This window comes from Nyctibius grandis, chromosome Z (genome assembly GCF_013368605.1).
Source record: "Nyctibius grandis isolate bNycGra1 chromosome Z, bNycGra1.pri, whole genome shotgun sequence".
NCBI lineage: Eukaryota > Metazoa > Chordata > Aves > Nyctibiiformes > Nyctibiidae > Nyctibius > Nyctibius grandis.
In genome coordinates, this window is record NC_090695.1 from 21,971,137 (window position 1) to 22,190,875 (window position 219,739).

The window sequence follows — 219,739 nt, forward strand, 5'->3', positions numbered from 1 at the left end:
TCTTTGGTTGTAATCCTTGCCCACTTGGATGTGGTCTCCTGAACTGCACATTCACATATTCTTTCTCATAAACAAATGCCCTTCTGCTATGGCATCAAACAAGGGCACATCTGGAACCCATTTTAACTTTCAGCTTTGCAAATGATAGTTGCTATTACACAGCAGGCTTATCTTTTGCACTGGAATTTCTTAGTTTTGGAGAATCAAAAGTAACACGTAAACCAGACCTAGATGCCCACAAAGTTTCTTCTTCTTTGTGGCTGGTGTTGTAAATAAAAGTAAGCTGGAGTCAAAGTGTAAGTTCTAAGCAACCTGTACTGTAGTAGTGAAGGAGCTGGCAATACGGTCTTCACCACTGTTGGATTGTGCCTCCTCCATGATATTGAAATATGTTCCCTTTCAGTGGAAATCTCAGCTTCACTTGTACAATGTTAAGATGGCTATAAACCTGCAACACAGATTTAATTTTGTTTCATAGCACACTTGTATTTCATGCACCACTGCAATAACTGTTGAACCTCTTAAAAATAAGTCTCTCGTGGTTGTTCTATTGAGTATAGCTTTACATATGGCTCACAGCAATGTTCAGAAAATAAGGATTACTCCAAAGGGAATTAGGTGGAATGAAGGAAAAATACATTTTTTAAAATTTTCTGCTCCTTAAATAACATTTCCAAGCTCATTTTATAATTTAAATTGTGGTGCTGTGTCATGAGATAAAATAGTTAACATTTTTAAGCTATGACTTAACAGTTTTTGATTCTTCTTTACTTCCATAGTAGACCAAGTCATAACAGCTACATTTGAAAAAGTTTTAAATACAAATGGATTCAGTGTCATTGCTAAGTCCATAATAAAAATTATTTTAATGGTTCAAGGAGGTAAACAGACTATTGGATTTAGTCAAAAGAACACAAATGTTCCACAGTAAGCTATTCTATATGTGTTGTGTGGATCTTTCCAATTTGGCATGCCCTCCTTATACTGTGTCCAGCACTTTGGATTAATAAATCCCACTTCACAGAAGTTAAAATAATATTGAAATCCTGTCAGCTGGGGCTGACCAGTGGTTATGTTTTCCACAGGGTAATGCATTTGCAAGGACATAAATCTCATTCCGCTGTGTGGCTCTCTTCGATGGACACTCTTCTGCAATGATAGTAACAAGGCACATTCTTGTGCTTTCTGTGGGTCAGTGTCCTTGGCAGGTCTTGCAGCACATCTGTCTGAAGTATGCTCGACTGCAGAACTTGAACTTCAGCACCAGTGGGCAATAAGCTACTTTGTTCACATCTTTGCACTCTAATAATTAAGAGCATTAAAGAGAAAAAAATCAGAAATAAAAATTAAAGTATAAAGAAAATCTGACATTTAACATGCTGCTTCTGTATCCATCCACCTTGTCCTCTTTGTAACTACTATTTCTAGTCTAGCCTAGTGCATACAATATATTTTTAAAAGTCAGAAAAATGTTTGCAGGGCTTCTCTCCCAGACATTTAGAAGTGTGCCCACTTTGTCTTGGAAGAATTATCATTTATTGGGATAAATGATCACTTTAGACAGCTAGGAAATGTGAGTCATTTTTGTTACAATACTTTTATAGCTTCTTTCTCAGGAGTTATTTTATCCATCCACGAGAGGTTATCCAAAAATCTAACACAATTCGCTCTATTTGGTACCATGCCTCTGCATTTGTAACAATCCTTGAAATAGAATGTGCATTGCAGCTAACAGGGATGAAGAAAATGATGCGTGCTATGAATAAAGGCACCAATGCTGTGAGTTCAGCGACTGGACCGAATGGTGGACTATACTTTAGGCTTAGCTACACACATCCACAATTTCTTTTATGCAGGAGGAAAAGTAATTTTTATGCCTGTAATAGATATGTAAGAGCTTTTTTTCATACTTGGGTTTTCCCCTCTCAGCAGCCCTTGTCATACTGGCAAGTAACTCTCCCAGGAAGGGAGAAAAAGAGCTCAACTACGCAGAGGAAGGATTCCTTCTTTTCCATCCCACACAGGTCATATCCTAAGTGACTTGTGGGGGTACATTACAGGACCACTGCTGGAATATGCTGTGGTTCTCCTCTGGCTCAGTTTCCTTTCTGTAGAAAGAAGGTGGGAATAGGGAATGGTCCATGCCCAGTTCTTATTCTGATATAGCTGGAGATACAGCTATATCTGAGAGCTCAGGGGTACACTCAGGTTCTACAGCTCAGATGTTGCTGTTGTAGACTTCCTTTGCACTGGAGTGAATATTGTGATAGATGCCTGACAGGGCATTTTTAGTTAAAAGCATTTGCACAGTTCCTTCCAGACTGATATTAAAACAGGACTTGGGCAAGGAGCTTTGCTTCACCTGTAGGAAGGATGTAAGAGATGTCTACGCAGAATAAGTAAACCCCACAAGACGGAGAAAAAGTAAACACTGCAAGTTTGAATTACAAAAATTAAGTGATGGGAAGAATGAAATTAGATTAATTTCGCAGAAAATTTTTTGTCTCAAATGAATGCTCTAAGTTTTTACTCTTTTAAGGTTGCATTTGATGCTGGCTGCCCCCTACAATCTTTCTCAAATTACAACAGCTATAAAGAAAATGTGAATAAAAAGGAGATGAACTAGCAGTACTTTGACCATTATCGTATTTTGTATTGATTAGGTATCTAGAAGTGAAGACTGGAGGCCAGGATGCTGTTGCTCCAAGGCCTGACAGAACAACAGACCTTGACTCTAAGACATCTGTAAGCCAAATATGAAAGAGACAACAGACATACCAAACAGGTAAGAAAAGAAAAAAGTAATAGCAAAACAAACACAAGCAGCATGTACAATCATTCAGCTACTCCTATTTGTCTTCCTTCTACAGACAATCTCATAGTACATTATTTTTGCTCTGGAACAGGCAGTTATGGTCAGTGCGTTCATGTTGCAAGCATACTGTAGTAGCAAGTTAAATGCAGATGAGAATTTCTAGTATGTGAACCTAGGAAAGCATTAGTGAGGCGGAATTTCAGGGTCTGTACTGAATGGTATTTCTGATAACGGCAATATGCATGCTTTTAGCTAGATAAGTAGAGGTCATGAAATGATTTAAACTTTCATTTCATTAACGCAGATATAGTGCTTTCATTGTCATTTTTTTACTCCACCTATTCAATGTTTTATGTACTACTTTTCTAATTTCTTAATTCTCAATTTGGAAACAGAGTTGGATGCCAGAAGAAAAGACATTGGGGGCAGCTGGTGAAACAGCCATATTTCTCTATCAGAAACTGCACATAGTCACTGTGTTTCACTGAGTTTCAGAACGTCTTCACAAGAGGTAAAATATCTTCCAGAAATATTTCAGGTCCTTGTGTTTGTGAAGACTGGGAATATAATAGAGACAGATGGTGAATTATAAATGAAGTGAGGAATAAAAAGGTTCACTTGATCTTGATGAGGCGTAAAAAGTTCACTCAATCCCAAAAATAACCCTCATACACACTGTATTTAGTTAAATACAGGTAAAGCCACTAACTGCATTTTTGCTAAAAGTAGGATTTGAAATTATCCTATTTCATGTTTCTTTAAGTTATTCTTCCTCTTGACTAAAACTGAACCCTGTTCAGTCAATGCCATTTGGACAGCAGGGAGACAATATTCTGGAAGTTGCCCACAACTTCTGTTTTAAAAATCAGTTTTGACATAGATACGGTGGCTGATGTAAGTAGCCTATTCTTCATAGGACTGTGGTTGAATGGAAGAGGTTTAGCAGAGCCCTTTTTGTCCCTAGTAACTACTGTTAATAAGTTTCAGTAAGCTACATGTATTAAACTCTCCTTTCCTGAACTTTGTGGCTAGATCAGACAATATTACGATATTAATATCACATTACAGTAATAAGATCACAGAATGTCACTGTTCCCTCAGCTACAGAGACTGCAAAGACATATCACACAAAATACAACAAAAACTGAAATGACATAAAAATAGATAAAATAGTTTTCAGGTAGTTTCAGATGGCTTTTAGCAGTCTAGATTCAGCAGACATATATATACTTAAGAGAATAAGATAATTCTGAATACATTTCAAATCGTGTGGTACATGCTGCCTGTAGTTCACTTCCAGCCACAAATGCAATGTTACCCTCATCAGTGGCAGCCTGTCAAAACCCCATCTACAATATTCTAAATCACCAATGAAGAGTTTAAAGAAAACAAAGAGCTAAAGCAGATGTAAAATGTGACAAGATATATCGTAACTTTCTTTTACTATTTCTATATCCCCAAAATTTTTACTCTTATTTTATATAAACAACTGGTACTTTCCCCAAGAAAGTGCTTCCAAACTTTACCAACATGATCATTATATTGCACAGTGGCTCAAGCTTCCTCAAAAACATGTATGTTCTTATCTTGGGTTAACAAAATTAAATTGTCCAGAAATTGTTGAATGTGTTCCATGGGCTGTGAGCACTGGAGTTTGGCAACTGAAGGGAATCAGGAGGTTTGCTGGGGTTTGAAATAGGAAGAGAATCCCCTCAGCTAGTCTGACCCTGCTGCAAACCAGCAACATGTTGCTGAAGTTGCTTTTGCCCCACCGCAGGGCCCAAAGCACGAGGCAGTGCTACTAGGTGGCATGTGGACAAAGCCTCCGCATGCAAGCAGATATGCTTTGCTACATACATGCACTCCCCAAGGAGCAGAACCTTCCCTCTGAGAGACCTGATTCCTTCCCTGAAACCCAAATACTGATACACAGTTTACATTCCACTGCACCTGGAGAGAGACAGAAGTGAGCATACAGGCACAGTATGCTCCTCTCACAAATACATTCACAAAGAAACACCAGAACTCAAATATTTCTTTCTCAGAAAGTATTATCTTTCCCAAATAGTTGTGCTCTTTAGGATTAGTTAGTTCTTGAAATCTTGCAAGTGTTCCATCATCTCCAGCATGCTGAAAAAGATACGCCTCTCTGTTTAAAGGCTAACACTTTACTAACACAAGAGATCTCAGCTCCTCTTGTGCCTAAGAGGATTTTTTTAAGGCAGAAAATGTGCAATACACGCACATTATTCTCCAAGTCCTCCGTTTGCGCTTCTTACATTCAGTATTTAATAGCAGCTCTGAAATGTGTATAAATTAGAATATATATTTAAGAAATACTTGCAAAAGTATTGAAAAAATACCTTGAGGACAAATTTTTTGTCTAATTTTGGGATAGGGCACTCGTAGTATTTCATGGATTGCAACAAGGTTCTTCTGAAAGGATGTAGGTATTTTAAATTGTTAAATGGACTTTCAGATTACATTCACTTTTGAGCCATTTGAGTCACTTAATCACTTACAAATAATCACTGGTTTCCAGTAAATACCTTCAATTTGGGACATAAGCAAAAATGGGATGCGAAGTGGCAACATGTTGGGAACCATATCTATTGGAAGAGATTGTGCTATATCTTTTTCCCCTCAATTCTTCCGAACAGCGCTAATGAGGCTACATGGCTGTCAGTAAGGAGCTGGCTCACGCCTGGCCCACTCAGAGTGCAGGCCAAAGAGCTGAAGTCCATCTGGACTACTATGTAAGTGATTTTCAACATTTTCTATTTGTGGATCCCCAGAATTTTCCAGTGAAGGTGTAGGTCCCTGAAAAACACTATTACCAACAGGCATACTTTTCATAGTTACCCTGCACAGTTCCACAGTAAAGAAGTCCACGACTACCCATTGTACATAGATCACACACAGAAAACCCCTGATTGTATTAATCTATGGGAGACTAGCATATTTTCCTGATAATATTGAAGAATTACTAACGTAATGACTATAAAAACCAACATGACCTTGTCATCTTGAAGTTAAGAGGAAACTGGGACTAAATCATGTCCACCTGTACGTAATTACCTTCCTTACTTTGGAAAAAGTCAACATTTGTGTTTGGAAATAAAGTATCGTTTAGCTTTTGAGCTTTAAAGGGCAGAAAGCTTCCTAGATTGATAATCATCATGTAAAGATTACTTGAGAGCACTAAACATAAAAATGGGAATTAAAATAACCAAGAAAAACTCTATTATGAAGACGTTTTTCAAATGACAACATGGGATGATAAGCCTCTACTTAAAATTAAAACTTCCAAGCAGTAAATTACGGTGCTCATACACTGAATCATCTGGGAAGATATTCTGGGAAGATGGGAAGAATTTACTATGCTCCCATTTTACATATTTCTGGGAAGATTTTACCATGCTCTTATTTCATCACAGACATCTCCATTTGACAGACTTTTATGACAACTTTGAATCTATGGCGTGAACCTGAATGGATACAGTAGGTATTGAATGAATACCAAATCAGGGTAGATGGTAGCATAAATCTGCCTTGTTTTAAATTTAAACTCAGAGTATTTGTTACAGATAAACAGGATATTAAACTTCAATGTAGTTGGAGAACCTGCGTTAAAGATACTCCATTATACACTGCACAGAGATTATTTATGTTAAAAGGAGTAGTGTTAATGACACTGCGGTACTCAAAATTTAGGGAATATAAAAATTTAGGGAATACCTGTTTTAAAAGAACTATTATTGATGTGCAATCTTTCCTGATTTTTGGACATGTATGTTTTGGTAATTTTTTATTCCTTTTCCCCTTCCACACAAAATGAAATGTACTCATCTGGTGTGCAACTATTCTAAATTTTTACAATCAATTAGGAAACTTTTTTTTTTTACTGCCTAGCACTCCAATTCTACTTTGAAGACAGCATTTCATAATAGGTTGTCTTGGACAATTTAGGAGTTCGGATCTGGAGCCTTTCATAAACATTAATAAGCTTATTTTGACATTATTATCTAATATATCCTCTAGTAAAAATATGTTATTATGAAGCTAGTTAATATCTGATTAAATTAGACTGTATCATGAAAAAAACACAGTAATTATTTCAAACAGGCATTATAAATCCAAGAAATTAAAAGTTAATTAGAAGAAACTGACAAGTAAGTCAAAGTGTAAGAACAGACTTGTAGCACTGTGTAGCATTAAATCTGTGGTCCTAGTCTTTCAATGAACATGTAATTATCTATTTTTGCCACTACATTGTTATGCTAACCACTGCTGGAGCAGGTAGAAGGTCAGCGGATGAGAAGTATATCATGCTCCCCCTGCTATTATGGACATTTCCATAGAACCAATAAAGAAGCTGGAAAATTAATGACAGAAAACAATAGTATTTTTTCCATGACTTAGGCTATATGTTTTTAAGGGTGTTTTTTTAAACAAAGAACCTGTATTTAGGTTTTTATTGACTCCACTTTTGAACTACAATGACTAATTGGAAAGTAATCGTAAAATATTCATTCACAGTCTGAGAAATGATGTCATGTAGAATTTTACTAATAAATTAATGCAGTAATACTGACCACATCACTTCACTCTTTCCAGAATAAATTATATTAAGATGGCAAACTTACCTTCTGTGTTGGAAATGGGAGTACTGTCACATTTACTTTCACACTGCTGCATTGATGAAGGTCTAAGTGTTTCTGGACACTCGCTGGATGCTTGTCCAGTGTATGAAAGGCACTGTACCGTTCTCATCTGTTGTCCAAGACCACACTGTGCAGAACACTAAAATAAGAAAGATAAAAAAGTAAAAAAACAAGATAACAGGAAAGCAATCAGGAGCAGCACACATGAACAAATTTTAAAGATGACAGGCATCTGAAGAGATTTAGTTACTACAGAAAATAATTTTCGTAAAATACTTCAGAGTTGTTCTTTTTTGACAATATGTGAGCTCTTGTCTTTCAAAGAAAATAAAACACGATGCAGTGCTGGCTCCCCGAACAGTTTAGATTTGAGATATAAGAGTATGATTTACACTACTTCATATATCATGTCTGAGTTTAAATGCCTGTTTTCAAGAGAGATATAATTACTTCAGAATAAAGAAGAAAAACCAGGGAGAACAATAGCGGCGGCAGCAGCGACAGCAGCAACAGCGACTTGAGGTTAGTGCGGGGGCGAGGGCGACATCGGGCTTAACCGGGCGGTTTTCGTACTCTGGGCCCCCCCGAGCCCCACCCCCGAGCATCAGCCCTGAGCTGCTTCCCCTACTTCCCCCCCCACCCCAGACCCTGATGTTCCCGGTAAAGAATCAGGAGAGGAGGGGGCGTAGCCGGAGGCACCGCGGGCGATTTAAACGCACCACCCCCTGTTGATTGGGTGATAAAGAGCCTCCTGGAGGGTAGGGACTAGTCCCTGGCCAGAGGGGAGAGGGGGAGTCAGCTATGACTGGGTGTGTCCCAGGGCAGGGGAGGCCACAGCTGTTTGCAGCTCATTGGGGGAAGGCGCTGACTCCCTCCCAGTGCACAAGGCGAGGAAGGTGCCAAGGAGCTGTGAACCAGGGGTGTCACCAACAGGTATTTCCCAGCTCAGTGAAAGAACAATGGTATCTACCCGGCGGAAGAAGACCAAAATGGATGTGGGAACCCAGACAGAGCTCCCACGGAAGGATGCAATGGTGCAGGTCGCAGGCTGCAGGGAATGCTACAGCGTCTCTGTGGTGACAGGGGGCTGTGTGCGCTGTGAGCAAGTAGATGATCTGCTCAGCCGAGCAGCACAGCTGCAAAGCCAGGTTGAAAGGCTTCAAGCCGAAGTAGAAAGGCTTAGGAGCATTTGGGAGGCTGAAATGGAGATAGACTGGTGGAGCCAGGCTCTGCCTTCCCTGCAACAAAAATGGGAGCACCTGCCGGAGAGCTCCCAGGATCGAGGGACCCCTGTACACTGCCCCTCTCAGGTGGAAAACATAACCTAGAGGAGAACAATAACCTAGAGGAGAGGAGTGAGTGGAGGCAAGTCTATGGCCATGGCAAAAGGCGAGTGCCCTCCTTGCCTACCTTGCCTCCACAGGTGCCTCTGAGCAATAGATATGAAGCCCTAGTGGAATACAGCCGGTCCAATGGGGATGTGGTGGAGAGGCAACCTATATCAGAGGTCCCACCACAGTCAGAAAAACCTGACAGGCGTATAGCTACCTCCTCCACAAGGAAGAAGAGAAGAGTTTTAGTGGTCGGAGACTCCTTCCTAAAGGGATCTGAGGGCCCAATATGCAGAGCTGACCCCCATCACAGGGAGGTCTGCAGACTGCCTGGAGCCCGAATCAGGGATATCATCAGGCAACTCCCCAACCTGGTGAAGGCCACAGACTACTACCCCCTGCTGATCTTCCAGACAGGTGGGGAAGAAGCTGCATCCCGTAGTCTGAGGGGGATGAAGAAAGACTACAAGGCCCTAGGACGGTTGGTGAAAGAGTCTGGGGCACAAGTTGTTTTCTCCTCCCTCCTTCCATTTTCAGGTGATGACGTGGGATGGAATAGTAGGATTCTCTCTATTAATGCCTGGCTACGAGACTGGTGCTACAGGCAGGGCTTTGGGTTCTTTGATAATGGCTGGTTTTATAAGACAACAGGTGTGACGGTAATACATGGGAAAGGTTTATGTCGTAGGGGCGAAAGGGTTCTGGGACAGGAATTAGCAGGGCTCATTCAGAGAGCTTTAAAGTAGATTCGAAGGGGGATGGGGTAGTAGCTGGGCTTGCACCACTGGGGCAGCGCTCTAGTGTTGAGGCAGACCAGGAGGCCTCCCATCCCCCTGGGGTGAAATCGGTGTGCCCAGCTCGCTCCCTGAAATGCCTGTACACCAATGCACGCAGCATGGGGAATAAGCAGGAGGAGTTAGAAATCCGTGTTCGGTCGGGGGGCTATGATTTAGTGGCAATTACAGAGACTTGGTGGGACGCCTCGCATGACTGGAATGTGGTCATGGATGGCTATGTCTTGTTCAGAAAAGACAGGCCACTAAGGAGAGGTGGTGGAGTTGCTCTTTATGTGAGTGAGTAGCTAGAATGTATTGAGTTCTGTCCAGGGGCGGATCAGGAGCAAGTTGAGAGTTTGTGGGTGCGAATTAAGGGGCAGGCTGGCAGGGGTGATACTGTTGTGGGTGTCTATTACAGGCCACGGATCAGGATGAGGAGGGTGATGAGGCCTTCTACAGGCAGCTGGGAGCAGTCTCGCAATTACAGGGCCTGGTTGTTGTGGGGGATTTCAACTACCCTGATATTTGCTGGGAGGCCTACTCAGCCAGCCATCCTCAGTCCAGGAGGTTCCTCCAGTGCATTGATGATAACTTTCTGATGCAAATGGTGGAGGAGCCAACTAGGAGAGGAGCGCTGCTGGATCTTATCCTCACTAACAAGGAGGGTCTGGTTGAAGAGGTGAAGGTTGAGAGCAGCCTTGGTTGTAGTGACCATGAGATGGTAGAGTTCAGGATCTCATGTGGCAGGAACAGAATAGCTACTAGAATCACAACCCTGGACTTCAGGAGGGCCAACTTTGGCCTTTTCAAGCAATTGCTAGGGGAAATCCCATGGGACAGGGTACTAGAAGGTAAGGGGGCCCAAGATAGTTGGTTAGCATTCAAGGACTGCTTCTTCCGAGCTCAAGATCAGAGCAACCCAACAGGTAGGAAGTCAAGGAAGGGTACCAGGAGACCTGCATGGTTAAACAGGGAGCTGCTGGGCAAACTCAAGTGGAAGAAGAAGGTATACAGATCATGGAAGGAGGGGCTGGCCACTTGGGAGGAATATAAGTCTGTTGTCAGAGGATGTAGGGAGGCAACTAGGAAAGCTAAGGCCTCCTTGGAATTAAACCTTGCAAGAGAGGTCAAGGACAACAGAAAGGGCTTCTTCAAATACATTGCAGGTAAAACCAACACTAGAGGCAATGTAGGCCCACTGATGAATGAGGTGGGGGACATTGCAGGTAAAACCAACACTAGAGGCAATGTAGGCCCACTGATGAATGAGGTGGGGGACATTGCAGGTAAAACCAACACTAGAGGCAATGTAGGCCCACTGATGAATGAGGTGGGGGTCCTGGAGACAGAGGATAAAAAGAAGGCGGAGTTTCTGAATGCCTTCTTTGCCTCTGTCTATACTGTTGGAGGCTGTCCTGAGGAGCCCCGGACGCCTGAGGCCTCAGAAGAAGTCAGGATAGAGGAGGAATCTGTCTTGGTAGATGAGGGCTGGGTCAGGGACCAATTAAGCAATCTGGACGTCCATAAATCCATGGGCCCTGATGGCATGCACCCGCGGGTACTGAGGGAGCTGGCGGAAGTCATTGCTAGGCCACTCTCCATCATCTTTGCTAAGTCGTGGGCATCGGGAGAGGTGCCTGAGGACTGGAGGAAAGCGAATGTCACTCTAGTCTTCAAAAAGGGCAAGAAGGAGGACCCGGGGAACTATAGACCAGTCAGCCTCACCTCCATCCCCGGAAAGGTGATGGAACAACTTGTCCTTGGTGCTGTCTCTAGACACATCAAGGATAGGGGGATCATTAGGGGCACTCAGCATGGCTTCACCAACGGGAAAGTCATGCTTAACCAACTTGATAGCCTTTTACGAGGACGTTACCCGGTGGATAGATGATGGTAAAGCTGTGGATGTGGTCTATCTCAATTTCAGTAAGGCGTTTGACACGGTCTCCCACAGCATCCTCGCAGCTAAACTGAAGAAGTGTGGTCTGGATGATCGGGTAGTGAGGTGGATTGTGAACTGGCTGAAGGAAAGAAGCCAGAGAGTGGTGGTCAATGGGACAGAGTCCAGTTGGAGGTCTGTGTCTAGCGGAGTCCCTCAAGGGTCATTACTGGGACCAGTACTATTCAATATATTCATTAATGACTTGGATGAGGGAATAGAGTGCACTGTCAGCAAGTTCGCTGATGTCACAAAACTGGGAGGAGTGGCTGACACAACGGAAGGCTGCGCAGCCATTCAGAGAGACCTGGACAGGCTGGAGAGTTGGGCGGGGAGTAATTTAATGAAATATAATAAGGGCAAGTGTAGAGTCCTGCATCTGGGCAAGAACAACCCCATGTACCAGTACAAGTTGGGGACAGACCTGCTGGAGACCAGCGTAGGGGAAAGGGACCTGGGGGTCCTAGTGGGCAGCAGGATGACCATGAGCCATCAGTGTGCCCTTGTGGCCAAGAAGGCCAATGGCATCCTGGGGTGGATTAGAAGGGGTGTGGTTAGCAGGTCGAGAGAGGTTCTCCTCTCCCTCTACTCTGCCCTGGTGAGGCCGCATCTGGAATATTGTGTCCAGTTCTGGGCCCCTCAGTTCAAGAAGGACAGGGAACTGCTAGAGAGAGTCCAGCGCAGAGCCACGAAGATGATTAAGGGGGTGGAACATCTCCCTTATGAGGAGAGGCTGAGGGAGCTGGGTCTCTTTAGCTTAGAGAAGAGGAGACTGAGGGGTGACCTCATTAATGTTTATAAATATGTAAAGGGCAAGTGTCATGAGGATGGAGCCAGGCTCTTCTCAGTGACATCCCTAGACAGGACAAGGGGCAACGGGTGCAAGCTGGAACACAGGAGGTTCCACATAAATATGAGGAAAAATTCTTTACAGTGAGGGTAACTGAACACTGGAACAGGCTGCCCAGAGAGGTTGTGGAGTCTCCTTCTCGGGAGACATTCAAAACCCGCATGGACGCGTTCCTGTGTGATATGGTCTAGGCAATCCTGCTCCGGCAGGGGGATTGGACTAGATGATCTTTCGAGGTCCCTTCCAATCCCTAACATTCTGTGATTCTGTGATTCTGTAATAATTCAAATCTGCTAGTGGACTTTTTTTAAGAAAAAAGAAAACTGACTTTCAAACAAAAATACTTTGCTGTTTCAAAACATTTTTTAAATTTCTATAACTAAAAAGTGGTTTTAGTATAAAAACAATTTAAGATAAACGTGCATCTGAGCAACCACCATAAAAGAAAAGCCAGTTAGACTGTAATACCGCAAATGATTGTCCCCTGGTTAGTTAAGCTAAAGTGTTTTATTTTCATTAATGGCATATTACTCAGCAAACTTAGAAACTGAAACATTCATTCATTATTTTAAAAACAGGCTATTTATCATAATTGAGAAGCAAAACATAAGGAAAGAAGGAAACTCAGTATAACATATTTAGAAATACATAATGGCAGCACTATTCAGCCTGTCTTGTAACAATTTAGCTCCTTGTCTGGTAATTCAGCATATTTTATGTAAAATTATACATATATCAAAGTTTTTTTGGCTGTTCTCTCTCTTTCTCTCTTACTAAAATAGGAACTGGCTTTGTATTTCCATCACATTTCTCAAGGAAGTTAAAAGTGTTTTAAAAATACTAAACTGCAACATTGCTGTATCACAACATCCCCTTCCAAAAAGACTCTAATAAGGACTATTCAATTTTTAAAAAAATGCATACAGAAACTCATCCAGTAGAAAGAAGACTGCTGTCAGCAAATCCTTTATAGTTCAGTGGATAACTATCATTCAGAATCACATTTCAATCTGAGATAAACAGGGGAGAAGCTTTTGCTTCAGTCACATGAACCATCTCTTACCCATTTCCAGCAACATCTTATCCTTAGAAGGTGCTAATGTATAGGAGCCTAACAGCAATAAACACTTGTATGAACTACCTTACCTGTCCCCAGTCTCCAGTAACCCAGCGAGGAGGAGGACATCGGCCTAAACTACAGCGGATGCGGACTGGTGGCTTGCTTTCCTCTTGGCACTGCGCAACTGGAAAAGTTTTTAAAAGATCACTGCTTTTGCACAGCACAATTCGGTGTTTGAATCCTGGGCCACACTTTGGTGTGCACTGAAAAAATATTGATATAAATAAATAATGAACATCTCAGTAAAAGTCAATAAAGTGTCAGAAATGTTATTATGGAAAACAGGAGAATATATTTATGGTCTTGTAACTAAACTACAATCACAATTTTCCCAAGATGATAATGATAATTTAAAAACATTTAGAAACACAAACATGCTGACTGACGATTGCTTTATTATGTTCAAGTTTTTATAAGTTTTAATTGATTGAAGTAGATTTCCTTTGCTATTTATATTTAGGTTATGGTGTTACTATTTACACTTACATATAAAAGCCTCTAGGTTAGATTTAAGAAAAGCACTTTGCTGCAAAGTAGAAAGTTTAGTGTGCATTTCAGAAATTACAAGTAGAACTCTCGTTCTTAAGATGACCTTAGTACAGTCTTTCTCCACCTCACTTACAGACTACTGAGCTATAGTGAACACGTTTTTCCTCAATAAACATATAGGAAGACAAATGCTTTACTGAATCCCACAGAAACCAGACTATTCAGATAGAAATACTGTACCCTCTCCTACAAGGCATGCTTTTCTCCCCTTTCCTATTTAAATTTTAAATCTGTTTTCATAGAGTTCTTGTTTTTCTTCCTATGACCACTCCTCTGCTCATTCTAACAGCCAGCAGATAATAAAACACTAATGTGAAAAGAAGCAGGTCTGATGACCTCTGCTTTTCCTCCTCTTTCTTCATATTGGTTCCTGTACTCTTCTTCCTTTCTGCTACTGACTATTAACTGTCATTTACATTAGCACAACAGCAGACTGGGAAGAGACAAGTGCTAACATGTGTTAAAACTCAAGACCTTCCCCAAATCACATCGCATAACTTTAACATCTGACCAGAAGATTCTGCAAGCACAGTTTTAGAATTCCCTTTTGGCATGTTAACCTTTATCCCATAAGCTTATCTGCAGTATTTGGACCAGAATCAGTTTATAATAGCATAAACCTTACATATAGATTATGCTTAAACTTGTCAAGAGTGGAACTGCCTTTCATATGAAAGAAGCTATAGAGACAAAACATTATGTAGGAAGTAATACTATATGGAACTGAAGCAATATTCCACAGGTCACACACCAAAGGCCTTCCACACATCCACCACAGGTCAGTATATAACTGAGGAAAAAAGAAAAACCCCTAAGACTAATTTTCAAAAAGAATTACTTGAGTGATCCAAACTTCACTGTTGTCTGCCTAATCCTGAAGCATCTCTGTCTAACTGAAAGAAATTTTAAAACCGTTCCACAGTACTATGTAAGGTATCGATATTCCCTATACATATGTAAAAGTCTATATATATACACCTCAAAACAAGATCTTTAAGAAAATCTCTCAGTGGGAGCCACCTAAACTAGTCAATACAGAACGGACAGGTTTATCCTACATCTTACCTCTGCTTAGATTTAGGATGTTAAACCGGGTTGTGAAGAGATGGGTCCTCCATTTGGAGTTTATAATCCAGAACAGTAAAATGGGTATATAATCCTTTTCCTTAAAATTTAATCTTTCCTATCCTATTCTGTCCCTTCCTATCAAGGTACTGCCTCCTTATCTACAGTAGTTCAGTGTTCAGAATTCGGATACAGAATAGCCAGGTTCGATCATTCTCATACTGAAGGGGCTTTAACCCCAAATCTTGTGTACCCTAAGTAACTGCCTCCTAGAAAACTAGGGGAAGGAGGGAAGTAAGAGAAGAAAGATCTCTGTCTCTCCAGATGAACTGCAAAAAGAATATTAATGTTAAATAGAGACCAAAAAGGAATGACAATGAATACGTGAGATCTTCAGCATCATGATCATTGCACTTTGGAGAGAGTCTGAAGAGGGCAACGAAGCTGGTGAAGGGTTTAGAGCGCAAGTCTCATGAGGAGCGGCTGAGGGAACTGGGGTTGTTTAGCCTGAAGACAAGGAGGCTCAGGGGAGACCTTATCACTCTCTACAACTACCCGAAAGGAGGTTGTAGCGAGGCAGGTGTTGGTCTCTTCTCCCAGGTAACAAGAGATAGGATGAGAGGAAATGGCCTCAAGTTGTGCCAGGGGTGGTTTAGAATGGATATTGGGAAAAATTTCTTCACTGAAAGGGTTATCAAGTATTGGAACAGGCTGCCCAGGGAAGTGATTGAGTCACCATCCCTGGAGGTATTTAAAAGACATGTAGATGTGGTGCTTAGGGACATGGTTTAGTTGTGGACTTTGCAGTGCTAGGTTAATGGTTGGACTTGATGATCTTAAAGGTGCTTTCCAACCAAAATGGTTCTATGATTCTACGATCGTAACTCCTCAGTTCTGGTCCAAATTCCATGGAATGTTGTGTGCATTTTCTCCCACAAATACTTCATGTAAAGTGTATGACTTTTAAGTAGGAGCTAGAAGCAAGTGTCCCTTCCTAGCTGAGTGCTTAAAAATCCCTTGCACTCAATCTGTTCTTCTCAGTGACTAAGCATTCTGTCAAAAACAAACAGAAAACAGACAAGGTTGAAAGGACCTTGTCAAAAATGTCACAACCCAATGTGCCTATGCTATTGCATAATCTCTAGAATAATAAGAGTAATAAGTAAGAGTCTGAGGATCAAAATTTGAGTTTAGGTGCATCCATTTTCTAGTCCTGCTTGAAGATACGTTCTTTTACCTACCTCTAAGCTGCCATCTGAGAAAAATCTCCTTTCAGCTACTGGTACCAGAAGAAAACAATGTCCCTTAAAAAAAACACTTTTTTAGAGTCATAGTCAAAATTCCAGTAAATAAGATGGACTACACCCTGTACCCAGAAATGAAAGTGAAGTAAGGAAATAAGTTGCCTACAAAAATACTGAATCACCAAAAATAAAAAGCGTCAGTAAAATTTAACAAAAAATGTATGTCTCCAAAGCAAATGCAAGACAAAATACCCAGACAAACAAAAACAGGGAAAACTGTCTTGCATTACTAAATGCTTCTAGAATTCTTGACTCACTCAGTGGAGGTCATGACTAACAGTAATACGAATGAAAAGTAAATGGGCTTGTCTAATAAGGCTATTCTCAATAAATTCTTAGATTATTTTTTTGATGGTTCATTTTATTACCTGCAAAAATATAAAAGAAGTAATTTGCAGTGGGCAGAATAATTCAGTCAAAGCTCAACTATTGCAAAGCATAAAAAATTTTACGGTAAAACTAACGTTACCAGAGAATGACTACATTCCGCTGGGCAAGACACTGTTAGCTTTAATTATTATTTGATAAAAGCACTTCTACATTCTCCTAAGGACTTTATTTAACCTCTATGTTTACAAAATATTTTTCTTTCTCTGAACAAAAAGATACAGAACTTGTTAATTATCATTGAAGACTAAAAAAAGTCTAACTACATTACACTCAACAAGGGCATTAGCATATAAAGAGTTCTGTAATTGTTTAATTTGTATCACTTATTGCTCGTTTTGAGTATGAAAACAAAACTGTAGAACTTGCATTCCAGAGAAAAGTAGCAAGGTTTGCCATTAGTTTGAATGGAAGTAGTGTTCAACTCTTTACTTTTTGAGCTCACTCTTGTTTTCATTTTCATGCTTCTGTCAAAATATCATATAAATACATCTATATACATGCTTATATGTATATTACTATAGGAATTTTTTTAATACATAATATTTCTGGGAACCCTAAACAGAAAAACAAAGTCATTTTTCTCATTATATTAAAATGGTATCATCAGTCAAGACCATTTGCCAAGCTACACCAGGAAAATTCATACCGGAACGCAGCTGGCACTTTCTCACAATCCTGATTAAATACCATCACAACCGGAAGTTTAGCAGAGACTGAATCTTTAGATTAGAATGATTTTGTTCAAAACTATAATATGGTCCTGCTGTATAGAAGGCTGGATACGAAGGCCTTAAGAAGTTGTTCAAGCTCCTTATGAGGTTGGCAATGTTGATAGCTCCAAGGATGATGTATTAGTGAGCAATGTCTCAAGGAGGTAGCTAAAGGGCAGCAGTATATAGACAACATATATCTATGGCTCTGTAACTTGTCATATGGATACTATTATTTGTTAGTACAGAGATGATACCTAGATATTCCAATCAGAAATAAAGTACTGTGATAATGGATGCAAAGAGCTTATAAACTATCATCAATGCCACAGACGTGGTATGATAGTCTTCAACTGAACAACCCCTCCCACTCATCCATTCTTTGCTTCTTACTCTTTTCCCTTCTGCTCTAAGTCAGATTCATTTTCAAAGGGCTGGAATACACTGTACTGTTTCAGGCAGGGACCGGGACTATTCAATATCTTTTCTGCCTTGATTTTGGTGCCCTACTTCTTGTGTGAAATGCTGGCTAACAGTGGGGTAAAAAAATATTATTCTGCATGTAGAACACCACACACTTTAAGACTCATTGTACCATTTCTAGGTTTCTTGAGGTCCTGATCTACACTGAGAAAAGCTGCTGAAAGAAACCAGTTTTCTACAGGTTTCACGATATAAAGCTGAGAATTTTTTGTAGAACCGATTCCAAAAAATATCCGTTATCTGAAACTGAATAAAACTACAGACACTTGAGGTATAGTCTGGGAATGACTTATCTGTTTTATGATCATGGCTTAGTAACAAAACCTGGTACAAATAACAGGAGATTTAAAATATAAGCAAAAGCATCTGTCCAATAAATTAATGAAAACAAAAAATTTCAGAAGTTCAAATTATATTTTAGAGGATTTTTCTTTGATATAAAAGCTCACTAAAATGGCATTTCTTTCATAATTCCTTACAGAACAAAATCAATTGAACAGTACAGCAAATTGACACATATTTCTTTTGTTAAAAGAAAAATAATGTGCATAAAAATAATTTTTAAATTGTCTACAGAAGTAGTTTCTTCTGTACCTAAGAAGAACAGATAGACATTATACAAGTGTGAAATTTAGGCAGCAAGGAGATGAACAACAACAGCTTCCATGGCAGCTCACAGCACTGTAATTTAACACATAGATATTACTACTTTTAAATACTACCATAATGCTTATACTATTATTAACTAATAGCGGATGAAGTCTCCATCCCTGGAGATATTAAAAAGCTGTCTAGACATGGTCCTGGGTAACAGGTTCTAGGTTGCCCTGCTTGAGCAGAGCGGGGTTGGACAAGATGGCCTCCAGAGGCCCCTTCCAGCCTCAACTATTCTGTGATTTAGCAAGCTATATTACCTGTATTAACAAATTATGTTAACAACTGTTCTGTACCACTTCTATGGGTGCTCACAGTGAGGCTAATAGGCTTCCTTCTTTATGCTTTGGATTTCCAGAGACTATAACAACTTTTGGAGCTAAAAGTATCTGTGCATAGAGAGATCTGTGCAACTACAGGCACATCAGCCTTCTTTATAGCACCCAGTGATTTATCATTTACTTTGAATGAAACCCTGTTTAAAGGCAAGCAAGTAGACAGAAAATGGGATACAATGAATCATGAGCATATCATTGGTAATCATTCCAGTTTATTCTAATAGTCTCCTTTCACTTTTTTAGACAAAGCAAGTGCAACAGTTCTAACCTACCTGGGCTTCAGAAAAGTATTTGAAAGGGGGATGACAACTGGGTAAAGTTTAGGATTTGTGAGGTGCTACCTGCAAAGATCTTCTAGGATCAGTCATAAGACTGATTCACATTTCTTTCCAGTCTACTTAATGATGTTCAAACAAAAGTAGTTTCAGTTGTTCAGTGTTTCTGAAATAACTGAAACTACCAGATAGCACAAGTAACTAACTGACCTTGATGCTACAGAGGTATGCTCTACAGAAAGAACTGGGCAACCATGAAGACATTAAGAACTGAAATGAAGTGAATTTTGGCAGTATGACATGCAAGAGCATGCATTTCCAAAAAAAAAAAAACCAAAAAAAAACCCCACCAAACAAAAACCCAAGAAATGAAAAAAGGAGGATAAAGAGCTGGATATATTAAGAGAGTGTAAGATGACTTTACATAATCAATATGTGACATCTGCAGAACAGAAGCAGCTTATCTAGGGCATACTGATAAACAAGCGCAACCTCCTCTGGGATAATATATACATTTAACTCTACTCATCCATTTCCAAAAAGACGACTTCAAACTGAAACATGAAAGCAGAATGTGATCAAGATTAATTCATTTCTGACAAATAACAGCTGCAAAGGAAGAAGCGCTGTTTCAGATAACAAAAGCAAATAGGCATAAACTGGCATGGAACTAGAACATTAGAATGCTTCTTGCAATTCAAAGATTGAAGTTCAGGAATAGTTTTCAAAGAAGCAGTGGGACAAACCCCCAAATTAACTAATTTTAAAACATAGTTTAATCAATTTATGAAAGCAATTATATGATGCAGCTGCTTTGACAGCAAGGACACAGACCTAGAAACTCAGGAAATCCTAACTTTTAAGTACTCCAAAGGGTACTTTGAGATAAAAAGTGGGGTGAGATAGGAGTCCAGGATATCAAGGATCTGCAAAAGGATACAGACATTTTTGCACTCTGATTTGCATGTGATGCAGTCCCATTCAAATATATCTGCCTTTCCTTTCAGATGCCCTGGTTCATATTTTTCAATTTTAACACTTGAATCAGTATAAGCTATAGGATAAGCTTGGCTTGTATTCTAACAGATATCACTGTACTTAATGACATATTTTAATAAAGAGAATACCAACTTTCAGGTCTGCCTCTTGAGGCATGTTGCTAGGAAAGGTTATGCTTTACATCAGCATGGTTATTTCAGGAAAAAAAAAAAAGCAGTTTATTCTGGTTTCTGATCTTGTAAACCCATCGTCTCTACTGTCCAGCTATTTGCCTGTTCAAAAACCAATGGAAATTCCTTTTTTCTTTAAGACATATTTATCTCATACCAAATCGCTATTCTAGGGTTTTTTTTGTTTCATCAGGTTTTTTCACTACTTTACTATTCTATTTTGTATTTTACTATTTTTCTACTATGATTAATAAAAATAGGTCATAATTGTTCGACAAAAAAACAGAACTGACAACATAGAAGGAAAGAAGAAAGAAAAAACTGCTTCAATACTAAATGTATGGGGTTTTGAATTTCTTATTAATCCTTTACTTAGCAAGCAGCAATAGAAAACGTACTAATATTCAGTGGTTAGAGCTCTTGCCTCCACTATTACCAGTGAGCTAACACAGCAAAATTTCCTTACTTCTGACCAGTCCAAAGTGACCCACTGTGGGGGACAGGACTGATTGTTACAGGGCTCTTTTTCAGTAGGTCGGTGCGTGAAACAGTTGGTATTGTCCAGTGTCTCCTCCTCAGAAGGTCCAGTCTTTCTGATACAGAGAACTGTTCGTGAACGCATTCCTCCATCACAGGTCTTACTGCATTCTGACCAATCTCCTATAAACCATCTGGATAGAAAAAGTTAGGAGACTCAGTTAATGCATTTCAGAAACAGAGTAGATAATTGCACAAACGCAGAATCCAAATAGTTTAAATTACTAAACCTAAATCATTGTTAACAATACACTTATTCACAGCGAAATAAAGTAGCAACTTATGGGTCTTTTTACTGAACATTTTAATTTATGCCTCACTGCAATCATATCTTCCAATAATACTACTACTTCCTATTTTTCTAGCGCAGCAGTTTCCAGCCTAGGCTATAGTCATTAGATAGGAGTGTTGAGCCTGACAAAACTGCAGCTATTTAAGTAGATTTGTACTGGACTTGCCTGAAAGTATTGCTCTGAAAGTAGTTTGCAACTGGAAATGTTTGGGAACCACTGCTGTAGGTTACAGAACAAGTTAAAAGCCAAGGCGGTTGCCTCTCTAGTATCATTACAATAAAATAATTTTATCTCAAAATTGGGCTTTCTTAGAGATAATTCTCATCTGATTATGAAACATTTCTAAACTTTTTCATAAAAGGCTATACTGAAATGCAAAATATTCTTATTTATTAGAGTAAGTAAAGCAAACACTAGTGAAACATGAATTTATCACATAAAAAAATTACCTCAACAAATATTTAAAAAATTTAAAGCACTGCATGATAACCGCTAGAGGAAATTTCTGAGTGTTCGCATGTACACAGTAAGAGTCAGGAGTTGTACAGTGTATTTAGATTACTTTGTGTTGCCACAGAGATTAAAGCAGCTGTTAATCTGGCTATAATGTTATTTATTTTTTTTTCTACTCATGGTAGATGGTTAATGCAGCTCAATTCACTGGAAATACCTCTTCGCATTGTCGAGCACATTTGGTCTTCAATATTTCATATGTTGATTAGATACACTTGCCTGAATCATCCTTGCAAAGGATGAAGGTGAAGTCTAGTATGCTGTCACATGTTGCCAACATGCCAAAAATGCCAGGCATGTCAGTCACTGTGGATGTTCCTGGAGGTATGCTTGGAGCTGCCTCATAAGTTTTGTCATTTTCTGAAGCCTCTGTCAAAAAAATGTGCTGCTATCCTGTCTTGTGTTACAGTCTGTGCAATATATTCTACTATAAACTTAGATCAATGCAGCAATGCAAACAAATATGCTATATTCTGTCATTAATTTCCTAACAGAAGAGAATTAATTTGTGATTCTTCACTACCAAACTTATGCTTTTACCACAGCAGGGAGAATTAGCAGCTCTTCAGAGATTTGGAGAGGCTAAAGTGTTAATTTTTAGTTGGTACTATGATTTGCTCAAGTGCATTCTCCGGTACCTTTTATGTTTATACTGTATGACAAGACAGCACTATTCCTAATTCATATGACTATGGAAGTTACCTGTATCATTTCTTGAAATGTGGAACTTCAAATTGTGAGTAAACATAGTCTTTGCTGCTGCTTAGTGACATCCCAGTATAATGTAACTGGCATTCATTAGGAAGAGTAACATTGTCTTAACTTTTGGTATACACCACAGGGAAAGCAGAATTGTGTTAATTAAAAAAGGAAGTATTTGGCCACTCTATGTAAAGAGTAAGTCTTACTGGGTGATAAATCTTCCAGCCAACAGGGTCAAACTTATTCGGGTAACTATCTGTTATTTGAACAGTCTTCTTCTAAACTATTTACAGGATGAGGAATCAAGAATCCTTCCTTAGGAGTTTGGCACTTTGTATTCACCCTATGGGGAACATCAGAACAGATGCAGATGTGGGCTGACCTGCTCTGACATATCCAAGCAGATGCTGATTAATACACACCATCCACTTTCTGAATCTTGATGACTTGAGTTTCACCATGTTCATAAATGTCCCTGCTGTACTGGATGGAGAATCCAGAAGTGTCCTGCTTTGTGCATTGAGGTTTTTTTCTTGTTTTCATTTGTTAAATAATGTCAGTGCAAAAAATAAAAATTAACTAGTTTAACACTACTTTTTAAAGTGCTAATTTTTTAATAGTTAACTACACAAAGGAAGAGATAGGGGTGTGTTTGGTAAAAAGGAACTGACCAAACCATGACCACTTCCCAAGTTCTGCTCTTGATACATGGTGTTAGATTTTAGTGCACTTATAGCCATGCTAAACAGTGTTATCCAAACAAAATCCAAGTGCATATCCTTGCAAGGTAAACATATATTTACATATAGACTGTGGAGACAATGATTTAGACCTACTTTAGACCTGTTTGTAAGACAGCACATTCACATTCAAACACACTCAAGGTGAGAGCAGTGTAATGGCTTCACTTCTGTTTATGTGAAATGAGTATGGTACATGACACGGGGGGAGTAAGTGTAGAAGACATTGCTCTGCCATCCTGCACACCAGGGAAGCAGCTGATCTAGGAAGAAAACTGGCTTCACGAAGACCTGTTGGGATTTTAATGCATTATAGTCTTGTCTCATTCCTCCCAGTGTCCTTCATGCTACAATTTTACAGTTTTTAAGAGACATTAAAGAGAAACCACAGTATTTCTTTAATGTGAAGGATCTACATTTGATCAGCATTCATGATTTTCATGCCCAATTAGAATATAGCTACTGATTATCACCATACTTAAACTAACCAGAGCTTGTGAATCAATAAACTATTGTATGTCTTCCATCTTTTCCACAAGTTTTGTTTGTCTCAAAACATAAGAAGGAGCTGTTGTGTATATGCTGAAATTATGTTCTAGTGCAAAGTATCACAACTGTTTCTAAACAGCTTCTGTAATAAGATTAAGCTATGCTATAGGTCCTTGCCAAATTTCATTTTTGAGCAAACGAGCTGCTGTGGTTTTAATTATCTTTTCAATATATAGCACACAGCTATCTTTAAAAATAAAACTAAAGAGGCGTAACCAAGTAGGCACCTAATCCTAAAGGCACACAGCTTTACTGGACAACATTGAGTATCCTGGAGAGAAAGTTGTTTGACAAAACTATTATCAGTAAATGGTTTGATTTACTAAGCAGTTTCTATGTTTGCCATTTCTCATGTGAACACTTCAACCCAAAATTTAATATAATATACTGAAAAATATGGCAAACATTTAGTATGTAATATAAGTATCTATGGCAAAGTTAGTCTCACCTCAAGATTCTTTTGTCATTGTGCCTTCAGAATGGCCCCAGTTCTACTCTGAGCACTACTCACCACAACTGACACTTACACCCTAAGAAACTGCTTTGCTAGTATCTTTTTACTTACAATGTCTGAGCTGCTTTTTGAAGTTTAAACCACCGTTCCTCAGTCAAATCAGGTCTCCTCAAGGTCAAAGTATGTATTTTCCACAACCGATTTTAGAGGAACAAGAAACCATAGCCAAAAACAAAAACCAAATATCCTGTCTGATGAGACAGGACCCTAATACTAGATTAGAGTTTTACACACATTTGGTCAATAGCCTTTATTATAGATTACAAAGACTTTTCTATCTATTCAAAACACATGTCCATTTTAGTGATTAATGACTTACTCAGGTGGGCAAGGCTCAATGTTGCAGGCTCTTTGGTTTTCTGGAGGCTTACTGTCAGGGTCACAGTGATTGTTTTGTACAATGGAGTTGTCATCCAGCCTTTTACACACCACCTCTTGTTTCTGAACACCTTGGGATGAAATGAAACACCATTAATTAATCATTCTTGCTCTTCTACTTGTTGAGTAAAGGTGTATTTCACCTATTGATTATTAATCCTACCATCCTACTTTAATTGGCTGAATGCTCCTGGGGTGTGAATACCAATCGACTGAATGCCCCCTGACCACAATAAATCTTTCATTTTCCTTCAATTTTAGGCCAACCCACTGAGAGAGGATTTAAAATTGCTGTTGTTTTCTAAAACAAAGGGAATATATTTATAGATCTAGTAACAGATTGTTTTTATTTGTACATTGCAGAAAAGCCATTTTCTGTCTACCCTCCTCTCCTAGTAAAAGACACTTAAATTTCCAAAGAAAACATCACCAAATAGAATGTGGTCACACTTCAATGCACAATTATTGTTTATGTGGTCTGGTTTAAAATAAACCAGCCATACTTGGAAACAGTATTGCATTTTTATATATGTCATCCTATAAACATTTTCTTCATTAAAAAAACAGAAGTATTATTCATTCTGAAAGATGCAGTTTGTCTCTGTAAATGCTCATTTTGTCTGGCACTCCCAGCTCCTCTTTCACTGTTAACCATCAACAGGGGTTTAGAACTGATTATTATTCCCAAAACTTAATGACATATCACTGCCAAGGCAACATTATCAGGTAGCGTATTAAGCAGATTTTCTGATTTTTTAAAAAACAGGTTCTAAAGAAAGGCATTAAAGAACCACTGATATGACAACAGTGCGGCTCAGAGTATTGCTGTAAACAGTAGTACACATGGTCGACTCCTCTTTTTAGAACAAGATGTATGGTGTTTGCTAGCACTAAAATACTGAATCTGCAATTCATATGCAGTTCTTATTGAAGCTGAATAGTCATAATACTGAAATAATACGATTATTTGTATGATAAAAGTTGAAAAAAGCCCTGAATATGTCTTAAAAACAGAAGCAGTTATTTAACTTTTTCCAAAATGTGAAATGCATACAATTAAATATGCATTAAAGCATCCTGGCTTCAAATATCTGCCAACTTTACATTACAGCCCTCTCTTCATTTTAAGACGAGCTTTTTATAGGAGGTAGATGTGCAGTAATAAAATTAATTCTTTAAAAATGTTTTTCAGACACTAAACATCCCACTGAAAACATGGGATTTCTTTCATCAAATATATGTAGTCTTTTTGCTCATTTTAAAGAAGCTAAACAACTTACCTTGCAATTGCTTCATTTGTTATTCATTATGGAAAAGAATCAAATCTCCTACTTTGGTGCCTAAAATGTGACCTATACAAAATTCAGGTTACTTCCAACAGTGAGTCAATCCTGGCCTTGAGATGCCTGAAGTTTGGCCCACAAAGCATCCTGCTTGGCTATGAACAGAAGTCTCCCAATCTACACACAGAGGCATGTGGAATGTCTTCATGATGTTATGTGAGAAGGACATGGGGAAAATGGTAACCTCCTTTTTCATGAGTCTTGAGGATGGCATGCACTCCCCTAGGAGGCTGCAGATGCAGGAATAGGAATGATACCTTCTCACCCTGAGGGGATTACTAATTCCCATGAGCACACTGTAACTTCTGTGACTTACTGGTTAATTTAGCTAAGGTGGCAAGACTGTGGTTGCTAGTCTGTAGATTATTTCTAGTTTTTATTCAATTACAGTTTGATGTAAAATGACTAAACCATCTTGAGAGCAAGGATGAAAATCCATACCTGCCTGTGCTAGATGAATGTCTTATTTTCTGGTTACAGCTTAAACACCTTTCTTTTCTTCCTGCCATGGGCCCCATGAATCTTGCATACCCGGCTGCACTGTGGCCCTGAATGCTTATTAAAAAGATCTTCCCTTTCCCTACCCTCTCAGACTCCTCAAATTTCTATGGCACATAGTTACAAGTACTCTTCTGGAGATGTACTCCCAGCTGAAATCTCTTCACTCTGCAACAGGGAATTGCTGTTCAATATGTAACTTTCATGGTATCCTGCAAAATAAGGGTATTATCCCTCACGTAAAAATAGAGCCTTGTTAATTCAAATACTCTCAGGAAAACTCAGCAGTCTGGATCCTAAGTACATGAAAATGTTCCATGTGTCCTCAACTCCAATGTTCATTTTCCTGACAAGCAGGAGAGGAGTAAGATTCATCACTCAACATACTGTTTCTTATAGGATGCTTGTTTAGCAGGTGAGAACTTTGTATCAACCCTCAAAATCACCTGCCTCTTCACCTTAAAATCATTAACCATGTTGAGACCAAAGATACCTAGTGCTGGAGTCTTCACTCCACTGCAGCACCTAAATTCAGAGTCCGGAGCTTTGCTGCTGCGATATCTCCTTTTTGATTACGGCTACACATAACCTTCACAAAGTAGGCACTTTAAATCAGGTTGTAAATCATTTCACTCACATGATATTTCAGGTTATCCATAAACATCACAATCATTTTAAAGTAAGTTTTATTCATGAAAAAGATACTGATTATTATGAGACATACGTCTTACAGGTGAGCCAGGTAAACCAATCACCTTCTTCCATTTGCTCTTCTTTCTACGCATATCTAGATGCCACATTAGACAACAGTATGCACCGCTAAACAGCACAGAAGGCTGTCAGACTGTTTTCCAAGTGCATCCTACGTAGACAAATCTACATGAACAAGCTAGAAAGAAAACACTATTTCTGAACAGTATTCAGCCTCCATTTTTTCACTAATTTTCAATTGATGTGCTTTACTTATTGGAAAAAGATAATTTTGCTAGATAGTTAGGTCCAGGTGGAATTGACAAACAACTCAAATAATTAGCTTGGGGGACCCTCAAGGGCCTGAAGTACATGTCTTCACAGCTGTTGGTTGACTGTGTTAACATACAGATACTCTCTTTCAGATATTCATCCACTAGGTATCAAAAATTTTAGAGCTTCACATAAAGATGTTCCATTTATAGCATCCTCAGCACCTAATATTTCAATTACATGAAATGATATAAAGCTGAAATTCAGTGAGATCTTGCATTATAAGGGCAATTAAGTAACCTTAGAACACAGGAACTTGGAACATACAACTAGAAGCAACACCCTTCTATTGCTGGGAACCACTCTATGTAACCCTCTTCATAAACTGATCAAGCTCCACTTTAAGCCCAGGTACATTTTTCTTCTCTGAACTTCACACCTGTGACCACTATAAGCATTCCAATTTCCATTCTAGATGCATTTATTGTCAATTTAATTTTTAAAATTCAAAACAGTCTTTCAGTTTAAGTAACTTTATTGTGTTAACCAAGTCACCTCTTGCAGTCTCTGTGTTGTTAGACACACCATTCCTTTGGTCAACCTCATGACACTTCTGTGCATCTGCTCACACCTGAGTTTATTACAGCCACAACACAAACTCTAGCCAGTACACCAGAGGGATTTTACTACTGCCTTATCCGGTGTCATTAATACTTTTAAATAAATACATCCTAAAATCAAATCTGCCTTTATCATGACAACATATCCGAGTCTTCCCCATATGTCTCCTAGCGATGCACTGTCAGCAAATTTCATCAGCGCTTTCTAGTTTTTATGCTGCCATCAGAACAAGAAAAACTGAAGTCTCATGAGTGATGTGGAAGGTCTTTAAGAAGCCAACTAAGCTTTTTGACCCAGTAATTTACATTTTAAGCATGCCTCTTGTCTACTAATCTTTTCTAATTCTTTTTACGTGTAGGTGACAACAAAAGCCTTAAGCCTTACATCAATTAATTTACTACATTTCCTTGGTCTAGAAAATAAGTTACATATTAAAACATATCTGGCTAGAGCTATCATGCTACACTTTGCCCCATTTATCACTTATTTCTAGATCCTTATACTTTTCTTCAAAATTTCAAACCAATTAGTAGTTCAATGTTGTATATTTTTTGATATATATATACATACACACACACACAGAGTGAGAGATTATTTTCTCCAGTTCTCTACTCCTTTAGTACTATTTTAGTAGAGAAAAGACATATCAATTGTAGCATGAAAGAGAGAGAAAAATGTTTACCAGATTAGGCTCGCCTTTATCATATCTTCCTGTGGTTCTTGACAAATAAGTGGAAGATCTAAATATTTGAGAAGCTGTGACAAGATGATTCACTTTAAATTCTGTAATCTATGCAAACACTGCCAACAGACGAGAATAATTAAAATCAGATCTGACAACCTGAGTAGGAGTATCTCTTCTGCAATTTCCTACTCAAATTTCACCATGACAAGAAACAGTATTTAAAAGGTCTAGCCAAACAGCAATGCTAGTAAGATGGCGCAGCTAGTTGGCATAGAATTTATTTTCATCTCTGACTCATGAAAAATTATTTATCCTTCCTATCACAAGCTACCTTGATTCTCTTGGTGGCTGATAAAATAGGCTGATTGTTGCCTTCATAATGCTACTTCCATCAAATATAATTGCTTAAAAATAATAATTTATACACACTTTAGAATTAAGCATTTTAATGATGCATACCATTCTTGCAAATATATTTATGGGATAGCATAGATACTAATGTTATGTTTTCATTGAATTTCTTACTGGCATCAGACCCATTTCCTTCTAGGCTTTGGCTAAAAATTGGCAGCCTCAGTAAATTCATTTCTGAGGAGCTGTGTAATAAGAAAGTATTCTGAAGTACTATGAACACAAAGTACCATTGTGCTCAGTTTTCAAAAAAATTTGAGTCAGACGTGTTATTTATTGAACGTTGGTCAGGTAGCATATCACTCATAAGACAGTATTCACCATTATTCACTCACACAATGAAGAATCTTTAATCCATGCCAGGAGATATATTAAACCAGTTTTAAAATGTTCTGCAGCATCTTACTACACAGTATGAAAACTTTACATCATTGCTCTCTAATTACAGTGTTATTTAAAATAAAATCTCAGAAACAAAATTCAGATTCTAACTTCAAGACAAGAAAAAGAAAAGGAAAAAGCTAGAAGTCCAGTTTTTACCCAGACAAGAGCTACAACTTGGTTAGGCCCTGTGGGCCTTGAAAAAATCTTTTTAAATTATCAACTCTTCCCTGAGTATATGGTCTCTCTTAAAATAATCTAAAAAGCACAGCTAAAGAAGTTCATTTAAACTCTTGAGGGAATAATTACAAGCAGTTAGACAGAAACATTTGGGTTTCAATCTACAGATTTATAGTTTATAATAAAAGACATAAAATGTCCTCATGACTGGTCAATGCAGTTCTAATAGAAAACAAAACTCCAGTGGTTTAGTGACCATAATCTCCAGACAACTGAGATGTTTTGCAGATTTTAATTCACAAATAGTCTGCATTACTTTCAGCAGCCAAATTTTAAATTACATGGAGCACATTTTGTTCTTAAATTAAAATTGCAGGCATGTAAATGTTACATCTATTTTTAAAAGCAATCCCAAAAATCGTGGTTTGTGATTGCAACAGTTAATTATAAAGATGCCAGTACCAATATATAGTGAATCCTGCATCACTAAAACTAGTGCATGCTGGTTAACCCAGACATACTTTCTGAGCTCACTCATCAGATCACAAGATGTTCATCACAGAGCCAAACTTACATTTTCCTTGGTGAGGACAACTATGTTTTATTTGTCTAAAGACAGTTTCATAATTCATCTGAGGGCGTGAAAGAAAAACATAGTAGGCACCACTCTACAAAAGTGATGAGCAGCACAGAAAATTGGACAGCAATCAATTTACTTATAATAGTATACTGACTGACTATTTCATAAAAAAACCCATGAATATCTAAGACATTTAATTCATTTGGAGATGAACTCTAATAGAATGAATGAAATCAAAACCAATGCTTAGGATATCTGGTAAATTCCAGATAATAAATGCTGTCATTTGTTGCCATTTCGTGCTAGAATTTACTAAGCATGGAAGAAACTAAAAAAAGGGGGTAGGCACTTATTGGAGTTTGTTTTTAAATGAACAAAAGTAAAAACATACAGAAAGGTTTTTTCCTTTGCTGGATTTTTTTAAACAATACCATCAGCAGTTCTCTTCCTTATTAAGAATACTTATGGATCTGGACAAAGTCATACACTTGCCCTTGGAAAGCTACAAGATAACATACAAGGAAAGACAGGTGTGAGAGTAAATAAACCACAATTCTGTGATCTGTAAGTGGTATGTATCACCCTTTCCTATTTTAGCACTTTCTTCTTCTCTTTCTAGTCCTCATTTTACTGGTTTATTTCCTATTTCCACGTATTCTAGTTTTCCCTTTCTCAGACTTTCTCATTAAAGAATAAAGTAATCAGGTCCTTAAAGAAAATCTTCTATTGTTGTCATCATTTTTTTCTGAATTCCAGCAAACTGTTCATCCATTCATCCCTTCTGAATTCCTTGTGTTCTCTCCTCTCCCACTCTTTCTCTGCATAGATAAATTTGCACTGTACATTCTGGTATTCTCGGGTATTGCTTTACTGTAGTCTTGTCCAAATCTGCCACCAGCTATAAAGACCTGTATGAGATAGTAACAAACTTCCCTTCTGAAAACTCTTGACTCAGGTAGGTACTTATCAATGAACTTTCAGGAAAAAAAGGGAATTAATATGGAGAATACATGTAGCTCAGTTCTACATAATGTTCCCAGAGAGGAAGAACTAGCTCAGATACTATAATTCTGTATTTTAAAGAAAAGTTTTTCAAAATAGAAAATACTGGTTCTAGTGTACAAAAAGAAAAGCTGCAATTCTGGATTTCCAAGCATAAGAACAAATACTAAGAGATATTAAAAATTAATGAAATTATATTCTCATCCTACATATGAGTACGTGAACCCAGGAAAACAGAAGTGTTGTCTGTCACCAGGCAAGCCTTTTTAACTACCTGGTAAATCTGAAGAATCTATTTTTAGAAAAACTTAAGAAAATACCAAAATAAACCTCAGACTTCAGAGCCTTGATTTCTCCTTGGTTCACTGTACAAAATATGATGCTCACTAGCAGAGAAACTATGGAATATTTTGTTCTTTTCTCCTTTAACATGAATTACACTACTAAATACAGAGTTTGCAATCTCTCATGAAAGAAAGACTAACTTTCTTCTGCTTTTTAGAGGCAATCTAAACATGTAACTGTTTGTTCCACAAACTTCAATTTATCTCCCAGACCACTCTGTGAAGAATACCGGGGGAGAAGAGGTATAATGTCTGCCATGTAAAGAGTCCATTGATTTCAGGTGCCTGGCTGAGTTTTCAGAATACTTTGCTTTAATCACACTTCATGCAACGATGAAATTCATTGCATGTTTCAGAGGTCAGACATTCCAGAGAGGTATCCATGTAATGATGAACTGATAATTAGCAAATAAGACTGTAATGTATTCCTTGAGTTGCTCAGTATCACATGAGACCACCACAAGAGAGACAGGAATGGAATCCAGAGCTCTGGCATGACACTGAACTGTCGTTAAGCAGTAAACCCTCCTCCTCCTTCCTACCATTCCATTTACTGTGCTCTTCCTATTCTGCAAAACTGAGACAGGCTCTAGAACAGAGGTCCTGTTTGAAAAGTTAACTCGCTTTTACTGTTCAGATGTGACTCATCAGCACAGCAGAGATGAACATAATATATAAGTCCAGTGGAAAAGACAGCACGTTACCATCTAATTAAACACTGTAGATTGCTCCTAGGTTGCTCCTTGGCTCCTGGTTGCTCTATTTATCCTTCTCCAAGACAAGGCCTACAAGCAGCCCTAGGAACAGCTGAATGCAGTGGATTCCTCTCAAAATACTATGAAGAAGGGACTGCACAAAGATTGGACATTTATGCTATATACAATACTCCAAAACTATTTAAACTTTGCACTGCCAAAAGGCTGCTCTAGCCTTTGTGCTCTACTTCATGACATTCAACACATGTCCTCAAGTTCACAATACAGAAACATCACTTTGGTGGGCTGTAATGCAGTTCTCACCTTTTATTTTTTTGATTCTTTGAATTAAAAAAACATATATCAAGTAATAACTACATTTTAAGAGTCACAGACTTGGTCAAATGGTATGTAATGCAGATACAGTCCATTTGATTTAGAGAGAACTAGACTTAAGTAGTGTGGAGTGACATGAGCTAGGCTGTGACATTCTCTGACAGCCTCAGAGAATGGTCCCTGTTTCACAGTACAGCCACAACTACAGAAAACAATTTAAGACTTCATAGTCTTAAATTAGTCATCCTTAATTCTGTCATTTCCTGGCTTCTAGATACTTGCAAATTTGATCTTCTTTTAAGACAGCTTTTTAAGTGTTACATACACCTAGACAAAAAGACATAACATTAAAATACAGACATGTTCAGAGATGGACAGAAGTTAAATGTATTGATTAGAATTTGGACTCTTCGATGGGTTAAAAACTGTCTGGATGGCCAAGCCCAGAGAGTGGTGGTGAATGGGGCAAAGTCCAGCTGGTGGCCGGTCACTAGCGGTGTTCCCCAGGGCTCAGTTCTGGGGCCGGTGCTGTTCAATATCTTTATAGATGATCTAGACGTAGGGATTGAGTGCACCCTCAGTAAATTTGCAGATGACACCAAGCTGGGTGGCAGTGTCGATCTGCTGGAGGGTAGGAAGGCCCTACAGAGGGATCTGGACAGGTTAGATAGATGGGCCGAGACCAACGGCATGAGGTTCAAGAAGAACAAGTGCCGGGTCTTACACTTTGGCCACAACAACCCCATGCAGCGCTACAGGCTCGGGGAAGAGTGCTTAGAAAGCGGCCCGATGGAAAGAGACCTGGGGGTGCTGATCGACAGCCGGCTAAACATGAGCCAGCAGTGTGCCCAGGTGGCCAAGAAGGCCAATGGCATCCTGGCCTCTATTAGGAATAGTGTAGCCAGCCGGTCTAGGGAAGTGATCGTCCCTCTGTACTCGGCACTGGTGAGGCCGCGCCTTGAGTACTGTGTCCATTTCTGGGCCCTGCACTTCAAGAAAGATGTTGAGGTGTTGGAGCGAGTCCAGAGGAGGGCGACCAAGCTGGTGAAGGGTCTGGAGGGTCTGACCTACGAGAAACGGCTGAGGGAGCTGGGGTTGTTTAGCCTGGAGAAGAGGAGGCTCAGAGGTGACCTTATTGCAGTCTACAACTACCTGAAGGGAGGTTGTAGTGAAGTGGGAGTTGGCCTCTTCTCCCAGGCAACTAGCGATAGGACAAGAGGACACAGCCTCAAGCTTCGCCAGGGGAGGTTCAGGTTGGACATAAGGAAGAATTTCTTTTCAGAAAGGGTTATTAGACATTGGAATGGGCTGCCCAGGGAGGTGGTGGAGTCACCATCTCTGGATGTGTTTAAGAAAAGACTGGACATGGCACTTAGTGCCATGGTCTAGCTGACAGGGTGGTGTCAGGGCAACGGTTGGACTCGGTGATCCCTGAGGTCTCTTCCAACCTGGTTGATTCTGTGATTCTGTTGATTCTGTGAATTTAGATTTGCCTACAGCTTTAATATAAAGCCTATGCTTTGATATAAAAGTATATCTGGCTCTACATCATCTAGAGCTTTCCTGCATCAAGATGGAATATCAAATGATCAAACCTTGATCAGTCCATGCACTACAGGTGAGCTACACCAATTACAATAAGAGGAGGAAAATGTTAATGCCTTTAAGTTCACAGTCTGTCTCAAAGTCACTATAATTTTTTAATCTCATAAATAAAAAGTAATTTCCATACTAATATTCCTCACATATGCTTATTGCCCTTTTTTCTTTTTTTTTACTTTTTTACTTATTAAACAATTCTTTAACTGTTTAATACTTTGTTATCCTTTGATGTAGAGCAAAATGTCTCTTCTAATGACAGAGTTCAAGTAAATACAACTTCAACAACAGACTTCATAATGAATCCTATAGAAATAAACAAAGCCACGCAGTGGTTTCATTTCTAAGTTTTCTCAACATTTCATATTTATATTAGCCAAATCTTCCACTTTTCTCTACAACCTTTGTCTCCCTTTTCTTTTTCCCTGACTCAGGTCCTTTTTAGAACTGTGTCTTCTTTTGGCATACAGTGAAAAGTGTTTCATAAACTGGGGGGAAGAGCAGATACTCATATGGAGAAAGCAGATACAGTTTTTAACATGAATTACAGCTACAATGAAATATTTATTCCCTGAGCACACAGCTCACTGAAAGTAAGTGTCCATAGTATATCCTCACACTAAGCTGAAAGAAAGGAGAGAAAAGTGCCTGGTTTAGCCACCATAAGCTACTGAAGAAAATCCTCCCTCCCCTCCCCCAAAAAGTTTCAAATTAATAAATGTATGCAGTTTTCAGGAATTCACAAATCTTCCCTTAAAAGTTAATTAATTAAGTCAAAATGTTTTAATCTAGACAAGTGCCTACTCCTTCAGAGCCATTTATTTTTTCCATTGTACAGTGTCGAATCTGTGAAATGACAATGACCTGCATGACAGAAGATCCATGGCTAAAGTCTTGTCTCTACCTAAATCAATGGGAGTTTTCCCATGACTTCAAAAAGATCATTAACTCATTGTCACCATAAAAATAGGATTTGGCAGTACTTGTAAGGTTGTGGTACTTGGAACTGTCTTTTGCTATGAGCTAGACACTTCCCTCTTTATACTGCTTCTTTAAAATGTTCCTTTTCCTACCAGACTCACCTCCAACAAATGAACAATAAAAATATTGGAGAAAGTTGGCACCTTCCTCTATTTTGTTTCAAGACTTTCTCTATTTAGCAGCACAGAAGAGAATTTGTGCTGTCATTTGTGTATTACATATGGTTAAGCAAACAGCTGTACTTGAATAGCAAACAACTAGCAACAGCCACAGCAGGCTCCAGCAGAAAGATGAGTCAAGATGGTTCTAAACATGAATACCTCCAGTAGCGAGAAAAAAAAGAGAAGGACCAATATTTGGTCCAAACGTTCTTTAAAAAAATATAGTGTCCTCCTCTTGCTATGGGCAGTGCACAGTGCAGTAGAAAACTGCAATTCTGAGGTGGATTTAAAGTGCTCTTCCATATCTTCTGAAACTGAGGTATGTTGGGGAGATGATGCATTCAGTCTCCAGAGAGAAGAAAGATACTGTTCACACAGCACTTCTACTCACCAGTCCTTGCAGCAGCAATGGTGTTGGCTTTGAAGGAAGCCAACTGTCCTGCTCTCCCAGTCAGAGGTAAAGAATTGCACTGGTGGCCACTAGAGGGAGGATTAGGAATATAGTAAATTGTGGGCAAAGGCACCCATGATGAATCACATGGGACAACCTACAAATCCCCCACTGCTGCCTAAGGGCAACAATTCTCAGATACTGCTATGGGCTGGGGAGTATAATCCAGTTGTTATCATCTGCTACAGAGGAGCTGCCAGTATGCATCCTGAACTTTGGTGGCTGGAGAATAGGAGGGCTGACTAGGATCATGTGAAGCATACCTACAAACACATGAAGACACATCCCTTTATTTACAGTTGCCTTATTTGCCTTCTGGTTTTTAATCTCCTTACTTTAAACTTCTGATGTCCTTTATCAAGAAAGCTCCTGTGAAAAGCAAACATACCAGCTTCAAAAGAATCTCAGAAGAAGCATCAGCAGAGACACACTGTGCCAAGATACACTGTATTTAACAAAAACATCTGAACATAATAAATGTACTTGAAAACAACAAAATCCATTGTGATAAAATAAATGTTCTTTCACTGAATTAAGGTTTGAGGCATGTCTGAAAGAAATGTTTTCAATTAGTTACCTAGATAATTATGTAGTAAAGTGTATCTTTCAACTCAATTTACCCTGTAGCTTGACTGCCTGGTGTCTTACCTCCAGCACAAGTGGCAGAACATTCTGACCAAGGCAGATGATTCCATGCAAAGCCAACTTCATTGTCTCCACTGCCAGTACGAGAGATGGGAACACTGAATTTATACCTTATACCCAAATTTTGTTCCTGTAGCAGAATCTGTAGTTGAAAACAACTGGTTATACCATTAAAACAGGCAAGTAGAGGGCAACTACAATGACATTTAATCTAGGTATGTGTTATGTCCTGTGGAAGGGAAAACAGTAATAAAGGAAGCCATAGTAGTTCTTTAAGGTATTCCCAAAATAATAACTTTTAAAACATATAAAAAAGAAAAGTTTTATTGTCTATGGTGAGCTTTGTCTTTTTTTCCCCCTTAACACAACTTTGTAACTTCTGTCAGTTCTTTATTCTTGACATAATTGTTCTAAAAACCCCGTTTTCACAAAATTAATGTCTTAATGGAAATTAACTCAATAGCTGAATAATTATGTGAGGTCAAAGTTGGTTAAGGACATTACTGTGCAAACATGCAGCAGTCCTCACTGAAATCTTGTGAGGAGCTACTCACATAGCAGTTATGAACCTAGCTCTGCCGTTCTTTGCACCTCTAGTGACTGTAATAATAGTAATAATAGTAACAGCAACAGACTGTTGCTGAGGTCATTGTTTTCCCCTAATGCAATAACCAAAAGCATTAGCTTGGTGGAATCACACCTGTGATTCCTTTAAAGGAATATCAAAACTCTCGCTGCAGCCATATCACTGCAGGTGATACAGATGGAAGTGCCACAATCACGAGTTTTTGTCTTTCCTCACAGTTGAACTGCACTTCCACATACAACCTGTCCAACACTAGCCTTTGACTCTCTCTCAGACTTTTTCTTTCTGTTGCTAATAATATGTATCATGTTAGATGCAGCTATCTGACACACCTTAGAGCTACTTCTCATCCCCTTCTACCTTCTTTGATATTTTGCAGAGGCATATCTGCCCATCTCCATTGGATAACAGAGCAGAGAACTTTCAGTAAGAAAGTCAGTGGCACCGACTGAATGAGAAAAGGCACTATAATCATTGTGTAACTCATTCTATATGGACTTGTTCTCACCAACAAGGAGGGGCTGGTGGGGAATGTGAAGCTCAGCGGCAGCCGTGGCTGCAGTGACCACGAAATGGTGGAGTTCAAGATCCATAGGGCAGCGAGGCGGGTGCACAGCAAGCTCACTACCCTTGACTTCAGGAGAGCAGACTTGGACCTCTTCAGGGACCTGCTTGGGAGAGTACCATGGGATAAATCCCTGGAGGGAAGAGGGGCCCAAGAAAGCTGGTTAATATTCAAGGACCACCTACTCCAGGCTCAGCAGTGATGCATCCCAACAGAAAGGAAGTCATGCAAAAATGCCAGGAGGCTGCATGGAAGAACAAGCAGCTCCTGGACAAAACCAGGCAGAAAAAGGAAGCCTACAGAGGGTGGAAGCAAGGGCAGGTAGCATGGGAGGAATACAGAGAAATTGTCCAAGCAGCCAGGGATCAGGTTAGGAAAGCTAAAGCCCTGATAGAATAAAATCTGGCCAGGGACATCAAGAGCAACAAGAAAAGCTTCTATAGGTATGCTGGCAAGAAAAGGAAGACTAGGGAAAATGTAGGCCCTCTCCAGAAGGGAACAGGAGACCTGGTTACCCAGGATATGGAGAAGGCTGAGGTACTCAATGACTTTTTTGCCTCAGACTTCACCAGTAAGTGCTCAAGCCACGCCACCCAAGTCACAGAAGGCAAAGGCAAGGACTGGGACAATGAAGAACTGCCCATTGTAGAAGATCAGGTTCAAGACCATCTAAGGAACCTGAAGGTGCACAAGTCCATGAGACCTGATGAGGTACATCCATGGGTCCTGAGGGAATTGGTGGATGAAGTTGCTACACCACTATCCATCATTTTTGAGAAGTCGTGGCAGTCTGGTGAAGTTCCCACTGACTGGAAAAGGGGAAACATAACCCTCATTTTCAAGAAGGGAAAAAAGGAAGACCCAGGGAACTACAGGCCAGTCAGCCTCACCTCATTGCCTGGCAAGATCATGGAGTAGATCCTCCTGGAAACTATGCTAAGGCACATGGAAAATGAGAGAAGACTGGTGACAGCCAACATGGCTTCACTAAGGGCAAAGTGTGCCTGACAAATTTGGTGGCCTTCTGTGATGGGGTTACAGCGTTGGTGGATAAGGGAAGAGCAAGTGATGTCTACCTGGACTTTTGCAAAGCATTTGACACTGTCCCACATGACATCCTTGTCTCTAAATTGGAGACACATGGACTTGATGGATGGACCACTCAGTGGATAAGGAATTGGCTGGATGGTCACACTCAAATAGTTGTGGTCAGTGGCTCGATGTCTAAGTGGACACCAGTGACAAGTGGCGTTCCTCGGGGGTCGGTATTGGGACTGGTCCTGTTTAACATCTTTGTCGGTGACATGGACAGTGGGATTGAGTGCGCCCTCAGCAGGTTTGCTGATGACACCAAGCTCTGTGGTGAGGTCGACACGCTGGAGGGAAGGGATGCCATCCAGAGGGACCTTGACAGGCTTGAGAGCCGGGCCCGTGCAAACCACATGAAGTTCAACAGGCCAAGTGCAAGGTCCTGCATGGGGGTCAGGGCAAACCCAAGCACAAATATAGGCTTGACAGAGAATGGATTGAGAGCAGCCCTGAGGAGAAGGACTTGGGTGTGATGGTTGACGAGAAGCTCAACATGAGCCAGCAATGTGCGCTTGCAGCCCAGAAAGTCAACTGTATCCTGGGCTGCATTAGAAGAAGCATGACCAGCAGGTCAAGGGAGGTGATTTCTCCCCCTCTACTCTGCTCTCATGAGACCCCACCTGAAGTACTGCGTCCAGCTCTGGGGCCCCCAACATAAGAAGGACATGGACATGTTGGGGCGAGTCCAGAAGAGGGACACAAAGATGATCAGAGGGCTGGAGCACCTCTCCTATGAAGACAGGCTGAGAGAGTTGGGCATGTTCAGCCTGGAGAAGAGAAGGCTCCGGGAAGACCTTATAGCATCCTTCCAGTACCTGAAGGAGGCACATAAGAAAGCTGGAGAGGGACTTTTTACAAGGACATGTAGTGATAGGATGAGGGGGAACAGTTTTAAACTGAAAGTGGGTAGATTTAGATGAGATACGAGGAAGAAATTCTTTACTGTGAGGGTGGTGAGATACTGGAACAGGTTGCCTAGAGAACTTGTGGATGCACTCTCCCTGTCAGTGTTCAAGGCCAGGTTGGATGGGGCCTTGAGTAACCTGGTCTAGCAGAAAGATGTCCCCGCCCACGGCAATGGGGTTGGAACTAGATGATCTTTAAGATTCCTTCCAACCCAAAACATTCTATGATTCTATGACTCTAGCTTATCCATACCTGCAACAGAAAAAACAGGATTTGGATGTTTGTAAACGCTGCCTAAAACGTGAATATCCAGGCAATAATAATTCTATACACAAAAATCTCCCGTCTGGCTCAAGCAATCCTTGCACTGCAAATGTGGCAGCTGACAATATACTGGGCAAGTATTGCCTTGTCCTTATACTCCTCTGAACCACAGTAGCGCAACAGTAGGCTCACTATTGCCTGCTGTCAGAGACAGGGCATCAGGATCCTGGTCACATCTTCTGTTGCATTCTCATATTTTGTACAATCTGTTCAGAGCAATGTACCTCACAGCAACATACATTAACACAGGTCAAATCATGATACTCTTGCTGTGGTAAGAATACACTTCACACTCAGGCCAGGCTTAAAACCACATTTAACAGAGATGGGGCATTTTCTGTGAGTTTTTCTGGGGCTATTCTGACTTTATCCCTGTTTCATCATGACGTTTGCCAGTCGGTTTTGAAAGGTAAGAAAGCTGTGTTAAGACACAAATGCAAAGTCCCAGCTCAGCAAGCTGTATACTTCTTGAAAACACAACCTATTTTGATTTCATTCATGGCCTTGTGTTTTCTCAGAACACAAATACATATTTCAAATTCAGATATACATTATTTATAACTTTACCATGACTATGAGATTTTCTGAAGTAGGGCCTAGTGCTTCCAAAGACTCTGGTTCATCTGTTGGTCTCTTGTAATGGAAAGCTGTTCCAGCAACATCAAACTTTCTTGGCCAGTCAATAGTCCAGGCACCATTAATATAGTAGTCATCCTCTTCAGTTTTTAAAGCTTAAAAAAAAATACAAGCCACCTAAAAATTGGAAGCAGCATTTATAATGGAGAAGCCGCTGTAAATTAATCTACTAATTTGTTAGAAGTATGTGAGCTTCAGCTCAATATCACTATTTTTTCAAGCAATATAAAGCCTCTTTAGCCCTGGTCAAAATATCCCTCATGCAGCTTGACAATACTGTCTCTGCAATAATCTTGAATGTGCAGGTATACTCTGCAGATTTCAACATGCAGATGCTATATGGAACAAAACAGAAAGCCTCATGCAATTTGCAATACATCTTCAACTTTAAAACCGAGCCCATGTGCAATGTATGCTGTTCTACATAAGGTATATGCAAGTCTCAAATGTATACTCAATTATGAATCTAATCTTTACATTAAGAAGTTGGGGCATGGGATAGGTATCTCAGATAATGTGCAAGGAAAAAAGAGAAGGAACATTGAGACTGAGGTATGGTGCCTATCAGCTCTTGTTTTGTTGCCTTTGTCCACTGTTTTTTTTTCCTTCTTAAAGCATAAATCCAAGATATTTCTACTGCAAACCTAAATACTAGCTACTTAATCTGATAAGATATTTTATTATTCTTAATTTATATCCTTAAACCATAAAAGTACTGTAGATAAAACATAAATTTCTTAGCTAACCAACCAATTAGGCTGGACAAGCACATATTATTCAGGTATTTATATTTGATATTTTATCAATAATATTAGATTAAGTTTCTAAATATGAAACTGACTTTGTATCTTAAGGTGAATGTTCTGTTAATTAGATATTGACTTCTTGACTTAAGGTGAAGATTACCAAGTTATTCAGCATTCCTATTTATTTTAAATAAAACATGTTCTTAAAGGCAAAATAATGGTTGGAAATACATGATCAAACGGGCATGTCATTTTTTGTTGAGACAGATAACTGACTTTACTAGATAGGGAACAAACTCACATCACAATCATAAGGAGTAAGACAACTTACAATCAAATTTTATTCTCGACTACATCTGTGTGGACAGATGGTTTACCTTAAACAGTTAGGGAAAATGTCTCAATGATGCTCAAATTTTCTAAAACGGATCAGAGAGCATTCATATGAGCAGGAGATAGTTGGAGAGGCAGTAATGTTATGTTGGTGACAGCCATATACAGCAGGGATTAGTAACTATTTCCATCAGCACCGTAAGGTCTGAAAAGGAATGTCTTTCCATACCATAAATCTTATTCCATTGACTTCCCTGATTTACTTCTGAAACACTCATGTGCTTCGAGTGAAGAAACTAGCTCTGACATTCACTCATCCAGAATTCTCAAAGTAGTTCAGATTCCTTATTGCGTATATAGGTTTTGTAGTACAAGAAGGAGATGGTAAAAAAATTGAGTATAGGAGAACAAGATGAATTGCAAGCAGTACTGTACTGAAAAGAAAGGAACAGTACTTCACTATTCATCTGTTTTATGCAGGTACATGAAATAACTGTGTTACAGCTGAACATCAGTATTTTGTTTTATCAGTGGCCCTATTACCACATAGCCAAAATTTCTATCCATTCTGCTTTTACAAAATCTAGCATAATTAAAAGACAATCGCAGGGTCTCTCAAAGCTACTGAGACATATTAAGGTCTCTCTTACTGTTCCACTCAATCCCAGACATTTTCTTGTCTGTATGCCTAGTATCTACTAAGATCAAATAATGAAGTGAATTCTTTATTTATATTACTTGAGACATATGAACAACAACAAATGAGAAATATAAATGAGCACAAGAGAACAAACGTTCTTATACATGTTCACATAATTAATAATTCTGAAATTATATGCTATCAATTGTATGTATGTTATATACACTTAAACTAATGTATATTCAGAAGCAAAGCAGTTCATCTTTTACCTGTCTGACTGCCAAAGAAAAATGCATTTGTATTCTGTAAATAGATCTACCTAATGTCAGTTGTTATGCATAGGTGAAGGCCACAAAATTGTGAATAGCATTCCAATAATATAATTACAAGACAATGATGATGCAGTGGCATAATGCTATTAGCATATAAGACAGAGGGAACAAATTAATGTCCTAATTAAATAATTTATGAGAACTTGAGAATGCAGGAAGCCCACAGAAAATTAGCACACAACACCCTGTTGCGTAAGTGGAATACAAGGGAAGATGTCACCCTGGATCAAGGCATTTAAGGAAAGAGAACAGCATTACTGGACGCACGTTTTTTTCAGCAGCTCTGAAAACAGGCAATTTTGTTGTTGCTGGATTATTTGTTGGACAGATGAGTTTAAAATACTCATTTATTTATGCAGCTGCAGAAATGTGCTTTTGCTGTCACAACACTAGGAGCCATATTGGTGCAGAAATGATCAGCCAGAGACAGAGGAAGGGAAGACAGGTGCTGACTGAGCTAATCGAGTCACCAAATGTGTAACTCCAGCCTAAGGCTGAGTCCATGGCTTGCAAAAGAACTGGATCTTAGTTTAAGGAACCATGGGATGTTGCAAGTTAGTTTGAAATCCTGCTAATTGAAATTAACAAAGAAACTTTGAAGCCAGTGTGAAAGCTACAGAGGAAGAGGGGTTTATTTTTTCCTTTTTTGTATGCTTCCAAATGGAGAAATTGATTTCTTAGACTGTGGTCACACATTTGCCAGCAGTGCAAATTAAACAAAATATAGCAATATGTGTAAATGGCTATTTTCAGCTGAATCAGTTCTCTAATCTGGTTCATGGCGTGGCCACACAAACAGCTGTTCTGGAACAGCAGAGGGAACTCCACAAAGACAGGGAAGGAGCTGTGAAGTTGACACTGCCACTAAAGAAACACCCATAAAACAATACCCTTGAGGTATGTATTTTAACATAATAAACTCATTCTTAACAAACATTGTGCTTGTATAGTTCTTTTAAGGAAGCAGACAAATTAGAAGCCTTCCTTTCCCCAGAAATTTGTGATCCTAAGTGATCTGGTTCACACTCACAGAACAAAACATCCCATCACAAAATGAAATGGCCCCTGTGACTTAGTAAGATTATCTTTCATTAGGATATAACGGCACCTTTGAAAGTCAGAAACACAACAATCTAGTGAAGGAGAGGAATACCCTATTTGTGTAGTCAGGGCTTCTGTGGCATGAAGCAAGGTAGTGAGGAGAGAACCTGAAACTCAGGAAACCCCTTGAAATTGTGACAACCACATTAAAAAAGTGTTTATGTACCACTTTACGTTTTTAGATCTGTGGCCAGATTAAATACCAATGAAGTTATCTGTATTTTTCATTTAAGCCAAAAAATTTACATTTTTCATTCATTTTCTACAGATGGTGCCAATCTAAACTCTTTTCCAGATCACTTTCCTCTGCTTATAGAACAGAGGAATAACAAACTTAATTGTAGTAGCTAAGAGTTATCTTCTTCATTCTGGTTCTCAGCTGCCCATGGAATAGTGCTTAGCAGAAAATGACCACGATATGATGCATTGTATGCCTCTCTCCAGCCCCCTCCGTTTGAAATGTCAGCATAGGATATATGTGCAACCTTATTCGCAGTATATTTTGACATGGAGGAGTGGCCACGGGGAGTGTGATGCTGAAAGAATAATAAGTACTCTACTGCTGGAGTAGCGGTGTTATCACTCCAGCAGAATGGAAGGAGACTGATTATCTGCTGAATTACAGAAGGATGTGGCAGGCAGAAAGAAAAGTAGGCATCCAACAGTAAAAGGTACCATTATTATCAATATAATCAATTTAGGAATTAACATACCTAGGAGGATAATTGCCCTTCTAACTCACACTTACAGGCATCATAATCCTTTCCAACATATCAGTGTTATATATATCAACATGGAGTACAGACTGGCAAAAGTAGTCTCATCAGCTGCTGTTCAGCCTAAACAGGTAATAGCTTTTGGTTGTGCTAATCTGTTAGTTTGCTGTACAACCACTCAGCTCTCTAATCTATTTTCGACTAAGAAATGGGTATTCTTGCACTACTGTGAACTGACTGCTATGCAAATCAGAGTACAGAGACTTCCAGAAATGCATGTTGTCTTGAGTTCGACAAAGTCAGATTTGTACATATCAGTATTAAAAAAAAAAAAGAAAGTAAATTTAACACAGTCTTTAAAGAAAGGAATAATAATTTGGGAATTTGAATTTAATTCTGTGCTTTACAGCAGGCTTCCTGAATGTTCTCAATTAAGCACCTAGTTTTTCTGCACCTCATTTTCCTTATCTATAAAACCGGGATGGCATCTAATCGCTACAACGCAGCAATAGAAAAACGCTGTGGAATTAATACATTAAATTGCCTTAAGGTAAGGAGACAGTATTGTTAGCATTTAAGTAACTATGGCTGTTGATGAACAATCATTCCAAGAATAAAATCATGTTTTAAATCAGTATAATCCCCCAAGATCAGAGGCTTCCCAGATGGAAAACACTACCTCACAGTGGGATGGTAGATCATTTGGGTGCTCCTCATCCACTTCAGCTCAAGTCTGACACGAGAACTATAGAGAAGTTGACCTGATTTTGCACTGAGTGGATAAGTATTTCATCAGCTCCTTTCAAGAGAATACATCCTAACCAACTGCTGCAACTGCCTGATCACAACCTAGTATTAACAGCTAACAATTCCCTCTGCTGCTTCTACTACGTATATGGTTTGGCCAAACTAGAAAATGTACCTTCAAATCACAACATAGACTCTGACTTAATCACAGTCTGATATTTAAGCTATGCTCTTACCAATGTAGTTCTTTGACATTGCCACTTCTCTTATTTCAATGTGCACAGAACCTCGTGGAATTTGAATCACTTCCATATAGCCTATAAGACAAAGGTAAATTTTATTTGTTGATGTTTACATTAATCAGTATTAGTCATGAAACTAACCATTAATAAATTACTTACTACTAAAAATTAGTAAGAGATATGGGATTCAAATGTACTTGAATATTTTCTTCCACGTGATATAAAGAGTTTAAATTTTATACAAAAATATGAAAGTGATAGCAAGAACTTACCATGTAGCCAGGAATTACTTTTTTAAAGTGCTAATAAAGTATTTTCAATAGTGTATCACAAGTAATTAACATGTAAAAATACCTTAGGATCATAGTATAATTCACATTGGAGCAGACCTCACACAGTCATTTAGTCTGCTTGCTGCTACAAGCATGGTCAGCTAGGAAATCGGATCAAGTTACTCAGTGCTTTATCCTGCCGAGTCTTGAAAAACTCCAAAGACGGAAACTGTACAACCTTTCTGGGCAACCTGATCCACTGCTGGACTATCCTCCTGGGGAAGAAGTTCTTCCTTCCATTAGGTCAGCACCTGTCTTGTTTCAATTTATAGCCATTCTCCCTTCTCCCACCATGTACTCACACTTTGAAAAGCCTGGCTCTGTCTCCTCCACATCCTCCTCATAGGTACTGGAAAGCTGATACTAGGTCCCCACAAACCTGCTCTTCTCGAGGTTAAATAAGCCCAGTTATCTCAGTTCTCCTCACAGAGGGGCAAGTGCTTCAGACCCTAGTCTTAGTGGTCTCTCACTGAACTGAACTCACTCCAGTGCATAAATCTTTTTCCTGTATTCGGGAGCCCAAAACTGGTAACACTAGGATTGCAACACTAATATAGTCTTTTTTGACCTAAGCTTTAAAATAACTGCCCATATACATTTCCTGAATTCTTAATACGATAAACTTAAGCGGTATTTCTGGATTCTTTCTATTCTAAAATTTCATGTATGACTAAATACATGCGTGTCCAAAGAAGGGCAACAAAGCTGGTGAAGGGTCTAGAGTACAAGTCGTATGAGGAGCAGCTGAGGGAACTGGGATTGTTCAGTCTGGAGAAAAGGAGGCTGAGCGGAGACCTTACCACTCTCTACAACTACTTGAAAGGAAGCTGTAGCCAGGTGGGGGTCAGTCTCTTCTCCCAAGTAACGAGCGATGGGATGAGAGGAAACAGCCTCAAGGTGTGCCAGGGGTGGTTTAGAATGGATATTGGGAAAAATTTCTTCACTGAACGGGTTATCAAGCATTGGAACAGGCTGCTCAGGGATGTGGTGGAGTCACCATTCCTGGACGTATTTAAAAGACGTGTAGATGTGGCGCTTAGGGACATGGTTTAGTGGTGGACTTGGCAATGCTAGGTTAATGGTTGGGGCTTGATGATCTTAAAGGTCTTTTCCAACCTAAATGATTCTATGATTCTATGAAAGATCATATTCTACCATACACATTAAAATCATACATATTACTCTTACTATATCACTATAACTAAATAATAATTTAAAAGCCCCCACCCACCTCTTTTTAAGTGCATTAGGGACCATGAGAACCAAGTATTCAGTAATGAAACATATTGTTGTATTTGACATAAATCCAAACTTATACAGGAGAAGGGAACAATGGGGCAAAAGGAGTCAAAGTGAATGACCAGCAGCAATGCCATGTTGGAAATCAATGCAGCACTGTTATCTGCTAAAGAGTCATCTAAATGCATTGTGCAATAGAATGGACATATACATGCATACCTCCTCTGGGCAATGAATCATTAAATAAACCTTCAATGGCTTCACATGTACTCCCATCTCCTCCACAAACACGGCATCTATCTTCCTTAGCATCAGATCCCAAAATATTATCACAACCTACATGCTAAGAACAGATAAAAGCAAATATTTTAACAGGATGATGGTCTTGCACCATTATCTTCATAGTTTTTTTGAAGTGTTTATCTCAAGTTTGAGATACTCAGCTCTTCTTTTCATCTACTCTGGTTTTGATAGTTGTTACCATAAGTGGGTTTCCACTTACCAGAGAAAGAAAATAAAAAAGGAGAACAATCCACATTTTGGTTTGCTACCAGATCTTGACTAATAAGTACTTTGTATTTCTACTGTGCCTTTCAGGGAGGGATCTCCCAGCATTTTACAAACAATGTCATTATTACAGTTATCAATAAATTATTAGTGATGTTTTTATTTAATATTACAACAGCTGTGTTCCATCTATATTGCTTTGTTAAGGTAAACATTTGCTGTGTGTTTCTTAAATATTTATGCAGCATAAATAGCATTATTGTTCCCAAAGGCATTTACAGCTTCATAGACCTTACTTCCGCATCCTCCAGGCAAAACTTGCAATTATTTTCATAAGTTTGAATATAAAGTGTAAATGACTTCAATGTAAGAATGAACGCAGAATGAAACTATATTGAAAGGCTGAATTACATGCTGTATTAGATAAGATTCAAAAGCCTTTGGAAAAAAGAGGTATCTATAACTGATCATAAAAAGTACATTACATTTCTGATTAACTACTTGAGAAATCTACGTACAGTGAACAATAATTAAGTCTCTATAACTTATTGATTCAATCCTATGGATCCTTAAAAAAAAAAGAGAGAAAGAACAAGCAGGATGTAAACAGAATGAACATTGCAGCTTGCCAATTTTTTCCAGGAGTTACACAAAAAAGGAGGCAGCTACATAACTTTGTTTACTGTCTAGCAATGTTATCTACCGTCTTGTAAACAGGCCATACATAGGTCATAAGAGAAGTTAAAACACCTTAAATTATTGACAAAATAGTATTATTCTAACCATTTACATTTCGATTTCTGATTCACCAAGAAGACAGAGGCCCAACTTTATTACATAGCTCATCCTCAACTTGAGATTTAGTATGATTATTAGTTTTAAAAGACTTCTCAAAACTACTAAAATCTTCTTATGTACAAAATACACCAGAATTCCACAGGATATTTCTTGTGCTTTTTTCTTTGTTGGTTTACTAATACATGGCAAATGCTTTTGATCTCATCATGTTATTTGATAAACATACATCTTCAGCCCTCAAATTAGCAAAGAACTTAAGCATCAGGTTAAGCTTTAGTTATGTCAGTGGTTTCAGTGAAATCAAATAATTTTTCGAGTCACCAGCACTGTTCAGATGTCTATACTTAAGTACATAATTAAATGCTTTGCTAAACTGAAGAAGCAGTGGGATGTATATAACCAAAAATATGGCACAGACCTCCAATTCTATTCAAATTCATGTAATGCAGTTCTATAGGAATCTTACAAGATAATCAGATTTTTAGTAAATGGCAAATACTTGCATCATTACGCACTTTATCCTAGAACTACAGAGCAATAGTGACAACTTTCTGTTTCAAATAAATTAACAGCGGAATTGTTTGCAATGGGACAAACTAGTTAGAGAGAAACAGATTAATATGTTCACATTTACGGTTTTTCAGCCAGAGTGTTCTAATTGGAATGATGGAACAGGCTTTGGAACAGTGCAAGGAATCTGTTCATCTCCTGTTGCCCTTTACACCGATTCGTCAACAGAAACCACAAAACAAACAAAAAAAGACAAAATGAAGGATTCTATGAATGTCTGTGAGAAGCTACTGAAATTAAAAAGATTTCTCTAATTTACTGAATACCTTTTTTATCTTTTTGTCTCAATCTTACTCTTTCATTAACGACTTGTCAACACTTCCGTTTCATATAAGTAATAAACAAGTACTGTAATTAAATGTAGGAGAAAGCAGACACAACAAAGTAATCCATAAGTACTTTATAAAACATTTGTAACCTTGCATTCTCCATTGATACAGATATCCAGTGAATCAGCATTGCACTGAGTCCCATCTATTACTGCAGGAGCACGTTCAGTGTAAAAATTATAACCTTCAGCCAAGCAGTTTAATGCACATGGTTTAACCCCACCTGGACAACAAAAATGAATGAAAAAAAAAACCAACAGGAATCTTGAAAAGTTAACAATTAGTTAAAAATATATATGCATAAGCAGATCTGAAATTCATAATCTTATCTCATACCTGACAGATAATGTATACAACTTTATTTAACTTCCCTTTATTGATTTCTCTACTTGGCTCTTCTTTCTTGCAAAAAAGATTATTTCGCATAGTAAGATATGGCAAGGTTGGCTGGTTCCATAACGATTCCATTATGTTAATACAACCCTAATGATTATTGAACAATTTAAAACAAAGGATACCACTTCACCATATGACAAACAAGAATAACAAAATAATGTAGTACTAGAAGTATATCAGGGTAAATTTCAAAACCAAGATCAGACTATTTCAGTTAGGAATTTAGTCCTATTGAATTACACTACAGCTCAGACAAAATGAACACAATAACCCTTTTTAGGCTTTTAATCTAAAAAACTAAGAGTAAAACCATTCAAGTCAATAAAATACAAAAACACAAGGGGGAACATGGACTTACTCAGAGTTTAGAACAGGAAAAAACAAAACAATAAAAGGGCAACCTACAAACTTTGAACAATGACAGAAGCATAACTAAACTTGATCAAACTATCTGAAAAAGCAAAAGAAATCACATCCCTCTTCCTGCTGCAAAATACCCTTTTATTGCACAGTGCAATTATTTATAATTCATAGAATCACAGAATGGTATGGGTTGGAAGGGACCTTAAAGATCTTCTACTTCCAACCCCTTTGCCATGGGCAGGGACACCTTCCACTAGACCAGGTTGCTCAAAGCCCCATCCAGCCTGGCCTTGAACACTGACAGGGAGGGGGCATCCACAGCTTCTCTGGGCAATATGTTCCAGTGTCTCACCACCCTCACAGTAAAGACTTTCTTCCTAATATCTCATCTAAATCTACCCTCTTCCAGTATAAAACTGTTACCCCTCGTCCTATCCCTACATGTCCTTGTAAAAAGTCCCTCTCCAGCTTTCTTGCAGGCCTGCTTCAGGTACTGGAAGGCTGCTATTGAAGTACTCTTTAGGGACTCTTACAAATGCCTTTACTTCTTTCTCCTTTTCCTGATATTCTGAACTTAAGGAAAACTTACAGCAAGATTTTTTTATACTGAACTCATCACTGTAGCATGAAAGGCACTTACAGATCACCTATGGAATCTCTAATTCTATTGCAACTGTAGGTGGAGAAGGGCTTCATATTTTTAAAGCGGAGTCCCGACAACAATGCTCACTCCCCTTCAAAGTAAAATAAAACTCTACCAGAATACAGATGGCTCTTCTGCAACATTTTCAGCAATTGACAAAAGTACAAGCTTAGCAAACTTAGGTCATTATATTTTAATCAAAACATTCTATTTACAAACATTACTCTCTATATAGCCTTTATATAATTTGAAGACTTCACTTATGATAACATTTTTGCAAAGCTAACCATTACCTCCAGTGTAGGGTTTCCAGTTATAATACTTTCCCCGGAAAGGCATATTGTCAAAATCCGCACATTGCTTTTCTCGAAAATCACGGGCCCCTGAGGGACATGGCTAAAATAGCAAAGACAAAAAAAGCTTAATTTCATCCAAATATCAACATAAAAGGAAATGCTTATATGGTTATATTACAAACATAATCATGCCAGAGACTAGGAGGTGGTTCCCTGCTTTATCTTGTGGCTTTGATTCTGAAACTAGCTTTATTGCTTTACAGTTGAAGTGCCTATTTCGCAGTCTTGGGCTGGCATGAAGTAACTGAAGTAATTTAAACAAAGTGTTACATAACAGTTTCCATAAAACTGGACAATCAGAATCACGTCAAACTACGCTTCATCATCAACCCATCAGCTACCTCCTTATAAACACAATTAAAAAGAGCTGAAAAAATTGAAACAAAATTATTTTGGTAAGAGCTGTAGGGTCAGTTATACTGTACTAAGCAGCCATACTGAGATATGTTATTAAGACATCAAAAAAAAAATTAAAACATTTTCTAGAGATGTATCACCTCTGCTTACTTGTAGCCTTGACAAAAGCACGGTGTTAAGTCTGAGAATGAGAGCAGATAACATGTTTGGCTATGATTTTTACCAGTCTCCAAGTGTGACAAAACTGCTTTCATTTAAATTTTCACTACTTTGCATTACCAATTACAAAACTGTAAAATATGTTTTTTACTTGGAATAAGGGTAGATCTAAGTGAAATTCATCTCAGAAAGTATTATAGGAGAAACAGAATTCTTTGCTATTTCTCACATTTTTCATCAGCAGGTTCAAAATAATAATGACAACTAATCTTGAATATACCCAGAATTTAGACAGCACATTAAACATTGTTATCAAAGTTTAAGTACTTGCGGAAATCGCAAACTTCATCAGACAAAGTATTTGAAATACAGATTAAAATCATTTTTCGACTGAAAGAGAAAAGAATTTGTTTGACAGAAATCAGAGGCTTTAATAGATATTACTATTTTATGAGCAACAGAATAGTCCACTTTACAGCAGTTTTACTTGTCTTCTTGTGTATCTAAGCCAGTTAGCACTGTTCAGGAATCTGAAATGCATTCAAGTGAAAGAGTCTCTACAAACATGGACGATAAAAATTTACTGCACAATGCAAATATTAACGTAACAATTATGATTCTCAGTATACAATAATCAAGCTCTTGTAACAGCCAGCCCATCGCAATATGAATGAGAAACTAGAAAATTTTTCTCCAGTTCTGAACCTGTTGCGATATATATTAGAATAGTGGACATTAGACAGTATTTAAATTTTAACTTTTCTCTATAACCAACTCTATTATCTCCTTCTAATTAAAAATACATTTTTTAATATAATATTTTTACTGGTAAAAAGAAGTAGTGTAACTACTTTAATTCAATAATCCTTCAGATGACAAAAGTGAGAACAAGAAATAACTCTGTAAATAAAATAGTAAGAATTTTTTTAAGTTTTTTTAATAGTAACACATATTAGATTTGCCTCTTTGCATCATATTCTCCAAGCAGTAGAGGGCTCAGTATTGACACACCTCAAAGCCTGAGTCTGAATCTCTCTGATACTGGTCACTATACCCTATTCTTCAGTCCTGTCTACTTAGGTACTAATTTACATGGCTGGTATTTTAACCGCACCAAGTTCCCCTTATAAGTTAATTAAATCACCCCCTCTAATGAAATCCTTTTCCTAAATAGCTATACTAGGACAAAACAAAAAACAATAAAATATGAAGATTAGTAAAGAAGGATCAAGACTTGCATATTTACACTCTTAAAAAAAATTCTCGCCATCTTTTGAGATATAGTCTTCTCTTGTTTGATTGTGATCTTGGATGTATTTTGAGGCAACAATATCACTTCATAAACAATCTGGATAATGGGGAAGAGTATATCCTCAACAAGTTTGCTGATTACACAAAACAGGGAGGAGTGGTTGTGTCCTGGTTTGGCCCAAACCAGGCCAATTAGTCTTAAAGAAACCAAGGTCACTGCTAAATTCCTCACTGCTTACGAGTGAAGAGCCGAAGGGGGGTTGCACCTGCAGGAAGGAGCAGACAGGGCAGGTGACCCAAGATTGACCAACGAGGTATTCCATCCCATACACGTCATTCTCACTTTCCTATTTATCACTAACCCACTGCCTCCTGGAGGTGGGGCCCAGGAGGGACGGGCTCTCCTGTCTCCCACTGATTGGTACCAGCTTTGCCAATTCTCCAGTTAAAAGCCTGCAGGTGTGATGGCAGGGGGAGCTACTGCATTTTCCCCTCTGCCTGTGCTGGAGGAGCAACTCTGCCTGAGGAGGATTTCCAAGCTCTTGATCTTGGTTTTGTATATATTTGTATATATTTGATTATTTCTATTATTCTTATTATACTCTTTTTCATTATTATAGTTTATTAAAACTGTTTTAACTTTCCAACCCATAAGTCTCTCTCCCTTTTCCCTTTCCCTTAGGGTGGGGGGGGAGAGGGTTCCTTTTTATGAATGTTTACATGCAGTTTAGCAGTGGGCGCTGGTTGAAATGTATTGTTTTGGTATGGGGTTTGATACTGATTTATGCTGTGATAAACTGGGCAGTTACTATTCCGATCTCTTATCTCTATGACACAATGATGGGCAGCTTTAATCGCGAATCAGTAGCAGCAACTTCATCTGCACGCTCCAGGTGTCCTTTAGCTGATTCTGTTAATGATTACACTTCCAGTTTTACTTTGGGAAATAATAGCACCTTCTCCTTTTCTGCCAAGCTGATTCCACTAGATTTTGCGAAATTAGGATGGTGCTGTCTAGGTGGCATGTTTTTATTTTCGGTTGTCCTGAATGTGTTTCTGATGTGGGATAAGATTAAATATCGGTGCAGGGACAGTTGTAGGTGTTATGCAGCCACCTCAGATCCTACAGTGTGTGCTGCTGCTACAGCCACTCAATCCACTGAAACCTTGGCAGCCTGCACCACAGCTGCTACACCCCCTAAGATGGCCACTGCAGCTACTCAGACTCTAACGAGTCTCAGCACTCCCATGACAGCCACTGCAGCTACTCAGACCCCAGCATCTATCGAATCTGTACCAATTGCTCCTGTAACCAGGAAGAAATACCAAAAGAAATCAGCTAGTAAAGTGAAGGATGATGACTCAGAGCCTTCTAAGGCAGAGCCATCATATGACCCAGGTGAGGGCCCTTCTCAGGCAGAGTTAGGGCCTGACACAGATGGGGGTTTCCTCGATCGTCCTTTTAAAGCAGACCCATCACAGAAGAAAGGTCCTTCTAAAGCAGAACTATCACAAGAGGAGGACTCAGACGTAGAGATAACCTACCACTCCTTATCCCTGAAGGACCTGAGAAATACAAGGAAAGACTTCAGCCGTTATGATGGTGAACCTATTATTACCTGGTTGCTCCGATGCTGGGATAATGGGGCAGATAGCATGCAATTAGATGGCAGAGAAGCCAGACAGTTGGGATCCCTGTCCAGAGATGGTGGTATTGATAAGGCGCTCGCAAGAAAGTCAAACACTATCAGTCTCTGGAGGCGACTCTTGTCAGCTGTAAAGAGCAGGTATCCCTATAAAGATGATGTTATGAGCCACCTAAGCAAATGGACCACTATAGAAAAAGGTATTAACTACCTTAGAGAACTAGCTGTGCAAGAGATCATTTATAGACACCCACGGGACATTGTAGATCCTGATGAAGCGGAATGCAACCGATCCATGTTCCGGAAGGTTGTGAAGAACGCTCCACCGACATATACCCATATATTGTCAATATTAGTCTGGGGAGAAGATGATATGGCACGTTCTACTGTGGGTAAAATGGCTAACTGTATGCGACAGTATGAAGATAGTATTTCTTCCCCACTGCAGACCCGCATCTCGGCTGTGGAAAAACTGACTAAGGAGAACAAGGACTCATTTAAACAACTGTCAGACAAACTGTCCAGGATCGAGAATAAACTTGACTCTCTACCTACACAGGCGCGCGTTGCAGCTGTTAGGAGAAAACGCTCTCCTACAGGACCAGTTCAAAGGAAACAGAACACATCACGAGGTATCCTGTGGTTTGCCCTGCGTGGTTATGGGGAGGACATGAGCAGATGGCATGGACAACCTACCAGTACCCTACAGGCATGAGTACGTGAGTTGCAAGCTAAAAGAAATACCAGAGAGAATTTTTCTAGGAGGATGGCTGCTCCAGTTACCAGTGAGCAGGACCCCAGTCAGGGTAGATGGGCCTCAAATCCCTTTTTCCCAAGTGTGAATAGGAGAAATGAAGGTCCAGTCCCTGTGAGCAGCACGAATCCATTTCTTAATTAGAGGGGCCCTGCCTCCAGCCAGGTGGAGGAGAGGGATAACCGAGTTTATTGGACTGTGTGGATTTGATGGCCTGGCACATCAAAACCACAAAGGTATCGAGCCTTGGTAGACACTGGTGCACAGTGCACCCTAATGCCATCGGATCATAAAGGGGCAGAACCTATCAGTATTTTGGGAGTAACGGGGATCTCAAGTGTTATCTGTATTGGAGGCCGAAGTGAGCCTAACTAAAAATGAATGGAAAAAGCAGCCCATTGTGACTGGCCCAGATGCTCCGTGCATCCTTGGCATAGACTACCTCAAGAGAGGGTATTTTAAGGACCCAAAAGGGTATAGATGGGCCTTTGGTATAGCAGCTGTAGAGACTGAGGACATTAAACAGCTGTTTACCTTGCCTGGCCTCTCAGAGGATCCTTCTGTTGTGGGGTTGCTGAAGGCTGAAGAACAACAGGTGCCAATTGCTACTACCACGGTGCACCGACGACAATATCGCACCAATCGAGACTCCCTGATCCCCATTCATAAACTGATTAGACAATTAGAAAATCAAGGAGTGATTGGCAAGACTCACTCACCCTTTAATAGTCCTATATGGCCAGTGCGAAAGTCTGATGGAGAATGGAGATTAACTGTGGACTATCGTGGCCTAAATGAAGTTACGCCACCGCTGAGTGCTGCTGTGCCAGACATGCTAGAACTTCAATATGAACTGGAGTCAAAGGCAGCCAAGTGGTACGCCACCATAGACATTGCTAATGCATTTTTCTCTATTCCTTTGGCATCAAAGTGCAGGCCACAGTTTGCTTTTACCTGGAGAGGTATCCAGTATACCTGGAATCGACTGCCCCAGGGGTGGAAACACAGTCCTACTATTTGCCATGGACTGATCCAGACTGCACTAGAAAAGGGTGGAGCTCCAGAACATTTGCAATACATTGATGACATCATTGTGCGGGGTGATACAGCAGCAGAAGTTTTTGACAAAGGGGAGAAAATAATCCAAATTCTTCTGAAAGCTGGTTTTGCCATAAAAAGAGGCAAGGTCAAGGGACCTGCCCGGGAGATTCAGTTTTTAGGGATTAAATGGCAAGATGGGCGTTGCCAGATCCCGATAGAGGTGATCAACAAAATAACAGCTATGTCCGCACCAACTAACTAAAAGGAAACACAAGCCTTCTTAGGCGTTGTGGGTTTCTGGAGAATGCATATTCCAGATTACAGCCAGATTGTACACCCTCTTTATCAAGTGACCAGAAAGAAGAATGATTTTCAGTGGGGCCCTGAACAACGACAGCCTTTTGAACAGATTAAACAAGAGATTGTGCATGCAGTAGCCCTTGGACCAGTCTGCACGGGACAAGATGTTAAAAATGTGCTCTACACCTCAGCCGGGGACAATGGTCCTACCTGGAGCCTCTGGCAGAAAGTACCAGGGGAGACTCGAGGTCGACCCCTAGGATTTTGGAGTTGAGGATACAAGGGTTCCGAGGCCAATTACACCCCAGCTGAAAAAGAGATACTGGCAGCATATGAAGGAGTTAGAGCTGCTTCAGAGGTAATTGGTACTGAAGCACAACTTCTCCTGGCACCTCGATTACCAGTACTAGGCTGGATGTTCAAGGGTAAGGTTCCCACTACTCATCATGCAACTGATGCGACGTGGAGTAAATGGATTGCATTAATTACACAGAGGGCTCGAATAGGAAACCCTAATCGCCCAGGAATCTTAGAAGTGATCATGGACTGGCCAGAAGGCAAAGACTTCGGAATGCCACCAGAGAAGGAGGTGACACGTGCTGAAGAAGCCCCACCATATAATGAACTACCAGAGGATGAGAAGCAGTATGCCCTGTTCACCGATGGATCCTGCCGTCTTGTAGGAAAGCATCGGAAGTGGAAAGCTGCTGTATGGAGTCCCATACGACGAGTCACAGAAGCCACAGAAGGACAAGGTGAATCAAGTCAATTCGCAGAGGTAAAAGCCATCCAGATGGCTTTAAACATTGCTGAACGAGAAAAGTGGCCAAGACACTATTTCTACACTGACTCGTGGATGGTAGCAAATGCCTTGTGGGGGTGGTTAAAGCAGTGGAAGCGAAGCAACTGGCAGCGCAAAGGTAAACCTATTTGGGCTGCTGAACTGTGGCAAGATATTGCTGCTCGGCTAGAGAAACTAGTCGTGAAGGTACGTCACGTAGATGGTCACGTACCTAAAAGTCGGGCAACTGAGGAACATCAAAACAACCAACAAGCGGATCAAGCTGCTAAAGTGTTCCAAATAGATTTGGACTGGGAACACAAAGGTGAACTATTTTTAGCTCGGTGGGCTCATGACACTTCAGGTCATCAAGGGAGAGATGCAACATATAGATGGGCTCGTGACCGAGGGGTGGACTTAACCATGGACTCTATTGCACAGGTTATCCATGATTGTGAAACATGCGCCGCAATTAAGCAAGCCAAACGGTTAAAACCTTGGTGGTATGGGGGGCGGTGGTTGAAATGTAAATATGGGGAGGCCTGGCAAATTGACTATAGCACACTCCCTCAAACCCGCCAGGGTAAACGCTATGTGCTTACCATGGTGGAGGCGACCACCGGATGGTTGGAAACATACCCTGTGCCCCATGCCACTGCCCGGAACACTATCCTGGGCCTTGAAAAGCGAATCTTGTGGCGACACGGCACGCCAGAGAGTATTGAGTCGGACAATGGGACTCATTTCAAAAACAGTCTCATAGACAACTGGGCCAAAGAGCATAGCATCGAATGGGTATATCACATCCCCTATCATGCACCAGCCTCTGGGAAAACTGAATGGTATAATGGGCTGTTAAAAACTACCCTGAAAGCAATGGGGGGTGGAACCTTTAAAAACTGGGATAAGCATCTGGCACAAGCTACCTGGTTAGTTAACACCAGGGGATCTATCAATCGAGCTGGCCCTGCTCTATCTCCTTCTACTGTATGTAGAAGGTCTGACTAAGTCCCGGTGGTGCATGAAAGGAATCTATTGGGAAAAACTGTCTGGATTCTTCCTGTAACGGGCAAAGGTAAACCCATTCATGGGATTGCTTTTGCTCAGGGACCTGGATGTACTTGGTGGGTGATGTTGCAAGATGGCGAAGTCTGATGTGTCCCTGAAGGTGATCTGATTCTGGGTGAGACTACTTAATTCTGAACTGTATGTTGTTGCTGCATAAGTGTCTTTCAGGTTAAGACAGTGGTGATGAGACCGGAGCTAGCTTCATCAAGTGGCATCCAATAACCTCCTCGAGTCTGACATCTTTAACCTGCAACCCGTGGGCACGAACCATGACAAAAGAGAGACTGCTAGCCAGAGAGACTGCTGAGAGACTGCTAGCCAGATGGAAACCCACAATCCTGAACTAAATGAACTTGATGAACTTTTTGCATAAAGATGAATCATAAACTAGTGATATGTGTATATATATTTGAAAATGAAAAGGTAGTGGTGATCTGAGTATGATGTGAATGGTATGGAATAAGGGGTGGAATGTCCTGGTTTGGCCCAAACCAGGCCAATTAGTCTTAAAGAAACCAAGGTCACTGCTAAATTCCTCACTGCTTACGAGTGAAGAGCCGAAGGGGGGTTGCACCTGCAGGAAGGAGCAGACAGGGCAGGTGACCCAAGATTGACCAATGAGGTATTCCATCCCATACAGGTCATTCTCACTTTCCTATTTATCACTAACCTACTGCCTCCTGGAGGTGGGGCCCAGGAGGGACGGGCCCTCCTGTCTCCCACTGATTGGTACCAGCTTTGCCAATTCTCCAGTTAAAAGCCTGCAGGTGTGATGGCAGGGGGAGCTACTGCATTTTCCCCTCTGCCTGTGCTGGGGGAGCAACTCTGCCTGAGGAGGATTTCCAAGCTCTTGATCTTGGTTTTGTATATATTTGTATATATTTGATTATTTCTATTATTCTTATTATACTTTTTTTCATTATTATAGTTTATTAAAACTGTTTTAACTTTCCAACCAGTAAGTCTCTCTCCCTTTTCCTTTTCCCTTAGGGTGGGGGGGGAGAGGGTTAACAGAGAGCGTCTGCCACCAGGTTAATAGCTGGCCCAGCTTTAAACTGTGACAGGTTGATACACCGGACAGCTCTGCTGCTGTCCAGACGGACCTTGACAGGCCGAGAGGAACATCATGAAGTTCAACAAGGAGAAGTGCAAAGTCCTGCACTTGGGGAGGAACAACCCCACACCCCAATACATGCTGGGGGCCAACCAGCTGGAAAGGAGCTTTGCAGAAAACAGCCCTGGCGGACCAGGTAGACACCAAGTTGAATATCAGCCAGCAATGTGCTCTTGTGGCAAAGGCGGCTAATGGTATCCCAGGCTGCAATAGGAGTGTCAACAGCAAGTCCAGGGAGGTGATCCTTCCCCTCTACTTAGCACTGGTGAGGTCACACCTACAGTACTGTGCTCAGTTCTGGGCTCCTCAGTACAAGAGAGACATAGCCATACTGGAAAGAGTCCAACAAAGGGCCATGATAGGCCTGGAGCATCGTCTCTCTTATGAGGAAAGGCTGAGAGACCTGGGGCTGTTCAGCCTGGAGAAGAAAAGGCTCAGGAGAGCATCTCATCAATATGTATAAGTATTGGAAGGGAGGGTGTAAAGAGGATGGAGCTAGGCTTTTTCCAGTCATGCCCAGTGATGGGACTGGAGGCAACGGGCACAAACAAAAACACAGGTTCCTCCTGAACATCACGAAACATTTTCTTACTGTGAAGGTGACCATGCACTTGTATAGGTTGCCCAAGGAGCTGATCACTCTTTGTATCCTCTTTTCTTCTTGAACACAGCTCTGGCAGCCTGAAGGAAAACCAGCTACACAAAATTATGCATAGCTTGCAGTCTCACTGCTGACAAGAACAGCAGACAAGGCTGGGAATACCTGGAAGCAGCTAAAGGAACTGTGGGAGCAAAGCCCCCCACACAGTGTTCCTGCTTTCTTGATATTTTATCTGGGTTTGGTAGTCCTGCATTTTAAATCCTGGCTTCCTATACTGCAAGTACTGTTAAATTAATTTCACAAACTAATATACCAATGACACCAAAGCTTTTACATAACCCGGTGTCTTCAGCTCTAAAAATGCAAATTCATCATTCCATACGCAGATGTGATGACCTTTGCAATAAAATAAGTTTCCATTTTAGTGGCTAAGTCCTCTCAGGGAATACTGAGAAGTGCTAGCCCTTATCTTGGGATCTTGCTCTTTATGCAAATCATTAGTTTGATTCCAGATTGCAGGTGGATTCAGTAACGTTTTCAGGCAGTCCTTCTGAAGACTGAGTTACCAAATGATAGCCTGAAACCTGCAACATTCTGTAATCTGAAGCATAAAATGCAACTTGTAAATTTGTTGTTGTGGCGGCATAATTTTCCTATCGTTTTTAGTATCTCACCAATATGTCAGAAGAAGTAAAACTAAAGGCTATGACCTCAAGAAATGCATTCAAAATTATGCTTGACAAACCTGATAGCGTTCTACGACAGAGTAACCTGCTCAGTTGATGTGGGGCGAGTGGTGGACATTGTCTACCTGGATTTCTCCAAGGCTTTCGATATGGTTCCCACAGCCTCCTCCTAGAGAAACTGATGTGTTATGGTCTAGACAAGTGGTCTGTGCGGTGGGTGGGGAACTGGCTGACAGGTCACACCCAGAGGGTGGTGGTAAACAGCTCCTTTTCAAACTGGCAACCTGTCACAAGCGGGGTCCCCCAGGGATCGATATTGGGCCCAACACTGTTTAATACCTTCATAAGTGATCTGGATGATGGGATCAAGTGTACCCTGACAAAGTTTGCTGATGATACCAAACTGAGAGGGGAAGTGGACACTTTGGAAGTGAGAGACACCCTGCAGGAAGACCTGGATAGGCTGGAAGAGTGCGCTAAGAACCTTATGAAGTTCAACAAGGACAAGTGTAAGGTCTTGCACCTGGGAAAACATAATCCATGAGTGCAGCACAGGCTGGGATCTACCCGGCTGGGGAGCACCTCTGTGTAAAGAGACCTGGGGGTCCTGGTGGAACACAAACTCAGTATGAGTGAACAGCGTGCTGCTGCAACAAAGAAAGCCAAGGAAGGATCTTGGGTTGCATCAATGAGGGTATTACCAGCAGAGATAAAGAAGTCATTATCCCACTCTACTCAAACCTTGTCAGGCTGCAACCTGGAATACTGTGTTCAGTTCTGGTCCCTGCTATACAAAAAAGATGTGTATAGGCTGGAAGGGGTCCAGAGAAGGGCTGCAAAGATGATCAGATGACTGGGAAACCTGCCATATGAGGAAAGGCTGAGAGAACTGGGTTTGCTCAGCCTTGAGAAAAGAAAGCTTAAGGAAGACCTCATCACCATGTTCCAATACTTAAAGGGTGGCTACAAAGAAGATGGAGACTCCCTTTTTACAAGGAGTCACGTGGAAAAGATGAGAGGTAACGGGTACAAGTTGCTCCTGGGGAGATTGAGATTGGATACAAGAGGGAAAGTTTTCACAAAGAGAACAGAATCACAGAATCAACCTGAACCTCCCCTGGCGAAGCTTGAGGCTGTGTCCTCTTGTCCTATCGCTAGTTGCCTGGGAGAAGAGGCCAACTCCCACTTCACTACAACCTCCCTTCAGGTAGTTGTAGACTGCAATAAGGTCACCTCTGAGCCTCCTCTTCTCCAGGCTAAGAACAATCAGCCGTTGCAATAATCTCCCCAGGGAAATGATGGATTCCCCAACATTGGACACTTTTAAGATTCGCCTGGACAGCATGGTAGGCCATCTTGTCCACACCGTGCTTTTGCCGAGAAAGGTTGGACCAGATGATCCCTGAGGTCCCTTCCAACCCGGTATTCTATGATTCTATGAAAATCATAGGCCTAGAAATGCAAAAATGTTACTGAAAGGTAAGATACAATATGCATTTACAAAATGTCCACTCTTTGGCACTGTCTCTTTGTGTATGTACTCTTTTCCCAAAGTAAATGTGCAATAACTGCTTCTCTTTATTGGGTAAGATACTTCACTTTTTTCATGCAGTTACAGTACATGGATAACTCTTGTCAAGCAACAGGCTACTTGTGTTTCCAAATGCTCTTTTGGGAGGCTGCAAATCATGAGGCAGGAATCTAACAAATGTATAAGAACTTAAAATCAAGTCTGAAGAAGATCCTGAGATGAAGATGATATAATTAAAATGTTGAGTTTAAAAAAGCATTGACTTTAATAAGAACATAAAAAAATTTAAGACTGAAGCAAAAATAAATCATCTACAGAGTATTCATAAATCACTGAATCAACACTGACACGACGCCAAACATCTTATCTCACAGAAATCTGTTTCTCTTCAAGTTTAAAATCAGGCAGACTTCAGTAATTGAAATCATTGTGTTTCCTGTTAACAAAGGGCTATACTACACCTCACAGAAGATGAGAAACACAGCCAGAAAGAAGGGTGACAGCTGAAACTCAGGTACTGTTTTCAACACATAGCTCCTCGCATGAATGCATTCCAGAAAAAACAGGCTTGAAAATACTAAAGTTATGAAAGCGACCAGCAAGATCTGTGAATGTATGCATAATGGAAGGAACCAACAAAACCCATTTGCCCGCATTCTATTAAAAGACGGAAGAACAAGAATCTTTTAAAGGTATGTATACACACATACTTTCACACCATTCACAGAACTTGTAAGCAAAACATGTTTCTTACTGCACATAAAAAAATAGGAGGCTTTTAGAGTTTTAGATGTATATCAAATGAAGCTTCATATACTATACATATTTTAAATCAGACAATGAGTTACTTTAACTGAGTAATGATGTGCCTTGAAATTCTATTAGTATTTTGGGGTTTTTTTTTAAATCAAAAATACTTTGGTTGGAAAAATACATATATTTTTGTTAGAGAAAGTGTGGTTGGTGGTAGAAAACAAGTTTCTGATGAGTGTGTTCTTTCTACCACCCTTTTGTTTCCAGAACTTATTAGCTAGTATTCTTTTCTGCTGATCTCAGTGTTTTCATTAGCAGATGCCTTTTGAATTAAGAAGTCATATATGGCTTTGGAAGTGTTTGATGAGAAATAAGCCTAGTAGGAGTCTGTGTGCTGTTTCCAAAGAACTAAAATGGTCAAAAGAAAGGGCAACAGAACTAACTCATCTCTGAAAGAAAAATGAAGTCAAAATGAGGTTTTTTTGGTTTATGACTAGTAGGAGCTTTAGGGAATGCTATGTTGAAAATTACAGATGGGCAATGAATGTTGACACTGCAAAACAAACCAGCAGAAATTATGTAAAAACAATACATTTTTCATAAAAACTATGACAGATTTGCATGCTCTTAATGCTTACATTAATCAAACATATCATTCTATTAAAAATGTCAAGCACTAAGGACTATCATAAATCTTGAAACAAAATCTACTAGTCTCAGCAATCCTTAGTTATGTAAAACTAAATATTACTATAAAAGAAATAGACTACATCAAAACCATTAAGGCAGTGAATTTAAACTTCTGTAAGTACCAACATGTTTATGCACTGGAAAGCCATGCCCGAAAAACATGCTAAAAAATGATTCACAGTCAAACTGTAAGAATGGCATTTCCAAATTGCCTGGCCCAAGTCTGCAATTGTTCAAGATATGTTTTTAAGACTTAGACAATGAAATGCAAAGTTTCCTTTCCAATATCTTGTTTAAATTATTGATTGAAATCTGAGTATAGGTAGGGAACAAACATTTTGTAATAGAGGACTATAATTTTAAAAATTTTCATAAATTGGAGCAGTGGTTTGAAATAAACCAATGGCTGCAAATTACTACACTTGAGTACGAAAAATAACTGTGCAAGGACAAGCTGAGGAACTACTTCCTAAACAGCAGCTCTTAAGTAAGGGATTTGGGCATTATAGATCAACACAGACTAAATAAATATTGTCACTCATGTAAGAAAAATGAACACAATACTGAAATGAATAAATGGAATCCCATCACTAAGATGACAGACTAAGTTTGAAGTTATCTCTGACAGGCCTCAACTAGAACCCTGTTAAGAGGTTTGGGTACCACATTTCAAGAAGATGTGTGCTACTGGGATCCCAAAGGCTATTAACACAGAGATTGTCTAGTGTAAAGGAGACTAAGAACAGACATAATAGCAATCTGCAAACACAGGAAAGGCTCCCATTGAGGGACTATTCCAGCCGTCTTCTTACTGGGGAAAAAGTAAGGAAGGGTCTTGAAGGATGGGGAAAATATACACTATATGTTATGAAAACTGTCCTCACTCCAAGGATGTTGAAGAATCCTAATGATATCTCCCAGACTGGAAGTATTTCAGCACAGGTCAGCTGCCTAACCATCAGTTAAGAATGGTTTAATGACAGTTGATTTTGCCTTTGAGCCAGGGAATAACTTGAATGGCCTCCTCAGATACCTTATATATGTTCCTTCTGTAACTCTATAAGCTTCCTCTCAGTAATAAACAAATAAAGAGAGAATAAGGGAAGCAAAACCAACTAAGAATAAAACTGCATGAAGAGTGTCTGACAATAAGAAATAACATATGATAAGAAAAAAACAAATCCTAGCAACATTTCAATGGTATCACTAGATAGCCATGGTATGATTGCTAATAATAAAAAAGCATTAAAAAATTGTTGTATATTTGTGATGGAGCAGGATTACATATTATGTAAATTGCAGACAAATATTTTAAATAAGAATGCCTGGACAATTACCACACAAGAGTCCTTACAGAGTCAAAGGAGGAGGGCTCCAGTGTGCCAATGTGAATTTTTTAACAAATCTTAGACTGTGTGTATGAACTGAAACTGTGCTAATGTAAAAAGGTCATTATTTGAAAAGGACAGTTTGCCTGATATCAATCACAAATAAACAGAAAAATTGGCAGAGATTTAACTGATACAGGTTTAAAAGAAAGATAAATAATACAAATCAGTATTTTGTATAAGAATAGGTTTTATCAACTAAAACTTTTTACAATTCCTGGTTAAATTAACAGGATAATGGAATATGCTTAGATTTTGGTACGGCACTTAACCTAGTAGTACACAGCATGCTGACTGAAAAAGAACAGAAACAAACCTGTACTAGTTCAGTAAAGCATACATTAAATTTACTAAATATTGACTGACAGATTTCAACAGACATTTCAATAAGTATCATCACTTAGTTGGTGAATTTGTAGGTGAATTTCTTATCAACTGTAAGAATAAGAAACACATTCAGTGTTACTCAACATTTTTATTTGTGAATTGGAACTACGAAAAAATTTCTTGCTTATGAAGTCTTCCAGTTACAAAAAGACTACCTGAGTAAAAACAAAGAGGAAGGTAAATTAATTACAGCAGGCCATCTGATAAGCTGGATTCATTCAAACGACAATGGCACAAAGACAGCCAAGTGCAGAAAAAAATAAAATGGTCAAAGTTTCAGAACGGTGCACTGTAATTTGGAAGGTGGTATGACTGAAAAAGTTTTACAGCTCCTAGTGGACAAGCAGCTCAGCTTCAGTTTCTCTTAGAACACTGTGGCCAAAAGGCCTAACGCACTCCTTGGCTGCGTGAATAAAGCAGCTGTGATTAGCAGTAGGGAAGTAATTTTTAATTTGTAAATTTGTAATACTGCCTACTAATGAGAATAACCTCCACAGAGATGTTTGCAGAACTAATACTTATGATAATTAGTAACAATCATAAAATCAAGTTTTTTGCAAGGAATCAACATATTAGCTACTGTATTTTTTTCTGAAATATATCAAAAGATAAACAGGTGAAACAACACCTTTAGGTACAGACTCTCCCACTGTTATGAACTTTCTTGATTTAAGAAGAAAATTAAGATGAATTTGAAGCTAAAATAATATGAAAGTCTTTATTTTTGTAGTGCTACTGACTTGGAAACTTACTGGTGAAATTCTTTATTGATGTGTACTTTCTTCTGGTTCAATTTTTAACTTACTTGAATTTGTAATTTAGGTTCATAATTTCATTTTATACATTTATACTCTGCCCCATCCCCTCGGTGGTAGTTCATTATTTGATGGGCTCAGCTCTAAAATAAAACTGCATGATCATTCTGGTAATACAGAACGAGTGGATTCCTGATGTCAAAACAGTAAGTTTAAAACACACAAAAAGAAATACATTTTCACAGAATGTATAAGAGGATTGTGTAACACATTAGCACTGGAAGTTATAAAAGTAGAAAAACGGTAAGAGGATTCATGGAGGATACTTCCATTTGTGGCAGTTAATGTGGTACAGATACGATGTGGAGCTCAAGACATCTTTAGACACCCAGCTCCTGGAAACTTATATGGTGTATCCATGGAAAAGTCATGCCTTGGCTCCCAAAAGTTTATAATTGTTCCCTAAACACCTGTTATTGGCCACTGCTGGGAGACAAGACACTGAGCAAGACAGATCTTTGCTCTGAGGTGCTCTGATGTGGAATGATCCTTGATCGCCTTTAACATGGATGCTCAAGTTGAACTCACTCCAGGCCTTAATGTGAAGGCACCAGCTGGGCATCACATTGAGACAGGGATCCTAACATTCGGAGGACAATGTAGGGTGTTTGCAATATAGAAGTGCCCTACAGGACTGTTTGCCAATAAAATTGCAGAATTCACAGCTTTTCTGAACTGGCAAAAAAGGCATCTGTTGCTGCAAAAATGTAAAACAGACAAGTTGATTATATTTTTACAGTGGAACAAAATTTACTTACATCAGTATTACAGGAGCGATATCGCTTTCTTTCTCCAAGACAATATTTGCCTCCACCTGAAGGCCTGGAAAAACATGTTTTATGTGTTAGTATATGTATTAGTACAAACACAAGTTCATGAGATACACTAATGCATCATTAGTATAAATACAAGTTCAAGAGATACATAAATAAAAATAAAAGTATATAGAAGTTTTAAGGTGAGATTTTAAAATATTTTATTTAATAATAATTGTAGCATTGACTTGGAGCAGACAGAAAACAATACTGCGTACTTGAAAATTGTCACTCATATAGTATTCATGTAGTCTGTATAGATCCCAAGCAATACAGTTTAATTGTACTTTGAACATACTAAAAAGGCTTTGGTTTTGATTATTTGCTTGCTTTGTAAAACTAGAATGAGAAATGCGTAAACAACCTATGTGATACTTTTTTTTTTTTCCTTCTCATATTACACTTGAAAATATAACAAAATGAACAAACACTGCCTGCTAAATACTGGAGCCAGCAAAAACTGCATTTTCTAGTTCAAGAATCCAACTCTGATTTGAATTAAGCAGTACTAAATCCGAGGAAACTCCAGAGTAAGCAGGTTTCTATTAGTGTGAATAAGACATTGGCTCTTAAATTCCCAAACTGTTCAAGAACCTTATCTATCTTCCACAGAAGTCAACTAATGAATTAACATTGACTTAAATGGAAGATTAATCAGACATCAACTCTTTGGCTCATAACTTGAAAGTAGAAAGGAAAAACACTTGGTGTTTGTTTTACAATGAAGAAATAAAAGAATTTACAATTAACTAAAAAGAAAATCAATACTATTTTTCACATTAGAGATACTTAACCAGGCAACACTATCCTTGAACCAAAACAAGTTTTTTTCCTAATGCAGACATACCTCTTCCCCAAAATGCATTTCCTTGCTGTATTGTTAAACATTTAACATTCAGTTACCTTTCAACATACCACACATATATGTGGTGACAGAAGTAGTTAAAAATCTTAGGAAGTAACTCATGCTCCAAACAAACATTTCACTAGCATTTTTACATACTGCTGTAAAAAAAAAAATTAATTTTATTTATTATTCTCTCAGTAACATAGTCTGACTTGTTATCAATGTATATGGATAATTTTTGCTTTTGAAACCATTCAGTAAGCAGTGCTATTTGCCAGATTTGACAGTTATTGCTACTGATAGGAGGTGAACAGACCACCTTAAGCAGCAGTAATGTGACATTATGCTGTCTGTCTTGCAGAGTGCAGTGGAAAGCTGATGTACAGCTTGGCTTGCAAAACATGGGTACAAGCAAAAAAGCACCTAAGTGTACAGAGATGAGAAGATAAGAAAGGAGTGACAAAAGCCACAGAAAGGATTTTCATGAAAGAAGCACAAAAGCTTAACGTTTTCAAGAAAATATGGTCTTAAAAATTAATAATGGTGATGGAAATAGTGATTATGGGACATGACAAGAACGAAGTATGGAGTAATATAACTATTCTTCTGCAAAGACCTATAGCTGTGATTAGGTAACCAGAACAGGGCAAGCAGCAACACAAAAAAACAGTGATTCATTCAGCAAAGAATGGCAATGGAAATAAGTAAGCATTCCTCATCTGAGAAGCAGTTGTGACAGAGAGGAGCACTCACCTGACAGAACTTCTCTAGATCAGTGCTCAAGACATTGGAAAGCAGAGAGACAACAGGACCAGTAAAGATACACACAACAGATCAAGCTGTAGTGAAGAAGCTGGCCCCTCTTGAGAGAGAGCAGATGGACCAATAGGGAGTAGTGGCAAGCACAGAAGTTGCTGAATTGTTTTAAGAGTTAGTGGGAAGTCACAACTAAGTGTTGGACATGACAGCATATAAATGTATTGTATGCAACATAATATTACTAACTATGGTTTATATGTAATCAGTTGTATGCAAAAGCTTGGAAATACTGTGCTTTTTTCTTAACAAGTAACTGGCAATAGTTAATTTATATCCTAGACAAGCGTAAGAGGTAATACGTCTTAAGAAAGAAATCTATGGCGTAATTTAAATATATTTTGCATGAACAGCAAGTTGCAGAAAGAAAATCATTCAGGTTACTGCTAAATATAAATCCAGCTATCTTTACAGTACCTAAGGTACATTAAAAATGTTACAAGTATGTCTAGTGAACTTCTCCTGTTCAAGTGTTTCTGTCTGCTATTTTGAAGACAAATGTTGGCAAACTAGCAAAGCATTTTTACAGATAACATGTGAAACCACAGTTTTGAATAATTTCCAAACGTGTCTTTTTGTTGGCTCCAGCTTACTTTAGCTACTTACGCTGGACTGTCACAGTGTCTTATAGATGAGGAGACTCCTCCCCCGCAGGTCCTGCTGCACTCTCCCCATATTGACCATGGACCCCAATCCCCATCTACACTCTGAGGCCAAGTGCCAAAAGGTACGCACTCTCCCTGATAACACCACTGAAAGATTTCACAAAAAAAAACCAAAATTAGCTTCCAGGCTGACAGAGTTATCAGGACAGAAAAATATAAGGGTCAGGCAATGACCAATTATAGGCATTAGCATTCTCTGTATAGATATCAAAACTAATATTTTACTTTTTCTAGCCATGTTTAGACATTGGTGAGGGTGTGTGTGATTTGTTAATTGTCTTCACTAAGTCCTGAATTATAGGTCCCTAACACCCACCAGAAGTTAAAGCAAGCTTAAAATAAAGATTTTCTTTTTTCTTCATACGTCCTCCTTAATGTTTCACATTAAAGGAACTGCAAGTTGCTTACATTCTTTTAAACACTAAGATTCATTTCTAAGATTAGTTTAGTAAAACACCCTCCACCTAGGATTCATGTAGGGGCTATTACGCAGAATGAAAAATTCCCCTGATAGTCTTTTTAAGAAAGTATTCCCTTACATTTTAAAAAAAGAAAACCTGGATGAGGTTACAATGGAAGAAGAATTTGTTGCAGTACTTCATTTATACTAACCCTACAGACATAATAAAAGTAGTGCCAAAGCATTAGACATGGTACAGAAAATCATCGTATAATAGCGACTTGGCCACTTGTTCACGGACAGAAGGAACACGAGTACTTCACCCATGCAAACACTTAAACTTTGCAACTTTGTTACTAACATGGACATACAAAATGACAGACAACTCACACAAATGGCTAATTGTTAAAATAAGTTTATCATTTCCTTAGTCAGAAACCTTTTTTAAACAATTCAAAAATAATCCTAGAGCTCATAGTTTGATCCACATTCTGGTGTCTTCTGCATCACTGAGAATCTGCAGCAGCTTGGTTAAATAACCCTTTCCCACCGCTACAGGCTTCGGTGACAGAGCACAGACTCAGGTCTACTGTGACCTGAATCTGCACATTTCACTTCTAAAAGGTGGGCACTGGCTGTTCAACTCCCTTGAATTCCCATAACAGACACAGTATTGACCCTTTCCAAAAAGAAACCCAGACGTCTGTCTCCAAAATCAGCCACATGAATTGTACAAAAAGCACTGAGACATGCACAGAAAACATGGACAGATAGACATACCCCTGTCCACCCATAAGCATTACTGGAAGACTCAGCGTTGACTTTATACTAACAGGTATGGCAAAGTCAAGTTTTCTCTTCTCCTGAGTCCTAAGGCTCACCTAAAGCCTCAGTCCCAGCAATGTGGGACGTATGTAAATACAGCCACTCACAATGACCTGAATTACTCTAGATTTTTCTGAAACCAACTGAGAAGAGAATTTAACCTTCAGTCATTACTCAAAAAAAAATTAATAGGAGTATGATATGAACAAGGATTGTACAGAGTGTTAGTTAAAGAAAATAAACAAACCCCCTTATTTTTTCATTAGAAATTTCATTTTGAATAAAAGGTAGTTCTAGACTGTCAAACGTGTCAGAGTCTAAGTGTGTAGCTCTCAATAATGTACATTAAAATGATATATTAATATTAAAATGTGTAGCTTATCAGCAAATGCACCTAGCTACAACAGTTTTGCATACAAACACATGCTACCATTTAATATAATATTCCCTTATTATATTATTTCCTTGTTATTTCCACATTAATAAGTGAAACCTGTAGCATTATTTTTCTAGCCACATTCATTCTTGTTTCTTCTCTCAAAACATTTGTATCCTCCATGACCTCTTTTTTCTCTGTATGTGCTGTACCTGTTTTAAAACTCAGCTGTTATAATCCAGCACATTTCTGTTTATAAGCCTCATCTTCTATCAGTTAGAGAAACAAAAACCAAGCATTAACATGCCTACAGGAAAGATAAAGCAGACTATTTTAAATCTCAAGTTCAAATTGCATTGCCTTTTCTACCAGGTCTGGCTGGGACAGAGTTTTCCTCAGAGAAGCCTGTATGGTGCTGCGTTTTAGGTTTATGACCAGTGTGGATAACGCACCAATGTTTTAAGTGTTGCTGAACAATGCCTGCACACCATCAAGGCTTTCTCGGTTTCTCAGCCTACCACCCAAGTGAATACGCTGGGGGCGAGCAAGAGGTTGCGAAGGAACACAGCCAACCCAAACTCACTAAAGGGGTATCCCATACCCAATAACATCATACTCAGCAGTAAAATTGGGGGTGGGGGTGTTTCCAAAGTAGCCACTGCTCAGAGACGGGCTGGGCAACAGTCTGCTGGTGGGAGGTAATGAGTAACTGCCTTTGATCTCGTGTTCACTTTTGCTTTTGACTGGGTGGTGGCCCAGCTGCTGGGTGCGGTTAACCCACCACACCCTTCTTCAGAAAAAAAAAAAAAAAACTAAGACAGAAGGTTTCATGGAGTTGTACTGAGGAAAGGAGGATTTATCCTTCCAGGAGTTCTAAATTTACAAATCGGAGGTTTATGCCAATAAGCAGGCATCCATCAGAGGAACATACCCTTCTTATGGACCTTCTCTTAAATGCAGATTATCATTGACTGTCTGCATAACACATAACACAGTACATACAGTGAACTCACATTTTTAGATAGTGTAGGTATATCCATATGGCACAGTGTTTTGCAATATCTCTAATGGTACAATTATCGCAGAGAATGAAGTATTTATGTGAATTGCACATGAGGAATTAAAATCTTCCAGTTTTCTTCTCATTATAGTGATAAACTAAGTGATAATGGTTTTATTAACTAAAGACAATAATCTCCTTGTAGCACTCTATTAAAGATGCCACACAACTACATGAACATTTATATAACGCTAAAGTCAAAATCTAAAAATTAAAATGCTTCTAAGAGTAAAACTGTATGCTAATAATTTAATTAAAAATACATCCTATATATTAACACACATGTCAAAATCAAACTTAACAAATGAAAGATGCTCAGAGTTAAAGTTAAACTCACAAGAATACCACATCTGTAAAACAGAACATGCAAACCATCCTAACTCTATACTATTATGACTGTATAGAATAGGCAGGTGCATATTACCTGCTTTATTTTTCCAAAGCTGTGTAAAATCCTTGTCCTCTGTGATTTCCTCTGCCATGCAAACACTGTCTTCCACACTGCCATATTCCCCTGTAAAAACTCCTTCAATGCCATTTTTCTCCTCTGCTGACATTAAATGACTTAAATGACTTGACTGCTCACTTCAGTGTCTCTTCTTAATTTTCTAGTGAAAATTTACCTTTCACCAGAAGCCAGTGATGCATACAATCTCTGTCAGTGTAATTCAAAATTACCAAAATCTTCATTATTTCTAATGGGACTACAGAAATATGCTTCCTCCACAAATTATAACAACATCATCTGCTATAATGAGGTTAAGGATGATTGAGTAACCAGTATATGAAGAAACAAGAGGAGGTGACAGCTATTTTAAAAGAACAAGTCCTTCAGGAAAGGTTTAGAACTGAAATGTTAACTCTTCTCTAGCATTGAATAAATAGCTTTCAATTAGTTCAATGAAAAAGACAGTGGTGATACATTTGAATATGTATAAAATGTGCAAAAAACTGTGAATAATCTAAGCAGTCTGAAATTTTTCTTATAGAGATCATTAACAATAAAAATATGATATTGTGGAACATTTGAGATCACTTTTATATTAATATTAGCTGCTTAACAGAACTAAGATTTACAATAGTATGCTTTTAGAAAACTCATACAACAAGTACTCTAATCTTGAGGAAAATTGATTTCATCTTTCGTAGGGGAAAAAAAAGATTAATTCCATTTAAATTTGCCATCTCAATTTTAAAAATGTATTTTCAATCATTGCTTCTATAATTATTTTTCAAGAAAACTTAATGTCCAATAATAACTTAAATCATCACACAACCTAGCTATCTAAACTGTACTTTCAGCACACTGTGTTTTCACGTTTTGCACATTTGCCCCTCATCTACATCCCTAGCATGGATCTAAACAATGATGTTAGAAAAGGTTACTTTTTAAATTCCTTTAAATTCAAGGACAAAATAAATATTCTTATTAGTTTTGTCTTATTGTTTTATATGCACCATTTCCTCATCAGAGTCTTTTTAAAAAATCTGTCAGTTAGTTCACCTTTACATTTATGGGTATACCAGAGAAACTTCATGTATATTTAAAATTATTATTACAAATTAGGAAAAAGTGTACCTTTGTGAACCCAGTCGATACGTAAAACCCTTCACCAAAGCATGAACATAGTAAAGCTTCAAAACAGAACAGATGTACAAGTTCCATCAGTAGCAAGAAACCACTCTATTCTCTTTCCCTGTATGCAGAAAACAGCTGAGTAACTTTTATGGAAAACACTCTAAAAACCTTCAGACATAGGCAGACATCTACTGTGAAAAAATTCAACTCAAAGAGTTAAAAGTTTGGCAGGTTTATATAAGCAACTGAAAGAAGGTTTAATAATAGAGTGTTAGGCCATTTTAATTGTAGAACTCCCTCCCAACTCTGCCAATAAGATATTACTGCTCATTGCATCAAATTTTGCTTTGAGTTAATAGTTACACCATATTTACATTAGTGTAACTAAAAGCAGAAACTGACCTTCCAAATATGATAAAGTACTCTGAGATCTTGTTAGGCCTTTAGAGCAGGGAATGTCATTTATTATACATTTGGACAGAGCCCGGCAAAATAGGGCCTAATTTGGTTGTGGCCTTTAGGTGTGATTGGAATATAAATGCAATAGTAATAGTAATAATAATAACAGTAGTAGTAGTCATCTTCATAGTAGTAGTAGTAGTAATAATAATAATAATAACAACAATAAAGTGTTATACAGTTGTAACCTATTATTTTCTCCTTAGCATGTGGTAAAGAGAACTACATATTTGGAAAGAGCTTGTGTTTTCTGGTTTTTTGCTATCAGGAACTATTAATTTACAGGAACTTTTGAAGCTACAGTTTACAGACACAATTCTCTGCTGTTAACAGGCATGAACAGTTTACCATTGTAAAACAGTACAGATTCTCTCATTTCCCTCTGACATCTAATGATGGAACAAGATACTGATGACTGGAACAAGATGTTTTGTAGAGTGCAAACTGATTAAAGCCTCTGGCAAGCGGGCACAGCAACAGTGTCTTAAAGCATCTCAACTTGTTCATTGCAGTCGCATGGTTTAAAAAATATAAACTGAGGTAAATTGCTCCTTGTCGCTGACAATGAGCTGTGGTTCCAAAATAAATCTAGACTGTTGATTTAAGAGTAGGGCTTCTAACATTTTCTATTACTCTAACAAAAGGTAACATTTTTGGTAGGATGTGAAGGTCTCTCTGTTTTCATTGGCTAACCCTAAGCACTCTGTTTTTTAAAATGACCCCTTCAATGAATTTATTTAACATAGTTTACCAATATTTCCAAACTCAGCATGAAAGAGCCATCAGAACGATGTTAGGTCATGGGCCCTGAATGAAGCCGTCAACAAGCTTTAATAAACTGTGACAGCTGCCTGAAAGCTTTCATTCTTTTTGTTTAAACATCAGATTGCAAGTCAAAATGCAGTGTAATCTTTGAAACTAGCCCAGCTAGCATGGCTAAAGTCAGAATGAGAATGTCAGTAGTCGTTGTTAGGAAAAAATCCAATCTGGAGCAGTAAATCTTTTGGACAGACGCAGCAACTCTGGGAAAGATACCGGCAATTGTTTAATATAATAAGCTCTCTTCACTTTGTACAGACCTGCATAAAATATATTATCTTGAAATGAGGCATATGGAATTCACTTTTTTCCCCAGTACATGTCCTATAAATTAATAATTAAAATCTTTTTCTCTCTTCTTTAAGATCTGTATAGATTTTGCCTTGTAATAGAGAAACACCCTTTTACTAACCTTAATCAAAAACTAAGTTTCAGAACTTTGTCTGAAACTACTGATATACAGACGTCGTTTTACAGAATCATAGTCTTGGTTGCAAAAGACCTTTAAGATCATCAAGTCCAGCAGTTAACCCACCACTGCCAAGGCCACCACTAAACCATGGCCCTAAGCACCACACCTACATGTCTTTTAAATACCTCCAGGGATGGTGACTCCACCACTTCCCTGGGAAGCCTGTTCCAATGCTTGATAACCCTTTCAGTGAAGAAATTTTTCCTAATATCCATTCTAAACCTCCCCTGGTGCAACTTGAGGCCGTTTCCTCTCATCCTGTTGCTTGTTACTTGGGAGAACAGACTGATCCCGACCTCACTACAACCTCCTTTCAGGTAGTTGTAGAGAGCAATAAGGTCTCCGCTCAGCCCCCTTTTCTCCAGACTCAACAACCCCAGATCCCTCAGCCACTTCTCATAAGACTTGTGCTCTAGACCCTTCACCAGCTTCATTGTCCTTCTTTGGACTCTCACCAGCACCTCAATGTCTTCCTTGTAGTAAGGGGCCCAAAACTGAACACAGTATTCAAGGTGCGGTCTCACCAGTGCCGAGTACACGGGGACGATCGCTTCCCTAGTCCTGCTGGCCACACTATTGCTGATACAAGCCAGGATACTGTTGGCCTTCTTGGCCACCTGGGCACACTGCTGGCTCATTTTCAGCAGGCCATTGATCAACACCTCCAGGTCCTTTTCCACCAGGCAGCTTTCCAGCCACTCTTCCCCAAGCCCGTGGCATTGCATGGGGTTGTTGTGCCCCCAGTGCAGGACCCAGCACTTGGCCTTGTTGAACCTCATACAGTTGGCCTCAGCCCATCGATCCTGCCTGTCCAGATCCCTCTGCAGAGCCTTCCTACCCTCAAGCAGATCAACGCTCCCACCCAACTTGGTGTTGTCTGCAAACTTACTGAGGGTGCACTTGATCCCCTCGTCCAGATCATTGATAAAGATATTAAAGAGAACTGGCCCTAATACTAAGTCCTGGGGAACACCACTTCTGACCGGCCGCCAACTGGATTCAACTCCATTCACCACAACTCTTTGGGCCTGGCCATCCAGTTTTTTACCCAGCAAAGCGTATGCCCGTCCAAGCCACAAGCAGCCAGTTTCCCCAGGAGAATGCTGTGGGAAATGGTGTCAAAGACTTTACTGAAGTCCAGGTAAACAACATCCACAGCCTTTCCCTCATCCACTAAGTGGGTTACCTTGTCATAGAAGGAGATCAGGTTAGTCAAGCAGGACCTGCCTTTCATAAACCCCTGCTGGCTGGGCCTGATCACCTGGTTCTCCTGTACGTGCCGCGTGATGGCACTCAAGATGATCTGCTCTGTAATCTTCCCTGGCACTGAGGTCAGACTGACAGGCCTGTAGTTCCCCGGATCCTCCTTTCAGCCCTTCTTGTAGATGAGCGTCACATTTGCTAACCTCCAGTCAACTGGGACCTCGCCGGTGAGCCAGGACTGCTGATAAATGATGGAAAGTGGCTTGGTGAGCACTTCTGCCAGCTCCCTCAGTACCCTCAGGTGGATCCCATCCAGCCCCACAGACTTGTGTGTGTCTAAGTGGCATAGCAGGTCACTGACCATTTCCCCTTGGATTACGGGAGCTTCATTCTGCTCCCCATCCCTGTCTTCCTGCTCAAGGGGCTGGGTACCCGGAGAACAGCTGGTCTTACTACTAAAGACTGAGACAAAGAAGGTATTAAGCACCTCAGCCTTTTCCTCATCCTTTGTCACGTTTCCCCTGCATCAAAGTTTTAAAAATTTTAAAATCAAAATTCACATGTTCAGATCAATACAGTAGCACTAGACTTATCTACTGCAATATTGACTTCCTGTATTTTTCTGTTAGGTAGAAGAGTTTATCAGACTGCACAGCAAAGTCCTTTAAAGCTGAACAGTTATGTAAGTATAACGGAATACTAAAAGAATAATTCAAAGTCAAAACGGAAAGGTCACTGGGAAGTATAGGCTTTTAAAAACCTTATTATTAAGGCAACATGTTTTCTATATGCTGGTATGACTCAACTTATACCTGTAGGAATAAAGATTTTTTTATCTTCTAACAAAATAATAGAGTTCAGGCTTTAGATTTATGTTACACATTTTTAAAGTCCATGCTAGACCTAGAGTTGTAACAGTCCTTTATGGAAGAGTGCTATAAAATTTAATTAAGATTAAACTAAAGCGTTTTTACAAAAATTACTCAAAAAATACACAGAGAGTATGTAACAGCATTTGTTGCTTTTTTTTGATCCAGGCTATAGAATTTTATAGTGAGGATAAATGTTTTATTAAATTACATATATAAAATAATTGTGAAATAACTCTGTAGGACACTTCCAGTAGGATGCAAATGTATTCTGAAATAATAACTCTTTTTGAACTCTTACAGTTGCTCATAAGTACTTCAACTTTCTAGTTCTTTCTTCCTAGAGTCTTTAAACAATAAATTGCTTCTTCAAACAGGAAATTTTTTGTACTCACCCCCTTTTCAATGCTCCCTGTTTGGCAAAGAGTACCTTCAGCTGCTGGAATGCTGTTGGTAACACAACGGTTACTTTTGCTGAGGCACCAGAGCTCTCTACACACTTCCTAGGAAAGAAGGCAGAAGCAAGCTGATCAGATAAAAGCCTAAAATTGTTTCCAGTCCTCATACACACATATATACACAAATCTGTTTTGAACAGAGACTATTACCAATTGGGCTAGAGAGAGAAATCTATAGATGGTTGTGAAATATTCTGGAGCAATTTCAAAGCCACCATATTTTACCTACGAATATTCTGCCAAAAAAAATTCTGGAAGCATCGAACTGTAGACTACAAGTATGGGTTTTTCACACCTGCCATGCAAGTCATGTTTTGTAGTTGTTTTTTTCTTGATTAGTGCTAATGTTGGGCTTACTATATTTTAGTGTTGCTGTAACAGTAATCTTCAGACATGCTGTAGTAGCTCCTTTACTGTCATATTATCTGCCTCAAAATTACATGGTAAAAGGATATTATTAATTTTGAAACAGCAACAATTATTTTTGTTTCCTTTAGTTAAAACCAAAGTTTCTGAGCTCAGACTACTTGCACTCCTCTTCTCTAACACTTGCTAAACCAGTGCACAAGTATTTAGCACTAACTGAGCTGTGTACTAAAATATTTCCTGATATTTCATAAATGATTTAGCCTAACCTACTCCCCTGTGTTGTCAGTGTTAAACAAACAAAGTTTTCAAATCACCTTTTTTCCTACCATATTTTCTCATTTGATTTTGCACATTTACTCATTTAAATTAAGCCAGTTCTGTTGACATTGGAGATTCATTGTTAAAACTATCTAAGGGTTGAAATTCATAATGTGGGCATGATCCGAAGTTGTCTGAACACTGGAAATCTTCATAGTCATGTCAGTTGCCCTTGGATTCGGCTATGTATGCAAAATGGAATCAGAAGTGTCTTCCTTTTACAGTAAACGACTTACATGATAATCTTTGTTGTATTACTTTGAGATCTGTGCAAGAGTTCACAACCTGCTTATAGTTTTTTTCTATTTTCAAGTATTTTTTAAAATTTGAAATACTCAGATCTTTAAAACAATCTTATGAGAGTCGTTACTATTACATTTTATTTAACTGGTGCTTGAAATCATATCCTACAAATAATCCTTGTATAGATTCTACAGCTAAACCCCGGTACAAAGAGCAAAAAGGAAAAAACAGTGTGAGTAAATTAAAGTTATTAGCCACACCCCCCCCCCCCCCCCCCGAAGTTCATTGTTTCTCTGAGGAAAAGAATGAGTATCTGGCACCTAGGCTATCTTTTCTATACACACCAACAGGAAAAACTGTTAAGTTTTACCCTAAGATTCATGTTTCTTGCATTGTACTGCATATACAAATGGATTTACTTATACATTACTCACTAGCAGCTGCAGTAACAGTTCAACAGTACAATCTTTTATTGAATAACACAAAATTCTTTTCCAAGTTTAAAATCAGCTGGTGCCATTCTTGCAGCATTGTTAATACAGTGTATTCAGCTTCATGACTGGTAGAAGAGAGGTATATTTTAAAAGTCCATTACAAATATACCATAATAGAATGGTCTCAAACAATGACAAATGGGTACTGATGATTTCTGGAGTTTCCACCCAATTTTTGACAATTAGGTCTAAGCTAGTTCATCCTATTTGGTGGGTGGCTCAATGAAAAGTTAAGTGACTTGTCGAGCCTCTTTTTAGGAGAAATATGGCCACTTGTAAAAGCATCCCTGCAGCCAATGTAGAAGTATCCTACTTTTCAGATTAGAATTTTTTATTGAAGAAATGCAAACAGTATAAATATTTACTTAATTATATCTCTGAATAAAACAATTGCTTCTGTCACTCAGCTGATAAAATTTTCAGATTAAGATACACACTCGGAAATATATAGTTTAAAATATCAAATAGAACAGGGAAAGACAGAAGATACATCACAAAGGTTCTTCAAAAATCTAACTGGATTACAAATTTCACAGCCATTAAGGTGCTAAAATTCAACACTAAATCAAATTCACATCTAAATCAACCATGAATCCAAACTTCAATACAGCATGGATTTCAAAGTGAAAACCTAGAATTGGTTCCTTTCAGACATAGAATGAGGTGCTCTTCTCATAATCCTAGCTTTTTTGCTTTTACATTTAATTAACTCGCTCATTTTGTTGAGCAAAATTAGTGTAATTTACTTGCTCATGTTTCATGTGTGGTTTACATTGTCAAATCATAATTACAAGTGTCAGCTGTGACAATTCTACTTGTGACCTTGTGTTTATTTTGTATCTGATCAAGGTCAGATGTTTAAATTAATACCTGTGCTGACTTTGTGAAGTTTGGTTCAATGTTCTGAAAAGCCAAAAATTCAACTGCATTAAGAAACAAAGACTTCAACCATTCCAGTATAGACAGAAGCAAAAAATCAGATCTGGATAACAGTCTGGAATTTGAAAACATCTGTATTTCAGGGTGATTTCAATCCAGAATTATGGTTTGTGCTCCAGAGTTTATGTGCAGAATTTAACTTCTAATAGTCTACACAAGTATACCATCTATATATTAACATGTAAGGGGAAGTAATAATTAAAACATATATTTCATTGCTAGGCTAATGTACCCACAAACGAGAGCATTTAACAATTTCCTTCCAATAGGATTCTTTCTGTATACTCAGGCTTCTTCATGGCACTAGACTCCTCCAAATTCACTGAACTAACATCACGCAGACATTTTCATTCCAAATAAATAATCAGCTTAACTGTGTGAATTAATGGATACAGCACTCCAAAGTATTTTAGTCATTTATCTGTTTCCAGGATCACAGAATCACAGACTGTTAGGGATTGGAAGGGACCTCGAAAGATCAACTAGTCCAATCCCCCTGCCGGAGCAGGATTGCCTAAACCATACCACACAGGAACGCATCCAGGCGGGTTTTGAATGTCTCCAGAGAAGGAGACTCCACAACCTCTCTGGGCAGCCTGTTCCAGTGTTCGGTCACCCTCACCGTAAAGAAGTTTTTCCTCATATTTATGTGGAACCTCCTGTGTTCCAGCTTGCACCCATTGCCCTTTGTCCTGTCAATGGATGTCACTGAGAAGAGCCTGGCTCCATTCTCATGACACTTGCCCTTTACATATTTATAAACATTAATGAGGTCACCCCTCAGTCTCCTCTTCTCCAAGCTAAAGACACCCAGCTCCCTGAGCCTCTCCTCATAAGGGAGATGTTCCACTCCCTTAATCATCTTCGTGGCTCTGCGCTGGACTCTCTCTAGCAGTTCCCTGTCCTTCTTGAACTGAGGGGCCCAGAACTGGACACAATATTCCAGATGCGGCCTCACCAGGGCAGAGTAGAGGGGGAGGAGAACCTCTCTCGACCTGCTAACCACACCCCTTCTAATCCACCCCAGGATGCCATTGGCCTTCTTGGCGACAAGGGCACACTGATGGCTCATGGTCATCCTGCTGTCCACTAGCACCCCCAGGTCTCTTTCCCCTACGCTGGTCTCCAACAGCTCTGCCCCCAACTTGTACTGGTACATGGGGTTGTTCTTGCCCAGATGCAGGACTCTACACTTGCCCTTATTATATTTCATTAAATTTCTCCCCACCCAACTCTCCAGCCTGTCTAGGTCTCTCTGAATGGCTGCGCAGCCTTCCGGTGCGTCAGCCACTCCTCCCAGTTTGGTGTCATCAGCGAACTTGCTGACAGTGCACTCTATTCCCTCATCCAAGTCATTAATGGATATATTGAATAGTACTGGTCCCAGTAATGACCCTTGAGGGACTCCGCTAGACACAGACCTCCAACTGGACTCTGTCCCATTGACCACCACTCTCTGGCTTCTTTCCTTCAGCCAGTTCACAATCCACCTCACTACCCGATCATCCAGACCACACTTCTTCAGTTTAGCTGCGAGGATGCTGTGGGAGACCGTGTCAAACGCTTTACTGAAATCGAGATAGACCACATCCACAGCTTTACCATCATCTATCCACCGGGTTATGTCCTCATAAAAGGCTATCAAGTTGGTTAAGCATGACTTGCCCTTGGTGAAGCCATGTTGACTGCCCCTAATGATCCTCCTAGCCTTGATGTGGCTAGAGACAGCACCAAGGACAAGGTGTTCCACTACCTTTCCGGGGATGGAGGTGAGGCTGACCGGTCTATAGTTACCCCGGTCCTCCTTCTTGCCCTTTTTGAAGACTGGAGTGACATTCGCTTTCCTCCAGTCCTCAGGCACCTCTCCCGATGCCCACGACTTAGCAAAGATGACGGAGGGTGGCCTAGCAATGACTTCCGCCAGCTCCCTCAGCACCCGCGGGTGCATCCCATCAGGGCCCATGGATTTATGGACGTCCAGGTTGCTTAATTGGTCCCTGACCCAGCCCTCATCAACCAAGACAGATTCCTCCTCTATCCTGACTTCTTCTGAGGCCTCAGGCGTCCGGGGCTCCTCAGGACAGCCTCCAGCAGTATAGACAGAGGCAAAGAAGGCATTCAGTAACTCCGCCTTCTTTTTATCCTCTGTCTCCAGGTCCCCCACCTCATTCATCAGTGGGCCTACATTGCCTCTAGTGTTGGTTTTACCTGCAATGTATTTGAAGAAGCCCTTTCTGTTGTCCTTGACCTCTCTTGCAAGGTTTAATTCCAAGGAGGCCTTAGCTTTCCTAGTTGCCTCCCTACATCCTCTGACAACAGACTTATATTCCTCCCAAGTGGCCAGCCCCTCCTTCCATGATCTGTACACCCTCTTCTTCCACTTGAATTTGCCCAGCAGTTCCCTGTTTAACCATGCAGGTCTCCTGGTACTCTTCCTTGACTTCCTACCTGTTGGGATGCTCTGATCTTGAGCTCGGAAGAAGCAGTCCTTGAATGCTAACCAACTATCTTGGGCCCCCTTACCTTCTAGTACCCTGTCCCATGGGATTTCCCCTAGCAATTGCTTGAAAAGGCCAAAGTTGGCCCTCCTGAAGTCCAGGGTTGTGATTCTAGTAGCTATTCTGTTCCTGCCACATGAGATCCTGAACTCTGCCATCTCATGGTCACTACAACCAAGGCTGCCCTCAACCTTCACCGCTTCAACCAGACCCTCCTTGTTAGTGAGGATAAGATCCAGCAGCGCTCCTCTCCTAGTTGGCTCCTCCACCATTTGCATCAGAAAGTTATCATCAATGCACTGGAGGAACCTCCTGGACTGAGGATGGCTGGCTGAGTAGGCCTCCCAGCAAATATCAGGGTAGTTGAAATCCCCCACGACAACCAGGCCCTGTAATTGAGAGACTGCTCTCAGCTGCCTGTAGAAGGCCTCCTTACCCTCCTCATCCTGATCCGGATGATTCTAAGCATGTCAGCTCACCTCCCTACAAAATGAGAAAAATAATTTCCTTCTTCCTAAATTGTTTTGGGAGACAGAACGAACAGCACTATATCAAAACTAGATATTATTACTGACATAGTCTGGTAGTCCTTATTCAGACCCTAATTTCAGCAGGAGTTTGCCTCAGTAAATCCCTAAAGACAAAACGAAAGTAATGTGAAATTACTATGGGCTGTATCATACCATTAATACTTGAGCAAAAACCTCTGCTTAAATCAGAAAGGAGTTCTGTTTGAGACAGACATACAATATCCCAAAATCAACTGAATATTTCCTTATGAAAAAACATGCAAAGAACAGACGATTAATCGACTAAAATAACACAATGTATCAATTTGTAGAAGCAATTTATATTAAAACCAAGGAATTAAAGTATTTTTGTCATTTATTTTAAATATAGCTAAATGTATTTAAGAAGTTGTTTATTTCCCCCTGCTGTTTTGCATTTAAAAGAAAGAGTAGAATCTGAAGTACATTTTCCATCACCCCGGACATGAAATGAAAAACAGCATTAATAGAAATATTATTTGATTTCAAATGACTAAGAAGAAGTGGAAAATCCATTTGCCCTGTTATTTCATTAAATGAAAATGGAATTATAGCAGGTATTTCTATGGCTATGTCTTCTTTATTTTCAGATGATTTTGGAAAGTTAACAGAGAAATTCTCACTAAGGTGCATGAAGCTTTCTGTTCTCCAACTCAACCCTATATGTGGTACTACCTTAGTTTCATAATTAATGATTTGAGCTATTTCCTTACTACCACCATCATATCTTTAACATCTCTAAGCAACTGTTTTTAATAAGCCAGCCTTGAAAACAGATGAGGAACTGCCCTGGAAAGGTCAGGCCCAAAATCACTAGTAGAAAGTATACTGTGTTTTTCACACACTAACACGCACACACGCATGCACGCACACCCACCCACCCACACCCACCCACCAACACTAGCTGACCCTTTACGGTAGGCCTTTTCTTCACTGGTGGACACAGGATGAAGCTAACATACCTTTTGCCAACATTAAATTTGTGTGAATAATTTACTGAAACTAAGAGAAAGAAGCATAATGCGAAAATTCATCAATGACCTCAAACTCAGTCTCCAAATGTGTGGATTTAAGGAAGTGTTTTAATAATCCAGGAAACATAAACTGAAGCTGAGGCCTTTCATAAGATCAAGACAAGGTAGATGACAACCTGTAACGGTGTATCTTAGGGCTCCATGACTTCAGTTTGGAATTCGGATGCTTGTATTTGCAGTAAATTAAACAAAGCTGAACCCATCTAGAGAAAAAAAACAGCAAATCAAATTATCTTCCTTTTGCCTAAGTGTTATCAATGATGGAGCCTCCTTCTGTTGTGTCATGCAGAGTTATATATAGGCATTTCAAATTTTGCAACATCTAAGCATCCTATATCATAACCATCATAAATGGTAACAATACAGCACAAAGAAAACTCAGTAACATGAGCAAAGATCAAATTGCTGTGCTGTTCTTAATGTTTTCAACACTAATGAAGCCTCCAACAAAAGTAAGCAGTTTGGCCCACAATATAAAAAAAAGAAGATGGGAAATACATTCACAATGCGTATTAAACTATAATAATTTGGGAGTTTCATTTTTGTTCATAAAATTTTAAAATGTTAATAAGGATTTTATGTTACTTCAGCATGTTTAATCTATAATATGCTGCACCTCTTGATGAGCATTTGCTAAAATAGAGCATAAAAATAATTAGTTTGAATTGTAACTTACAATTCAGACCTGAAAAGCATCAACCTAGAGTATTTTCAGCCTCACTGCTGAAATACTGCTGGCAACACAATTAAAACTAGAAGACTATAATTATGGGTGAACTTCAGAAGGTTCAAATTTTAGTTCAGATAAGCACCCAAAAGCTACCATTTCAGTGCTCCACTACCAAATGCTCATTAACTGGCGCAGCACATTATGAATCACAACATGCTGAAAGAATGTGAAATAGAATCCGAAGCTTAAGTCGTACATTCGTATTATGTTACTAGCATTCTTTTCTAAATATTGGGTGCTTATGTGAACCTTATGGAAACTACAGAAGCCCCACAAGGTCAATCACCTCCAAGTAGCATCTTCCCTTTCAAACCCATGCAACCTATACCATCTTTATTCAAACCACATTCCAGTATCTGGAATCTCATTATGGTTTCTGCTATCATCTAATGCACTCCTCCTGCTTTGATCACTAGCTTCCCCTTGTGCTTTTTGAACAGCTTTCATAAGATCCAGGCACATTGGTGTTACATCTGTGTCTCTTGTGAAAGAGAGAGAAAGAGAGAGAGAAAGAGAAAGGGGGTTTGGAGACAAGACAGTCTGAGGAAAGAAGAAAGGAGACTAGGAGAACTTGTTAGAAAAAGATACAAAAAGGATGTAAAACTACTTTGGGATTCAGAAAGAGGAAAACTTCTGGGATTTCCCTTGACTATACACATCCTAACCTTAAAAAAAAGAAGGAATAAGATTCACTGGATAAAAGCTGGAAATGTTTCAAATGTTCTTGATTACAGCAGATCCTGTAAGTCCTTACACAGGAAAAGCTCAAACTTTAATCAGTCTAAACGCAAAAGGCCTGCACAATAGTGATGAGAGGTTTTGCACTTGACCTTATGAAATAAAAAAAAATGGAAAGGTTGATAAAAATGGCGGAGTATAATACCAAGATCTTCAATTCCTCTCTTCACCTACACATACTTTTAACACTAATTTGTGAGCAACGTAATATAAATCAATCTGAACAAACTACTTATGCTCTATGAACAAACACCAAGTGTAAAGTGACTTAGCCATGGTATGATGTATGAAGCTGGGGAAAAAAAAGTCACTTTTCAGTGAGTTACTAAGTACTAGGTCCAGATTCAACTGAATGCACAATCCTAGTCATAGTATCAATGGGTGAGCAAACAAAAGGGAACAGGTAGCTCTGGTGCAAAGATACACCAGTGGCTTCTCTGACTTTCCTTCTGAAAAACCAGCTTCCAGAATCTGCTTCCACCTTCCTATAAAAACCCAACATCAAGCTTAGTACCTCTCTTTATTTAACTGGAGTAAAACATATCAGTGTTTCATGAATGGTTAACAGTTGGACTTGATGATCTTAAAGGTGCTTTCCAAACAAAACTGGTTTCCTTTATTTTTATTTCATAAGGTCAAGTGCAAAACCTCTCATCACTACTGTGCAGCTAGGCTTGTTTAGCCTGGAGAAGAGGAGCCTCAGAGGTGACCTTATTGCAGTCTACAACTACCTGAACAGAGGTTGTAGCGGAGGGGAAGTCAGCCTCTTTTCCCAGGCAACTAGCGATAGGACAAGAGGACATAGCCTCAAGCTTTGCCAGGGGAGGTTCAGGTTAGACATTAGGAAGCATTTTTTCTCAGAAAGGGTCATTAGACATTGGAATGGGCTGCCCAGGGAGGTGGTGGAGTCACCATCTCTGGATGTGTTTAAGAAAAGACTGGACAAGGCACTTAGTGCCATGGTCTAGTTGACACGGTGGTGTCAGGGCAATGGTTGGACTCAGTGATCCCAGAGGTTTCTTCCAACCTGATTGATTCTGTGATTCTGTGAAAATGATTCTATCATTCTATGGAAAAAGTGACAGTTTAATTCACTAACATTACAGTTTGTATCACCTGATTACAAGGGTCAATTGTAATTCAGGCTATTTTGCCCTAGAAGAAATATTGTAGAACCGTTGTGTATAGCAATTTGTTTACTCTCCTGGATTTGAAAGTTAGCTGACCAATGCTGTTTTGTTTAGGTCATTACTAACTAATTCAGTTAAACTATTCTGTCTCTGAACTGGCATCTGGGAAACTAGGAAGCAGCAAAGGCATGACAACTGCATGTCCTGTATTTCTGTAGCCAACATTTTCCCAGCAACTTTCCATTAATGGTAATTAACTTTATGACTACCCACCATAACTCATTAAAAGCATTAAAATCTTCCTAGAGACAACTAACGTAAGGGAGCTATTGAAGGCAGCAGGAGGACTCCTTACTCTCAGAATGTATCTTCATTCTGCCTATTTACAAGCAGTAAGTTCAGAGCTTGAACTCTATCTGTCCTCCAAAATGCACTAACAAAATGTGAATAAAAACTGGTATTTGAGTTTAAAGCTGTTTTCATTGGCAAAGTAACTGGAGAACTTAATTGCAAACATAAGACCATGACAAAGAGAGCTACCTGTCATCAGCTAAAATACATTACCTGATGTGTTAAACCCTAGTGTGAAATACAAAGAGTGGTCCTGCTGATTTCAGTGAAGCCATATATGCAAAGGAAAGGAGAGTCTGTCCCCTTTTCCCACTACTCAAAGTATTTACTGACACCAATGATGGTGGAAAAGCATAAAACACAAAAATATACAAAGAATTGTAAGGCACTATCTCTGAAACCCATGCTAGCAGCCAACAGCTTCACAGATCATAAAATGCACCACAGCAATATCAACCATATGCATAAAGTATTAACTGCTATTAAAATGTCTGAGGCTTTAGCCTCTGTCCTAAAAATGTGGGGACCAGCTCTAAAGAAAAGCATTATTTTGAACCACAAAATCTGTAAGTTACAGTCAGGCATATTCCAGGTATTATTTAAACTCATAAAACAGAGAAATTCCAAGTCAAGACTGGAATTCCTTCCTGAGTTAACCCAGAGACAGTCAGCATCCAACTATTATTAGGCAAAGGTTAAGGAGGTAAGGAGTCAACAAAAAAAGTTCTCCTTACATTCACCTAAACAAAACGATTGAAAAAGGTTCTGAACTGTCATAAGAACTGGCGTACAAACACAGCAAAGAACTGAGATGCACTTGACATTCACACTGCATCACCCTAGAAAATGTAGCTTATCCAGTAGCTACATAAATGAACAGGAACTAGCACTGTTCCTAATAACCTCAAAATCTCCCACTGCAGTGAATCCAGTAAGATACCTGAAAGCATGTATTGTCTTTAGGAAAAAGCTGTGTGTCAGTATTATATGGTGAAATTTCCACCATTACCATTTGGCTCACTGTAAATCATAAATTTAATGTTTTCCTGAATCTGAAAGTGTACCCTAAAAATTAAATATTTTAAGTAGCCTGAGATATTGCCTCTCAATTCTTTATTCAAAGTATCTATTTCTTCACTTAAATTCCCTAAAATTTCCCCTGTATCAGTAATGGTGGAAAGTACAGTACAGAGAACAATCCACATGTAACATTAGTAGGATCACTGAATACTTACTAACATGTAGTTTCATTTTTTCAGCTCAAAGAGCTAAAGCATCTATTTGAATTCTTGTCCTGAACAACACAGGGAAATCTGAGCAATAGCCACAATGCTTTTGCTGGAACAGTCCTGTCCATAAGTGACTAAACAGTTCAGTTAAGTCTAGTACTTACAACAGTATCAAAACAACTACCAAAGAGCTCCTTTTAAGGTCAAATTGGCTCCTTGTCAGTAAACACACATACAGAAACGCAGAAACTTGCAGCCCCTTTAGTACTTTAGCTCTGATGCCTTAATCGTTCAAACACCTCTCCATGTATTTAACGTCAAGTTCCTAAGTGAGAAAGGCCTTGGGTACTTAAATGTGCCAAATTCTTTGCAGGACTGGGACATGATCTATGACCAAAAGCAACAAACAGTTAAAAATAAACATACAGAGGGAATGGATGAGGAAATATGGAAGAAAAGGCAATGAACACAGATTAACATTAAAGTTACATGTTGAAAGAGGTGATTTTCCTAAAGGTTAGTAAGACATCACGACAGAATTCCAAAGCAAAAAGAACATGAAGATTTTTCCAAGTTATTTTAAAAACACCAACTGTTTTGACAGCTACATCAGAGCCCAAAGGAGACTTGTAATTTTTTGGCCTTTGATTTGAGAGTTCGACTGTTTCTCTTGTCATGCCTTGCCGTCACAAATCAGTAAAGAATATGAGCAAGAGAAAAAGGCAAGAAACTTTCTCTGAGATTGCCCTTTGGTTTGGAATTTCCTTCTAGGTCACTAAACCCAATGTTGGAAAACCTGCTCTACCCCTTTTTTACCAGGTACTTCAAATAAAAAGGGCTAAAAGAAGTGCTAGACAGAAGTTAGCATAGGAACTAGGTCCACTGTTAATTATGGATTTTTACTATGTTTTTCAGTCCATAGTTGCACATGTGACTTAGAATAAGATCAACCAACTATTAATGGCATCTTAACATGAATAGTATAGCAAATACGAATATCCAAAGCACTAACTGTTTACTTTTGATAATGAAGTACTCAACTTAGCTTTTCCTGGTATTTAGATCTAGTTACACTACTCAGTTCTAAAAACCCTTTCATATATGAATAGGTCTTTCTGGTGTGGATATTTTCCATTTGCACTACAAGCTTCCAAAGACTTTTTTTTTCCCCCCTTCAAAATTATCAGTTGAAATCTGTACTATCATAATAATCATTATTGCATTTTCAGAGCATAATGTCCATGGCAGACAATATTTTTAAATACCAGGCTTCTACAATAACCTGTTATATTAATATATGCAGTCTGAATACTATTACTAAAAATAGGGGTTTTTTTCTGAGACACTTGTAAGTTATGCTCACATTGATGGCACACTGATGGCAAACAATACACTATATCAACTCAGAGGACTGGTAATGTCACACGAAGACATAACTTCTTTTAACTATTGCCTCAATTAAGTGTCGAACTCTTTTTTGTAAGTATAAGGAAATCCTAACAAAAAACCAAAAAGAAAGCAGAAGGCAGAAAGCCAAGATACCTACGCATCTTCATTACTTCCTATTTTTTGTGGTTTAGAAACTGGTTTAAGTAAGGAAGTGTACTGTGCAGCATGATCATCACAACAATGATTACATAGTTTAACACTGTTTGAAAAAAAAAAACCCATACATGTGGAAAAGCCAGGTTTTGCACATTATTAACTTTCCAGTTTAATTTAAAATGCAGTATATCTCCAAAGGCTGTGCTATAAATCATGGATTAAATACCTGCAGATTTCCTTAGTCTGAAAATAAAAGTGTGTGTGTGGTGAGAATTTGTAAGAAAAAAAAAAAGTATGACTTAGATGTAGTGACAGGAAACAGGTCTCTTAAAGAACAGTGGTGGGAAGTGAGAACTTAAAGAGGAACAATAAAGGCCAAAAGAGGTTTGGTAAGGGATCAGCAGTAGAAAACCCAGTGAGCTACTCAGCCAGCTACACACAGCTTTTAAATCCTTTGCACAATGCGATCTGCCAAAGACACATCCCAAGAACAATATTGTATTTATCACCCCAGGGATATTAAAAACGGACTTTCTTTATAGCGAGCCTTTCGAGAAGTAAATAGAGTATAAATTCAATGATTACATTGTTTTATTTGAATAATCTAAAAATTAAAGTATTATTTATTATTATTAAAACTATTTACTTTTAAGCTACTGGATATGTTTTCAAGGTTTATTTAATTTAGTCTCAGCTGATTATTTGATGACAAGCACAGCAGAATGTATCCTTGTACTACATACTTTTGCCTGCAAGATTTTAAGTAAGTATTTATAAATGTACTGCATAATGGCCTAAGTGTGCAGGTTTTTGTTTCTACTGTAAATTTATTTACTGTAATTATTGCACACTGGTACTCGCAGCCAAAGCTTTGTTAGTACTTAGCTATTCAGTATTCTATTAAGCTATCTAGCTTCATGTTCCTCTGTTCCCATAACTATAATTCATCTTTCCAAAAAGAAGTCAGAACAATGGGAGAAATAATAAACTCAGTGCCAGAAAAAGAAAAAAAGAAAAGAAAACCAGACCTGACAAACCAATACAAGTACAAAATTTCAAACTGTAGCTTTAAATTGAAAAGTTAAAGCCAACACAACAGATTTCATGTTTCAAGATTAGTACAACATGAGCCTGATCTCATTTAACTGAAATCAGGGAAAATTCTGTAGTACACTTTAAAGGAGCAGGATCAAGTGTTCTGGGCTCCTCTTTTCCCCAAAATTAAATAATACCTTCCCCAGCTCATTGTTACCCACACATTCTGGTGTACAGTACACACAAATGACTCAAGGAAAAGGTGCAGCATAAGGATTAAAATGTACCCTTTGCTTACGTATGATGGCACCAGACATGCTATTGGAAATCTGTAACCCACTACTGCATCTAACTAAAGATTTATGTTATAAAGGAATATATACAAAAGACTAAGCAGAACACTCAGCATAAGGATTAAGACTTCTTACCCCATATTTACATTGGCGGGATGTTGCTCCATACTGGAAGCGACACTGTTCATCAGCATCATACACCTGACCTGGGGCCACAGCTGGATAAAGAAAGTCACGCTTGGGAGGCTCATTATCAAGGCAAGTACCACGGCCCGAACTGTTCAACATAAAGGACCAAATCAATTAGGAATTCTACTGACTGTAAATCACAGTAATGATATCATGTATCTAGTTCTTACTTTTAACAGCACTGGGTGTGAAACAAATATGATTGCAATACACAAACAGTAAGATGGTACACCCATAGTAAAAAGAAAAAATAATTAGAGGGAATTAAAAGATTAAAATAATTTTTCATTATTATTATAACAAAAATCCTTCTTTTAGATTGTGAAATAGATTTAATATATTATCCTTTTTTAAAGTGCGATAATTTCTGAGCCACACAAGACTGATTTTCATTTTTGTTTTAAGATTCCTATTTGTTTTCACTGAAGAATAGCTACATTTGGTCATAGAATGAAAAAGAAACAAATTAAGCAAATAAAAGAAATTCCATTTACAATTCTTAATGACCCTTCTCATCATTCAAACAGCTAAGTACAATCTTATAGATATGAGCAGCTCAATTGGTTTATATAAATGCAAAATATATTTAAACTTCAATATGACTAAATGTTTATAGGATTAGGACCTTAACATGCATGCTTTTCTTCCATTTCGGTGGACAAAACAGTTACAGTGGTAAAAATTCTGCAGGATCTTCAGATTTACCTATACTAGGGTGCCTGAAAAAAATTTTATGGATCCAAGATCTTTTCTATTGTATTAAGAATATTTAGTCTTAAAAATTTCATGTTAGAATGAAGATCATCATCTTTGAAAACGTTAATATTTTCTTTGTCTACAATCACTGTTTTGTTTCGTGGTTGGTGGTTTTTTTTCCAAAATATGCCCATATTCAACCACAATATTTTAGTGTAGAGGAACAAATAACAAAGAAAGCCAAATGCAGACAGAGTTCTGTTTAGAAAACTTTGAACTTTGCTAAATATAATTATTCATCTTTATTTACTCAGTGTGCACTAACGAGGACAGATGCTTTTTTACTTTCATTTCACATGTGAATAAGTGAGGATTTTTAAAGAATTCTTATGCCAACACTTCAAATTTTTTTCCAACATTCCTACAAATTTTGCCAGCACTTTTGTGTTTTTTTCCAAATCTTTTCCATGCACCTTGCCAAAGGAACATAATTTCAGAAGTGAATGTTCTACACTGTTTTTTGGAGATCTCCAATTTTCTATACTTTTCATCTGCAGATAAAAAAAAAGAGCAAAAAGCCTCCTTTAACAACGTATGTTCTCATTTTAACCCTATTTTGTTCAATTCTTTGAAATCCTACAATAAACCCTTTGGAAAAACAAAGAAACAAACAACTGCCAATCATTTCAGAAGACAGCAAACAGCAACTAAGACAATAACCAGGTAAATACAGAAAAAAATATGATGTTCAGCTACTAATCCCAATTAATTTAGTGTGATTCACCTGCACACACACACACCCATCCCACCCCCTCAGCTGAAATCTACCTTTAAAATATCAATTGTGTGCTTCTGGCATAAAAAATAATGTACTTCTCCCTTTATTCCAGCTTTAATTATTGCAAGCATATCTATTTCCTAATAGCAGAAGTTGGAAAACTATCCTACATTCTTTTGAAATACTTCAGTTTTGTGTTTTGCTTGTATGAGGAGTACTTGTTAATAACTCCAATATGAAAACAAATCAAATACAATCTGATTTTTCTGCATTGTCTGGACCAAACTGCAGATAGGAACTTTAAACAAGTAGTGGGAAGTTTAGCATTTGACATCAGCTTGAACAAGTAATGCATATGATGGGAACATTTCCATAGATTCCAATAGTACAGAGTTTGGTCTGTAAACTGTGATCCTGTAAACAGACAGCCAAGGGCACAACATTTAAAAATGCTCATCACCTTCGGTGACTCCCTCCATAGGCATAAGTACCCCTCCACGGATTAGATTACAGAATCAGATCTGAATCTTTAAATTCACTGAATTTGTAAATTAAAGTCTATACCTACTCTACAAGACATATAATTGCAGAACTGGAAGTCAAAATCCCTGTAGTAAATACAAAAATATGCCTCTTCTGCTCCAATGACAGGATTTTCACCATAATGAAATATTGTTGTAGTAGTAAAAAAGCAAGAAAATTACTACTAAGCAGTCATTCATTTACTAGCTACATTAGATCACCACCTCTCAGAGTGAAAATTTGTTTCTCTCTTTCCTTCTGCTTCAGTTCTATTATTTCACTCAAGTTGACTGAACAAAATTGACACATTTTACAAACTTAGTGTGAGAACCTGATACTATATTCTGTGAACTGAAGTATTTTGGAAAAGAAATAGCATGTGTTATAAAACACATAAATAAAACCAGGGACCTTCCATTGGTAATGTAAGGTCTCACCAAAGCTGTGCACAGGATGAATACAGGCTGAGGATCACATAACCTTTCCAGACAACTTCTACCGGACCCAGGAATGGTGTAATACTCTCGCGTATGTCTTTGTCCTTCTCTCTTTCTCTTTGCTCCATCAAAGCAAAACCCAGATACCCAAGAAAAAATCTGCTAAATCTAGGGGAATGAACAAAAAAGCTGCAAGAAGAATAATAGTATCAAAGCACTTTATAAACAGAGATCTAATAGTTATGAACAATGTAAAAAAGATAGTAGGTAGGAAATGAATCACAGAATCATAGAATCATTTTGGTTGGAAAGGCCCTTTAAGATCACCAAGTCCAACCATCAATCTAACGCTACCAAGTCCACCACTAAACAATATCCCTAAGCACCACATCTACATGTCTTTTAAATACCTCCAGGGATGGTGACTCCACCACTTCCCTGGGAAGCCTGTTCCAATGCTTGATAACCCTTTCAGTGAAGAAATTTTTCCTAATATCCATTCTAAACCTCCCCTGGTGCAACTTGAGGCCGTTTCCTCTCATCCTGTTGCTTGTTACTTGGGAGAACAGACTGATCCCGACCTCACTACAACCTCCTTTCAGGTAGTTGTAGAGAGCAATAAGGTCTCCGCTCAGCCCCCTTTTCTCCAGACTCAACAACCCCAGATCCCTCAGCCGCTCCTCATAAGACTTGTGCTCTAGACCCTTCACCAGCTTCATTGTCCTTCTTTGGACTCTCACCAGCACCTCAATGTCTTCCTTGTAGTAAGGGGCCCAAAACTGAACACAGTATTCAAGGTGCGGTCTCACCAGTGCTGAGTACAGGGGGACGATCGCTTCCCTAGTCCTGCTGGCCACACTATTGCTGATACAAGCCAGAATGCTGTTGGCCTTCTTGGCCACTTGGGCACACTGCTCGCTCATTTTCAGCAGGCCATTGATCAACATCTCCAGGTCCTTTTCCACCAGGCAGCTTTCCAGCAACTCTTCCCCAAGCCCATGGCATTGCATGGGATTGTTGTACCACCAGTGCAGGACCCAACACTGAGCCTTGTTGAACCTCATACCCAAATACTTTTATCTCTGCAATTTTAGAAAATTTCTACTCACAGCCGCCTTTGTGCTTTGTGATTTTATCTTATATAGGAAGCATATACAAAGTCAAAAAACCTACAGGATATCCCTGCAGAGCATTAACATTTTTGAAGAGGGAGTGGATAAATCTTTAGCACCTGCAATAGAAATAAGATGATCTCAAACTCATCCTTACATTCTATTTACTCCACAAGATACTACTAGTACTCAAAGACTTTCTCGTTTTCCTAATTTTAGGTTAATTTCATGAGTTTCTATGGGACATAGTGGTACTGGTTTCAACTACAAAATAGCTAAGCTTGATGTCTTTTCATCCCAGTATTCCAGTGTAGTGCCTCAAGAGACCTTTGTAAAGTGCTCTACAATATAATTTAAACATTATTTTGTATTTTAATATCACAGGATAGCAAATTAATCTTCTGTTTGGAAGGATATCAAGGATAATAGAGCATTCTCTGAAAGCTTAAGATCCCAGATGTGCTATCACTGCTAACTGCTTGATCAAAATAACAGCAACCAGAGATTCAATGCAAAACAGGATCATCACCTCTCTACAGACAGCACTATTGTATCCACGCCCAATAAAGAGAAAAAGCAAAAAACATGGATGTAGACCTTTCAGGGTTTATGCTCCTGTTACAGAATCTGTTCCCAAATATGTCAGCAACATACACAGTACAACACAACTCCTTCAATGATTGAAGAAAATATCCCAAAACACTAGCACTGAAAATAGGTTTTGAATCTTACAGAATTGCCTCATTCATAATAACGATGTGGACTATAATGCAAGCTATAATTAACAATCATAAATTAAATGTATTATAAATATTTGTAATTATAGCTAAACAATCATGTACATAAATATGTTACCAAACTACCCATAAAAATATGGAAAAAATTAATAGTAAAATTTATTAACTATAAACACAGTGCATTTTATACATATACGTACATATAAAAATATTAATTATTTACATGCCTATATATAACGTTTGGCTCCTAACAGAATCCTCACTTCATATTTATTACATACTTATCCCGAGTAAAAACTGATTTTTAGAGAGCACCATGATATATTTCTGTACAGGTTACAAAAGCTGCTTAACTTGACATTAATGAATAAACTGCAGATTGCTCAATAGTCTACAGATAATAACATAAATATTTGCAGAAGCAGGGCATAAGTAAAGGAAGTGCGACTTGGAGTGGTATGTTTAAAATTAAAATGAACCAGAATAGGATTACTAAATTAAAACATTCTTGAATGCTAGGGAAATTCAGATACTGATGTGGATTTACCAGTCACTCTCATGACAAATTCTACTTCTTTCCAATCTTTTATGCTAGGCTGGCTTTATGTCTTATTACCTATTCCACAGCAAGGACTAATTTTGCACAGTCTTTTCATAACACTCAATTCTTCTTTTGTTTGGTAATAGGTAATTTGCTATTTCTTTAATGTATACTTTCCTCCACAGTATGGTCTGTGTTCCAAAGCATTCTCTTATTTGTTTGAATAATTATCCAGCAGCCATGTTAGGAAAAATCTATTGGTGCATCTATCAAAATCATCCACCTACCAAAATGTCTTGGTATCTGGCCTTGAGAGTTCAGGAGCTACTAAGCTATAAAATATTGGGCCAATTTGGTTCTATATTTATGTCATCAAACATTCTACAAATAAGTTAATGGGAATCTGCCACTGATCCTGCCCTTTATGATTTCTTTAAATTTAAATAACCCAAGAGGTTATTTAAAACCTCTTAAACAAAGAGTTAACCAAAGAGTAATACTTGCAAAGTCAATGCTCAAAAACATATTGCCATCCCATGATTACAGAAACTGTTCTGTTAGTTTGGTTTTTTTTTAACTGGGTAGCCTTTTAAGCAAAACACAAGACTTTCAAAGCTTCAGAAATCTACAGTAATTGGGGACATATGCTTTTTAGTCAATTATCTGTTAGCTAAAAAAAAAAAAACAACTAGTAAATTTTAAAGAAAAAAGAAGCAGAAAATATTGAATTAAAATTTTCTCCATTGATTTGTAGAGAGAGATATGAAATTTTGATATGATTGATGTGACCTTATCTTTCAAATTTAGTCTTGGCTTGTACTTTTTTAAAACGTTAATCTGGATTTCTGGAGTACCAGGGGCCAATCTGCCACAGATAGCATATGAGGCATATATAGACGTATCGTATATTTATCTCACATATCCACTTGTATTACCAAGATTCTTGGGCAGATGATTTCTGGGCCCAAGCACTGAATCATTTTTTATATTGTCTACACAAGGTTGCTTGGACCAAGGTAGTTTTGGCTCCTTTCCAGAGTTAGAAAGGTGTAGTCTCAGATCTAAATCCTGCTGTATGGCAATCCTAGTGACTCTTCAAGAATTCCCTGTGAAAGATCTTACTTATTCAAATAGTTTAAAGACTCTTGGTTCTTCTCCATTCATCTTCAAAAGACAATCCTGCCTTTCAAAGAGAGCTGGCCATGTGGCTGCTTCTAACACCTTCTCCTATCTGATACTGACAAGATTAATGAACTACGATTCCAGAAATCACCCAGATTTTGTTATTACAAAACATAAAAGTAACGGAATAAAGAATTCTAAGCAGCAAGTTCTCTTCTTTATGTCTAGGTGTCTGCATGGCTCTATAGGCACACTGTATAAATATACGCTAGATATAATGAAACTTGCATGTTATATATATATATTTATACACACACACACTGCATAGAACGAAATTTATACTAATTGGTTTTCAGTGATTGGTTCATTTCATATAGAAGAAATCGGTTCATTTCTCCTACAAACAGATATTAAGGATTTCTAGTCCTCTCAGAGGAATCTCTACTCTCTGACACTGCTCTCCAACTCTTCAATTCTCAGTATTTCTGCATTTAATTCCATAAAAGGTTAGTGACATTCAAAGCCACTGTAAAGCACTTATGAACAATTCAGCTGACAAACTGAATTCAGTCAATCTTTCACTCTAATAGAAAGCTTGACAGACAAAAACTATTACGTGCTAGAAGGAATGTTTTCCCCAGAAAAAAAATCATTTTCTTTGGCCATTTCAGAGCCTGTGCTGGCTGGTCATCCTTCTTGAGAGTTTTGATAGATCAATCAGCAATATATAGCTTTGCTTTGTCTTGTTGTCATCATTTGAGCCACATTCATCCTCTATCTGGCCATGTCACAAAATAAATTGCTTTCCCAGCTAGTGCCTGACTGAATTGATACCTTCCAAGTGATACTTAATGGCTATTCCTCAGTAGCCTCAATCTGGGAAATTTGTTTCTGGGTGTAGTTTTAAGAAAGTCTTAAGGAAGAGAAGGATGAAGGTGAGGCTCTACTTTTAGTGTCACTAGGATGATTTCTCTTCCAAAATGCTTCTGCCCAATGATAAAGGACAATGTGCTAACTATCTACAACACAAAATGGCACACAGGGCAAAACTGCAATAGCAAGTGGTGACCCAAGCTGGTAAACTAGTAAATCCACATTGATCTACCTTAACATATAATACTGTGAACACATAACGAGCTTCTAGTGAAATTCATTCCAGCTGCATTACTCCAGTGCCATGAAAGCCCTGCCCACACTTGTATCTAGATCCAAGCCAATAAAACTAAAAGGCGTTGTGGTATGTCATACAAACACACAGCCTCACGTTTCTGCTTGGGTATCTGCATTCGATCCCATTGTGTTCTATCTTTCTTGTTAGACATAACTAAACGAATCCTAAGCTAGCCATGCTCATTCAGCACAGAAAAAAAACACTTGCCTTCCTTGTTTGTCCCAGTTTTTTTTCCCATTCTTGAGGAAAAATGGAAAGAAAGGGGGCAGAGTCTAATCTATCTGGAATACAAATCTGGAGACATAGATGACAACACCTGGACACTTTGCCTCTAAAGTTCTAAATCAGCATTTTCCTCACCTGTTGCTAAGTTATGAAGAACTATTAGAAAAAAACTTAATCATTTTTCCTGTCTGGATGCAAACTGTTCTGCTCTTATAGGAGCAGTCAGGGAATTGCTACCGCATGAAATTCACTGCTTTTCTTTGCTTCTTGCTCACTGATCATTACCTGCAACGGAGAAGGATCTGCTCTTAAAGCTGTTTTGCCTTAAGGAAAGGTGTGAATGGGTAAAAAGAAGTGATCTAGGCTTCTGACAGCTGTCCTTCAGGTACTTGTGTAACTCTATCTCAACAGGTCCCTGCTGTCATTGAGGAGATAACATGAAAAGCTGAGGAGAAAACTAGAAACTGGAGGAAAAAACCAGTTTTACAGAATATTCTACTTCATGAAATAATAAAACAACTATTTTAAGGGAAAAAAGTATCAATTCATTTGTAGGATATTAGAACCACAAACAATAAGAAGCATAGATTTATAAAGAACAGGTCACGTCTGAAAAGTCTGACCTTTTTAAGAATAGACTGCAAAATTAGTAGATGAAGGAGAAGTTATCTTTGGCTCTTAGTATGTTACTCAACACAGTATCCTATACAACTCGAAAATCTATTCATAATTGCAATGTGTAAAATAACATTTATCCAAGGTGGCTTTGAAAAAAATAACATCTACATTCCGGGTTACAAAAATATAGCTAATATATTATAGAAGATAATTTATTATTGAAACTGTTATATGTAGATTTTTTTTTATTCTAGCTCAAATATCACTTAGTATCTTCAGTAATGATTTTTTAATGAAATTCACAGATAGTAGTAATTTGATTAGAGTCGCAAACACTGGAAATTATAGAGAAGTATCTCATAAAACCTGAAGAGATTAGAACTAGGGAACAGATTCACCGAAGTACTATTCTGGCTTTATGCTAATATAACTACAATTTCACTGGCATCCTACAGACTTAAAAATGAAACTTAACGGTGAATCAAACCTAGGGAACTGAAAAGAATAATGGAGATGCTAACAGTAAATAATAAAATTAAACATAAAGCAGAGGAGGCATAAGCTAAACATGTTTTTAACTGCCAGTAAAAATTTGAAAGATCACTGCATACATATCAAGTAAAGAAACAAGAAAGTTTGTTCAGGCTGAAATTTAAAACTGTGCAGGAACATTATGAACAAATGTTCAGTTCTATTACATTTGCAGCATAACATAAGCCACAGCATTTTAACACGTTTCTTTCTCTAAACTCATAAATAAGAAATGACTTCTCAGCTATTTCTTGAATTATGTCTTCATCAACAGACAACTTATTGTCAGGACAACTATGGGATCAAAATGGAGTTCAGAGGAGAGCAAAAAATAGAAGTAAACGAGAAAGAGAATAGCAGAACTGTAACAGTAAGAAACAAACTCCCAAATGGTACAAGAAATTACCTTAACTGTAAGCTTATAGTCAGAACTACTAGGCTGTGAAATACTCTCAGAAGAGATGCAAAAACCGTATTCTTTATCATAGCTAAAACTAGGCTGCATGACATACTAGGAAGACTACTAATGGGAACAGTGTTGCATTAACAGAAATGATTGGTAATGATATAACAAAACTACCCTGTATATTTTTTTTTAATAACAGTAGTGTTAAATGAATAGGCATATATCGCTCCTGAGAAAACCAATTTAAATTGTGAGAAACCTGTACTACACATGTGTGTAAGGATGACTTACTCAGTGTGCTTTAATTTAGACATTCATCTTAAATGCTCCAGTACATAAAACTGGGTGGGTGCACAGTTCAGTGGGGTGATACAAAATGCCTTAACCTGATAGAGGCTACTGAAGAGATGGGCTTTTTCCTCTGAACTGTGCCAATATTAAACCTCTGATGTGCTCACTGATTCTATAAGGAGCTCAAACACCTCTTCAGACCAGTTCAGTGATCCTCCACATTGTGTGGGAAGCTACATTTGAACCAATCTAAAGAAAATTTATTGGTCTGAATGGGCCCCTTCAGGTGCGATTCAGCACACAGCACCTTATTCTGAGGTTAGATCCCTGAAAGAGGAGGAGAAGCTCATTTTGTTCTTAGTAGTCTCATGGTTAGACCATTTGACAGGTTTAAGACCACCTCCTAAAATACAGTGTCTGAATTATTGAACAACCTTTATTTGTTAAAGGAATCACTGCACCGATGATGCTGAACCTACCAACCAACTGCCATTTCCTGCCACAAAGCCAGTCTTATGCCACTTTAAAAAATCCTGTTATTAATCTGTTCTCAGTGAACTCACAGTTCCGTCTTTGTCTTCGACAATTTAAAACACATACAAAGGCTTCATTATGCATCTTATACACCAATGTATACATTGATATGAGCACATTTTTAAGACTTAACATATTTTAACTGTTTAATTTTTTCATACAGAAGTAAAATTTCAGGTAGCAATCTACTTCTGGATAACAATCACCACAGAAGTATAGGTTAACACAATTTTAAGGTATTAATATAAAGACCTATGCCATCCTCTCCTATAACCTTTATATTCTCACCAATGCTACCGAAGAACATTGATAGATAAAAACCCTCAAGACTGCATGAAAAAAATGTGGAGAATGAAATGTACAAGGCACAGGACTACAACCTTGTTCCCTTCATTCGATTCTCTCACATTATGCATATATTTTAAAAAAGATACTTCCCATAATTCACAGACAAATTCCACCCTTCTCTATTTCCCACCCTCAGATTAATGAAGTAATGAGATATGATCAGTACTTCAAAATATTTTGAATAGGTTAAAAATGAGAACTGCAAGGTGGGGAATGGAGCAGAAGAAGCTTTTGCCATTACATAGAAAAACTGCTTTACAAAATTAAAATATTAAGTGACTTGCTATATATCTGTCTGTTCATTCTAAAAACATAAACCATCAGAACAGGTCACTGTATCTCTATTATTTATCTTGAAAGTTGTCAATTTTTTGAAAACTCATTATTTTTCTTGAGAGATTACTTACTCTAAAAAACTGGTGATGTAATCCCGACTGCAGGCAGACCAAGAGAAAGGGTTGGTGTTTGCTGTAATATGAGCTGCCATTAGCTTTGCTGCTTCATGACCTTTGGTCCCACAAGAATTTCCAATTCCATCATGATTCATACCAAAACTGCCCAAAAGAGGAGGAGAGAAACAGCCCATTACTTTTCTACAGCACTAGACATCTCTTAAAACTTAATGTCACCTTTACAGAAATCATGTTGGACCTAAAAAAACCACACTTAGTACAGGAGAACTCTTAAGTGGAGAATCAGGATCCGCTAAGTTCTGTTTAGTTTATTCAGATCTCAGAATACCGCAAAATTACATAAATTTATTTTCTCCCACAGACTTTTGAAAGCATTCTATTTATTTTCTAAAGCTTTTAAAGAAAATTTAACAATATACTTGCAAGATAAATACAAAGCACTCAGTCCTTACTTGGTATTGTACCTGGATAAGGAATATACATTGTGGTACTGACACTTGGATTAGTAAACAAGGAGAAACAGAGAATAGGTGATGTTGCTCTAACAGTACAGAAGCCAATGATAATGATAATTCAGCAGAACATGGGTTTTGCAATTCCCAGGGTCATGCTGTATGCACACTTCCTCTTTGTATCCACTCACACAGTGACTTGGAGCCCTTCTATTAGAGCTAGGCTTTGTCATGGAATGTTGGAATGAAAACAACTAAAAATCAGCAGAAAATACAGTAAGAAATAAGTACAGAGGGGCACGTGGCCAACAGAAATTTTCAGGTAAAAAATTAATTAATTGTCGACAAAGATGATATGACTCTGGAAAAGGGAATATGGCAAAAGCATCCATATGTCTACGAAATCCTACGCTACTGAAATAGACCCTTGGAGCTATAGATCATCAACATAACCATCAAATTAAAACTATAAGTAAAATCACGAAGCATCTATTTGAAAGACTTTCATTACAGACTATCTTTAGTTAAATTATTGCTGTTATTCCTAAACAAACAATGTATACCTGACTGGCCTGACACAAATGAAGCATCTGAACAGAATATTTCTTAATAGTATACACTTTTCTGAAACTCCATTTTCTTAGTCTGGTTTTGATTCATTTCCATTCAATCACATTGTGGGGAAAAACTTCTTTCTTAAAGTATTAACCTTTGGTCAAATTTGTTCCTTCTTCACAAACATAGCACAAGGCTTACAAAATCAGAGGGACAGGTAGTGAGACACATAGGAGCCTCCTTGACCATGAGGCAGAGAAGCAGTTAAAGAGAATGCCAACACTGAGCTTCCGCATATCCAGAGCAGCGAAACTGTCACTTCTTGGTGTATCATACAAAGAGGTCAGTCTTTGGAGCTTTCTGTATTACAAATGCTAAAAAGACTGACTCCCTGATTTCTTACTCATCATTCAGGAACACAAATGTGTTGAGGCACTCTGTTTTGATTTTGTAGAAACTTTTAGGACTGACTGCCAGAAGATACAAATGGTGGTAGATTAGAGGCTGGCCATTTATCTAATGACAATACCACTTCATACCAGTTCATGTGACTTTCTTTACTGAAACTGATAGGAGTGTTATATTAATCTGAACATATTGCTGCAGAACGTGGTATAAAAATACAAGGCCTTCATGTTACTCTGAGCTTCAATACACTGGGTACTGTTTCACCTCTTCAGCTGATCATAACAACCTACAAACTCAAGGTATAGCTCACCATTCCTCCCAAAACCCATTAATCGCACAGATATAAGACAAGGAACATCAGCAAATGATGGGTGGTTCCTACAGACTGGGGAAGGACTCCATCATCAAAAAAGTATCACTTCCTTGCCTATGAGATGTCTCCCTATGGAATACCTCGTCTGTACCAATGCCTGCATGTATCTAGTTCAGTGTATGATATCTCATAAACGCAGAAAACCATATACTATATTATACATGGGAAAGGTCTGGCTGACACCTTAGATTATTATATTATCAAATGAAGAATACTCCTCGCATATAGAAAATACAGCTTTAAGAAGAACTTGTCTGAGCAATGTATGTATTATAATAAACTTTCAGACCAGTGTTACTTATTATGCTCTGTCTTCAATATCAATATATATTTTGGGAGGGAAGAACTTAGATGTCCAAAGCAACAAACTGAACCAGAACTTAACAATAAAAAATGTACTTTATTGACCTAGTTCTCAACTGCCATCATTTCCTAGAATTAGGGGTACTTCAAATAGAAACATTTCGTTTTGAAATGCCTCTGTACAACTTCTTGAAATAGAAAACCTTAGTTTTTAATAATCTCTCTGAGTGACTCCTTTATAGAAATGGGCATTGGGGTATGTGTGAAAGAGCTGAATTGGATCATGCTGACTATATCTGATATCCATCTCATCCCTAGTTAGTGTATTCCATTTGTCAAAGACATTACAGACTTCAACTGTCTGCGAAATGAAAGTTGTATCTTTGGGGCCTGTAAAAAAAAACAAACAAACCAAACTTTGTAGTTTAATAGCTTTCCTTCTTCTACCAGTTCTCCTTGTGAAAAAGATTAAGTTGCTGATGGTGGCAGTGGTACACCTGATAAAAAGTATGCTGTGAATGGAAGCTGCAATTCCTGATGCACACAGGAACTCAATGCCTTGTCATGAGCTGATAGTATTCTAGTTTTTTATAAATATTCATTCACCTAAGTCATTTATTCCCTTCCAAGAAGGCTCTTCTACTTGCCCCTGCTTCTGAATTTAGAGGGAAACTGATCATTAGGTGCATGTAATTTTTTCTGATCCTTGGAAAGGGGTCTTGCAATTACTGTCATCTATTTCCAAGATGGTAGTGGCAACATGCCATTACAGCCCAGTAATTTGCACTCCTATGGCTGGGATTGCACATGAAAACACATTTCTGTCCAAAGTACCAGTTTTATTTCCATCAGAACATGTTGATTATATTTGGCCATCATTACATCAAAGCTACATCTTTTACTAAAGCATGTTTGCAATTAGATTGGGGTGGGAAGGCAGGGAAGAAAGGAAGGAACATAAAATACTCTTCGTGAGCCACTGTTACAATTTACTTACCTTTTTTCAAACTCACTGAACAGATGCAGAGTGTATTTCTTTCACTGGCTGAAAGAGTCTGTCTAAAACTACCAGTATAATTTGTCTTTAAAAGAACTGCCAGATGAGCAAGGAGAGAGTGAAAAATCTTCTCAGGTGATATAGGAGTTTTTCTATGAATTTACCTTTCCACCCACCATCTCAAAGAAAGCTGTTTAACCAGGCAGCTCTTTTTTTTTTTTTTCAAGGATTATGGCTCCTCTTTTCCCAAGAGAGCACCTACATTACATTTAAGAGCTGTGTAAAGCAGCAACAGTAAGAATTAAAATCATAACTGCAACTCTCCTGCAATTTCTGTATAGTTTGTATACTTCTTAAAAATCCTAAGAAGGCAGCACACCTGACTAGTGCTCTGTGCCTGTTTCATTTATTAACGTCTGTTACAGAACAGATTCTTCTTTCCTTGGCAATCTGTTTTTCCTTATATCTGAAAAAATTGTCTGAAGGAATTATTTGTAATACACATCCAACTTAAGATCTGACCTCAAAAATCACAGGGTAGATAACTAGTCTCAGTTGTGCTGAATAAAACAGCAACAGATAACCAGAGACCCTGGAATATAAGCAGAGGGAAGGATGGGAATGTAAACTTCTCATCTACCCTTCCTTTTTCTTGTGAAGGAACAATACTGCAGGTTCCTACAATTTCATCTGTATTTAAGATGAGGTTACTGATTTGTTGGGTGGTTCTAAACGATGATGGTTATGGTTGTCAAAACACTTATTGCTGATGTATCAGAAATGATAGCAGTTATTTCTGTGAGACAGCCAGGATGCTTCCGTCCTGATTTATTATCCAAACACTTAAGATCCAGACCCACCTGAATGCTCCTCAGTACTGTTCACTGAGGTTTATTTTGTGTACCATTTACTTTTATAGCACTCAAGTTACCTGAAATGTGCTACTCAAGTGAACTGCTTTTTCTCATTAACAATTATCTCTGCTTTCCAACTATGGTACTAATGATCTGCATATCAAACAATTTCCTAGCTTTCTTAGGGTTTAGAGCATTGAGAACCACAGAGAATGCTAATGTTTCCTTTCTCTAAATACAACAGGGTATGTTCACCGTTTAGTTACTTAGCAATTCATAAGTTGCATGAATTTGACCTAATTCTGTTAAAGCAGTGGCTCTCACTTTGCTCTGCCACTTGTTTAACAGCATAAGGAAGAAGAGTACCAGAGACTGCGAATCTTGAATCAGGTGAGGCAATAAAGTTACAGGAACACAAGCAAGAGAAATACTGTAAAATCAAGCACTTGATCTTCTTGTCCATTATCTGAGGCTGATTTACAGCTGCATAACTACATGTAACTCTTTAGGAAAAATAAACTTTTCTTTCTAAGAGGGAAAAGAAACCTTAACCTTAAGAAGTGTTATTATACTAAATATTTGCACTAGGAGAAGCAAAATAAACATGCATGCTAAGAGTGAAATGAGTCATTTTCAAGCTAAGTATCTTGACCCAGGTACATTGCTAGAACTTCCTCTAACATGCTGAGGCATGTTAGTTAGACACACTGCTCTCACAACATTTATGGAGAACAAAGCAAAGGCCAGGGAAGTGTCGTAAAGTGCACCAGTGAAGAATACTTCAAAAATTTCTATCAGTGAATCTCTACTACAGTGAGAAGATAGAAGGCATGCTTGAACAAATACTCTTGTATTGGATATAAGACCTAAAGGGTGAATTACAATTTGCTTGTAAAAAGTGACAGTTTATTTTATTAGATAGCAACTTTTTCATAAACTTTGTATTCATTTATTTTTTGTAATATGTTGTACTTATTCTCAAAATTATTAAAAAGGTGTCACTTAAATCTATATATGTATTTCATAAAGCTTAGAATGTCTATCTACAGCCTACATTGAAATAATGAGAAAATTGTCAGCTTCCCTATATCTGTAGATGTTACCATAGCTTTAAATTGCCTTGTCTAGTGACATTAGAACATGTACAAGGATGGAAGAAAGGGAAAACTAGCATGTTTCAGCATTATTTTGTTCAACAAAAAGTGCATGAATGTGAACATAATCTACTATTAAAGAATAAAAGATTTTTTTTCCCCCTACAATGTCAGAGCTACGAACTACATGTAACAAAGCACAATTTCTGTGTGGACATAGATGTTAATTTACTTAATTATGCTCATGTCTACTAGTAGTGAAATATTTGTCAATTGATAAGATGTTTTGGTAATTTTTTGGAGAAGATACAGTCTTCATATTTTATGGTTTTATAGTAATAGAAGGTCAGCACTTTTTCTTTACTTTTTTAACCATATTTCCCATACCATGTCATAAGAGAAAGTTGTCCTCTTTTTAGATAGTCCTCCATGTATTTCTAGCCAATGTTATAAAAGTATTGCCTATAGCTTCATAACAGCATGCAAATTGCATCTCATCCTTAAATGTCATTACAAATAGAAGAAAAAAAGAATTAAAAAGTACAGTCTTGAAAAATCAGTTTATTTTAATTTAGGATCACAAACACTGACAGCATTTATTGAAACTACCTGATACTGCATTGTTCCCCTCAACAGAGGAATCAAGGTTAATTAGTTAATTCCCTTTCTATTTCCATGTCTTAATGTGGACTTTAACCTTAACTGCTGACTTCCTGCATTTGGAGATCATTACATGGCTTGGAGCATCCCTAATCTTTTATTCTGAAGTAACACAGAATTTAAAACTTCTGCTTTGGTGAAACATATTACTTCCCTGAAAACTTGAGAAACAAACTAATTGAATAATGGTAGCTTTATAACAAGCACACCTGCCATGAAATTAAACATAATTTTAGAATCACAGAATCATAGAATCATTTTGGTTGGAAAGGAGCTTTAAGATCATAGAGTCCAACCATTAACCCGACACTACGAAGTCCACCACTAAACAATATCCCTAAGTACCACATCTACTCATTTTTTAAATACCTCCAGGGATGGTAACTCCACCACTTCCCTGGGAAGCCTGTTCTACTGCTTGACAACCCTTTCCGTGAAGAAAGTTTTCCTAATATCCAATCTAAACCTCCCCTGGCGCAACTTGAGGCCATTTCCTTTCGTCCTATCGCTTGTTACCCGGGAGAAGAAACGGACACCCACCTCGCTACAACCTCCTTCCAGGTACTTGTAGAAAGCAATAAGGTCTCTCCTCAGCCTCCTTTTCTCTCATCTAGCAAGCTTTTATCACAGCATTTTCCCCGTTTATTTCCTAAGCGCCACTCTTCTCTGAGTTATGGCTGATGATCAAACACGCCATCAAATACAATTTTTATATATTAGCATAACTCAGTATTAAATAATGTATGAAGCTCTTAAAAGCAGAGCAAATTCTGATTTACTAAAAAAATGCAGCCTATTCAGAAACCTGAACTTTCTTATGGGGAAATGACAGACTTCTATGGGAATATTAGAAAAAGTAGAGCACAAACTTCTCTTCCTGGTTTACACTGCTATAGCTCTCCAAGTTTCATGTCACAAGAGTAACATCAAGTAAGGTTTGTGTACTACACAAAGCCACAGTATGAATGCATCAGGTCTCTACACTGTAAGTTAAAGTGGGAAGTGTTGACTCTAATCAGGAAACACACTTCTGAGATAAGATTTCCTTTGGAAATTCATGATGCCCTGAAGGTTTTGATAACCTTCCTCTTCACCCCCATTTAATTCTGCTTACACTTTTGTTAAGATCTGTGAAGTGTTAATACATTCCTTTTCCTTGATTAGAATGCTTTAAAATTAGATAAATTATGTTAGTATTGTAAATTCTAAACTTCAAATAATATTTTACAGATATTTAGACACAAGCCTTTTTCATATTGTAAATATAAACATGTCACGGAAACCAGAACTGTTTTTCTAGTCTTATGATATTTCATTTAATATGCACAAAACATCATTAAAATTGAAGTCCCAATGAAGACTTTATAGAAGTTGCATGCTTTTACACTTGCAATATTACGAAGGCAGACACAAAACAATGTTCCTTTAACAAGAAAGACGGGGGGAGGAAGGTGAGAAAGTGAGGCTATGATTATGTATGGTATTATGTGGCTTGTCCAGCCAAAAACTGGACACATTTTGTTTTGTTTGGTTTTTTTTTAACTAGGAAGTTACTTAAACTGCCCCTAAAAAACAAAGGCATTATTCTCAGTCAATCCTAGGCATCTAGCAAGGCCTTAGGCATCTAGCAGGAACAAGTGTTAACTTGTTCTGGCTGGTGTTGAGGTGTTCACACACTGTAGATTTGAGACAGTCTGTCAACCCTGCTATACTTCAAGATGGAAGACATCATCATCATAGATAAGACAATGATGACAGCATCAACTGGAAATCTGTTCATGGTAGTGCTGACAGGAGGTGGTATTGGTACAATTCATCCTAGTTGTGCTTCAATAATTTTTGAAAGCTATTTATTTAGAAGCTTGGTGTATGTGTCCCTATTACCTCAGACTGGAGTATTTTCCTTCTAGTCGTACAACACATACATTCCTTGACATGCATATCTCTTAGAAAACATCGCACTCTATCCTGGTTTGGCGCAAACCAGGCCAATTAGTCTTAAAGAAACCAAGGTCACTGCTAAATTCCTCACTGCTTACGAGTGAAGAGCCGAAGGGGGGTTGCACCTGCAGGAAGGAGCAGACAGGGCAGGTGACCCAAGATTGACCAGCGAGGTATTCCATCCCATACACGTCATTCTCACTTTCCTATTTATCACTAACCCACTGCCTCCTGGAGGTGGGGCCCAGGAGGGACGGGGCCCTCCTGTCTCCCACTGATTGGTACCAGCTTTGCCAATTCTCCAGTTAAAAGCCTGCAGGTGTGATGGCAGGGGGAGCTACTGCATTTTCCCCTCTACCTGTGCTGGGGGGAGCAACTCTGCCTGAGGAGGATTTCTAAGCTCTCAGTCTTGGTTTTGTATATATTTGTATATATTTGATTATTTCTATTATTCTTATTATACTCTTTTTCATTACTATAGTTTATTAAAACTGTTTTAACTTTCCAACCCATAAGTCTCTCTCCCTTTTCCCTTTCCCTTTTGGGGGGGGGGGGGCAGGTAACAGAGAGCATCTGCCACTGGGTTAATAGCCAGCCCAGCTTTAAACCATGACAGATTTATTGGCGCCCAATGTGGGGCTCGAGATCAGCTCCAACAGGTTGCTCTGATAAGTTGAATCCTGGCTCTGGTGGGAGGAGACCCAGAGAGCTCAGCTGAGAGAGTAAAAGATTTCTTCCTTTGAGATTTACAAGGGGTTGGAAATTAAAACAGATAGTGAAGATGGTGATGTCATTTTTGAATGCTGTGTTATCTCGTCTTTTTATAGAGTTTCTTTCACAGTTGAGTATTGCAATGATGCCTTACCTGCCGTGGGCACTGTGTTATTGTTTGCTTCTTATGAACGTTTACATGCAGTTTAGCAGTGGGCGCTGGTCGAAATGTATTGTTTTGGTATGGGGTTTGATACTGATTTATGCTGTGATAAACTGGGCAGTTACTATTCCGATCTCTTATCTCTATGACACAATGATGGGCAGCTTTAATCGCGAATCAGTAGCAGCAACTTCATCTGCACGCTCCAGGTGTCCTTTAGCTGATTCTGTTAATGATTACACTTCCAGTTTTACTTTGGGAAATAATAGTACCTTCTCCTTTTCTGCCAAGCTGATTCCACTAGATTTTGCGAAATTAGGATGGTGCTGTCTAGGTGGCATGTTTTTATTTTCGGTTGTCCTGAATGTGTTTCTGATGTGGGATAAGATTAAATATCGGTGCAGGGACAGTTGTAGGTGTTATGCAGCCACCACAGATCCTACAGTGTGTGCTGCTGCTACAGCCACTCAATCCACTGAAACCTTGGCAGCCTGCACCACAGCTGCTACACCCCCTAAGATGGCCACTGCAGCTACTCAGACCCCAGCATCTATCGAATCTGTACCAATTGCTCCTGTAACCAGGAAGAAATACCAAAAGAAATCAGCTAGTAAAGTGAAGGATGATGACTCAGAGCCTTCTAAGGCAGAGCCATCATATGACCCAGGTGAGGGCCCTTCTCAGGCAGAGTTAGGGCCTGACACAGATGGGGGTTTCCTCGATCGTCCTTTTAAAGCAGACCCATCACAGAAGAAAGGTCCTTCTAAAGCAGAACTATCACAAGAGGAGGACTCAGACGTAGAGATAACCTACCACTCCTTATCCCTGAAGGACCTGAGAAATACAAGGAAAGACTTCAGCCGTTATGATGGTGAACCTATTATTACCTGGTTGCTCCGATGCTGGGATAATGGGGCAGATAGCATGCAATTAGATGGCAGAGAAGCCAGACAGTTGGGATCCCTGTCCAGAGATGGTGGTATTGATAAGGCGCTCGCAAGAAAGTCAAACACTATCAGTCTCTGGAGGCGACTCTTGTCAGCTGTAAAGAGCAGGTATCCCTATAAAGATGATGTTATGAGCCACCTGAGCAAATGGACCACTATAGAAAAAGGTATTAACTACCTTAGAGAACTGGCTGTGCAAGAGATCATTTATAGACACCCACGGGACATTGTAGATCCTGTAGATCCTGATGAAGTGGAATGCAACCGATCCATGTTCCGGAAGGTTGTGAAGAACGCTCCACCGACATACACCCATACATTGTCAATATTAGTATGGGGAGAAGATGATATGGCACGTTCTACTGTGGGTGAAATGGCTAACTGTATGCGACAGTATGAAGATAGTATTTCTTCCCCACTGCAGGCACGCATCTCGGCTGTGGAAAAACTGACTAAGGAAAACAAGGACTCATTTAAACAACTGTCAGACAAACTGCCCATGATCGAGAATAAACTTGACTCTCTACCTACACAGGCGCGCGTTGCAGCTGTTAGGAGAAAACGCTCTCCTACAGGACCAGCTCAAAGGAAATGGAACACACCACGAGGTATCCTGTGGTTTGCCCTGTGTGGTTATGGGGAGGACATGAGCAGATGGCATGGACAACGTACCAGTACCCTACAGGCACGAGTACGTGAGTTGCAAGCTAAAAGAAATACCAGAGAGAATTTTTCTAGGAGGATGGCTGCTCCAGTTACCAGTGAGCAGGACCCCAGTCAGGGTAGATGGGCCTCAAATCCCTTTTTCCCAAGTGTGAATAGGAGAAATGAAGGTCCAGTCCCTGTGAGCAGCATGAATCCATTTCTTAATTAGAGGGGCCCTGCCTCCAGCCAGGTGGAGGAGAGGGACAACCGGATTTATTGGACTGTGTGGATTCGATGGCCTGGCACATCAAAACCACAGAGGTATCGAGCCTTGGTAGACACTGGTGCACAGTGCACCCTAATGCCATCGGATCATAAAGGGGCAGAATCTATCAGTATTTCAGGAGTAACAGGAGGATCTCAAGTGTTATCTGTATTGGAGGCCGAAGTGAGCCTAACTAAAAATGAATGGAAAAAGCAGCCCATTGTGACTGGTCCAGATGCTCTGTGCATCCTTGGCATAGACTACCTCAAGAGAGGGTATTTTAAGGACCCAAAAGGGTATAGATGGGCCTTTGGTGTAGCAGCTGTAGAGACTGAGGACATTAAACAGCTGTTTACCTTGCCTGGCCTCTCAGAGGATCCTTCTGTTGTGGGGTTGCTGAAGGTTGAAGAACAACAGGTGCCAATTGCTACTACCACGGTGCACCGACGACAATATCACACCAATCGAGACTCCCTGATCCCCATTCATAAACTGATTAGACAATTAGAAAATCAAGGAGTGATTGGCAAGACTCACTCACCCTTTAATAGTCCTATATGGCCAGTGCGAAAGTCTGATGGAGAATGGAGATTAACTGTGGACTATCGTGGCCTAAATGAAGTTACGCCACCGCTGAGTGCTGCTGTGCCAGACATGCTAGAACTTCAATATGAACTGGAGTCAAAGGCAGCCAAGTGGTACGCCACCATAGACATAGCTAATGCATTTTTCTCTATTCCCTTGGCACCAAAGTGCAGGCCACAGTTTGCTTTTACCTGGAGAGGTATCCAGTATACCTGGAATTGACTGCCCCAGGGGTGGAAACACAGTCCTACTATTTGCCATGGACTGATCCAGACTGCATTAGAAAAGGGTGGAGCTCCAGAACATTTGCAATACATTGATGACATCATTGTGTGGGGTGATACAGCAGCAGAAGTTTTTGAAAAAGGGGAGAAAATAATCCAAATTCTTCTGAAAGCTGGTTTTGCCATAAAAAGAAGCAAGGTCAAGGGACCTGCCCGGGAGATCCAGTTTTTAGGGATTAAATGGCAAGATGGGCATCGCCAGATCCCGATAGAGGTGATCAACAAAATAACAGCTATGTCCGCACCAACTAACTAAAAGGAAACACAAGCCTTCTTAGGCGTTGTGGGTTTCTGGAGAATGCATATTCCAGATTACAGCCAGATTGTACACCCTCTTTATCAAGTGACCAGAAAGAAGAATGATTTTCAGTGGGGCCCTGAACAACGACAGCCTTTTGAACAGATTAAACAAGAGATTGTGCATGCAGTAGCCCTTGGACCAGTCTGCACGGGACAAGATGTTAAAAATGTGCTCTACACCGCAGCTGGGGACAATGGTCCTACCTGGAGCCTCTGGCAGAAAGTACCAGGGGAGACTCGAGGTCGACCCCTAGGATTTTGGAGTCGAGGATACAAGGGTTCCGAGGCCAATTAAACCCCAGCTGAAAAAGAGATACTGGCAGCATATGAAGGAGTTAGAGCTGCTTCAGAGGTAATTGGTACTGAAGCACAACTTCTCCTGGCACCTCGATTACCAGTACTAGGCTGGATGTTCAAGGGTAAGGTTTCCACTACTCATCATGCAACTGATGCGACGTGGAGTAAATGGATTGCATTAATTACACAGAGGGCTCGAATAGGAAACCCTAATCGCCCAGGAATCTTAGAAGTGATCATGGACTGGCCAGAAGGCAAAGACTTCGGAATGCCACCAGAGAAGGAGGTGACACGTGCTGAAGAAGCCCCACCATATAATGAACTACCAGAGGATGAGAAGCAGTATGCCCTGTTCACCGATGGATCCTGCCGTCTTGTAGGAAAGCATCGGAAGTGGAAAGCTGCTGTATGGAGTCCCATACGACGAGTCACAGAAGCCACAGAAGGACAAGGTGAATCAAGTCAATTTGCAGAGGTAAAAGCCATCCAGCTGGCTTTAGACATTGCTGAACGAGAAAAGTGGCCAAGGCTGTATCTTTATACTGACTCATGGATGGTAGCAAATGCCTTGTGGGGGTGGTTAAAGCAGTGGAAGCGAAGCAACTGGCAGCGCAAAGGTAAACCTATTTGGGCTGCTGAATTGTGGCAAGATATTGCTGCTCGGCTAGAGAAACTAGTCGTGAAGGTACGTCACGTAGATGGTCACGTACCTAAAAGTCGGGCAACTGAGGATCATCGAAACAACCAACAAGCGGATCAAGCTGCTAAAGTGTTCCAAATAGATTTGGACTGGGAACATAAAGGTGAACTATTTTTAGCTCGGTGGGCTCATGACACTTCAGGTCATCAAGGGAGAGATACAACATATAGATGGGCTCGTGACCGAGGGGTGGACTTAACCATGGACTCTATTGCACAGGTTATCCATGATTGTGAAACATGCGCCGCAATTAAGCAAGCCAAACGGTTAAAACCTTTGTGGTATAGGGGGCGGTGGTTGAAATATAAATATGGGGAAGCCTGGCAAATTGACTATAGCACACTCCCTCGAACCCACCAGGGTAAACGCTATGTGCTTACCATGGTGGAGGCGACCACCGGATGGTTGGAAACATACCCTGTGCCCCATGCCACTGCCCGGAACACTATCCTGGGCCTTGAAAAGCAAATCTTGTGGCGACACGGCACGCCAGAGAGAATTGAGTCGGACAATGGGACTCATTTCAAAAACAGTCTCATAGACAACTGGGCCAAAGAGCATGGCATCGAATGGGTATATCACATCCCCTATCATGCACCAGCCTCTGGGAAAATTGAATGGTACAATGCGCTGTTAAAAACTACCCTGAAAGCAATGGGGGGTGGAACCTTTAAAAACTGGGATAAGCATTTGGCACAAGCTACCTGGTTAGTTAACACCAGGGGATCTATCAATCGAGCTGGCCCTGCTCAGTCAGACCTTCTACATACAGTAGAAGGAGATAAAGTCCCTGTGGTGCATGAAAGGAATCTATTGGGAAAAACTGTCTGGGTTCTTCCTGCAACGGGCAAAGGTAAACCCATTCGTGGGATTGCTTTTGCTCAGGGACCTGGATGTACTTGGTGGGTGATGTTGCAAGATGGTGAAGTCCGATGTGTCCCTGAAGGTGATCTGATTCTGGGTGAGACTACTTAATTCTGAACTGTATGTTGTTGCTGCATAATACTAATAGTATTCATAAGTGTCTTTCAGGTTAAGACAGTGGTGATGAGACCGGAGCTAGCTTCATCAAGTGGCATCCAATAACCTCCTCGAGTCTGACATCTTTAACCTGCAACCCGTGGGCACGAACCATGACAAAAGAGAGACTGCTAGCCAGAAAGACTGCTAGCCAGAAAAACTCAGGTCCTATAATGCAGCTGAGGTTTGACTAATCAAACATGAAGCTCCCTGACTGCTGAAGAATGAGGAAAAGACAATCAGTTTCTGAAAGTACCTCTAGGATTTCCTAGAGCAGAAATTTCTACTCCAGCACTGAATACCAACTTCTTATATGGGAGGGGGGTATTTATGCTATTTTTCTACTTTGCATACAGACTAAAAAGAGACCTTTTTAAAAGTGCTAGAATTGCAGGCACATTTTAGCTGTATGAACTAATTCAGAACTCATACATGCTTGAAAATATTTTTCAACTTGGAGCCAATTTATGCTGTTAGACTATAATCTTCTTATTTCTTACACCTTTTTTTTCATCAAGATATGACTGCCAGCTCCTCTGAATTTCAATTCATTACATCTTCTATAAGTCAAGACAATTCTGACTTTTCAGAAATTGCTATAGCCACCAGCCTTTTCTCCCTGCCTCTCCTGTGCAGCCCTCAATAGCTGTCTGTCATTAGTAAATTCTTCTCTTACTCCAAGTTTTATGGATAGCTCTCTGTTCTAAGCCTCGTCCACTATCCTCATGTTTTGACATTTCCTTTTTTTTTTTTCCCTTTTTACTTTATTTGTTCTTTTTCACTTTATTATTTAGTTTCCGGATCTTAGCAAACTCCATAGGACTGCAGCAATGAATGGCACAATGCTTTTCTTTTAGGGATATACCCCTTTCAATGGAACCTGGAATTCCTTATCAGTTCAACTATGCATCCTGTACAGCATGCATGGGGCAAGCTAGGCATTTTAGTAAGTATCCAAATCAAAAAGAATAGTGTGGAAAGCCACCTAACTCAGCTGGCAGAGAAACAGAAAATGGGACTGGATCTTAAATCTTACAACTTGACTGAGCATAAGAGCATATTCAAGACTGCAAATAGTTCCTTTCTTTACTAGAAGAAAAAGCAAAACTTTGCTTGACAATGCAGGGGATACACATTCAGTTCTCACTCCTGTCATGAGAAATCACTGGTGGTGATTTTTGCTTATCAGAAATCTTAAGCATTTTTTCAGTGTGAAATATATAACGGTAGGAAAGTAAGCGTTTTGTGAGTCAAGCATCATGAAACGAATTTTCTAGCGACACTATTCTGAAGGCTAAAGGGCCCACTCTGAATTTTAATTGATTCACAGAAGTATTAAGAGTAATAGAAGGCTGTTCTCAGAACCATGCCTAGGGAGAAACAACCATAAAACTGTTAGTCTAACACCATTCTTTATGCCCTCAAGAAAGAAACACAGTGCTAATCACAGTGTACAGTTGTCTTCAATAAAAACCGTTACAACTCTACACTGCACACAGGTTGTCTCCACCAAAACTGGTAAAAACTTCAAGTGGTAAGGAACAGAAGCTAAAAAATCTTTTTTAAAATACTACAAATATTTAACACAGAGTATGACCATAATAATCACACTTACACTCTCAGTCTCTTAAGTCTTCAAGACCAACTGCTTTTCTGGGTAATATTCTTCAACCAAATGGAAGTTACTTGGATCAATACAAGGTTAAATGAGTTAAATTTAATACACTGTGATATACAGAAAGCCAGATTGAATGATCTAATGACTTCTCATCACTCTATAACTTAATAAACTACTAGAAACTAACAAAAAGTTGAGCCATACTTCCATCAGGGAATCTTACAAATCCAATTTTGGAGAAATTGTGGATATTCTATCAAAATATATGTATTTTCATTACCACTCTCTTTTAATCACATGAGAATTTTATTCCCCAGTTCAACATTTTTTTAAAAAACTCATGGCAACTATATAATTAATAAACACATGACCTTTCAAAGTGTGATCCTCCCATTCTAATTTAATTGAGTGCTTTTTTGTTGTATGTTATGTATTCAGTGTAGACATGTCCCTTAAATGCTTCTGTTTTTCATTTGACAATGAACCCAATTTCCTATTTCGCATGTATGTCTGAAGAAAAAAGCAACCATCATGGTACAGCCGAAGAAAAAGGTTTACAAGGCTCCCCAAAACAATTATTTTCCTTACATACGCAAGTACCTTTTAGTAGGTACTAGGAAGGAAGAAGCTGAGAGGAAATAACAACTTCCTTGATTTAGTTGTAGAGGCATTCAGTCACACTGTGGGTGAATGGGAGGTGATGCGTGGATAGTACAAAACATTATAAACCTTAAAGATACTTTGCCCATGCATTCTTCCCAGCTTTTATTGAAGGTATCTACATGGTACATTCATTTTTAACACCAAGCTTGCAGTGCAACTTTCTTTAATCACTGTGCATTGGGTAAAAGCTAAAGGAACATGATTTCTACTTTCTTTTCAAACCACCATTTGACATGTCATGCCAGCTACAGGATGAGGTGAAAGACTCAAAGAGCTGAGATTTCAGAATTTTAAAAGACCTTACATATAAGAAGCCAAAAGATATGGAATGTAGAAAACACAGATGATTAAAATTTCCTGTGATCACAGGATATATGCTACCACTATGTTGTTTTTCTCAGATTCTAACCAAAGTCTAAGGTCTTCAACTCAATTCTTGTCATCATGCCAGCTTTGCATGACAAAATAGCTCCATATATTGTAATTATTTTCATGTATCTGTGGAATAACCTGCATAAAATATGTAGTTACATGACATATGGATTACAATGAAGATGTGGTATTGGAAGATTGTTTTTCTTGTTAAACGTGTCAAATTCACAGCAAGGTCACCTATTACTTAGACGTGTAAAAAGAGACGTTATTAACAAGAACTTCAGAACTATGAGTGATTTGAAAGAGCTCTTTCCTCAACAGTGGAAATATATTTTCCTTTACACTATCTTTTTTAGCTCATGCAAGTGAAAGAAAAGGAAGGAAATGAAGATGAGGAGAACTACATGTATTTTAAATTATTTTCGTCCAGATCTTACACAACTGCTTTTGGATTCTAGAATTCATTTACTTCAGTGCAACTACTTTCATACATAATATAAATGAGATCATACTGGCCCAGTGATTATCTCACATAATAGATGGGCTGGAAATAACCGTTTACTTCCAACTCCTTTTTTTTGATCAACAGGTTGGTAGCTTCCATTTCACTCTGCATTGGAACTTCTAGCAGTTGCATCAGCTAATGACTGGAAAAATATCTCATCCATAACTCAGTGTTGGTCAACCCATGTAAACAAAGAAGGAAACCTCTTGATAATAGAAGGTGCCTAGTCTTAGAGTCATCACAATGTACTAACAATGCTGTCTTTTGAAGGAAGACCTGAAGTATTTCCAGATGAAACTCTACTCAGATTTTAGCCATCTCATAACATAATGCTCTTTTAAATGATATGCTGATGCTTAAAATGTAACAAGTGATGACAGCATCACTGCTCTAGAGCATCACTGCTCTATGGTTGTTTTATATACTTCATGCTTGAGTGAAAGATGACCAAGTGTATGAATACTGACAACAGAATCTATGTTTTAATGAAAATAGTTTGAATTATATTTAAGACAAAAGTTTAAAAGGCAAAAAAATTACCTTTTAACCATTTTTGTTTCATAAAGAATGGTAGACAAAAGTAAGAGGGGGGAGAAAGAAAATTTTCAAAGCCAAATATTTCAAAATATGAAACAGTAGGAAGGTTGTGAGCCAAATCTCAAAAGCACAGATTTAACTGGAATCTGAAATCAAAGGGTAAACAATGAACCTTCAGCTCTAAATTAAAAGCCCTTGGTAAGATACACTAAATAAAAGGTACTGCCACTCATGAATACTATATACAGAAACATGGAGCACCAGAATAGAGATGGTACAGCCATGCAGGGGAAAAAAAAAATCCATTATTAAACTGACATTAAAAAGGTGATACATTAAAAAGTATTCTTTTTTTAAACTCACTCACTTGTGACCAATCTCATGTGCAATGGTAAAAGCTGAACCTAGGCCAATGTCTTCATTAATGCTGCAGCTCCTTTCAGGCTCACACATTCCAGCCACAGAGGCCAAGCCTGAATAAACAGAAGGAGACACAAAGGGTCATGCCAAGGTGTTTCAGTCTTAAAAGTCCTAGTTATAAATGCCTGGATTCTTTTTAATAACCTCTATGCACAGAAGGAGCAGTTGGCAAAAGGTTAACTTTCTAGTCATTTGCAAAATCACTGGGGGGAATTTCACTTTGCCGGCTAGACATTAATATTTTTTGAACTGCAGTCAGTGCTGGAAAATGTCTAGACTAGGGGTTAGATTTATAAATTTTACTTCTGGTAACTTGGGACCACCTAGTAACTTGAGCCAGGACAGGGAATTCAAGAAAGCATTTCTATTTTAACATTCTTGAGCCTGAAGAAAGCAAAATGTATCCACATTATTTTTCTAAAGAAATCTGTTTAAGTTTAGTGGGTTCATAAAAACATACAAGCAACTTCTTTAGCTATGAAAAGCCCCACATGGTATGCTAAAAAAATTAAAAAAACAAAACTGAATGCATCAATGAAGAGAGAGGAAACATGTTAATAACAAGCATTCATTTAACCATGGAAGCCTTTTCCATTTATCACCCATCATCTTCTGGAATTAAAACCTTATTGTATTACAAGTGCTTTTCAAAACTTTCTTTAGAGAGAGAAAGCCACTGCCATTTACAGAATACGGATCTTCCGTATCTTACACATTCTTCAGCAACACATTATTACACAATGTACTGCAGTCATAATTTAGTGCCATTAGAGAAAGCTCTAAACATCGGATTTATTTAATGTATTCCTCCCTCGAGTTTCTTATCTGAAAGAAGCATTAATCCTTTCTTTAAGGAAATTACCTGTTCAGTTAACTACTCTGTCACAAAAAAAATGACTGGAAAAAGTATAACTTTGGTTGGGGGACGGGGGAAATGGGGCAGGGAGAGGGGAAGAGAGAAATCATACTCTTTATATGAGCAGGCACTTCAAATTATTCTGTTTGGACTAACAATAAGCAAGTAGTAGATGACAAGTGCTTCCTGGCTGTGTCTGCACTAGCAAGTAATTTGGAGCCATAGGAGCGGGTCAGTCGAGTGAAGCACTGATACTGAGGCTAGTCACATACATTTGTGTGTGGGTTGGACACTCTACTTTGGACTAGTTTAATCCCGTAGGCTGAATGTATTCACTACATATGTGATTCAAAGCTTTCTAAAGGGAAAAAATATTACAGGATATCATGAGTGAAATAGACCCTAATGCCTTCAGTAGGCACATATGAAGCATTTTGGGAGTACATGTTCTGACTTAGTTCTCTACAAAACAAATCTAGTTTGCACACACCAAAACTACTCTGATAACCAAACTGACATCAGCAAAAGGTTACCATGTGTGTCTGTAGAATTTGCATCAAAACAGCACCACTGCTATAAACAATCATCGGTGTAGACACACCCACTGAGGACAGGATAAAACTCAGAAGAACAAAGACTATCCATGGAGAAAAATCTGTGTATTTTTTGCAGCGTGCAACCTGTAGAAAATACAATCATTAACAGTTCACCTATGCTATTCTAATTGAACAGAACATTCTGAAGACAACATGGTAATACACCATGGTATATACACCAGCCGTTGTGTTCCCCCACAAAGTCCACCACATTTGAGTGATAAAGTCATATCTATCTTCAGGTCTTATTACTGAGCACTTGCTTCAGTGACTTACAGGGCCAGATTAACATAATTCCATACCATGCTTGCAGAAAGTGACGGAGATCAAGTCAAGAACTCAGTCTACAGCTCATTTAAAAAAGGAGTTGTCCTTCACTGGAGCCACAGATGTGCTGCAAAGACATCTGAGGTCTATCTTTTCTAAGAGGTTCCATGAAAGATTCCCTGTTTTAGCAAACTGGGATAGGAGAGAGATATCTATGCCACACAAAATCCTTTACTTCTGTTTCTTCCTACAATACCAATGATTCAGGTTTCTTTTGACCTTTTGAGATCTCTCTCAGACTTTTGTTTACAGACTCCATAAATATATGCCTAATAGTTACAGGAGGTCAGTGGGACTTAAGCATTTTAAATGCCTTGCAAAAGAGGGCCACAGGGCCTTGTCTCTTCTCCAATTCAATGCCTATAATGCAAATAAATTGTCATGGTTGTGCTGCCAAGGGTCCTATAACACTGAGTTTGAACTGATACCATATGTGATTTTTTTTTTTTTTTTAAAAAATCAAGCCCTTTGTTTAACAAAACATTTGCCGAAGTCTATCCTGTGTTATGCTGGATTCAAGTGAAGCAGAATTTGCATTTATGCCAAAGTCTGATACAGTAAGAAGTAGTATACTAATGATCTGTGTTAAAAATATCTCATAAAAATATCAAATATTTTGTGCGTGAATGTACGCTCTTTCAAACTTTCTTAACACTTGCAAAGACAATTCTATGACATCAATATAGGCAGTTTCTTCAGTTTTGTCTCCTCCACATAAATATAAAAGAAAATCAGTTACATTTAGAGATTCATCAGCATCATTTGCCTTTTAGTAAAACATGCTGTGGATATTGTTTATATTTACAGTAGGCAAAATTCTGGTACCATCTAAATTACATCCCTGTGCCAGAACCATGGTGCTGACTTCAGCAGGACTTTTAGAAAAATTAACATGAGTTAAGGCTATCAAAGCATACAGTAATACAGGAAAAGACAAAGTAAATACAATTATGAGCTCTGATTGAGAAAAGTATTAATAATCTGAACTAGCCAAATTAGAATTGTATCTTTACTTCTGAGAAAGACTCTTATGAAAGGATGTAAATTGGAAAAAAAAAAAGTTACATTACTCTTTGATTAATGTTTCTTTTATATATTAAAGCACTATTAAAGGTAATAACTATACTATAGTAGGTAACTTTTTAACTTTTGGTGACAAGTTTAGGTATGGAGAGATCAATACCTCTCCATCCTGCACCTAAGGTTGTTATGTGTGCTTATCCATTGTCAAATAATTGTTTTAAGGAGTTTCAATATTACTGTAATTTATATCACTGTGGTATTTTTCTCTAAGTCTGTGAAAGGAACAATCTGAAGCTGTACTCCCTGTGTACAACAGAGCAACAGTGTAAACCTCAGGGCCTGTTTCTTTTGTAAGGTTTGGGATTTTTGGTTTGGTTTGGTTTTTAATTTTCCCAAGGTCTTTTACTTGTATTTTTTTTAACTAGATCATGGAGACAGGTTAAATGGAAATAAACAGAAAGTTCTCTTCTGTAAGAAGTAAGTTTGAGTCATCTGCTAGGTTTTGTCAGAACTACAGCTGCCAGAGACAAAATACATAGCAGCAGCTCACTTAATTCAAACTTCCAGCAATGTACCAAAGCCAAAACCCACCTAGGTTACCTTTTATAAAACTGAAAAATTTTGAAAGCATAAACTTAAAAAGATCTAATTAGTCAATAAATCAATAGCTGAGTATACAGCAAGGAAACAGCAAATACAAGCTGAAATTTCTCTTTATAATCTTACCCAGTGTTCCACAAGGCTTGTTTTTATAAGTGCAGATATCGTATCTGTTAAGGAGAAAAAAAGTAGATCAAGTATGTCAGATTTGTAAGGTATTTTGTACATTTATCACATATTTGTATCATGGTTCAAGTTGTCAGACCGCAATCAGCTTAATTATGTGCAGCCAGCTGGTGTCGGCATTTTCTACACTCTGGTGTAAACCACAAGCTGCAGTACACTCACAGCCGCTGGCCTCAGGCCAGTGGGACACCTGCCAGTAAGGAAAAAAATGGTTAAAGTGGATCTTTGTAACTACCGGCTCCACGAAGCAGTCTACAATTCTGTTACAAAGTTACAGCAGCATGGCTACAGACTGCTACTGATTCAAAACACTTAACTTTTACTTTTTGAACATAATTGCAATCCTTACTGTCTCACACTTATCAACTACACAATATTAATTGTAACTCCTACTATTTGAACTTTGATTTTAATTCAAAACTATAACTCTCAATTATTACACCAACAGTTAGATAAAAAAATCGTATGAACTGCCATTATAGTTCCCTTCTCATTATCTTCCAATGATTGTATGTGTCTTAACAACATACTATAACAAACTAAAATAAAAAACATTTTTGCAAAAAGCTAAATAATGCCTTTAAAGGAGAATTTTCATCATTTTAGATAGAATCTTTCAAATACAGAAGCTCAATGAGTTTTTGTGTAGTTAACATGTAAGTATCTGGAGCTGAAAACTGAATTAAAATGTTTTATGTGGCATAGCTAATAATAATAGCAGTAGTCATGCAGCAGTCAATTAATTACAGCTTCATATTTTGCATATGCAATCCTATGATATGGCTAGTGATATGAGAATATTCCTACAACGCCTTTTATTTTCAAGGATTTATTTCCATGCAGTATGTTTCAGAATAATTTTTATTCTTTTGAATGGTGAGTGAAAACAAAGATGAAAAGATACCATCTTTACGCTTTAACTTTTAACCCGAATAGTTACTAATTTCAGGCCACCAGACACTTCTGTTAAAAATAACCTAAGGACTGTTATCACATAGGAGTCTGATCACGAGATATATAACTTCCAGTGCTAAAAGAGTCAAGGACTGCCTGTAAGCCAAATCCACAGACAAAATAACAAAGCCTAAAATTTGGAACAAATCCAGTAAACTCTCTATGCATGTAGACTGCTGTGACCACATGGAATGCCTGCGATTTTTAAAGGTACTGAGTGTGGTGCAGTTTGTGCGATTAAGCTCTAATTTTGAACTCAAATGTTCATATGCACGGATCTCATCAAGACAGTTCAAACTCTGCCATTCCATAAGCACATAAAGCTCTCACTGATTTCCCATTGCTGTTTGGAGCAGGAGAGGTAATAAAATCAGCATTCTTATATAAAATATGTTGGAATATAATCAGGTTTTGTATGCCACAAAGCTTTAAGATAACACAGATACAGTGATAAAGAAAGATTTTTACTGAATATTTCCTGCCTTTTACATATTTAAGGAAGCAAACTATTTATTTCTGCATTTAGGACAGAGCCTGAATGTAACCCTATTGAAGTTCATGCAAAATTATTCCTCGAAGAAAGCAAACAGTGCTCAGGCTTATTTAGTAAGAAAATCCAAACTTGCTCAAGTTCTTTAAAATGTAGTTTAGAACTGAACACAAGGAAGTCTGTGCAATACACAGGAAGTATTGGTCTTCTAACATTTTTCAATATCGAATGACAATAGGAAAAAAAAAAATCAAAGGCATATGTCCTTAGATAAAATGGATGTTTAGGAAGAAAGCCAGTTCCACTAAACCCAAGTAAAATGTTGTCACCGATTTCAGCAGAGCTGAAAATTTGCCCTTATGGCCTGAATCTGCTTGCTCTCATACAGGTATGAATCTGAAGTTACTCCTTGCCTTCAGTCCAGTTTCACAAGGAACTGTGATAGGAAAGAATGATATGAATTCATTCCCTTGCTCCCGTTACGTTTTTGAAAAACAGACTGTGGTATCCTGTTTATGCTGGGTAGCTAGTATTCTTCATTATGCATAGGCTAGCTTAGTAAGACAACATGATGATAATGAAACTTAAATCAGATAATAAAACTAAGGAAAACATAATTTTATTTTCCAATACAGTAATTTTTGCAAGAACATACCGAGTAGTAATGTATTCTAATTATGGCTTCATTAAATATTCAGATTTTATAGACAATAATTAATTTCCTGTAAGGAGCATTCATACACTCTCTTATGCCTCACTCTAACAGAAAAAAACTCCTAAGTTTTCAATGTCCAGTGACTTACTTTACCTACACCATCTTCAAGCTCCATTTTTTTCATTTTTTTCCTTTCATATGAATGGGGTTTGATTCGTGATTTGTTTGAAAGCTATTGTAATTTTTATGTACCAAACTGCTCAATTCCATCATCTGCTTCTCTACAGGATTTAACCAAATCAGCCTAACTTGTCTCTTTTGACACCACTTCCTCCAACTTTATTTTGAATTTCCAAGGAATCCATTTATCCCCTAGATGTTGGGTTCCAAAATACAAAAGACTAGAGTCAATACTTGCCAGATAGCAGCTTCAAGCCAAGAAACCCCTGAAATGGCAAATCATCCAGATTACCCATGAGATTAGATAGGTCTAATTGCTATTTTAAAAAACAAAAACAAACAAACAAAAAACACCACAAAGGTGAAGATGGGTCATAGTTGTCACCAGGACCTTAGTAAATACTTCAGGAGCCAAAGACAACCAAATGGAAAATTCTCAAGCCAACAGTTATCTCAAGCAACCATTAAAAATGATAAAAACAGTCATAAGAGTTAAGCAAAAACGCAGCTTGCAAGATTTGAATGTATTTTCTTTTTGATTCACTGACAGAATGTGTAAGAAGGCCACGACACAAAATTTGAATGTAAGAATATAGATATTTGGGTTGCAAAAAACCTGAGACTGAGATGGAAGCCTGATCACTTTGAGACAGCCAAGGAAATCCTTTGCCCAAGTTGGAAGAGCAGATCATATGGCACCCATAAAGTGGGTGCATATGTCGTTGAAATGTGACCAGGCTGGGCAAGTGAAATGTGGAAAAAGGTATGAGGCAAGATTGTTGATTATGTGTCCATTCCCACCCAGAACGGATCAGAAGTCATTTGATGATGCAGATGATGAAGAGGTCTGGCACTTTTGGGCACACCTGCAGGGCTGCTGAAGAGCTTCATCAGACAGGTGGGAAACACATGATGGATGTACAGCTGTCACTGACAACTCTGACTGACACATCAGCCAGAAGAAAAGTGCAGAGGTAGCAGTTCAACAGGATGGTCAAGAATTGGAGCAGCAACAGCCTCCTATCATACCATGAGTCAGTGTACCCTCCAAGGGCACTTAAAAAGGAAAAATTTCTAGTCTTTTTTGGCAGGATATGAGCATGCCCCATGCTAAAATACAGATCACAGAATCACAGTTAGGGATTGGAAGGGACCTCGAAAGATCATCTAGTCCAATCCCCCTGCCGGAGCAGGATTACCTAGATCATATCACACAGGAACATGTCCAGGTAGGTTTTGAATGTCTCCAGAGAAGGAGACTCCACAACCTCTCTGGGCAGCCTGTTCCAGTGTTCAGTTACCCTCACTGTAAAGAATTTTTCCTCATATTTATGTGGAACCTTCTGTGTTCCAGCTTGCACCCATTGCCCCTTGTCCTGTCAAGGGATGTCACTGAGAAGAGCCTGGCTCCATTCTCATGACACTTGCCCTTTACATATTTATAAACATTAATGAGGTCACCCCTCAGTCTCCTCTTCTGCAAGCTAAAGACACCCAGCTCCCTCAGCCTCTCCTCAGAAGGGAGATGTTCCACTCCCTTAATCATCTTCGTGGCTCTGTGCTGGACTCTCTCTAGCAGTTCTCTGTCCTTCTTGAACTGAGGGGCCCAGAACTGGACACAATATTCCAGATGCGGCCTCACCAGGGCAGAGTAGAGGGGGAGGAGAACCTCTCTTGACCTGCTAACCACACCCCTTCTAATCCACCCCAGGATGCCATTGGCCTTCTTGGCCACAAGGGCACACTGATGGCTCATGGTCATCCTGCTGTCCACTAGGACCCCCAGGTCCTTTTCCCTTACGCTGCTCTCCAACAGGTCTGTCTGTCCCCAACTTGTAGTCATACATGGGGTTGTTCTTGCCCAGATGCAGGACTCTACACTTGCCGTTGTTATATGTCATTAAATTTCTCCCCGCCCAACTCTCCAGCCTGTCTAGGTCTCTCTGAATGGCTGCGCAGCCTTCCGGTGTGTCAGCCACTCCTCCCAGTTTTGTGTCATCAGCAAACATGCTGACAGTACACTCTATTCCCTCATCCAAGTCATTAATGGATATATTGAATAGTACTGCTCCCAGTAATGACCCTTGAGGTACTACACTAGATACAGGCCTCCAACTGGACTCTGTCCCATTGACCACCACTCTCTGGCTTCTTTCCTTCAGCTAGTTCACAATCCACCTCACTACCCGATCATCCAGACCACACTTCCTCGGTTTAGCTGCGAGGATGCTGTGGGAGACCGTGTCAAACGCTTTACTGAAATCGAGATAGACCACATCCACAGCTTTACCATCATCTATCCACTGGGTTATGTCCTCATAAAAGGCTATCAAGTTGGTTAAGCATGACTTGCCCTTGGTGAAGCCATGTTGACTGCCCCTAATGATCCTCCTAGCCTTGATGTGGCTAGAGACAGCACCAAGGACAAGGTGTTCCACTACCTTTCCAGGGATGGAGGTGAGGCTGACTGGTCTATAGTTCCCCGGGTCCTCCTTCTTGCCCTTTTTGAAGACTAGAGTGACATTTGCTTTCCTCCAGTCCTCAGGCACCTCTCCCGTTCCCCATGATTTAGCAAAGATGATGGAGAGTGGCCTAGCAATGGCTTCCGCCAGCTCCCTCAGCACCCGCGGGTACATCCCATCGGGGCCCATGGATTTATGGATCTATACCACTGAATTAAAAAGCGAAAGGAATCACAGTCCTGGACACTGAAATTCTGTTATCTGTATTATCAAACTGTTTTAAAAGCCTATCAAATTGTCAAAAAAAAAGTTCCTTGCACAGATTTGGCCCATGACAAGAAATAATCTCAAAGAATTCCCAGGAAAAGTTCAGAAGGTGGCCACACACAACAGGTAAAACATACGAAACTACTCTGTTCTAGAGAAGTCAGCTTATTAGCTGACTGAAGGCTCCGGGGAGACCTGCTAGCAGACTTCCAGTACCTGAAGGGGGCCTACACTGGAGAGAGACTTTTTACAAGGGCATGGAGTGATACGACGAGGACTAATGGTTTTAAACTGAAAGAGGGTAGACTTAGATTAGATATTAGGAAGAAATGCTTTACTCTGAGGGTGGTGAGACACTGGAACAGGTTGCCCAGAGAATCTGTGGATGAAGTGTTCAAGGCCAGACTCGATGGGGCTTTGAACAACCTGGTCTAGCGGAGAGGTGTCCCTGACTGTGGCAGGGGGGTTAGAACTAGATGATCTTTAAGATTCCTTCCATTCTGTGATTCTATGATTCTAAGTTATTTGCAGCTACAGACAATCCCAGACACCTTAGGGGAAGACAGACATTTATCTCCCATCTAGCTGTACATTGCAGGGAAAGGAGAGAGGATTCTTCCTGATCCCTGGAACCTGTCAGCTTGCAGGCCTAGTGCATGTAATTATGCAACTATGAAGTTCACACGGAGTTCTATGTAAGCAAGTGTATTCCTTTATGCGAGAGAGAGAGAGGGAGGGAGGGAGAAATTCACCAGTTTGAAGGCTAGAAAGCATCACGATGATTCAATCACACCTCCACCCACCGCACTACCATAAAAGGTAAGTAATTTATTCTAGAAGCTACACAGGATAACAATCTGTTCCTTAAAGGCTATTCAATCTCACATTAAGAGCTGTTTTCAACATAACTTCAGAACACCTGTACTAGGTTATCCTGTTCATCTGCCTCTCCCTCCACAGCCAGTCATTTGTGAGCGCTTGCAGGGATAACAGGACAGCACAGACGGATACCTTCCCTGATAGAAGCCCCCAGCTCTGCGGCTTAGGGAACTTCAGAGGAAGAGACTGCATCTTAGTTTTTAATTGATTTTTCTTCTAATGTCTTTAGTGCTCAGGTCATTCTTAAAAAAAATATTTCATTGTCCATCTGTGGGGTGTTGTTATGCCTTTATCAGCAAAGCTGAGTCCCTCTGTCCCAGTAGAGATATCTTTTATGCCGAAATAATTTTTTTAATTTTCTTTTAAATCAGATGAATGAATTGCTCTTTGTCAGCATTGCATCACTACACTGTGGCCTTTCTGCCACCTTCCTTTGAGCTCTAGGGTTTTTAAACTTTCTGAAGCATGTGTATTACAATTCAAATAGTTGTTCTAATAGCGGTATTAACAGTAGTAGATACAAAGGCAAAATGAATTACTATTTCTTACACATTCATGTGTATTTACACATTCAAGGATAACATTGTCCTTTTCACCAGTCTGATTATGTGAAATAGCCCACTAAATGAAAAGTGTCTCTATAAAACATTCTTATTACTAGCTGTACGTTACTGGAAATGTCCAGAAAGAAGGACTATCTGCATCATATTAACACTGAGATAGAAATATACCTGTAACAGGATTGGAAACATATATGAATGCTAGCACTGGATACACTTTAAAGAATTTCATTTATTAACAAGAATAACCCACAGCATATATTTTCTTTAAGTATGATAAATTAATAAAGCATGAAAACTCTTAGTAGAATTGCAAACTGTTCAAAACCAGTATGAAACACAAGCTGTGTACCTATAAGCACATTCTGCTGTAAAATTACCTGAAAGCTACCAATATGCTTGAGCAATATTTGAGACAGATATTGACAGAAATAACTGAGGCTTTTCAAGCAATATTTCGTAATGAAAAAGAGTTTAGGAAACAAAAAATATAATCACTGGAAATTGCTGAGGAAAAACCTACCAAGATGGCTGGAATATAAACATAAAAAATACATGAATATAAGAAAATTCGGGCTAGACAAAACTGACAAATAGGTATGACGGGACATGAAGTTCTTCATAACTTTGAGACAGCTGAACATGCACTTCATATATATAATACTACAGGATTTGCCAATTAACCTGCTTGAAAAGGTTGTCAGAAAACAAAATAAAGCCTAAGAACTGATTCTGTCCTGACTAAGAGGAAACAGAGCTAACTACTACAAACTATTAAGAGTTCATTTTTAGGAAACATTTCCAAATATTTTATCTCTGAAAGGAAGGTTTTATTTTTCACTTGTTTTAAACCAAATTATACTTTTTCACACTTGTCTTTATTATTGTACGTTTCGACAATAAGTTATTCAAATAAGGACTGTCCTTTGCATACAACTTTGTTCAATGATAAACATAACGGGTTCACTAGAATTTGATCTTTTTTACTTTTTATTCTTCATGCTATGCAACATGATTTATCTATGCATCCAGTCTCATATGTATCATGTTTGAACAAGTGTTAAAAGACCAGACAAAAAAAAATATTTTAAAAAATTGAGTTAACCTAGTTCCAACACCTAGAACTATAAACTGAACTACTGCTGAACCAAACTGAAATCTCAGACCTCCCTTAAAGGGATCAAAAACCTCAAGCTATCTGAAAATTCCAACTCCTATTTCTAAATTATGGAAAATAAAAAAGAAAAAACAATAGTAGCTTGTAGTATTCTTTTGCATACGTATACTTGGCTATGATTAAAAAGTGGTTATTCCGCAAGTGCAGACAATGTCACTAATGCTAGAGAATTGTGTGGAAAATAGTTATAAAACAAATACTGACTTTTGGTCATTTTTTATAAAAAGCTTTGTATCATAATTCTTCAACAGTTCATCATTCTTAAGATAATTTGGTCATTCATTAGATTTGCAGAGGTCACAAACAGCAATACTCTTCATACCACAATATGTTTTGATGTCTTTCTAAAAGCTTTACTACAGCATATCCTTAGCCTTACAGAAAGTGGTACACCACAACAGCGTTCTGCCTTAAAATAAAGTACACGTCTTATTTGGTTTCTTCCTGAAAAACCTCAAACCAAAAAGAGCTATTTAAACTAAGGAAGGAAAAGTGTAATATACATGTTACACATCACTCAACAGAAATAGCTTTTTCTATTATTAGTTTTCCATGTCTTTAAAACTGCCATAGACAACAAAGTCTGGCTCTGCTGGACTTTCTTCTGATACTTAGCTTGGGTGGATGAATGAAATTCTGAGTTACAGCTAGAAAAATTATTACTGCTCTAAGTTCTAATTCTCCTGATTTATATGAAAAGAAATATTTTAAGTAATTGCACTGTAGATGATACATTTCCCTACTATTTTTTCTAAACAGCAAATGTAGTTCAGAACAGTAAAAATAAACTCCATTCTGAAATAATTTTTTCAATGCTGTCATTTGTCTTCATCAATTTTGGCAATGTAACATTAGAATAGCAGTTGTGAATTTACCATAATCAGTAGTATTATTGGTATACTTAGGACAGATGTACAAAGCTGATTTTGAGATTATCATTTAATAAAAGATTCTCTCAATGCAAATTCCACCCCTAGAGTGCTTAAGAAAAATTTTCAACTAAGTTCATAAAAACACACATCAACAGAGAGGTTTTTCTTCAACACTGTGTCGATATGTCATGCAAGTATACGGCAGAGCTATTGCAAAAGATAATAATTACATGAAAACAGAGGACTTCATAGATGAGTCTGTAAGCAAAAATAGTTCTTAAGATGAAGACCCTGAGACGGTTCTCAGCTTGAGACGTACCATAGGCCATGAAACACGATTTCAAATCAATGATAAAAAGTCATCATAGCCAAAATCAGAGAACTAGCTTTAAAATCTTGTTATTTTGAGAAAATAATACATTCAGGCTTTTTAGTATTCTTTTGCTTTCTAAGACTATCTGTATTTATGCATATTTTCAGCACTTTTCAGGTCTTATTCTACAGCCATCCAGACTAAATGCTTCCTTTTTCCAATATAAGCCATGATCCTCATATAGAAACGTGTCCTTACAGCAATGAGGAGAGAATGAAGCAATGGAAAGTACAGTATAACAAATGCTACAAACTGTTAGATCACGATCTAAGTCAAGCATCCAAGACAGACACCTACAGAAACTTCAAAGAACAATGTCAGTATTCTGCTACTATTAAAAAAAAACCCAGCATCAATACTGCTGACTGGTTCAGATATGACACTTATCACAGAGCAATCTTTGCTCCTATGAAAGTACTATTAAGTGGATTAAAATTCAGTAGCATAAAAATACAAATAATTCCCTGCTGTCCACTGACATTAACATCATTTGAAACTCTGGAAAAGACAGAATACTTCCCTTCCCCTCATTCTTCCTCTAATCAGAACTTTTCTGTAGACAATACATGACTACAAAGTAAGAAAGTATCAGTTCAGTCACAATATCATGAAGGCAAACGGACATTGTACAAACTCATCAGACTGTTTTAGTTGACAATGTAGACTCTAGAAGTACTCTAGAGACAGCTTTATAAGCAAACCCTAGCACTGAAGAAACAGCCAGGCCCTTGTGGTTCCAAAGCCTACCCCCTGCAGGCCTTGGACTAGCAATGTCACTTCACACTCTGCTCTGCCTTGATTTCTCCATCATTACAAATTCTCTCTTCCTTTTTTTCTGTTCTGTATCCAACATGTACAGGCTTGCTGCTCTAACTCTTTCCTCCCTCCTCCATGTATTTTCTTTTGTGATCCTAGTGAACATAAGTTCCACCAGACTTCTCTCTCCACAGCTGTAAGATTACCAGAGACTGACTGATCTCTGAAGCTATCGTCAACTAGCTTATACAAATAGGCCTGTCCTACTATAAACAATTTTTTGCGGGATATCCACACAGCAGTCACAGCAGCGTCAATAGGCTTAGCCTAGGGTAGCTACCCAAAGACCCGTCTTGCTTCTTTCAGTTTTTACAAACTGCACCAAGTTCTGTGCTTCTGCATTTAACATCAGCAACCAAGCTAGCTAAAGAGGTTTGACTGAGTCTTCAGTATATTGGGATCACCTTACTGACAGCAGTACAGACAGCATAAGCCATCATACAGAAGGAGCTCCAGGCCTTCTAGCAGTTGTAGCCCAATCTTAATTAATCCATCCTTCTTCTTCAGAACACATTAATTCTATTTCAAGCTAGGCTTTAGGTCCCCTTCAACACTGAGACTCCTTGACCGCACATCTTTCAACAAAATCATAAAAAACAACCTTTATCTGGATAAACCATATGTAGACATCAAAACAGTAGAAATTAATTATGATAGTAAGGCACAAAGCTTGCAAGCTGGAGACCATGAATCCATAAAAATAATCATAGTTTAAATCTAGCAGAACTACAAGGCATGTTTCAAAACTTTTCTGTGGCATATACAATTTTCTTTCCATGGGATAGCTCCTGATCCACAGTAAAAACTTTTATACTAGTGCATCGGAAATGTAGAGCTACCTACCTGAGTGACAATGATGACTTCACTACCATTCAGAGACAATTGAGAGATTCAGTATTTGCACTATCACCAGAACATGGGTAATAATTAACTTGCTGTATTCTGTTCCTCAAAAGTGATTCCATAGTTTTATTGCTTTCTCAGTACTGAGCCAAAATTTAGATGGGAGTTACATGGATGTGATTAGCTAAAGCTGGCCTAAAGAACAGAACAGAAATCTCTGCATATCTACTCCAAGTACACTGCTAATAATTTTTCTATCAGTGCATTCATGAAAAGTCTGGCAACTAATACATACAGCCTTTGTTCAAAGGCCATTCACTCAGAGCAGCTCAAGCAGCTTGCAGGGCAATGCCTTTTAGAGTGTGCTAATGCAACAAGCTCTGGGAAAAAGGAAGACTAGCAAAACTAATTACATAGGCGTGGTTGGGGGCATCCTGCCATACAGCAGAAAATATTATGCTAAACCATTTATACGAAGCCACTAGTCTAGACCTTTGGCAGGAGGGAAACATAGCTAGCAGCTATGATTACTAAACAAGTTCTAGTTCTGTTGTACAGAAATAAATGAGATAAATTATAGCAATAACATATTGCAAATATATTTATAACTTTTGCTGGGGATAGGGTCTTTCCTCCTTTTCTACTTTTCTGAATATTGTAAATGATTAGTTTACAAGTCTCTCAGAAGATCACACACGTCTTTATACACAAAACGTCCACTTTATCTGCTCTTACTCACACTGTATATAAGATAAAAGGCTTGGTACTTGAGGTACGTTGTAGAGTAGCAGTTCATTAGGATGACAGATCACACCTGGTGCAAAAGAAAGAACATAAGAATTGCAACATGGGCCAGACCAAAGATTCCACTATCCCAGCACCCTGCCTTCACAATGATCTAGAAGAAAACCCAAGAAAGAATAACACCAGTGCAAGCACAAAATGGCAATTGCCCCAATACTCTCCCAACTTCAACTATTATCAGCACAGATTTTTTGAGACAAATGTGCTTCTGAGTATTTAGTAACTCTCAATGGATTTTTCTTTTGTGAACTTGCCTAGCCAACCTTTCAACCTATGCATATGTCCAGCTTCCATAAGGTGACTTGCCAAGAGTTTCAACATCAGCTAAATTTGCATAAAGGGCTGCCTCCCTTCTCCTCGTTTTGAGCCTTTTTTCTGTTAAGTTTACTGGGCAGCCTCTAGTTCTTGTACTGAAAGACGCAATGCATGACTGTTCTTTATTTATGCCCTCCATACAATCTGTAACTTTGTAGAACACTGTAATATCCTCCCAAATTTGACTTTTCCAAAATTTGACTCCTCCAAGTAAGAGAGTCCTCAACTTAGTCGTTCCGTGTAAAGGAAGTCCCATATTTTTTTGATCATCCTTGATTCTCTTTTCCAATTCTCCCAAAAGCTTTTGAGATAAGAAGGCCAGAATGACACAAACTATTCAAGACATAGGCATATCATGCCCAGTTTACTCAATGGCATAATAAGGTTCTTTATTCTTTTCCCAACAATTGTTAATATTAAATTTGCTGGATTAATAACATGTATTTGACATGTAGCCCAAATGTTTTCAGTAAAATCATAATATTATCAAATAATAGAATCAAAAGAGGAAAGAAAAGCAGTGATTTTTTTTCTGTTACTTCTGGTTGATATTTTTACAAAATTTCTGAGAAAAAGATTGAAACTCTTAACCACGTCCTGTTACAACTTATTTTTTCTGAACATGATGAGAAGAATATGCCTCATGCTTGGGCCCAATTAAACAATCACAAAGCATACGGGTAATCACAGAGTTATATTCACACAGAGAGCAAAATTTCAGTAGGTTAATGCAGTAATTAAAGGCTTCCTCAGTCAATGGAATAAAATCTATTTGCTGACTTCTTTTTAAGGTCAAAAAGAAAGACATCACTCCATTCAAATGATTTTTAACCCTGACTAGTATCAAAAGGAATTTTTGTTCTAATGGCAAACTCAAAACTATCTATTTTACAGGTTCAGTGTTTGTTTCTATAAGCGCATGTTACAATAAATTACAACAAAGGATTTCTCCTCTTCAAGAAATTACAGCAATTAATTTGATTACCAGTACTTAAAGAACAACACAAAGCCAATCAATGCTGGTCATCTGTGGTAGTTCTCCAGACAATATGCATAAATTCCATCAAATAGGCTGCTGCTGTGTTCTACAGCTAACAGATTTTGAAGCTAATGAATTTTGTAGACTGCCTGTGAACATACACAGAGTGACAGAACTAAATGGCAGCAGAAGCAACGACTGTTGTAACAAAGGTAAGTTTAAAAATGTGAACAGAGAGTAAGTCTACAAGAAAAAAAAACATGACTGAGATCTTGTCCAAGTTTGTGAGAGCACATCTACCCAAAGGTCCTGTCATGTTAAGACCAAAAGGAACTTAATTTGATTTCCTTTTTTTTTCAAATGTGCTGGCAAATGGAATAGCTGCACCTCAGACTTATCTCCGAAGTCTGTCTTATCAAAAAGTGGAACCCATGTATCCAATGCAGAACTGCACATAAAGCTTTGTTTCATCTTCTTCTCCATACAATACACAGCAGGAAGAAATATTTGTTCTATTCAAGACAAAAAACGTCTGTATGGCATACATTATCATCTTCTACGAAGCTTATTTTTTACAAATCATTTTAATGACAACAGCAGCTAACTGTTGGGAATGAACGGCTGAATACTATGGGAACAGTAACTTACTTTACAACAGTGGCTCTTCACAAACCACATCATTCTTATTGTATACAAGTTGGGATTAGTCAACAGTGTCTATCCAGACTGTCTGAACACACACCTACTTAGTTCCCCACACCTAAAAGAATGTAAAAGTAGAGCAGGTGCAATTTATTTTAGTACTTCTGCCAATAAAGAATCACAGAAGACTCAGTACTAGCAGGGAATGAAAATGGGCTGCAGCAACAGTGATCCGTCTTGCAAAGGGATGCACCTGTCAGATTCCTTTCCCTGTGTGAATTCTTCAAACTAAGCTATTAATTCCATATTAAAACTACCTGATTGTCAAAAGGAATTCCTCACTGATTCCTTAGTTTTAACCTTCCATATATTATTCAAGTCTTAATTTTGTAAACTAGTCTTTCAAAGCTAACCTATCTTGAAGTGGGAAAATAAATTCCTCTTCAGTACTTTTATTAAGCCCACCAAGCACTTACTCACTTTTTTTTGTTGTTTAAAAACACTTGCAGTTGTATTTCCAAAACTAGTTTGGTTTCCTGTACAACTGTTATGAAAGAATAATTCCATTATTTTTTGAATCAACAGACTACTCCTTTGTATTGAGTGACCCAAACTTATGTTTTTTATTTTTACCACATGCTGAATATTAGCATGAGACTATTAAAATAATTATTCCCCCAAGACTTATAAAATTTTAAATGCTAAGCAAAAACTTTGACTGGCTACAAGGAGAACCTTTTTCCCCATGAGGGTAGTAAAGTGAGTTGCCCAAACAGGTTTTGCAAGACTTGATTGGGTAAAGCCTTGTGCAACCTGGTTTGATCTCATAGCTCACCCTGCTTAGAGGAGGACACTGGACTGAAGCCCTCCAGAGGTCCCTTCCAACCCGAACCCCATAGATTCTAAGTAGGTGTTATCTGAAAATCTTCAAAATGTTTATTTAATCACCATGGAATAATAAAAATGACACTTTAATAACACTCAAGAATATTCATTGAAAAGGACAGTAAATTACATACTCAAAATGGAAGCTTCATTACAGCCATAGTTTTTGTAGTCTAAACATTTTATCAATATAGAAAACAGCGGAAAAAAATTCTCCCTCCCCATCCCACTTGGAGTTGGAACAGTCCTACATCTCACTAACAACTACACATGAAACCTTTTGAAACACATTCTTTAATTAGTTGACTGTTAAGTTTTAAGCGCCTGACATTGTCCTGTAAAACATGCTCTGTTCTGCAATGCCAACACAACTGCCTAAAATGCTAACTGTAAGAAATCCAAGAAGTTTAAGCTGAAATTAAAATAACTATGCCTTATTTTTTCCATCTCAGTAAGTTTTGGCAATTAATGTAGTTAAACCATTATAAATAAATGCAAGTAAGTACCATAAGATCTGCAAACAAGAAAAGTTAACATCCAATAAAACATTTCTCTCCGTTGTGGCTGAAAAATAGGGAGAATTTCATTGTTTTAAAATCAGAAAACCATCTTATTACTTTGATCTATGTAAAGTTAGTGGATAGAAACATACATTTAACTTCCACTCAAATTATACAGAAATAAGGATCAATATAGAAATTTAATAAAGCAAGGATTCTTGGAAAGAGGTTGGATAATATGCATAAAATACTAGTATTTGAATTTTTCTCAACGTATTAACTGCAACTTCTGTCAGGCAAATTAGTCTGGTTCTTAATTTGTTCAGTTTAAGTTACTTTAATGCTTCTATTAATGTTAAGTGTGGCTTTATGCAATAAATAGAAGTAATTTACAAATGTAAATAATCAAATTCCCACTTTTGCTCAGAACTTCTAAAAGCCTAAAGCAAAAAATCTGAAATAAAAAATTACTTTGATTAGTTATAAATATAAAAAATATCAAGATGAATAAATGTATTTAAGTCCTAGAGCTACTTAAAAGAATGTGCAGAAGTAGAGTTTCCTTCCAGTAATACAGGGAGAGATAGCAAACGCAGCAGTGCAAAGACAACAAAGAAAAGCCAAGCATTTCAGTGAAGTTACTACCCTTAGCACAGCTCCCTACTATTTAGAATCCCATTTTTAAGAAGGATCATGTACAGCAGTAAAGTTTTTTCAATTGCCAAACAATCCATTTAATCGACTCATGACATAACCAAAAATAGAATTGCAAAACATCACAATTCTCCTGACCAACTGCATCTCTTACTATTGCTATTGTTTGCTGCTTATTTTTTTAACCACTAAATAATTAACAGTCTTAGCCAAAATATGACTAAAATGGAATAGCTTCAAAACCAATCTTGGTCGAAGACCCATAAACACTTCCATGGCTTAACAGATTGCATTTCACACATCTGAAAAATTCCCTGGTTTTGCTAGTGTTTGGAGTACAATTTCTTGTTCTTTAGTGTTTCCAAACATATTGTTCAGAATTGCATAATGTATTTCACTCCACTTTGGCAGGTGGTTGAAAGAGCTCACAGGGTAGACATTTCTTCTGAAAGAATCTGGACAATTAATATTTGTCAGCATTACTTATGACCTTGCAATTTTTAAGCAGGACTAACTGTCCTAAAATTACAATATAAGCAAATACCTTTCATTACAGCTAAATTAATGTGCAAGTTAAGGAACTGCCTGTACCCCTTCCTCCCTATTTATCCATTGACTCCCTTTTTCAAGCTGTCGGGAGTAATAAATGAGAGATTTGCCATGGGTCTGGCCGAAGTAGCGTAAAGGCCATCCAAATGCAACCTCAGCTCTATCCAAAGAACCATCTTAAAAGGTCTGGAAAAGAATCATGCTCATCTGGAAGCTGAATGTGATCAGCTCTATAAAATACCAAGTTCCACAGTTTTCAGAACACAACCCCAACAAAATCTTCAGAATTAACTAAAATAATGATAATACTGTATTTAATAATGAACACCTGATGCCCTAACATAATATTACGAATACTTACAACAGAGATTTGACTTCAACTGCAGCATTGGATAGTCATGAAGTATCATCCCTTCAGCAACTCAGTACAAAGCTAATTTTAAACTAAATATTTGTAAGTGGCCATATGGGAAAGAAATAATGAATTTTGGCAACTTCTATCCTTCTAGTTCTGACTTCGAAGCATATTTTGGTTCAAGATCGTAACTGCATAACACTCAGCTTATTGACAATGAAAGATTAGCTGAGTAAGCTTAGTGTGTGACAAAACAGGACTAAGGTAACTTGTAGTATCTTGCTGGCACTTTGTAATAAGTTACTCGTATGTCTAAACTATTACACAGACTCTTACATTTCCCTGGCTTCAGTATTACTCTGTGTAGGTCTAGGAGTCTTCCCACAAATATCATGTAGGTCAACATGCTCTTAAAACACCAAAACATATCAACTGTAAGTAATTTAAGAACTACATCTCAACTTTGGAAAGAACCTAAACAATAAAACACATGGAAAAAAACTTCAGTTACATGATTTGAGTATTATTCCTTCTCCACAGACTACGGCCATGATTTCACACTCCAGTTAGTCTTATACAGAACCTAAAGCCACTACTAAAAGAGCTTTTGAGTGAGTAACTAGCAAGGTTACACGAATTCTAGACTATCAAAATTACATCTCACTGCAAAACAGAAAAACTCTTACTGCCAATGTTTTGGAATTTTTTAAAAGCCAACAGATCAGAAGTTATCTCAATTGTTTGCAAATCACTTCTTGATCTTTTGATTTTTTTGGCAGAAATAAAAACAGGAAAAAATCAAAGTAGTATTTGACTTGAAACACTGCAGTATTTCAGGTTTTTTTAGTTTCTAAATTTTTAAGCATTCTTAATTGAATCTGTTATTCATAAGAACTAATCATAACTTGGTCTCCCCATTTCTCCACAGAACAGGTTTAGTACCTGTAATGCCAGAGCAAGTGTTTTCCTAACAGGAAAACTCCAAAACTGGTATGGGACTCAGGTATCAAAGATCATAAATACGTTTGTGCAGTCTGATTGCTAAAAACAATGCCAGTCACTCTAACAACTTTCGTAATATGAACATGTATCTTCTTCTGCCTGGAGAAACACTAATGATAAAGTTCAAGTTACCCACAGAAAATTGTGACTGGTAGTGCATTAAAAGAACATTAAAACAGCAAAGGACACAAAACAATGATTTTGCTTTCAAAGTCACCACAGAAAGAAATTTGATTCTGGGAGGATCTACTCCTCAGTGCTCATCACCATATCAGAGATTATGGATCACCAACCCTGATGGCACTGATAACTGATGTCTTTTACTAAACCAGCTATGGGTTGCTGGTTGAGAATGTGTCACAACTATCAGGACTAAAGTGCCACAAAATAGAGGAACACATCCCAGTTGTAAATTGCATTCTGTTTGGGAGGCTGAAGAGGATTTATCTTTTCATTTTACCAGATCCCGAGGAAAAGGAAAAACTCACTTTTACTCTTAAACAGTAAAACAAAATGCAGGAGGAATAGCAGAAGATGCCTGTTCAGCATAAGCTACTATTCTTTTCTGCTTTGAGGAAGCTCTCACTGAATACTATAAAAAGCTTAAGATGGACTTCCCCGTTTTTTCTGTCTTCTCAAAAAAAAATAAAATAACACTTAGGATGTGTCCAATAATGCCACTTCAAATCCGTATCATAAAACAGAATAAGCTGCATTACAAGAAGGGCAGATTTCAAAACCTGGTTCTTATTTCCATCTATGACTAGCTAAATTCTCTCTGCTGTGGAAACTAGAGAAAAGGTATGAAGATGGTGCAGACCATTGTTTTTCAATGACCAAGCTGCACAAACCCACAAAAAACTGGACTACTCTAATCTGCTATATAAAAGGCTAAAAGAAAAAGGACATAGTGTAGAAATCTGTGGATCTGTTTGGTGTCTCTGGCAGAAGTAGTAAGAATAATGAAAGAGATAGTGAAGCCCAATTTCCCGTGTTGCCAGGGGTTCAGGGGACACAGACAGCCACAGCATTGCATGGACAAAACTACTGACAGTCAAAATTACAAGGCTTTAATTTTATATGATCCAAGCATATTGGCAGTAAAATTCAATTTTTAAATTAATTTCAACAACATACATGTGAAAAGCATGTATTTAAAGACTGTATTTTACAGTTAAAGTGGTTTACTCGTAATTTGCATTTATGTCTGTAGCAGCAGAATCAAGACTTTTAAGCAAATAAGAACCCACGGCAAGAAATCCTGTTTTGATACTATGAGCGCAGAGTATCAGCACAACTGCATGCCTCAGTCTCACATAAAATCTATTGAAAGGTAACTGATTGATAAGTTTTACAAAGGGAATTTTCATCTTAACACGAAAACAACTCTGCTGAAGTCATAAGACTTAGTTATGGGAGTGAAAATTTGAAAATCAGGACCTCTTAGGTTCAAGTTGGGGAGTGGAGGGTGGAGGAATGTACGTACGGGGAAGTGCTACAACTATTTTAACAGTGTGTTAGAACTATTTTAACAGTAACACACAACAGATCAGAGAAAAAAATGTTATCCAGCACCAGTAATAACCAAGATTGAGACAAGCAAGAATGTAATAATTAAACAGAAATTTTGTCAGAACATAACATCTGATATTCTTGTTCTAATGAGCAGAAGCAGTGAGGATCAATTATACACTGTATTTAAAAAGGGGAATCTTAAATACAGATGACCTAGGCACCTTGGTGATTCAGAGGGAAGAGTGCCATCTACTGAGTCAATAACCTAATTATAATAAAATCAACAAATCACATAATTGTAATGAAACAGAAAAGGAAGTTTTGAGTGATATTTAAAGAGTTTTCTACCTCCTACTGAAAAACTAAAGCTTTTTTATTTTGAAACATTACTGCAATTTATATGATAGTGATTCTATGTTTCTATACAAGCGACCTAGTGTTTTAGCCAAATTTAATAATTATGCCTAAAATACTTCTGAAAGGCTTCTGATGACTCTATTCCTAAGTAATTTAAGAGCTTTAGTTTCCAAAGAGAAGCTGTCACTTTCTGAATATTCTGCCTCTTTAAAATCCTTCATAGTTGGACGTAGAAACACGAAGATGCTCAAAATTACACATCAAATTATAGCTGGAAAAGTAGGCCTTTATTCCTTTTTTTATTATTATTTTATTTTTAAAAGATTCTGGAATATGGCTTTAACTATGTTAGAGGACAAAATATTAAAAAAGAAAAACACGAAGAACCAGTTACCAAAGACATTCTTAATGTATTTCACCTTTGGGTTAATAAACTTGTTGATAATCAACCTGCAACATATGAAAGCATACCTTTGCAGAAGAATTAACTACTTCTAGAAATACATATAGTGGTCAAAGAAAAGTATATAACCCATATGTTCATTCTGTGTCTCACTCTTTGCCAAATATAGAAGAACATTATTTATCTATAGATTCCAAATTCTTTAACTTAAACTGTAGAACACAACTGATTAGTTCTGGATGTTCGTGAATCAATTCCTGCTGCGCCCTTTATACATTTGCACAGTGTACAATACACTCCTGAAATTTAGTCAATGAAAATTATTAGAAATGGAGTGTAACCTGCATTGCCCACGTCTCTTTGAAAGGCATCGGTATATCTTAAATTTTGTTTTAAATTTAGTCTCAGAAATTACCTCCACTTTAAAAAATACTCATTAATACATCAAAGCTATTTCAGTAAAGAGATTAATTAGAACAGAAAATCACCCTACCATACAAGCTCTAAAAAAGAACGCTAAAATCCCTTCCCCTGTGATGTTTGTAAAGGCAATATTTACAAGGAGTGAACTGGTTGATGTTATGGCTCCTATTCTGAAACGTTTAAGAGTATATACAGAAAACGTGATTTTGTCACTAAGTGCCCCAAGCTGCGATACCACACAAAAATCAAACCTTTACTTCCACACAATACTCAGCACTGAACAAGCAATACAGGGGAAGAAAATACACAATGGGATAGAAACTCAGTCATAATTTAGATTCTGCAAGCTTCTAGACATTAAAAAATAGCTCTTTCATATAGACAGTCCCTCCTCGTAGAGAGTTTGCCTTCCACAAAGAACTCACGTTACAGTAACTGGAGGATCCGAGCAATCAGCTTGATATGGAGTTTAGATACTAGTACCTCTGATGTGCTCTATTTGCTTACCAAAATCTTGTGTTGGATTTGACAATTTTAACTACTGCATATTTGACAGAATCACAATCTTATTTGCCAATAGTGTTTCTGAGAATTAGGAACTCTTAAAATAAAAAAACCTTCCACATTGGCAATTTAAAAAGCTGAAATACGCTTCAAAAGTGCTTAGCCCTAAGCAGCTTTCATCAAGTTCAATGGAGGTGGAAATATTGAAAAAATTTACAAAATCTTTTGTAAAAAAAAAATCTCTGGTGTAGAGATCCTTTATTTTTAAAATCTTCGCTAGAAAATTTTCACGTATTTACTACAAATATAGCACAGTAAAACAATAGGAAACTGCCTTACTGGAACCCTTGCAGAACTTAAAACTGTGCAAAGACTATTACAGTACTTGCATAGCGTTCCCTTTCCAGTCCTTCAGCTCTCTCATTACATTTTTCAACCAAATAGTTCAGCCTCACTTGTGTTTTACTATCTTAGTGGGAAAACACAGCCAAATACATACAGATGACAGTTTACTCAAGTATAATCAACAGCAGTTTTATGATGGCTATTTAAAAAAAAAAAAAAAAAGTTAAAAAAAATTGACTTTGTTTCCAAAGATTTCATCTGTGGAAAGCAAAACTTCAGAAACATCTGACCTTGTTTCTAAAGTTTCCTCCAAAAAGCTGTATTTGAAAATATGAAGCAATCATGAGCTGGCAGTCTTGGATTTGACCTCACCACATGTAACAGGAAATTACTTAGTAACTATTTGGGAAAAATAGATGTGTGGAGTAGGAGAACATCAAGATTTTGTTTTGAGAGCAACTTATAAAATTATGTCTTATATAGTGTTCAGGGAGCCTATACTATCAAAAAACAAGAGTTTCTCAAGCTTGGTTTCAGCATATAAAACTGACATAATTCCTAAGAACAATACACACTGTGACAGCCTTAAGGGCAAAATGACAGTTGAAAAAAAAGTAAGATATTTTGGTGGATTGCATCAATGAAGTTACTTACCAACAGATTAATTTCTTTAACATACATTGTCCAAATACACATTTTCATAAAAATCATACAACCAATATGATTACAGACTTCCTTTTTGCCATAGCATTGAGAGACAACCATTCTCTCTCCTCCTGCTCTGCGCTGACATGGTATGATTTCCCCTACTCCACACACAGGCACTCTCACCCACACCATTTTCTGTCATCTTCAAAACCCAGGTTGTGTACAGACTGAGAATGGAGAAAGGAGGATGGGAAAGCATCATGCATCAAGATAAGTTCTGATGCACGGTAGATACCAGTAGTAATTTTGCTTCTGTCTTGTAATGCTGTCTCAATACACGTCATCTTTGTTACAGAAGACTTCAGTGTAGCACTAAGTTGCTGGAGACTGTTCCTGGGATCCAGGGCAGTAGCGACCATGTATCTCTATCCAGGCCTGCATCCATCCCAATCAATCCCAAGCAATCACTCAGTCCTCGCAGTGAACGCTGATGCCTGTCTCAAAGACATCAGGCACAGAAATATTTTCCAACAAAGCTACCACAGCAAACGCTGTAGAATGGGTTCTGAAGATTGAGACAACACCTTCCTTAACAGGCCATTATCCATTTGGTAATTTTTACTAAACTGCTGCTACTTCAGATCTTTCAGCTATAAAGGCAAGTAGCAGTAAAGACATTTCTTCATTTTTAATAAGAAGTTTAGTTATATGTAAGTGAAACTCTCTACACCGTTTAAGTGAAAGAGGTTATAACAAAATAGCTAGCAGGCTAGGAGAAAGGAGATTTGGCCTACTGCAAGAAGAAGATGGTCTATGTCAACCTAGGGCAACCGAGGAGAAAGGAGACAACCTGCTTCTTATGAATGGCGAGGTCTTAGACATACAACACAGATATACCCAAGGCAAAAGGTCTAAAACTGGAGTGCTTAAGGTACCTAATGTGTTACATAAACATGCACAGGCAAGAATAATTAGCTAGGCCTGTCAGTTTCAAATTATATTACTGTAGTGAACGGATCACAGCAGATCAAATACTCCTTTTTGACAATAATTAAATTAGAAAACGGCAGATTACGTCTGAAAGGTTCACAGAAGCATTGCAACCTTTTTACACTACATACAGTTCCTTATGCTGCTTAAGGACATCCTATGGAACCACAAACAACCCATTTTCTGGGTAGAGAAATGCAAGCTAAAAAAAAAAATATCATTCTCCATCTTCTCATCTAAAATCCTTTTCCTCAGGATTGAAAAAAGACTTGGATCAATATGACTTGGAGTTTTCTATGTTCACGGCATAAAAATCAGTATGAAACTAGAACAGCTCTGACCCAAAGAAAGAGAACTGCAAGAAACTTAAATATTTTAAAATATTGTGTTAGTATAACATCCAACAGAAAAGCAGAAGTGAACGTCTCCCAGACAAGTCATTTATGAAGAAGCATTCTCTCATTCTCTTCTCCACACAGTTCAAGCTTAAATGCTTAACAGCTGAGAAACACCCACAAATACAGCATCTGATCCTGTAAATCATAACTTATGCAAGCATTTCTCCTAAACTCAAGGTTTCAGTCCCATTTTCCTTCTGATTTTGCAGAGTTGCACCAGCCTTCAATGTATAAAATAGTCACGCCCTTTGCTGTTATGCCTTTATAATCCCCTTCCCTCCAAATATTACACTAAACTGCCACTTCACGTATGCAAGTATCTTTGATATTGTGATATCAGACACAAAATAATTTTTTTCCATTATACTCTTTTCCTTAATTTGTATCCAGCTTTTTTACCTAGCATCTTATGAAGTACTCCATCTACAAAAATCACAGTATTTGATACAACAGAAACACTAATTCCAGAAATTAAGTATTTTGTGGTGAGCTAGGAGAAAATGCACACTGATACAGTAATGCTAAAAGAGAACTTGGGGAAATAGCTCATTTCAAACCTATTACTGAAATGTCTTGTCTCTGAATATACACACTGATAAATTCCATGATATGCTTCCCAATTACAAGCATCAAATAAATTTACAACTGTGTACAAAGTACAAAATTCATGTACTTATATGAAGAAGGTTCACACAATGAGGACTATACATTGTCTTACTAAGTATGAAAATGTTTTCCCTCTGAGCCTCTGAACAGACTTTACAGACTGCACACTTTCTAACTACGTCCAGTCACGGGACGCCAGCATTTCCAAAGGTAAAGACAATGGTCTAGCAACAGAAAGGTTGAAATTCCTTAATGAAATACCCTATGGGGATAGAAAGAATTTTGAATGACAAAAATCCTTAACAGTGGAGCATGACTGGAGCATTGCCAAACCTTCCACAAGACTACAGAGTAGCACAGGAACTAAACTCTCAGCCAAAGGGCCTTGATGAACCCTTCAGCTTTGTTAGCTTGATATATATGTGAAGTGAGAGATATCTTTGGAATTAATTCAAATACTACTTATTATATATCTATTGTCTTTGAATTTAAAAAATAAAAATATTTCTAAAGTACATATTTATTTTACACTGCTATGGGTCTGTGATTCCAAATAACTGTTTAACAATAGAGCATTCTATTTCTACAGATGAGGTGATTTTAGAAATAGGACACTAAAACACATTTGTATCACCAGTCCCAAAAAACATTGCTACAGACCACCTCACAGAAAATACTTCCATACAGCTGCACCAGACACTTGGGGAACAAGTGATTCAAGATCTGTGTGGAAGAAGAAACTCTTTAACATGCAGCAGGGGAGCAGAGGATGCACCTGAACCTCAAGGATAATGGAAAAGCTTATGGCACACATCATTTACAAGACATAAGTAATCAGTAAGTGACCTTTACCAGAAGGCATAGCTTGAAGTTAGATCACTGAAGTAGTAAAAATAACTTTGCAGGCTTAAAGAAAATACCGTTAACATTCTTATTTTCCTTCCCAATTCTACAAAAGTTGTATTACTTGAACTAAAGTCACAACATCAGCATGGCAGGGGAAAAAAAAAGCAAGCAAAGTCAGAAGAAATGCCTTTTAAAAATAACACTATGACATTCTAAAAGAAGTCCTAAGTACTACAGTTTTAAAGGGTGACACTCTGGTGTTTCAGGCAGAGGAATCTGCAGGGTTTTGTTTGTTTGAAGTGTGGAAAGAAAAAGAGGTTTTGGGTGCTGTGCTCCACGCATGTGTGCACATACAGACAATGTTCTCGTGTTCCTTCCTCTCTCTCCTGTACACTAAATCTAGTTGTTATCACCCGTAAGCAAGAATAAGAAAGTACTCTGCCCTCTATATGGCCTAAATCCTTCAATATGATATACACATGCAGGGTTGGTTTTTTTAATATATATATAAAATTGTGCAATGCCAAGTTAATATTTTAAGGCACTTGGCATAAGCATGAGAGTTTGACTTATAGATCAAAATGCAGGACTGCAGCCATAGTAAATACTCTTCATGATAACTTACCAAACAGAACCACTTAAACAGAAGTTAAATGTATAGAGGTCACAGGCAAAGGAAGATAAAAATATATATTATTCTGATGGCAGAAAGGTCTTTTGGATGAGGCTGAGGAAGATTAAAATCTTCTTTTACAGTCAAAGAAATATAATGTATCTGATATCTAACACCTGAATGTTTTTAGATTATGTTTTGGATTTTTCTAATGGTCAGAACAATTGTAATTTCTCCATTACACATAAAGAAACATATCTAATTTATTGAAATAAAACTGCTACATGTAACAAATAGTGACTTTGCTGCAATTAGAAGTGCAGTGTATTTCACTGCATTGTGCTACCACCAAGAAAACATTTCTTACTGTGGTATAAAGAGTATTAATGGAAATCTTAATCTTCAGGCAGGCAAATACATACTGAAAAGAAATATATTCCCTCTCTGAAAGAATGCAAGTTCACCACTACATGATTTCACCTTAAAACACTTGGTATATTCAGTGCTTGTCTGAATAAATTGTTCCAACTGAACGCTTCTATAAACCATTAAGAATGGAATAGAGTATTCCAGTCAGAAGGGACCTACAACGATCATCTAGTCCAAAACAGAGAAGAAATAGAGAAGAAGGTACAGAAGGACTTCTGATCCAAATTAAAGAATGATTTCACCATGCATGATGAAAAGTAGATAAGAGACAGATGCAAAGATGACAAAAAAAAAAAAGGAGTTATGTGGTTTTTAGCTGGTTAAGATTGGTCTTTGCAGGATATTACTTCTTTGTATACAAAAGTACATACAGCATACTTCAGGAGTTATTCTGAAGGTATAAATCAGGTACTTAAAACCCATCCAAAATAATTTTTAATCATGGTTTTCAGCTTGCTTCCACTAAACAGAGAAAAACGGAAACAATTCTGACATAAAATGATATTGAGAAAATTCACTATTGTAATGTGTGCTCAAAACTTAGTGACTGCTGGTACAGTTTTGCAAGCCAAATTACCAACAACATCCATGGCAGTCTGAGTTGACATCACCCAAGGGCTCCCCTCACTGAGTCCAATATTTTCTGTTGTTAATTACCACTGAAATTTAATTGGTGGTAAATTGCTGGAATTTACCATCCTAACTATATATGATAATACGTGTTAAAATAAAGGATGGACATCCCTAATCATTTTACAATTTGTTGCACTTACACAGAACTTCATGTTTATACATAATATGCAAAACCTAAATATAAAAAAGCTTCTTTAACATAGAAGTATTTTTTATACAAAAAAATATTTTCCTATTTGAGACAAATAGTTGAAACTGATCTTGACCATTGCTCAAGTCTAATTCAACAGTACTTATAGTTGAAAGCCACTGCTCTCTTTCTATAATAGTTACAAAATGCACGAGAGCGAAGGCATACTAAATATTCAGTACAAAGGATCTACACACAATACTGTGCCAAAGCATCAAATATTACAATACCTATCAGTACTGACAAACTAACATTTTGACCCACTAAACCACACAAAAGGGCATGAATAAGAGTATTGCCTGATAAAGAAGTGATCAGTCATTACTCAAACTAAGACAACTGCACATAATTTGGAAAAAAAAAATTAATTATATCAGATTTAATGAGATTTAATTGATTAGAGACACTATAGTGGGCGCCTGCTACAGGCCACCTGACCAGGAAGACCAAGCGGATGAGACCCTCTATAGACAGATAGGTGTAGCCTCACATTCACAGGCCCTGGTCTTCATGGGGGACTTCAACCACCCCCATATCTGTTGGAAGGACAACACAGCAGGGCACAAGCAACCCAGGAGGTTACTGGAAGGCACTGATCACAGAATCACAGAATCACCAGGTTGGAAGAGACCTCTGGGGTCATTGAGTCCAACCATTGCCCTGACACCACCATGTCAACTAGACCATGGCACTAAGTGCCATGTCCAGTCTTTTCTTAAACACAGCCAGAGATGGTGACTCCACCACCTCCCTGGGCAGCCCCTTCCAATGTCTAATAACCCTTTCTGAGAGGAAATGCTTCCTAATGTCCAACCTGAACCTCCCCTGGCAAAGCCTGAGGCTATGTCCTCTTGTCCTATCGCTAGTTGCCTGGGAGAAGAGGCCGACTCCCACTTCACTACAACCTCCCTTCAGGTGACGGCAAGAAGGTCACCTCGGAGCCTCCTCTTCTCCAGGCTAAACAACCCCAGCTCCCTCAGACGCTCCTCATAGGTCATACCCTCCAGACCCTTCACCAGCTTGGTCGCCCTCCTCTGGACTCGCTCCAACACCTCAACATCTTTCTTGAAGTGCAGGGCCCAGAACTAGACACAGTATTCAAGATGCGGCCTCACCAGTGCCGAGTACAGAGGGACGATCACTTCCCTAGACTGGCTGGCTACACTATTCTTAATAGAGGCCAGGATGCCATTGGCCTTCTTGGCCACCTGGGCACACTGCTGGCTCACGTTTAGCCGGCTGTCGATCAGCACCCCCAGGTCTCTTTCCATCGGGCCACTTTCTAACCACTCTTCCCCCAGCCTGTAGCGCTGCATGGGGTTGTTGTGGCCAAAGTGTAAGACCCAGCACTTGTTCTTGAACCTCACGCCGTTGGTCTCGGCCCATCTATCTAACCTGTCCAGATCCCTCTGTAGGGCCTTCCTACCCTCCAGCAGATCGACACTCCCACCCAGCTTGGTGTCATCTGCAAATTTACTGAGGGTGCACTCAATCCCTACATCTAGATCATCTATAAAGATATTGAACAGCACCGGCCCCAGAACTGAGCCCTGGGGAACACCGCTAGTGACCGGCCACCAGCTGGACTTTGCCCCATTCACCACCACTCTCTGGGCTCGGCCAGCCAGCCAGTTTTTAACCCATTTAAGAGTCCACACATCCAAGCCCCGGGCAGCTAGTTTGTCTAGGAGGATGCTGTGGGAGACAGTGTCGAATGCCTTACTGAAGTCTAGATAGACTACATCCACAGCCCTGCCCTCATCTACTAAGCGGGTCACTTGGTCATAGAAGGAGACCAGGTTGGTCAAGCAGGACCTGCCTTTCATGAATCCATGTTGGCTGGCCCCGATGCCCCGATTGTCCTGCATGTGCCGTGTAATGGCACTCAGGATGATCTGTTCCATGTCCTTGCCTGGCACCGAGGTCAGGCTGACAGGCCTATAGTTCCCTGGATTATCTTTCCGGCCCTTCTTGTAGATGGGCGTTACATTTGCTAATTTCCAGTCAGCTGGAACTTCTCCAGTTAACCAGGACTGCCAGTAGATAATAGAGAGTGCTTTGGCAAGTTCATTTGCCAGTTCCTTCATTACTCTCGGGTGAATCCCATCCGGGCCCACAGCCTTGTGGGTGTCCAACTGGCACAGCAGGTCACTAACCATCTCCTCCTGGATTACGAGAGGTTCACACAGCCCCCCGTCCCTAACTTCAGGCTCTGGGGGCTGAGTCTCCTGAGGACAACCGGTCTTGACATTAAAGACCAAGACAAAGAAGGCATTGAGTACCTCTGCCTTTTCCTCATCCCCTGACACTACACTACCCTCCTCATTCAGCAAGCGGTGGAGGCTCTCCTTGACCTTCCTTTTGCTGTTGATGTATTTGTAGAAGCTTTTTTTGTTGTCTTTGACCATAGCAGCCAAATCAAGCTCTAATTGAGCTTTGGCCCTTCTAATCTTCTCCCCTACACGACCTGGCAATGTCCCTATACACCTCCCAAGTTATCCGGCCCTTCTTCCAGAGGGAATAGGCTCTCTTTTTTTCCCTAAGTTCTAGCCTAAGTTCCCTGTTTAACGAGACCGGTCTTTTTCCCCGACGGCTTGTCTTCCTACACAGCGGGACAGCCTGTTCCTGAATATTTAGCAATTCCTTTTTAAAGCTCGTCCAGCCTTCCTGGACTCCTTTGCCCTTCAGGAATGACTCCCAAGGGACTCGGTCCACCAACCTCCTAAACAGGCTAAAGTCTGCCTGGCAGAAATCTAAGGCAGAAGTTCTGCTCTTGCCCCTCCTTACTTACCCCACTATCGAAAACTCTAACATTTCACATGTTAGATGATAATTTCCTTCTCCAAGTGACACAGGAGCTGATGAGAAGTGCCATGCTGGACCTTGTTCTCACCAACAAGGAGGGGCTGGTGGGGGATGTGAAGCTTAAGGGCAGCCTTGGCTGCAGCGACTATGAAATGGTGGAGTTCAAGATCCATAGGGCAGCAAGGAGGGCATGCAGCAAGCTCACTACCCTGGATTTCAGGAGAGCAGACTTTGACCTCTTCAGGGACCTGCTTGGGAGAGTCCCTTGGGATAAAGCCTTAGAGGGAAGAGGGGTGCAAGAAAGCTGGTTAGTGTTCAAGGATCACCTCCTCCAGGCTCAGAAGCAATGCATCCCAACAAAGAGGAAGGCAGGCAATAATGCCAGGAGGCTGCATGGAAGAACAAGGAACTCCTGGACAAAACCAGGCAGAAAAAGGAAGCCTACAGAGGGTGGAAGCAAGGGCAGGTAGCATGGGAGGAATACAGGGAAATTGTCCAAGCAGCCAGGGATCAGGTTAGGAAAGCTAAAGACCTCTTAGAATAAAATCTGGCCAGGGACATCAAGAGCAACAAGAAAAGCTTCTGTAGGTATGCTGACAAGAAAAGGAAGACTAGGGAAAATGTAGGCCCTCTCCAGAAGGGAACAGGAGACCTGGTTACCCAGGATATGGAGAAGGCTGAGGTACTCAACAACTTTTTTGCCTCAGTCTTCACCAGCAAGTGCTCAAGCCACATCGCCCAAGTTGCTGAAAGAAAAGGCAGAGACTGGGACAATGAAAAACCACCCACTGTAGGAGAAGATCAGGTTCAAGACCATCTAAGGAACCTGAAGGTGCACAAGTCCATGGGACCTGATGAAGTGCATCCACGGGTCCTGAGGGATCTGACAGATGAATTCGCTAAGCTGCTATCCATCATGTTTGAGAAGTTGTGGCAGTCTGGTGAACTTCCCATTGACTGGAAAAGGGGAAACATAATCCCCATTTTCAAGAAGGGAAAAAAGGAAGACCCAGGGAACTACAGGCCAGTCAGTCTCACCTCATTGCCTGGCAAGATCATGGAGCAGATCCTCCTGGAAACTACGCTAAGGCACATGGAAAATAAGGAGGTGGTTAGTGACAGCCAACATGGCTTCACTAAGGGCAAATCATGCCTGACAAATCTGGCAGCCCTCTATGACGGGGTTACAGTGCTGGTAGATAAGGGAAGAGCAAGTGATGTCATCTACCTGGACTTTTGCAAAGCATTTGACACTGTCCCACATGACATCCTTGTCTCTAAATTGGAGACACATGGACTTGATGGATGGCCCCACTCGGTGGATAAGGAATTGGTTGAATGGTTGCACTCAAAGAGTTACGGTCAACAGCTCAATGTCTAAGTGGACACCAGTGACAAGTGGCGTTCCTCAGGGGTCGGTATTGGGACTGGTCCTTTTTAACATCTTTGTCGGTGACATGGACAGTGAGATTGAGTGCACCCTCAGCAAGTTTGCCGATGACACCAAGCTGTGCAGTGAGGTCGACACACTGGAGGGAAGAGATGCCATTCAGAGGTACCTTGACAGGCTTGAGAGTCAGGCCTGTGCAAACCACATGAAGTTCAACAAGGCCAAGTGCAAGGTCCTGCATGGGGGTCGGGACAATACCAAGCACAAATACAGGCTGGGCAGAGAATGGATTGAGAGCAGCCCTGAGGAGAAAGACTTGGGGGTGATGGTTGACGAAGAAGCTCAACATGAGCCAGCAATGTGCGCTTGCAGCCCAGAAGGCCAATCGTATCCTGGGCTGCATCAAAAGCAGCATGGCCAGCAGGTCGAGGGAGGTGATTCTGCCCCTCTACTCTGCTCTCATGAGACCCTACCTGGAGTACCGCATCCAGCTCTGGGACCCCCAAGATAAGAAGGACATGGACATGTTGGGGCGAGTCCAGAAGAGGGCCATGAAGATGATCAGAGGGCTGGAGCACCTCTCCTATGAAGACAGGCTGAGAGAGTTGGGCATGTTCAGCCTGGAGAAGAGAAGGCTCTGGGGAGACCTTATAGCAACCTTCCAGTACCTGAAGGGGGTCTACAGGAAAGCTGGAGAGGAACTTTTTACAAGGGAAGGTAGCGACAGGATGAGGGGTAATGGTTTTAAACTGAAAGAGAGTAGATTTAGATTAGATATTAGGAAGAAATTCTTTACTGTGAGGGTGGTACAACACTGGAACAGGTTGCCCAGAGAACCTGTGGATGGCCCCTCACCGGCAGTGTTCAAGGTCAGGTTGGATGGGGCTTTTATCAACCTGGTCTAGTGGACGATGTCCCTACCCGTGGCAGGGGGGTTTGAACTAGATGATCTTTAAGGTCCCTTCCAACCTAAACCATTCTATGATTCTATGATTTATTCGCTTGAGGTACCACTACCACATGTATTCACAGTGGTAGGCCCTGGCCATACACACTCAACAGCTTTTGGCTATCTTCATAGTGTTATGGACTACTTTGGTATAGTTTTGAAACACTATAAATAGTGGTATGTATATTAAGAGTTTAAACTAGGAGTGTCTAGAATTTTGCATACGTGCATGCGTGGACGATTAATGACCAGTGATCTAAGAAAGATATTTGATATGCAGCATTAAAAGAGATTTTTTTATTCACACTGTTGATGATGTTGTAATTAGATTAACCAGTAGAAATACAGCTAGTAAAGGCCAAATCATCAGAATTATGAAGGGTTTTAAGTCAAGAAATAAGTAAAGGATAAAGCATGAAAAAAGCAGAAAACATTACCTTTGGTGATTACATTCCCATTTGGAGTATTCCCATGTGCTACAGATTCACCTGCTGATATTAGGTCAATGTGGCAGCAACAGACGGGAACAGAAAACAAACAATGGTAGGAAGAATTGGAACTGGATATATATATAGCGCATAAAATAGCAAATCTACACAAGACTTGCTAGTCATTAAACGTGTTTACAATTTCATATTTAATTCTTTACAGTTGGCCAGACCACCATTCTCTCACACCCTGTTGCAAAATAAATGGTTTGAACAAAATTTCAGTTACTTCTTAGTGTTATCTCAGTGTTTCTATTTCAGCAACCATTATTTTCCAGTCTTTACTTCATATAATAAAGACTGTGAAACATATATCTTTAGAAAAGTAAAAGTGTCAATTAAGAAAATAATCGAGAATGCAACACAGGTGGTTTTAATTCCGAATATACAACATGTAATCAAATGTGATTTCTTATTTTCTTCATCAAATTTCATATTCATTAATATGTTTTGATTTGAGTTGAAAACAAGAAAGTTAGATTTCATTTGAGTTTACAGCAAAATTTTATCTGTTGTTTAGCGGATCTGATTTCAGAATCAACTTTAGTACCAATTAACCCAGCACACATGATCAGGCCAGTATGGCAATTACAAAATATTCAAGTATGGGATTTTAACTTAAGATTTTTACTTTACTTCCATCATCCAGTTCTGTCAGAATTTTAATACCCTTTTAAGCTACACTTCATCATACATTATGAAAGTAAATCTGAACAGCTACAACTGCAGACATGAACTACAACATATTTCTTTACTTGGGACAATTCTGTAATATCCTCTGCTCTTGCCTACTCACACCTGCTCTTTGACTGGAAAATTTCCAGACATTTCCTTTCAAATGTCACTTCTTTGCTGTAAATTCACTAATACAGTGAGCAAGCAAAGAAAAAAAAATTAATCTTTAAGTACTGCTAATCAGTTTGGAAAGTACTTTTAACACTCAGATCACTTCCTAACTAATTTTTATGTATATTCAATCTCTGTGCATAATGGGTGTTTATAAAAGCAGTGAATTCAACACAGAAATGGGTACAACTTCAGAGAAAATACCATCCCTAATTTTAAAAAGGTTAAGACATTCATGCACCTAACTTAATCCACATTTTAAAGATGCAAAATATTTCAAAAAATTATTAAGTAGCATGGAATAAACAGTGCTCACTTCAGGTTTTACATTTGCATGTATTATTTGCATAATTAAAATTAACAAGCTATGAACCCAAATTGAAATCTTATCCAGATCCTACTGAAATAAGGGGTATGCTGCCATTGACCTCAAAGCATAAATCATCATGGCTTTGTTTAGGACAGATTGGTGTAAACTAGCATGAACTGAAGAATACCGAATACTAAAATTAAATGGATGTGATGTTGCCACTAAGAGAATTAATTTACAACCTGTGTCCTAATTAATGCACGTTTTTAATGCATTCTTATACATAAGCAATCTAACAATATGTAGCTATAAAGTTGAGCTAAATAGTCCAGACTGATGTTCAAAATGTGAAGAAAACATGAAAATGTAGTATATATTCATGTATAGCAAGAGACATGTATGCAACACATTGCAGACAAAATCCAAATTTGGTGAAAATCCAGAGTAGAAATTGGCCTAATATGTTTTTCTGGATTGTTAAGAATGAGAAGCACAGCTACTCACTTGCATATGTATTATTCTGCTAGTCATTGTAAATTGTGAAAATAAGAACAGCCCTGATACTGGACTTCAGCAAGAGACGGGAAAAAAAAGAGAATAATGCTAGGATTCTACTCAGACTACTAAGAAAAATTAAAAGTGAGAGATTTTTAAACAAGTTTATGTTCTGTATAAAGAAGAAGGCAAAATATGACATTTCAAACTGCTAGAAAGCCCTTCCTCAGATATCTGGCCAAGCAGTAATTGAATGTTCTAACAGATATCCCAAACTATTACCAGCAAACATTTCCTGGAAAAACTATCATTTGAATAGTTTTATGACCCTTTGTGAGACTCAGAAGGTAAGAAAGCCTGGAGAAAAAAGGGAAAAAACAGAGCATACAAAAGTATTTTTCGTTGATTTTTTTCTTCTGTAGTAAGTCTCGTGTGTAAAAGAAAAAGTTTTATTTGTAAACTACAGCAGGCATTAATGTACCATTACTATCAACAGCAAATGTAGTTTGATATTTTATGGATTTATCCCAATGCATTTTTAATTACCAAAGGTTTCATTGCATCATTTAGAGAAAGACTTTAACTGGGGGCGGTAAGGAGCTGCACTGCCCACGTTGTGCGCTAGTAGATATTCTCAAGTTTTCCAGTTCAGGAAATCATTAGGTGTGTAACCAGTTCCACTCAGTGAGCACATCTTAAGACATGTTTGTGGGATTACACTCAAAATTTCCATCTTCAATTGAGATAGGAGAATGTTTTTTGTCTTTTTACTCAGTATCAAGTATTTCAATCAATCTACCAAAAAAACAAAAAAAATAAATAAAACAGCTTTCAGACTTGAAGTCTCCAGTCAGAGTATGAAAGTCTGAGCTTTACTCCATGATACTGGTCACTCCTCTGGATTTGGTATTAAATAAAGCACATTTTGAACACATTTTGTCCATCTGGAATGGATTAGCCAAACTCTGGGTATGCCTTATACCTTTTCCACCCTTCCACCCTCACAGACTCAAATTTTATAAACTAAATCAGAATACACATCTTCTAACCAACTGTAAACTAAAACTAATGGCATCAGAAATTAAAAATAACTGCCTTTTTATTGATTAGAAAACATTCCACTCACATAGTGTGCTTGTTAATTAGCTGCAAATCACCTGCTGGTTGACATTTGCCATGCAATAAGCAGTTTTTCAGATTCACGTTCTAGCTACTTTATTGTTTCACGTGAGTTCCCTCAAATCCCACAGAGTCTATTTGATTCCTTTCAGCTACAAAATCTAGGAATAAATTTTAAAGATACAATTTACACTAACCTCCTCCCCCCAAAACCCAAAAAGACTCACAGCCAAGAGTGGAAACCTGAACAACATTTCAGGCCTTATTCTGTTAATCTGGGGTGGGGGAACAAAAAAACCCACCCAGCAAGTAAGTGTATAGCTGCCACATAAAGGGGAATTATGTAATACACCAACTGATTTTATTAATTCCCAACTATTTCATATTTTTCTCTATTGCCTGTGTTACCTAACTTGACTTTATACCATGATTTCACAGCCTATAGCCTCTCAGCTCAGCAGAAGACATACAGAAAATCAATGAGGGAGAATTCTCCACTGAAATCTTTGTATATGTTTTTCCCCCCACTGAACATGCAGAGCTTGCAATCTTGGAACATGGCTCTAGACCTGTATGTCTCTAAAGCAAATCATCTACACACAGAGACCTTGTATTGCTGTAATGATTCAAGAGTTGTTATGCTGCATCTCAACCACAACTTCTCTTTTGTTAGTCTAAGGGTAGTGATTCCAAAGAATATGTCTTAGGATAGTGAAGACCCACAAAATGTTTTTGACACGAGTAAGAATATAAGAACTGTGGTACCAGCGCCATATCTAGCAACATACTGATTCTGTCAGTGGTCAGTAGCAGGTGTCTAAATGAGTGTAAGGAACATGTCACGTACAGAAACCCTGGTACAAATATTCCTATTATGCAAAGCACCATGCAAACCACACCAAAGACATTACTTTCCTCAATCTGCTGTAGCAGAGTCCTAGTACATTTCAAGTTTGTCTGGGGTTTTTTCCCCAATACATCATTTTGAATATGCAGATAGATTTTTCACTTACACCCCTTTAATTCCCTGAAAACAAAGAGGCATGTAAAATTTAGTGCTATTATTTGGAAAGTTGGCTCCTTGCATTTTAAATATCTGCAGAGACAGACATTAAGGGCAACATATACATTTCAGCTTTTCAACCCTCTCTCTCAGAGGAGTAATCTTATACACATGGTCTCCAGGACACTAAGTCAATGGACAATCTTACGATTTTTGCACAAAAATCAATCGACGAAAACCAGCCTCCTGTCAGGGGCTTAAATTCACTGCAAGGAACTCCAGTAGAACAAGTTGAAAGACTGCATAAAAAACAAGGGGGAAAACCACTTAATGGACTAAGAGTCAAGGAAGTAAGAAGCAAACAGATACAACTGACATCAGAATTACTTCTTGAAATCAGAGCCCTTCTTATTAATGAAGAAACCACAGGAGAGCCAGGGCTTCATGGCAAAAGAAATGCTTTGGATGTCCAGATTTATTGGACAAGGCTAGGAAATTGTCCTGACAAAGCAACATTAGAGTGCCTTGTTTAGAAAAGAAATCTTTGCAACCAGTTAAGAAGCCCAGAAAAAAAGTGGAAAAGTGCCTCAGAAAAGAAGCATAACAATCTTGGACCTTCAGGAGGAAAGGAATGTGCAGAGTCCTGGCTGGCCCCACCTCACTACAAAATGCCTTAACTAGTACACAACCTGGTGGGGAAATGTTAGTTACTATTACAGAATAAAGGTATATTACTAACCTATAAGCAACTGACATGCAAAAGGTCAACTTTGTCCATAAAATACATTTCCTTTTAGTACTGCTGTCGGGACGATGCAACCCTGGCTGCCTAAAAGCCCTTAACGTTATGATAAAACAAAAGGCATGATTATGGTCAGCTCTATACAGGTATGCAAAATGAAACAAGAAACTTTTTGCCCCTCTTGAGTATCTACAGCAAAGCCAGAAACATTGCAATTCTTCAGATTATGAACGACAAGATTTACAGCAGTTTAGGATTGCTGACATATACATGTGCCTTCTGCACCCTTAGAAAAACTGCCAGCACTGGCCTGCACAGGGGATGTGTATCTCACAGACAAATGAAAGAGAGTATACTTTGCCCATGAGGGCACATGAATGAGGGAACAGCTAACTGAAGCATTGTGAAGTTAATCCTGTACATATACAGTAAACATAAACCAGTTCTGTAAAATTTCTCTCCTTGAAAGATTTGAAAAATCCACCAATTGTCTAATAATGCTAATGCCTCCCATATGGGCTTCAGCAGTGTTGCTAGAGACATGTTGCATACTAACACCAGGGTTAATGCTAACAGCAACCATACCACATTGCTTAGCAATAGACTTACTAACTTACAAGTGCAGTGGTACCTGGCAAAAATACAAGAGTCTGTATTAAGAGAGAGCTCATTCACTGTCTCATAAAAATTAACATGTACAAGCCCATTTAAAACCCAGAGAAACAGAAAAATTATACCATCTGTGGTACTGAGTATTTTTATTGACACCAGTCTAACCTACAAATCAAGGTGTACTTGGCTTAATCAGTAAAAACATCTTATGGCCCTGATTCCTTATTTAAGCAAATAAAGATTCCTCCAACAGAGTACATCAGTTCAGTGGTGCTGTGGAATAAATTGTTGCTAAAGCAGTAAACCACTTGTAAAACTAACTCAAGTGGACTCCAATCCAAGTAAAAGATTTTTGTATTTCAAGATATTAAAAGTCATCAATTTCAGAAGCTGTATCTACACAAACGCATCTCTAACACTGTACCAGGGTGGGGCAGGATGCAGGTTTACAGTCTCAAAACTAAAACTTTATGAAACTTTTGGCATAGAATCACTTACATTCCTATAAAAGCACTGTAGCTGCATCAAAGAAATCTTAATGCTTTTGTCAAGCACAGTGGATTTGGTTTTCTCTTCAAAAAACATAAAACAAACTCTTGGTATGTGATGTTGCCAACAGGAGATGACATTTCATGCTTTTGAGTACTACTTGAGAAGTACTACTTCTTTACGTCAGTAAGCCTTCATATGTTTCTCTGTTTAAAACATTTGTATCTCAAATACCAAGTTCTGTCCCTTTAGAGATACACACACAGGCATCTCAACTTCCCCCTGAAACTTTCCTCTCTATGGTCTGTTTGGTATGTATTTTACCTGATCTACTGACACACCAGGAGGCAAATTAACAGCCATGGATCTTCCCTCCCAGCAGGAGAAGACTCCACTGCTGCAAAATTTAGAAAGTCAGTCACACACGTCATTTGGAATAACAACTATTCAGTATCTGGACAAATCAAACTAACCAGCTTGAGCTACAGGACCTGGAGGCTCTCACGAGTGAGCCTGACGTGGCTTGGGCATTGCCAGGAGCAACTGCGGGAGATTTAAATGCGGTGAAACTGAAAGCAGCACTCAGTTGGCAAAATACACAGTAAATTCTGTGGCTGAGCACTAGATTGAGGCAGACACAGAAACCTGAGGAAGAGCAGCGAGACCCACCAGGAGCTGGCAGCTCTCACGAGCAAGGCTGACCAGCCTGGGCATTGCCAGGAGCAACCGTGAGACAGGAGATTTAAACGGCCCCAGGGAGCACTAGCGACCAGGACCACAGCAACCAGGGCATGGCACAGCAGTTTGCTCTGCAGTTCGCACAGAAGGGCACGCAGGAAGGGCCCTGCAACCTTCCTGTAGGTCCACAGCCCAGGGAAGTGCTCTAGGTCTCTGCCATAATGGTGCACACCCGCCTTAAGGGTAAAAACCAGTATTTCCACAGAGAAAGCCCCTGAGATGTCTGATGCTTCCACTCAGACAGAACCAGCAAGGAAGGAGACTTCAGTACAGGTGGTGGGTTGCACTAAGTGCCCCGACCCTTCTCCTGGAGAAAAGGTAAGTACCTGCACAAGGTGTGCATGGGTTGATTATCTGTTATGTGAAGTGGCTAAGTTGAAGGAAACAGTTAGAAGGCTGTGCGGTATTAGAGGAGCTGAGACAGACAGTTGGTTTCAGAACCATGCCCCATTAGAGGACACCACTGTGAAAGAGGCACCTTGGACCCTGGTGACCAACAAAAGCAGGACTCCACTTCAGTCTCCACCCTCCAGTATCACAACTAAAACCAGATATGAAGCTTTAACAGCTATAGACACCCATGAGCAAGGTCTGCAAGGAGAAACTGTACGAGCAGCAGACAATGGATACCATAAAAACAAACGACGAGTGCTTGTAATGGGTAACTCTCTGTTGAGGGGCACTGAGGTGCCCATCTGCTGACCTGACAGGGAGTCACAAGAGGTATACTGCCTTCCGGGAGCTAAGGACCAAGATATTGCTGAGAGGGTGCCACAACTTGGCAAGAGCACAGACTACTACCCATTACTACTCTTTCATGTGGGCACAAATGACACTGTAATCCAGAACCTGGGCAGAATCAAGGAAGACTATAAAGCCCTGGGGATGCAAGTGAAAAATATTGGTGCCCAAGTTATCTTTTCCTCCATTTTACCAGTTAGAGGAAAGGGGGCAGCCAGAAAGAGACGTATAATGGAAATCAACTTCTAGCTTCATGGCTGGTGTCATCATGAGGGTTTTGGCTTTTATGACAACAGGACATTCTTTCATGACTATAACCTGCTCGGGAAGGATGGGAGTCACCTGTCTAGAACAGGAAAGGCAATCTTTGGCAGCAGGCTGGCCAACTCAGTGAGGCAGGCTTTAAACTGAAGGACTTAGGGGGTGGGGTTCACAATGGCAATGCTCATGCCATCACATCCAACTGGGAAATAAGCCAGGCCAACCAGAGCAGCAACAAATGTTCCTTAGCCGCCTCCCAAGATGAGAACCAGAAGGCCAACCACCTCAAGGGTATGTATGGCTATGGTAATCCTCTTGCACCCCTCCTGGGAAACCTGCATGCTTGATTACCTCTCCGAAATGCCTGTACAACACAAGCAGCATGGGGAATAAACAGGAAGAATTAGAGATCTATGTGTGGTTGCAGAGCCATGATCTCATTGCAATCACAGAGACATGGTGGGATAGCTCGCATGACTGGAATGCTGTCATAGATGGGTACGTACTTTTCAGGAAGGACAGGCCAGGAAGGCGAGGAGGTGGAGTTGCCCTTTATGTGAGAGAGCAACTGGAATGTATTGAGCTCTGCCTAGCGGGGGATGAAGAACGAGTCAAGAGCTTATGGGTAAGAATTAAGGGGCAGGCTAATATGAGTGACACTGTTGTGGGTGTTTACTACAGGCTACCTGATCAGGAAGAGGAAGTCAATGAGGCCTTCTACAGACTGCTGGAAGTAGCCTCACAATCACAGGCCCTGGTTCTCATGGGGGACTTCAATCACCCTCATATCCACTGGAAAGACAACACAGCAGGGCACACACAGTCCAGGAGGTTCCTGCAGAGCATTGATGATAACTTTTTGACCCAGGTGGTGGAGAAGCCAATGAGGAGAGGTGTGCTGATGGACCTTGCAGTAACAAATACAGAAGGTCTGGTTGGGGATGTAAAGGTTCAGGGCAGCCTCAGCTGCAGTGACCATGAGATGGTAGAGTTCAGATCCTGCATGAAGAAGCAGGGCAGTAAGTAGGATTACAACCCTGAGCTTCAGGAGAGCTAACTTTGGCCTATTCAAGGGCTTGCTTGAGGGTATCCCATGGGTTAGGGCTCTAGAAGGTAGGCGGGTCCAAGAGTGCTGGTCAATATTTAAGCATCACTTCCTCCAAGCTCAAGATCAGTGCATCCCTATGAGTGAGAAACCAAGCAAAGCGGGCAGGAGACCTGCATGGATGTGCAAGGAGCTTCTGGCAAAACTCAAATGGAAGAAGGAAGTCTATGGAACATGGAAAAAGGGACAAGCCACTTGGGAGGAATATAGGAAGGTTGTCAGAGTATGCAGGGATGCGATGAGTAAGGCTATGGCCCACTAGGAATTAAATCTGGCAAGGGATGTCAAGGCCAACGAGAATGGCTTCTTCAAGTATATCAGCAGCAAAAGCAAGACTAGGGAAAATGTGGGCCCACTGCTGAATGAGAAGGGTGCCCTGGTGACGGAGGATACAGAGAAGGCGGAGTTACTGAATGCCTTCTTTGCTTCAGTCTTTACTGCTAAGGCCAATCCTCAGAAATCCCAGACCCCGGAGGTACGAGGGAAAGTCTGGGGAAAGGAAAACTTTCCTTTGGTTGAGGAGGATCAAGTTAGAGATCATTCAGATAAACTGGACACCCACAAATCTACGGGCCTGTCTTGGTTTGGCCTAAACCAGGCCGATTTTCCTTTCAGTGATTTTTACTTTCAGCTAAGTCTCCTCTAAGTAACTGCACTTTCTGAAACTAACTACATGTTTTGCAGACAGTGTCTGCTTCCAGGACTGATAACGCTCGAAGTTTGTAGTTATCGCTGAGGCACCGGTAGGGATGTTGTGCAGTAAGGCTCTTGCTGTACTTTTTCTTAGAGAAACCAAGGTCACCGCTGAATTCCTCACTGCTTACAAGTGAAAAGCCGAAGGGGGGTCGCAGCTGCAGGGGGGGAGCAGACAGGGCAGGTGACCCAAAATTGACCAACGAGGGTATTCCATCCCATACACGTCATTCTCGGTATAAAGCGGGGGGATCACGAGGGTCTCGCCCTCTTGCTCCTCTTGCTTTTTCTGCTATGGCCGGTGTCCAAGGAGGACTCCGACTGTTTTCCTGCTGCCCCCGATTCTGATCTGCATCCCTGAATCCAGCTCTCGACCGTCGCTAGGCCCAGCCTGGGCCTTCCCGGAGCCTGCCCTGCAGTGCCGGTGGTGACGTTGCCGACATCGGGGGAGCTCGATCTTGGTTTTGTATATATATTTGTATATATTTGATTATTCCAATATTATTATTATACTCTTTTTCATTATTATAGGTTTATTAAAACTGTTTTAACTTTCCAACCTGTAAGTCTCTCTCCCTTTTCCCTTTCCCTTTCCCTTCGGGTGGGGGGGGAGGGTTAACAGAGAGCGTCTGCTGCAGGTTTAATCGCCAGCCCAGCTTTAAACCGTGACAGGGCCCCAATGGGATGCACCCATGAGTGCTGAGGGAGCTGACAGATGTTATTGCCAAGAAGAGGAGGCTCAGAGGTGACCTTATTGCAGTCTACAACTACCTGAACAGAGGTTGTAGCAGAGGGGAAGTCAGCCTCTTTTCCCAGGCAACTAGTGATAGGACAAGAGGACATAGCCTCAAGCTTCGCCAGGGGAGGTTCAGGTTAGACATTAGGAAGCATTTCCTCTCAGAAAGGGTCATTAGACATTGGAAGGGGCTGCCCAGGGAGGTGGTGGAGTCACCATCTCTGGATGTGTTTAAGAAAAGACTGGACATGGCACTTAGTGCCATGGTCTAGCTGACATGGTGGTGTCAGGGCAATGGTTGGACTCGATGATCCCAGAGGTCTCTTCCGACCTGATTGATTCTGTGATTCTGTGATCTTTGAAAGGTCACGGAGAACAGGAGAGGTGCCTGAGGACTTGAGGAAAGCCAGTGTCACTCCAGTCTTCAAAAAGGACAAGAAGGAGCACCCAGGAAACTACAGGCCAGTCAGCCTCACCTCCATCCCTGGAAAGGTTATGGAACAGCTCATTCTGGATGTCATCTCCAAGCATATGGAGCAAAAGCAGCTTATCAGGAGTAGTCAACATGGATTCACCAAGGGGAAATCATGCTTGACCAATGTGATAGCCTCTCTCTTATGAGGAGAGGCTGAGGGAGCTGGGTCTGTTTAGCCTGGAGAAGAGAAGACTGAGATGGGATCTTATCAATGTTTACAAACACCTAAGGGGCAGGTGTGAAGAGGATGGGGCCAGACGCTTCTCAGTGGTGCCCAGCGACAGGACAATGGGCAACAGGCACAAACTGAAACACAGGAGGTTCCACCTGAATATGAGGAAAAACTTCTTTACTTGGAGGGTGAGAGAGCACTGGAACAGGCTGCCTGGGGAGGGTTGTGGTGTCTCCTTCACTGGAGATATTCAAAACCCACCTGGACACAACCCTGTGCAATGTGCTCTAGATGAACCTGCTCTAGCAGGGGCTTGGACTAGATGATCTCCAGAGGTCCCTTCCAACCCTAACCATTCTTTGATTCTGTGATATAGAAATGTAGTACTAGAGAACTCCTAGGGTGTAAAAGAAAAAAAATTAAGACATTTTTAAAATTTTGTCATCTTCTCCATCTACAAAGTGTAACTAGAACACAACCCTCTGGCCCTTACCATTCTGTACAGGTGCACAGGACAAGGAACAGTTCTGGTCATAATGTATATGCTTGCAAGTTAACCAAGGTATTGCTGAGGAATTCCATAATTCCTACTTTATGTTCTATAAGATCAAGAGAAGGAAGCAATTGATTGAAATGGAAGGGAAGCTGGGTTAAATGTTCTTCAAAAATAAGTAACAGTATCATAGTGTACCTCACCTCATTGTGACCTCTGAAGTTTCGTGGCTTTAAGGTAAACTATGGAGACTCTCTTTCTCAGGGAGTTTCTGAATAAACAAAAAGAGGAAGCAGGCTACTATGAAGGTTAAAAAAAAAATATCAGCAAATAAACAAGAACTAACTTCAAAAAGGCAAATAGATACTTCTACACTGGGGGTGGGATGAACAAGGGATAATATACAGAGACTCTCAAAACTTACACTGAGTCTTAAAATGACAAATCTGAGAATCCAACATTGTACTAAAAAGTGAGATTATCACATCCATGATGCAGAAATACAGGTATCAAATGCAAAGACTACTTTTTTTCTAGCCAAAGACTTGAGGTAAGAGACTCATACAAGTTTTTCTCCTACTTTTATTAATTTGTAATATGAAAGAATTTTAAGGATTCACTAGGTTTATCTAAAGTCAAAGTCACTTCATGGAAAAAATAAGACATTGTCTTAACAGCATTACACTATTAATCAACTTCATAATTAAAACCCGTCTGCTTAGTATTTTACTTTCACCTGCCCCCAAGACCTCAATTTGGACAATTACAGGATAAAATACTAAAGTCTCCAACAGAAAAAATCTAGGTGAAATTTCAAAGAGCGAGAACTACACACAAAAAAAAAAAAGGTCTCATTGTTTTAGCTTGAAATAACATTAAGCACTTAACTTAAGACTCAGAAAATACAAACAGAAGTTCTGTAAATGAATAAAAGAAGGCAAAAGCACAGTAACACACACAAAAGTATTATCAGTGTTTTGGGTAATTGCTGTTCTTGTTATACAAAGTCACTCAGTATGCCAAGACGCTGTAATAAGCCCTATGTATAAGGCCTGTTACTTACCCTTAGGTTCCCATTATTAGAAGGTATCTAATTCTTACCAGTTTCAGGGATGCTCAAAATTTCCCTGTGGAAACTGAAGGAAGATGCTTCTGCTGACAACAGTATGAGGAAATGTTCCTGCTAATTATTATTTTCATGCCTAAAGTCTGGCAGCATTAAAGAAGCTAAACCAGTCCCAATACTCACTACAGTGAGTTGAGAATGCACCTTGTTTTTCCAACTATAAGTATGCAAGTAATACCATATTTCCAACACCACGATTTTGCTCTCCTCATTGGGAATCTGGCTCTTACTTGGACCAGTCTCCTACCTGCCTTATTTTTTATTATCCGCTAAGAAGTTTTCTGCAGCCCCCTACCCACTTAGTAAAATAAGCGCTCTGCAGACCGAAGGGTCCTTGCAGGACCTGTAGAGAAGCCTCTACACCAAGCACACTGAACACAGGTAGGCTCTTGTCCAAAGACCAGTGTGGCTTAGCAGACGTGGCAAATTTTCCATGGGACTTATTAGATTAGCTTGGTATACCTCCATGCCAGCAAGGTTACCTGGTTTTAGCATACAGCTAGTTTAGGGTACAAAAGTCTGTCCAGTGTTGGTCAAGCAGACACCCCTAGGGAATCAGCACCTTTAATACTATTTCTTTTCTCAGTTCAGAGCATGCTGTCTTTGAAAGTATGATGGAGGAAAGCCATCTGTTGCTAAGAACAGCTGAGGTGCTGTCTTCATTTGCATGGATGAAGATAATTACTCCTTTTCTTGAGAACTTTGTCCCACTTTTCAGATAAAGACAGTTGTAGTTGCAAACTTAAATACTCAGCTAGGACTAGGTTATATTTTCAAATACATAAATTATTTACTGAAAAATCTGGTTTTGATCAACACAAAACTTCTTGTAATGTTGAACTGAAACTTTCCTACTTTACATAAAATAGTAATACACACAATGACCAAAAATGGTTCCAGTGTCAAATTCAATGAAGATGTAACTACCCCACACAAAGCAGAGCAGCATCAGTGGGACAGATTCAGGAAACTGATTTCAAAACACTATTAGAGTGGCTAAAATATAACTTAATATTTGGTAATATAGGTTCAAATTCTTTCAGGTAGAAGAGGTTATTAAAGACCTCTCCAACACATTAAGAGATTAAAGCACTGTAGCTATACCCTTCCCTTTCCTATATAATGCATTAACTCTGGTTCATCAGGTGAGAGATGCAAATTAGAATGAAAACAAGCATGTTACCATTTCAGTACTTCATTTAGAATTGTTTAAAGTTAATGGATTTACATGTTTATATTAATATAAATTTATCTTTACTCATTGCAACCTTAAAAAAGAAAAACTCATTCTTCACATATGCTGGTACATTTTATTAGTAAGAGCCAGGATAGCTATCAGTTTCAGTAAAAGCCTCATTGATGCATTCAAATTGATTAGTGTAGGCTTTGGGATTATTTTTAGAAGTTAGAATTATTATAGTAATAAATGAGTAAAAGCATTCTACTGTAAAAGCACATATAACCCAACTTAAAAGTTCAGCAGTGCTTTATAAAGGAAGGTATTACTAGCCTGCAGATACTACACTGAGGCACTTTGTCAACTTAGTATAGGTGTATACTCAGAAGTGTAAACTTCTTAGAAGTAAACTCAGAAGTTATTAACTTTTATGCCCTTTTTTAAAAACAGCATACACAAGTCCTAAAGAAACTCTGCAGCATACTTACATAATTACTAAGCCCCCACAATGAAGAATAAAATAAGTCCTCAATATTTACTACTTCTTGCTGAAAAAAATTAATCTTCAACGGGTATTATTCATGTTCTCGGAAAACTTGCTCCATTTGCAGCTAAAGGCCTGCAAGTTAGCACCAACTTAAGCCTTCATCTGGAACACAGAACCGTTCATAACTATGCTGGGAACATCCTACCATAACAGGGAAGCCAGCACAGAATATACAGTAATAAAATGTATTAAAGCACAACAGGGAAAGAAAATAAACAACTGTGCTTTGCAGTGCCAGAATAACACTAACAAAACGTAAAGTTATTCAGCCGTAACAGTAAAAATACAGTGTTACCAACACAGCTTATACATACATATTGGGGAGCTTCAACTGACACAACCATACAACCTACGGATTACACCTTTTCACTCACTGCCTAAATTATACCAGTAAAAGCTTGATGTGTAGCACAGCTGTAAAGACATTTGACTTCACATGTGAGCACCCCTAGTGCAGGAATTACTTGTATGCAAAAAAATTGAGCATAAACTAAGGCCTCTGTGAAAAATCAAGATCTTAGAATGTAACTGTATTTTAGGTTTAATTTCATTCCATTTATTTTTAGACACTTTAAGATTATTTTTTTAAACTTCTTGGACTCTAACAGCTCTCTAAAGCACTCTGGCATTTTATGATTCTAATCATTACTTTGCAGTATTCATGACCACATGTAACAATTATATTTGAAATATGAATGCTAAAATAAATGTGATTCATTAACTTTTCTTTCCTCTAAAAAAACCCCTATTCCTTATACAGAACAAAACCAACAAAAACAACCCACCCCAACAGAACCCAGTCACTTTTACATCTTTTATGCAAAATTCCAGAAAAGATCCATTATTTTAATTACTAATTAAAAATTTTTCTGCAGCGAACACAATGATTCTACAAACAGGCCACATACAAAGCAGTACAGAATTTGTCCTCGAAAGCAAAAACTATAATAAAAAGGTCTTAATTCAAATTAGTGCTGCTGCACCTGCTCCTATTTAAACAAAATGGAAAACTACAAATAGTGTCCTTAAACAACGGGGAAACTGATCTCCTAATAAAGTACAGTTGCCTACTCGTAACTGCAAAGGACAAACAGGAGTACATTTGTCATCAGGACTGCAAGATTACAGTGCAAGCTTTATTGAATTTATCACAGTAACAGTGGAATAGAAGCATACAAATGCACACATATGCAGGCTTTGAAATCACCTATTAAAACTGTCACTTCTCATCTTAATTAAGCTTAATAAATCAAAACAGCTACAAAGCAGATTCTCACATTGCCTGAATCTGCAAGAACCTGTTTTTCAGCAGAAATACTATTGCAGTAGTTGAGGTTCTGGCTTGAAATTCTTCTAAAAAACATTATATATGATTAACAAAATATTTTCCTTACTGTTTTGTTCTCCATAATCTTACTAATTCTTTTCAGTTATAAAAGTATAAAAGGTTCAACAGGATCCACCTGTTCTACTTCAATACTTTGCATTGGCAATTATGAAGTAAAAATAACAGCAGAAGCAAGTAATTTGCAAATCTTACTTTTCCAAATTCTTAATCTATAGTTTAATAGTCTGATATATTTAAGACAAGCCATCTATTAGTTTTCCTCCTCTTATGATTACCTACTAATTATATTACTTTACAACTAGCCTATATATATATATGGTAAGAACAAGAAAGCTACACAGAAATAAAATAAAATAAACACAATACTTATAATGACCATACCTAGTAATAAGAACCGCATTATCATGGTGGGCAATCCCATTTTCTGGAATGGTGTTTCCATCACTTTGGTGGGAGAGAATGGATTTCTGCCACTTACAGAAGCTATCGAGGGACTTGTCTGCATGGTGGTTTATCTCCAAGTTTGGCTGCAATACAACATGCATACCAGAAATGTTCCAAACAAATTACTAGAGGTCAGTTGTTAAGCCTTTTGAAAACTAAAATGGGACTATAATTAGAAGCAGTGGTTTCTAGGAATAAACTCTTCTTGCCAAATTTTATCTCTGTAAAATCTGACCCGAACTTCCGCTGTGTATTACTGAAAAGGCATTCTTTCTGCTCCCACTTTAACAATGAATATGTCAATACAAAAAAAAAATGAGAATATCAAAATATAGATCTAAAAATAAAACTGACAACCCTGAAGGTGTATTAATATTCACCCGAAGTAAGAACAGGTATCTTTGAGATGGTACATGAGGAATATTCCTTTGAACTGTTTCATCTTGATTAAAGTAGTGGAAGATTAGAAGATAGGTTTTGTACACAGATGCAGCCATTTCAAGCAATAATTAAATGAAATCTATATTACACAATAACATAACCTGTATTTCAGGGATACAAAGCTTAGTGCAACAGCTCTTACCTGATCTTCAGTGAGGACAATTAAACGTGTCACTATAATATTCACAACGTTTCCTAGACTGGAATCACGATAAAGTTTGGCAACCTGACCTCCAGAAAATAAGAAAAGGCACAAAGTCAGACATGAAACACTACTTGTTTCCTAAATGGTTAAAAATTAACCTATTTTCTTGCTCAATGTAATTTCATAACGTTAATTATCATTATCACCTGAATAAGTTACTTTTGGACCAAAAAATGACCATTCAATAAAACAAACGTCTTGGGTCACACTTTTCAATCAAAACTGTTTACACCTTGTTTCATAATTCATCCAGCACAAGGAGCATTTATATGGTTGACTTAAACAGAATAGAACTGTATAATCTAAGTGTAATCCTATGAATCTAAAATTAAAGACAATTTAAAAGTGATCACAGCATACTTCTTGACAGAAACAGTACTGCATTTTTCCCCATGATGCTAACATTTGCCATATTTCAACTACTAATTCCTGCAAGGTGATACATATTGTAAAGCATTATTCATGCCAATAAATAAATACTTTACAGTTGCTTTATCGTTTCAGTACACACATATTGATATGAACACAGAGAGGGATGAAACTTACAATATTCATTACACTCAGAATGTAGTGTTCAATGTCTTTGCGGCCATGGTATCCCACCATCATTTTGTCTGCTACTACCAGCGTTTCCACAAATCGTTCAAGGCTTACTGATCTCTTCTGTCGACTATGACTACTTAACGTGTCATTGACTGGAAGTGAAGTTGGAAAAGCAGATGCATCACTCATCCACCAAGGTTTACTGCTTCTTGTGAGGTCTTCTAGGAACCAGAATAATTAAACACTTCAGAAGGGCGACTAGTAAAACTCATTCAAATGCAGCTGTTTTATGTTGAGATTACCATCTTCAAACTTCTAAAAAGAAGTCTTTCTTGAGGCAAAGAAAAATTAAATTTATTATCTAAGGGTTTTTTTAATTTTGAAATATCTTATGTAATGGAAAACCAACTTTGAGTTCTAATATTCTCAACTCTCCTTAAGTTGACCTAGGATAATAAATCATCAATCTTCTCTTAACAGATCTGATTCTGCACATCTATGTTAATACTAAAGAGTAGTTATAACTAACCACAAGCACACTGCAGAATTTTAAGGATAAGGACAAGACAGCTACAATATTTGCAAAAAACATACTGGAAACCAAAAATTCAAAATTAAGGTAAAAAGTAGGAGTTAAACACACTGATAAGGCACCAAAAAAAAGCTTTTTCCCTTCTGCGAAACTCTAATTATTAGGCAATTATGCTTACATGCCTAATAGTTGTTGGGCAAAAAAAATTAATTTTCTCTTCAGAAAGCTATCAGAGTATGTTTTATCTACCTCGTGAATTAACTGTAATGGGAAGTTTAAAATGGCCTGACATGGGATAATTGCTGTAGTTATTTTTAACACTAATTTTAATTCAAGTATATTGATTCTTGTACTTGTTTCACATAAATATATAGAAAAAATATTTCTGGCATGCAAGAGATTGATTATTAAGAATCCAAAGAACTGTAATTATCAGCAAAACAAACACTACAAACTTACTTTGAATTTGAATTCCTGTCCTCAGGACAAAATTGAATTTGCCCTTCCCTGCAAAACTGGCGGTTTTGTGTGTATTAAATAGCCCTTTTCCACAAAGGCCCACACAGATCTCAAACTTAAGTTTATCAAAGTCTATTGTTAGTCTGTTTTACCTAAGTAGAATTCCAAAATATCTATGGTATTCTTGCTAGTTATGGATGCACATAAGAACGTTAACAGTTAGATACATTTATAATTGTCTGCACAGGACTGCTAAGTGAGCAATTTCTGAGATGCATCCTTACCTCTACTAAAACAGGTTCAGCTAAGGATGAGTTGAGATAGGACCAGTACCTTCCGTGAAAAAGCAATGCTTTATGCAATTCAACCAAGCACACTATTTTCAAAGAGCAATAACTACACCACAAAGAATGTATGATGTTCAGGTCAAAACCAGGAGTACAAAGCTTCAGCATTCCCACTGTTGCAGTGTTTCATAATTTTTGAGGCCACAGTTCTTGCTTTAAAAGGTGCATATTTTAGAAAAGTCAAAAAATGAAAATAAACCTGGTAGTTGAAAAAATGTCAGTAACAAAATTGTCCTCATTCTGCAATGGGTATAATCCACTCTAGAAAACTGTAGCAAGTATTAAAAAAAAAAGCCTGTTGAGGATTCTGTAATGAATACTGAACTACTTCTTGTTTTTCATCTCTATTGTAGGAAATTCAAAGTTGCTTTAATTGTTCAAAGATTGTCATCTCACTTAAGCAGTGATTTAGGAATGTCTGGAATTTTTTCTGACAGCTTCTGTACTAAAATTTTTTTAAATCCACACTTCATTTTCAAATAGCAAATGGTGACGTTTGAGAGTTTCTGATGCTCTTAGAGTGCTAGAAGTACTTTAGAAATGCATTACTGCTTCCACAGTCATTCATAATTTTTCACTCAAAGATACAAATCTATTCTGAATATTTGAAAACTGATGAGCTCATGGAGAAAACTTTCAGAAAAAAAAAATATTATTTCGGACTCATCTTGATAACGTCTTTCAAACAAAGGTCTCAAAAGACTTCACAAAAACAAACACTTCTCTTCTTATCAGATGAGAAGCTTAGGCTTCAGCTGATCTCAAAGTAATGGAAAAGCTGTAAACAATCCTGAGTACTAAGGCTCACACTCCAGGATCTATCAATGCTTATGCTGTTTTATTTTAAAAACACTAAATAATGCTGACTGAATTTTCTTTAAAAAGCTGAAACATGTCAATAAAAGTTTGCAATATATTTAACGAAAATAGTTCTGTGGCAAATTATGTCATTTTTTCACCATATTCCTAGATAAAGGAAAAAATTAAACTTCATTAACATCGAACAGAGCTATCAGGAAGTAAAAAAAAAAACAAAAATCGAAATTAAAAAAAACACAGAAAAACACTGTAATTGACCCCAAATTAACGATTACAAAAGCAGGGAATTAGGTTTTAAATTGCAACTGAAAAGAAATCCAAACATGTGTAGACATGGAGTTCACAACTATGGTACCCAAGTTTTCCTAAGTCAGTCCTCTAAAGATGTTAGGTGGGGGTGAAAGTGGAGAGAGAGGAGGGAACACGAACACAAATAGAAAAAGATTTCAAAACGCAATAGTAAGCTACTTATGTAAAATGCAACTGTGAGAACATTTTAAAGTGAAGCATTACGTGCTGCCTTTTTCTTACTATTTTAACATCATCATTTAATGTATATACAAGCATTTTTTCATTTTAGAGTACACTGACTGTAAAGTCTGGCATGAGTAAAACCACTACATAAGGCAGCACATAATAGAGCCATCCCTAAATAATCTGCCACTCTGCAGCTTTCATATGTCAACTTTTGTTGTTTCTCAATCGTACTCAAACACAGCATTCTGCAAGATAACCCAGTGGGCTCAAATCCCATTGAAGCAATGGGAATTTGACAGTCAGCTTCTTACCAAGGCCTTAATGATTTCAGCTATATTTAATAAAACATAGTTAACTTGGTAACTATACACACATGAAATAGCCATTTAACATTTTTTATTTTTTAAACATTCTTATGTCTAACTGCTTAAAATCTAATTTAGGTTATGAAAATGTGTTCTTATCTGAATCTCCCTGCCTCTTCTGTTCTTTGCTTATATTAGCCACCATAATTCTCCCACCTGCTATGAAGTAGTCCATGACTTGTTCATCCCAACCAATTCTGATCATCCTTTCACCAAATTCCCCACCTCACTTTCTGTCAATTATTGCAACTTTTCTCAGAAAGGTCTGAAATAATACTCCCCTTGTCTCTATCAACACTTCAAAATCCTGACCATTTTCCTGATACAGAACAGGTACAAGACAAATTTAGGTCTAGATTACAGTAGGGTAAACTTGCCAGACTGTGAACAGTGGCACAGCTACACAAGCAGATTCCTCCCAGTATATTATACTGGCAAAACTGTTCTGAAGGTAAAGCTAAAATCAGTTTCCAGACAAAATAAATGATATACTGCCAAAAGGTAGCTACAGGTTTGTTACAACTACATTTTAAAACACAAAATCGGACTGCTCAAAACTGCCAAAACCAATCAAATGCCCCAAAGACTTATTCTATTAGCAAAACAAGTTATTACTATAAACCTGGTCCTAGGGTCTGAAAGCTGTGAAACTGAAAATTAACATTTGATTTTACTTTTTACATATTCTGCAGATGCTTTCAATGCCATGTCACTTTAGGATAAAGCCACAACAGTGCTCAGAAAATGAGTTTAAAAGGTTTTGGTACCCATGAGGAGAACATTAAAATAGCACATCATCTGGAAAAGCAAGACCTAGTAGTTTTGGGGGAGAGTAAATATTTTCAGAAATTTTCACAGACTTGAAGTAGTATACAGAACCACAGGAAAAGGAGAAATTGAGATGAATAAGCATGATAATAAATAGTCTCTGGCTTGTAAAAAGTAGTGCTTCAGTATTTCAATAATCAAGGACTTCAGGCTGTGACAGATATGAAAGCTCAGGAAATGCACAGGAGCTTCCAAGAACAAAGGCAGCATCAAATATGCAAAGGAATAAATGCTAAAGATTATTACATGTTTCATGAAAAATGTATGCAAGACGCATATCTCTGATCAACCTGTGATCCATATGACAGATACCGCCAGAACGACCGAATGCAACCTGACCAAACTAGCTTCCACTGCTTCATCCTCACTTGAAGAAGACTGACTTCCTAAGCATTAGTCTAGAAGATAACATCTGACAGAGGCAAATATCCTTTCTTTTTCTAGGGATACAATAATGGTAAAAACTGCATCATCCTACATTTCAGAATCACAGAATCACCAGGTTGGAAGAGACCTCTGGGGTCACCGAGTCCAACCATTGCCCTGACACCACCATGTCAACTAGACCATGGCACTAAGAGCCATGTCCAGTCTTTGCTTAATCCAGAGATGGCGACTCCACCACCTCCCTGGGCAGCCCCTTCCAATGTCTAATAACCCTTTCTGAGAGGAAATGCTTCCTAATGTCCAACCTGAACCTCCCCTGGCAAAGCCTGAGGCTATGTCCTCTTGTCCTATCGCTAGTTGCCTGGGAGAAGAGGCCGACTCCCACTTCACTACAACCTCCCTTCAGGTGACGGCAAGAAGGTCACCTCGGAGCCTCCTCTTCTCCAGGCTAAACAACCCCAGCTCCCTCAGACGCTCCTCATAGGTCATACCCTCCAGACCCTTCACCAGCTTGGTCGCCCTCCTCTGGACTCACTCCAGCACCTCAACATCTTTCTTGAAGTGCAGGGCCCAGAACTAGACACAGTATTCAAGATGCGGCCTCACCAGTGCCAAGTACAGAGGGACGATCACTTCCCTAGACTGGCTGGCTACATTATTCTTAATAGAGGCCAGGATGCCATTGGCCTTCTTGGCCACCTGGGCACACTGCTGGCTCATGTTTAGCCGGCTGTCGATCAGCACCCTCAGGTCTCTTTCCATCGGGCCGCTTTCTAACCACTCTTCCCCCAGCCTGTAGCGCTGCATGGGGTTGTTGTGGCCAAAGTGTAAGACCCAGCACTTGTTCTGGAACCTCATGCCATTGGTCTCGGCCCATCTATCTAACCTGTCCAGATCCCTCTGTAGGGCCTTCCTACCCTCCAGCAGATCGACACTCCCACCCAGCTTGGTGTCATCTGCAAATTTACTGAGGGTGCACTCAATCCCTATGTCTAGATCATCTATAAAGATATTGAACAGCACCGGCCCCAGAACCGAGCCCTGGGGAACACCGCTAGTGACCGGCCACCAGCAAAGTCCACTTTGCCCCATTCACCACCACTCTCTGGGCTCGGCCAGCCAGCCAGTTTTTAACCCATTTAAGAGTCCACACATCCAAGCCCCGGGCAGCCAGTTTGTCTAGGAGGATGCTGTGGGAGACAGTGTCGAATGCCTTACTGAAGTCTAGATAGACTACATCCACAGCCCTGCCCTCATCTACTAAGCGGGTCACTTGGTCATAGAAGGAGACCAGGTTGGTCAGACAGGACCTGCCTTTCATGAATCCATGTTGGCTGGCCCCGATGCCCCGATTGTCCTGCATGTGCCATGTCCTTGCCTGGCACCGAGGTCAGGCTGACAGGCCTATAGTTCCCTGGATTATCTTTCCGGCCCTTCTTGTAGATGGGCGTTACATTTGCTAATTTCCAGTCAGCTGGAACTTCTCCAGTTAACCAGGACTGCCAGTAGATAATAGAGAGTGCTTTGGCAAGTTCATTTGCCAGTTCCTTCATTGCTCTGGGGTGAATCCCATCTGGGCCCATAGCCTTGTGGGTGTCCATTTGGCACAGCAGGTCACTAACCATCTCCTCCTGGATTAGGGGGGGTTCACACAGCCCCCCATCCCTAACTTCAGGCTCTGGGGGCCAAGTCTCCTGAGGACAATCCTTCCACTTATTTCAAGAGGCTCAAGAGACAGCTTTCCCTACAAAATGAACATACATTATTATTCTTATTTTACAATCAGTTAGCAGGCAGTAATAGTTAGGAGACTTGTTTTGCAATATTAGAAGCACGTAGATGGAACAACGCTTCTGAACGAAAACAGAAGTGACACACATGAAGTCTGACATTCCCTAAACACAGTTAACTGAAACACTCAGGAAAAACTGTCTCCCAAGCATGGGCCTTTGTAGACAATCTGTATTCTAAGTTTAGTCAGCTAGTGCCGGTAAAAGTTCCAACCTCCAAAAGAAGCTGAAACAAGTTACATGAATGAACAGTGATATTCTTTTAAGATTAGTATTTGCCAGCCTGCCCTGTGCACTGACTCTCATGGAATACGACTGCTCAGGACTGAACTTTTAAGAACAACCTATTTCTGAGTTATAAACAAATGACAAGGTTAGATCATTTTTCTATGATGTAAAAAACCTATTCTTTTAGTGCTCTAAAATAACTTGTCAGATTTACTCCATGCTGTCTTCAAAAAGGTAGTTCTCAGCTTCAGTTTAAGTGGGTGAAAATCATGTCAAAGGGTACTTGAAAAGTGTATTTGTGGAAGTTAAAACTGCTTTATAATGAAAATATCTCTCAATCAAAACTATATAATCCTTCCCATAAGTCACCTGTAAATCACATATTCGACTATTATGGAATAATGTTAACCCACTGAACCAAAAGCCAGTACCAAAACATCATAAACCTCCATGAATGAGGAAGATGTGGACGCCAGTTCCAAATGTATTACTTATCATAATGCTAACACATTTATTGCATGTCAAGTCTCCTCAAACAAGACGGAACACTTACTAAACATTGAGCTGTAGTACTTAGTCACTCAATCACGCTTTTCAGTTGGGGAACGTAGTACGTTTATAGCACATTTTGAGCAAGCCTGTCCTCATTACTACCACTGTACACAACACAGGCATAAAAGACTTACTCCCAGTGCCTCAGTTTTTGAAAGACACTATACTCTCGATCTGCATCTGAAAAAAAACCAAAACTACTTTCCAACAGGGCACACTGTATCACCCAAAAGGAGGATTTCTGTTGCTACATTCTCCACTGTGTCTTGTATGTGAACCAAGCAAGATTTTAAAATACATTTGAAGCTGTATTTTTTCAAAAGGAATGACACTCATACTCATTTACCTGAGACTCCACAGTGACTGTGATCATAAAGATGTTGTTGGTGCATGATAGATTTTTTGTATATAACATGAGGATGACCATTCTCATAATTAAAGTTACCAGAATCTTCTGTTATGTTCCTTAAAGGCTCAATAAAATACTCTTCATCTTCTGTAGCAATGACTCCATGCTTAAAGAAGAAAATAAGAAAATAAAAACTTGCAAACGACAACATAAAACTGCTATGAAAAAGCTTAACTTTAAAAAAACATTTGACTATCATCTATCTCTGTGAAGATATCCACAACTATAAGCCAACACAGAAAACAATGCATGAGCCAGCTCTCCTTCACTGATTTTAGTGGGAGCATGAGTAAGTGCCTATAAGCAACACAACGAGAGAAGAATAAAAATATCATTGCCCTTTTTCTGGAGTTCTTTCCCATAATTTTTGACGGATGTGGTAGAAAGCAACAGATATCCTCAGTATATGACAAATAATCTCTTCACAGAGATGTTCCAAAACTACATGATTCATATCCATTAAAAGTGGCGCCAAGCCAAAATGGCCTTGCTCAAATGGTGAGACTAATATCCCTCTATGATACCATACCAGTAGATGCTTAAAGCCACATACTGCATCAAAGAAAAACAGCATGAAGGATTTATTTTAGAAGAAACATTCAGGGAAACCATTCAGCATTTTACATCCAGATGCTTAATTCCAAAACTCAGCTAGTTATTAAAATCAAATTATTAATATTAACTTAGGATACACTATCTACAAAGTATGTATTCCTTAAAAGGAATTGCCACAAATCTGGCAAATTCCAGTTGTTGCAAACTGTGCACTAGACCTCACTCTCGGTAACAAATGAACATTTTTTTCCTCATACTGCAGTGCAGAATAGTAGATACTCTATTCTCATAACTTTCACACTGGTGAACTCAGCTTCTTCCAAACAGGAAGTGGTTTATGGAAGAAAGGGGAGATCTCAGGCCAACTATGCAATTTCCTGAACCTTCAGCAATTAAAACTGAACTTTAGCAGAAAATGCAGTTTTGAGATCCTTTTGGATATAGAAATATTAGGGAATAAGCCCTGACAGACTCCTACACCTGTATTTGCTAAATAAAAAATTCTGGTATCTGTATCTAGAAAATTATGAATATATGAACTTTCTACACCAGCAGAAAGAGCTACTCATTGCATAGGAGACTGGAAGCGGGAGATTCTGCATTCATGTCCTGATTGATGAATCACAAATTTCTACCACACCTTTGATCTGTAAAGCAAGTATTGTGCATGAACCTATTTTTAAAGGGGTAATTTTTTTCCTCTGATGAGACCTCTATGATCAGCCATAAGACCACTTGCTCCGTATCTGCTCTAAATATCCTAAAACTGTTTCTAAGAACAGGGCTTGCCATTGTACTCTTGGTCAAAGCTCTCATCCTGCTGCCATTTTGTACATCAGATGCCTGCTGTTCTTCACTCCTGGAATAACCGGATTTCAGTAACAACATAAAACTTACAAAATAAAAAATTCTGTGTAACACATCAGAAAGAACAGTGTTTTCCAAATACAACCCTGTTATAAATTTTGAAAATACATGTATGAACACACCACAGCTTTCAATTACACATTCCTTACACAGTGACTGTAACAGTAAGTGTTCCTCTTCAGTGGTATTTTTCATTATGAACTCAATTATTTACTCAAAAAGGTAACGTCAGGATCTATATTCACCTGGAAGATGCTGGTATCAAATTCCTCTCACAATGTCCTCTTGTCACTCGCTGTCTAAGATTTTACACAAAAATAAATCATTTACTGGTACACTGCTGCTTAAATAGTATTGAAAATATAAACCAAATTGTAACTAGGTTTGCCAGATGTGCAGAAAGAACCTTGACACTCTGGACTGCATCCAGTCTGAACGTCAGACATCTGGGTTTAAGAGAATCCTGAGCCATTATAAGCTCTGGTATTATGTTCCCACAGGAAGAGTCCTGCAGAGTCGTTCTGGCCAACACCACCAGGCTCTCCACTTCATGCCAAGCCTGAGGAGACAAGAGGTACCATCCAACCTGTGCCTCTTGTCTCTGCAACAGAGCGGGTCTTAACCTAAATCCGATCACTCCACAGCATACATCCTTCGTGTCTGTACTCAAGTTCAGCCAGGTTAACAAGTCTAAACATGAATGAAACATTTATATCAGATACTGAAACTGACAGTTTTAAGCAGTGAGATGACCTCAGTGCGAGTGAGTCAATTTAGATGCCATAAACAACACTTAATTGCAGCATTAATTCTCTATACAAGTTGCATATTCGCAGCAGCAAACAGACAAAAACTATTATGAATGTCTGCGAACTATTATCACAGTTCCTTCAGGTACCAGCAATGAAAAAGGTTAGGAGTGTATCACTAATTTTCCCTATGCCTAGTTGACACCTGATCTCATCTGCTCAAACACTATGGTGGTTTAAGAAAAGAGAGATTTTAATAACATTTAGATGAGGAACTACAAATACATTTTAACTTACATCTACCACCAGGTAGTCAGAACATGTATGTGGTCAGTTGCTGCAGCTAGCCAAGTGATTCAATAAACACCGGAAACATACTTCCCCTGCATATGCCCTTCACATAAGCCTGGCATATGTATACCATTTCAAACCCAACACATTAATTTTGCTTTCAAACAAAACTGTTCTTCCAATATTAAACTGATGTAAGTGGTATTGTTGAATCGCAGTGACCAATTTTTAAGAAGTACTCTGAATTCTGTACATAAAAAGCACCTATGTCAGTGACAACCAGCATTTATTCTGAGTTTAGAAAATTCATGTGGCTAGAGATACTTCCATTGTATATGCATTCAGCAATGCTTGATTAGTAAATAGTGGGAATTATGCTATTATATCCAAACCAACGTTCCAAATCTGTTTTTTTGTCTTATAATCTACTATTTAAGCAAAACACAATCTCAGTTGAAAAAGGAGATTAAAATAATGCCATTTTAAAGCATTAAAATGAATTAATTTTTTTTTGGTTTTGCTACTGTATTTGAACAGTTTGTAAATTAAACTTCTGCTCCAAAGCATAAGAAATATCATTAAGACATAAGAATGACCAGTAAAAAGTTTTGACAAAACACCATGAATTTAAGAAACAAGCTGAATGCCCCCAGTAGGTTACTACAAGCAACATTCCCAAGATTATTATCTAAAACAGATTGTTTGAGGTCCTGTGTTATCCAATCCCACAACAGATTGCCAACTCCTGCTAACACATATAAGGTCTGGATCCAGCAGTCTGACATGCTCAGACAAATCTGTGAATCCACATGGAGTTCCCCTGAATTTCTGAAAAGGAATCTTTTTCTGACAGGCTGTCCAGCTAGGGCCTTAACCTCCTTCAGATGGGGGATGTTCATCAGTTGCAGAAGCAATCTGAATTATGGAGGACAAGTAAGTGCACACATTTCCCACACAGTACTACTGTTTTACAATTTCTCCATGCCTTGAACCTTTCTAGACTTTATGCTTTATCCATTTTTAGTACAAAGTGGTTGTAACGGAAAGTTCTGAAAAAGTGTCAGTGTTGTTCAGTATGTCTACAGCTGGTTATACACTTCAGTACAGTTTTACATAAGACTGAGGAAAAGGATTGCATTAGCTTACTGTGTTCTTAAAGACAAAAAAAATAGTGATCTGGCCTGAGACAGTACATCATGGAATCTAACAAGACAACTTAAAACTAGAACAGGGACAGCTTACATATAGTTTTCTAAATACTAAGTCTATACTGCAAATACATATTAGTACCAAAGAGAATTCCAAAGACACTAATCTAGAACAGTAAATCCTTTTCAGTATGATTTCTGTTCTTTATAAATTATTTGATAAATTAGACATTATTTTACATACAATTCAAAAATACCATACTAAATGCAATTTGTAATCGATAAACGTAGATACTTTATGGTAGAATCAGCTTTCAAACAACCTATTTAAGAAAAATACGAGTAATTTATACATATATGAATTTAGGAATACATGAAACAAACATGAATTTAGGAGTACCTGAAACAAACATGAAGTCTTCCAGCAAAATAATTCCTCCTTTAATCAAGTAAGGTCATGCTTTTAGCCACAGCCTACTTCTTGTGCTTGCTTTATCATTTCTGTTTGGATGGAGACAACTGTGCTACCCAGCACACATGTTACTCAATGCATGGAACTTTACATGCCGTGGAAATACTTGGCCTTTTACATTAAACATTTCCTTGGAACCATAATAGCCTCAAAATGTGATTTAACCTCTCATTCACTTTCTTAATAATGATCACTTTCTACAAATTTTAAAGTATTTCCCACTACTGGGCTTTTCAGCTCAGAATGAGAAAATCCACTACTGTGGAAAACTTGTTTGAGCACTCAGTTAAGAGCTCTTACATCTGGAAGAGGACAGAGGTGGGTCAGAATGCAAAAAGTTTGGTTTCTGCTCTATTCCACTACTACAAGCTCCAAAACTTTTCTTCTTTAAGACTTGCTCCCCTCAGAATTAGACAAACTTCTTTCCTTTGAGGTGAAGTTCTCTCTCCAGCCAGTCTACCACTGTTTCTCCTCTTCTTTCCTTCAGCATGACATACTCAGCTTAGGCAATGCCTCAGCCTTATTGCTTTGCACCCAACACTCAAAGGCCCCAAAATGCTGCTCATCGCAGGCTCTTTCATGAGAAGGCCAAACCTGCAATCCGTCCACAAGTGTAACATCCAATAAAGTAAATACAAGTTTGGAAGCCAGCAAGCCTGCCGGACAAGACCTTCAATTTCCTCACATAACTGCTCTCTGGATTATAGAGCTTTCCTCATAACTTCAGACAATTTATAGCATAAACAGGGCCCAGCAGATGGAAACTGCTGGAATGAAACTTCAGTAAGTAGCAGCCTGTAATTCTGGGGCACTTGGTAATGAGAAATATAGAGGGAGAAGCTGAAACAGGAAAGAGTGACAGGGAAGTGCACTGACTGCTTGTCACTTTTATTATAATGAAACTGAGAGAAAGCCCTCCTCGCATTAGAACTCATCTACGATACTACAAGTGTTCTTCAAAGTCATACAACTTATTTAGACCGTGCTCTCACCTGACGACCCTGGATAACTAAATAGAATAACTCAAAACATTCACTAAGGGGAAGAAATTTTACTCATTTCACAATATCAAGGCCTAACAGGACAACTAGAATAAATGGAATGCTTAAATTTTGCTTGTGAGCAACACTCTCTATTGAAGATTACTACTTGGTTTAGAGTTAAACTTAAAATTATTTGCTTTGAGACAGATGTAATCAAGGACTATGCAGAATGTGACTGGCAGTCTCTTACACACCAACAATCAGACTGGAAAATACCACGAATGCCTTAAGCACAATATATTCGGAACTACCACTAATTCTAAAGCAAGTAATACTGTCTTCAATATTCACTGCCAATTGCTTTATGAAACATGTTCTAACCAGCAGCTGTATAACAAAATATTCACCAGTAAGAATCATCGTTTAAAAATAACTCTGTGATGGATTTATCTGAATAGAGTGGTAACTCCCATACTCTGTGCTCCAGAAGGCCCTGCCAACGCTGGATGGCAGTAAAGTTTCTATAAGGTAGACAATGATTCTGAGTCGAGCCTACCACCGCACCGCTCTGCAGGATTCCTGCCTTTCTGAGAAAGAGCCTTGTGTCACCCCCAATGCTGCTTCTGGAGCATGACAGCAGCCTCACATGCTTGTGGCTAGGCCTTTCTAGAAGACGCAATTGACACCTGACACTCGGAGTCCCAAGTCAGAGACGTGACCATGAAGAACTCGAGAGTGCCAGTCGTGGTGTGCCCAGAGACTGGATTAAGGCTGCGTTAATACCTGGAAGAAATACATGAGACAACAACTAAAAGCACCAAAGATGATGATTTAACTGGGAAGCACTCCAGTTAACTTAAAACACTATGTTAATGTACTGACACCTAGAACCACAGAACAACTAGAACCACAGAACAACTGGCGGCTTCACTCTAGCAAAACAGCACGGCTGAGGGCAGGGGAGAAACGCAGAAATGGGAATGCTAAATGTCACCTCAGGATGCGAGGCAGAGAAGCAAAGAAAAAATCCTGCTTCACGATGACACCTTCCATGCCAATAAATCCTTTGAAGAAAAGAAGTGCCATGAGGAGTGAGAGATAGGGAAATCTGATAGGAAAACATCATTGACTTTTTCCTACTTCATCCCACTCTTGTTCTCCTAACAAGAAGGAAAACAAGAGTCAGCTAAGGCAAGAGGAGGCATTCTTGGCTTACTCCCTGGCCAAGGTCAGAGAGGAACTGAAATGCAAGCACCATCACACTGACTGCAAGCTCCACAGGGGCCAACCAGTCTCCACCTCAGCCAGCAGAAATTCTGGAGATAAAGAGGCGTGCAGCCTTTTTTAAAGAATTAAGTCCAGAAAACTCTCAAAAGCAAGACAACTGAGTATATTAATTTAAGAGTTTAAGTAACTGCGACAAAAAAGTTATTTTACGGGAACTGCAAAACCAAAGTGAAAGTTGTACTGAATTCAGACCTATCCGCTACAAGTCTACATTAACCAAACCATGATACCACACTCAATGGAACACCATTTTAACTGCACTTGTTTGAAAGTGTTCATTTAGCCCTGGAAGTCTCCATTAAGTTCTTTTTCCTCAAGAGTACTCCAAAATGTTAACCTAGGTTGTATCAGGGATATCACAAGTAGCTGGGGTGTAATGCAATCTACCTAGGTCTGAAGCAGAGGGCTTTTGTTTTTAAATAACATCCCAAGACATATTATTCAATAGCACTTCCAAGGATAAACAGGAATTAGTTTAGCAAGTCTGTGTAATCTTTTTGTTTTCCTTAGCAATTAGTTAGATCTGTCTATTCCTAACAAGAACATTGACCAGTGTTCTACTATAATTAAAACCAGAATGAATAACCATAATCCATACATATATTCTTTAGTACTAGAGAAATTACTGGCTCTTGATTTAGTATTTCCTAGTCATGCCCTTCTATTTCAGTATTTTGTTACTCAGTGGTCTGGTTTTTAACTTTTTGTGTTTGTTTTCTAATTTCTGTTGGGAATTAAAGCTTTTTCCTGCGCAAGCACTACTGTCATGTGATCAAGAGATCAACAGTAAAAGAAAAGATGAGAATAAAACAGACAAGAATTTCTAATCCTACTTTTAAATGCAACTGTTTACAATTTGTAAACAAAATATTTCTAAAAAGAAGGTAAATAATTACTTTCTGATGCTGGTACTTGCAAAGGATCTACTTTCCCCATCACTCTTTGAATTTATAGCAATGATGACTTCTACACCAATCAATTCCTCTCCTCTGTTACTTGCTCAAAGTTTCTAAACCCAGATTCTCAAAGACAACAAGTAGGTGTTCAGTTTAATCAATGTCTCTCTGGAGAGATTCAGCATCCTAAAGGATCCACTGTTTCCTCCTCCTTGCACCTTGAGCTTGCAACATTTTTATAACCTGGAAGGATCTCAGCACAGACCTAATCTTGCAGCCCTAGTGCAGACACTTTAAACACTGAAAATGTTGCCCGCTAAAGGACTACAGAATTGGGTCTTAGTACGTACAATTAAGCTTGAAAAACTGATGACTACTTTTCCCCAGGACCCAGATCAGGTTTTTAGGGGTTTCCCGCACCTTCCTGTCTGCTTGCTTCATGCAGGGACTCAAAAAACTGAAAGATATGCCAATTAAGTTCTTCTTCTGTAATTTATAAGGGACAAGCACACTATTATACTAGAACATGTAACGTGCACTTACCAGACCGTTGCAGTTGCTTAAGGCCACTTTAGTTGTACTGTGTTGGTCTTGCAAATATCCTGTGTAATGACAGTGGTCTAAAAAATTATGCTTCCATTGCGGTCCATCTTTCCCCCAGTATTCTACTGTAAAATGTCTGGACACCAAATCTGTGTTGAGAGTCAGGTTTAAATGAAAGTGCTTGCCATAGGCAGAAAGTTTAAAAAATAATTTAGATGCTGCCAGTTCTTGGTCATAAGAGTCTGTGCTCCTCCTCCTTCTTGAGGGTTTAGCATTTTTCACAGTAAAGCTGAGGAAGGCTCCATTTTGATCAACCCTTATTGGGATTGTTAGTTGGTAGTGTTCAAGGTAAGACAGGAATTCCTCTTTGTAATCACAAGGTAAGACAGTCCAGGGAGTGGGCATAGAAGAGAAGAAAATATAACAGGAAACAACAAGTAGTAGCATAAACAAACCATACTTGGCTAAATTTCATCACCCTCATGAGTAAAAGTCATTTTCAGGTAAAGACAGTAGCGTTTTACTAAATAAAACAAAACGTTCTTTTCTTTCTTTTTAAGTCAAAAATAATGTGTTCAGTTTCCTATTAATTTGATGTTACTGGAAATGCAAAAGTTTTTAACTATGTATGTTTTCCTATTTACCCAAAATATGTAAATATTTGGGGCTAAATTCTAACCTAAGAAGGGCACATTCTTCCTAGTGATACCATTCCAAGACAGAAACTATTAGATCCACCTGCAAGAATAAAAACAGTAGTAATGAAAAGTATTATATTGTAAAAACATGTAAACAGCTCTTCATTTAATTAAAAACCTAAATGTTAATGGATCAAAGTAAGATTAGATGCTTACTTCCTAGTCTAAAAACATGTTAACGTTGTTATGGCAAGTCTCTACACTATTATCCAGTACAATATTTTACTAGATCTAATTTGCAAGTCTTTCCTACAGTTAAAACTAGACAGAAAGAAATTAAAACAAAAAAATTAATCAGATTTGCTGCATTCAAACTTTCATGACAATGAATCACGATAAAACTAAGAGCAGAGCCCATATGATCTCATGAATTATATAAATGTGGTTTAGAAAATACTACCCAAATGGAATGCAAAAACGGATGCTTCTTTTCAGCTACAAATGTTGGACCCCTACCTTGAGAACTATATGAAAGCCTGCTGTCACTGTGAAACTCCGATGAAACCATGACTAGGCTCAAAATCCATGTCCACGTCTTCCAAAAAATTTCCATAATTTAGAAAAACAGAAAGGTCTTTTTTTTTCTCCTTGGAGAGCTACCTGTGTGCTATAGAGTTATCCCCACTGCAGAATCGCACCATAACAGGTATATTTATTTACACTACTTCCAAATTAACTATTGGATGTTCCACTTTTTGACAGGTATTCTTTTCCAACAACCTGTACTTTCTTCTATATCTGCAGTCATTTTCTCAATTCAAAATCAGTATTTGTAAGATTCCTTAAGATATCAGTAAGATGTTAGACTGGATAGTTACTGAACTTGCTCCATTTGTTTTCCTGAAAAACAAAAGAAAACAAGTCAACGAAAATTCTTTCTACTAAAACAGATCTATACTGCAAAACACCAAGCCATCATAGTGAACTACGTAATCTAAAATTTTGAAATAATATTCAACCATTATCACTTCTACGGTCCAAGCTCACAATCTTACAAAAACCATAAATTACCATTAACCGTGAACAAGAGATCCATACAGCTTAAGATGCACATATTGACTTTATGTTAAATAGGCATAAGGATTCATAAAATTAAGGTTTCTTGTTGCTCAAATGCAGTGTTCAGACCTGTTCCAGCTATAATCAATGCTATACGCACTCATTGATTTCAGCAGTGACTAACTAGACCCAATACACTGACAGACAAAGGAAGAACCTGGGAAAGAATCCAGAGTACAGTTATCTGATCTTTCTGCAGCATGTATTTTGTTATTACTTGGGCCTGGGTTCTGCTTATGCAGGCAGAATTCTCATTCACTTAAATGGGAATGTTGCACGTTCTAATACCAAAGAACAAATATCAGTATTTGAAGCTGTTCGTCATACACATTCTAATTTTTCAAATATTTGCTGTCAAAAATGTTTTGTATATATCTTAACTACAACTTGATGTAATAGAATATATTTTTATTTTCATTTTGCAGTTCACAGGATTGAGCAAACATGTTACTTGCACCTTTTTATTTTTTTGCATTTTAAACACTATTGCAGTAATACTAAAAAGCAGATCTAGCTGTAGCCAGTGATTAAATGGAAGATCTATGCAGTCAACTAACAGTCCGGCATCATGGGATATCAAACCATGTGTTGTGTCAGCTGGTACTAATCAGTTCCCTTAAGCATTCGCAGCACACCTGTACGTAGAGCAAACTCTGATGAGGCAGACAATGGAGAAACAGAACACCTAAGAAGGGAAGATTGCTTAAAAGCAAACCTCCAAAAGGATACAGAGTCACTTACACATGCACCAGAAAAATTTGCCTTTCTAAAATTCTGGGAATGATTTACAATATTCATTCAGACAGGTAATACCCCTGCAGCCAGTGGATTATTTGGAAATGTTAAAGAGTTGTAGCACATCATCTCAAGAAAAAACAACATCACACAAATCCTATTTACTAACATCACAGTGAATATTAGGAAACTTCTTAGCCAATTTGAAATGTGTCTAATTATTACTGTGTAAATGAGGTTAATCTGATCATTCCAATATCTATTTTTTAAATATCTTTCAAGACAGCACACAGCATTTAATCAGGTTTGTAGAGGGAATAAAAGACACTTTGCAAGCATAGCGTTGGCTTAGTAGTACTTTTTTCTGGGGAAGTGTAAGGATTCGGTGATGCCCTTCACATGCAGCAAGGCCTCAAAGCATATTAATAAAATCTCTGCTCTGGCCTTCCATGTAAAACCTTTATTTCCTAGCTAATACTTAATTACAGCTTTTAGACTTCTACACGTTTTGAAGAGACATAATCAACCCCATACTCTTCAGCTACATTACTACACTAAATGATGCACCTTATATCTAATCTGAGAAAGTCCAGTTTCAAATTCCTGTCACTGAATCTGTCTGTTAATGAGCTCCATTCTCCTCCTTACATGGATAGATGCAATCTGATATAAGCACCTCTTGACACTTCCTGATAAGCAGAGCTCAACCTATTTGGTTTACCTCACTCTGTACAATCCAGTTTCCAGATGTTTAAATACTTCTGCAGTTTTATTCTGAACCCTTTCCAATTCATCAGCATCCCTTTTCATGCACAAACACCAGAACTGGACACTGTAGTCCAGTAATGGCTCATTAATGCCAATGCGCGTTAATGCTCTTTTAGACACCAACAGCCCATATGGTGTCCAACACTCACCCATGCCTAGTGTCTTTGTGGGGGTCTGTGTGAAAGTATCTCCCTCATTCCAAGTTTCACACAAGAAAAATCTCCTTTCACATTAAGCTTGCTGGAAGTTTCAGTAGAATTTTTAACCTCCTCTCCAAAAGTATTATAGCCAGCTTGAGCTCCGATACAAGCAGACTTTAATGCTCCGAATTAAGGAGTAGTAACGGATGTGAAGGATAAAGCACTCAGGTAACTCCAGATATAGTACTCCCAGTATGAAGTTTGGCAGGAACCTCAAAGTGTCCACTGTCTATACCCTTTTTTTTCTTTCCATCATCCTAGGTAGCATATATTCAGCATTCCACTTTTGGTTGTTGTCAAGATGACACATTTGGTCACCACTAAGCCTACAGTAAGAAGTGTTTCCTCTGTCTCATAGTTGAACTACACGTTCACCTACTGGTAAGGGCATGTTCCACGTCCTGAACCTTTACCTAAAACCACAGCTCCTGCCTAATTATAAAGGCTCTGCCAATAAGCAAAGAAAAAGTATGAGATGTTTTTCAAAATCCAGGATGCCAATGACAAGCAGGTGCATGCAGAGCACTGGCATTTCTGTGGAGGTAAGAGTGGCAGTTGTCTCACTGGTGCCATGAGCTTCCTTCCCACTGAAACTCAACGAGGAGAAGAAAGGCCAGAAACACATACTGGAAGACTTTGGGGCAGAAAGTGGATTATGGGGGGGTGACCAGCCAAACTACTCAGACCAGACACCTTGGGAGCCTCCATCTGAACAAATGCACTTCGGCGACTAAAGCGTTCCGCAAACTGAAGGCAGCTCAAGTCTGAGGACAGGCAAGCTGCCAAGAGGCTGCTTTGCCAAGAGCATCCACCACACCTGCCGCCTCCCCTGGGGTCTCCACACCAGGGGCGTCCACCACGGAACAGTCAGGCTCCGCCCCGGTTACACTCCGGGGCGGAACGGACGGGTCGAGGGCAGCGACAAACGCGCCGAGCTCCGCCGGGAGCGGGAAAGGCCGCCGCCACTGCCGACAGGCAGGGAGGGGGGTCACCACGCCGCCCGCCCCGGCGGCTCGGCCCCCTCCGCCGCGTGTGGAGGGGCTGCACAAGACCCCCCCTCCCTTCCCGCGAGGTGTCCGCCGCCTTCCCGCCCTCCCCAGCCCGGGCGTGCGGCGGGGGGCGCCGCGGTGAGGCGCGGCCAGGGGCGGCCGTCCGCGCCGCCAGTACGAGTGGTTGCTAAGGAAATGGGGGGCGGCAGGGGCGGCGGGCATCAATCACACAAATTCAACTACAGGTATCGGGGGTGGCCGTGAAAAGCGTCGCCGGGCTTCAAAAGCCGGGGATTAGCCGTGCCCCTGGGAGCTCCCCAGGCGAAACCAGCGACCCGCAGACCGCGCCGGGAAGGGCTCAGTGTCAAAAGAAACGGCGGCCGGGGCTTGGCGGGGAGGGGGACAAGCACAAAGGGAAAGGACAGATCTTTCCTCCCCGACAGCTAATCAGAAACCGAGGCGTGAGGAATAGAAGTGCTGCTGTGCGTGCACCGATGTACGGCGGGGCCGGCCGCCGCCCCCCCCCCGGGGGACACGGGGGCTGCTACCATCTGAACAGCCCGCCGCCCGCCCCACGGCTCCCCGCCGGGCCTGCCGAGGGGTCAGCTGTCATTGCATTTCAGGGGGGCACGCAAAAAAGCAAACACACACCCCCCCGCCAGAAAAAAGTCAACAGACTAGACAAATACGTGCCTACACACACAGCCCAACACGTATACACATGCATATTATATACACACGTCTCCATGCACAAAAAGTTAAAAAAAACTAGTATTGAAGCAAGTTGCAAGTCACCAGACATCCCTCAAAGAAAATTCAGAAGGGAAAAAAAGCGCCCTCCTCCCTAGAGAGGCTGAAGGGAAGAGTCTGTTTGCTGTGGTGGAGTTGATCCTAAAGTTAACTTTCAGCAGCCCATTTCCAGACAGCAGCGCTGAATCTATTTGGATAAAACGCGTGTGACCCAGACACTTGGCGTTTGGCCCAAACGCGTTGCACCGGCAGCCCAAATAAAAAGAAGAGTCTGACTCTCCCTCTCTCTCTCCTCTCTCTTGTACAACAATGAAAGAAAATAGTGAAGACAGAATCCGCACACGCATCGCCAGGGAGCGAGAGCCCACTTACCTCCTCCCACCAAACAAAGTCCCTTTGAACCTTGGGCCGCTGCAGAGACAGACACACACCGATAAACACGGCTCCGCGGGGTTAAGAGTCTGGCAAATCCCAAGCGGCTCGAAGTAAATCAAAACCACACGCTTCCATCTTCCTGACGAGCCCGGCGAGAGCCCGACATCCCCGCCAGCAGCCGGCTGCGGGACGGCGGCCGCGCCGACCCGCCGAGCCCAGCCGCAAAATCTGCACTTGTCTGACCGCGGCAGCGGACAACGCCGGGCACGGCACCGCCGGGCGCCGGGCTTCCCGAACGGAGAGCACGCCGGAGCAGCTGTGGGTTATCGTTGGGGCTTGGGGGCTGCTTTGGTTTTCATCTGTTGTTTTATTTTTTTTTTTCCTCCCTCTACCAACGATTAAGAGTATGAAAAAATCTTAAAAAAATGCACTATTCCAGACCGTACTTCTTTAATCACTACTCTTTTCGTTTGAAAATCCTCGCACCCCCTTCCCCCATCCTCAAAAGATTCCTCTCTGAAATTACTCCAAATCCACCTCGCCTAATGCAATATAAACCTCCCCCCGCTCCCCAAAGTCCTGCACGCACCATTATTCGGGACACAAGAAAAGCAAAAAGTTTTACTGAATAGCGTGAAATCTTCCTTACCGTTTTGATCTTCAATTTCTGATACAAAGTTTCAAACAATAGAGATTGCACAGGACGATTCCCGTATTCCTCTCTGCTTTTCCTCTCTGTGCAAGCAACCATCAGGGTTACATTCTCCAACAGAATAAAATTCTCTAGCCTTCCTAAAAGGGGTTTTTAGAAAACGGGACGGCTTGGCAGGAGGAAGGATGCCATCAGTTCACCCAACCTATCACCCTGCACATTTTCCTTCCAACAAAAAGGGGGGGGAGGAAGGAAAGAAAAACAGGCTTATATTGGGGTGGGGGTGGGTGCCCTCCTCTTGAGCAGCCTCCTCTGTGCAAAATACCATGTGAGTATCATCTGAGTTGTGGGGGGAGAGAGGGGAGAGCGAGAGAGAGAGCGGCGGGGAGCGAGAGGGGGGAGAGAGGGAAGGCAGGCAGAGCAGGAAGGACTCAGGAAAGTTTGGTTGAAGTAGCCCCAGACCTCCTCTCGCTACCGGCCCCCGGCCAAGCCGAGCGCGGCGGCAGCAGGAGCCTTGGCAGCCTCGCCCGGGGGACGGCGCGGAGCACGCTGACGTCAGCCTGCAGATGTGCCCCAGGACGGCGGCGCGGCCGCGCATGCGCGCCGCGTCACGTGGCGGCGGGGGGGCAGGGGTACAGTCGGGGTAACGAAAACCGGCGGCTGGGGGGCGGGGAGGCCACGCGCACCTCGCGGCGGGGGCGGGGGGGTGGCGGTGACGTTCCCGGCACGACCCCCGCCCGGTGCCGCGGGGGCCGCGCCTCCGGCGCCTCCGGCCTGGCCGCAGGGAGGTGCCGGGACGGCCTTGCCACCGCAGACCCGGTGTGCAGGCGGCTGGCGACGGGCAGGGACGCTGCCGGTGGGCGGCCGGCCGGAGCGGCCCCCTCCTCCCATACTATTACCTCTCCCCGTCCCTGCGGCACCGTCGCCAGCCCCGCCTGGAAGCGGGAGGAAGGTGGAGATGGTAGAGGGCAGCTGGCGGTCTGCGGGATCGCTTGTGTGCCGTGAAGCTCGCGGTGGCGGGCAGGGGAGGTGGAATCTGAGCCTTGCTTTCCTCACCGCCAAGTTAATTTCCGATAGCCAAAAAAAGAGAAAAAGAAAAAAAAAAATCCTTCCTGAATCTAGGTTCTAAGGTTTCGAGCTTCTGCTAACAGTAGTTCCCGAGTGCTGCGGGTGCACGTTTCCCTCCCGAGCCAGAGGTGGTAGGTGTAATTCTTCTGGTGAATGTATAATAGTTTGCTGGCCTGTGAAACGATTCTTAGGGAAAGGTCCAAGAGTGGAGCTACTCCGGGACTTCTCCGAGGATCGAAAGAGCAGCATCAGCCTGCAGAGTCAACAGTCAGCACAGTAACCCTCGTGGTCACTAAGGGCTGTCTGTGTGCTCCCTGAGATGGAGAAGTCAGACCTGTGGCTGGCATTCACCGTTTCAAATAAATGCTGCGTACTTATCTTTGAATATGGAGCATTGCCATGGTGGAATTAGAGTCTACATATAAGTACGTGACATCTCTTTTAACAGTAGCTCTAGCAAAATAAGCACAACCCCTAGAAGTAGTCGCATTTGTCGTCATTCATATGGAAACTTCGCACTAAATACAATGAACACTTATTTGTGAGATCCTTCTGCAGTCGTTGGGCAAAGGCATGTTATGCTGGGTCGCGGAGCAGCAGAACATACTAACTAGCGCATTGACAACCGGAGCTGTACGGCCGTTCAGGGAGAGAAGCGCTTTGCTCTGGAAACGCGTAGTCAACCTGCTCGCCCCGGGCGACTGCTCGTACCGAGGGCGCCATCCTGCGTCGGCGAGCGGGGCGGGAGCGTGGCGAGGGCCCGCTGCCCGGGAGCTTGCTGCCTGCCTCTTCTTCACCGCCTACCTGCGGGGTTCATGGCTGCTTTGGTGGGTATGTCTGGGTATTTCTACCGAATTAAAACAGGTATTTCTAGTGTTGAGATGAGTATTTTTTGTTAATATTCCAAAGTTCCTGCTTCTGCAGCAAATTATAAGATGATCACATGGATAAACCACGCTCACCAAGCAAGCTCTGCGGCAGATGCAGCCAGTGTACCTTAGCCGCATCATCTGTCTCCATGGACAGGCATTGTGACAGGTTCTGCTCAACCTTTTCTGCAAACTCCGTGGTATATAAGGAGAGCTGGGAGAGTCTATCCTTTTGAAAGGACAGATTGTGAAGAGAGAGTTTTTTCCCCATTCTGCATCAGGACCAAAAATAACCTTTTGAACAGACAGGCACATATCATAGCCAGCTGCCTCATGCTTATGGTATCCTCATGGGATTTGGGAGACCTGCCTTCAAATCAGACCCTGCCCAAATCAGACTCAGGAATGCTCCCGTTGCTGTCTGACAGCTAGGCTTCTCTGTGGCTGGAGCTACTCCACTGTGTATAACTGATTAAATACTCATCAAGCTAAAAGAAAGACAGCTTATCACTGTCTGGTAGGGTCCTCACATGGGTTCAACTCCCTGCTCTAAATCAAGCAAAGGAAAGCACAGCAAAAATACACGGGCTCTGCAAAACCCAGCTCTTTGCTCAGACCTACAGGTTATTTATTCCCAGTCCCAGACAACTACATTTTCTTGCCTACACCCGCTGCTGGAGCTGAAAAAATGTTTCCAATAGCAATTTTGTCAAAACTGGTGTATTACCAGGAAAAGCTTTGGCTCCAGTTAAAAAATTCCTGACCATCAGTGATTAGAATTTCTGACAGAATTCCCAATACAGTTTGACTTACCTGTTTTGCTTTATTGCATAAAACAATTTTTCAGAGGGAACCTTGTCCAGATAAAAATAGTGAGATTATTTGATGACTTTTGGTTTTGTTTCATCATCCTGAATGATATCTATATACATTTTTTATGATCTGCAACTTTTTAGAAAAGAAACTTGCATGGAAAGCAGTATGCAGATTCTTAGCATAAATTTTTCCTTACTGTGAGTAGAAGTCTTTGTAGCAGGGATGGGAATTCTACTGTGAATTCTGATAATATGTATAAACTATTTGGGCAACTGTGTCTCAGAAGCTCTGGAAAGCATTACACATTTATTGAGCACAGAGCATATTACTCCATGTCTTAACCAGTTTGGTAGGTCTTTGCTGACCGTTGTAGTAGTTAGCTAAAGCACTCTTGACTTTGCTTTAGGCCATTGAATCCTTTAGTATGTCAGTCAATAACTGATAAGATTGGCAAGCACACCTTTTTGTTTAAATAAATATTTGTATTAAACTTCAATTTAACATTGCTGAATATATATATTTGGAGGTATTTGGGCTTGATTCCAGGAATGTTGCTTTTAACTGAAATAAATATGGAAGAGCAAGCTACAAGTCTTTGGTGAGCCGTGCATTTCTGTAAGACGAGGTTCTAGTTACCTCCACATTTGGATGGACGTGCTTGAAAGTATGGGGGGTTTCCAGGATATATTTTTACCTGGTAAGTGAAGACCTGAGGATAATAACCTGTTGTATTTAGAAATATCCCAGCAGTGTTTGGGGAGAGAAGAGTAATTTTTAAAAATTAAATATAAAATTATGTGATAAATTACATAAATACACTTGCTAAAATACTTTGGTTGACCATATAGTTGAAAAAAATAATACATTATAACCTCGCATTTATATGTGCCATAGGTTCTGTGCTTTGTCTGTGCTTATAGGGAGAAAAGCTCTGGATGTGCATAAGGGCTTCATTTTTAGTCCCCTGAACTAAAAGATTCTAGGGGTGCTTGAAGGTGACGGTGCTATTGGGATTGAGTATCTTTCACTGTTTCCTTGTAAATAGCCTAAATTCAGATTGCTTACAAATCTCATCTCCCCTTGCAGGAAGAGATCCAAAAACATCTCTAGAAATGACCCTGGGCTATGTTGTTCAGCCTAATACCAAACACTTGCCATCAGAAGTACATCAGAAATACAACTGCACGTGGCACATTGTATTTCAGAGGGAGACTGCATATCAAAGTGTACTTTCAATTGGAAAATGCACCCTTTTGAGTTGAGCTGTCCTTGATGGCCCTCTGAAACAAAATTCACAGCAATGCATTTGGCTTCAAGTATGGCTTTGAGGCTACTTCTGCCCAGCAATGCTGGATACTGCCAAGAATGTCTTCATTTAAATACGAAGAGCCTTACCAAAGGCAGGATAGTAGACCATCCTTTTTTGGGATGCTCCCTGCAGTCAGCTGTGTGTGTAATGCTGATGCAGGGCTTACCGTCACCCAAGCCTCCTTGTTTCTGCAAGACCCTGTGAACCTAGCCAATCCGATTATTTTAGTATAAGATTTGGAAACAAAACTGGAAAACTTCATGTAAGCTTGGCACCCTCCAGCATGTCCTGGCTGGTTTCCTCTCTGGTGGAACACATATGAGGCAGGGCAGAGAGACGATCAGAGAATATGAATGTGGTGAGAGTAGTGCTCAAGGTAAAATTAAATCTCACTCTCTAGTAAACCTGAGATGAGGAATCTTAAGCTACACAAGCTGATCAGGGAATCCCTATAGCAGAATGGATGTTGGCCTCAAATTTTGCAGGCAAATAAGATGGAGCTGATCCTATCCTCATTACGATTAAAGTAGAAAGTATAGAAAAAACAATGCAATTCCACACAAGAACGGGAATAGTAGTAAGCAGAAAAGAAGAGGTAACTAAGGTGAAGGAGTTGTTTTATTTCAAAGACAGAGTATTTTTTCCTGCTTTGTGCATTTCTAGCTTTCCAAGTCAAGAGATAGGTACCAGAAAGAAGATTAGGTCAGTAGGCATAACAGTTTGTTTAAAGGGAGCATTTTCCAGCTATATGTATTATAGTTTTTCTGTGTATTCTTGTTTTTTTATTTTCCTGTTTCCAGAGAAAGTTTTTCATAAGATCTGAACAATCTGTAAGACTTATGGAGAACAAAGCTGAGACAAATTGCACAATATGTAGAAAATGTGTATGGAAAATCTCTGTGGAAAAATTTGACAAATGGTATTTCTCAAAGATTAGCGTACACAGAAACATATAAAAGCTATGCATAAAACCTTAGTAAATACATAAGAATTCAGTTATTTTGATTTTAGAATGAAAAATCTGGAATTAACTCACAAGAAGACTTGGCAATTACCATGCAGAGCACTGCAGCATTTGCAGTCTGGCACTCAGCTCTAGGAATTACACTCCCAGTGCAGAATTAGGCATCTTGGTCTCAGGTGCTTGAGTGACTTGTTTAGTTTCTGAATTAAAGGAGAATTACGGTAGTCATGCTGATGAGCATCACAGACTGCTCATTTAGCATCTGCTGAACTATGTGGTGATTCCCCTTTTCTTGGCATGCGCTATATAAGAGCATGAACACATACACTAATGTCAGAGATTGTAAAATTGGATCGTGAAATGAGCACAGATTTATTTTGAATGGAAAGATTTGGACTTTCCTTTCCATATTGCTGGACTGTATAGCTGGAAAAGATTTATTAAAGACTCTAGAGCATATGGTGCATACTGCTTTGGACACAGATTACAACTCCATCTAATTTAGATGGTTTTCTGGCATCCTTTCTACCACAGTGTCTTGCAACAGTTTATAAATTGAACTATCTTTAATAAAAGCTGTAAGCCAATGGTTTGAAGAAGAGTTTAAAAAAAAACATCAATGCTCTCCTTTCCCTTTGTAACTTTTAGGTATCCCTCCAAAATGCAAAGACTTATTGTGAGTACAGTAAGTTGTTATGTGAATGTGGTTAGTAAATACATTTCTTTCCTCTTATCTCACAAGTAACTTCATTGTTCATTTTCTTGCAGGATTATCACAGCACTAACAGCTCCTTGTTTAGGGAAGAGAGTCTTCTGCTTTGAAGGGGCTTATTAAGGCCCCTTTAAAAAGTCCAGCATTTTCCTTTTCCAACTTATAGGATTGGCTGGTATGTGTGAAGATGGTCTGTGCTGCAGTAAGGGTTCTGACATTCATACACGTCCCTAACCTGGAACTGGTTAGACACTGGAGACTGGAGAGTATAAAGGGGAACTACCAGATATGGTTGCCCTGTTCTTTGCCCAGTTAACCCTAGTTTTCCCCTTGTAGCCACTCTTGGAGACAAAATCCAGGGCCAGATGAATCTTTTGGCATGACCCAGCAAGTGTTTTTATGTTAAGAGCAGTCTTCAGCTTCTGCAGTACAAATTGTAAATAGCTTAACTTAAAAGCACTTCCCACTAATTTCCACTGTAATCCATTAGCATTCACAGGCATCCAACGGGAGTCCACTATGCTTTTGGATTTCACACTGAGGCAGCTCAGGAGCATCCATATATTGCATTTACCTGCTCTGCTGTGAGAGCAGTGATCTCCCATGAAAGAACAATAATAAAAAGAAGTCCCAAAAAAGAACAGTTACTGCTCTAGTAATGACCACAGCTACTTGTCAAATGAACCTCTCAAAACCCTCTGCCACTTATACAAAGCCTGTGAGCAAGAGCAAATACCACAATGGTTGAAATTTATATAACCCTTTCCACTAAATATTCTTGAAATACATTGTCTTGCATATGTTTTTGTATATTATTTGTTAAAAGGGTACTGTTATAGTCTAAAGATAAGACAAAAATAATGGACTTAAAAGAAAAGATCAAAGGTCACAACATAAGTTTTCCAGCATCAAAAATGTCTTTTTCACATTTTGCTGAAAATTCAGCTGTGCATTAAAATCACAGACAACTTTTTGTTTCTAAGGAGTCAAAAGATTACATTTCTTAGTTACAGGTCTATATTCTGGGCACAATCTGTGAACTGAAATATGAACTGGGTTTAGCATACTTCTGTTCCTGCTATAGCCATTAAGTGATTATTTGCATCAATAGGCAAGTTATACTGGAAAAGGATAAGATTCAGTTTTCCTCAAAAACTTTCAGAATGCTTAACGTTATGGTTCAACAGACTTGTAAAGTATAGGCTACCAGTTTTGCATTCTAACATGAAATGACCATAATCCAGGGATATGAAGATGACAGTGTGTGTCTGTTCACAGATGTTTGAGGGCAAAGGAGGAGTGAAAAGCAACTTATTCCTGTGTTTGTACTTACGTGATGAGCCAAGATCAAAAGAGGCCTCATCCTCCATGTGGTCATCACTGGAAACTCTGATACGGATTGAAGCTGATTCTAGCAGCAGCCTTCTGAGCTCCTGAAAGACTACTTCAATTTTTGTTTTTTTTTTTTAAAAAAAAACCACTCTCTGTATTCCCACTGTGACTGGAATTCAATTAGTGGTAATAACTCCTATGTAATATTTTTGTAAACTTTGTAATTAATAGTATATCAAGAGATTTGTCAGTCAAAATGAAAGTACTCAAAGCAAATGGGTTAACAGCTAAAGAGATCTACAGGCTTGCAGAAACTGCTGGACATTTGTTTTTAGCTCATTGCATCCACAATTGCAGGCATCTATAAATCTACACAATTTCATCCACAGATTAGGTTATCTGGCAATAAATAGAGTAAGCTCCTGTATAAATTATTGCATGAATAGTTTTCTGAATAGATTTAATGATAAAAATAACACAACTCTTCCCATACTGCCGATCTGTATGAAGTTTGGCTAACAGTAAGTACCTACAGACATCTTGATTTAATGGTGTATTTACAAGGGCAATCGGGTACACACATAAGGAGTACAAACACAGACGGAGATATCCCACCTGCAAGTGTGTATCTATGGTGAATTTTTTCTGCTGTCTTTAAAAGAAGGCCTTGAAGGTTTCCTAAGCCAGTTAGTGCTCATCCTGAGTAGTGCGGAGGTTGAAAGTTTAGTTTTGCATTTTACCAGATATCGTTGGTATTTGCTAAGAGATCCAATGGGACTGCAAGGGACCTAGGTGTAGTTAAGCATTAATTACTTCATAATTCAAGGACCTGCGTAACTCAAATAGTTTAAATCTGTGCAACATCACACCTTCAGTTCAGCTGGTACAAATTTTAAATCAGGCCAAAGTATGTTTCAGTAATTATAAAAATGAAGTATTTTACAGCTATTTTCACTACTGCAAGACTGCTCATTCTCCTAGCCTAGGCTCTCTTCTAAAGTATCGTTAATTTTATTCATCACCTGTGGGTATAGCCTGTCATTTCTATTTAAAGTCTAGACACAGGGCATTTTTATTTCTTATTTTCGAACAGCTGTCCCTGGGCCATTCTCTTTCTCTGTCGCCAGATACAATGTCTAACTTTCAGAGGTGAGAAACAGAACTGGGATTCTCTCTGAATAGGCTTGGGGGAGGGTGCAGGGGTAACCTTTGCTCTTGTTCTGCCCCAGATTCTCGGCTTTGCACATGAATGGATACTCTTCTATTGGGGTCTTTCTTCGGGGGGATGAAACAAATTAACTGCAAAAGAATAGCAGGGAATTCACTTTGTGGACTATCTCTGGAAGGGTTTTTTTCTGAGACTCCATGGAAAAAGGAAATTCAGAAGCTTGAGATACCTGATGCAAAACTTTCGCAACAGTCAGGGTAGCCCAGGATTCCTCATGCACTGCTCTACAGTAAAACTACACACAAATCTCTTACCAGCTGCATTGTTTCTTACCAAAGATGGACTGTAAAATACATTACTATAATTCTTCTGAAGTCCAACTGTAGTTTTGTAGATAAAAAATTTTGTGCTTGTTTGTTTAATCACTACTCTCTAAGAAGGACAGAGACTAGGTGCTTTATTTTTTAGTTCAAAAATTTGGGGAATTTGATGAAATACGATGTGCAGGAAATGATTTTTTTCATCTTGAGAACAGAACTCTGGATGACAAAATGCCCACATTCTCTATAAAGTATGATTAGATATTACGACTTGTTTTTCTCAAAAAACCCTCATTGTGCTTGTGCTATTAAACATGACATATGTCTTAGTAAATGTGCCTGGGTGGATGCATTGCTACCAAAGTGTCTTGTGCCCCTTGCTAACATTTAGGCCTTTAAGCATCTCAGGAGTTCTTCCAGCTGTTTCATGTACGTATTTTACGTGGAACACTGGAATGACTCTTGTATGACTCAATATGAAAAAGCTGTAAAAAAAGATGACCATTGCTACTTTTTCTGTTTTCTCGGTTATGAAGCACTTAAGTATGTAACATACACTTATTGAATATTACAATGTTTTCAGGTGAGACAGTGTCACTATGATCAACAATAAGGAATGCTATGCTTTGTCCATTGACAATGAACTACCATCAGCAGTGGGATCAACAATATATCAGGGCTATCCTAATTCTGTCTCCCTCTCTGATCCTGTTCAGGGAGAAAGTGAATTCAGACCTCTAAGATGCATTAAGAATATTAATGGTAAGTGTGTGCAATCCAGTGGTCATTACCTCTTAGCTTATTGAACAACTTTTCGCAAATGAGAAACAGTTTACTGTATATTAGTTGGCAAGGTCACACAGGCTTAGTGACTTCAATGCATATTAAAAAAATTAAACTATTTTATTCAGGTCTGTTTATGTAGATTTCAATATAGTTTTAATTCATGAAACAATATGTATGTATAAATCTATGATGTGCACATGCTGGTATTGGGAGGGTGGGCAGAGCTACTATTTAAACTAATTCTTTAAAATTTCCATAGAATAATGCTTTGCTATTAAAAAAACCAAACTGATCTTGTTTTATGGTCAGAGTACTATGTTTAAACTCAGATTCCTAGCTTTTCTCATCTTCGTTGCTGAATAAGCATTTTCTGAAACATTCAGATGGTTTGATAGTAGTGAACTTATAAGCACCATAGATTTCCAATGAAGAAGTTCTTATACATGAGAATGGGGATAGGGCTCTTCTGTTGCTGATTATCTGGTTTAGATTCAGCTTTTCAGACAGGTGTACAGGCCCTTGCAACAAGTAGTTCCTCTTTTGAGGCTGAATGAAAGTAGTCTAGATTGCCCAAATAATTTTTTTTAAACACAGGCAAATTTAACTCAGACTAATTAACTGTATAGTTAGAAGGTAATGTGCATGATTAACAAACACTGCTTTTTACCCTTTGGGAAAAAATAAAAGTAATTAAACGGAATTCCCCTTTTAAAATACAGTTTACTTTGTACATACTTCTTATCCCTCTTTCTTCCTGTTATTTTACTAAAATAAACATACTTAACTGGTTTTTCATAATACTGGTAACAAGATCAGAATTTCCCTACAAATATTACGTCTCTGTCAGAGTAGGTAATTTGTATTTTCCAACTTCACACTTGATCATCAGGCAATCATCCCACATCAGGCAGCATAATACTTTAAACCCCTGAGCTATAGAGTCGTAGACTGGCTAGCTGGAAGCAAAATAGGTTTCCCCTTACCCATTGCCAATGTGCTGGACTCAACCAATTCCCTGAAGAAAAATGACTATATACTTGGCACACAGCAGCTACTAAATTTAAATTCCTCCCGCCCCTATATACTAAGCTTTCTATCTGGTTCAACACTGAACTCCTATGATTTGGCTAGCTTGGATTCAGAAAGGGATCTTAGCCATCAATAAATTTACTGAAAATGATGCTTTGCTTTCCTTTCTTTCATAGTACTAAAAGGAAGTTCCAGTGAAATGGAAAAAGTAGCAGATAGAGCCAACCTAACATGCCATCAACAATCATTATGGCTCTGTTACGTACGCCAGTCCACATGCGATTGCACTGCTTCATTTCTGTCATGAATTACTGTCATCTGTGGCAATGTGCATGTTTAACCAGCAAATATGAACTGAATGCAGATTTTTCTAGAAAGGAATGGAAGAGGAAAATAGTCTGAATAGTCACTTTCACTTAATGAAAACAAATTTTAGTTAGGGTTCTCAGCTGTTCTGGAGACTACATAAGATTCATCCAATATCGTATGGAAGAATCACTGTATCCCTCTCTTGTGATTGTTTAAAGTAAGTGCCACTATGGTGAACAAACATTGGCTGTGTGACTTGGCAGACATTTATTTAACCCACATGTTTATGACTTCTCTGATGTCCATTTATTCTAGAGAAAACTTAATTGCAGAATTAGTATCTTTATCTCAAATTAGATTATGTTATAAACTAGCTATATGTGTTGTAAGCCTGATGGATACCGGATAGGAGATGAATAAATATCAACAACTTTGGCTTAAGAGATCAATACTAAAATGCAACTATTATAGAAGGAGAAGCATGATTCTCTGATTTTGTAAACAATGAACTCAAGATAATTTTGTTTGGTTTCAGTGAAAGCAAGATTGGCTTCTTTATTTTTACTAATTTAATTTTGACACATAGGACTCTGTAACTGTCTCCAGTTTCCATTATTCCTACAAAAGGGTTTATTTTTATGTCAAAGCAAGATGGAATAACCCACTAAAACATCTTATAGACAACCTTAGTATGTGTACTAACATTGAGATTAATGTATACTAACTTGACAGAAAAAGAAAATTATTGTCAGATGTTCGGAATCCTTATGCATATCCCTGAAAGTAAACAGAAAAAGAGAGATTTTTCAATTGTGTTTTTAGACCGAGAACTTGGGACTTTTTTCTGTGTGACATTCATATTCTAATGTCTATCCCATATTAAGTCAGAGTCAATATTACTCATAATTTTTCTTGAATAAAATAATGGTTTAGCAGAAAAGAGTCTTTATCCAAGCTAAATGCTTTTCAGGTTGCATTGCCTCCACACTGTTTGTGTGGAGGGCCATAAAGATTCCTCAAATTTGGTCTTATCCACCTGTGATGAAATCTTTGGGCTTCTATCCACCTGTGATTAGTCTCTTACAATGGTCAGTTTTCATCTCCTTTCTATGAGTTTAAGAGTTTAGGAACAGTGATGGTGAAGTTGAGAAGGAAGTGGTTTATCCGATTAAAAAAATTCATGCATCTTCCCATTTAACAATGAGACAAAATGCAATCTTTTGTTAAACTGTACATCCAGAGCACTTAGCTGACACGTGAGAGACACAGTGCCATGACCCTGCTTCAAATAAGTCAATATTATTTAGAGTAACTGGAATTGATTTAACATAAAACCAGGGAGAGATGGCCTTTGTAGAGCTGACAAACCTTTTCATAAAAAGAATACAACAAGCTATAGTCTGTGGCCTGGATTTTAACTTCCATAAAACTGAAAAAAAAAAAAAAAGAAAAAGGTTCTTATTGGTTCCACCTACAATGGAGTAGGTGGATAACTATTCCAAGGAGAGAAAAAAATTCGATGAAATGGCACACCTTACACTGAAAGATTTCCAACTATTCCATCACTACATTTACAGGAACTTATTCTAAATTCAACTTTCTGAAAAGTTGCTCTTTTCCACAGTTTACTTACTTTTCGTAAAGCTTAAGAGAGGGAGTACAATTTGGACTATGCTTCTATAAATTGATCTGCCAGGACTGAAAAATGTCAGCAATCAGCAAGCAAAGTACAAAACCTTTGTAAAGAAAAGATGCTCCCTTTCAAACTCTTAACCAGTAACAGGTTGGGTTTTCTTTTAATAAGTAAGGGTAGATAACAGTGATAAATATACAGCAAATAGAAATGTAGTACCTAGCATGTGCTTGATCTTTAATCCACAGTTTTCCTGGTATACAAAGTGTAATGGAAGCTCTAGACATTCAACATGCTTAAAAATCTTGTCACTTAGCCTAGAGACCAAATACAGAGCTAAGTGTGCAGCACCAAGTTAAAATGCTGTTTGTCAGCCTCTTCCAACAAAATGTTATTTGGTTTTGCGATTGCAATTCCTTTTTCCACCTTCCCAGTTTTGTGTGTGGCAGAGTTTGCCTCATACCAAAATCTGTTGTTGAAAAAATTATGTTATTTTCTGATGGAAATAAATTCTTATGTTCTGGGAGCAAAGGACTGGAAGGCCCAATAAAAGCTCTGACTTGGATCCCTATGGCCTGTTGGACAATATTTTTTTGAAATACTTTCACTATCAGTGGCTTGGCATCAAGCAGTAGGCTAGTAGGAAGGAAAGCGTAACAGAGTCTGAGGCCAGTAGAAGAGAGGTCCACAGCTTTCTTCTGTGGGAATAATTTTTGTAGTATTTTAGCATTTTCCAGCTGGACCTGGCATGCAAGTTCACTTACACCTCTTTCAGACTTCCCCCATAGGGTCCAGATTCCCGTCTGTGTGCAGGTATGTGATTACGAGGGTCAGTTGTCCCTCATCTTTTTTCCATGTTCATATAGAAGCCCAAGGAAGACTTTCTGTGTAATACTAAATATCTTCTGTTCTATCAGTTTCATATGCTAATCTTCTGACAAGTGTTCCACTGAAGATGGGAGAGGGACAGCTCAGTATCTGCATCTCTTCTCCATCCACAACTCCTCTTTGTCACTTTAGCAGCTCAGGTGCGCACTCCTCACAGAAACTTTGATATTTGTGCTGATGACTTGCTTTTCTGGAGTCAGCACCAATTGGCAGATGAATAGCCTTAAGAATTACCTCCCCAGGAGATATTGTTCAAAATTTTTTCATTAGTTTTACAGACTTTGAAGTTGCATGGAATGCAACTGTTTTTTCCTCCATAAGGACACTTACCAGGTCCTCTAGTGTCCTGAAAGCTGGAAATGGAAGGGGGATGCATCTACCCTTCTCTGAAAGTATTCATCTCCTTGTTTTTTGCAGCAGCATCTTGAAGGTTCCTGAAGACCCAAGATGATACCCAGTAGTAGCTGAAAAGGCTGACACTTTTTCCACTGGTTAAGACATGACATAATGAACTGTTGAGGAGGATGCTCTTCCCACATACCTTCTAATGTGTTCGTAAGGATCTAGACTTTTTTGGTTTTATTTTTCACACCAGGGCTTTTCCTTCTAACATGCTGCACTGTAATTCTGCAAATTTTCTTTCACATTTTTACAACATAATGGGTTACTCACACTTTTATTACTGAGAAATAATATATGTACTAATAATCCCATGTTTATAGGGAACTTCTTGGAAAAGTCTGAGGAAGAAAAACATGTCCTGAACTGAGAATTTTTCATTCATTTGAATGAAGAACAACTGCAGGCAGTGCCCTGCTCACAGAGCAGCTAAGACTCTGCATCTGGTAACCTGCTTGATGGGAAAGGGACCATTTTTCGCCCCTTAGCTTCCTCTGGACACTTCTGTAAGAAAAAAGAGATGCATCTCTCAGAGTTGCCTCAGAAACCAAATGAAAAAAAAATTTTGAATGTGTTAGCTTTGAAGGGAAAATCTTCACAGAAAGCTGTGCCAGAAAGAAAGTGACTGGATAGAGGCCCAGAGCCAAAGATAGGTCTGTTTTGAGTTACAATAGGGTTAGGAAACACCACATTGTGCATACTGCTTGACCTAGAAGGTACTGATTTTGGAAGGAGAAATGGGAGAAGAAAGGAGATAGAAAACAAAAGAGAAAGTCAATAACAAAATATAAAGAAAGAAAACTTAAAATGTGTATGGAGGAATATGGAAAAAGAAATCAACACAAAATCTCTCAAGAAAATCTATCGTATGATCTTTTTTAATGGCATGAACTAATGGTGTGAACATGATAGAAGCACAACCAGAAATGTCACTTTTTTCCAAAGTAAAATGGTAGTTCTTACTCTAGAATTACTCTATATGCAATACATGGACTGAGATTTTAAGATCATAGTAACACATAACAACTTTTTTTTTAATTTTAGGCTACTACAGGATACATAAGTGCTTCAGATATTGAGGAGTATATAAAAACAGTAGCATGCTATTTGTACTTCATTATGTATCACTACACCAAAATGGGAAAACAACTTTCTAAAACTGATCACATCTTGTCTTATCCTTTAATTATCAAATGTTTTGAAAGGAACAGTGATTATAAGAAAAAACCCACCTATTTTAATATCTAGCTGCCATATAGAATAAACCATTGAGATGATTAATTACTGTTTAAGTTTAGTTGAAACATACTGTTAATGAACAATGAAATTTTGAATACTATTACTATTATCAGTAAATTTAGGGAAAGGATTTCCTTAACTATAAAAAAAGCAGGCATAAATCTTTGAAATAAAACATTTTCATGAGAAAACATAACACTCTAATTAATATACTAAAAATACGCCACTTGGACTGATTCAGACTGACTTGTTGCTTACAGACCATTGTGTAGTTTGGTAATAATTTGCTGAACACCCATATCTGATAATGTTTTTTCACATAAGCCTGATCCCTGCCATACACATGCATGCTTATTGGAATGCCACATACTAATATTACTTCAATACTATTTACTTCTTAAATTGAGTTCTGAACTACTACCACAAGTTAGATGTTTGAAAGTGAAACACATGAACTTCAGTTTGATTATTTCAGTCTCTAATTTTTTCTAGGTACTCCTGCTTTTTAAAATTGGCACTGGGTTTGTGTCTCCTTGCAGAATTATGTGCACGTTCACCTTTCAGATTGCATTTTTGAATAATAGCAGCCTGAAAACAACCTTGCTAAAATGTTGCAAAGATAACTTTGTTCAACAGTCGTGATAATGGTTCTTTGTAAACATTGATGCTGCAGTAGTCCAGTGGGACAGTTTCATCCCTGGTGTAGTCCCATGGACAGTCCTATCTCTAGTGGAAAAGAGCTGCATCAGGAATTAAGTTGGCTGAGTAAAATAACTCTCTCTTGATTTAAGGTGAAGGTTTACATCTAACTCCTGATAGTTCTATATAGAGTTAGCTGATTTGTTTTAGTATGTTTCTGGCATGGTATAGGAGACTTCTCATTGTAAGTACTATTCCTGTCACACATCCTACTGGGGCTCCATCTGTCCTCTCCCAATTTCATTTGGTTTACGTGGCTCTTGGCTCTCTAAAAAGTGCTGCTTCTTGTGCAATAATTCACAGTTGATGCAGAGATGTAATATTTCATAAAATTAGTATCTGTGTTACATTATAAAATTTGAACGCTGCTGCAGCTACACTTTTCTTGACGTAGAACAGCCACTGTTTGACTAACTCAGTCAAGACACAGTTGTTATTCTCAGCTTCAGTGTTCCTGAACTGTAACCCATATGTGAGAGCTTGCTTTCTGAGTTAATAATCTCTAAGTTAGCAGTCCAGAGACTTGCAAATGTTTTTTAAATTCAGCTTTGTTGTTACTGCCTATGTCAGTCCTAGCTGTAGGAGGAAAGTTACATTTGAATTTGTGTGTTGTTCTTAGCAGAGTTCTGCAGAGACCCTCAAATATGCAGTTATGGTATTATTTTTATATCTTTGCCAGTTCTTCAATATTTCATCTTCCCAAATAAGAGACTATGTATGTACAATGTTGCCAGAATCCTGTCATGTACAAGGGACTTTGATCAGGTTACACTATTTCTGTCAAGCTTGCTACAGTCAGTCAAAGAATGTATTGACTGCACAGCCTTAGCCTTCATATGCAAAGAGCATCAAAACTAAGCTCCTGTTTGCAGTAACGGGTTGCCCTGCAAAGTTGTAGCCATCTGGGAACTACCTGATGAAGTTTAGTTGAATTTTTAATTTGCAAAACAGGTAGGAGAACCATTCTGAACAGACTGACTAACTTTAAAGCTCAGTTGAATGGTTTTGCCTTCCCACAATGAAACACAGATCTGCTCCCTTTCTATTAAGCAACTTCATTCACATTGACCTCAGCCTTTGGATTCTTCTTTTAAATACAACAAATTAAATACCTAATTTTCCAGTGTTGCAGTTCAGTGTTGCAGGACTATAACCAACACATTCCTGGATCTAATCAAAATACAACTTTCAATGCAATGATTTTCACAAAACAAAATCCTCTAATAGTGAAATAGACACAAGTCCAAAAAAGGAATGATACTGAAATAAAAGCATGCTGCACATTCAGATAAAAACCTAGATGCAACTGCATCAGGTTATGCATGCACAGTAGCATTGTAAGCTAATGTTGTTCTTTGTCAATGTTTATTAATATAAATTAATAATTCAACAAGAACAGCTTTATAGTCAGTGCAAATAGACAGAAAATTGAACAGTTCTGTTAAATAAAAGCAAAAAAAGTACGAAAGATGAATATTATAAGAGATATCAATTTTAAGCCCTGTGATTTGTTTCTGTGGGTATTTTAGTGTTCTGGCAAAGGTGTGTCTAGACCATGACACCAAGGATAATGGCTTGCCTTGTCACCAATCAAAATTCCACAGCATTCTATTAAACAAAATAAAAGCACTTTATAATCTTAAGGAAACTTGAGCAACTGATTGTCGGGGAAATGATTTATTATATATAGTAAAGGACTGGTTATTTATCAAGTAAACTGCAACATTAATCTAGTTTCATTTGTATTTTAAGTATTTCTGCCTGAAACAGTCTCCAGCAGCTCATTTAAATGCAACCTAAATTACAATTAGAATAGAAATACCACCAAAATTACATTTGTCTTGGCTAACTATAATCCAAAAGCTCATTTGGAAGCACCTGCAAGCAGTATTTGTTGCCAAATAGAGAAGGCAAGGTTATGTTTCATTTGACACAATAAATTTGCTAAAGTACAGAATTTAAAATGTTTGCAGAACAAAGAACTTCTTGTAACCGTGGCTGATTATAATTATGAGTAGTTCGGCACTGCTGAGGTACCTTGGAATGCTCATTGTTTAACCTGGAAACAATCTCAACTAAAACATAGTGTTAGTATTGCCTGAGAATATGCATGAAATAAAGGGTCTCATTGGCTTAATCACTAGAATTTCACCTTGGGGAATAAGTAAAAGTATTGTGATCAAAAAGTTGTTATGCTAAAACACTTTTTTTTATATGCTGTTTATTGGACTACTTTTTTTTTAAAAAAAAGCTTCAAATACAATATAAGATACAGAAAATGTAGTGCTGATGTACCAAAATACTAAAGAATATTCAAGGTTTCAAGATAGACTTATTTTCCAAGGTTATATGCCTGTATCTAGCTGTAGCAGCCTTCATTAGCATCACCTGTTCTCTCTCAAAAACACAAACAAGAAGTTCGTGTGTATTTCTGCCAAAACTTTATATTCAGAAACTTTTATGCCAGTTTTTCAGTATCACAATTCTTTTATCTGCAGCAAAATCCATACAAATACAACAGTTAATTTTAATGCCACCATCAAAACTTGAAAAACTACCTGCAGAGCAATTTAGTTAATTCGGTAGGAAATGATGTCAGTAAGTTTGTACCAATCGCAATCTTTTGCAGGCTTGAGTTTGTGAGGGCAGATGTGGTTTGTGCTTCCTTGTAACTGTGTAATACTACCTGCTAGAAGGTGTTCACTTTGCTAGATCAGTTTCCTCGCAATATGAAGTTTGCTGTACCTATGGATTCTGAGAAGTGAGAAAGGTCGGGGAGTCTATGCTGTACGCGCAGTCCAGAAGAACTGTCACTGTAAAATGAATCATTTTTTCCTCTTCGTGTATGTGCCAGTTTGGATCCCATCAAATCTGAATGGCAAGTAGCACTCCCTCAGGTTAAGATTTTCTCCTGAATCAGTCACAACTGAAGGCATCATTCTCCCAGATTTGGCCTCTGATTCAGCAGATGATTTTTTATCCATGAATTATGCCCTAGATGGTGACAGGGTTGTGACTGACATATTTTTCTTGACCGTATTAAAGCCTCCTAGCTCCATACTGGGAGAATATGATACGGGTTAGATGGAGAAGCCTCCTGCTTATCTGATGCTCAGCAGAGTCAGAGCTGTGAGGCATTTTAAGCAACATCAGTACACCAGAGATATGGGCCTAATCAAATAAACCCAGCCAAGTACCTTACTCAGCAACCAATACTACCTTACTTAGCAACGATCGAAGTCAAAGAAATCTGTCCTTACTGCTTGTTGCTGTCTTGGCATCTATCTTGATCACCATTGGTTATTATAGAAAACACAAAGATTAACTGAGGTTTACCAAGAAGCCTGACTGACACTTCTGAAGATTGTCCTGTTGTGATCAGCCAATTGTCTATGTAAGAATTGACAGACAAGTTTGTAATTAAAACCTCAGAGTCCAAGGGCAGTTCTGTGTGTTAGTAAGATTGGTTCAGCTGTGAATCTCAGGTACAGTTCTTTTAGCTCAGACAGATAGCAATAGGATGTAAACAACCTCTAATTCAAAAACATGACCCTGAAATGATAGAAATTAGTACTGCTGTTCAGAAGCCATGGTAACATAGTGTTCAGTTTCCTCTGATCTAGGATATTATGAAATTTCCTCTTCTTCAGAAAAAGGAAATAAGAATTTCTTCTTATACTTCTGCTTGATCTCTTCTACAAGTCCAAAGTAAATCAAAGCAACCTCTTCTTTTTGTAAGAGTTACTGAAAAGTGAGGTGCAAAAATTGCCATACGAGCATAGAATGAGATGTTTGCCATTGCTGACAACGTCTACTGTTCAAGGATCAGCTGTAGTCTCTGACCATGCCCAGTGGAACCCAGGTTTCCAAAAGTCAGCACTGGTTTTAATGTGATTCATGCTCATGTCATGAAACTGCAGACTAGGCAATTCTTTCAAGAACAGACAGATAAGATGCTGTTCTCAGATGGAATCCCAAACACCTTTAAATAGGTGTCTGAATTGTGACTCATGAGGCCATGGATCAAGCATGCTAAAAACTATTTCATTACACAGATGATCCATATGAACACTAAAGAGCTGACAAAACAGATATGAATAACCTGGGTACATTCTCTTGGATCACTGTTGCCTTGATTTTAAGCTCTATATTATTTTCAAGAGCCACTTTTAGAATATCTGTAGGTTATTAGCAGCCTGACAGACTAAATTTCCTAAAAAGATGGGAAGGAATTAATTTTCTCCTGAGCCACACTTCTCCCTAGCAAGAGATTCCTCTCAACACAATAAAAACTATCTGAATAAACGTCACCTGTAGGTGGTGGGAAACACATTGTTTTCTTCCAAGATATGTGTCAGAGCTTCAGTTCAGGACTTTAAAAAGGCAAAATCTCAAGGATGACAACAGTTACAGCAATTCACAGGTGGTCTCTTTGCCATCACTCACGTGTCAGACCTCACTATAGGATGCCTTCTGGATTTTAGTTCTGTGATTTCTACTGCCATTATCTGGTATGTCAAGATGGACAGTGTTTTCAAAGGCAGTGTTTTTGGTACCAGGAAGACCTTGATTGTCTGGGCTTGTATACTTGGTTTCAGCAGTGAACCCTTTTTTTATTACTATCCCCGCCTTTTGTTATTGTTCCACAATGTTTTAATGAATTGTCTTGGCTTGACTTTTTGTTGTAAGTTGGATGCATTTGTACTGATTTATAAATATGGCACTAAGCATGTGAAACTGAAAATGTGATCTCTTGGTCACAGAGCTGATGCTGATGAAATTAATGTCAAAGTCATAAACTTCAAAGTGTAGCTAATTATAAACATGCTGGTATCAATGGTCACAATGCTTCTTATATTTCTTCCCCTTGGAATTACAGATGTCTTATTTTGAAGTAAGGGTAACTGTTAAATCTTAAATTTTGGCTGAAGGACAGTAACAGATAAGAATAGCTCGAGTGCCATATCTGAGTATTCAGGTGTGGGATGAAAGAGAGCAGGAGCAATGCCTGCAGCATTTGTCAGGGATGTGTACTTTTTGGGCAGAAGATTTGATGGCTATGTTTGTTGATTAATGATGTGAAACAATTATGACAGACTATTTTCAGTCATTATCAATAGCCGAAGGCGGTGGGAATGGAATGTCTCTGTCTATGCCTGACTGATCTCTAACTTGTTTGGGAGAGCAAGGCTCTAACATACCCAGAAAAATGTTTATGAAAGAAACAGTACTTCTTTTCTTCAAAGACAGGATTTGAACTGTACTGATCCAGACTGTCTTCTTGCCATGAGCAATCAGAGGGAAAGTTTCAATGCCATGCTGACCTTTCGCTTGTACTAATGTACAAGGTGTATATATATAGCTCTAAAAAAAAAAAAACTTTTCAAGCATTTATGAAGTTGCATAGTTAAGGTAGAAAGGTATGTACAATGGAATCTACACTGAACCACATGCAAAACAGACATTTTTTTCCATGAAGTGGGACAGCATACTCAAGTGACAGATTTAATACTCAGTGTTAGTTTTAAACCCACTGTACAGGTCTGGTCCTTTCTACTGAGGTTTCTCATCACCAAGACAATTTATCCTAAGTAGCAGGAAATGAGAAAGGAAGCTTGGAGAACACTGAGTAGGGAGGAATAGGGTACACGGCCTTTGTTACCAGCAGTAGAATGCAGGAACAAAGGGGTATCAAAATGCACCCTAAACAGATCTACCATGTAGACCTGTATACTGCGAGTTGCTCAGTGTAATTCATCATGTGAAAATGTGTCCTAACAGAAAATGTCTATTGATGTTACCCAGGACAGGTCAGTATCATGTCTGGTAAAGAAATGGATATTCTACTTCACATTACAGGTATTTAAACTGTGAAACTGTTTGTCACAGGACATTCTGGATATTAAAAAAAGTACACGGATTCAAAAAGCGATTACACAAATGTATAGGAATCTTAGTTAAGGATTTCACATTGGTGATTATGAAAAGACTTGGCTCTTTTCCTGGCCCGTGCACCTGAAATGGTACACAGGCTCATTTTGAAAACTCAACAACACACTGGATGCTAAGCACCTCTTCAGCTATTCTAGTGCCATAGCTTTACCATGGGTAGAAATCTCACCTCTTTCCTCTGATCCTTTGTGTCTTTTTCACAATGAAGTGTTTTGTAACTGCATACTAATTTATACACTAATAAAGGTACTTGATATACTTATCTAAAGAAAGTAAATGCAGGTTGCTCATTGTTGGCCCTTGACAGGGACCAGGCACAAAATGATTATTGTGAAGTGACAGAGGGGTCCAGCTAATTGAACCTATCAGTATCTCTCCTCTAAGAAAATTCATAATTATCCATGCTCACACTATCCACTAAAAGGTCACAATCAAAGAATGGGCGACTACGGCTTAGACAAAATTTTCCTCTTTCTCAGGCTGGTAGCTCTGAATGTTCATTGAACTTCCCAGCTGTTTTTAATATTAGTTTTGTAGAGTTAAAAACTGACATTAAGATAAACAAACTCTTATTTCATAGAATGCACATAGGTGAGTCTCAATATTAACATTTATGGAAGTGTTAATTCCAATTAAACAACTGTCACTTAGACATGCAGCACAGAGAAAAAAATGGAGGCGTTACCCTACTCTGTCTTTACATGTACTCCCCAGCCTTCCTGATTGTTGACACTACTGATGGAAGAGCCTATTCCAAAGTTTTCTCATAAGGAAGATCTGTTCTTCATTACTGCCTTGAACTTCGTCCATTTACTTGCCAAGATTTTTCTAGGCTCTACAGCTTCCAGCTAGCTGTGTTTCAGTGTGAACCAGCTTCCCTTAAAAACTGATAATGCATTTTAGGCCACGAGAGAAAATGGATTACTTCTTTCTACAGCTTTTCTTTTGCTGTCGTAAGTGACTTAATGAAGCCTAAGGAAAAAGCTCTACATTGAAGTTTTGGGTTCTGAGCATGTCCCAAGCCTAAACAGAAAGGCCTTATGGAATGCAATAAGATACTGTGGAGCTGCAGGAGGGTCTCAACGAATATCTATGTATATCTTCTCAGGGTCCAACAATTAGCAGGATAGGGATTTATGAAACAGCTGACTGCCAATTTTCTTTAATAGCACTCATGAATTTAAATTCTATAAACTTGTATTTGTTGAAAATTTGTACTTAGCCTTTACAACACATTTTATGGCAGTGAGTTCTGTAATTTAATATAAAGCTTTATATTAAGTGCTTTCTTTAAAATATATTCTGACAATTTACTTGGATGAGATTTGATTTTGTGTTATGAAAAATACTGAATATTGCATCTTCTCTAGAGCACTCATTTGTAGACTATCCTATCTCCTTCTCAGTGGTTTTGGGTTTTTTTTGGGGGGGAGGTGGTGCGGGTTGTTTTTTTTCTCTTTTTAAAACTAGAGAAGCTACTTAGTGTTTAACATTTTTCCTTCAACTTACCAATGTCACCACAGAGGCAGGCATCCAGGGTCAATGAAGTATTTGAGCTTTGTAATATTAGTAATAAGGTGAAAGGATAGCAGAATACAAAGTATTTAAAAACAAATGAAGAAAAAAAAAATCAACCAGACAGTGCTTGAAAGCAAAGCCAAGAAACTTAGTTATCTGAATAAGTAATTAAAAATACTGTGAGGTAAATGTGTGTAGATTAGTCAGACATTAGAGTTAGACTTTGAATAATGGAGGGCAGTTGAACAAGCAGCATCAAACAAAAAGAAGTCAATGTTCATGCACAACAGCGCACTCTCAGATCTATGCCCTAATCACTAATCGTGTGGGTAAAATGAACAGCATTCACTCGAAAACACACAAGACGTAATGATTTTTTTGCTTCACATTTAGTAGGGCTAAAAAAGGCAATTATGCTAGAACTTATATTGGATTTGTCCTCCCTTCCTCCCCCATGTGTCCTTATATCATCTTGTAAAGTTGTCACATGCAATACTCTGTTGAGTTCTGTTCAGCACTTTCACAGTAATTTTTAGAAGCTGTAGGACCTAACTGCAAAAATAGCCTGATTTCAGTCATTGCATTTAGTTTCTTTATCTAGCAAGTTGAGGACAACTTCCTAGCACAGGTGATAGAAAGGCCAACCAGAGGAGAGGCACTGCTGGACCTGTTGCTCACTAATGCAGAAGAACTTATTGGAGAGGTCGAGACTGGAGGTAGCCTGGGCTGCAGTAATCATGCCCTGGTGGAATTCTCAGTCTAGAGGGGTACAGGATGGGTAAAAAGAAAAGTCAGGACCCTAAACCTCAGAAAGGCAAACTTTCAGCTGTTTAGGGTGCTAGTGCATGGGAGCCCTCGGGAAACTGCCCTCAGAGACAAAGGAGCAAACACGAGCTGGGAGATACTAAAAGTCATTTTTCTTAGGGTGCAAGAGCTCTCAATCCCAATGTTCAAGAAGCTGGGCAGGGGAGGCAGAAGGCCAGCTTGGCTAAGTCAAGACCTCTTAGCCAAACTAAAACACAAAACCAAAGTACATAGGCAGTGGAGGCAGGGATACACATCCTGGGGAGATTATAAGGACATGGCCTGAGAGTGCAGAGAGGGGATCAGGAAGGCCAAGGCACAGCTGGAGCTGAACTTGGCTCTAGGGATGTGAAAAATAACAAGAGTTTCTTCAGGTACATAGGACAACAAAGGAAGATGAAGTAAACTGCACCCCCCACGATGAGCGAAAGCAGAGACCTGGCTACAACCGACATGGAGAAGGCTGAGGTACTCAACGAATTTTTTGCCTCAGTATTCACCAGCAAGTCCTCAAGCCACACCACCCAAGTCACAGAAGGCAAAGGCAAGGACTGGGACAATGAAGAACTGCCCACCGTAGAAGATCAGGTTCAAGACCATCTAAGGAACCTGAAAGTGCACAAGTCCATGGGACCTGATGAGGTGCATCTGAGGGTCCTGAGGGAACTGGCGGACGAAGTTGCGAAGCCACTATCCATCATTTTGAGAAGTAACAGCCAACATGGCTTCACTAAGGACAAATCATGCCTGACAAATTTGGTGGCTTTCTATGATGGTGTTACAGCGTTGGCAGACAAGGGAAGAGCGACCGATGTCACATACCTGGACTTGTGCAAAGCATTTGACAAGTGACATGACATCCCACATGATGTCCTTGTCTCCAAAATGGAGAGACATGGACTTGACGGATGGACCACTCAGTGAGTAGGGAATTGGCTGTTTGGTTGCACTCAAATACTTGCAGTCAACAGCTCGATGTCCAAGTGGAGACTAGTGACAAGTGGTGTTCCTCAGAGGTCGGTATTGGGACTGGTCCTGTTTAACATCTTTGTTGGTGACATAGGATAGTGCGATTGAGTGCTCCCTCAGCAAGTTTGCAGATGACACCAAGCTGAGTGGTGTGGTTGATACTCTACAGGGAAGGGATGCCATCCAGAGGGACCTTGATAGGCTTTGAGAGCTGGGCCTGTGCAAACTACATGAAATTCAACAAGGCCAAGTGCAAGGTCCTGCATGTGGGTCGGGGCAATCCCCAGTATCAATACAGGCTGGAGGATGAAGGGATTGAGAGCAGCCCTGAGGAGAAGGACTTGGGGATACTACTGGATGAAAAGCTGGACATGAGCTGGCAATGTGAAAGCTGACAGTGTCCTGGGCTGCATCAAAAGCAGCATGGCCAGCAGGTCAACGGAGGTTTTAAACTGAAAGAGGGTAGATTTAGATTAGATATGAGAAAGAAATTCTTTACTCTGAGAGTGGTGAGACACTGGAACAAGGTTGCCCAGAGAGGTTGTGGATGCCCCCTCCCTGGAAACATTCAAGGTCAGGCTGGACAGGGCTCAGAGCAGCCTGATCTAGTTGAAGATGTCCCTGCTTATTGAAGGGGGTTTGGACTAGATGACCTTTAAAGGTCCCTTCCAACCCAAACCATTCTATGATTCTACACAACCCTTTATTTTTCTGTGAACTGAAAAATCACAGAATCACAGAATGTCAGGGATTGGAAGGGACCTCGAAAGATCAACTAGTCCAATCCCCCTGCCGGAGCAGGATTACCTAGATCATGTCACACAGGAACGCGTCCAGGCGGGTTTTGAATGTCTCCAGAGAAGGAGACTCCACAACCTCTCTGGGCAGCCTGTTCCAGTGTTCAGTTACCCTCACCGTAAAGAAGTTTTTCCTCATATTTATGTGGAACCTCCTGTGTTCCAGCTTGTACCCGTTGCCCCTTGTCCTGTCAAGGGATGTCACTGAGAAGAGCCTGGCTCCATCCTCATGACACTTACCCTTTACATATTTATAAACATTAATGAGGTCACCCCTCACCCCTCAGTCTCCTCTTCTCTAAGCTAAAGAGACCCAGCTCCCTCAGCCTCTCCTCATAAGCGAGATGTTCCACTCCCTTAATCATCTTCGTGGCTCTGCGCTGGACTCTCTCTAGCAGTTCCCTGTCCTTCTTGAACTGAGGGGCCCAGAACTGGACACAATATTCCAGATGCGGCCTCACCAGGGCAGAGTAGAGGGGGAGGAGAACCTCTCTTGACCTGCTAACCACACCCCTTCTAATCCACCCCAGGATGCCATTGGCCTTCTTGGCCACAAGGGCACATTGCTGGCTCATGGTCATCCTGCTGTCCACTAGGACCCCCAGGTCCCTTTCCCCTATGCTGCTCTCCAACAGGTCTGTCCCCAACTTGTACTCATACATGGGGTTGTTCTTGCCCAGATGCAGGACTCTACACTTGCCCTTGTTATGTGTCATTAAATTTCTCCCTGCCCAACTCTCCAGCCTGTCTAGGTCTCTCTGAATGGCAGCACAGCCTTCTGCTGTGTCAGCCACTCCTCCCAGTTTGGTGTCATCAGCAAACTTGCTCACAGTGCACTCTATTCCCTCATCCAAGTCATTAATGAATATATTGAATAGTACTGATCCCAGTACTGACCCTTGA

The 219,739-nt window shown here is 39.1% G+C and overlaps 1 protein-coding gene across 2 annotated transcripts; it reads right to left on the reverse strand.

Annotated features, from left to right (window-relative positions):
- Nucleotides 1–1,192: 1,192 nt before the first annotated feature.
- On the reverse strand, nt 1,193–188,281 carry ADAMTS6 (ADAM metallopeptidase with thrombospondin type 1 motif 6). Of its 2 annotated transcripts, none has more exons than XM_068423111.1 (24): nt 188,185–188,281; nt 187,031–187,395; nt 179,177–179,345; nt 172,050–172,264; nt 171,441–171,524; nt 170,795–170,940; nt 123,381–123,424; nt 119,800–119,905; nt 102,175–102,321; nt 91,645–91,786; nt 77,953–78,060; nt 69,437–69,582; nt 67,111–67,174; nt 50,968–51,070; nt 49,362–49,495; nt 47,288–47,411; nt 45,492–45,572; nt 40,572–40,735; nt 36,538–36,676; nt 24,600–24,729; nt 20,899–21,103; nt 13,522–13,698; nt 7,462–7,618; nt 1,193–1,302 (listed from the first exon to the last, which is right to left on the reverse strand). In XM_068423111.1, exons 1-24 carry the CDS (start codon nt 188,279–188,281, stop codon nt 1,193–1,195), a joined length of 3,357 nt encoding a protein of 1,118 aa, XP_068279212.1. The 2 variants fall into 2 exon arrangements, with proteins under 2 accessions (XP_068279212.1, XP_068279211.1); XM_068423110.1 differs by having other exon boundaries at nt 172,050–172,267.
- Between the last annotated feature and the right edge of the window lie 31,458 nt (nt 188,282–219,739).

Bases quoted from the DNA above. Each gene is read 5' to 3' on its own strand.
- ADAMTS6 (XM_068423110.1), bottom strand. From the start codon at position 188,281: ATGGAAATTTTTTGGAAGACGTGGACATGGATTTTGAGCCTAGTCATG. The intron at 102,322-119,799 runs GTGAGTGAGTTT...TCTTTTGGGCAG, and splicing joins GCACATGAGATTGGTCACAA to TTTTGGTATGAATCATGATG. The intron at 69,583-77,952 runs GTGAGTACAAAA...GAAATCTTTCAG, and splicing joins CAGGGAGCATTGAAAAGGGG to TGGTGTTATCAGGGAGAGTG.